The sequence below is a fragment of the Saimiri boliviensis genome, chromosome 19 (assembly GCF_048565385.1).
Source record: "Saimiri boliviensis isolate mSaiBol1 chromosome 19, mSaiBol1.pri, whole genome shotgun sequence".
Taxonomy (NCBI): Eukaryota; Metazoa; Chordata; class Mammalia; order Primates; family Cebidae; genus Saimiri; species Saimiri boliviensis.
The window spans coordinates 30,800,369-31,063,934 of NC_133467.1; the positions used below are offsets into that span (position 1 = coordinate 30,800,369).

At 47.6% G+C, this 263,566-nt stretch overlaps 14 protein-coding genes, 2 long non-coding RNA genes and 2 pseudogenes across 39 annotated transcripts; 11 read left to right on the forward strand and 7 right to left on the reverse strand.

Moving 5' to 3' along the window:
* Positions 1–16,099: 16,099 nt before the first annotated feature.
* On the forward strand, positions 16,100–22,999 carry B4GALT3 (beta-1,4-galactosyltransferase 3). Of its 3 annotated transcripts, none has more exons than XM_010348578.3 (8): positions 16,100–16,644; positions 17,485–17,630; positions 17,969–18,256; positions 19,084–19,319; positions 19,941–20,131; positions 20,263–20,385; positions 21,976–22,080; positions 22,218–22,999. In XM_010348578.3, exons 3-8 carry the CDS (start codon positions 18,004–18,006, stop codon positions 22,489–22,491), a joined length of 1,182 nt encoding a protein of 393 aa, XP_010346880.1. In that variant the 5' UTR covers positions 16,100–16,644; positions 17,485–17,630; positions 17,969–18,003; the 3' UTR covers positions 22,492–22,999. The 3 variants fall into 3 exon arrangements, with proteins under 3 accessions (XP_010346880.1, XP_010346881.1, XP_010346879.1); XM_010348579.3 differs by having other exon boundaries at positions 17,556–17,630; XM_010348577.3 differs by having other exon boundaries at positions 16,558–16,644; positions 17,990–18,256.
* Positions 23,000–23,092: 93 nt separating this feature from the next.
* Positions 23,093–29,100, reverse strand: PPOX (protoporphyrinogen oxidase). 4 transcript variants are annotated; one of them, XM_010348580.3, is made up of 13 exons: positions 29,038–29,100; positions 27,988–28,082; positions 27,686–27,820; positions 27,436–27,551; positions 27,113–27,245; positions 26,660–26,804; positions 25,752–25,942; positions 24,591–24,651; positions 24,287–24,405; positions 23,790–23,900; positions 23,541–23,690; positions 23,362–23,404; positions 23,093–23,277 (listed from the first exon to the last, which is right to left on the reverse strand). In XM_010348580.3, exons 2-13 carry the CDS (start codon positions 28,072–28,074, stop codon positions 23,135–23,137), a joined length of 1,434 nt encoding a protein of 477 aa, XP_010346882.2. In that variant the 5' UTR covers positions 28,075–28,082; positions 29,038–29,100; the 3' UTR covers positions 23,093–23,134. The 4 variants fall into 4 exon arrangements, with proteins under 4 accessions (XP_010346882.2, XP_003938025.2, XP_039315727.1 ...); XM_003937976.4 differs by lacking the exon at positions 29,038–29,100 and adding an exon at positions 28,250–29,031; XM_039459793.2 differs by lacking the exon at positions 29,038–29,100 and adding an exon at positions 28,250–29,031 and having other exon boundaries at positions 26,660–26,823.
* A 90-nt stretch (positions 29,101–29,190) lies between these two features.
* Positions 29,191–35,337, reverse strand: USP21 (ubiquitin specific peptidase 21). 3 transcript variants are annotated; one of them, XM_074389603.1, is made up of 13 exons: positions 35,185–35,337; positions 33,626–34,246; positions 32,829–32,888; positions 32,536–32,656; positions 32,201–32,312; positions 31,854–32,009; positions 31,306–31,370; positions 30,946–31,049; positions 30,676–30,762; positions 30,327–30,398; positions 29,981–30,095; positions 29,780–29,894; positions 29,191–29,576 (listed from the first exon to the last, which is right to left on the reverse strand). In XM_074389603.1, the coding sequence occupies exons 2-13, from the start codon at positions 34,223–34,225 to the stop codon at positions 29,486–29,488; spliced, it is 1,698 nt and encodes a 565-aa protein (XP_074245704.1). In that variant the 5' UTR covers positions 34,226–34,246; positions 35,185–35,337; the 3' UTR covers positions 29,191–29,485. The 3 variants fall into 3 exon arrangements, with proteins under 3 accessions (XP_074245704.1, XP_074245703.1, XP_074245705.1); XM_074389602.1 differs by lacking the exon at positions 35,185–35,337 and adding an exon at positions 34,832–35,174; XM_074389604.1 differs by lacking the exon at positions 35,185–35,337 and having other exon boundaries at positions 33,626–33,744; positions 33,887–33,967.
* A 647-nt stretch (positions 35,338–35,984) lies between these two features.
* Positions 35,985–64,324, reverse strand: UFC1 (ubiquitin-fold modifier conjugating enzyme 1). Its single transcript, XM_039480650.2, has 7 exons — positions 64,253–64,324; positions 41,945–42,139; positions 39,013–39,080; positions 38,715–38,778; positions 38,023–38,099; positions 36,605–36,695; positions 35,985–36,424 (listed from the first exon to the last, which is right to left on the reverse strand). Exons 2-7 carry the CDS (start codon positions 42,065–42,067, stop codon positions 36,347–36,349), a joined length of 501 nt encoding a protein of 166 aa, XP_039336584.1. The 5' UTR covers positions 42,068–42,139; positions 64,253–64,324; the 3' UTR covers positions 35,985–36,346.
* A 37-nt stretch (positions 64,325–64,361) lies between these two features.
* DEDD (death effector domain containing) lies at positions 64,362–78,008 on the forward strand. 3 transcript variants are annotated; one of them, XM_039480649.2, is made up of 6 exons: positions 64,362–64,479; positions 66,201–66,233; positions 73,804–74,192; positions 74,385–74,492; positions 75,427–75,573; positions 76,448–78,008. In XM_039480649.2, the coding sequence occupies exons 3-6, from the start codon at positions 73,868–73,870 to the stop codon at positions 76,822–76,824; spliced, it is 957 nt and encodes a 318-aa protein (XP_039336583.1). In that variant the 5' UTR covers positions 64,362–64,479; positions 66,201–66,233; positions 73,804–73,867; the 3' UTR covers positions 76,825–78,008. The 3 variants fall into 3 exon arrangements, with proteins under 3 accessions (XP_039336583.1, XP_003938020.1, XP_074245711.1); XM_003937971.4 differs by lacking the exon at positions 64,362–64,479 and adding an exon at positions 64,554–64,639; XM_074389610.1 differs by lacking the exon at positions 64,362–64,479 and having other exon boundaries at positions 64,733–66,233.
* Positions 77,911–80,829, reverse strand: NIT1 (nitrilase 1). 2 transcript variants are annotated; one of them, XM_003937972.4, is made up of 7 exons: positions 80,749–80,829; positions 80,044–80,139; positions 79,546–79,800; positions 79,322–79,425; positions 78,994–79,127; positions 78,717–78,842; positions 77,911–78,459 (listed from the first exon to the last, which is right to left on the reverse strand). In XM_003937972.4, coding segments are annotated over exons 1-7 (984 nt in total). In that variant the 5' UTR covers positions 80,751–80,829; the 3' UTR covers positions 77,911–78,192. The 2 variants fall into 2 exon arrangements, with proteins under 2 accessions (XP_003938021.2, XP_010346875.2); XM_010348573.3 differs by having other exon boundaries at positions 80,044–80,121; positions 80,749–80,828.
* PFDN2 (prefoldin subunit 2) lies at positions 80,631–102,106 on the forward strand. Of its 2 annotated transcripts, XM_074389611.1 has the most exons (5): positions 80,631–80,981; positions 88,511–88,559; positions 100,321–100,409; positions 100,525–100,648; positions 101,803–102,106. In XM_074389611.1, exons 1-5 carry the CDS (start codon positions 80,749–80,751, stop codon positions 101,977–101,979), a joined length of 672 nt encoding a protein of 223 aa, XP_074245712.1. In that variant the 5' UTR covers positions 80,631–80,748; the 3' UTR covers positions 101,980–102,106. The 2 variants fall into 2 exon arrangements, with proteins under 2 accessions (XP_074245712.1, XP_003938023.1); XM_003937974.3 differs by lacking the exon at positions 88,511–88,559 and having other exon boundaries at positions 80,865–80,981.
* On the reverse strand, positions 82,020–83,006 carry LOC141582138 (uncharacterized). Its single transcript, XR_012514978.1, has 2 exons — positions 82,735–83,006; positions 82,020–82,276 (listed from the first exon to the last, which is right to left on the reverse strand). It is a non-coding gene; the product is annotated as an uncharacterized LOC141582138 (long non-coding RNA).
* Positions 102,107–102,561: 455 nt separating the features above from the next.
* KLHDC9 (kelch domain containing 9) lies at positions 102,562–104,620 on the reverse strand. The gene is made up of 4 exons (XM_003937970.4): positions 103,902–104,620; positions 103,460–103,619; positions 103,169–103,367; positions 102,562–102,907 (listed from the first exon to the last, which is right to left on the reverse strand). The coding sequence occupies exons 1-4, from the start codon at positions 104,420–104,422 to the stop codon at positions 102,741–102,743; spliced, it is 1,047 nt and encodes a 348-aa protein (XP_003938019.1). The 5' UTR covers positions 104,423–104,620; the 3' UTR covers positions 102,562–102,740.
* Positions 104,597–130,897, forward strand: NECTIN4 (nectin cell adhesion molecule 4). Of its 4 annotated transcripts, none has more exons than XM_074389605.1 (10): positions 104,597–105,440; positions 111,577–112,764; positions 122,007–122,366; positions 124,298–124,588; positions 125,560–125,680; positions 127,148–127,296; positions 127,528–127,687; positions 128,109–128,184; positions 128,590–128,664; positions 129,004–130,897. In XM_074389605.1, the coding sequence occupies exons 2-10, from the start codon at positions 112,686–112,688 to the stop codon at positions 129,226–129,228; spliced, it is 1,536 nt and encodes a 511-aa protein (XP_074245706.1). In that variant the 5' UTR covers positions 104,597–105,440; positions 111,577–112,685; the 3' UTR covers positions 129,229–130,897. The 4 variants fall into 4 exon arrangements, with proteins under 4 accessions (XP_074245706.1, XP_074245708.1, XP_074245709.1 ...); XM_074389607.1 differs by having other exon boundaries at positions 127,531–127,687; XM_074389608.1 differs by lacking the exon at positions 128,590–128,664.
* Positions 130,898–131,899: 1,002 nt separating this feature from the next.
* Positions 131,900–155,009, forward strand: ARHGAP30 (Rho GTPase activating protein 30). Of its 2 annotated transcripts, none has more exons than XM_003937966.4 (12): positions 131,900–132,329; positions 141,844–141,946; positions 145,012–145,156; positions 146,687–146,769; positions 146,920–147,027; positions 148,302–148,429; positions 148,888–149,059; positions 149,142–149,245; positions 149,321–149,398; positions 149,915–150,316; positions 151,929–152,197; positions 152,287–155,009. In XM_003937966.4, exons 1-12 carry the CDS (start codon positions 132,233–132,235, stop codon positions 153,913–153,915), a joined length of 3,318 nt encoding a protein of 1,105 aa, XP_003938015.1. In that variant the 5' UTR covers positions 131,900–132,232; the 3' UTR covers positions 153,916–155,009. The 2 variants fall into 2 exon arrangements, with proteins under 2 accessions (XP_003938015.1, XP_010346870.1); XM_010348568.3 differs by having other exon boundaries at positions 151,929–152,026.
* Positions 134,375–141,505, forward strand: LOC141582238 (uncharacterized). The gene is made up of 2 exons (XR_012515046.1): positions 134,375–141,234; positions 141,451–141,505. It is a non-coding gene; the product is annotated as an uncharacterized LOC141582238 (long non-coding RNA).
* Positions 155,010–156,278: 1,269 nt separating the features above from the next.
* On the forward strand, positions 156,279–163,158 carry USF1 (upstream transcription factor 1). 5 transcript variants are annotated; one of them, XM_010348565.3, is made up of 11 exons: positions 156,279–156,421; positions 158,721–158,843; positions 159,230–159,279; positions 159,450–159,565; positions 159,905–160,006; positions 160,267–160,462; positions 160,701–160,788; positions 161,554–161,612; positions 161,759–161,853; positions 162,099–162,227; positions 162,413–163,158. In XM_010348565.3, exons 2-11 carry the CDS (start codon positions 158,836–158,838, stop codon positions 162,500–162,502), a joined length of 933 nt encoding a protein of 310 aa, XP_010346867.1. In that variant the 5' UTR covers positions 156,279–156,421; positions 158,721–158,835; the 3' UTR covers positions 162,503–163,158. The 5 variants fall into 5 exon arrangements, with proteins under 5 accessions (XP_010346867.1, XP_003938016.1, XP_010346869.1 ...); XM_003937967.3 differs by having other exon boundaries at positions 158,751–158,843; XM_010348567.3 differs by having other exon boundaries at positions 158,751–158,843; positions 159,450–159,534.
* A 79-nt stretch (positions 163,159–163,237) lies between these two features.
* On the forward strand, positions 163,238–164,761 carry TSTD1 (thiosulfate sulfurtransferase like domain containing 1). 2 transcript variants are annotated; one of them, XM_003937965.3, is made up of 4 exons: positions 163,238–163,520; positions 163,741–163,863; positions 164,362–164,524; positions 164,610–164,761. In XM_003937965.3, exons 1-4 carry the CDS (start codon positions 163,445–163,447, stop codon positions 164,659–164,661), a joined length of 414 nt encoding a protein of 137 aa, XP_003938014.1. In that variant the 5' UTR covers positions 163,238–163,444; the 3' UTR covers positions 164,662–164,761. The 2 variants fall into 2 exon arrangements, with proteins under 2 accessions (XP_003938014.1, XP_010346866.1); XM_010348564.2 differs by lacking the exon at positions 163,741–163,863.
* A 7,000-nt stretch (positions 164,762–171,761) lies between these two features.
* On the forward strand, positions 171,762–199,137 carry F11R (F11 receptor). Its single transcript, XM_010348563.3, has 10 exons — positions 171,762–172,132; positions 193,580–193,648; positions 193,819–193,926; positions 194,161–194,307; positions 194,580–194,782; positions 194,951–195,053; positions 195,180–195,287; positions 195,522–195,534; positions 195,841–195,889; positions 196,026–199,137. The coding sequence occupies exons 1-10, from the start codon at positions 172,069–172,071 to the stop codon at positions 196,059–196,061; spliced, it is 900 nt and encodes a 299-aa protein (XP_010346865.1). The 5' UTR covers positions 171,762–172,068; the 3' UTR covers positions 196,062–199,137.
* LOC120360192 (large ribosomal subunit protein uL18 pseudogene) lies at positions 173,906–174,947 on the reverse strand (annotated as a pseudogene).
* A 16,486-nt stretch (positions 199,138–215,623) lies between the features above and the next one.
* ITLN2 (intelectin 2) lies at positions 215,624–236,857 on the forward strand. 4 transcript variants are annotated; one of them, XM_074389808.1, is made up of 10 exons: positions 215,624–215,964; positions 216,577–216,644; positions 222,500–222,555; positions 227,751–227,814; positions 230,517–230,630; positions 231,939–232,186; positions 232,520–232,678; positions 233,371–233,491; positions 234,690–234,793; positions 236,224–236,857. In XM_074389808.1, the coding sequence occupies exons 4-10, from the start codon at positions 227,757–227,759 to the stop codon at positions 236,374–236,376; spliced, it is 957 nt and encodes a 318-aa protein (XP_074245909.1). In that variant the 5' UTR covers positions 215,624–215,964; positions 216,577–216,644; positions 222,500–222,555; positions 227,751–227,756; the 3' UTR covers positions 236,377–236,857. The 4 variants fall into 4 exon arrangements, with proteins under 4 accessions (XP_074245909.1, XP_074245910.1, XP_074245912.1 ...); XM_074389809.1 differs by lacking the exon at positions 215,624–215,964 and having other exon boundaries at positions 215,996–216,644; XM_074389811.1 differs by lacking the exons at positions 215,624–215,964; positions 216,577–216,644 and adding an exon at positions 219,521–220,000.
* Positions 236,858–255,504: 18,647 nt separating this feature from the next.
* LOC101043265 (actin-related protein 2/3 complex subunit 3 pseudogene) lies at positions 255,505–256,314 on the forward strand (annotated as a pseudogene).
* Positions 256,315–263,566: the final 7,252 nt, after the last annotated feature.

Below are 263,566 nucleotides of genomic sequence, written 5' to 3' on the forward strand. Positions count from 1 at the left end.
TCCTCCATCTAAACTGCCCCCTCTGCCTGCAGGTCACAGGAGGGAGGGGGAAGGCAGGGTGGGCCTGGGCCCCAGTTGTATTTATTTAGTATTTATTCACTTTTATTTAGCACCAGGGAAGGGGGCAAGGACTAGGGTCCTAGCGAACCTGACCCCTGACCCCTCATAGCCCTCACCCTGGGGCTAGGAAATCCAGGGTGGTGGTGATAGGTATAAGTGGGGTGTGTGTGTGTGTGTGTGTGTGTGTGTGTGTGTATGTAAACGTGCGTGTGTATGAGGTACAACCTGCCCTGCTTTCCTCTTCCTGAATTTTATTTTTTGGGAAAAGAAAAGTCAAGGGTAGGATGGACCTTCAGGGAGTAAGGGATTTTTTTTTTTTTTTTTTTTTTTTTTGAGACAGAGTCTTGTTCTGTCGCCCAGGCTGGAGTGCAGTGGTACTATCTCTGCTCACTGCATCCTTCGCCTCCCGGGTTCAAGTGAGTCTCTGTGCCTCAGCCTCCTGAGTACCTGGGATTACAGGCTCCTGCCACCATGCCCAGCTAATTTTTTTTTTTTTTTGAGACAGAGTCTCACTGTTGTTGGCAGGGATGGAGTGCAGTGGCACGATCTACACTCACTGCAACCCCCACCACCCAGGTTCCAGCAATTCTCCTGCCTCAGTCTCCCGAGTAGCTGAGATTACAGGTGCCTGCCACCATACCCGGCTAATTTTTGTATTTTTAGTAGAGATGGAGTTTCAACATGTTGGCCCGGTGGTCTCGAACTCCTGACCTCAGGTGATCCACCCGCCCTGGCCTCCTAAATTGCTGGGATTACAGGCATGAGCCACCACTCCCAGTCCATATTTTTAAAATCTGAATTGAATTCTGCTATTTATATGTTCCTTTTGGGGTCAGACAGATGTGGTTGCATCCTAACTTCATGTCTCTGAGCATTAGCTTTCTCATTTGCCAATAATAATACCTCCCTTAGAAGTTTGTTGTGAAGATTAAATAATGTAAATAAAGAACTAGCAAATGCTCAGCACCTAGTAGGTTATCAACAAATGGCAGCTGCTGGTACTTGTTATTATCAACTTTCTCTCCACATCCACTCTCCATGTACACTTGAAGGTGGCAAAGATCCACATTCACAGTGCCTGTCTTTACCCCCAGGGGTCCATTCCTTTGGTTGGCAGACCCCTATCCTGGATTCTGAGGGACCAACAGAGAAAGGAAAATTCTGTCCCTCATCTTTGAAGGTTCCGAATCACAGGAAGGAGACGTGGTAAACACGTGGCTACAAATACCATTGACAGGAACATGAAGGTGCAGGATAACAAGAACAACTATTTCAACACAAATGGGTGCTTAGTAATAAGGGTGATAGTTGAGGGGTCTAGGTTTCACAACAGTAGGAAGAGCACTGGAGTGGGAGCCAGCGGGTCTGGATTCAAGCTGGGGCTGGGCATCTTATTAGCTAAGTGGTTTGGGTAAGTCACTGATGCTGAGCCTTAGATTGCTTGTATGGGACTAATAGTATCTGCTCCCACAAAGTTGTTCAGGGAACAAATGCTAAAATATTTTCAAAATAGTAAAGGTCAGAGCCATGGCCATATGAGAGGTTACCCCTATGACTATCTGGAGATGGAACAGGGTCTCCAGAATCTGCCAGTGTAAACCCAGCAGAATGCTTAGAAGACGTGAAATTAGAATAAAATTGCATTTAAAAAAAAATGCTGGGGGCAGTGGCTCATGCCTGTAATCCCAGCACTTTGGGAGGCCAAGGCAGGAGGATTGCTTGAGGCCAAGATGTTGGGGCCAACCTGGGCAACATAGCAAGATTCCATCTCTACCAAAAAAAAAAAAAAGATTGAAAACTTAGCCAGGCATGGTAGCACCTGTAAACCCAGCTACTTGGGAGGCTAAGGCAGGAGGATTGCTTGACCTCCCAGGAGTTCGAGGCTACAGTGAGCTATGATCGTGCCACTATACTCCAACCTGGGTGAGAGAGCAAAACACCAACTCCAAAAATAAATAAATAAATAAATAAAAGGGGACAGGCACAGTGGCTCACATCTGTAATCTTAGCACTTTGGGAGGCCAAGGTGTGTGGGTCACCTGAGGTCAGGAGAGTTCGAGACCAGCCCGGCCAACACGGTGAAACCCCATCTCTAATAAACAATAAAATAACAAAATTTAGCCACGTGTGGTGGCACGCGTCTGTAGTTCCCTCTACTCGTGAGGCTGAGGCAGGAGGATCACTTGAACCCGTGAGGTGAAGGTGGCAGCACACTCTAGCCTGGGTGATAGAGTCAGACTCCATCTCAAAAGAGGAAGAAGGAGGAGGAGGAGGAGGAGAACAACTTGAGCAGCGTGTCACTGATGGAACAGGGATGGGCAAGGGTGGTAGGTAGAGCCTGCAAGAATTTGGAGTTTTGAGAGGCAGAAGCAGGACTGCCAGGGATTGGGGAAGGAATGTGGGGTTGAGGGAGAAACTACAGGTAAAGAAGACCCTGAGGTTGAAGTGTGATGGGGAAGAATGGGAGAACCAAAGGCACTTCTGCCACAGCAGCTCTTAGCTGGGCTGGCTGCCAAACACCGTTTGGAATGTGAAGCTGGGCCGAGAGCTGAGGCAGGCTGTGGAGGTTGTAGTGATTTTATGTGCAATGCTTACTGGCGCTGGGCTTTGCTAATCAAGTTCTGTACCAGGCAGTGCCTTACACAGCACTTTGTACGCCACATCAGCCAGCACAGCGCCTGCTCCCTCTGCACCAGTGAGAAAAGACTGCCCACACTCTCTTCTCTCCAGGGAACACGATTCCCACTGCTAGAAATCGTGGCCCCGTGGTCCTTCCTGTGGGCCTCCTACCAACCAGGCTGAAGAAGATGGAGATAAGACTAGAGTGATCTTTCCTTGTTTCATCTAGTTAGCAAAATGAGACTACAGAGAGTATGTTTATGGACCTTGATACTATGAGCTGATGGTACAATGAGCAGAGCTCTGTGATAAGTAGATGTAAGGTACAAATATAAACAATTTATATGACTGTCCTAAAGTGGTTCACACTGCATTCTGGGCAGGGGAGGTTGTATACTGCCCCCATCCTGCCTCCCACCACGCCAAAGAGAAGCAATGAGACAGTAAAAGGGACTATAAAATAAGAGACTAGGGCCAGGTGCAGTGCCTCACGCCTGTAATCCCAGCACTTTGGGAGGCCGAGGGGGCAGATCTCCTGAGGTCAGGAGTTCGAGACTGGCCTCACCAACGTGGAGAAACCTCATCTCTACTAAAAATACAAAATTAGCTGGGCATGGTGGTGTATGCCTGTAATCCCAGCTATTCAGGAGGCTGAGGTAGGAGAATGGCTTGAACCCAGGAGGCAGAGGTTGTGATGGGCCGAGATCACACCATTGCCCTCCAGCCTAGGCAACAAGAGCAAAACTCTGTCTCAAAAAAAAAAAAAAAAAGAGAGAGAGAGAGCCTAATGAGCCCTGAATTGACTAGGCATGAAGGTTACAGAGGGCTACCTTGGGCTGGGCCCTGGAAAACAGGTAATCTTGATAGTCCTCAACTTCCTTTAATGTTCACAGACATATACTTTTTTCTTTTTTATTTTGGAGACAGGGTCTCCCTTTGTTGACCAGGTAGGGGAGTACAGTGGTGTGACCTTGGCTTACTACAGCCTTGAACTCACAGGCTCAAGCAATCCTCCCACCTCAACCTCCTAAGTACCTAGGACTACAGGTGAGCCACCACCCCTGGACTTTTCTTTTGAGACAGTCTCACTCTTTGGCCCAGGTTGGAATGCAGTGGCACCATCATAACTTACTACAGCCTTGAACTCCTGGGCTCATGAGATCCTCCCACCTCAACCTCCTGAGCAGCTGGAACTCCAGGTGTAGATTCACTTTTAAATCACTTTTCTGCCTATTATTTTAAGAGAAAGATCTTTGGCCAGGCGTGGTGGCTCACACCTGTAATCCCAGTACTTTAGGAGGCTGAGGTGGGCAGATCCCTTGAGAGAATTGAATATCTTCCCCCATTGACTGTTGCTGGGGGAAAGCCAAAATCATTGGCAGCGAGGGAAAGCAGATGACAGCTGGAGGTCAGGAGATGGAGACTAGTCTGGCCAATATGGTGAAACCCCATCTCTATTGAAAATACAAAAATTAGCCAGGCATGGTGGTGTGCGCCTGTAATCCCAGCTACCAGGGAGGCTGAGACAGGAGAATGGCTTGAATCCAGGAGGTGGAGGTTGCAGTGTAGTGAGCCAAGACCTTACCACTGCACTCCAGCCTGGTGACAGAGTAAGACTCCGTCTCAAAAAAAAAAAAGAAAAAAGAAAGAAAAAGAAACCCCTTTGCCCACTGAGAAGGGTTCTCACTGGCATAAGCAAGTTTTTCTGAGCTTAGGGGCCACCTCTGTGATTGGGTAAGTAAGCGGGAGCTAGAGTGAAAGAGGGGCAGAGAGAGCTAGCTCATCAAAGAGAAGTGATGGGCATGCCAGCCCTCAGTCCCAGGAAGGCCTGACCCATTTCTGGAACAGTCTCTGCCTTACCACCCCTCCAAGACCCAGGATGTAGGTGGGCTTTACCTAATAGAAGTCCAACAAGTTCTTGCTAGGGATGGGGCAGGTGTGGGGGCACATATTTCCCTGTAAGAGCCACAGTGAGCTGTTTCCCATCTGCCTACTTAATGCCCTCATGGGCCTGAGCTGCAGTGTAGATAGATAAGGAGGAACAGAAACAGGAATAACAGGAAGTAAGGAGGCACTGAAACAGTTCAAGTATCTGGTCCTGGAGGTAAAAAGAGAAAATGGAAAAAGAAGAGGCATTGGATGACAAGGGAGTGAGTGCCCTGTCCCTAGAGAAGTTCAAGCAGAATTTGGGAACGCCATTTTGTGGGATGGCAAGTGTGGTACATGAGTACGTGTTTGAGGTTGGGGAGGAAGTTGAAGCAATAAGTTGAGCCAGTTTCTTAAAGCCCCTCCTGCCCCTGAGATTCTCTGCTTCTTCGGTTCAAACAGAGGAAATCTGGGCATCTGTCCAGCCACTATGTTTGTAATGGAGGTGGGAGAGCCACGGTTCCTGGAGGGTGCTGTGGAATGGGCATTTACACTTCTCTACCATCTCTAGTCCCACTTCTGTAATCTTTGTACAGTATTACAGTATTTTGTTTTCTAAACCAGATTGGCAGTAAGTGATGAAACCAGCATCTCATTGGTCAGGGCTTATGGGGGAGGAAGGGAGAAGAAAGTGGATTTCAATGTATTAACGTTTTATTGGCTGAGAGGGTGTTTCTGAACCAATTGAATATCTTCCCCATTGACTGTTGCTGGGGGGAAGCCAAAATCATTGGCAGCAAGAGAAACCAGATGACAGCTGGAGGAAACCACCAGTGCTAAAAATGCTCAGAAAGAGGGGGGTCAGGGAAGGCGGGGTGGGGGAGAACAACGCTGAACAACTTCCTCAGGCAGGACCTTACATGCGGACAGGCCTAGAGTAGTTAAGTAGAATTAGGAAGGAAAGGGAGGGGAGGAAGTAGAGTTAAGCATCCCTCACAGTCTTGGGACGACAAACGGGCTGCATACACCCACACCAACAGTGAAACACTGACATACATACACCCAACTTCATAGAGACACACTAGCATATTCCCTCTCTCTCTCTCTCTTTTTTTTTTTTTTTTTTTTGAGACAGAGTCTCATTCTGTCACCCAGGCTAGAGTGCAATGGCACGATCTCGGCTCAATGCAACCTCCACCTCCCAGGTTCAAGCGATTCTTCTGCCTCAGCCTGTCCAGTAGCTGGGATAACAGGCACGCACCACCACGCCTGGCTAATTTTTTGTATTTTTAGTAGAGATGGGGTTTTCCATGTTGCCCAGGCTAGTGTTGAACTCCCAGGCTCAAGTGACCTGCCCACCTCAGCCTCTCGAAGTGCTGGGATTATAGGCATGAGCCATGGTGCCTGGCCAACACATGCTCTTGATAATGTAAATGCAAATAAGCAATAGGGAGCTGAAAATATAAGAATTTTGGCTTGGAAATGGATCTGAAGAGTAAAAGATACTAATTGGCCTAATCTTGCATTTAGAATTGACTGTTTATCCCATTTATTTTTTCAATAAAGAAGCCAATGGGTTGTAAACATTGTAAACATTCCATAGTGTGTGGAAAGTACATGGATTTTTGAAGTCGAGCTGAATCCAAGCCTTGCTACTTACTCCCATTTAATAATGCAACCTTAATTACTTGATCTCTATAAACCTCAGTTTCCTTATCTATAAAATGTATATACCACCGGGCGCGGTGGCTCAAGCCTGTAATCCCAGCACTTTGGGAGGCCGAGGCGGGTGGATCACGAGGTCAAGAGATTGAGACCATCCTGATCAACATGGTGAAACCCCGTCTCTACTAAAAATACAAAAAATTAGCTGGGCATGGTGGCGCGTGCCTATAATCCCAGCTACTCAGGAGGCTGAGGCAGGAGAATTGCCTGAACTCAGGAGGCGGAGGTTGCGGTGAGCCGAGATCGTGCCATTGCACTCGAGCATGGGTAACAAGAGCGAAACTCCGTCTCAAAAAAAAAAAAAAAAATGTATATACCATCTACCTGGCTCATAGAGAGGTCCAGACTAAATACTATAATAATGTAAATGCTTGGCACTGTGTCTGGCTTTTAGCAAGTGGTAAAAATAAATAAATAAATGCCGATTCTCCTTCCCTTAAATCTCTTCCTTTGCCTGTCCTCCCACTTCTAACCCCTGCATCAGCATGAGAAAATAGTTATATCAAGGAACTGTCTAGGTCACATCTAAGGGCCATTTTGTCAATGTGTGCCAAAAGTTCTGGCTTACATTGAAGGGATGATAAAAGACATGGTGCTCATCCTCAGAGAGTTCACAATCTGGTGGCTGAGACAGTCAGGTAGGACAAAAATTCCAGACCTGTGTGGTGAGCGCCACGACCGAGGAGGGGCACTGAGCACGGAATATGAGGTCACAGAAGTGTTTCTGGAGGTGTCTGTCTCCCCTTACAGCAGTAAGCAGTAAGGCTGAGCACAGTGGCCCATACCTGTAGTCCCAGCACTTTGGGAAGCCGAGGTGGGAGGACCACTTGAGGCCAGGAGTTCAAGACTAGCCTGGGCAACACGATGAAATCTGGTCTCAAAAAAAAAAAAAAAAATAGCCAGGCATGGTGGTGCACACCTGTAGTTCCAGCTACTCAGGAAATGGGGTCGGGGTTGAGGTGGGAGGATCACTTGAACTTGGGAGGTGGAGGCTGCAGTGAGCTGTGATTGTACCACTGCATTCCAGCCTGGGTGACAGAATGAGACCTTGTTTCAAAAAAAAAGCTGCAAGACTTCAGGGAACCCATGGATGGTGGGAGGGTGTCGGGGGGCATGATTTCTGTTTGTTAGGTCAGGTTCAGGTTCTTCTACATTATACAAAACCAAAGTGAGGGGGTGCAGGGAGGCGGGGCTAGCAGTCCTGGGGGCAGAAATTAAAGAAAAAAAAACCAAAGTGAGGTAAAGAGAACAGCCCAGAAATTGGAGGATAATATGGTAAGAGAAAGAGCTGAGTGGGAGAGAGATCTGTAAAAACAGTGTGGGCTGAGGGGAGTTGGAAGGGATAGTTTCGGGGAGAAATATCATCCAAGTAGAAAATGTTGAATGGGAGAGAGGATTTTTTTTTTTTTTTTTTTTTTTTTTTTTTGATGGAGCCTTACCCTGTTGCCCAGGCTAGAGTGCAGTGGCACAATCTTGGCTCAGTGCAACCTCTGTCTCCTGGATTCAAGTGATTCTCCTGCCTCAGCTTCCTGAGTTCTGGGATTACAAGCATGTGCTGCCATGCCCAGCTAATTTTTGTATTTTTAGTAGAGATGGGGTTTCACCATGTTGATCAGTCTGGTCTTGAACTCCTGACCTCAGGTGATCAGCCTGCCTTGGCCTCCTGAAGTACTGGGATTACAGGCATGAGCCACCGCGCTAGGCAGAGAGAGAGGATTTTAAGATGTTGGGTTGTCCATTAAAATGTGCTCCTGATCCACTGCCCTTTCCCCTGCCTCTGATGTTTCCTTGATAAATTAAGTAGACATTTAAATTAGTTTTTGATTACTAGACTGGGTTTCTTCTATTGTGTTATGTGTCCTAATTGGGTCACTATGGGCCCCAGGATTTATTCAGAATATAAAAAGACAGGATGTTGTGGTGGAAACCAGCGTATGAAAATTTAAGTTTTCAGAAACATAACAGTTCTAGGTGCTAGGTCCAGGGTGTGGCCAGGGTGAGACAGAGTGGAAGTGAAGGTTCTTGAAAACAGGGAGCTTACAAATTAATGTAAGGGAATGGCCAGAAGACAGTAGATAGGTCTTTGTGCTGGCTCACAGGAGGCTAACTTGAGGCCAGGAGTTCAAGACTAGCCTGGGCAACAGAGGGAGACACCATTTCCACAAAAAAACAAATTAGCTGGGCACATACCTGTAGTCCTAGCTACTCAAGAGGCTGAGGCAGGAGGATCACCTTAACCCAGGAGTTCAAGGCTGCAGTGAGCTATAATCAGGCCATTGCACTTCGGCCTGGGTGACAGAGTGAGTCTCTGACTCTAAAAGAAGATGACTAGATAGAGAAGGGATAGAAAGTGAGGGTCGGGGCCGGGCACCATGGCTCAAGCCTGTAATCCCAGCACTTTGGGAGACTGAGGCGGGTGGATCACGAGGTCAAGAGATCGAGACCATCCTGGTCAACATGGTGAAACCCCGTCTCTACTAAAAATACAAAAAATTAGCTGGGCATGGTGGCACGTGCCTGTAATCCCAGCTACTCAGGAGGCTGAGGCAGGAGAATTGCCTGAACCCAAGAGGTGGAGGTTGCGGTGAGCCGAGATTGTGCCATTGCACTCCAGCCTGGGTAACAAGAGCGAAACTCTGTCTCAAAAAAAAAAAAAGAAAAAGAAAGTGAGGGTCAATCCTGCAAGACAGGATGCGATGGAGGAGCAGAGGCTCAAAGGAAGAGTCATCTAGGAGAACCACATTTTCTCTCTTTCTCTCTTTCTTTCTTCTTTGACACAGGGTCTTACTCTGTCATCCAAGCTGGAGTAGTACAGTGGTGTGACCACAGCTCACTGCAGCCTTAAACTCCTGGGTGCAAGTGATCCTCCCACCTCAGCTCCATGAGTAGCTGGAACTGCAGGCCTGAGCCACCATGCCCAGCTAGTTTTGTATTTTTCATAGAAAGGGAATTTTGCCATATTGCCCAGGCTGGTCTTGAACTCTTGAACTTAATCAATCCACCTAGCTGAGCCTCCTGAAGTATGGAGAGTATAGGCATCAGCAATGATGTCCAGCCAAGAACCACATTTCAATGATCTGTTTAAGTCTGTCTTTTCCACTACACAGTGAGCTCCTTAAAAAATCAAGGCTTTTTGAGTTATAATATATTGGAAGCTATAAAAAATAATAAAAGTAAAATGAACAAACAAAAAAATCAAGTTTGGGAGGACACGGTGGGAGGATCGCTTGAACTGAGGAGTTGAGGCCAGCCTGGGCAACATAGTGAGACTCTGTCTCTCTTCTTCTTCGTTTTTTTTTTTTTTTTTTTTTTGAGACGGAGTTTCGCTCTTGTTACCCAGGCTGGAGTGCAATGGCGCGATCTCGGCTCACCGCAACCTCCGCCTCCTGGGTTCAGGCAATTCTCCTGCCTCAGCCTCCTGAGTAGCTGGGATTACAGGCACGCGCCACCACACCCAGCTAGTTTTTTTGTATTTTTAGTAGAGACGGAGTTTCACCATGTTGACCAGGATGGTCTCGATCTCTCGACCTCGTGATCCACCCGCCTTGGCCTCCCAAAGTGCTGGGATTACAGGCTTGAGCCACCGCGCCCGGCCTTCTTTTTTGTTTTTTGAGACAGAGTTTCACTCTGTCATCCAGGCTGCAGTGTAGTGGTGAGATCTTAGCTCACTGCAACCTCCGCCTCCCATGTTCAAGCAATTCTTATACCTCAGCCTTCTGAGTAGCTGGGATTACAGGCACCCACCATCATGTCCGGTTAATTTTTGTATTTTTGTAGAGACAGGGTTTCACTATGTTGGCCATGCTGGTCTTGAACTCCTAACCAAAGGTGATCCACCTGCCTCAGCCTCCCAAAGTGCTGGTATTACAGGAGTGAGCCACCGTGCCCAGTGAGACTCTGCCTCTTAAATAATAATAATAATAATAATAATATAATAATAATAATATCAAGGCTTTGTCTTGGCTTCTACTTGTGCTCAAAAGTTTTCCGATCCAAGATGGCTGATCACTAGCAGCTCGGGATTGTAGCTCCCACTGAAAACGCAAAGAACGAGAGGACGCCACACCTTCACATGAATTCTTGTTGCTCACGCATCAGGAGATTCCCAGCGGAGGAGCCCCACGGGTCGCCAGCGCGACTCTTGTGACCGGCGAGGCGGTTTTGCCGGCGCCTTGGAGCATTGGTTCTTGGTGCAGAGTCAGAAAAGCACCATCAATCTTAACGCTGCTGACTTAGTCGGCGCAGTGGGTTGCTCAGATTTTGGCGCTGAGAATCAATAAGTTGGACGTCCACTCAGAAACCCAATTACAAAGACGGTAATTATAAAGACCACAGATGGATAAATCTACAATGAAGGGAAGAAAACAGTCAAAAAAGACTGAGAATACCCAAGATCAAAATGCCTCTTCCTCAGCAGGGGAACCCAGTTCCTCATCAGCAACGAAACAAGGCTTGATGGAGAACGAGTGTGTTCCAATTACAGAAACAGGCTTCAAAATGTGGATAATGAGAATCTTCTGTGAATTAAAAGAACTTGTTCTAACACAATCTAAAGAAACTAAAAACTTTGAAAAAAAGTTTGACGAAATGTTAACAAGAATACAAAATTTAGAGAGGAAAATAAGTGAATTGATGGAGCTGAAAAACACAATACGAGAACTACGTGAAGTATGCACAAGTTTTAACAGCCAAATTGATCAAGCAGAAGAAAGGATATCAGAGGTCGAAGACCAACTCAATGAAATAAAACTAGAAGACAAGATTAGAGAAAAAAGGATAAAAAGGAACGAGCAAGGTCTCCAAGAAATATGGGACTATGTGAAAAGACCTAATCTACGCTTGATAGGTGTACCTGAATGTGACGAAGAGAATGAATCCAAGCTGGAAAATATGCTTCAGGATATTATTTAGGAAAATTTTCCCAACTTAGTAAGGCAGGATAATATTCAACTCCAGGTAATACAGAGAACACCACAAAGATATTCCTCAAGAAGAGCAACTCCAAGGCACATAATCATCAGATTCACCAGGTTGAAATGAAGGAGAAAATACTAAGGGCAGCCAGAGAGAAAGGTCAGGTTACCCACAAAGGGAAGCCTATCAGACTTACAGCAGATCTCTCAGCAGAAACCCTGCAAGCCAGAAGAGAGTGGGGACCAATATTTAACATCCTTAAAGAAAAGAACTTTCAACCAAGAATTTCACATCCAGCCAAACTAAGCTTCATAAGTGAAGGAAAAATAAAGTTTTTTGTGAACAAGCAAGCACTCAGAGAATTCATCACCACCAGGCCTGCTTTACAAGAGCTTCTGAAAGAACCACTACACATAGAAAGGAACAAACAGTATCAGCCTTTTTAAAAAAATACCAAAAAGTAATATATCATTATTAATTTTAAATTTAAATTGACTAAATTCCCCAATTCAAAGACAGACAGGCAATTTCGACAAAAAACTAAAACTGTATGCTGCATCCAGACCCATCTCACATTCAAGGATACACAAAGACTCAAAACAAGGGATGGAGAGAGACTTACCAACCAACCAGAGAGCAAAAATAAATAAATAAAAAGCAGAAGTTACAATTTTTGCCCCTGATAAAATAGTATTTAAAGCAACAAAGATCAAAAGAAGCAAAGAAGGACATCATATAATGATAAAAGAATCAATGCAACAACAAGAAGAGTTAAAGGTCCAAAATATATATGCACCCAATACAGGAATATCCAGACATACAAGACTTACAAAGACAGATCAATGAGACAGAAAATTAACAACGATGTCCAGGACTTGAACTCAGATCTGGAATAAGTGGACGTAATTAACATTTATAGAGCTCTCCATTTTACACAAAATGTACACTCTTATCAGTACCACATCATATCAACTTAGAAGTTTAAACGAAATGTTGGTTGGCTCCTTGTTTGTTACTCTCTTCCCTCATTTTCTTTCATGTCTCCATTATTAAGGACAATTATAGGCATACCCATATTTAGACTGCATTCTAGCCCGGGCAACAAAGCAATACCCCCATCCTCTCTCCCTCTTCCTCTTTCTCTTCCTCTTCTTTATTCTTTTTCTTATTATTCTTTTTCTCTAAAAAAAATATATATATATATATAAAAAAGAAAAAAAAAAAGTTTTCCATAGATCTCACTAATAATCACAAAACCGCTTAAGACTAGAGTTCATTTTACAGATGAAATCCAGAAAGTGTGTTGCTCAGTACACAGCCAATGGGTTTCAAAGCTGTTATTGTATTTAAACCCAGCATTATCTCACTTTGAGCCTCCACGGGCACCTCAAACTCATGTCTAAAGTTTGTCACCTCCACCCCTCCCGCTAAATGTGCTTCTTCCTAAGTTTTGTTTCTCATTAAACGGCACCACCCAGTGGTCCAAATTAGAAATCCGGATGTCCTTGTGGAGTCCAACACCTAAGTTGGCACATGCAGTCAATTAAGTCTGTTTGCCTCCTGAAAGTTCTCAAAGGTACTGTCTTTCATCCAGTCCCACAGGTATTACCTATTTTGCATGAGCTTCATCTTATTCATGGATTTCTGCAGTAGCCTTCTAAATAGCCTCCCTGCCTCCGGTCTTGACTACTTCAATTAGTGCTCCACATTTCCTAAAGTTCTGATCATAGCACTCTCTATTTTCAGCACGTTAATGCCTTCTTCTTGCCCTGTGGATAAGATCCAAACTCTTTTAATGTGGGTTGCGGGGTCCTTCATTATTTGGCCCCTGCTTACCTCTTCAGTCTCATATCTCAACATTCCCTTCACTCTACCATCCAGCCTTGGGGGCCCAGTTTTAATTTTCCAAACTCTGTAATTTCTTCCTCATTTCCAGACTTTTGCACTTATGGTATCCTCTGCCTGGAACACTGCTCACCTGCTAAAAGTTAATTTTCAGACAGGCGCAGTGGCTCACATCTGTAATCTCAGCACTTTCGGAGGCTGACGTGGGCAGACCACCTGAGGTCAGGAGTTTGAGACCAGCCTGACCAACATGGAGAAACCCTGTCTCTACTAAAAATACAAAATTAGCAGGGCGTGGTGGCGCATGCCTATAATTTCAGCTACTTGGGAGGCTGAGGCAGGAGAATCGCTTGAACCCGGGAGGTGGAGGTTGCAGTGAGCTAAGATCGTGCCATTGGACTCCAGCCTGGGCAAAGGAGCAAAACTCCATCTCAAAAAAAAAAAAAAAAAAAAAAGTCATTTTCAGAAAAAGGTAAAATTATGACGTTCATACTGTTAAAGAAAAAATTATGGCCGGGTGCGATGGCTCAAGCCTGTAATCCCAGCACTTTGGGAGGCCAAGGCGGGTGGATCATGAGGTCAAGAGATTGAGACCATCCTGGTCAACATGGTGAAACCCCGTCTCTACTAAAAATACAAAAAAGTAGCTGGGCATAGTGGCACGTGCCTGTAATCCCAGCTACTCAGGAGGCTGAGGCAGGAGAATTGCCTGAACCCAGGAGGTGGAGGCTGCGGTGAGCCGAGATCGCGTCATTGCACTCCAGCCTGGGTAACAAGAGCGAAACTCCATCTCAAAAAAAACAAACAAGCCGGGCGCGGTGGCTCAAGCCTGTAATCCCAGCACTTTGGGAGGCTGAGGCGGGTGGATCACAAGGTCAAGAGATCGAGACCATCCTGGTCAACATAGTGAAACCCCGTCTCTACTAAAAATACAAAAAAAATAGCTGGGCATGGTGGTGCGTGCCTGTAATCCCAGCTACTCAGGAGGCTGAGGCAGGAGAATTGCCTGAACCCAGGAGGCGGAGGTTGCGGTGAGCCGAGATCGCGCCATTGCACTCCAGCCTGGGTAACAAGAGCGAAACTCCGTCTCAAAAAAAACAAACAAACAAACAAACAAACAAAAAAAAAAAAACAAAAAAACAAAAAAACAAAAAAAAAAGAAAAAATTATTCTGACACTTGTTAAAACGGTAAGGAAGACTCTTCTGGACTACTGCAATAGTCAATGAGCAGAATCAATCAGTAGATGGGAGGAAAATTACATCAAGGCTAGGAGGTTGCTTGCTAAACAGACCTTGACCTAACAGGATCTTTCCTGAAGGCAAGTGAGGGTGATGAGTTAGATCAGATATTAGGGGTGGATGGAGAAGTGGGCAGGGAATTATCCCTAAACTGATTTGGCAGGATTCTTGCTATAATTGGCTAGGCAGGTCCAAAACAGGGCCTAAGGACAAGACCTAGTCAAAAAGAGGTCTCAGAGGAGCCTGTTGAAAGTTTCATTAAGGAGCGGGTCTTTGTCAATATAAAAATGAATACGTAGGCTCCACGCAGTGGCTCACACCTGTAATCCCAGCACTTTGGGAGCCCAAGGTGGGTGGATCATGAGGTCAGGAGTTTGAGACCAGCCTGGCCAAGCTGGTGAAACCCCATCTCTACTAAAAATACAAAAATTAGCCAGGCACAGTGGTGGGTGCCTGTAATCCCAGCTACTCAGGAGGCTGAGGCAGGAGAACATTTAAACCTGGGAGGCGAAGGTTGCAGCCACTGCACTCTGGACTGGGCAACAGAGCAAGACTCCATCTCAGAAAAAAAAAAAAAAAAGAACACATTTGCCTTGAAGACTGGGTATTTGGAAAAAAGAAAAGAAAAGGAAAAAAGAGGAAGGAAGGAAGGAGAGAGAGAAGGAAGGAAAAAAGAAATTAAGAGAAAAATGAACACGTGTTGATTTTACTTAACTCATGAAAAAACTAGCAGATGTTGAGCTGGGCGTGGTGGCTCACACCTGTAATCCTAGCACTTTGGGAGGCTGAGGTGGGAGGATCACCTGAGGTCAGGAGTTCGAGACCAGCCTGGCCATCATGGTGAAACCCCATCTTTAAACAAAAACAAAAACAAAAAACTAGCAGATGTTATAATATAAGAGAAAATCTAGAGAACAGACATATTCCTGGATCAGGAAAACAGAAATGAATATGAAAATGGAGGCCCAGACTGCTTTTTCTTTTTTTTGAGATGGAGTTTCACTCTTGTCACCCAGGCTGGAGTGTAGTATCTAGATCTCTGCTCATTGCAACCTCCACCTCCCAGTTTCAGGTGATTCTCCTGCCTCAACCTCCCAAGTAGCTGGAATTACAAACATGTGCCACCACGCCTAGCTAATTTTTGTATTTTTAGTAGAGACGGGGTTTCACGATGTAGGCCAGGCTGTTCCCGAACTCTTGACCTCAAGTGATCCACCCTCCTCAGCCTCTCAAAGTGCTGCGATTACAGGCGTGAACACAGTGCCCAGCTCCAAGCTGCCTTTTTTTCCCACAATGTGGGGAGTAGCAGGTTAATTGAACCTCTACCAGACAGGACAGAATTTGCATACAGATCAGTTACCTATACTGAATTGTAAAATAACTTCCATGAAAACAGACTCTTTAAAGCAGAAGCATATACTACAGGTAAGTCCTTCAGATTTCCCGTTAGCCGTCACTTCTGGGAAGCCTTTCTGGCATCTCCATGTATGAATGAGTTGCCACTTGTAGGCCAGCATATTTATCACATTATATTATTTACATCCCTCCTTCCATACAAGATACACAATATCATGGGCTTTCTGAGGCAGATTCTGTGAGTTATTCAAGTCTCTGATTGTTTCTTCAGCGTGAAAATCTGCTTAAAAGGAACACAATATATACGGGGGGGGGGGGAGTGTTTGTCGTAAGGTAAACATATTTCATATTAACAGAGCATCCATTTTACTCTAATATCTGGGGAAACACAATTTTACTTTAAAGAAGACTCTGCCTTTCCCTCCACATTCAATGTTTCGTTGTTTTAGTAACTAATCGTTTTTTTATTTCCAGGCCTGAGAGATTCCATGGGAATACACAAATGCGCTAGAGCAGTCGGCAACGCTGTAGCCTGCGTGAGGAACAATTGATACTAAGTGGCACTAGGGTGCAGGGGGTGCCACTGACACTGGGAGAGGGCTCAGCAAACCCCAGGGTGATAATGAGGTCAGCGGGAGCACCAGAAACCGGCTCTCCGGCCTCTTGATCAGTCTCCGCCCAGACGAAAAGGAAGGGCTTGAGCTTCTGCTTTTATAAATCTGAGGGGCAGGACATGAAATCCCACTAGCAGTCTGCGGAGGGGCCCTGACCTCCCGCTCCCGCCCCCCAAGGGGTAGCCTACTATGCGTTCGAGGCGGACAGTCTCCGGCGCCGCTCCCGCACCAGCCCGCGGCCACGCGGTACCTCAGACCCTGTGCCTCCCCAGCCCGGGTTGCTCCGCCCCGAGGCCACGCCCCGTGACGCCAGGCTCCGCCTCCGCGGCGCCCGCTTCCAAGATGGCGGCAGTGATGCTTGCCCGGCTGCCGGGGTGGCGGTGACGACAGGCAGCAAAAGACCGGGTATGTGCACTGAGGACGCGTGGGGACGGAGGTCTGGGATAAAGGTTCGGGCAGTCGAGAGGGTGAGAAGTTTGAGTAATGCCTGGAGAGGAGCCTGAGCAGGGACGGGGTCTCAGGTGGAAGTAAGGACGGGGGCCGGGCGGGCTCACGTTGCAAGGTAGGGCGAAAGCTGGAGACTGGGCTGGGATGGGCGTGCTCCCAAAGAGCTGGGTTTTAACCCCCTGTATAGCGCGGACCACGCCCCTTCAGGTGAGCCCCTCCACCAACCCCGACTGTCTCTGCCCCTGCTCGTCCTCTTCCCTTCTCTCCAGCAGTAACCCTCCTCCCAACCCCTCAGAACGGGGGAAAGGTTAAAAAAAAGGTAGAGGACGCCACCCCCACCCTACTCTCCGCCGAGCTCCGGGGCTGTTTGCTTTCAGCTCCCAGGTGATCATGGTCCCTGCACCTGAGGAGCTGGCGCCCAGGCACAGGCAGAACGGAAGGAGCCTGTTTCCTATTTCACCCTGGGTACTCCTTAGTCCATTCCACGGTCCTGTCATGACCCTGTAGTCACTTGAACGGGTTCTTGGTCTGGGGGAAAACTGTTTCCATTCGCTGTCCTATCCCCATTCCCCAAACAAGTCTATCCTGTTGGGGTGGAGGTACGGGGGTGATTAAGTATGAACCTGACACTGCCATTCCAGAGTAGCACGGGAGAGAGGCAAGGGACCTACCGTCTTCCGCTCCTCCTCTCCTTTCCAACCACTTTGCTTCACTTCCCCTGCTGGGAAACCGGCTTCACCCTGATCCTGATCTCTGGCGGTGCAGGTGGCTAGTTATCTTTTACCACTTCTGTTCCAGCTGGTCCCAGATTTGCTGCTGGAGTGCTAGATGGAGCCTTTCTCTGCCCTCTGTGACATTTCCAATTTTAGATAATGCCTCACATCTCTGTCCCCCCGGGACCTCCTGGAGCCGCCATGATCCCCAAGAAGACAGCTTGAACCTAGGTGAGTCTGTCTCCTTCCCTCTAAAATTGGAAGAGGGGTATTCTAGAGACTTCTGAAATGAACATGAGACTTGAATGATGTAAACATTCTTGGGGGTGAGGACTGACAGTAGATGGTAGGAGTGGTTTGGGGGGAGGTAGAAGAGAGTGAAACTTGGGCTGAAGTGACAGGTGATAGGGCTACTGGTGGTTACATTCTGTTTCCTTGCGCGACTGTGCACCTGTGTACTCCCTTCTGTGACTTTGTTCTCTGCCTCTTTTTCCTCTTTACCCCTGGCACCACCTTCATCCCTACCCACTGACCTCTCTGCTGGCTCGCTCTCTTCCTGCCTACCCTAGAATTCCCCTTTCCCTTCCTAGATCTCACCCCCAGGATGTTGCGGAGGCTGCTGGAGCGGCCCTGCACGCTGGCCCTGCTTGTGGGCTCCCAGCTGGCTGTCATGATGTACCTGTCATTGGGGGGCTTCCGAAGTCTCAGTGCCCTGTTTGGCCGAGATCAGGGGCCAACATTTGACTATTCTCATCCTCGTGATGTCTACAGTAACCTCAGTCACCTGCCTGGGGCCCCAGGGGGTCCTCCAGCTCCTCAAGATCTGCCCTACTGTCCAGAACGATCTCCTCTCTTAGGTAAGTGCAGGAGGAAGGAGGTTGTGAAAGGAAGGACAAGGTGTGGGAACAGGAGGCTTGGGGACAGGGAGGCATGAAGTGGCAGGAGTGGGACTCAGAAGAGGATAATGGACTCTGAATATAAGCTGTGGTTGAGATACAGTGGACTCTGAATTGGGAGCTTAGATTAGACTGTTGCATTTCCAGTTTTTTTTTTTTTGAAACCCAGTCTCGCTCTATCACCCAGGCTGGAGCGCAGTGATGCAATCTCAGCTGACTGCAACCTTCGCCTCCCAGGTTCAAGCAATTCTCCTGCCTCAGCCTCCTGAGTAGCTGTGATTCCAGGCGGGCACCACCACGCCCAGCTTATTTTTGTATTTTTAGTAGAAACGGGGTTTCACTATCTTGGCCAAGCTGGTCTTGAGCTCCTGACCTCATGTTCCACCTGCCTTGGCCTCCCAAAGTGCTGAAATTACAGGCATGAGCCACCCCACACTTTCTACTGCCTGCCCCAGGCTAGGAATTGTTTTCCTTGTAGATGAGCTCTGGTTTAATTAGTTGCAAGTCTTGTTCTCTCCAGCCTTCAACTGTAGCTTCCAACCCTGTGAGACAGGAGAAAGTTATGCAACCCTAAAATGAGAAAAGTAGGCTAGGTAAGGATCCTGCACCTTCCAGCTCTTGTAGAGCTGTCCCAATGAAGGGCAGTCAAGGCATGTGAGATTTCTGAGTGAGTGCTAAGAACTAAACCCCAGAACCAGACTGCCAGTGCCAGAAGTATTGCCAGACCCTAGTTTGATTCTTTTCTCTTTACCCCTCTGATCCCTCTACTTGCCATTCCTTCCCAACAGTGGGTCCTGTGTCGGTGTCCTTTAGCCCAGTGCCATCACTGGCAGAGATTGTGGAGCGGAATCCCAGGGTAGAACCAGGGGGCCGGTACCGCCCTGCAGGGTGTGAGCCCCGCTCCCGGACAGCCATCATTGTGCCCCATCGTGCCCGGGAGCACCACCTGCGCCTGCTGCTCTACCACCTGCACCCATTCTTACAGCGCCAGCAGCTTGCCTATGGCATCTATGTCATCCACCAGGTACCCCCAATCTCCACTTCATTTTGACTGACTTTCTTCTAAGGACTCCTCAAGCACATGCCATTCCACTCACATCTAATGGGTCCCTAGAATAATTTTAAGAAGGCCAGACTATCGAGTGTGGAGAGGCACCTGGCACTGCTCTTCCTAATCTGTCAGTCCCATACCTCTCCTTAATCTGCTTAGGTTGTTCCCACTGTCCTGCACTTTTCTGTGATTTCTCCTTCGTTGAATGCCTTGTGCATATTTAGAATTGGACACAATAGGGCTAAAATTCTTGTTCTGTCACTTCTTACATATATGACTCTGAGCAAGAAACTTAGCCATCCAACGTGAGGAAAGAGCAGATAACCACGACACGACCTGTTCCACACCACACCGTTGCTGGTTGCGGTTGTCAGCATGAAATGCTAGACAGCAGCATCTAAGTATCAGGCCCATACCAATACACAAGCTAGATTTGTCAAATGACTAAATGGAAAAATAAAAAGATAGTCTTTCTTTTTCATTCTCCTTTCCCTCCACCCCACTTTGATTTCCTTCTTTTTACTTTTATTCTTTAACCCCCTCTTCTCCATGCCACCTACAGACATAGTCTGGTCCCCCTCCATTATCTTCCAGGCTGGAAATGGAACATTTAACAGGGCAAAACTGCTGAATGTTGGGGTGCGAGAGGCCTTGCGTGATGAAGAGTGGGACTGCCTGTTCTTGCATGATGTGGACCTCTTGCCAGAAAATGACCACAATCTGTATGTGTGTGACCCCCGGGGACCCCGCCATGTTGCTGTTGCTATGAACAAGTTTGGATACAGGTAGAGGGCATGGAAGGGTGCTGGGAAACAGGGAAGCCCACTGTCCAGTGGAAGGAGGAGAGCCAAGGGGATTGTGGTTGGGGATGTCTCCCCAGAAGACTTGTGGCATGCAAGGATCTTTCTCTCCCCAGCCTCCCATACCCCCAGTACTTCGGAGGCGTCTCGGCACTTACTCCTGACCAGTACCTGAAGATGAATGGCTTCCCCAATGAATACTGGGGCTGGGGTGGTGAGGATGATGACATTGCTACCAGGTCAGTCTTCCTGCCGCCCCCTCGCATCTGAGCTCAGTCTGGATTCCTGTCCTCTAAGACCACCTCTGGCCATAGTCCTTCAACACTAACCTTTAGCTCCTGGTCTTGCACTAAGCCCATTTATTTCCCTTAGTCTTTTCAGGATACTCAGGTCAGGCTTGCATGCTGCTGCCCATTGTGTCATCCCTCAGTCTCCTGTTAGTTTGTTCTTGGGAGAGGACATAAGATCAATAGGAAATGGTATCACTGGATTCCAGAGCTGGAAAGTGGCCCAGAGACAGTTTAGTCTTGCCTTCTGCTAGGGTTCCAGCCAGACCACTTCCTATGGGGTTGGGAGAGAGGGACTCTGCTCCATTGTATCCCAGAATCACTTTGTAAAAGGCCTGTGCCATTGGCACAGGGCCTACTCATTTTAAGCATGTGAAACACTCTGACCTTCAGCCTCAGCTGACCCAATTTCATGTCTGTGGTATGAATATTTGGGCTTGGTATGCAGGACCAATTGCCTCCCCTCCCCCTGTGTCCTCTGTGATGATGTCTCTGTGAATTCTCATCCTTTGTATGTGTGTGAAGCACCCTGTGAATTGTAAATATATATAAATATTCTTCCAGTTACTTCCCAGGCCATCTGCACTCCATGCTTCTGTGTGTCAGAGGTGGATTTTGTTTCTTTCAAGGTCCTGATTACCTGGTTCTACCCTTTTCTTTTTTTTTTTTTTGAGACAGAATTTTGCTCTTTTTGCCCAGGCTGTAGTGCAATGGCGTGATCTCGGCTCACTGCAACCTCTGCTTCCCAGTTTCAAACGATTCTCCTGCCTCAGCCTCCCCAGTATTTGGGATTATAGGCATTTGCCACCACGCCCAGCTAGTTTTGTATTTTTAGTAGAGATGGGGTTTCACCATGTTGGTCAGGCTGGTCTTGAACTTCTGACCTCAGATGATCCGCCCGCCTCGGCGGATTACAGGTGTGAGCCACCGTGCCTGGCCTCTTTCTTTCGAGGTTTTCTTTTTTTCCCTCCCCTAGAGACAGGGTCTCATTATTTTCCCAGGCTGGTCTTGAACTCCTGGCCTTAAGTGATCCTTCTGCCTTGGCATCCAAAAGTGCTAGAACTGCAGGTGTGAGCCACTGCAGCTGGCTTACCTTTTTCTTAACATGGGGGATGTGGGAGAGAACTTGGGGTAGCTCAGTCACTATTCTAAATAGGAATTGCTGAGCTTGGGTCTGCAACTCCCAGTCTTTTTTTATCCTTTTGACAGAATGGCCTCTCTCTGTGTCCTTCCTAGACTGCAAGGGCAGCTCCTAGCAGCCATTTAGGAAGCCAGGGCAGGAGGTGCAAACCTACCTTTGCCAACTGTTTAAAGGCTCCAGGGTGACTGGCACTGGACCCTGAGGATTTGGATACATCCAGCTTTTACATTCTCTTCACCCATTTCCTTCTTTGTTTGACTTCAGCCCTGGGCTCTTTTTTTTTTTTTTTTTTTTTTTTTTGCTTACTGAGCAATAGTTGTTTGTTGCGTACAGAAACATGGAATCCCTTCTTTGCCTTCTTCCACTCTGGATCCTCCATGATCGCCTCACTTTTCCCATAGGGTGCGCCTGGCTGGGATGAAGATCTCTCGGCCCCCCACATCTGTAGGGCACTATAAGATGGTGAAGCACCGAGGAGATAAGGGCAACGAGGAAAATCCCCACAGGTAGGAAGAAGGAAGGACTGCCTGGGAATTGTTACTGGATCCTCAGGGTTCTGTACCCCTAGCCAGGAAACTCCTAAAAGTCCCTAGATTTCTGGCTCTTCCTTTCTGTGTCTTAGTCTCCAACTTCTAACCCTCAGATTTGACCTCCTGGTCCGTACCCAGAATTCCTGGACACAAGATGGGATGAACTCACTGACATACCGACTGCTGGCTCGAGAGCTGGGTCCTCTTTATACCAACATCACAGCAGACATTGGGACTGACCCTCGGGGTCCTCGAGCTCCTTCTGGGCCCCGTTACCCACCTGGTTCCTCCCAAGCCTTCCGTCAAGAGATGCTGCAACGCCAGCCCCCAGCCAGGCCTGGGCCTCCACCTACTGCCAACCACACAGCCCTCCGAGGTTCACACTGACTCCTCCTTCCTGCCTACCTTAATCATGAAACCGAACTCACAGGGTTGTATTCTCCCCACCACCCTCAGCTCCTCACTGTTCTCAGAGGGCTGTGGGGGAACTGAACTCTGGTGCCATGCTAGGGGGCAGGGGTCTCTCCACACTGCTGGACTGGAGCTGGGCTCCTCTAGACCTAGGGGGGCCCCTCTTTCTAGGGTCTCCTGTAGGGCTTATGACTGTGAATCCTTGATGTCATGATTTTATGTGACGATTCCTGGGAGTCCCTGCCCCTAGGGTAGGAGCAGGGCTGGACCCCAAGCCCCTTCCTCTTCATGGAGAGAAGAGTGATCTGACTTCTCCTGGGACCTCTGTGAATATTTATTCTATTTATGGTTCCCGGGAAGTAGTTTGGTGAAGGAAGCCCCTCCCTGGGCATTTTCTGCCCATGCTGGAATAGCTCCCTCTTCTGGTCCTGGCTCAGGGGGCTGGGATTTTGATATATTTTCTAATAAAGGACTTTGTCTCTCATCTGCTTCTGCTTTCTGCATCCCAGGCACACTTTGCCTCTTTGCTCCCCCCTACATTTTTATGCCTGTAGGTGATAGAACAGCCAGACCAAGCCAAGCTCCAGCAACTTTTATTTTCATGAGTGAGAGCTGGAGATCAGCTGTTAGGTTCTGTGCCCATGACACTGACTGCTGCCTGGCGTCCACTCTCTATACAGTCATTAACAGCAACCCCCTCATAGGAGGCTCCAGCCAGAGTCAGGGGCAACCTGTGAGTGGCCAAGAATTGCCTAGCTGACTCTGGAAGGAAAGCATGAAAGGAATGTTATAGCCGGGGGCCTGATGCCCTTGGCCCACCTCAATCCAGCTATTTTCCCAACTTACCTAGTTTTTGCCAGTGACCTAGTGTATACTGGGGGATGCAGTTCTGAGAAGAGAGGAGAGGATGCAGGGAAAGTTTATTATTGATAACCCAGGCCTTGGCTGACATAGAGTGGCAAATGTTCCAGTTCCCGTCTTCAAGGCCTTCAACGGATAGCTGAGGGAAGTTTATCCCAAGTTACCTTGTGTAGATGGACCAAGCAGTGACTCGGCAGCTCCTTCAGTCCTAATTGTGTGGCAGCTGCTTCCTGTGCCCGCTGTTGAAACAGCTCCTGAGATAAGACACAGCCACTTGCCTCCAGCGTCTGTAACCAGGAACCTCCCAGCATCACCTAGGGAGGGAATATAGCACTGATCAGTCTGGCCTTGACTATACTAGAGCACAGAGAAGCCCTCTGGAAATGCCACTAGGCAAAGTTTCCTCTTCTCACAGTCACTCTGAGGCCAGGGGGGCTCCCATCCTGCTCAGGGAAAGCAACTGAGTCATACACAATTCCCAGGACGCCTGGATCCTCTGAAGATGGCACCAAGTGTCCAAATCCCTAGAGAGAAGGACATTCATGGGTCAGAAGAAAAGGGCTCTAGCTAAGCCTGTCTCTCCTTTTTCTTTTGTGAGGGGGAGGGGGGAACCGAGTCTTGCTATGTCACCCAGGCTGGAGGGCAGTGGCACAATCTCAGCTCACTGCAACCTCCACCTCCCAGGTTCAAGTGATTCTCCTGCCTCAGCCTCCCGAGTAGCTGGGATTACAGTTGTGTGCTACCATACCTGGTTAATTTTTATATTTTTCACAGAGATGGGGTTTCACCATGTTGGCTAGGCTAGTCTCAAACTCCTGACCTCACGATCCACCCATCTTGGCCTCCCAAAGTGCTGGGATTACAGGGGTGAGCCACTGCACTCAGCCTCTCCTTCCCTTCTTTATCATACCTGGACAGGCAGATGAGCTCCTCGGTACTGCAGATTTACCACAGCTACAGACACAGCAGTGATGGCACTAAGGGCACGAGCCAGAGGTGCAGCCTCAGCGGGCAGCAGCTTGCTGAGCACTAGAGGTAAGGCAGAGGCCTGATTCAGGAGGCATTCCCACTACAGTTGTCAGTCCTCTTTGGGATTAGACTCCCATAGAGATAATGAGTTCGGGGGCGTGGTGTGGTCCTGCTGGCCCAAGAAGGTACAGCTTTTGCCTCTCACTGGTAGGGGTGGGGGAAGAGGAAGGTGGCTATCCCATTACCTGAAGCTGGAATGGCACTAATAACATGGTCAGCCTCCAGACTGCTGTCCCCTAGAGATATCTGAGAGAATGAAAACATTTGAGAGACCCAGAAAATGAGAATTTGATGAGTGAGAAGAGACTTCTGGTGCCTCACTCTCAGTTTCCCAGGCACCCACGTGGCTGGGAAGACTGCATACTGACCCAAGATGAAGAGACTGGGTGACTGTGTAGACTTCACAAAAATCACTCCTCTGTGTACTCCAGGAAGTGGAACAGACAGGCCAGTGTGGCTGTTCCGAAATGTTCAGTAAAGCTGGGTTTTTTTTTTTTTTTTGAGATGGACTTTCACGCTTGTTGCCCAGGCTGGAGTGCAATGGCATGATCTTGGCTCACCACAACCTCTGCGTCTTGGGTTCAAGCAATTCTCTTGTCTCAGCCTCCTGAGTTGCCGGGATTACAGGCATGTGCTAACATACCCGGCTAATTTTTTTGTATTTTTAGTAGAGACAGGGTTTCTCCATGTTGGTCAGGCTGGTCTCAAACTCCTGACCTCAGGTGATCTGCCTGCCTCGGCCTCCCAAAGTGCTGGGATTACAGGCGTGAGCCACCATGCCCAGCAAAGCTGGGTTCTTTCCCCTAACTCTAAGCCACTTATAAGTACCACTTCTATCTACAGACTTGCATAGGGTCTTTGAGGAAGAGTTACATAAATAGGGTCTAGGATTCTGGGGTAGCCCATGTCTAAGTAGCTTCTAAGGCACGAAAACAATGAGGAATTCCAGTCCCATTGGCCCTGACCTAGTTAAACAACTCGGATAAAGATGAAAACATTAGCCGGGCGCGGTGGCTCAAGCCTGTAATCCCAGCACTTTGGGAGGCTGAGGCGGGCGGATCACGAGGTCAAGAGATCGAGACCATCCTGGTCAACATGGTGAAACCCCGTCTCTACTAAAAATACAAAAAATTAGCTGGGCATGGTGGTGCGTGCCTGTAATCCCAGCTACTCAGGAGGCTGAGGCAGGAGAATTGCCTGAACCCAGGAGGCGGAGGTTGCGGTGAGCCGAGATCGCGCCATTGCACTCCAGCCTGGGTAACAAGAGTGAAACTCCGTCTCAAAAAAAAAAAAAAAAAAAAGATGAAAACATTGACAGGTTCATTACACTCCAGGGGTTCCCCTACCTTCCAGCGCCCTTCTGCCTGGATGCTGAGCCCACAGACTGGTTGGCCTCTGAGAACAGTGACCCCCCTATTAGTCAGGTGGATTTCAAGGGCCTGAGGCAACATCTCTAGACCTCCACGAAGTGACCACTGGCTCCAGCGCTCAGCAGAGGCCTGACGAATAAGTGCTGAGTCTGGCTGTGGGGTCCGCCCTGCAGAGGAAGCAAAGAAGTATCATCGAGGGGCTGGGCATGGTGGCTCGTGCCTGTAATGCCAGCACTTTGGGAGGCCTAGGCAGGCAAATCATGAGGTCAGGAGTTCGAGATCAGCCTGGCCAACATGGTGAAACCCTGTCTCTACTAAAAATACAAAAAATTAGCTGGGGGTACTGGTGGGTGCCTGTAATCCCAGCTACTTGGGAGGCGAGGCAGGAGAATCGATTGAATCTGGCAGGCAGAGGTGGCAGTGTTCCGAGATGGCGCCACTGCACTCCAGCCCAGGTGACAGAGTGAGACTCAGCTGGAAACAAAAAAAGAATCATCGAGGCTGGATGTGGTGGCTCACACCTGTAATCCCAGCACTTTAGGAGGTTGAGGCAGGTGGATCACCTGAAGTCAGGAGTTCACGGCCAGCCTGGCCAACATAGTGAAACTCCTTCTCTACCAAAGAAATACAAAGATTAGCCAGGCATGGTGGCACATGTTTGTAATCCCCTCTACTTAGGAGGCTGACGCAGGAGAATTGCCTGAACCTGGGAGGCAGAGGTTGCAGTGAGCCGATCTGAGATCGCACGGGGGCACCCCAGCCTGGGAGGCAGACCAAGACTCCGACAAAAAAAAAAAAAAAAATCACTGAATAGCACCCCTTGTCCCCCATCCCTCACTTTGGCAGTCCTTAATATCTTCACCCTTTGAACCAATCCCCCTCACCTGGCCCCAGCAGTAGGCCCAGTAATACGGAACGATGGGTTTGCTCAGCTTGGAAGAGACTGGGAAAGCAGGACCTGATGCTGAGCTCACGGCTGTTGCCTGCAAACACTCCACGGCAGAGACTGTCCATGGCTAGAGACGCCACCTTGAGGGTGAGACTGGGACTGAGGAGCCAAAGAATAATCTGCACTGACTCGTTTCCACAGCCCCTATTTGGTAGGGAATGGGGGTGGGATAGGGTTTGGGTTGGGGGACATTCACACTATGACAGAAGGATGGAAGTGAAGGCCTTCACTCCCAATAATGAGTTTTGGGAAGGATGAGGGGGTGGGATATGAAGAGAAGAGGGCATCCCCAAGTAATAGAGAAGAGCCCCTAGGTGGTAGGTTCGAATAGAGAGCTCTGAAGCTGCTTTAGGAGGGAAGAGGTTTGGGGCCTCTGAGCAGGTGTCACCTCAGGTCCAAGGCGGCGCTGGGCAAAACTGTGCACAGTCTCATCAGGCTCTTTGCTCCGGGGCTTGGTCAGGTCCCTCAGTCCAGCCCAAAACAGAGGTTTGGTAAATGGGGATGAAGGGAGGAGTAGCCCCCTGCATGGAGAAAGGCATAGTGAGGGGGAGGCTCCTGACGTACCTCCCCAGCTCCAGGAGCTAGGGTCATTTTCACTCATTTGGCTCCCTTTTGCTGGGAAGGCTGACAGGGAGATAAAGAAATCTATGGAAGGCATATGAGGATGAGGGCACAGCAAAAGGGGGTGCAGTAAAGAGGTGGTGGTGTTACCTGAGGCCAGTGGGTAGGGCATGTAGGGCACCGCCCACGTAGAGGAACCTGTTCTGGGCAGCTGGGTGGTCTCCCCGGACAGGCAGCACTTCTGAATCCAAGCCAAGCTCAGAAACCTGCTCTCCACATGCCCTCAGAAGAGGAGAGACTAAGGGAAGGTCTGACCCACCAAACATGCTTCCTCTCCTGAACTCTGTTCCCCAGTGAAAGCCTCTCCCCCGCCTCTCCTGGACACCCACAAGCCTCTCACCAGGAGCAAGGTCCGGGCCCCGAGGGCTCCCGCCGGCCTAATTCCCCGAGGTCCAAGCTCAAAAATAGCGCCATTCGGCCCTCGAACGGAGCGAATCCAGCCTCCCAGACGCTCACCGCCCTCCACCAGGACCACCTGGCGACAAGAGAGAGCGACACCGCAGCACCTCCTGTAGCCGCCGGTGAGAGGTCAGGAAGGGACGGGAAGAGGCACATTTGGCGGGCCAGGATCCATCTAGCTTTTGATGGAAATGGGAAAAGGACATTAAATGAAGCTCCCTCTGGCACGAGTGGAGCACTCACCTTAGGGGGACAGGGGGCCCGGCTCAGGTGGTAACTGGCGGCCAAGCCGCTGATGCCTCCGCCCAGCACGACCACGGTCCGGCCCATGGGGAAACCTAGGGGAAAGGGGGCGATATGGACAGGCAGACTGGGGGTATCCTGCGCTCCAGAAGCCCCGCCGATTTTGAGTTCTACTCCCGGCCACTCACCACTTTAGGGGAAACTATGCGTGCACGGATGGGCTGGTGGAACAGTAAGTCCCCGTCCGGGGGCCAGGACTCACCCACAAGAGGTAGGGATGAGAGAAAATGAGGGAGGAGGTCGAGGTCCTAAGACCGTACCCCGCCGGCGCTCCGCTGGGTGCAGATAAGGGCCACACCCTAGCTATCTGCCCTCGCAGGACTCCGGCGGCGGGCAGCACGCCTGAGTTTTGATGCACTCTGCTTCCCACGCCTGGGTAGGCCAACAAGTGCTTCTAATCCGCTACTCCCACCCCCAACCCTTTCGGTCTCTCCGACTTTCCGTCCACTCTATTCTCGCGGCACGCGCCTGACCCTATCACTCCTACTTCTGGATTGGTGAGCGCTGGAAGGCCCCGGATCACGTTCACCAATGAAATCACTGAACTGGCCGAGGCGGAGCGACGGCCGCTGGAAGAGCCGGAGGTTAACCGCGTCCGCGCCGAGCTGGAAGTGAGCGGCCGTACCCGGCACTGCCCTCCCTAGGGCCGCTGCGGCGAGCGCCGGGGAGTTAGCGTTCCCCAGCACAAGCTTCGTACGCCCAGCTAGGGTGACAACCCTGGAGGGAAGGCCCCAGAAGCTTGGTTCTAGGGAGAGTAGATAGGGACACTGGAGACCGGTCCACGGGGAGGCGGTTCCATAAACAGCCCCTTGATGTTAGCAACAGACCGGGCCTGCGGGAGCTAGGGCCGCCCGGCAACGTACCGTGTTTGTCAACAGCGTCAGCCCCTACCGCCCACCAAACCTGTCGCCCCAGAGCTTGCACTCTAGTTCAGGCCTCCCCGCAGCCTCACTCGTGTGTGCCTTCCCTCTTTTCCTCCCAGTACTTAACCTTCACTGCTGGGGCGCACAGGTCCGGGTCCAGCACCATCCCGGAAACCTTTCCCCCTCGGCTCTAAGAGCGCCCCCACCTGTTACAGAGGGAACAGGGTCCCAGGAAGGCTCCCATTTAGCCCAGTCCTGTTTCACCCCCTAAGCAAAAACACAAATAAGCACATCATTTTTTTCTTAATAAATTTATTCACAAAAAGTGAAATTGCAGAGGGTCTGGGGGCTGTACATGGGCAAGGGCTTGGTGAGCTCTGTACATGGGGCTGGGAGACAAGGGAGCCTCCAGGTGGAAGGGTACTTTTTAATAAAAAAAATAATGGAGCTACGACCACCCCCTCCCCCCTCCCCGATTAAAAAGACACAAAAATAGACGTCTCTGAGGTAAATGGGGAGCCTGGGGCTTAAGGGTGTTTAAAGGGCTTCACAGGTGCCAGGGCTTAGAGAGGGCATCACAGGCACCGGGGTGGCTCCTGCATCAGTTGGTAGAACAGCACGTAGCCCTCGCTGGATGCCACCTGGTTTTCACTGACAGGGGAGACACTAGGAAAAAGGAGATCGGGAACAGGTTGTGGTCATTCCGGTTTACCCCCTCCTCCCTATATCAGAGCATCCAGGAAGAGATCAAGCAAGACCTCCACCTCTCCTTTCACCTGGCACTCTGCTCTCCTGGGGCTTCACAGAAGGGGAGAGTGTCAGGGCTGCAGTGGGAAGGGGGCAGGATGTAAACAGGAGGCTCTTCTCACCGAGAGTCATTGTAGACATGCCAACCAGTCTGGCACCGGCACAGGGCTGTGTAGTGGCCATAGTGGACGCTGCCTGAGTGGTTGCAAAGGGCATACAGCTGGTATACAGGACTTCCTGCGAGGTTGGAGATGATCAAGTTCTAAAATCAGAGCTGTGCCCCCACTCCTTCAGCTCCTTAGAACCTTCCCCACCAGACTCACCGGCTTTGTCACTGGCAAAGTCCCCTAGGCTCAGTCGCTGCAGGGGAAAGTCTACACCTACTGAACTTTTCTTGATGGAGCCTCGGGAGGCAGAAAATCGATTCAGATCTAAGCCCTGGTTAAGGAGCATTTGGAAAAAGAGGCAGAGGGCCTCTGAGGGGGACTTCTGTCCTCAAGGCTATTCTCTCTCCCTCCCAACATACACGCAGAGTGGCTTGTGGAAAGGTGGGTGGCAGGCTTTTCCTAAGGAAAATTCAATTCTCTGGAAACATGGAGAGTGAGGAAAGAGAATGTATGGGAGGTATCCTAAGAGAAGTAAGAATCTGAAGATTAGGATATGGAGCACGAGGATCCGGGGGAATCTTTGTACTGTCAACTTTTTGGTACTTCGAGTTTTCTGCCGACATCGGTCACACACCTGAATAAATGGCAAACAGTCTTAGGTTAATGTGCTCCTAACCTCAGTTGGCTTTTCTGACACCCCTATCCACAAACTTAAGTGTCCCAATTATGGCTGGATCCTCTTGGCGTCTCCCCTTTGCCCCAGGAGTACTAGAACACATCTGAGACTCCTACATAAACCCAGATACATAAATATTATTCCCCATACTAAGGCATCATGCAGTCCCTTTTATCCACATGGAGTCCCCCCAGGTCTCCCGCCCTTACTGTAACCCTTGTGAACCTCCACATACTGGGGCATTCTCCGACTCTAGCTCTTCTTCCTTGGTGAAAAGGTTGAAACAATCCCGCAGAGACACCTTGCCCCCAGCAAATCCTTTCTGGGGGAAAAGGGGAAGAAAGGGTCAACATGTTCTGAATTGCCTTTTCCAACTCTTCTCAACCAATCCAGGCTTCAGTTCTGCTCCAGAGACCCACAGGGTTCCCTCCCACATTTTGGAGGTGGATAGGCTTGGGTCACAGAGCCCTTGTCCTATCCACCCTGGAATCCTCTGGAATCCCACCTTGGGGATGGGCAGGGACAGGTCACAAAAAACCTCGAAGGTCGTGGAGCGATACCCACAGGCCTGGCACTTGAGACAACTTTTCAACTGGCCCACAAACAGGTCTAGATAGAAGCACAGGGACAGGAGAAAAAGTCATTGTTGGATGCCATGAGATAATTTCTTGATTTCCATCTCTTCCTGCCCCTTTGCCTGACCCTTCCTTTCCCACTACCAACACTCTAACCAACTCTTCACACAACTTCACATCTGCATCATCCAGTCTTGTTCCCATACTCCTTGACAGTATCAATTTCCTCCCCCCAAGCCTGTACCACCTCACACACTAATATTCCCTCATTGCTTTGCCCCATTCCATACCCACAATCTTGCTGTCCTCTCGCTCCAGGTAACGCTTCCACATTAGGTTGGCTCGGTCATCATCACTACCACAGATCAAGGGAAGTGGGAAGGACCCATGAGACAGTGTGAACACTGGGCACCCCCAACACCCACCGAAACGACCCACAAAGCCCTATAACCCACCCGCACCCCTGCTCCTTCCCTAAATTACAAGGAAAAGTCAAAGAAATAACGCCTCAGTGAAATTTCTAGGGAAATCCAAGGTGAGAAGAAAAGAAAGGAATGTACACGAGGGAAGAATATGCTGTCTTCCTCTATTTGTAACTTAATTATCCCCTTCTCCTTCTATTTGGTGACATCCCTAGCATGATCTTCTGCCTCTATCTGCTCCCCTTAGACTCCCCCTCTTGCTTCCTTCCATTTCTTAGAAGAGTTTCTCACACTATATTCTGTACTAAAGGGTTTCCCTGGACCCTACATCTTCAATCTTGACTAGTTCAGTTCTATGAAGTGTGAATGCTGCTGATAAACTACTGGGGAGAGGAGGTAGGGGGAGCGACCCTTACCTTAAGTCAGGTTCTTCTAGCAGAGCCCCTCCTCGGCGGGGTGGAGAGGGAGCTGGACCGCTGGCAAGGATTGGTGGAGCCCGTCGGCCTCGGCGGTTGATTTCAAGGTGCAGCCGCTCCATGAGGAGCTTCAGGAACTCTTGGGCATCCTGCTGGCTACAGCCAGGTAAGAGTATGGGCAACTGACCCGCATCCTAATCCACAGACACTATTCCCTGCCCAGATATCAGTCCCCACCTCCTGGATAAAGAACACCACAAGGCTCAGAACAGTGCTGCCAAGGCCCTTGCTTGGCCCTACCCCTAGACATGGCCAGAGAGAAACGCCATAGCCTCCAGCTCTCCCACCTGTATCCAGAGAAGGAGGGAACGTATTTCTGGAAGACAGCTCGGAATCGAGTAGGATTCACAGCTTCGCAGGAGTCAGGGTGCCAGAGGGCACCAATCACATCTGCAAAGGCTGTTGGGATATGAGTGGGGAAGGGAAACAAAGGTTAATGTCTGGAAGAGGCAAGCAACAGGTGGCTAAGAGGGCGAAAACAACCTTTAGGAAAGTAGGCACCGGGAAAAGTAGATACAACTACCAGATTTAAGGGTTGGGGGCCACCAGCACTGGCAGATGGACCTGCAAGTGGCTGGGGGAAAAGGGACTTGAACAGAGGAAGCAAGAAGTGTTGCCCCACCTTCAGTAAGCTCTTGGGCTCGGCCTCCTCCAGGCACCTCTTGCCGGAAGTCCCTTCTCAGACAGAAGTCCCGAAGAGGTCGAGTGCTGCTCAGACACTGCAGCACAGCATTCAGGAAGCACTGGGGAGCAGCGGGGACACTGCTGTTGTCTCTCCGGACCACTGCCCAGAAAGCCTTAAAAGAGCTTCAGAGCTCTCCTTCCACATGCCTTCCCCAAGCTTGCGGGTTTTCCCTAGCCCCAGCACCATTTCACATTCCTTTTAGAGAGGAAAGCTAGGAGAATGGCTCTCACCGTGTTTCCCAGGTTTCGAAGGCCAACGTGACCAGAGCCCAGAAGCAGTGTGTGATGAGCCTGGAAGGTCAGAGTACAATCGGCAAGTTCCTATATATCCTAGCTGGCACTTTATCCTTTCAACAGCATGCTGCCCACTGCCTCCTCATCCGCAAACTCTACCCTATTCCCCTCACTAGGTATTCTAGTCTCCCTACCTCACTGGTCACGAGCAGTAAGCCCATCACAGCGGAATGTACCACGGACTCAGCCATGGCTGTCCCACCTGTTGCCCACTTACTCCTCTGCTCAGCTAGCCGACGTTGCAGCTCCTGGGGCAACTCCCCAAGGACTGGCATGGTTGCCCAGCTGCTCACCACTCCCACCTTTCTGCCCCCAAAACCTCCTCCTGCCCCCGTGGCCCCTTCTCGCCCCTTCTCCTGCTGACTCCAATTGCAATCAGCCTAGCTTACTTAGCTCAGAAAACGTGCAACCACATTTGCTGAGATGTTCTGAGCCAGCCTCTCTTTAGCTCCAGAGATTAATTAGGCCCAGGCAGAGTCCCAGCAGAGAAGGTGCAGCAAGGGAAAGGAAGGGCCTGGGGACCCAAAGAAGAATTCTAAATAGTTGGGCTAATTCCCTGGGGACCGAAACAGCACACCATGCTGGGGAGTCACCAACAACCCAGAAAAGGGTCTGGGAGGCTCAAGGGTATGAGAAAGGAACTTGAAGGAAATGGGGGACAGGAAAGGCAGAGGGTGGCAGAAAAGCATAGAGGAACAAGGGCGTGAAGGCCACGTGCGCTGTCAAGTCCTCACCATCTTGTCATCAGAGTAGAAAGGCTCAGAGGACCGGGCAGATATCATGTGGAAGGAGCCATGGGAAGCAGGGGGCTCTGTCCGTATGCTGAACAGGGTTGGGGGTCCAGGAAAGCCCCCTAGGCGGCGGAGAGAAGTGCTACGTCTCAAAGTGGGTGGCTCAGGCCGGAGGGCCAAGCGGCTCAGTGCAGCCCCAAGCTCTCCGGTGCCACGGTGCCCTCCCAAGGCAATCCCCATTGGACGCAAGTCCCCACTGCTCACAGACTTGGAACGGGTTAAGTTGGTCCGAGATGGGAGAGGCAAAGCCACAGTTGGGGGTGGTGAGCCAGGCAGGGGAACCCCATGATCTGCTCGAAGGGGGCCTCTGGGACGAGGGCCTGAGGTACGTCCCCGTCCCAGCTCCAGTTTCTTGAGCCGTTCCTCAGGGGGACCCGGCCGGGGAGGCAGAGGTCGTAACATGGGGTTTGGCCCAGAGGCTGGGTTTCTGCGCTCCTTGCTGCGGGCCCTGGGGGCAAATGGTAGCTTGGATCCCACTCGGGGCTGGATATTAACAGGTGGCTCTCGGGTCCGGCCCAGGCGGTGCTCAGAGGCCTGGGGCATTGTGGACACCACACGCTGGACCTGGGAGGAGAAGAGAGTGTCAGTATTTGAACATGGGGGGAAACAGGAACCCAGGCTACTGTACTGCACCCTGCCACACTAATCTGCCCTTACTGCTTTGCCCCATTCCATACCCAATATCTTGCTGTCCTCTCACTTTCCACATGAGATTTGCTCAGTCATCACCACTACCACATCAACGAAAGCGGGGAGCAGTATATGCACTACGTGGTTCCTACCACGTCTCCTGAATCAGCCATCATATCCCCAGTACCTGGCATTGTGTTTGGTATAAATACTTAGTATCTACGGAGTAAACGAATGAATGAAAGATAGCAGCCCATGGCTTTGACCCTTTCCACACTCCCGTCCCCTGCCTGCAGAATACAGCTTTACTGAAAACCCAGTGATAACTTCTATCTGGGCTCTAACATAACATGGGACCCCCATATCTGGCTAATAAAGTAGGATGTGCCTCGGGTCACTTACGACCTCCAACCAAATGACAGTGCAGATGCAAGAATAACAGCCCAAAAGACAGCCCTCCATCCTCAAATCCCTGCCCCTTTGGGCTGCTAAATGAAGCAGACTAAATGGGTGACTTACGATCCATTCCCTCCCCCACTTCCGACCTCCGACATGGTGTCGAGGTTCAGGGGGCAGTGATCGGGGTTGGAGGACGAACAACTCCTAGACCCTTAATCTCTGCACCTCTCCCACCACAGCAGGGCTTTAGCCGGGTCCGCCCCCCTCGAGGGCAGAAAGGCCGAGGCCGCTGATTGGCTACGGAATCCGGCGGTGTATTCCCCGAGGTCCAGGGATGCTGTCCCTCCAGCCCAGTTCTCCCAGGTCCCACCGGGCCCCACGCGCCTTTGTGGAGAGTGTCCTCTCGGGTCTGGAGCAGTCTTCCCTCTGCGCACCCCCCACACCCCGCCATGCCATAACGCTCCGGCCCGTACCTGTCCCCCTGTGAGGCGGCGGGAGAGGCCAGCCGGGGCCAGGCGCAGCTCAGGGCCACCCCCTACTACCCCCGTGCAGCCCCCCCGTGGGCCCGGCTGCAGCTTTAGCCGCAGCCGTTGCCCAGATCGCTCCCGCCGCAGGGGCCGCCGCCATCTTTGTTAGTCCCGCCCGGCCACCGGCCACCGGCTTCATCGTCTCTCAACGCGCCTGCGCATCCATACTCGAACCCCTCCCACCCGGTCCCTTGGCGCTTGCGTGATCCCGCCCCCAAGACTCCCCGATCACCACCACGGAAACGCTCCTCAACCCTGCCCCGAGTGGGCTTGAATCCATGACTCCAAGGCGCAAGTCCCTGAGGTATAGTGTGCCGTCGCCTCATCCTATAGGCCATAGGGATGGAGATCTGACAGTCGTAGTATGGCCGCGAGGCTTACAGCACAGATCCTTCCCAGACAGCAGGGGTGCAAGTGTGGCAAGCTACAGGCCTGGGTCCAGCCTGCAGACCAGTGGAGAAGCATTACCACTTCACAGAGGGATGGGAAGATCCCTGGAGAGCGAGAAGTGCTGGCCCTCCAAAACCATTTCTTGCAGGCTAACACAGGGTGAAGCATGGATCACCACTAAAGCACAAAGGTAGATCTGAGCAGCAGGGAGAACAGTCAACATTTCATTCCCCACTCCTGACCAGAGCAACCTCTACTTTCGACTCCCTCTCAACCCAACCCAGCGTAGCTGTTCATATGTCTCAGGTTTTAGCCCACTTGCCCTCTCTTAACAGCTCCCAATGAGAACCAAAGGCTACCAGAGGACCAGCAGCTTTTATTGATGAGTTATCTCCGGAAACCAGAAAGACTATGTACTCACTTTTAGTTACTCCCTATGCCTCCAGGATCGCGTGTTGCTCCACCTGGAGCGGATATAAATTGCCTCTAGATTTTACAAAGCCCAGTCCTTCCCTTCCCTGTGCAGCCTTAGAAACTAAATAGCGATACCGTTTGGTGTTTGCTTCTCCCCCAGCAATGCCTACTGCAGCTACTTAGTAACAACTAGAGGTGGCAGGTGTTCGGGAAGCAGTTAGGTGAGTTAGGTGTGATGCATAGGAAAACAGGATCATAGCCTATCAAAGGTCCCTCTGCCCTGCCTCAGTGGCTTGATCCTTCATTAGTTGCATTTCTCTTTGTGTTGGATGACGCCCTTCTGAATCAGATCAGGGATTTCCACTGCCAGCCATGGACCCAGCTGCAATACAAGGAAAATCGTGTGAGATTACAACCGGTCAGTGCTTCTTGTTCCATTAGAAGCTCCCTCCTGGAGACATGCTTAAGAGACGACACTGTTACTCCTTTTACTCTTAGCTGCTTTTCCTGTACTGCTCAGGGCCTAAGCCCCTCTTTTTCCTCTTATTTCCACAAAACTTACCCCCAGAGCCATGAGATGAGCTAGTCCAAATTTGGGCACGTTCCTGGCCCACAAAGGTTTGAAGTGATCCGTCAGGCATATTTTTCCACCCCTATGAGAGGGACACATAGAAGGTATTGACATGCAAAGGTTTGTGTGTGTGTAAGCTATTTATTAGAGAGACAGAAGACAGCTCCCACGCTATTGTGGGAGGGGAAGACATGCAAAGTTTACCATAAAGCACAGCAGCGTCTTGGGGGCATAGGAAGACTACTATTGATCAGAGTTGAGAACGAGGTCAGCTAAGTAATTTGCCTAGGCTCAGCAGAGGAGAGCCTGGCACCCTACTAGGCCACCAGACCCTGGGAAAATCTCTGCCTCCAAAGTTCTTTGTTGAGAGTTGCTGAATGAATGATAGAATATAATGTTTGCTAGGAAGAAAAATGGCAAGGAAAACCTAGCCGCCTCCCCCCACCCCCACCCAAGTACAAAACTACTTGGGGCATTCCAAAGTGGCAAGACAGTAGATGAATATCACACACAGGTTAAAATAATTCTTTTTTTTTTTTTTTGAGATGGAGTTTTGCTCTTGTTACCCAGGCTGGAGTGCAATGGCACGATCTCGGCTTACCACAGCCTTGGCCTCCTGGGTTAAGGCAATTCTCCTGCCTCAGCCTCCTGAGTAGCTGGGATTACAGGCACGAGCCACCATGCCCAGCTAATTTTTTGTATTTTTAGTAGAGACGGGGTTTCACCATGTTGACCAGGATGGTCTCGATCTCTTGACCTCGTGATCCACCTGCCTCGGCCTCCCAAAGTGCTGGGATTACAGGCATGAGCCACCACACCTGGCTAAAATTAAAGTCTTTAAGCGGGGGCTGTGTGACCCTGTCCCCGTGGCTCCCATACTTTCTGGTTTGTCCTTGATCAGTGGTAAGCAGGTACCAACTGCCTACCTAGTTTATCTTGGTTCTATGAGAAAACACAGAACACCTGTTTGTTAATAATAATCACCTGTTCAGAAAGAATAAGTAGGTGAGTCAGCCTCTGCTTGAGGCCCTCAGCTCAGAATGCTGTCAGCCCCCAGAGGCTCTCAGCTCAGAAAGCTGCTGGCCCCCTGGATAGTCCCACTTTACTGTTCTATCTGGGTGTCTGCTTCTCAATTCCTTCAGCACTGCCTGGGTGGGGGTCTCTATGGCTGAGCTGGTCTCAGTTCTTCCTTTTCCTTACAGCTTTTAAATTCAGGGGTACGTGTGCAGGATGCGCAGCTTTGTTACACAGGTAAAAATCTGCCCTGGTGTTTTAATGGGTAGATCATCACATCACCCAAACATCAAGCCAAGCATCCGTTAGCTGTTCTTCCTGTTGCACTCCCTCCCCCTACGAAGTTCTTCATTAAGGCCTTCTTTGACCCCTTGCCATTTCCTGTTCAATCCTACCTGTACATCTTTGCTGTCTTTCCATCAAGCTCAGGGACTGCAATTTCTGGGGCAGTAGTAGGGTATGTGATAGGAATCTGGAGAAATGATAAAACCTTAATCAAACAGAATCGGGATAGAGAGGGACTAATCTAATCAGACATACATATTTCTTGATGAAACTGAAATGTTAAGCAAACTCTCCAAGCATCATGTCCATACCAGGATTCTGGACACAGAGACGAGTAACTGTAATTGATGGTTGCCTCAAACCTCAGCTTTTCCCTCCCATTTTTTTTTTTTTTTTTTTTTTTTTGAGACGGAGTTTCGCTCGTTACCCAGGCTGGAGTGCAATGGCGCGATCTCGGCTCACCGCAACCTCCGCCTCCTGGGTTCGGGCAATTCTCCTGCCTCAGCCTCCTGAGTAGCTGGGATTACAGGCACGTGCCACCATGCCCAGCTAATTTTTTGGATCTTTTAGTAGAGACGGGGTTTCACCATGTTGACCAGGATGGTCTCGATCTCTCGACCTCGTGATCCACCCACCTCGGCCTCCCAAAGTGCTGGGATTACAAGCTTGAGCCACCGCGCCCGGCCTTCCCCTCCCATTTTTAAAGTTTTCTTTGGTCCCTTCAAGAAAGGTTAGCTTGTTCCCAATCATCTAATCCTTCCCCTTCTACTAATTTTCATATTTCCCATTCCAACACACTCACATCAAACTCGATGTCAAACTCGTATTTCAAGAGGTCATGGATATACCAGCATTTTCCAAACCACCTGTAACAAAGACCAAACCTCAGTCTAATTTGCCTACTCTTCCAATACTCAAATGACATCTTTGCTTAGGCCACCAGCCTGGGAGACTCACTGAATGGGAACTGAGGAACTCTGGAGCTGTTGGAGTGGAGACAGCTGACATGAGACAGGGCAGCTTTGGTAGTGGGCACTAGGACACCAAATTGCCTAAGTCATATAAGACTCCTACCCCACACCTCCCAAGAGACTACCTACCGAGTCCCTTCCTTGTTGGACTCCAGTCGGAACCAGTCGTTGTCAGCATTCTTGTTATTCTCCACATACTGGAAGCAGAGAATGAGGTTCTTTTGAGAGAGGAGTTGGGGTCAAAGGCAGTACCCCTCTCGAAAGAAAAGTGTGGGGTTACTTTAATATGTTTATCTAATTTTTCTAACATAAAGCTGAAGACAAGTCTATACTGGTAAGTACGGGTTTGTCCATAACAGAATAGAATGTTTGGGTTCCACCACTCAATTTAGCAAGCAAAGACCTGAAGATATCATCTGGATTCTCCTCTCACTTCTGATAGTGTCTGCCCTCATCCTGCAACTCATAACAGTAGACACCTTCCTTGAGTGACTCCCTTCTCGCTTCATATAGTCCTGTTTTCTTTTTTTTTTTTTTTTTTTTTGAGACAGAGTTTCGCTCTTGTTACCCAGGCTGGAGTGCAATGGCGCGATCTCGGCTCACCGCAACCTCCGCCTCCTGGGTTCAGGCAATTCTCCTGCCTCAGCCTCCTGAGTAGCTGGGATTACAGGCACGAGCCACCATGCCCAGCTAATTTTTTGTATTTTTAGCAGAGACGGGGTTTCACTATGTTGACCGGGATGGTCTCGATCTCTTGACCTCGTGATCCACCCGCCTCGGCCTCCCAAAGTGCTGGGATTACAGGCTTGAGCCACTGCGCCCGGCTTTAGTCCTGTTTTCAACTAGCACCCACATGCTAATGACTCCCAGATTTGTATCTTTGGTCTAGGTCTTTCCTCAGAACTTCAGACTCTAGTATCCAACTGTATTTTGAAATTTCAACCTTCATTTTGCGGATACTTCAAACTCAGCATTTCCATGGGGAATTTATAATATTCCTTCGGATACACTTTCTGAATTACCAATTTCAGGTGGCAGTGTTAGCATTCACCCAAGGAAAAACGTGGGAATCATCCTTGACCCTCCCTATCCCTTACTCCACTAATCAATGATGTCACGCTGATTTTTTACCTTCTGAATATTCTTCAAATCTACCTCTTCTCTCTAGCCTCACTACAACTGCCTAGTTTAGATTGCCTTTTGTTTTGCTGAGATTAATAACAGCCTCCTAACTTGTCTCCTGCCTTCAATCTTGTCCCTGTCAATTCTATTTTCCCCTTATTGCCAATGCAACTGACCTAAACGCAAATCTGGCCATGTTACTCCTCAGCTTAAAATCCTTTAACGGCATCCCAAAGCCTCCAAGAGAAAATTAAAGTGCACAAACCATCTCCTAGCTTTGTCTACCATTGCCTACCTCACATCTGATGCTCTAACAACTCAGAGCTACTTTGTTTCTTCAAACACATCATGCTGGTGCCATTTCTAGAGTCTATGCCTTTGCTCAGGCTGTCCCTTTTGCCTTGAATGCCCTTCTACTCTTATGTTTTATCAGGCTAACATGTTTACTTCTTAACTTTCAGCTCAAGCATTACCTCTTCCAGGAAGCCTTCCCTGACCAAATACAAGCTGGGTATCTCCCCTCATACTCTCAAAACATCCTAGCCATTTCTCGCTTTACATCTGTCCCTATCTGTCTCCGTCTTTCTCCACTTAAACACTGTATTATAGGGCCGGGTGCGGTGGCTCAGGCCTGTAATCCCAGCACTTTGGGAGGCCGAGGCGGGTGGATCACGAGGTCAAGAGATCGAGACCATCCTGGTCAACATGGTGAAACCCCGTCTCTACTAAAAATACAAAAAAAATTAGCTGGGCATGGTGGCGCGTGCCTGTAATCCCAGCTACTCAGGAGGCTGAGGCAGGAGAATTGCCTGAGCCCAGGAGGCGGAGGTTGCGGTGAGCCGAGATCGCGCCATTGCACTCCAGCCTGGGTAACAAGAGCGAAACTCCGTCTCAAAAAAAAAAAAAAAAAGAACCTAGGGAGAAGATACCAAGCCGAATAAGGTAGAACTTACTGAGGTAGACAAAACCAGATCACTAGAATACAGTGGTTTTTGTTTTGTTTTGTTTTGTTTTGCGGTCTGCTTCAAAGGCCAGCAGTTATAATTCTCCTACCTCATGTATTCATTCACTTAAAAAAAAATTACTGTGCATGCAGAACCTAGGGAGAGGCAACCTCCGCCTCCCGGGTTCGGGCAATTCTCCCGCCTCAGCCTCCTGAGTAGCTGGGATTACAGGCACGCGCCACCATGCCCAGCTCATTTTTGTATTTTTAGTAGAGACGGGGTTTCACCATGTTGACCAGGATGGTCTCGATCTCTTGACCTCGTGATCCACCAGCCTCGGCCTCCCAAAGTGCTGGGATTACAGGCCTGAGCCACTGCGTCCGGCCTCTCCCTAGGTTCTGTATGCACAGTAATTTTTTTTTAAGTGAATGAATACATGAGGTAGGAGAATTATAACTGCTGGCCTTTGAAGCAGACCGAAATGACCATAAAAAGACAAACTTTTTTATCCTCCCACAGCAGAGATAGTAGGTGAGAAGACCACCCGTTTCTAACTATGAGCTAAACTCCCCAACTCTGTGTAGTTAACACCTACTTGAATGTTCAGCCCTAACGTGGTTTGAAAGAGTGAAGGAAGGAGCAGAGAGATGCGGACTGGGGCTTGGCGCCCTGAGGATTTTTGATCACCTCTCCTACATCCAGGTGAACGAACACCTGGAGCCGGGGAGACACGTCACCTTCCGGGGAGGCGTATCCCAAAAATAACTGCTGCTTTTAGCCGCAAGGTCTGGCCCCGCTGTGTACCTCACCTGAGTCTTTTTTGCCCTTTCCCCACCATCCCTCCTTAGTCCCCCAACCCCGCAATCGTCTCGTTTCTATAATTTAGGCGTTAAACTTAAAAACCGGAAGCAGCTTCCACACGGAGCCTATTATTGCGGACACCTGATTTCCCGCAACCCTTCCGCTACGCGTTAGACAGTAGAAACACAACTGACCCGGATAAGGGACTGATATTCCTCCTTCAGTCGCTGCACCCATAACTCCCGATCTCGGGGTCCGGCATTTGTCTTCAGCACCGGGATCTCAGACACAGCACGTCGCGTGGCCTCATCCGCCATCTTGGACCAGGGCGCAAGGGAAACACGGAAGTGGTGTTGCTTGTAGCTTACTTCAAGGCGCCGCCATCTTTACTATGGGAAGATGAGACGTTCGGTTGCCGTTAAGACTTCTTTGAATAAGATTTTTATTTTCTTGTCACCTAGTTACCCGCTTGTGAGTGCATCGAGAAGAACAGAATGTAAATAGATTACTCTGTACTATATATGACACCTGTCATTAAAATCACCGCAGAAGGCACAGAGGGTGACTTCCGTTCATGCTCAGAGAAGTAATCGCAGAAAACCTGTACACCCTCGCACACCTGGAGAGCTCTTAGAACTTCAGGCTGCTCAAGGCACTTTTCAAGGCACTGCCTTACTAAAGCGAGCGATTCGTGTGTTTCCTCTTCGAAGACTTTTTCTTTGCTTATATATAGTCCTGCCTAGATGCAGTTATCCCGTAAAAGGATGTTTAACTCCTGATAAATATTAGAAACCATGCAGCATCAAAAGACAAATCCCAGCAAAATGTGCGCTTTAGTCTAGTCATTCACTGAGTCCTAGATTTTTTTTTTTTTTTTTTTTTTTTAAGACAGTGTCTCACTCATTCCAGCCCAGGCTGGAGTACAGTGGTACGATCATAGCTCACTGCATCCTCCATCTCCCAGGCTCAAGCAATCCTCCTGCCTCAGCCTCCCAAAGTACTGGGATTACTGGTGTAAATCACCTGGTGCAGCCCCCGAGACATATTTTGATCTGGAATTAACTAATCTAGGAAGGAATACTGTCTCTCTAACCCAAGTGAATGACACACAGTAGGTACTCCGTAATCCTTTTGCAAAACGTTATATTTCAAGGCTGGGCCTGTAATCCCAGCACTTTGGGAGGCCAAGGCAGGCAGATCACGAGGTCAGGAATTGAAGACCAGCCTGGCCAACATGGTGAAACCCCACCTCTACTAAAAATACAAAAATTAGCCAGGTGTGGTGGCACGTGCCTGTAAGTCCCAGCTACTCCGGAGGCTGAGGCAGGAGAATCGCTTGAATCCAAGAGGCGCAGGTTGCAGTGAGCCGAGATAGTGCCATTGCACTCCAGCTTGGGCAATAAGAGCAAGACTCCTTCTCAAAAAAATAATAAAATCTAAACATATTAATTGTAGATTTAATTTAAATATCCTGTTTGGCCGGGTGTAGTGATTCACACATGTAATCCCAGCACTTCTGGACGCCGAGGTGGGTGGATGGCTTGAGCCCAGGAGATTGAAAACAGCCTAGACAACATGATAAAACCCCATCTCTACAAAAAAAAAAAATACAAAAATTAGCTGGGAGTGGTGGTGCACACCTGTAGTCCCAGCTATCTGTGGGGCTGAGACAGGAGGATCGCTTTAACCTGGGAGCTCAAGGTTGCAGTGAGCCAAGATCACGCCACTGCACTCCAGCCTGAGGGACAAAGTGAGACCAACTTTTTTTTTAAAACATAAATAAATATCCTGTTTATTCGGTGAATCATTTCAGCCTCTGGTGATTTTTTTTTTTTTTTTTTTTTTTTTGAGACAGAGTCTCTGTCTGTCACCTAAGCTGGAGTGCAGTGGCACGATTTCAGTTTTCTGCAAACTCCACCTCTTGGGTTCAAGTGATTCTCCTACCTCAGCCTCCTGAGTAGCTGGCATTACAGGTGCACACCACCATGCCCGGCTAATTTTGTATTTTTAGTAAGATGGGGTTTCACCATGTTGGCCAGGCTGGTCTCGAACTCCTGACCTCAGGTGATCCACCACCTAGGCCTCCCAAATTACTAAGATTACAGGCATGAGCCACCACACCTGGTCTCCAGTACAATATTGAGTGTTACTAGCAGACATCCTTATCTTGTTCTGCCTTTAGGAGGAAAATCAGTGTCTTTCTCCATTAAATACAATGTTACCTGTAGATTTTTCATGGATGGCCTTTATCAGGTTGAGGAAGTTCCCCTCTTGCATTGAGGGTTTTTCTCATAAGGGAGTTTTATGTTTGTTTGTTTTTGAGACAGAATCTCCCTCTGTTACCCAGGCTGGAGGACAGTGGTGATCTCAGCTCACTGCAACCTCTGGCTCCCCTCCTGGGTCCAAGAGATTCTCCTGCTTCAGCCACCCGGTGACTGGGACCACAGACACAGGCCACCACGCCTGGCTAATTTTTGCATTTTTAGTAGAGTTGAGGTTTCACCATGTCAGCCAGGCTGGTCTCCAACTCCTGACCTCAGGTTATCCGCCTGCCTCAGCCTCCCAAAGTACTAGGATTACAGGCCTGAGCCACCACCGTGCCTGGCCTTATGTTTTTCAAATGCTTTTTCCGTGTTGATTGAGATGATGGTGTGGTTTTTAATTTTTATTATATATCTCTTTCATTAAAAGCATATTGGTTATTTGTTAAGGCTAAGGCAAAACTTTGTACTTCTTAACCAGAGATCTCTCTTCTAGGGGAAATAAGATTTTTTTTTTTTTTTGAGGCGGAGTTTCGCTCTTGTTACCCAGGCTGGAGTGCAATGGCGCGATCTCGGCTCATTGCAACCTCCGCCTCCTGGGTTCAGGCAATTCTCCTGCCTCAGCCTCCTGAGTAGCTGGGATTACAGGCACGAGCCACCATGCCCAGCTAATTTTTTTTTTTTTTTTTTTTTTTTTTTTGTATTTTTAGTAGAGACAGGGTTTCACCATGTTGACCAGGATGGTCTCGATTTATCGACCTCATGATTCACCCGCCTCGGCCTCCCAAAGTGCTGGGATTACAGGCTTGAGCCACCGCGCCCGGCTGGGAAATAAGATTTATTCCATTTTGGGTGTAGGCACTAAGGCGTGATATAGAGAACAGAGATTTGGAATGAGGCTTTGCAATTTAATTGTCATAAAACTTTAGAGAGTTAATTCTGTGAACTGCATTTTCTCAACTATAAAATGAAGATAATAAGGCTTTTAAGGCTGGGCATGGTGGCTCACACCTTTTATCCCAGCCCTTTAGGAGCCTAAGGGAGGAGGATTGCTTGAGCCCAGAAGTTCGAGAGGAGCCTGGGCAAAATAGAGAGACCTCGTCACCACAAAAAGTTTAAAAATTAGCTGGATGTGGTGGCATGCACCTGTGTCCCCAGCTACTTGGGAAGCTGAGATAGGATGGCTTGAGTCTTCGAGGTCAAGCCTGCACTGAGCTGTGAATGAACCATTGCACTCTGGCCTGGGTGACAGAGTGAAACTCTGTCTCAATTAAAAAAAAAAAGCCGGGCGCGGTGGCTCAAGCCTGTAATCCCAGCACTTTGGGAGGCCGAGGCGGGTGGATCACGAGGTCGAGAGATCGAGACCATCCTGGTCAACATGATGAAACCCCGTCTCTACTAAAAGTGCAAAAAATTAGCTGGGCATGGTGGCACGTGCCTGTAATCCCAGCTACTCAGGAGGCTGAGGCAGGAGAATTGCCTGAACCCAGGAGGCGGAGGTTGCGGTGAGCCGAGATCGCGCCATTGCACTCCAGCCTGGGTAACAAGAGCGAAACTCCGTCTCAAAAAAAAAAAAAAAAAAAAGCTTGAGCGGGCATGGTGGCTCATGCCTGTAATCCAAGCACTTTGGAGGCCAAGGCAGGTGGATCACCTGAGGTCAGGAGTTCAAGAGCAGCCTGACCAGCGTGGTGAAACCCCATCTTTATTTTAAAAATTTTTTTAAAAAGCTTATATAGTTATAACTGTATATGCAGTGGTCATTCATTTACATAATAGGCTGCCAGGATGAAATTCAGAAAAATAAATGGCAGTTTTCAAACTTTTATATGGTAGTGAAACCAGGTTTACAAACAAAATCTTAGGCCAGGTGCTGTGGCTCACACCCATAATCCCAGCATTTTGGGAGGCTAGAAGTGGGCAGATCACCCGAGGTCAGAAGTTCAAGACCAGACTGACCAACATGGTGAAACCTCATGTCTACTAAAAACACAAAAGTTAGCTAGGAGTGGTGGTGTGTGCCTGTAATCCCAGCTACTTGGGAAGCTGAGGCAGGAGAATCGCTTGAACCAGGGAGGTGGAGGTTGCAGTGAGCCAAGATCTCACCACTGCACTCCAGCCTGGGCAACAAGAGTGAAATTCCGACTCAAAAAACAAAAAACAATAAAACAACAAAATATTTCCTGGAGTCTCAAATTATAAAAATGATAAATACAGAGCTGCTCTTGTTTAAGTGCAGGCAGAAGACCTCTATCCCTAAGAATACTTCTATGGTAACTACTCATCATACTTTATTAACTGTATAATTGTCTTGATAGCCTGGAAGCTCAATCAGGGTAGGGATTGCATATCTATCTTGTTCAATGCTGTACTTCTAAAACCTAATATAGCGTCTGCCACAGATTAAATGTTCAATCAGTATTTTAATATCAATGAGTATCTTGATACATAAGGTAATCACCAGAAAAGCTGTCTTTATAAAGTTGCATGTTGTTTTTGTTTCATTGTTTTGGAAAATCATCTTATTAAACAATTTAGTAAAGCACAGCACATAATATGTATGATAATACAAAGTACAGTCTCTGTTATAAACATAGGCCTACCTCTATTATGGGCATAGTTGCATCTCTGTAGGACATGCCTCTTTTAGAGAAACGTCTATTTTTAAACTATGGATTTAGCTTATTATTAAGTAATGCTCACATGAGACAAGAAGCTAAAATTGAGAAGGCTGAAGGAAGAGTATGTAGGCCTGAGCTTCACTGTTTTTCAGAGGAAGAACTCATTCATGAGCAAATGTTCATGGAGTTTCTAATATGTTCCAGGCATTGGAACTACAGTGGATTCCCAGGCAGGTGGATTTCCTGTCCTCATGGACATTATCCTAAGATAGTTATAAAATGGAATTGAGTCAGGTGTGGTGACTCAGGCCTGTAATCCTAGCACTTTGGGAGGCTGAGTCAGGTGGATTGCCTGAGCTTAGGAGTTCAAGATCAGCCTGGGCAACATGGTGAAACCCTGTCTCTACTAAAAAAAAAAACAACAAAAAATTAACGGGACGTGGTGGTATGCACCTGTAGTTCCAGCTACTCCAGGGGGAGGCTGAGGCAGGAGAATTGCTTTAACCCAGGAGGCGGAGGTTGCAGTGAGTGAGGTGAGATTGCACCACTGCACTCAGCCTCAGCAACAGAGCAATACTCTATCTCCAAAAAAAAAAAAAAAAAAAAGAGAGAGAAAGAAAGAAAGAAAAAAAAAAGGAATCAAACAGGATTGATAATTGAATAGCTCAATTATAGAAAATGCAATAGGGGCCGAAGGTGCAATGGCTCACTCCTATCATCCCAGCACTTTGGGAGGCCAAGATGGGCGGATCACAAGGTCAGGAGTTTGAGACCAGCCTGGCCAATATGATAAAACCTGGTCTCTATTTTAAAAAAATACAAAAATAGCCGGGCGCGGTGGCTCAAGCCTGTAATCCCAGCACTTTGGGAGGCCGAGGCGGGTGGATCACGAGGTCGAAAGATCGAGACCATCCTGGTCAACATGGTGAAACCCCGTCTCTACTAAAAATACAAAAAATTAGCTGGGCATGGTGGCACATGCCTGTAATCCCAGCTACTCAGGAGGCTGAGGCAGGAGAATTGCCTGAACCCAGGAGGCAGAGGTTGCGGTGAGCCAAGATCGCGCCATTGCACTCCAGCCTGGGTAACAAGAGTGAAACTCCGTCTCAAAACAAAAACAAACAAACAAACAAACAAAAATACAAAAATTAGCAGGGCATGGTGGCGTCCATAGTCCCAGCTAATTGGGAGGCTGAGGCAGGAGGAAGCGGGAAGTAGAGGTTGCAGTGAGCCAAGATCATGCCACTGCACTCCAGCCTGGGTGACAGAGCGAGACTGTCTCAAAAAAAAAAAAAAAAAAAAAAAAAAAAAGGCCGGGCGCGGTGGCTCAAGCCTGTAATCCCAGCACTTTGGGAGGCCGAGGCGGGTGGATCACAAGGTCAAGAGATCGAGACCATCCTGGTCAACATGGTGAAACCCCGTCTCTACTAAAAATACAAAAAATTAGCTGGGCATGGTGGCACGTGCCTGTAATCCCAGCTACTCAGGAGGCTGAGGCAGGAGAATTGCCTGAACCCAGGAGGCGGAGGTTGCGGTGAGCCGAGATCGCGCCATTGCACTCCAGCCTGGGTAACAAGAGCAAAACTCCGTCTCAAAAAAAAAAAAAAAAAAAAAAAGAAAGAAAGAAAAATAAAAGAAAATGCAATAGGACAGTTGGGTGCATTGTGTATTGCAGAGCCCCTCAAAGTAGCTCTGTCGCCCAGGCTGGAGTGCAGTGGTGCGGCTCACTGCAACCTCTACCTCCCAGGTTCAAGTGATTCTCCTACCTCAGCCTCTCAAATAGCTGGGATTATAGGTGCTCACCACCACACCCACCTAATTTTTGTATTTTTAGTAGAGACAATGTTTCACCATGTTGGCCAGGCTGTTCTTGAACTCCCAACCTCATGATCTGCCCACCTCGGCCTCCTAAAGTGCTAGGATTACGGGTGTGAGCCACCACCGCACCTCCTGACTACTTTATTTATTTTTTATTATTATTATTATTTTTTATATGGAATCTTTTTGTGTCACCCAGGCTGGAGTGCAGTGGCAAGATTTTGGCTCACTGCAACCTCTGCCTCCTGGGTTCAAGCAATTCTGCTCAAGCCTCCTGAGTAGCTAGGATTACAGACTCATGGCACCACACCCAGCTACTTTTTGTATTTTTAATAGAGACAGGGTTTCACCATGTTAATAAGACTGGTCTTGAACTCCTGACCTCGTTATCTGCCCGCCTCAGCCTCCCAAAGTGCTGGGATTACAGGCTTGAGCCACCACGCCCGGCTACTTTCTGTATTTTTTTTTTTTTTTTTTTTTTGAGACGGAGTTTCGCTCTTGTTACCCAGGCTGGAGTGCAATGGCGCGATCTCGGCTCACCGCAACCTCCGCCTCCTGGGCTCAGGCAATTCTCCTGCCTCAGCTTCCTAAGTAGCTGGGATTACAGGCACGCGCCACCACGCCCAGCTAGTTTTTTGTATTTTTAGTAGAGACGGGGTTTCACCATGTTGACCAGGATGGTCTCGATCTCTCGACCTCGTGATCCACCCGCCTCGGCCTCCCAAAGTGCTGGGATTACAGGCTTGAGCCACCGTGCCCGGCCTACTTTCTGTATTTTTAATGGAGACAGGGTTTCTCCATGTTGGCCAGGCTGGTTTTGAACTCCTAACCGCAGGTGATCCTCCCACCTCAGCCTCCTAAAGTACTGGGATTACAGGCATGAGCCACCGTGCCTGGCCTGATTTGTATTTTTAAAAAATATTCATATTGGCCGGGCGCGGTGGCTCAAGCCTGTAATCCCAGCACTTTGGGAGGCCGAGGCGGGTGGATCACGAGGTCGAGAGATCGAGACCATCCTGGTCAACATGGTGAAACCCCGTCTCTACTAAAAATACAAAAATTAGCTGGGCATGGTGGCGCGTGCCTGTAATCCCAGCTACTCAGGAGGCTGAGGCAGGAGAATTGCTTGAACCCAGGGGGCGGAGGTTGTGGTGAGCCGAGATCGTGCCATTGCACTCCAGCCTGGGTAACAAGAGCGAAACCCCGTCTCAAAAAAAAAAAAAAAAAAAAAAAAAAACAAAAAAAAAAAAAAAAAATATTCATATTGGGCCGGGCGCGGTGGCTCACGCCTGTAATCCCAGCACTTTGGGAGGCCGAGGTGGGTGGATCACGAGGTCAAGAGATCAAGACCATCCTGGTCAACATGGTGAAACCCCGTCTTTACTAAAAAAAAAAAAACAAAAAAAATTAGCTGGGCATGGGTGGTGCGTGCCTGTAATCCCAGCTACTCGGGAGGCTGAGGCAGAAGAATTGCCTGAACCCAGGAGGTGGAGGTTGCGGTGAGCCGAGATCCTGCCATTGCACAACAGCCTGGGTAACGAGCAAAACTCCGTCTCAAAAAAAAAAAAAAAAAAAAAAAAAAATTAATATTAAAGAGATTAGCCATTGTGATGAGTTGTAAATATTTTTCCCGGTTTGTTGTTTGTCTTTACTTTAGTTCATAGTTTTTTTTATTTTTTATTTTATTTTTTATTTTATTTTTATTATTATTTTTTTTTTTTGAGACGGAGTTTCGCTCTTGTTACCCAGGCTGGAGTGCAATGGCGCGATCTCAGCTCACCACAACCTCCGCCTCCTGGGTTCAGGCAATTCTCCTGCCTCAGCCTCCTGAGTAGCTGGGATTACAGGCACGAGCCACCATGCCCAGCTAATTTTTTTTTTTTTTTTTTTTTTTTTGTATTTTTAGTAGAGACGGGGTTTCACCATGTTGACCAGGATGGTCTCGATCTCTTGACCTCGTGATCCACCCGCCTCAGCCTCCCAAAGTGCTGGGATTACAGGCGTGAGCCACCGCGCCCGGCCTCTATTTTATTTTTTTATTTTTTATTTTATTATTTATTATTTATTATTTTATTTTATTTTATTTTATTTTTTATTTTTTATTTTATTTTATTATTTATTTATTTATTTATTTATTTTTTTGAGACAGAGTTTCACTCTTGTTACCCAGGCTGGAGTGCAATGGCACGATCTTGGCTCACCGCAACCTCCGCCTCCTGGGCTCAGGCAATTCTCCTGCCTCAGCCTCCTGAGTAGCTGGGATTACAGGCACGCACCACCATGCCCAGCTAATTTTTTGTATTTTTAGTAGAGATGGGGTTTCACTATGTTGACCGGGATGGTCTCGATCTCTCGACCTTGTGATCCACCCACCTTGGCCTCCCAAAGTGCTGGGATTACAGGCTTGAGCCACCGCGCCCGGCCTTTATTTTATTTTATTTTATTTTGAGACGGAGTTTCGCTCTTGTTACCCAGGCTGGAGTGCAATGGCGCGATCTCGGCTCACCGCAACCTCCGCCTCCTGGGTTCAGGCAATTCTCCTGCCTCAGCCTCCTGAGTAGCTGGGATTACAGGCACGCACCACCATGCCCAGCTATTTTTTTTGTATTTTTAGTAGAGACGGGGTTTCACCATGTTGACCAGGATGGTCTCGATCTCTTGACCTTGTGATCCACCCGCCTCGGCCTCCCAAAGTGCTGGGATTACAGGCGTGAGCCACCGCGCCCGGCCTATTTTATTTTTTTTTTAAGAGTCTCACTCTGTAGCCCAGGCTGGAGTGGAGTGCAGTGGGGCAATCTTGGCTCACTGCAATCTCAACACCTCCTGGGTTCAAGTGATTTTCCTGCTTGATCCTCCCAAATAGCTGGGAGTGCAGGCTCGTGCCACCACTTCGGCTATTTTTTTTTTTCCTTAATTCTTTTTTTTTTTTTTAAGACGGGGTTTCACCATGTTGGTCAGGCTGGTCTTTTTTTTTTTTTTTGAGACGGAGTTTCGCTCTTGTTACCCAGGCTGGAGAGCAATGGCACGATCTCGGCTCACCGCAACCTCCGCCTCCTGGGTTCAAGCAATTCTCCTGCCTCAGCCTCCCTAGTAGCTGGGACTATAGGCACGCACCACCATGCCCAGCTAATTTTGGTATTTTTAGTAGAGACGGGGTTTCACCATGTTGACCAGGATGGTCTCGATCTCTTGACCTTGTGATCCACCCGCCTCGGCCTCCCAAAGTGCTGGGATTATAGGCGTGAGCCACTGCATCCAGCATTTTTTTTTTTTTTTTTTTTTTTAAGACAGAATCTTGCTCTGTCACCCAGGCTGGAGTGCAGTGGCACAATCTCTGCTCACTGCAACCTCCATGTCCCAGGTTCAAGTGATTCTCTGGCCTCAGCCTCCCTAGGAGCTGGGATTACAGGTGACCGCCACCACACCCAGCTAATTTTTTGTATTTTTAGTAGAGATAGGGTTTCTTTTTTTTTTTTTTTTTTTTGAGACGGAGTTTCGCTCGTTACCCAGGCTGGAGTGCAATGGCACGATCTCGGCTCACCGCAACCTCTGCCTCCTGGGTTCAGGCAATTCTCCTGCCTCAGCCTCCTGAGTAGCTGGGATTACAGGCACGTGCCACCACGCCCAGCTAATTTTTTGTATTTTTAGTAGAGATGGGGTTTCACCATGTTGGCCAGGATGGTCTCAATCTCTTGACCTCGTGATCCACCCACCTCAGCCTCCCAAAGTGCTGGGATTACAGGCTTGAGCCTCTGCGCCTGGCTCAAACTCCTGACCTCAAGCAATCCACCTGCCTTAACCTCCCAAAGAGCTGGTATTACAGGTGTGAGCAACCACGTCTGGCCTCTGAGCACATTTTTAGTCATACCCCATAAATTGGGGTATATGCTATTAAAAAAAAAAAAACTTTGAGAGACCAGGTCGGCAGGGCACAGTGGCTCATGCCTGTACTCTCAGCACTTTGGGAGGCTGAGGTGGGTGTATCACCTGAGGTCAGGAGTTAAGAGACCAGCCTGGTCAACACGGTGAAACCTATTCTCTACTAAAAATACATGGTGGTCGGCACCTGTAATCCCAGCTACTCAGAAAGCTGAGTTGGGAGAACTGCTTGAATCTGGGAGGTGGAGGTTGCAGTCAGCCGAGATCACGCCATTGCACTCCAGCCTGGGTGACAGAGTGAGAATGTCTCAGGAAACAGGAAAAAAAAGACACTGGGTCTCATTCTGTCACCCAGGCTACTGGAGTACAGTGGCATAATTATGAATAATTACAGCCTTGAACTCCTGGATTCAAGCGATTCTCCAACCTGAGCCTCTTGAGTAGCTGGGACTACAGGTGTGGGCCACCACACCTGGCTATTTTTTTTTTTTTTTTTTTTTGAGACTGTCCTGTCATCTTGGCCAGGCTGGTCTTGATCTCATGGCTTTGAACAATTTTCCCACCTTGGCCTCTCAGAGTCCTGGGATTACAGGTGTGAGCCACTGTGCTCATCTACTTTGTGACTTTTTTTTTTTTTTTTTTTTTTGGTAGAGATGGGATTTCACCACTGGCCAGGCTGGTTTGAACTCCTGGCCTCAAGCAATCTGCCTGCCTTGGCCTCCTTAAGTCCTGGGATTATAGGTTTGAGCCACTGCACTGGCCTTGCTTTGTGACATTTTACATTATCATTCAGGTCAAAATATCTTCTAACTCCAATTGTGATTTATTTTGTGGGTCATTTAGAAGTGTATTTAGCACACTACAGCCTCAAACTCCTGCAATCAAGGGATCCTGTGGCCTCAGACTGAGTAGCTGGGACTGCAGGCATGTGTCATCCTGCCCAGCTGTATTTAACTTGTAAATATAGGAACTTGCCACTTACCTTTTTGTTACTGATTCTAGCCTAACTATAGTGTAGGCAAGAAACATACTTTGAGTCCTGCTCTGTCACCCAGGAAGGAGTGCAGTAGTGTGATCTTGGCTCACTGCAAACTCCACCTCCCTGGTTCAAGCAATTTCCCTGCCTCAACCTCCCAAGTAGCTGGAAGACATTTGCTTTATAGAACAATCTGTCCAGTTTTTAAAATGTTCCAAATGTGCTTGCAAATAATTTATAATTTGAAGTTGTTGGGTATAGTGGACTCTATATGCTTGTTGAATCAAATTTGCTGCTCATGTTATTTAAATTTTCTATATCCTTGCTGATCTCTTTTTTAGAGAAAGACATGGTCTCATTCTGTCTCTTAGGCTGAAGTACAGTGATACCATCATAGCTCACTGTAGCCTCAACCTCCTGGGCTCGTGTAATTGTCCCACCTCAGCCTCCTTGGTAGCTGGAACTACAGGCATGCACCACCATGCACAGCTAATTTTTTGTTTTTAATTTTTGTAGAGATGAGGGGTCTCCCTATGTTGCCCAGGCTGGTCTTGAACTCCTGGCCTCATGCAATCCTCCCATCTCAGCCTCCCAAAGTGCTGGGACTACAGGCATCAGCTACTGCACCTAACCCTTACTGACTTTTTCCATCAGTTCTGAAAGAGGAATACTCTTAAGAGAGAGGTGTGCTAAATCTCCTACTATGATTGTGAATGTCTATTTTTCCTTGTAGCTCAGTTGCTGTATGTTATTTGAGGTTTTGTTAAGTGCATACAAATTTAGAAATGTTTTAATGTCCTGGTAAATTAAAGTTATTGACAAAATGCCATTATTTCTAATAATGCTTTTTGCCTTCAAGTCAACTATGTCTGATTTTAATATAAGCTTCTTTTGGTTTATGTTGCATATCTTTTCCCATACTTTTACTTTCAAACTGTTGGTAACCTTATTTTATTTATTTATTTATTGAGATGGAGTCCCGCCCTGTTGCCCAGGCTGGAGTGCAGTGGTGCAATCCTGGCTTACTGCAACCTCCGCCTCCTGGATTCAAGCGATTCTCCTGCCTCAGCCTCCTGAGCCCCTACCACCCAGCTAATTTTTGTATTTTTAGTAGAGAAAGGATTTCCCCATGTTGGTCAGGCTGGTCTTAAACTCTTGACTTCGTTATCTGCCCGCCTTGGTCTCCCAGAGTACTTTGATTACAGGCATGAGGCACCTCGCCCAGCCACATTATTTTTTATTATTTTATTTTATTTTATTTTTATAAAGACGGGGTTTCACCATGTTGGTCAGGCTGGTCTTGAATTCCTAACTGCAGGAATGAGCCACCACACCTGGCCTATTTTTTATTTTTTAAAAGAAGTGATTTATAAGCAGTGAGATGAAAAGGCAATGATGCCCAGAAGCCTGCAGTGTTTCATCAGGATATGATTCAGTCCCCCAAGTTGTTAGCTCTTCTTCCAGGTCATTGGCAGGTATCCTTTCTCAGCCTAGAAAGGGTACGGTTCAAGTGATTCTCCTGCCTTAGCCTCTGGAGTAGATGGGATTATAGGCACTTGCCACCATGCCTGGATAATTTTTGTATTTTTAGTAGGATGGGGTTTCACCATGTTGGCCAGGCTGGTCTCAAAACTCCTAACCTCAAGAGATCCACCCACCTCGGCCTCCCAAAGTGCTGGGGTTACAGGCGTGAACCACCATGTCCAGCCTGTTATTTAAAAAAGTTGGAGAATGGTCTGAAATATAAGAGCATATAAGGATATTCCTCTCCATTCTCCACAAAACAGATGCCGCCTTCATTCCTTCTTCTCCCCGCTGCCCCCCCCCCGCCCCCGCTGCCTTTTTCTTTTCTAGAGAGACGGGGTCTTGCTCTGTCACTCAGACTGAAGGGCAGTGCAGTAGGGTAGTCACGGCTCTTTACAGCCTTGAACTCCTGGGCTCATGCAACCTTCCTACCTCAGCCTGTCAAACAGCTGGGACTACAGGCACATGCCATCACCAGCTAATTTTTTATTATTTTTGTAGAGACAGAGGTCTCACCGTCTTGCCTAGGCTAATATCAAATTTGCCTCAGTCTCCCAATATGCTGGTATTACAGGTGTGAGCCATTGCGCCAGGCCCTTCCTGCATGTCTTTTGGCTTCTATTATATGTTACCTCCTCAAAGAGAGGCTTTCCCTAGTTTCTGTCACAACATTGCTATTTTCCTTCATAGCACCTATTTCAACTTAGAATTATGTATTTGTTACTGATTTCCTTAATAATGTCTGTCTACCCATGCAAATGGTAAGCTCCAGGAAGATGTGGATCCTCTCTGATTTGTTCTCCATTGCGTATCTTATCCTGTATGTCTATCACATACCTGACATTAGTAAACGCTTAACATATATCTATTAAATAAACAAGTGAATGAGTTTTCCTTCTTGTCAGTGTTACTAGATTAACAGATTAGGAGAACATCATAGATGCAGTGTATCCTTTTTTTTTTTTTTTTTTTTTTTTTTTTCCCAGAGGCGGCTGGAGTGCAATGACGCAATCTTGGCTCACTGCAACCTCTGCCTCCCGGGTTCAAGCGATTCTCTTGCCTCAGCCTCTGGAGTAGATGAGATTACAGGCACCTGCCACCATGCCTGGATAATTTTTGTATTTTCAGTAGCGATGGGGTTTCACCATGTTGGCCAGGCTGGTCTCGAACTACTGACCTCAAGAGATCCGCCCACCTGGGCCTCTCAAGGATTATAGGGATGAACCATCATGTCCAGCCTGTTATTTAAAAACATTTGAGAATGGTCTGAAATATAAGAGCATATTTATTTAACTGAACAACCAGCCAAAGAAAAATTGGTTAATTTTCTAATTAACTGGTGGGATTGGTGAGACGGGGCCGTTTTATGTTATGGTCTTTGGAATAACCAATGACTTGGAAAAGTCATCCCCATGGGGGCAGCAGAGAGTCACTGATAAAGAGCCTGCTGAATTTCTGAAACCTGGTGAAACTTGTTATATATATAATAATAAGTATTAGGTAACATTTATCGAGCACTAGGCCCTGTGCAACACTTTTTTTTTTTGAGGTGGAGTCTTGCTCTGTCACCAGGCTGGAGTGTGGTGGTGCAATGCAATCTCGGCTCACTGCAACCTCCGCCTCTTGGGTTCAAGCGATTCTTCTGCCACAGCCTCCCGAGTAGCTGGGACCACAGGCGGGTGCCACCACGCCTGGCTAATTTTTTTATATTTTTCGTAGAGATGGGGTTTCACTGTGTTGGCCAGGATAGTCTCGATCTCTTGACCTTGTGATCCACCCGCCTTGGCCTCCCAAAGTGCTGGGATTACAGGCGTGAGCCACCGCGCCCAGCTCTGTGCAACACTTTCTATACATAATTTAGTATAATCATTACCTCAGACGCAGTGGTTCATGCCTGTAATCCCAGCACTTTGGGAGGCTGAGGTGGGCAGATCACCTGAGGTCAGGAGTTCGAGACCAACCAGGCCAATATGAAGAAACCCCGTCTCTATTAAAAATACAAAATTAGGCCGGGCGCGGTCTTATGCCTGTAATCCTAGCACTTTGGGAGGCCAAAGCGGGCAGATCACTTGAGGTCAGGAGTTCGAAACCAGCCTGTCCAACATGGCAAAACCCTTTCTCTACAAAAAAAAAAAAATTAGCTGGGTGTGGTGGCACATGCCTGTAATTCCAGCAACTCAGGAGGCTGAGGCAGGAGATTGCAGGCATGAGCCACCATGCGTGGCCAAGGTCCCTACTCTTTTATTCGGGAGCCAGAGATGCCAGATTTCTAGTTAAGGACTTGGAGCTAGGTTCGAAGCTGCACTGAAATTAGGAGGAGCCAGTAGTATAAAGCCTGGATGAAAATGAGTAACTGGGGCAGCTTAGAGTTACTAGGAAACCAAGAAGTAGAGCAGGTCATCAGGTCAGCAAGTCCCTGCAGGGTAAAGTAGAAGAGTAAAGCCCTGGTAGGGACACAGGGTTCGGAGTGGCCCTGGAAGAGTCAAGAGGATACTTGTGACTAGAGGCTAGTGCTAACAAGATACAGACTTCTTTAAGGGAATATCTCATTTGAAAAGATTAATCTGGCAGAGTTGGGAAGGAACATGGACTAGGGCAAGCAGCCTTAATAGAGTATTCAGATCAAGAAAGATAATACATCTACTCTAAACTGGTACTACCATTGACTTGTAAGAAAATATTTAAGGCTGGCGTGGTGGCTCACGCCTGTAATCCCAGCACTTTGGGAGGCTGAGGCAGGTGGATCACGAGGTCAAGAGATCGAGACCATCCTGGTCCACATGGTGAAACCCCGTCTCTACTAAAAATACAAAAAATTAGCTGGGCATGGTGGCGCGTGCCTGTAATCCCAGCTACTCAGGAGACTGAGGCCTAAGAACTGCCTGAACCCAGGAGGCAGAGGTTGCGGTGAGCCAAGATCGCGCCACTGCACTCCAGCCTGAGTAACAACAGTGAAACTCCGTCTCAAAAAACAAAAAAAGAAAAAGAAAATATTTAGTAGGGACAAGTGGCTATGATGTGTTGATCCAGAGAGAAAAAAACAGAACCACTAAGTGGGGAAGTTACAAAGAGATTTATCTAAGGATAGTAAAAAGGCCTTTCTAATTACTGAGAATTACAGGGAGTTGAAAACTATAGTTAAGAACATAGTGGGAATGTGAGCCTGTGGAGAGACAGCTGAAGGATTCCAGGTTACAGATTCCAGAGAAGGAAGAGATAACTGTGGGAGTAGTGTTTTGATAAGTTGAAATGGATGGGCATCAGGATAGAGCTGAAGGCGCCAGTCTTAGAAAGCTGGAGGAATGTTTTCTCAGCTGAGGAAGAGATAGGAACTAATGTAAAGGAAGAAACATAACAAACAGAGGACTTCCACAAGAGAATTCTACACAGGGTTCTCAACCTTCTTGGAGGAGCTTCCTCCAAGTTTTTAGTTGAATCAAGGAGAGGGTGATTCATAAGGCAAAAGATGAAGTTTTTGTTTTAACTGTATAGATGATGTACAGTTTAAGCTAAAGAGGAACAGCAGTCTAGCTAGAGCTAACAAAAAACCCTAAACGGTTTGAAATATTTTTTTCTCAGTGATGGACATGAGGGTGCCCATCTCTACAAAAGAGGTCCCTTTGGCTTAGCTCAGGAAATCTGCACAGCTCTCTTTGTTGGCATTAAGATCTTAATACTTCATGTTGAAAGAGTGAACTTCCAAGGCTCCCCAAGCGGAAAACATCCCTCCAAATACACTGACTAGCTTAGGAACAGCTGGTCAGGCAACTGTCCCAATGTCTGGAATTTGGAAAATTTGGTCATGGAAGTCTGGCCCCAGGGAAAAGAATTGAGTTCTGTGAGTCCTGCAGAGGAAGAGGGATTCCTTCAGAAGGCCCTAATGAAGGCAAATCTTAGCCCTTCCTTCAGCTTTCCATTCTCAATGAAAAAGCTATGTTTTTCCCCCATTGGCTGCAATACACAGACTGGACACCATACTACGACTAGAAAAGGCAATCCTCTCTTCTCTATGCTGGCTACTAAAATTTTAAAGGGGGGGAAAAAAAAAAGAAAAGAAAAGGCAATCCTCAGCTTTCTCTAATCGTCTGAATGGAGCTGGGTTAGGTTTGGAGAGGAGAGGTGGGTTCATGGAAAGGAATTGCCATCAAACCACTTCACAATATGGATATAGAGGGAGAACATTATTCTACTTTAAGAAGCAGTGCCTGGGCCGGGCGCGGTGGCTCAAGCCTGTAACCCCAGCACTTTGGGAGGCCGAGGCGGGTGGATCACAAGGTCAAGAGATCGAGACCATCTTGGTCAACATGGTGAAACCCCGTCTCTACTAAAAATACAAAAAAAATAGCTGGGCATGGTGGTGTGTGCCTGTAATCCCAGCTACTCAGGAGGCTGAGGCAGGAGAATTGCCTGAACCCAGGAGGCGGAGGTTGCGGTGAGCCGAGATCGCGCCATTGCACTCCAGCCTGGGTAACAAGAGCGAAACTCCGTCTCAAAAAAAAAAAAAAAAAAAGAAGCAGTGCCTGTATCTGCCTGTTTGTGGGCTTATGTGGATTACATCTGCATTGCACACATCAGAGCTACCTCTGTCCTGCTGGCTATTCTATCCTCTAGAAAAAGCTTAGGAGCAATCTGTGAAGACAATGAGTATATAAGGGAGGTTGTTTACAAAAGAAAAGCATTCCAGTGGGTATAGAGGAAAAAATTGTCAGAGGTGAGGTAGAAATTTTTGACTTTTTTTTTTTCCAATTAATTAATACCTTTTTCCTTCAACCTTCTACAGGCTGTTTATTCTTGCTCCTGTAGGAAGAGGTGGCAAGGTATCAGCCCTCTCTTTGCTACCCACTGCTACTTTCAGACCACTGTGCTTTCATCCTCTTGAAAAATTCTTGCCCCTTTGAAGCTTATGCCATCTGGCTTTACTGTCCTTTAGCACCTTTTTTCTTTTTCTTTTTTTTTTTTAGTTGGGGGAGTGCAGCAGCGTAATCATAGCTCACTGCAGCCTCAAACTCCTGGGCTCAAGTGGTCCTCCAAACCCAGCCTTCAGCACCTATTAAATAACCTCTTTGTACCAACCCTTATTATCACTCTGGGAAATTTTAGAAAAACCCATGAAAAATAGTTCGCGACCTCCAACTGCAACTAATACTCCTACTTTCAATTCCTTAATTTCACCATTTCTAGAAAAACAGGTTTTTCTTGATGGCAGCTTCAGGGCTATAGTAAGGACTGGGAGAGAGTAGCATTCTTCTTCTTTTTCTTGTTTTTGAAACAGGGTTTCCCTATGTTACCCAGGTTGGAGTGCAATGGTGCCATCAGGGCTCAATGCAACCTCAAACTCCCAGGCTCAGGTGATCCTCCTCAGCCTTCCAAGTAGCTGGGACTACAGGCACGTGCCACCATACCCAGTTAATTTAAAAAAATTTTCGTAGACATGGGGTCTCTCACTGTGTTGCCCAGGCTGATCTTGAACTCCTGGCCAAAATATTGGGATTACAGGTGTGAGCCACCACACCCAGCGAGAGTAGGATTCTTGAGTGTAGTAAGATTGATGGTGCCGGCACTGGCTGGTGTTGCCTTGAAGACTCACTGAAAGACTGGGTCTGGCAGCCACGATGCATAAGGGCAGAATAGCATGGGGGTTGTACTGCCCAGTGATACATGGGGGAAGGTTCAAGATCTGGATTTGACTTTCATGCCAAGCTTCCAAGAAACCTGGGTTCAGAGGTACAAACAATTTTTCTATTAGCTGCCTCTCTGGGGACATCTGACATTTTCAACATCCACCCCCTTGAAATACTCGTCCCTTCGATTCTGTGACAATTTCCTCCCAGGTTTTCTTCTTCCTCTTTGGTTGCTCCTTTTCAAAGATTCTCCAAGAGCTCTTCTTCTACTTATGCCTTAAATGTTGGAATTCCCCAGAGCACTCTTCCTAGCCCTCTGCTCTTTTCTGGGGAGCTTATCCAAATCTATGGCTTCAATTACCACTGAAATGTTGATGTTTCGGAATTTCTGGCCTATATATCATAGGACTTTCTAAAAAGTAGTTTTCTGGGCAGGTACCATGGCTCATGCCTGTAATTCCAGCACTTTGGGAGGCCGAGGTGGGTGGATCACGAGGTCAGGAGTTCCAGACCAGCCTGGCCAACATAATGCAACCCCGTCTCTACTAAAAATGCAAAAAACTAGCCGGGCATGGTAGCACATGCCTGTATTCCCAGCTACTCGGGAGGCTGAGGCAGGAGAATCTCTTGAACCTGGGAGGCAGAGGTTGCAGTGAGCTGAGGTTGCGCCACTGCATTCCAGCCTGGGTGACAGAGCAAGACTTGGTTTTAAAAAAATAGTTTTTAAATAAATAATATGTGCATAGTAAAATAATTTCAGGCAATAAAGATAGATATAAAATGAAAAGTATAAGTCTCATTCCTCTTAGGCCTGCTCTTCATAATTTCTTTTTTTTTTTTTTTTGAGACGGAGTTTCGCTCTTGTTACCCAGGCTGGAGTGCAATGGCGCGATCTCGGCTTACCGCAACCTCCGCCTCCTGCGTTCAGGCAATTCTCCTGCCTCAGCCTCCTGAGTAGCTGGGATTACAGGCACGCGCCACCATGCCCAGCTAATTTTTTGTATTTTTAGTAAAGACGGGGTTTCACCATGTTGACCAAGTTGGTCTCGATCTCTCGATCTTGTGATCCACCCACCTCGGCCTCCCAAAGTGCTGGGATTACAGGCTTGAGCCACCGCGCCCGGCCCATAATTTATTTAATGCATGTGTAAATGTGTCATATTTATTCTGTGTTTGCTTTTTTCTCCACTTATATTTTTCTCTTACATTTCAGATCTGTATATTAAACATGCCATTAGGACATATCTATCTAGCTACCCCACAGGTAGCTAAAACTTCTTCCCTTTCTTTGGAATTCTCCCTCCTCCAACACCCTTATCACTAGTCTCCTTTTTACATCAACACCATGAAAAAACTGTCTTTATATGTTATGCTTTCTCAAGTCAATCTGTTTTCTATCCACCGCAACTACAAAACAGCTTTCTCCAAATTTCCTAAATGACCTCCTTGTTGCAGTATCTTTTTCTTTTTTTTGGAAACAGAGTCTCACTGGAGGGCATTGGTGCATTTCTGCTCACTGCAACCTTCACCTCCCGGATTCAAGTGATTCTCCTACCTCAGCCTCCCAAGTAGCTGGGATTACAGGTGACTGACACCACACTGGCTAATTTTTGTATTTTTAGTAGAGACAGGGGTTTCACCATGTTGGCAAGCCTGGTCTCAAACTCCTGACCTCAGGTGATCAGCCCACTTCGGCCTCCAAAAGTGCTGGGATTACAGGTGTGAGTTACTGTGCCTGGCCTTTTTAAAAACAAACAAAAAAAAAAAACACAAAGTCTTGTTCTGGTACAAGGAGCACAGTGAAATGATCTCAACTCACTGCAACCTCCGCCTCCTGGGTTCAAGTGATTCTCATGCCTCAGCCTCCAGAGTAGATGGGATCACAGGTGTACACCACCACCCCTGCCTAATTTTTGTATTTTTTGTAGAGATGGGGTCTTGCCACATTGGCCAGGCTGGTTTCCAACTCCTGGCTTCAAGTGATTCCACTGCCTAGGCCTCCCAAAGTGCTGGGATTACAGGTGTGAGCCACTGTGCCTGGTCCTTGTTGCAATATTTGATAGACACATTTTATTTACTTAGTTTTTTGAGACAGAGAGCCATCTCAGCTCACTGCAACCTCTGCCTCCTCGGTTTAAGTGATTCTTGTGCCTCAGCCTCGCCAGTAGCTAGGATTACAGGCATGCATCACCATGCCTGGTTGATTTTTGTATTTTTAGTAGAGAAGGGGTTTCACCATGTTGGCCAAGCTGGTCTTGGAACTCCTGACCTCAAGTGATCCGCCCATCTTGGCCTCCCAAAGTGCTGGGATTGCAGGTGTAAGCCACAGCACCTGGCCTATTTATTTTATTTATTTATTTTTTTTGAGACAGGGTCTCACTCTGTTGCCCAGGCTGGAGTGCAATGGTGAGATCTCAGCTCACCGCAATCTCTGCCTCCTGGGTTCACACAATTCTCATGCCTCAGCCTCCCAAGCAGCTGAGATTTATAGGCATTTGCCACCATACCCAGCTACTTTTTGTATTTTTAGTAGAGACAGGGTTTCACCATGTTGGGCAGGCTAGTTTCAAACTCCTGGCCTCAAGTGATCCACCCACTTGTGCCTCCCAAACTGCCAGGATTGCAGGTGTGAGCCACCAAGCCCAGCCCTGATGGATACATTTTAGTTTGCATTTTACCTTATCTCTGTTACAATAAATGCTTCAACCAGTTTCTTTGATAGTTCTCTATGGTTTTCTTTCCTTTTGGTTTGCCCCTTCTCAGTGTTCTTTTCGGCTTCCCTCATCCTATCAGCAAATGCAGGTATCCTCTCTAGCCCACTTCATGGCTTCAACAGCTACCTATATGCACACGCACACACACCTCAACCCTTTCTTTTGGGTTCCCAGTCCACACTAGCTAGTATCCCAGGGGCACCCAAAAGTCATTATCTACCCCTAAATGAGAAAGGAAATGGTATCATTATTCCCCAGTTGTCCAAGTCAGAACATTCATACCTCTTAATCCAATTTATTTCTCCCCATCTGCACTCTCCCTTCCACAAGACAGACCATCATCATCTCTAGCCTAGAAAAGAGCCTAATTGTTCTCCTTGCTTCTCACTTTGTCCCCTTAATTCATCCTTCACACTGCACGCAGAGATCTAAAATGCAAATAACATTGTTCACACCTCCTTTGAGATTCTTCAAAGACTTTTCGTTGCCTTAAGGATAAAAATCAATTAATTTACAAGGCTTTGCATAATCTGGTCTCCCCCTATCTATTACCTCTTCTTAAGCCACATCAGGTTGTTGGCTGCCCCAGAACTTACCCGCACCATGCTCCCCACCCCCAATCCCCAACAGCCCTACACGGATCAGCTAGGCGACACTTCCTACAGGAAGCCGGCGTTCAAAAGGTAAATGCTGAACGAATGAATTCCGAGACGGGATCTGGGCAGCGCCTTCAGCTCCGGATCCGGGTTTACGGAACGTCCGGGTTATCAGGAAGCTCAGAGGAAAGGTGAAATCCAGATCTTGACCCTTCACTCAAGTTCGCCAGGCAAACCGATCCCCGTGCTATTCCGCCTTTATGAGTCAGGGCTGCCAATCCCAGCCTTTCAGTGGGTCTTGAAGGCGCCACCAATGTTTCCACATTCAAGAATGCTATCCTCTCCCATGCCTTATTACCGCCCTAAGCAGTCGTCAAGAAAAACCGGCGTTGCCAGCTTGCCCCAAAGCAAGATGGCTGCCAATCCCTATCTCTCCTCCCGAAGTGAAGCTATCCACTCCCCGCTTAATGCCGCTGCCAGGCTGCCCTCACTTACTATGGCTACTCCGGCTCATGTCTCACTATGGTCTCGAAGCCGCCACTAACCGGCCAGGTTCCGGGAGGCGCCGTTCAGGATGCAGCCACCCCCGCCCGCCTCTCCCCTCCCCCACGCCCGCGGCGGCGGCGGTGGCGGCGGCTGGAGCCCGGATGCGGCGCCGTGAGACAGGCCCGGGAGAGCGGCGCGGATGGATCCAACATGGCGGCGCCGAGCCTGAGCCGAGAGTGAGGCGGAGGGGCGGCCGGAGTGGGGAGAGGGAGTCGAGCGGGACGGGGCGGGGCCGGGCGGGGCCGCAAAGGGCTTGGGGAAGGAAAGTGGAGGGGGAGGCGGTGGCGACGTCCAGCCTGAGAACCTCAAGAGAGGGAGGTGACGGGACGCTGAGAGGTGGGGGAGGGGAGCTGCCGAGGGGGGCGTGCAGGGGAGATGGCAACTGCAGGAGAGGGCAGGGGTCGAGGCGGAGGAGTGAGGGCATGGGGAGGGGCGTAAACAAGGGCTGAGACTGGGCCCGGCCAGGGGTATTAGAGAGGCCGAGGTGGGGAGTGGGGCTGCGATCCGCTCGTGTGGAAGCGGGTAGGAGCTGGAGGGAGAGGTTGAGGGTGTGAAGGGGAAGGGGGCCGTGGCATGTGGTTGGAGGGAGGACTGGACTCTGATGCGGGGTGTTGCGAGGAGGTGGGGAAAGGTGAGAATTGAAGTTAAGACGTTTCTGCGGGGCTTCGAAAGTGCTGAATTGGAGGTGGGAGGGGGAAGGGCCTAGGGGAGAATTTGGGTGGAAAAGGAGAGAACGGAGGTTTGGGGAATGGAGAGAGTGTCGGTGGGAGGAGGTAATGGAGAAAGTGAGAGACTGGGAGGAAAGTTTGGGAGGAAGGAGAGTGGAATGGGAGATAGGATAGTGGAGCTGCACGAGTGATGGAGGTTCGGGGGTTTCCCTTTCCCCAGTGCCCAGGAGGAGAGAATAGAGTTAAGCAGCATCAGTTGCAGCCAATTCTAATTGCCAGGCCCTTAGCTTTTAAGAGGGTGGGAAGGGCAGAAGGGAATGGTCATGTGGGCTTGCAGAATTGGGGTTGGATGAGAATTCAGCTGGGTTTGTTTTCCAAAAGACTCCCTAGCTTACTCCCTTGTTTTTCCTGGTTGGGAAAATGGGAAAACCGGTGTCGCCCAAGTGTGGAGGAGCAAAGGACTTTTCTAGTTTGTAGCATTAGCAGTACAAGAGTGGGGGAGCAGACATGGCTGTATTGGAATCCTATATGCAAAGGTGGAGGCTCTGGAGGTCTGAGGAGGGAAAGAGAAAAGATAGCGTGGCATCTAGACATGTTAAATGAGTGCTGTAGTTTCCAGACCCTTTTGCTGTTTAAGTCTAGAAGGGAGGGAGTAATATGCATACTGTATGTAGAAAAACTCCCTGGTGAACATAGATGTGTGAGTGGATGCTGCCCCATTGGATATTTTGTTCTCATTGTGTGCAAGTTAAGGGAAAGGGCCAAAGGCAGAATTTGGAGGATAGTGCTGGTCTGATATGTGAAAGTAATGGGGAAGAAAATGCCTTCTTTGGCTGTAACCACTTTCCTCCCAGTTTTTTCTAAAGGTGAAAGTTAACGTTAACATTGTAACAAAATAGGAGTAAGGAATTGAGGAAGATGAGAAGGTGTTAGACGGTAATTGGTTTTCCCAGAAGTTCTTAAATTTGGGAACTTCTTGCCGCAAGCCATTGAGACTGGAAATTCTTGGAGTTCGTATTGTTTTTGTAAATTGACTAATTGAGAGTTAGGGAAGCCTGGCGACTTGTTGAGGGCGAGTTCTCTAAATGGCTTTAGGCTTATTTGTGTATTTTTGCAACAAGATTGACTAATTCTGTGGGCCTTTGAAGTTTCAAAGTAAAACCTGAAATTAATTATTTTCCCCTCCTTATTTGTTTTTGTTTTGCTGCTGGCTGTGAAACTTGTGCTAGGAAGAGACCTGGGAAATTAAATTTCTTGCAGAGGTAAGTCTGAAACTTTTTTATTGTTTTCAAACAACAGAATGGAATGGCTATAGCATGAGAGTTGTTTTGAGGTTGGGTCCATTATGAGGAGGAGAATGCCAGGGAAAATGAGTTTTCACTCACTCATCTGAGTGCACGAGATCTATTGCAATCGCTGTCTTTAGTTATTGGAGTTAGGAAGGGAAAGAGAAGGAGATTTAGATGTCTTGGGACAATCCCCCAGCTTTGGTTTGTTATTGTCTGGTCTTCTTGGTCAGCTCTCAAACTTTTTTTTTTTTTTTAACATATGGAAGACTTTAGTACATTGTCTGCTAAATGTTGGCCTTGGAAGGTTACTGGAACACCTTCCTTCCATGGGAAACCTTTCCTCTTTCTTTTTCTTCCAGCCGTTGTGGGGGTTCCTGGCATCTTTCTTTTGAAACCATACAATGTAACTTTGACTTCCAGTTATTTGATTACATTTCCTAGTCTCACCAGCAAGAAAACTCTTGATGTACTCTTAGCCATCTTTAAGATTTCCCATGTGGCTTTCATTTCAAGTTTCAGGACACCACTTTTTTTTTTTTTTGTAGTTCTTCTGCATGACTTTTCCTTTGAGGACTTCGGAAAGAGTCAGCTCCAATTCGCCTATTAAATTACAAATATCCCTGTTCAGAGGAGATGACTGTCATTTTCATTTCAAGATATTACTCTCTTTTTATATGTTTCACATGGCTTTCCCCTAAGGGCTTCTGAGAGAGCCAAGTACCTAAAAAAATACGGATATTCTGGTTGGGATGAGACCAGATTTTGCTTGGAAGTAGAAACACAGTAGAGAAGGAACAAACAGGAGGAAATCCCGAAGATGCCTATAGCGTTGGCTGACTTGGACTTCTCTAAAGAAAAAAGCAAAACTCCAGGAATATAGCATTCATCAGAATCAATCATTCTTGGGAAACTGTATGGGAGAATTCATGAGTTACTGTCTCAAATGGAGTCAGACCAGTCAGTGGGATCAGGACTCTCTGTGTACTAGAGTTTTGTCTCTTGGTTATTTGGCAATGTTTCAGATACCGAGACTTGAATTATTTCTGATCTGTTCTCAGGGTTACGTTCTCCTCACCATTCTGATACTTAAAATCTCCGTATGTTTTAAGTTGAGCTCCCTTGCTTCACTGCCACAGAAATATGAATATATTTTGGTTTTAGAGGAAACCGCTCATGGTTTTTTTTTTTTTTTTTTTTTTCTTTATGAGACAGAGTCTTACTCTGTTGCCCAGGCTGGAGTTTAGTGGCATAAAGTTGCAATCTCTGCCTCCCAGGTTCAAGCCATTTTCCTGTCTTAGCTCCCGGAGCAGCTGGGATTACAGGCATGAGCCATCATGCCCAGCTACTTTTTGTATTTTTAGTAGAGACAGGGTTTCACAATGTTGGCCAGGCTGGTCTTGAACTCCTTACCTCAAGTGATCCACCTGCCTCGGCCTCCCACAGTGCTGGGATTACAGCTGTGAGCCACCTCGACTGGCTTTTTCCTCCTAACTTTACTAATTATTTGAACTTAAGATTTATCACTTTTTTTTTTTTTTTTTTTTTTGAGACGGAGTTTCGCTCTTGTTACCCAGGCTGGAGTGCAATGGCGCGATCTCGGCTCACCGCAACCTCCGCCTCCTGGGTTCAGGCAATTCTCCTGCCTCAGCCTCCTGAGTAGCTGGGATTACAGGCACGTGCCACCATGCCCAGCTAATTTTTTGCACTTTTAGTAGAGGCGGGGTTTCACCATGTTGACCAGGATGGTCTCGATCTCTCGACCTAGTGATCCACCCGCCTCGGCCTCCCAAAGTGCTGGGATTACAGGCTTGAGCCACCGCGCCCGGCTTTTTTTTTTTTTTTTTTTTTGAGGCAAGATCTTACTCTGCTCCCCAGGCTGGAGTATAGTGGTGCAATCAGAGTAGCTGGGACCACAGGTGTGTACCACCATGCCCAGCTAATTTTTGTTTATTGTTTGTAGAGATAGATTCTTGGAACTCTCATCTGGGTTGCATTAAGTGGAGAGGGCTGCCTCTTAACCTGCATGTCAGTATCCTCATATTTCTCTGAAGGACATGGCCTTGAGGAACTTACATATTTCTATATTTTGCTTCATCGAATAAGCAATATAAGTCTGATTAGTAACTTAACAAGTAAGAGTCTGCTACTTTTCTAGTTTCAAGACTTTAAAGATGGCCCTTATGAGCAGGACCCTTTGTGTCTGTCTTGCAGAGGATTACAGAACTCCAGATTGAACTAGGTTCTAGTAGACCTCCTGGGATGGGACAGAAGTGGGTGTAGCCCTGCTTCACCTGCTCTTCAGTGGAATGCCTACAGCAGGTGATGGAGGAGCCAAGGTTGGAGTGATATGAAACACCTTAGTGCTAGTTGGACTTAGAAGTTAAATGAACCTCTATGTCTAATAGGCCTTTCTTTTTTTCTGGAATGTTGTTTGATGGGTTTGCATTAGAGGGACCAAATGGCTTTTTCTAGATCTAATGTGGAAAGTGACATGCATTCTTTTGACCCTTCATCATGGTCCACCTAGAATAGGGTTTATTGACATTTTGTGCTAGGTGATTCTTTGTTGTGGCAGACTGTCCTGTGCATTATAGGATGTTTCTTTTTTCTTTTGAGACAGGGTCTCACTCTGTCACCTGGGCTGGAGTGCAGTGGCGCTATTACATCCCACTGCAGCTTCGCCTTCCCAGGCTCAAGGGATTCTTCTACGTCAACCTCTCAAGTAGCTGGGACCACAGGTGCAGGCCACCACGCCTGGCTAATTTTTGTATTTTGTGTAGAAATAGGGTTTTGCCATGTCATCCAAGCTGATCTCAAACTCCTGGGCTCAAGTGATCCACCCACCTTGGCCTCTCAAAGTGCTGGGAATTCAGACGTGAGCCACTGTACCTTGTCTGTAGGCTGTTGTAAATATCTATGGCTTCTACTCATTACATGAAGATTGCAGCCCCTTCCCCACCGAGCATGATAATCAGAAATGTCTCCAGACATTGCCACATATCCATCCCCCTAGGGGTCAAATTTGCCCCTGGTTGAGAACCACTGACCTAAAAGCTCTGATAATTCTTAGTATGTTGATGATCTAACCTGGGATCTAGGACTTAAAGGTGGCTAGTGTGTGTGTTTCCTCTCAAATGTAGGAAGTTAACTTTCAAGGGATTGAAGCTGATAGAATTACATCCATTGATGCCTAATTAGGACCCCAGTGCTTTCCTGTATTTTGCCTCATTTTCCATTGTGAGGGTATGTGGGGACAATGTTTCTTCATTTCCTGGGGTTTAAGTACACTTTAAATTAGGGATCTCTGGAGCAACCAGCTCTCCTGGTTGGTTTAATGTGAAACCTACTCATCTGCTTTATCTGAGATCCTCATAATCAACAGCTGGCCCAAGGGAACAGGTGGGATAGGCAGCAAGGAGAAGTTGCAGGGGCTCTGAGGAGGCTCGGTTTTCTCATGTTGCCTGCTATGAGCAAGAACTTATTTTCCTTTAGTACCTTCATTTGTACCCAGTGACAGCAACAGGTGAATCAAGAGGAAGGAATAACAGTCTCTGGTTGAATAGCTATTTTCCCAGCTGTTTCCCATGCTTTGGGTGGGGCATCTGGGCTCTCAAAATTATATATGGATTATATTTCCTTTCCACATATCAGAACCCATGGTATAGGGTTAAGTGATCCCAGAGTATACCTCCGTTTTTTTTTTTTTTTTTTTTTTTTTTTTTTAAGAGAATGAGTTTCTCTCTGCTTTCATCTTAGTTTCTCATCTGAGGACCAGTTCCTATTTACTCTTCAGCTTTACAGGTCTCTATCAGCTTTGTTTTTCCAAAGAAGCTTATTATTTTATTCTCTTTCCTAGTCTAGCCTCAGTTCTTTTTTGTATAAAATGGGCAGAGCAACCTGCCTTATTGTTGAGTAGGGTAGTGTGGTGTGGTGTGATATGGTGTGGTAGTTCTGAACAGTGCAGAGGAGACTATGGTTAGAATATATGCATGGTAACTGAGTTACCTATGTGGAATTTCGCTCTTTCATTCAGGATAAAGTGATAAAAGGCAAAATCGCTTCTGGTTTCAAGCAATTCTCCTGCCTCTCCTCGTGACCCACCTGCCTCAGCCTTTCAAAGTGCTGGGATTACAGGCGTGAGCCACTGCACCCAGCCCCTGTATCTGTTTTTAATGGGGTCCTGTCACTCTTGGACTTTTGTGAGTTTGTTTCTTAATTGGAATTGCTTGTGGTGATCTCCTAGAGATTAAGTTCAGTTCAACAGTGGGTTGCCCCTACTGTATTTGAGGCTCTGTCCATTACTAGGCACAAAGATGGCTATGACATAGTCCCTCTCCATGAGTTGAGTAGAATCTAACGGGATAATAAGTACACAAATAATTTTAGTACATGGTGATAAATGGTGTAAAGGAGATATGCATAGTGTTCCATAAGAGCACAGAAGAGGACTACTTATCTCAGCATGGGGGTGTAAAGAATGCATTTTGAAGATGGCATCTGAGCTGACTCTTAAAGAATGAGTAGGAGTTAGCCATCTGAAAAAGAGTGATGATGGGGGTGTGGAATAGAGAAGGGAGAGGGGCATTCAGGCAAAGAGAAGCGCCTGAAGAAAGTATAGAGAAACAAATTGCGTGATGTTTGTGAACTATAAACAAACTGATAATGTTAGAGAATAAAAAGTGGATGCGGTGGGAGATGAGGTTTGGAAGGTAGGCCTAATCTTAGAAAGCTTGATGTATGTGTAAAGAATCTGGAGTGTTCTTATAGGTAAGGACAGGGCTATCAACAGGTCTCAAGCAGGAAAGTGACTTGGTCAGTTGTTCACTTTAGATAGCTAACTGAACTAGATAGGGTGGGGAATGGATTCAGGTAGGTTAAGATTGGTGGTGCAGAGAACCCTTAAAGTGGCAGTTGCAGTACTCCAGGTGAGAGATTATTGTAATCTGAACTGTGGCAGTGGAGGTGGAAAAGTAGGAGAGATTTAAGAAATATCTAGAAGTAGCATTAACAGGAATTTAGGATTGGTTGGGTGATTGGAGATGTGACCAAAGAGTGGACAGTATTGGATGGTACTGTCTGGTGGAGCAGTAAATATGAGTGACTTGAATGGAGTGAAAGTGGTTGGATTTGAGAATTGATTAATGGCTGTGTCATTGTTTTTTTTTTTTTTTTTTTTTTTTTTTTTTTAGATGGAGTTTCGCTCTTGTTACCCAGGCTGGAGTGCAATGGCGCAATCTCGGCTCACTGCAACCTCTGCCTCCTGGGTTCAAGCAATTCTCCTGCCTCAGCCTCCTGACTAGCTGGGATTACAGGCACGTGCCACCATGCCCAGCTAATTTTTTGTATTTTTAGTAGAGACGGGGTTTCACCATGTTGACCAGGATGGTCTCGATCTCTCGACCTCGTGATCCACCCGCCTCGGCCTCCCAAAGTGCTGGGATTACAGGCTTGAGCCACCGCGCCCGGCCTGTGTCATTGTTAATACCCACAATTATGGAAGAACTTTGTGAATCAAGTGCCAAACTATATCATGAATGTGGGGCTGTGATTGGTCATTGATAGGGGATTGGTAAATGACATTCATGAGGAAAGCTTAGAAGTTGGTATTGCCACCGGGCGCGGTGGCTCAAGCCTGTAATCCCAGCACTTTGGGAGGCTGAGGTGGGTGGATCACGAGGTCAAGAGATCGAGACCATCCTGGTCAACATGGTGAAACCCCGTCTCTACTAAAAATACAAAAAATTAGCTGGGCATCATGGCGCATGCCTGTAATCCCAGCTACTCAGGAGGCTGAGGCAGGAGAAGTGCCTGAACCCAGGAGGCAGAGGTTGCAGTGAGCCGAGATCGTGCCATTGCACTCCAGCCTGGGTAACACGAGCAAAACTCCGTCTCCAAAAAAAAAAAAGAAGTTGGTATTGCCAAGGCTGGGCGCGGTGGCTCACGCCTGTAATCCCAGCACTTTGGGAGGCCGAGGCAGGAGGATCACCTGAAGTCAGGAGTTTGAGACTAGCCTGGCCAACATGGTGAAACTGCATCTCTACTTAAAAGTACAAAAATTAGCCGGGCGCGGTGGCTCAAGCCTGTAATCCCAGCACTTTGGGAGGCCGAGGCGGGTGGATCACAAGGTCAAGAGATCGAGACCATCCTGGTCAACATGGTGAAACCCCGTCTCTACTAAAAATACAAAAAAATTAGCTGGGCATGGTGGTGCGTGCCTGTAATCCCAGCTACTCAGGAGGCTGAGGCAGGAGAATTGCCTGAACCCAGGAGGCGGAGGTTGCGGTGAGCCGAGATCGCGCCATTGCACTCCAGCCTGGGTAACAAGAGCGAAACTCCGTCTCAAAAAAAAAAAAAAAAAAAAAAAAAAAGTACAAAAATTAGCCGGATGCGGTGGCATGCGCCTGTAATCCCAGCTACTCAGGAGGCTGAGGCACGAGAATCTTTTGAACCCTGAAGATAGTGGTTGCAGTGAGCCGAGATCTTGCCACTGTACTCCAGCCTGGGTGACAGAGTGAGACTCCGTCTCAAAAAAAAAAAAAAAAGTTGGTATTGTCAAATAGTGTGAAGATCAAGGGAGTACAAATGGTATAGAATTAGAAGAATGTTTATTGCAGAAACTTAATAATGTTTGTTGATTTAAATCCATGAGTTTTGGTGAATATTGATAAACTTTCTGAGCAGTGGTTGTGGTTGGATTGTAGGAATAATGTGGAGGGATGAATCTGGGCTGCAAAGGCCAAGAATGCTTGTATCTTTGAAATCCGTTTCACAACCATTTATATAAGGGTTACCAAGTGATTATGCATGTATTTTTCTCATTGGATTCTTAACTATGAGGTGTAGATTCATTCATCCCTGTTTATAGATGAAGGCACTGAGAATTTGAACTTAAGTGACTTGCTTAAGGTCACACAGCTACACAGCTTTTCAGTGATAAAGTCAGAATTTAAACCAGTTCTTTTCTTTTTCTTTCGAGATGGGGTCTCACTCTGTCACCCAGGCTGTATACAGTGCAGGATTATAGCTCACTGCAGCCTTGAACTCTTGAGCTCAAGTGATTCTCCTGCCTCAGGCTCCTGAGTAGCTGGGACTACAGGCACATGCCACCATGCCCTATTTTTTTCTCTTTTTTGTAGAGATGGGGTCTCGCTATGTTGACCAGGCTGATCTTGAATTCCTGGCCTCAAGCCATCCACCCACCTCAGCCTCCTGCATAGCTGGGACTACAGATGGATACCACCAAGCCCAGCTAATTTTTTTTTTTCTTGTAGAAACAGGAGTCTCCCTATGTTGTCCAGGCTGGTCTTGAACTCCTGGGCTCAAGTGATCCTCCTGCCTTGGCCTCCCAAAATGCTGGGATTAAAGGTGTGAACCCATCTGCCCGGCCAGTGTTTATTTTTAAACAAATACTTTTGAAAATTTAATAAACATGTATGAAGCACTGTACTATACCAGGCATTGTGTTACTGACTGAAAATATGGGAACGCCTAAGACTAGTTCCTGCCATTGAGTGACTCATTGGTTCTTTCCCTGACCTTTCAGTACGGTGGGGATTGCAGCTGCTGAGCAGGAATTCCGGAAAGCATTGCATACCTGAGCCCCCAGCATGGCGGGCCTAAAGCGGCGGGCAAGCCAGATGTGGCCAGAAGAGCATGGTGAGCAGGAACATGGGCTGTATAGCCTGCACCGCATGTTTGACATCGTGGGCACTCATCTGACACACAGAGATGTACGCGTGCTTTCTTTCCTCTTTGTTGATGTCATTGATGACCATGAGCGTGGACTCATCCGAAATGGACGTGACTTCTTATTGGCGCTGGAGCGCCAGGGCCGCTGTGATGAAAGTAACTTTCGCCAGGTGCTGCAGCTGCTGCGCATCATCACTCGCCACGACCTGCTGCCCTACGTCACCCTCAAGAGGAGACGGGCTGGTGAGGGTGTATTAGGGGCTGGAATCAGGGAAGAGTTGTGGGAGGCCAGGAAAGAGCAGCATAGGCATCTAAAGGGGAGAACACATTGACCATGGGAGTACTTAGGAGAGTAAGTTGTGAGGCCCATTGGAGGTTTGGACTGAGAGAAGGGAAGGGTGTATATTTTCCTGAATGATTCTTCTCCTCCTACAGTGTGCCCTGATCTTGTAGACAAGTATCTGGAGGAGACATCAATTCGCTATGTGACCCCCAGAGCCCTCAGTGATCCAGAACCGAGGTCTCCCCAGCCCCCTAAAACAGGTGAGAGGACATTAACTCCCCTTACTTTCCATAATCAAGTAAAACGACACCGATTTCACCACAATTAGGGCTTTGCCAGCTTAAATGAAAGGATGCTGTGCCCCCACATTGTGTGCCATAAAAAAAAAATCATGGCTGGGCACCGTGGCTCTTGCCTGTAATCCCAGCACTTTGGAAGGCTGAGGCAGGTGGATCACAAAGTCAGAGATTGAGACCATCCTGGCTAACATGGTGAAACCCTGTTTCTACTAAAAATACAAAAATTAGCAAGGTGCCGTGGTGCACACCTGTGCTACTCAGGAGGCTGAGATAGGAAAATTGTTTGAACCCAGGAGGCAGAGGTTGCACTGAGCTGAGATTGCGCCACTGCACTCCAGCCTGGGTGACATAGTGAGACTCTGTCTCAAAAAAAAAAAAAAAAAAAAAAAAAAAAAAAAAAAAGGCCGGGCGCGGTGGCTCAAGCCTGTAATCCCAGCACTTTGGGAGGCTGAGGCAGGTGGATCACGAGGTCAAGAGATCGAGACCATCCTGGTCAACATGGTGAAACCCCGTCTCTACTAAAAATACAAAAAAAAAAAAAAATTAGCTGAGCATGGTGGCGCATGCCTGTAATCCCAGCTACTCAGGAGGCTGAGGCAGGAGAATTGCCTGAACCCAGGAGGCGGAGGTTGCGGTGAGCCGAGATTGCGCCATTGCACTCCAGCCTGGGTAACAAGAGCGAAACTCCGTCTCAAAAAAAAAAAAAAAAAAAAATCAGGTGAGGTGTTGACGTTTCTCCTAGGTCCTCTATTTGCTCTCACATTGTGTCTTTTCAAGTCACATTATTGTCACTGCTTTGAGTCCTAAGTCTAAACAATTCCTTCCTCATTCCAAGAGACATGTTTGAATTTCTGCCTTAATCCTACTGTTTTCTTCCCTTTTACTTTCTGGTCAGTGCCTCCCCACTATCCTGTGGTGTGCTGCCCCACTTCGGGTCCTCAGATGTGTAGCAAGCGACCAGCCCGAGGGAGAGCCACACTTGGGAGCCAGAGAAAACGCCGGAAGTCAGTGACACCAGATCCCAAGGAAAAACAGACATGTGGTGAGGAAGTTCAAGAGTTCCAGAGGTGGAGCAGACTTGAGGGAGACTATAAAGAACTGCTGGAGGCTGGGTGCGGTGGCTCACACCTATAATCCCAGCACTTTGGGAGGCCGAGGCGGGTGAATTGCTTGAAGACAGGAGTTCGAGACCAGCCTGGCCAACATGGTGAAACCCCATCTCTTTAAAAAAAAAAAAAAAAAAAAAAAAACTGCCGGGACACTGGACAGTTTATGCTATTCAGTGTGAGATTCACTTTGAATGCCATTGCAAAGTGGGGCTGAATGGTTTGGTGTCTGGTGGAAGAACTGCTCTTTATGATTGTAGCAGGGTACATTTAAACTCTTGTTAATACTCTACATCACTGGAATGTTATTATGACATCCTTATTGTAGGATGAACCAAGTTAAGATGAGAGTTTTTTTTTGTTTTTTGTTTTTTTTTTTAAGATTGGGGGTCAGGCTGGTCTTTTAACTCCCAACCTCAGGTGATCCCCCCACCTTGGCCTCCAAAGTGCTTGGATTACAAGGGTGAGCCACCACGCCCGGCCTTTTTTTTTTTTTTTTTTTTTTTTTTAAGGATGAGAATATTAAAATGAACTTCTGTGCCTGGTAATTAGCAAAATATCTCCTATAAGCAAGTTGCTGCTTGTGAGTAATGGGAGCAGTGCTGACCTGGACATGTTCCATTTAAGGCAACCTCCTGTAGTCACGCAAGGATTTTAGAGATACATAGAACTAGTCCTGGGGAAGAGGTAGAGAAGCTGTCAGGTGATGTTCCCTACTTTATTCTGCTGTGCTTTTCAGTTTTCAAGCTTGGGTTGTAAACTCATCCCTCACTGTAACCTCTTCTGCTCTGTGTCTTCCCTTTCTAACAGACATCAGACTGCGGGTTCGGGCTGAATACTGCCAGCATGAGACTGCTCTGCAGGGCAATGTCTTCTCTAACAAGCAGGACCCACTTGAGCGCCAGTTTGAGCGCTTTAACCAGGCCAACACCATCCTCAAGTCCCGGGACCTGGGCTCCATCATCTGTGACATCAAGTTCTCTGAGCTCACCTACCTCGACGCATTCTGGCGCGACTACATCAATGGCTCTTTATTAGAGGCACTTAAAGGTGTCTTCATCACAGACTCCCTCAAGCAAGCTGTGGGCCATGAAGCCATCAAGCTGCTGGTAAATGTAGATGAGGAGGACTATGAGCTGGGCCGACAGAAACTCCTGAGGAACTTGATGCTGCAAGCATTGCCCTGACCTTTTCCCTCTTCTCACTTCTTTGGGGAGTGTTCCCATTACCCACCTCTGGAGCTTACACTGTTCTGGGGTTTGTTCTCTACCCTTCCAACCAATGACACCCCTGCCTTTTTTTTTTTTTTTTAAAGAAAAAGACAAAGGAAAGTGGAAGTGGTGATCCCCACCCCTCCCTGCACCCATGTGCCTGGGCTTCCCCTTTGTTTCCCTTTTCCATTTACCCCTCAACGTGTGTCTCTACAGCTACCTTACCACTGAGCCGTAAGACAAATGTATAGGGAGAAACAAAGTCTACAGAACGTAGTCTTTGTAAGGGATTGATGTGAACACTGCTTTTGGGTGCACTAAGGGGTTATCAATACTTCTGGCTTTATGAGAGCTCTTAAATTTTGTCTAAAAAAAACCAAAGGGCTGTGAGTAAGGGAGCTATGTGGAAGGTGGGACTCTGAAGTGTATTTTGAAAATTAATTGCCACCCTTTTCCAAATTACAGAATTTTTTTTAAAACAAAGAAGCTGTGGCCCTTTCCACTCTCTCCTGGCCTCTGGTGCTGCTCCTCTCTGCCTTCTTTCCCCCATTCCATGGCTGAAACCTCTGCCTGATGTGGCTCTTTCCTTTTTTGCATTTCTCAAACCCTCTTCAAGGGAGGAATAGATAAGAGGACTGCATCAGCCTAGTCACGCCTCCCAACTGTGGTGGCGTATGTGTATGCACGTACACAGGGTGGATGGAGAAGAGGTTGCTGATTAAAATACACTCCCCCTGTAAAGGGGAAGGGGGAGTGTGACACTTTCTTTCCATGTTCAAGTGAAAATAAATAATGTACCCTGCAGCCCTTTTCCCCTTTGCTTTCTTCTGGCTTGGGCAAAGGGCATCATAGGTGAAAGTGAAGTAATTCCTTTTTCCTTCCCCCTCCACTCCTGTGCCCACTCCCATGTTTGGGAGAATGGGGCTGGGACATGCACTGAGTGTTGCACTTTTATTTAGGTAGGGAGGCATGTTGAATGAGCCAGGAGGTCTAGAACTGGAGCCCAGTCCTGCTAGTACAATACCAATTCCCCCTGTAGCTCCCAAAGGAGATGTCCAGACACAGACTTTATGATTATTATATTTTTCAATGCCAGTGCTGCTCAGCCCTCAGCATAACTTCAGTTTTCATGAAATAAACAATGACTATATAAAATGCCACCTTTCTGAAACTGCAATCTGACCTAAGGTGAAAGCTGCTTTCCCAAGAAGCCAAGCCTGTGTTCCATCAAGAAAGTCAAGGTTCTCCAATTGAGGGGAGCTGTGCCTGGGTCCTGCCTCCAAGTCACATGAACACTGGCTCACAATGGTGGGAGGGCGGGTCTCAACTCACAGAAGTCAAGTCTTAAGATAGTGGATGACCCAGATTACCATAGAGGTCAGGCCTGCGGTGCTGGAACACAGGCAGGTGTTGGCGCAACTGTCGTAGATAGTTGAGGTCAATTTGGGCGAGGCAGAGCCCTGGGCCTTCAGAGCAGCGGGCCACCACTGTTCCCCAGGGGTCTACCACCATGCTGTGGCCATAACTTGCTCGTTTCTCATGGTGGCGTCCACACTGTGCTGCTGCCACTACATAGCACTGGGTTTCAATGGCACGGGCCCGCAGCAACACCTGCAGATGAGATGTATGTTCAGTTAAGTACATGTAGCAAATAGTGGGGGAGTGACAAGGGACTCTACAATCTACCCATTATGACTTTTGATAATTGCCTAGGAATGATTTTACTATTTTAACTATTCTGTAACAGAATTATCTGGGGAATGAGTTTTCCTACAAGGTGGAAAGGGGAAGGAACTTAACTGGTAGGGCCAAGGGAGGAGGCTGAGGTTAAGAAAAGGCCCTTACGTTTTAAAAAGGCACCATCTTACCTCCCAGTGGGCTGGTCCTGTAACAGATCCAAAAGCTGAAGGATAGGTAAGTATCTCTGCTCCAGCTTGAGCCAATGCCAGAGAGAGTTCAGGGAACCGCATGTCATAGCAGACAGCTAGACCAATCTGGAATGAAAAACAGCTTACTTAGTCTTCCTGCCCTGTTTGTTACAGCATCTAGTCATACTTTCGTTACCCCCCTCCTCAGGACTTTCTATTCTCTACTACCAGTTCAAAGTATTCCAGTTCCCCTCCCTCACCCTCTCACAACTCCCACCTTGCCTGCTGGTGTGCTGACAGGTGACTCCAGACTGGGCCCAGGCATGGTAGAGTTGCTTTCACACATAGGCCCCTGCCCTGGAATCTCTACATCACACAGATGTGTCTTCCTGTAAGTGGCCACTACTGCCCCTAGAGTAAGAAGGAATATTCAGTGTCCGTGTTCTAGAAGCCTTGCTTACTCTTCCCAAGGAGTAGATAGTTTATAGGCTAGGAACAGAAGTAACACCCCTAAATCCTAGGGTCAAGGAAATAGAGTTGAGAAACAATGCTGGAGAATCTAAGTTTAGGTGGAAGAGGCAGGCTAAAGGGTTATAAAGTCTCACCTTTGCTATTCAGCAGCACGTGACAATTGTAGATTTTCTGAGTCTGCTCCCAGTCTCGGCCACGCTCATGGAAACCACCCAAGGACAGCCAGAGTCCACATTCCCTGGGGGGAGGGGACGCTGACAACTCTTCGCTGACTTCTCAAGGCTGCACCCTCACATTTGGCAATCTAAGGACACTGCCCAACAAAGATTCTACCTCTCCTTCCCCCATTCCCTGATACCTGGCAAGCTGGGTGTATTCTTCCAAAAGTTTCCCACCCAGTGGTTCAGACAGGCGTAGCGTCTCTGCAGGGTCCCGTGCAATGAAGTCAAATGCTTCAGGCAGGAAAGCCAGGCAGGCACCCAGTCTGGCAGCCTCTCGAACCAGCTCAGCACATGTTTTAAAGTTCTGTTGCTTGTCTGGCGTTGATGTTACCTGGCACACAGCCACGAGGGGCAGTTTGCAGGAGGAAGAGGAGATAGCCATGGCTCTGGGCCTGTGAATAGCATAGGCAGGATTCTCAGATTTCAGTGCATGGGGAAACAAAATTAATGCTAAGGGGTGCAAGGGAGGAAAGCTGGACTTCCTTTTGATCCTGCTCTTACAGGCCACGTTGACCCAGGGCTAGTAGGGCTTACCAATCAAATGTGGATAGTTGACAGTCCTGTGTCTCCCATTATCCATTTAACAAACTGAGCATCTAAGTGCCAGGCACTGAAGACACAACAAAACGTGTTACCTGGGCTGAGCACAGAGTACTGAGAGTCGAGGTATCCGGAGTCCAGGACACAGAAGGGACAGGAGTCGGTGAAGAGGCCTGGTAAGGAAGCCCAGCCTGAGGAAGGTGAGAAATGAGGACACCAATCCCTTCCTCAAGCAATAAATTTCTTGGATTCTCTGACTTCTCTTTATACTGTGAGCCCGAATCAGGGCCCTGCCAGTAAAAACCTTCTGGTCTTCAAAACACTTTTTACTTCTGTAAGTAATTACGGGCTAAGGGACGATATCCTACAGTGGAAACATGGAGGAAGGGGCTCTGCTCGCCGCCTGAACAGATCAACTTCCAATGATCTCACATTAAACTGAAGCCCTTTTCCTCTTACAAACGTTTCCGCAGTCCAAAGTCATCTCCGGGAACTATCCTTGGTTTTCCCAAGACCTTCTTCTTGACTGTGCACTTGCACAGATTTACTGACTCAAAGGGTATTTCCCCTTTCACCAGAATCTCTCAGGAGGAAGTTCACCTTACCTCTACTCCCACCCCTCCAAGGTGGGCAAGGGGCAAAGGAACCCAAGGCCCCACGCCGCGCCCCGCTCTCTACACCCCCCCGCTCCAGTTGGCCCGTCCCTCCCCGCCTCTCCCAGGGGCAGCATCTCTGTTGCACAGGTTAAAGCAGAGCAGGTGGGATTCCCTGCGGCCGACAGGATAGGGAGTAGGTCCTACATGAAGATATTGCCAAAACCATTCGCAGGATCCGACCCGATCCGGAGGGCGGCCTGGAGCCAGAGGCGCCGGGGGCGAGTGGGCGGTAACTCGCAGGCCGGACGTGACGCAAGGCGGGGGCTGCGCTGCGCCGGCCGGAAACCCAGCGGGCGACGAAGATGGCGGAGAACAGCGGTCGCTCCGGCAAGAGCAGCGGGAGCGGCGCGGGGAAGGGGGCGGTGTCCGCAGAACAGGTGAGGAGCGGAGAGCGCGAGGGAGGGTGCTCATCTGGGTCTGGAGTACTTGCGAGAAGGGGGAGCCTGTGGCTTGTGTAGGCCTTTACTCCAGTACCACATGTGCGTGGCACCCGGAGAGGGAAGGGTACCCGGAGAAGCTAGTGGAGCCCCTTCGGAGAGGTAGACGTTTGGGCAGGTGAGAGCCACGCCTCCCTGGGGTGTTGGGTGAGCCTGGGGGAGGGGAAAGCCCTGACCTGCAGGGTCTGGGAAGACTCACAGGTCTGAGGAGAGATGGTTCGCTGCTTTCTCCATCTCTCCTCGGCACCTCCAAACAGGTTATGTCTGGGCAAGACTGCTCGAAAGTAACCACCCAGAGGATTAGTTAAGGGGCTGGTTGTGTAGTCTGTTACGTGATCCTGAACCCACTTTGACAATCGCCGTCACGCTACAGAGCCACGTGACTCAAATACTCGAACAGCCTAGTGTTCCGTACTATATGGATTCGAGAGTTCGGTACGAAATCAAATTTCTTTAGAGACTAGAAACCCCTTTCTAATCCCAGTTTGCATTTTCCCCAGTGCCTAGCTTTGGGAAACGTTTAATAAGTTAATCATAAAGCCCTTGTGGCTTGAGAACGGTGTTTTGCCAAGTGGAAAATAGGAGTGGGAGGAAATCTACACAATAAAAATGAAAAAACAGCTATTTTGTTTTGAGACAAGAGTCTTGCTCTGTTGCCCAGGCTGGAGTGCAGTGGCGCGATCTCGGCTCACTGCAACCTCCGCCTCCCGGGTTCAAGCGATTCTTCGGCCTCAGCCTCCCGAGTAGCTGGGACCACAGGCAGGGGCCATCGCGTCCGGCTAGTTTTGTATTTTTAGTGGAGACGGGGTTGCACCTTATTGTCCAGGCTGGCCTCAAACTCCTGACCTCGTCATTCGCCCGCCTTGGTCTCCCAAAATGCTGGTATTACAGGCATGAGCCACCGTGCCCAGCCTACAGCTATTTTAATAATAGGTTTATTTATCAGGTTTTGTTGAACAGTTAATACAGACAGAGGTATCAACATAAAGATTTTTATTTTTTGAGACAGAGTCTCGCTCTGTCGTTCAGGGAGGAGTACAGTTGCTGGATCTTGGCTCACCGCAGCCTCCACCTCACGGATTCAAGCAATTCTCCTGCCTTAGCCTCCCAAGTTGCTGGGATTAAAGGCACGTTGCCTAGGCTGAGTGCAGTGACGTGATGATAGTTCTCTGCAGCCTTGAAATCCCTGGGTGATGAAGCCATCCTCCTGACTCAAGCTTCCTGAGTAGCTGGGACTATAGGAATAAAACATTTTGAGTGGCTAATTAAAAAAAATTTTTTTGGTAGAGATGGGGGAAGTTTCACTTTGTTGCTCGGGCTGGTCTTGAACTCCTGGCCTCAGGTGATCCACCTGCCTTGGTCTCCCAAAGTGTTGGGATTGCAGATGTGAGTCACCTTGCCCAGCCCCCTGTGATACTTTTTAAGAGTACCATGTGTCAGGCACTCTGCCGGGTACAGCAATACAGTTACAGTAGTTCCACCTTAACTGAGGGGGACGTTCCAAGACCCCAGTAGTTGCCTGAAACCTGGGATAGTATTGAACCCTATGTTTTTTCTCATACCTATGATAAAGTCTAATTTATATAATAGGTACAGTAGCTAATAAAATAGAACAGTTCTAACAATATACTATAATAAAGATTACATGAATATGGTCTCTCTCTTTCAAAATATTTTATTGTACTGTACTCACCCTTCTTGTGATGATGTGAGATGAAAAAGTGCCTTCCTGATGAGGTGAGATGAGATGAGATGAGATGAGATGAATGACAGCATTGTGATGTAGCCTTAGGCCACTATTGACGATAAGTCAGAAGGAGAATCATCTACTTTAGGTGATCTCAGATCATTGAGCCATGATGATATTGAGCAGGAGAAGTTGATGACTAAAGGGCAGGTAGCATATATAGCATGGATAGGCTGGGCAAAAGGATGATTCACATCCTGAGCGGGATGGCTGGAGATTTCATCACGCTGTTTTCATAACAGCAAACAACTTAAAACTTACGAATTATTGGCCGGGTGCCATGGCTCACACCTGTAATCCCAGCACTTTGGGAGGCCACGGTGGGCAGATCACCTGAGGTCAGAAGTTCAAGACCATCCTGGCCAACATGGTGAAACCTGGTCTCTACTAAAAATACAAAAATTAGCCAGTCCTGGTGTTGGGCACCTGTAATCCTAGCTTCTCAAGAGGCTGAGGCAGGGAGAATCACTTGAACCCAGGAGATGGAGGTTACAGTTAGCCAGGATTGCACCGTTGCACTCCAGCCTGGGCAACAGTGAGACTCTGTCTCAAAACAAAAAACAAAAAACAACAAAAAAAAAACCTTATGAATTGTTTATTTCTGGAATTTTCTGTTTATTTTCAGACATTGGATAACTCGGGATAATGAGAGATTATTGTAAATGAAATAGACTTTGTCTTCAAATCACTTTACTCACAGACTCATTTGAGAAAAGATGAATCAAACAATAAAGATTTATAGTGTGCTACACAATCCCTTCATTATGGCTGCTAGAGGAGAGACCCCTAACTAATGAGACTGTAGGACTGTGGGCAGGGGCTGGAAAAGGGAAGCTGTGGTATAGTAGGACGGCAGAGCATTCTTATGCACTAGGGTCAGACAGACCTAAGTTTGAATTTCATTTCTACCATTTACTATATATATATGACCTCCTCTAAGTTACATCTTGGCCTCCCCCATCTGTAGAAACGTAACAGTACCTACCTCATGACTGTATTTAGAGTATTAGGCAAGACAATACATGCAAAGTGTTTTGCACAGTGATTAGAACATAGTGTGTGTTTAGTAAATGCTTTTGTTTTCTAGAGAAAACAAATCACATGCAAAGTGTTTTGCACAGTGATTATAATACAGTGTGTGTTTAGTAAATGCTTTTGTTTTCTAGAGAAGATCCTTCAGCTCAATTCTAAAGGATGAGAAAAGTTAGTCAAGCAAAGAAGGAAGTGGAAGATTTTCTAGGTAGAGGGAATAATGTGTTCCAAAACACTAAAGCGTGAAACTGCCTGGCATGTTTGGGATGCGGGTGGTTCTAAATGTTTGCGATAGATTACAGAATTTGAATATGGAGAAAAGGGGATAAAAGAGGAATACAAGATGTCTCTCAGGGTTTTGTCTTTGATACTATAGGGAATGTAGGGAGACAGACAATTTTGGGAAAAATATAAATTTATTTTAGGATTTTGAGTTTAGGTTTCTCCTGGGACATCCAGGTTAAACATTTAGTAAACAGTTTGATTTTTAAATCTTGAGATACAGAAAGAAATCTGAGTTGGAGATAACAGATTTGAGAGTTGCATTTATGGATGATAAAGCCATGGTTGTAGTGGATAAAAATGATCATTCTTTCTAGTTTGAACAGAGAGTGACAAAATAGAACAAGGGTGGAACCACCATTTTAGTGGCGCTAAAGAGAAGCCCTCAAACTTCCCTCAAAGGAAACCAAGGAACTGTGATAATTGAGTTTTGAAGCTGTTCCTTCATTAACATTCTCTGGGCTTTGTTTATTCTGGAGACAACACTGGGTAAAACATTACAAGATATATCACTGCTGCAAATTTGAGCCACGTATGTCCCTTACATACAAGATGGAAGCAAGTAACACATTGTGTTAGGCACTTTATTTGTTTTACCGTCTGTTACTGATTGAGACAGGGTCTCATTCTGTTGCCAAGGCTGGAGTGCAGTGGTGTGATCATGGCTTACTGCAGCCTCAACCTCCTGAGGCTCAGGTGATCCTCCTACCTCAGCCTCCCAAGTTACTGGGACTACAGGGGTGTAGCACCCTATCCAGCTAATTTTTGTATTTCTTGTAGAGATGGACTTTTGCCATGTTGCCCAGGCTGGTCTTGAACTCCTGGGCTCAAGGAGTCTACCTGCCTCGACTTCCCAGAGTGCTAGGATTACAGGTGTGAGCTGAGCCACTGCTCAGGCCTACCTTCTGTTAATTACTGACATTTGAAGAAGGTTGTATTGTCCTCCATTTATAGGTGAAGATACTGGAATTTCAGAGGCTTTAGTTAACTTGCCCAAAGTCAGTAACTGGAAGAGCAGGATTTTTAAATGAGAGACTTAAGAATCAGGCAGACCTATTTTTTCCACTTATACCATGATTATATTAGAGATATTTGAGCCGAAACCTGAAGGGGTGGATGGCTTTGAACAGGTGACAGAGTAGTTGAGTAAAGCCATAGAGGTATTTGAGTGTATGGCAAAGAATTTGTGACTTTTTTACATAAGCAGTGAGGAAGTCACAGAAGGATATATAGTATTAATTATTTAACTCTTTTTTTTTTTTTTTTTTTTTTTTTTTTTTTTTTTTGAGACGGAGTTTCGCTCTTGTTACCCAGGCTGGAGTGCAATGGCACGATCTCGGCTCACCGCAACCTCTGCCTCCTGGGTTCAGGCAATTCTCCTGCCTCAGCCTCCTGAGTAGCTGGGATTTCAGGCACGCGCCACCATGTCCAGATAATTTTTTGTATTTTTAGTAAAGATGGGGTTTCACTATGTTGGCCAGGATGGTCTCGATCTCTTGACCTTGTGATCCACCCACCTCGGCCTCCCAAAGTGCTGGGATTACAGGCGTGAGCCACCGCACCCGGCCCTAATTATTTAACTCTTATATAAAATGTTTATTGTTGGAACTGTGGAAAACACAGGAAAAAGTTCAAACCAGGAAGTAAATTGCCCATAATCCAACCATCCAGAGATAATTATTCTTGCCATTTTGGAGTATGTCCTTTGAGAGATTTTCGCCCTTCCTTTATCCTTTTTTCTGAGGCAGAGTTTCGCTCCTGTTGCCCAGCTGGAGTGCAATGATGTGATCTCGGCTCACTGCAACCTTTGCCTCCTGGGTTCAGGCAGTTCTCCTGTATCAGCCTCTGGAGTAGCTGGGATTACAGGCAGTTGCCACCACGCCTAGCTGATTTTTGTATTTTTAGTAGAGATGGGGTTTTGCCATGTTGGCCAGGCTGGACTTGAAGTCCTGATCTCAGGTGATCCGCCTCCCTTGGCCTCCCAAAGTGCTGGGATTACAGGTGTGAGCCACCGTGCCCAGCTAACTTTTTGTATTTTTAGTGGAGATGGGGTTTCACCATATTGGCCAGGCTGGTCTTGAACTCCTGAGCTCAAGTGATTTACCTGCCTCAGCCTCCCAAGGTGCTGGGATTACAGGTGTGAGCTACTGTGTCCTCCCCACACTATGTTATTTTTTTTTGTTTTGTGTTTTTGAGACACAATCCAAAAACATTACACTCTAGTCTGGGAAACAGAGCAAGACTCCTCTCAAAAAAAAAAAAAAAAAAAAAAAGGAAGGGCCAGGCGCGGTGGCTCAAGCCTGTAATCTCAGCACTTTGGGAGGCCGAGGTGGGTGGATCACAAGGTCAAGAGATCGAGACCATCCTGGCCAACAAGGTGAAACCCCGTCTCTACTGAAAATACAAAAATTAGCTGGGCATGGTGGCATGCACCTGTAGTCCCAGCTACTTGGGCGGCTGAGGCAGGAGAATTGCTTGAAACTGGGAGGCAGAGGTTGCAGTGAGCCGAGATTGTGCCACTGTACTCCAGCCTGGTGCGCCTCGCAACAGAGTGAGACTCTGTCTCCAAAAAAAAAAAAAAGCGGAGGCGGGGGAACTGTTGCAGTAGTTCTGATAAGAGGGTAATGAAGATCTGAACTAGGGTGATGTCAGTGAGCCTAAGAAAAATTGCTGAAGTAAGTGCAACACATTTGGCAATTGATGGGATTATGGTAAGTTCAAAGATGAACCTGGGTATGGTGGCAAGTGCCTGTAGTCTCACCTACTCAGGAAGCTGAGACAGGAAGATCACTTGGGGCTGGAAGCTTGAAGCTATAATCTGCTATAATTATGCCTGTGAATAGCCCCTGCTCACCAGTCTGAGCAGCATAGGGAGACCCCATCTTTAAAAAACAAAACAAAAGATGAAACTAGGATTTCCTGCCAGGAGGGCTAGAGTGGTGTCAGTAGTAGAAATAGAGATCAGAAGATCATTTTAGCTTTGAATGACATGAGTTTAAGGTATCCATGAGACATTTAGGTGGAGATGACCTGTAATGATAGCAGCTACTATTTATTGAAAACTTGTTATATGATAGATATTGTCCTAAGTTCTTGATGTAATTACTTAATCCTTATGGCATTCTGTGAGACAGGTATTATCTGTATTTTATTGGTGAAAAAACATTCAGAAAAGAGGTAATCCTTATGGCATTCCGTGAGGCAGGTATTATCTGTATTTTATTGGTGAAGAAACATTCAGAAAAGAAATAACTTGTCATGATCAGACTTTGAGCCATTTCTGTCAGACACAAAAAAGCTCCTTCCTCTAACTTGTAAATATGCAGGACTAGAATTTCTGAAAAGGCCTGGTTTTGCAGGCAATTAGAATAAAGGCAATTGTTGGAACTATAGAAGTAGCTAAGAATGCCACTTAAAATAGTATAGGTTACCCTGATTTGATTATATGAATGTATCAAATTATCACATATACCATGGAAATGTGAATGATTATGAATAAATAAAAATAATTTCAAAAATAATACAGGTGATGAAGAAGTACTATGAATAGAAGCTTAGGCCCTGTCTCCCTTGTAGGAGTGAAAGAGGAAAAACTTTCAGAAAGGAGAAAGAAGGAGGCCTGAGGTAGGAAGGAGAACTGAAGGGACCTGGAAACCAAAGGGGAGTCGAAGATCTACATTGTATCGGGCACTTGACCTATTATCTCAGTTTAGTTCTCATTGCTACCCTATAGCAGTGGTTCTCAACTGGCATGGTTTTTTCCTAGGAGACATTTGGCAATGTCTGGAGGCACTTTTGGTTGTCACAAGTAAAAGGGGTTGCTACTGGCTTTTAGTGGGTACAGTCCAGTATGTTGCTAAACACCCTATAGTGCCTGAGACAGCCCTCATAGCAAAGAAGGATTTGGCCTAACGTGTAAGTAGTGACAATGTTGAGAATCCCTGCCCTGTGGTATATTAGGTCCATTTTACAAATGACGAAACAAGAAAAGTAACTCAGTCATGTAGCAAGTAAATGGCTAAACTGGGACTTCAACCCAGATCAGAATAGAAAGTTTGGGTTCTTTTCACTTTACTATGTTGCCACTTGGATCCCAGTACTTGGGGAGGCTGAGGCAGGAGGATCGTTTGAAGCCAACAAGTTTAAAACCAGCCTGGGCAACATAGTAAGACCTCTGTCTCTACAAAAAAATAAACAAAACTTCCATGAAGAGAAGGGATGAGTATTATTATTTGATGGAGTAATAAGGTCAAAAAAGTTTTCTTTGACAGAGAGTTGAGTATGTTCATCAGAAAAGGGGGCACTGAACTGAAAAGAAGGTAATTTGTGGAGCAGTATCCCAGATCATGCTTTTCCAGGTGCATCCGATCATAATTCTCTACCTCTTCTATTCTTCCATTGAACCCAGTAAGAGTAAATGTCATGTCAGAAGACCCAAGGACATTTTGGAGAGAAAGGTAATGATTATAGATTTTTTTCCTAAAATTGTCAAAACTTTATGGTAAACAAAAAAGAAAACAGCAATATAAATCAAATGGAAATAAATTTGCTTTTGTAAGAAATTAATATATGAGGTTGGGTGTGGTGGCTCACGGCTGTAATCCCAGCACTTTGGGAGGCTGAGGTGGGTGGATTGCCTGAGGTCAGGAGTTCAAGACCATCCTGGCCAACATGGTGAAACCCTGTCTCTGCTATAAATAGAAAAAAATTAGCTGGGCCTGGTGGTATACACCTGTAATCCCAGCTACTTGGGAGGCTGAGGCAGGAGAATTACTTGAACCAGGGAGGTGGAGGTTGCAGTGAGTGGAGATAATGCCACTGCACTCCAGCCTGGGCAACAGAGTGAGACTCCGTCTCAAAAAAAAAAAAAAAGAAAAGAAATTAATATATGATGAGCTGGGAATAATATATTAACAGAGATAGATTTTTAGAGTTAGACAAACCTGGGTACAGGTCTGATTTCTGCAACACTAGGTTATTTTACTTTTTTATTTTTTGAGATGGAGCCTTGCTCTGTCACTCAAGGCTGGAGTGCAGTGGCGTGATAGGCTCACTGCAACCCCTGCCTCCCAGGTGCAAGCAGTTCTTCTGCCTCAGCCTCCCAAGTAGCTGGGACTACAGGCATGAGCCATCATGCCTGGCTAATTTTTTGTATTTTTAGTAGGGATGGGGTTTCACCGTGTTGGTCAGGCTGGGCTCGAACTCCTGAGCTCAAGTGATCTGCCTGCCTCAGCCTCCCAAGGCGCTGGGATTACAGGTGTGAGCTACTGCACCCAGCCCACACTATTTTATTTGTTTTTTGTGTATGTGTGTTTTTGAGACACAGTCTTCTGTCACCCAGGCTGGAGTGCAATGGCATGATCTGGGCCCACTGCAACCTCCGCCTCCCAGGTTCAAGCGATTCTCCTGCCTCAGCCTCCCAAGTAACTGGGATTACAGGCACTTGCCACCATGCCTGGGTAATTTTTATATTTTTATTAGGGATGGGGTTTGACCATGTTGGCCAGGCTGGTCTCGAACTCCTGAGCTCAAGTGATCAGCCCACCTCAGCCTCTTAAAGTGCTGGGATTACAGACATGAGCTACCACGTCTGGTCCCACACAATGTTATTTTAACTACCACCCAACACCCCACCAGCCTTGGTCTCCTCATTTACAAATTGAAGGTACAGGTCTTTTTTGTTTGTTTTATGAAGGTATAGGTCTTATAGTCTTTTTTGCTTTTGAGAATTAAGTCAGAGAGTATAGCACAGTGCCTGGCATATAGTAGGTATTCCTTTATTGTTGAGACTGTGGAAGGCAAATTATAGTAGGACTATGAAAGAAATGGATATTTTAAAATAGGTTGCCTTTGCATATTTAAAATTTCAAAAGAAGATAAAGAATAGAAGTCAGTCTCAGTTGGATGTGACAGTTAAGGCAAAAGAAAAAAAAAGAATAGAAGGCAGTCTATATGGTCGAAAATACAATATAAATAGAAAAGATTTTGTCAGTTTAACTAATATGCATTTATATGTGAGCACATAGAAAGGGTTAACATATGGGAGTGGACGATGGCCAGATTCTTCTGCTTTCCAGAAGAATCTAAGTTGAAACCTGAAGACAGAATTAGACAGGCAGAGAAAAACTGAATGAGAGGTTTGGGAAAGCATACTAGGTAGGGTGAAGATTCTATGCAGATGCCTGAAGACAGCGTTAAGGGAAACTACCAGTGACTTAGGACATTGAGTGCTGACTTAAGATGTGGAGAGGAGGCCAGGCACGGTGGCTCAAGCCTGTAATCCCAGCACTTTGGGAGGCTGAGCCGGGTGGATCGCGAGGTCGAGAGATCGAGACCATCCTGGTCAACTTGGTGAAACCCCGTCTCTACTAAAAATGCAAAAAATTAGCTGGACATGGTGGTGCGTGCCTGTAATCCCAGCTACTCAGGAGGCTGAGGCAGGAGAATTGCCTGAACCCAGGAGGCGGAGGTTGCGGTGAGCCGAGATCGCGCCATTGCACTCCAGCCTGGGTAACAAGAGCAAAACTCCGTCTCAAAAAAAAAAAAAGATGTGGAGGGGGCTGGGCACAGTGACTCACACGTGTAATCCTGGCACTTTGGGAGGCTGAGGCAGGGGGATCATGAGGTCAGGAGTTTGAGGCCAGCCTGGCCAACATGGTGAAACCCCATCTCTACTAAAAATACAAAAAATTAGCTGAGCGTAGTGGTACGTGCCTGTAATCCCAGTACTTGGGAGGCTGAGGCAGGAGAATCACTTGAACCTAAGAGGCAGAGGTTGCAGTGAGCCGAGATTGTGCCATGGCACTCCAGCCTGGGTGACAGAGCAAGGCTCCATCTCGGGGGGTGGGCAGAAAGATGTGGAGGGAATGACTGAGAGAGGTAAGCTGGAACCCAGTCTTTATGGGACTTTTGAGGAGTTTGGATTTTATCCTGTGAGCATTGGAAGGTTTTAGGCATAGGAATAATTGGTTAGATTTATATTTTTGGTCACTTATGCTGCAGTGTGGGGAGTGGATTAAAGGGGGCAAATCAGGAGGCAGTATAGAAATAAGAAATCAGAAGGGTATGGCAGTACAGATGTAATTAATTTGATGTGGATAGTAAATCAAGGATAATTCCAAGGTTTCTGGAGTTACTTTTAGAGTAACTCCAGAGTATTTAGAGTTTCCAACTCTAAAAATTATTAAATTAACAAAAATAAGATAAAAAGGAAAAAGAAATACACCTGAATTGAACCTTAGAAAGACTGAAAGAATAAAAAAAAGATAAAAAAAATAATAAAAGCTACCATTAGGGCTCTGGGGAAAGAGAGATAATCATGATATTGCTGGTAGCAATATAAATTCATCTGGTCATCTTGGAGAGCTTTCTAGTGACATGCAGTAGAAGCTATAATAATGCTAATGCCCTTTTGACTCATTGATCTTACTTTTGAATATGATTCAAGAAATTCAAGAGAAATGGCTGTAAATTTCATACTGTTTGTCCAAAGTGTTTTGTTTGTTTTGAGAAGTAGTCTCACTCTGTTGCCTAGGCTGAAGTGCAGTGGTACAATCTCAGTTCACTGCAACCTCCACCTCCCGGGTTCAAGTGATAACTCCTGCCTCAGCCTTCTGAGTAGCTGGGATTACAGGCATGTGCCATCTCGCCCAGCTAATTTTTTTGGTATTTTCTTTAGTAGAGACAGGTTTTCACCATGTTGGCCAGTTTGGTCTCGAACTCCTGACCTCAAATGATCCGCTGGCCTTGGCCTCCCAAAGTGGTGGGATGATAGGGGTGATCCACTACACCTAGCCTTGTTTGTTTGTTTGTTTTTTCCCTTTTCGAGACGAAGTTTCACACTCTTGTTGACCAGGCTGGAGTGCAATGGAGCAATCTCAGCTCATTGCAACCTCGCCTTATGGGTTCAAGCAATTCTCCTGCTTCGGTCTCCCCAAATAGCTGGGATTATAGGTATGCACCTCCACGCCTGGCTCATTTTGTATTTTTAGTAGAGACAGGGCTCCTCCACGTTGGTCAGGCTGGTCTCGAACGCCTGACCTCAGGTGATCTGCCCTCCTTGGCCTCCCAAAGTGCTGGGATTACAGGTGTGAACCACCATACTTGACCTTTTAATTTTTTTTTTTTTTTTTTTTTTTTTGAGACAGACTTTCACTCTTGTTACCCAGGCTGGAGTGCAATGGCGCGATCTCAGCTCACCGCAACTTCTGCCTCCTGGGTTCAGGCAATTCTCCTGCCTCAGCCTCCTGAGTAGCTGGGATTACAGGCACGCGCCACCATGCCCAGCTAATTTTTTGTGTTTTTAGTAGAGACGGGGTTTCACCATGTTGACCAGGATGGTCTCGATCTCTTGACCTCGTGATCCATTCGCCTCGGCCTCCCAAAGTGCTGGGATTACAGGCATGAGCCACCCCGCCCGGCTTAAAAAAATTTTTATTTTGAGATAGGGTCTCACTCTGTTGCCTAGGCTGGAGTGCAATGGTGTGATCTTGGCTCACTGCAACCTCCGCCTCCTGGGTTCAAGTGCTCTCCTGCCTCAGCCTCCTGAGTAGCTGGGATTACAAGCACCTGCTACCATGCTTAGCTAATTTTTTTTCAATTTTTGGTAGAGATGGGGTTTCACTGTGTTGGTCAGGCTAGTCTCGAACTCCTGACATTGTGATCCTCCCGCCTTGGCCTCCCAAAGTGCTGGGATTATAGCAGCTGCGCCTGGTCTAATTTTTGTATTTCTAGTAGAGACAGGGCTTCATCATGTTGGCCAGGCTGGTCTTGAACTCCTGACCTCCAGTCATCCGGCCTGCCAAAGTGCTGGGATTACAGGCATGAGCCACCACACTGGCCTATCCAAAGAGATTTTATATCAGTACTATTTATTGCAGAAAAACTGGAAACAACCTAAATGTTCCAACAACAAAGGATTAGTTAAGCACAGTTTTTAAAATGTATCAATATGCCTATAATCCTAGCACTTTCGGAGGCTGGGATAGGAGGATCACTTAAGCTCAGGAGTTCAGGACCAGCCTGGGCAACAAAAAAATACAAAAATTAGCCAGGCATGGTTGCACATGCCTGGTTCCATCACTCAGAGGCTGAGGTGGGAGGATCGCTTCAGTTCAGGAATTCAAGGCTGTAGTGAGCCATGATTGTGCCATTGCACTCCAGCCTAGGGAAAAGAGTGAGACCCCAACACTACAATAAGTTTAAAAATTTAGCCAGAAGTGGTGATGGGTGCCTGTAGTCCCAACTACTGTAGAAGCTGAGGCCAGAGGATCACTTGAGCCTAGGAGTTCAAGGCTGCAGTGAGCCTTGATTTCACCACTGTACTCCATCCTGGGCAACAGAGTAAGACCCTGTCTGAAAAAAAAGAAACGAAAAAAACCTGTTTGTATATAGATGATGATTTAATAGAGTTGAGAGAAGCAACACTGACCTGTCAATCTGCTTACACCAGACAACTTAAAAGAGAATAAGGAAATATAATTAGGTCCTAGCTGTAGGGGAGAAGACTATTAGAAAAGTTGTGTTTTTCTGAAGACTGCACTGGCCTTAAATTTAACAAAAAAAAAAAAAAAGAAAAGAAAAGAAAAGAAAAAAAGTTGTGTTTTAAGAGGAAGAATGTGGGAATAGAGCCTAACCTTTGTTTTCATTACCTGGCAGACCCCAGAAATGACTTAATATTGGCTTATTTTGCGCATAGCCTACAGTTAAGTTGCAGTTAGCTGCTGTATTAGGCCATTCTTGTGTTGCTATAAATACCTAAGACTGGGTAATTTATAAGAAAAGTGGTTTAATTGGCTCATGGTTCTGTAGTCTATACAGGAAGCATGGCAACTGCTTCTGGGGCGGCCTCAGGAAGCTTCCAGTCATGGCAAAAGGCAAAGGAAGGGCAACTGTCTCATGGTGGGAACAGGAGGAATAAACGGGGGTAGGTGTCACACTTTTAAACAACCAGATCTTGTATGAACTCAGATCAATAACTCACTTATCATCAAGGGGATGGCAACCAAGCTATTCATGAGAGATCTACCCCCATAATCCAAACACCTCCCACCAGCCCCCACCTCCAACATAGGGGATTATATTTCAATATGAAACTTAGAGGGGACACATAAACTGTATCAACTGCTAAGAAATATTTCCTTTAAGTGCATTTATGGCTGAAATTTTTCATAATTGTGGATAACTCACATGTTTAAATAGATTTTAGTTTGGTTTTTGATTAAAAGTTCATAAAATGAATTGAGGAAATTAGTTATTAGCAAGAATGTTGACGAAAAGTTGGAATTAAAAAATCCCAGCCAGGCGTGGTGGCTCATGCCTGTAATCCCAGCACTTTGGGAGGCTGAGACAGGTGGATCACCTGAGGTCAGGAGTTCGAGACTAGCCTGGCAAACATGGTGAAACCCCATCTCTACTAAAAATACAAAATTAGCTCAGCATGGTGGTGGGCACCTGTAGTCCCAGCTACTCAGGAGGCTAAAGCAGAATTGCCTGAACCCGGTAGGTGGCGACAGAGCGAGACTCTGCCTCAAAAAGAAAGAAAGAAAAGTAGGTTCGTATTAATTACCAAGGAAAATAAATTCTGCTAGCCATGGTGGCTCCTGCCTGTAATCCCAGCTGTTTGGGAATCTGAGGTGGGAGGATTACTTGAGGCCAGAAGTTCAAGATCAGTCTGAGCAACATGGCAGGACCCCATCTCTCCAAAAAAAAAAAAAAAAAAAAAAGCTGCTGTGGTGGCACATGTCTGTAGTCCCAGCTACTCAGGAGACTGAGGCAGAAGGATCACTTGAGCCCAGGAGTTAAAAGTTGGGGCATCAGAAATTTTAGACACTTAAACTGATTTCCTTAATGTATTTAACAGCATACATCCAGAAAAGTGGATTATTTGGGTGCTAAGGGAACATCTAGAATCTGCTTTGGTTGTAATTTTTTTAGATGAAATTTTTTTGATCTGGAATATTAACAGTACATCAGAGAGAGATCCAAGATGGCTGATCACTAGCAGCTCGGGATTGTAGCTCCCAGTGAAAGCGCAGAGAAGGAGAGGACGCCACACCTTCACATGAATTCTTGTTGCGCACGGACCAGGAGATTCCCAGCGGAGGAGCCCCACGGGTCGCCAGCGCGACTCTTGTGACCGGCGAGGCGGTTTTGCCGGCGCCTTGGAGCGACGGTTCTTGGTGCAGAGTCAGAAAAGCACCATCAATCTTAACGCCGCTGATTTAGTCGGTGCAGTGGGTTGCTCAGATTTCGGCGCTGAGAATCAGTAAGTTGGACGTCCACTCGGAAACCCAATTACAAAGACGGTAAATACAAAGACCACAGATGGATAAATTTATAACGAAGGGAAGAAAACAGTCAAAAAAGGCTGAGAATACCCAAGATCAGAACGCCTCTCCCTCAGCAGGGGATCCCAGTTCCTCATCAGCAACGGAACAAGGCTTGATGGAGAACGAGTGTGTTCCAATTACAGAAGCAGGCTTCAAAATGTGGATAATGAGAAACTTCTGTGCATTAAAAGAACTTGTTTTAACCCAATCTAAAGAAACTAAGAACTTTGAAAAAAGATTTGACGAAATGTGAACAAGAATACACAATTTAGAGAGGAATATAAGTGAATTGATGGAGCTGAAAAACCCAATACGAGAACTTCGTGAAGTATGCACAAGTTTTAACAGCCGAATTGATCAAGCAGAAGAAAGGATATCAGAGGTCGAAGACCAACTCAATGAAATAAAACTAGAAGACAAGATTAGAGAAAAAAGGATAAAAAGGAACGAGCAAAGTCTCCAAGAAATATGGGACTATGTGAAAAGACCTAATCTACGCTTGATAGGTGTACCTGAATGTGACGAAGAGAATGAATCCAAGCTGGGAAATACGCTTCAGGACATTATTCAGGAAAATTTTCCCAGCCTAGTAAGGCAGGATAATATTCAACTCCAGGTAATACAGAGAACACCACAGAGATATTCCTCAAGAAGAGCAACTCCAAGGCACATAATCGTCAGATTCACCAGGGTTGAAATGAAGGAGAAAATACTAAGGGCAGCCAGAGAGAAAGGTCAGGTTACCCACAAAGGGAAGCCTATCAGACTTACAGCAGATCTCTCAGCAGAAACCCTACAAGCCAGAAGAGAGTGGGGGCCAATATTCAACATCCTTAAAGAAAAGAACTTTCAACCCAGAATTTCACATCCAGCCAAACTAAGCTTCACAAGTGAAGGAAAAATAAAGTTTTTTGTGAATAAGCAAGCACTCAGAGATTTCATCACCACCAGGCCTGCTTTACAAGAGCTTCTGAAAGAACCACTACACATAGAAAGGAACAAACAGTATCAGCCTTTCTAAAAAAATTATCAAAAAGAGCATCAATATAATGAAGAATTTACATCAACTAATGGACAAAATAGCCAGCTAATATTAAATGGCAGTATTAAACTCACATATATTATTATTAATTCTAAATTTAAATTGACTAAATCCCCCAATCCAAAGACAGGCAATTTGAATAAAAAACTAAAACCCGGCCGGGCGCGGTGGCTCATGCCTGTAATCCCAGCACTTTGGGAGGCCGAGGCGGGTGGATCACGAGGTCAAGAGATCGAGACCATCCTGGTCAACTTGGTGAAACCCCGTCTCTACTAAAAATACAAAAAATTAGCTGGACATGGTGGTGCATGCCTGTAATCCCAGCTACTCAGGAGGCTGAGGCAGGAGAATTGCCTGAACCCAGGAGGCGGAGGTTGCGGTGAGCCGAGATCGCGCCATTGCACTCCAGCCTGGGTAACAAGAGTGAAACTCCGTCTCCAAAAAAAAAAAAAAAAACTAAAACCCATCAGTATGCTGCATCCAGACCCATCTCACATTCAAGGATACACAAAGACTCAAAACAAGGGATGGAGAAAGATTTACCAACCAAACAGAGAGTTAAAATAAATAAATAAAAAGCAGAAGTTACAATTAAGCAACAAAGATCAAAAGAAGCAAAGAAGGACATTATATAATGATAAAAGGATCAATGCAACAACAAGAAGAGCTAAAGATCCTAAATATATACGCACCCAATACAGGAATACGCAGACATATAAGACTTATAAAGAGACTTAGACTCCCACATAATAATAGTGGGAGACTTCAACATTAAAATTAGACAGATCAATGAGACAGAAAATTAACAACGATATTCAGGACTTGAACTCAGATCTGGAACAAGTAAATGTAATTAACATTTACAGAACTCTCCACTTTAAATATACAAAATATACACTCTTATCAGTACCACATCATATCAACTTAGAAGTTTAAATGAAATCTTGGTTGGCTCCTTGTTTGTTATTCTCTTCCCTCATTTTCTTTTATATCTCCATTATTAAGGACAATTATAGGCATACCCATATTTAGATTGCATTCTAGCCCGGGCAATAAAGCAATACCCCCATCCTCTCTCCCTCTTCCTCTTTCTCTTTCTTCCTCTTCTTTATTCTTTTTCTTATTAAAAAAAAAAAAAAACAGTACATCAAAAGCTAATATAAATGGGGAATGATTTTGAGACAGGCAATGAAGATAAAGGAAAAACAGTCTGTAGATAAATTAGATTTTCAAAGCATTTGTTGAAATGAATGGATAAAGTAGGTTGAGATGAAGGGATGATAGATGGGAGAAAGGAGGAAGTTGCTAGAATGACAAGTTCTTGGTCAAGTTTTATTCCTTGGTTTATTGGCAGTAGAAAGGCCATAGGGGTGGTACATGTCAGCCATTTGGGTAATATTTTCTGCATATGATCCTTGAAGAGGGTGAGCTAGAGATAAGGGGCCAGGCCAGGCATGGTGGCTCATGCCTGTAATCCCAGAACTTTGGGAGGCTCAGGCAGGCAGAGCGCTTGAGCCCAGGAGTGTGAGACCAGCCTTGGCGACATAGTAAGACCGTGTCTCTACAAAAATATTAGGTAGTATGCACCTGTAGTCCCAGCTGCTTGGGAGGCTGAGGCAGGAAAATCACCAGAGACCAGGGAGATTGAGGCTACAGTGAGCTGTGATTGTGCCACTGCACTCCAGCCTGGGTGATAGAGTGAGACTTTTCTCAAAAAATAAAAATAAAAATAAAAAAAGAAAAAGGAAAAAAGAGGTAAGGGCCCTAGTAAAGATGAAGCAGTTAATCATCTTTACTAGGGCAAAGTTTCTGGCTGTGTGACTGGATATGATATTTCGAAATACAAGTAAGAGATTTGGTGATGGTTTGAATGGATTGGGTCCACTGTTGTCAGACGACCAGGAGAGCTTAAGGGGGCAGTTCTGGACTTGGAGAGAAGGCCATGATAGTATTAATATCTTCACAGTTCACAAAGACATTTCACACTCATTGGTTCACATGATACAACAACCTTATGAAGTGGGTATCATTATCTGCATTTTTCAGGTAGGAAAATTACGGGACAAAGGGGTTAACCCAATAGTTCTCAGTTCACACTGCACATTAGAATTATGTGGGAGATCTAAAAATACTGAGGCCTGGGCCTTACCCCCAGTGGTTATATAGTAGTTCTGAGGCTCCACTATTCATGTTTTTAAAATGATTCACGTGATTCTAACATATAGCCATGGTTAAGAACCATAGGGTTGCCGGGCGCGGTGGCTCAAGCCTGTAATCCCAGCACTTTGGGAGGCCGAGGCGGGTGGATCACGAGGTCGAGAGATCGAGACCATCCTGGTCAACGTGGTGAAACCCCGTCTCTACTAAAAATACAAAAAATTAGCTGGGCATGGTGGCGCGTGCCTGTAATCCCAGCTACTCAGGAGGCTGAGGCAGGAGAATTGCCTGAACCCAGGAGGCGGAGGTTGCGGTGAGCCGAGATCGTGCCATTGCACTCCAGCCTGGGTAACAAGAGCGACACTCTGTCTCCAAAAAATAAAAAAATAAATAAATAAATAAATAAATAAATAAATAAATAAATAAAAAAGAACCATAGGGTTAAATGTCTGTCCCAGACCACAGAGCCAAAAAAGTAGCAGAGGCAGAAGCTGAAACTTGGTCTTTTGTCTCTGAGCCTCATATTTTTCATTTTTTCCCAAACACCCTCCCTCCCTCTCTGATTTTTCAGGCTTCATTTAAGACGATTATCTGTCAGGAAGCCTGTATCAGTTAGGGTTTATAGGCTATAGAAACCATCTCTGGACAACTTTCTTTTTTCTTTTCTTTTCTTTTTTTTGAGACGGAGTCTCGCTCTGTCCCCAGCCTGGAGTGCAGTGCTGTAATCTTGGCTCACTGCAACCTCTGCCTTCCAGGTTCAGACAATTCCCCTGCCTCGCCTCCTGAGTAGTTGGGACTATAGGCTTGTGCCACCATGCCTGGCTAATTTTTTGTATTAGTAGAGACAGGGTTTCACCATGTTGGGCAGGATGGTCTCAATCTCCTGACCTTGTGATTCACCCACCTCAGCTTCCCAAAGTGCTGGGAGTATAGGCATGAACCATCATGCCCGCCCAGCCCTTTTTTTTTTTTTTTTTAAGGACTATTTTTGGATAATAGTGGGTATTTCACAGAATTGAACACGAAAAAAAGGCTAAATAACTAGACTGGATAAAGTTCAAGAACTGGGGCAGCTTTAGGGAATCTAGGAATGGGAATGGAAAGTCATCTCTATAAAACCAGTAAGAGTGTTAACTCCAGCTGCCTTCTATCATACATGTCTGTGTGTCCACAGAATTACAATTCCTGTAGAGAGACTCTGTAGGTCACTGACCCTGGGTAGGGGTCCTGTGGTTAGTAGCCCCAAAAGAAGCATACCAAGTTAAGGAGTGGCAGTTCACCAATGGCTGGGCTACTGAGCAGACCCAAACAAGAGTTTCTCATTACAAAGCTTTTCCCGACAGCCCTGTCTGCAAGTCTAGGCTCCCCTGTAGGTACTCCAGTAGCTCTCCACCCCTATTCTTTTATTAAATGCCTATTTCCTACCAAACTATAAGCTACAAGAAGCCAGAGGCCAAATCTGTTCTGTGATATCCCTCAGTAGACCCTCACCTATCTCAAAAATAGTAGGCTCTCCGTGTTTAGTGAATGGAATTCCAGAAAAATTTTAGGTAGAAATCACTTGTGGTTCTATTCCTTTTCCAAGGTAGGTGCCCACTACTGCACCTTTGGAAAGCCTGCCACCCTATGTGCTATGTGGACCCTTTGCCATTTCCACTGTCCCCTCTTTCATCTCTTCTCTCACCTTAGGTAATTGCTGGCTTTAACCGCCTTCGGCAGGAACAGCGGGGCCTGGCATCCAAAGCAGCCGAATTGGAGATGGAGTTGAATGAGCACAGGTGAGAAAGTCAGGGAGAGGCAAACAGTAGGACAGTTGTATGGGCTACTCCATTAGGGGGATTTGTGATAGAGTGAGGCTGAATCCTCAGGTCCTGCCTTGTTCTCCTATCCCAGCCTAGTGATTGATACACTGAAGGAGGTAGATGAAACTCGTAAGTGCTACCGCATGGTTGGAGGAGTGCTGGTGGAGCGAACTGTCAAAGAGGTGCTTCCTGCTTTGGAGAACAACAAGGAGCAGGTGAGCAAGAATCTTTGACTAGGATCAGGTGCAGTGGCTGTAAACCCAGCACTTTGGGAGGCCAAGGGTGGGTGGATTGCCTGAGTCCAGAAGTTTGAGACCAGCCTGGGCAACATGGCGAAGCCACATCATTACAAAAAATTAGCTGGGCTTGGTGGCATGTGACTGTAGTTCCAGCTACTCACCTGAGCCCAAGAGGTTGAGGCTTCAATTAGCTGTGATCACCTCACTGCAGTGCAGCCTCGAGGACAGAGTGAGACACTGTCACGCGCAAAAAAAAAAAAAAAAAAAAAAAAAAAGCGTAAAATACCCTATTAGCCTATGTTCATTATGCTATGCTAAGTCCAACTCTTTGACAAGAGGAATCGCTGGCTGCTGTGGGCTCTGTGACCTGGCTGAATTGGGGTGGGAAGATTGGGGTTAATGTTTCTCACAGTGTGTGGTCCAGGGATACATCCATCAAAATCACCTGAAGGAGTAATTTATAAATTCAGCTTCCTGGACCCACTGGATCAGAACCTTTGGGAGTGCCATGAAGTGACATTTTAAAAATAAGCTCATGCCTGTATTCCCAGTGCTTTGGGAGGCCGAGGCAGGAGTTTGAGACCAGCCTGGGCAACATAGCGGGAACTTATCTCTATAAAAAATAAAAATAGGGTGGGCACAGTTGCTCATGCTTGTAATCCCAGCACTTTGGGAGCCAAAGTGAGTGGATTACCTGAGGTCAGGAGTTCAAGACCAGCCTGGCCAATATGGTGAAACCCAGTCTCTACTAAAAATAAACAATTAGCTGGGCGTGGTGGCAGGTGCCTGTAGTCCCAGCTACTTGGGAGGCTGAGGCAGGAGAATCACTTGAACCCAGGAGTGAAGGTTGCAGTGAGCCGAGATCGTGCGACAGAGACCAGCCTGGGCAACAGAGCAAGACTCTGTCTCAAAAAAAAAAAAGCCCTGTGAGCCCTGGTGATTCTAAATACATTAAAGTGTATAAACCACTAAACCACTGTGTTAAGAAGGGAATAATTTTAGTTTCTCGGCTCCTCTACTTCATTCAAGGTAAAGTTAAAAGTGTTAATACTTCCCCCAACCATAGTCCATTCAAGGTGTGGGAAGGGAGTTCTGAATTCCTTACATAATCTCTGTCACTTGTCCTCTAGATACAGAAGATCATTGAGACACTGACACAGCAGCTTCAGGCCAAGGGAAAAGAACTCAATGAATTCCGGGAAAAGCACAACATTCGTCTCATGGGAGAAGATGAGAAGCCAGCAGCCAAGGAAAACTCAGAAGGGGCTGGGGCTAAGGCCAGCTCAGCTGGAGTGTTGGTCTCCTAGGGACCAAGGCCTTTGCATTTTTTTCTACCCTGACTCCCACTTCTAATTTCTCTTTATTGTTATTATTATTATTTTCTCTGCTATTGTAATATTTTTTGTTAATTAAATGTTTTGGTCAGATTGCTTAGCTGTGGCCTGAAGTTTTCTCCCACTTAGGGATAGAAATTGTTATGAGGCACAGGATGGCATGTAATGTCGTTTTCGCTTCCATTAGGTTAATGACTCATAATATTAGAGTATGTTAGAGTAGGACCCATTTTTTTTTTTTTTAGACGGAGTTTCGCTCTTGTTACCCAGGCTGGAGTGCAATGGCGCGATCTCGGCTCACCGCAACCTCCGCCTCCTGGGTTCAGGCAATTCTCCTGCCTCAGCCTCCTGAGTAGCTGGGATTACAGGCACGCACCACCATGCCCAGCTAATTTTTTGTATTTTTAGTAGAGATGGGGTTTCACCATGTTGACCAGGATGGTCTTGATCTCTTGACCTCGTGATCCACCCGCCTCAGCCTCCCAAAGTGCTGGGATTACAGGCTTGAGCCACTACACCCCGCCCCGAGTAGGACCCATTTTTATCCTTTCCTTGCAAATAAAGATGTGTCCACTTATTTACTGCCCTTCCCCCCTAAAACATTTTCAGAGACAAATGTTGACTGTCAGATTGAAATTTAATAAGCTTTGAAGTGAAGCAGATAACTCTGTTGATAATGCTTTATAGGTTTGCAACAAAAGAAAACGAGGCTTAGTGGTGTGTCTTGGCACTATTTAGATAAAGAGGTCCAGGATGCAAACCTGTGGACTGGCCGTCCTGCCATCCTCACCAAAACCCCCAATCAGGTAAAGCTGATCATTCCAAAGGCAGGTTCGATGGCCCACGCGTTTCAGCCTGCGGTCTGCACAGGGGAAGTGGAACCACAGAGGAGGAGACTTGCCTGTTGGATAGGGGCAGAGGGTTATTGAGGCAGTAGCACTCTGTCATTTGTAGAACTCAGCACGACCAAGGGCTTGCCCGTTGTTATTCTGCTCAGTTGATTCGTAGGCCTCTTCGAATGCTTAATATTCTGGGTACTACTTTAATTCCTGTCAACTAATTTCTCCTCCTCCCTACCCCATCACTCCACCCTCTTTCTGCAGTCTTTAGTTTTCCCCCGTCTTCCCACCTTTCCCCCTTCAACCATTAGCCTGGCTCTCACGGGTATCATAGATGTAGAGATCATTGCAGATGGTGTCTCTAGCTCTGCTCAGAGTTTCTCCACCAAACAGCACAGCAAAGGGCCCGACCACAGAACATGAGTGATGCCGTAGTCCTTGGGGCCCCTTCTGGGACCCCTGCCCACTGCTCACCAGCCTTGCAAGCTGTTCCATCAAATGAGGGGCAACAGGTGGTTCCTCCTTGGGGAGAAAGAAAGGACTGTCCGAAGAAACCTGGGCACCACAATTTTAGCCTGTTCCCATCCTAAACAAGACGCATGAGGAGCTAATACCTTGATTTTCCCATGACTCCAATGCCCAGCTACTTCTGGTTCAGTTAAGTTGCAACCTCCAAAGAGCAACAGCTGATGACCTGGATGGGGCCCAGGAATTTGGAGCAGGGCCGCACAGTGACCTGAGCGTGAGGCTGTGTGGCAGCCTTCTTCCTTGTAGCTGTGGACATGCCAGAAAATGAGGCCTGAGTGGGTTTTCTGGAAAATATAAGTGCCACCGCCCTTGCCAAGCATGGATGGAGAGGAGGCACAGGCCAGTGCGGTAGGTGGGAGAGGGAGGGTAATACAGAGAGCTCAGCTAGCTTAAACATGGTGGGTTTCCCCGGAAGGAGGGTGCTAGGGTGAGGACGTGGATAAATTGCCTGAGAAATCTTTCAGGCTTTTGTTTTTCCAGAGTGTTGATGAAAGGAGAGTGAAAGGTTTTGGGCGGGGGGTGCCATACCAATAGGTGCGGGCGTTGGGGTCCAGCCTTAACGTATAGATGCTTCCATAGCGTCGCTGAGTGCGGATACCGCCCTCTCGGCCAGCCACCCGCAGCTCTCGGTCCGAGAGGCGAGTGCAGGTGTGACTACTGAGGCCGGCGGGGGGGCAGTCGCCAGGGGTCGCTGTCCACGCCTCCCACACACCGCGCTCTGTGTCCAGCGCGGTCACTGTTGCCAAGCGGCGCGACCCGTCCCAGCCGCCCACCACGCAGAGCCAGCGCCCGCCCACGGGTGCCGCGTCGTGGTGACTGCGCGCGGGGGTTCCCTGGGCTCCCAATCGTACGGCCTGGCCCCTAGCCGGGTCGAAGACCACCGTGTCGCTGCTGGGCTCTCTCGCTCCTCCTGCTAGGAGACCACCTACGAGATAGAACTGTCCCCGCAGTTCGGTGCATGAATGGAAGGCCCGAGCCAAAAGCGCGTCCCGAGCCACCGGCCTCCAGGCCCAGCCCGAGGCCTGACCCGGGGGCGCTGCCACCGCCATGCGGCCCGGGGAGAGGGAGGGCGGTGGGGTCTGCGGCTGGGAACGCGCCCCTACATGGCGGGCCAAGCACCTCGCCTTCGGCGGTCTTCCCCGGGAACCTCCCCTTACCGGACGTCAGCCGGGGTTCCCAACCTCAAGCCCCCGCCTTCTCTCCGCCGTCACTCAGCAACCACTGCAGCGGCTGCAGCGCGACCGCTGCAAACCTAAGGTCGCAAAGCAACGGTTACCGTGGAGACAGGACACCTGGGTGGCTACCCGGACCCATACGGGTGGTACCACCAAGGCTATGGGAGCTGTATCAGGTCAATAAGAATCCTGCAAGATTGTTAACCTCAGAAGGGCGGAGTGCAGTCGGGTCCTTAGAAGAAACCCCTGTGGTCTCAGTGGTGAACTGATTTGCAGTTAGGACATTTGAGGTGCAGGTGCTGCTCCACTAGGGCCGGGAGGGATCATTTGGTTTCAGGGTTTCTAACTCGGGCTAGGCTAGGAAGGGGAAGCAAAAGTCAGAGGGTGGGGGAGTGAAAGTTGACTGAGCACTGGCCCGAGAGATAGGAGACCTGGGTTCTAGTCCCAGCTGCGCCCCTGGCCCTCAAAGGCATTATTTCTCTCTAGACCTTCTCGGCTGGTTTATTCCTAAAGGCTTGAAGGTCCCCATTGATTGAGTGGGAGAGTCCTTCTTCTGGCCACTAGAGGGTAGCAGAACCCAGTCTCTCAGGGGACTCGCACAGGAAGAGAGAAAGAGAAGAGAGTGAGAGAGAAACTACCAAGACTTAGAAGAGTGAAGTGGGGGAAGAGTGAGAAAATGAGAACAGACTCCTGCCCTTCCCTGATACCTTTCTTTATTTAAGCCAGGTTCCCGATATTAACTCTGGCTGCCAGGACCCAGTGATGACTGAAGAGGCCCAAATGGAAGCTCACTGGTTTCAGCTGAAGGAGGAAATACAGATTTTTTTCCCTCCCGACACAGCTGGGGTGGGGCAAAAACAGGATCTGTGTCCTCTGAGACTGGGCTGTAAGTGTAAGTAATAACTGCCTCTTGTGGCCTTTGGTTTCTACACATCACTTTGCTCCCCATCATACCTGAGAAATTGAGACCATAGAGAGTGGTCAGGCAGGAGGATCACTTGAGGCCAGGAGTTCAAGACCAACCTGGGTAACATAGCGAGACCCTGTCTCTACAAAAAGAAAAGAGAGAGAGAGAGAGGCCAGGGGTGCAGTGAGGATGGGCATATGATGCAGGGTCCAATGGCACAGCAGTGCTTTCCCCTCCTCTTCCCAACTTTTGGTCCTCAGAGAACACAGCATGGGGACAGCATGGGCAGGAAAGGCACAGTTATAGAGACTGGAAGGTTACCAGGACCTGTTCCCCACCTGTACCTTCAAGCCAAGATTCAACAACAGCTTTGAAAGTCTCTGCCCTCCCAACTATAGCTTTCCCTGCATATGACAGGCAGTGTTCTCAGTTTTCCAAAATCATGGTAAAAAAAATCTCTTAAAAAATCACTAACTTTGGCCGGGCGCGGTGGCTCAAGCCTGTAATCCCAGCACTTTGGGAGGCTGAGGCGGGTGGATCACAAGGTCGAGAGATCGAGACCATCCTGGTCAACATGGTGAAACGCCGTCTCTACTAAAAATACAAAAAATTAGCTGGGCATGGTGGCGCGTGCCTGTAATCCCAGCTACTCAGGAGGCTGAGGCAGGAGAATTGCCTGAACCCAGGAAGTGGAGGTTGTGGTGAGCCGAGATCGCGCCATTGCACTCCAGCCTGGGTAACAAGAGCGAAACTCCGTCTCAAAAAAAAAAAAAAAAAAAAAAAAAATCACTAACTTTTACTGTCCTTGGCTGAAATCTGAAAGTCAGTCTTCTCCCTCAGGCTTCTCACTGGCCAACCTCCCAACAGCTGGATTCGGATCTGTCACAGTCCTAGGATTAGGCAAGGGCCTGCCTCAGGGGTGGGGCAATTTTCCTTGAATCTTATTGGCCTGTATGCCCGTTTTAGGTTCTTGCTTTTGCCTAAGTCTTTGGCTGTTCTGTCAGACTTATTTTCGGCCTCTCCTGGATAGAAATGGGAACTCCCTACCCCAGGGGCCTTTCCAGCTCCTCTCTCCCAGCTTCCTCTCTGACTGAGCCCTTAGCAGTAGGCATCTTAGTTAGACATGGAGCTTGAACGTCACATACTCCCTGGCTGTACCCTCTCCAATTCTGTACCTAGATGCTTCCAGGTCCTCCTAATAGCTGGAAGCATCTACCCATTGCTTTGCCAACCCGAGACCCTGGGAGAGGATCTGCCTAGGACTCCTACCTTGTTAGGTTAGTTTGAACCAAATCTATATTCTGGAGGAGGGAGAACAGAAGCCAGAACGAGAGACACAGAGAGAGGAAGAAAGCAAACCAGCCAACTCAGACTTGTATGATACATGCCTCACACCACGGGACAGCATCTGCAGTGCTCTATAAGGACCTCGTCAATGCTACACAAACTGAAAGGGCATTAAGAGGAGTGAAAGGAGCTGGTGTGGTGGCTCACGCCTGTAATCCCAGCACTTGGGAGGCTGAGGGGGGTGGATCATGAGGTCAGGGGTTCAGGACCAGCCTGACCAACATGATGAAACCCCATCTCTACTTAAAACTACAAAAATTAGCCGGGCGTGGTGGCGCGAACCTGTAATCCCAGCTACTTGGGAGGCTGAGGCAGAAGAAATGCTTGAACCCGGGAGGTGGAAGTTGCAGTGAGCCGAGAGCATGCCATTGCACTCCAGCCTGGGTGACTAGGTGACAGAGCGAGACTGTGTCTCAAAAAAAAACCAAAAAACGAAACCCCCAAAAAACAGGTAAGTGAAAGGGAGAGCTGAGAGAAAATTCTGAGACACAGGAAGAAGGGCAGCCAGGGCTCTGGACTTGCTTTCACCTGCTAATAATATACGGGGACAACCTCTGTCCAGGCATGGGAGCAGGGACTGAATATCCTGAAGGTCTTCCAATCCTGATGTGACCTCTGACTTTGGCTTTGTCTCAGTCAGCCAAGGGTCTACGTTATCTCTAGCAAGCAAGCACCCAGCTTCCTACCTCGCCTTAAATGTCCCTCCTCTATCTCTTGACCTTGTGATCTGTCTGCCTCAGCCTCCCAAAGTTGAATTTGATATTTCCTAGGCCTAGCGACTGGTATATTAAATGCATTTTCAACTTATATGTTCAATTTGCAATGGGCTTCTCAGGACATAACCCCATCATGAGTCAGGGAGCATTTGTGTATTTTTCTGTCTCTAAGTTTCCATTTTTCTCACTGTGCCTTGAGATCTGTCTCTCACCATTTCTACTTTTGTGTTTCCCTCTCTGGGTTACTGCCCTTTTTTTCCTGCTGAACAGAGCCAGCCATCTGTCTTTCCTGCAAGGAGCTTTAGAACTTTTCAGAAGTGGCCAGACTTCTTCCCTTTGGCAGCTCTCTAGAACTGTAGCACCAGTGTGGGGCCCCTGGGCAGTCATAATGTCTTGATTTTGGATGAGGACCTGAGTGAGCTTCAATACATAGGGCCTCAGGAAGTAGGATTTCCCCAGAGAAGACCTCAGTGGGGTCTTAATGTCAAAGACGTTTGTCCCTTAACGCATACTCCGGTTCTAGATTTTGTGGTAGTGTGTTTACGGGAACTTGGGAAGTTCGTGGAGTGAGAGCAAGGAGGAGGGGCTCTGCACACAACTGGACCTACTAAGGAACAGGACCTGAACATGCCTTGCATTCAGCTGCCTCCTCCCCTGGATGGCACACTCCAGCTTTAGGGCCCTCGAGGAACAAGCAGATTGAGCCCCCTGCACGCCAAGAGTTGTTAGGCAATCAGGAAATGTGGTTATCATTAAAGGATTGGGCTGGTATTGGGGAATCGGTGGGCCTACAGGATAGGCAAAGAACAAAATAGCACACGGCAAGGTTTCGATGTCATTGCCTAGAAAACAGGAGGCCACCATCCTGATATTGGGCATAGTGAAGCTCCATCTGGAGGGGAGCAAAGGTGTTTTCTAGGGGAGGAAAAGCTGCTGGAGCCGCTGTGTCCCATGTGGGGATATGCTCATACCTCCATGGATGGAGGGGGTGATCCTAGGGAGGAGCAGGAGGAGTGACTTAAGGCCCGTATTGATAATCTTTCACCACATCATCAGCTCCTCAACACCTTTCTGTACAAACTGCAGAAAGTTTGCAATGAGCAGATCAGTAATAGCTTATCACAGAGACAGAGTTGTACAGAAATGGATCACAGATATTTTATCCACACTCACGCTTCCAACTTGTTCCACTCTGATTTATTTTTCACCCTCCTCCCTCCCCAAGCACAAGGGACTCTCCCCCAGCCTCTGACTCTTCCTGACCTGGGACCTCACTGCAGACAGAACAGGATATTACTCACCAAGGAGCTCTCTCATCTACTTCTACCCCCAACCCATCCTCCAGCACCTCACCCTCCCTCCCACCCCTTCCCACCGAGGCCCACTCCCTCCCTCCCCCACTCACTCAGTCTGACCCTCACTCTCACTCTTCTCCCCCACCCCACCCCGCCCATCTTGTCCCTCCCTGACTCACCTCAAGTCCCATTGACACAAACAAAAATTTCAGCACAACCCACTCGAACCGGTTTGGCTGAGGCGTGCAGCCTGTCATGAGGACAGAGACAGATACAAGCGGATGCTTGGACGCCTGCAGTTCATGAAGAACATCCGCTGCTGTGCACACAGAGACAGTCCCACATATGTGCATAGCATGTGCGTGTACAGAAATACCTAGATAGGGAACACAAGCCGGTGGTAGATAGCATGTTCTAGTTGTTTCTGTGTCTGTCTCTCCTGATTGAGGGTTGCTTGAGGGCAGGGACTATGTGTTGTGTGTCTGGGTCTCCTCCCTTGAGCCTGACACATAGTGGTGCTCACTTAATACCTGTTGAAGGAATGCATGGTGCAGGTGTGCACGCAGCAATGCCACTCAGACAAACACACACGACAGAGACACTACCGTGGCTTGAATTGTTCTCGTTCTCAGGGCCCAGCATGTGGGTGGGAGGAGGATTGGAGTGAGGCATGTGGGGAATAGGAATTCAACGTGGAAGAGGGACCCGAACCAGCATACCAAGCATTGGTCTTGAAAATCTTCCTTATCCAATATTTACTTCCAGCCCCCATCCTAGAATAAGTCTTCCCCAGCCTTCGTCCTAGGAGAGGGTAGGAAAGGCGTAAGTTTGAGGGCATATTCTCCCAAGCATGGCCCTTGTGAGACATACAGGGCTGAGGGAAGGAGGAGACAGAGGGACTTGAGATAGATGCTTGTGAAAGGAGGAGCAAGATCCCTACCTCCGTCAAAGGCCTGGAGAGGGCTGCCAGACTCCAGTGTTCCTCTCAGGCCCTGTGGTGCCCTTAGCCTACTTCATGGCTGCCTCTGGTGTTTACTGGGACCCACACATACCCATGAAAAAAATGAGTACGGCCACACCCTAAGACCACCTCTGGTCAGCTGTGCCTCCCTTCCGTCGTGTCGTGCTCCATATGGCTAGAGCTCAGGGTGAGTGATGGAGGGGCCCAGCCAGGGCTTCACAGACATCCTGACTGGTAGCTTTCACAGGGGTGTGCTGTGAATGGATGGGCTGAAGGAGATTGGATCCCCATCTTGTGATCTAACTGCTTTCCCACTCCCATGCCTCAGTTTCTCCTGTGGCTTCCTCTACCTGGAGGGGTGAATCCGTGGGAAGGAAAGCAGCTCCTCGGAACGCGTGCACTAGGATCCAAGGTGTGATAATTATAATTATAACACAGGATGCTCCCCCTCCCATTCCCGCTGGCCCTACTCCACCTCTGCCACAGTGGATCTCAAAGCAGCATCTGGGTGGGGCTGTTCCCTTGGCACAGGTGGGGACTTGACGAGGGGAAGGGGTTAGAGGTGGAGAGAAACTGGGGAGTTCTGGCATCCAGCCTGGCCTTTAAGCGCCTCTGACCTGCAGGAAATAGCCCCTGAAGAAGAGGTCACTGCCATGGTCATTGATGAGAGTTGGGATCTAGAGCCAGAGTTGGGGTCACAGTCCAGCGACAGGAATAAAGTCCAGGTCACAACCCTAACTGACGGCCAGTCAGGATCTCTGCTTTACTGATCCTACTTCACCACCTTTTCCATCTGGACAGCTCGTTTATTCAGAAATTGAGGCTTTCACCAAAATTTCTTCAGTTCCCAGGCAATGATGTGGCCTGTCCTAGCATGGAAGACTGAGACAAGATTACAAAACAAGCCCAACTTTCAAGGTGTTCACAGGCTACAACTCTTGCCCTGTCCCACAATTTAATACATTTACGGAATCCCTGGCACACAGCAGGCCTCAATCAATGCTTTTTTGACTCGAAGCTTACAATTTAGTTAAGGAGATAAGATGTGCACAAATTATGAGCACATAAGCTATAATAAAAGGACTAGCAAAGGCTGAGGAAGAATAGAAGAAAGATTAATTTGGGTGGGAGGAGCAGAGAAGGCTTCACAAAGATGTGGCATTTGAGGTTGGCTTTGCAAGATGAGTAAGAGTCTTACAGGTCGAGTTGGTGTGGTGGTCGTAGAAAATCCGCATGGAACAACCCTTCCTTATGGCTTCTTTCTGCCTCCTCCAGATGGAAGGGTCCTACTGCAAATCTTTAATCTATATTTGTTTCTTCTCCCACGTCTATCGCTATATTTACCTGGTTCTTTTTTTTAGTACTAGTCTGCAAGTGATCTTGCCCCTCCTCTTCACTAAATTTTCAGTGGCCTGAGAAAGAATATGCCCTCTTCCTCTGGCTATCCCAGGGAGGCCAGTAAGGTTTGGTGTAACTTGGCAGTCACATTTGATGCATTCAGAATGGAAACACATGGATGAAAGTGCTTATAGGAATACAGGGCCAGAGTGCTTGACATTAAGATTGTCTTTGCAAAGGACAGACCTATGGTCCTGTCCAATCACCTTGGAGTAAAATGGGTAAAATGACCATGGAGGCTGGGCATGGTGGCTCACGTTACAATCTCAGCACTTTGGGAGGCCGAGGTGGGTGGATTATGAGGTCAGGAGTTCGAGACCATCCTGGCCAACATGGTGAAACCCCGTCTCTACTAAAGATACAAAAAATTAGCTGGGCATGGTGGTGTGCGTCTGTAATTTCAGCTACTCAGGAGGCTGAGGCAGGAGAATTGCTTGAACAAGGGATTTGGAGAGCTGAGATCGCACCACTGGACTCCAGCCTGGTGACAGAACGAGACTACATCTAAAAAAAAAAAAAAGACCATGGAGACGGTAGAGCGCAACCTTTCTCCTCAGGTTGTGCTGCTGCGTTTTGGGGACTCCTGGCCAGGTAACAAGGTGTTGAAACTGAGAGAGGGCCCTGATAGGGAAGCCAGGAACCTGGAGGGCTAATTCCTTGGTTTCTCCTATGTGGAGTTGGGGTTAGATAAGTTACATAAGCTCTTTCTCAGGGGTCTTTGAACTACTTCCCTACCTCAGGGATAGAGGTGTCTAAGCAAACCATGGGACTCCTCTGGCAAGGCCCTCCCCACTCTGGGCCTCGGCCATCTCATCTGAAGACTGAAGTGTATAGGCGAGCACTGACAGACTCCTCCTCGGTTCTGGCCTTCTCTGGTTCTGTGGCTCCAAAGCTGAGACCCTCCAGGAGATCCAGGAACTTGCCAAGGCCCCCGGGAGGTAGCAAGGCTAGCTGGGGTGTGGGACGCTTGGGTTCCTTTCTACCCACAAGGGCCCTGCCCCCGTTCATCCTGGCCTGGCCTGGTGCCCTGGGCCTCCCTCCGCCTCTCCCTTCATAACCCCTTCCACATACTTACAGGTAAACCTGGAGCTGAGGATGCGACCCCAGCGCCCCCACCCAGGTCCTTCCTCCTTCCCTCCCTCCCTGGCGCCCATTAGCTAGCCCAGGCCGTGGGGGTGGTGACTGCTGAGTCTCCGTGCCAGGCCCAGCCCCCAGAAACGCACCTGTTCTGACCTGCTGAGCAGGTTCCCAGGTTTCTGCCGTCGTTGTTGGCCACGGCGTGGGAAGCAGCTCTGGGGGAGCTCGGAGCTCCCGATCAGGGCTTCTTGGGGGTAGCTACGGCTGGGTGGGTAGAACGGGGCCGGGGCTGGGTCCCCTAGCGGAGACCCGAGTGAGAGAGGCAAGAACTCTGCGGCTTCCTGCCTTCTGGGTCAATTCCTTATTCAAGTCTGCAGCGGCTCCCAGGGAGATATTGGTGGAACTTCAGAAACACTGAGCAGTCTGCCCTTCAACCATGCCCCTGTCCCTGGGAGCCGAGATTTGGGGGCCTGAGGCTGGGCTGCTGCTGCTGCTGCTGCTGGCATCGTTTACAGGTAAGACTTGCCTGAACCATCAGGACACTTGCTTCTGAGCCCAGCCGGGCGCTGACACACACGCACACACACAAACAAACATTCTCCTTCCTTTGACTCTGAACTCAGAGCCGGTCTCTCTCTCCCAGCGCCAGCTTCCAGCAGTGTCCCCAGAAAAGCCAGTAGAGTCCTTCCCCTCCATGTTTCCTCCCAGCCCCGAGGCCAGGTCACTGTGTTTGGGATCCTTGACACCTCTGCCTTGCCTAGGCCTGAGCTGTCTTGGGGAATAGATGTGGTGACCCAGTGCAGGTGGGCAGGGAGGTGCGACTTGTGAGGATCCTGTTCCCCCCAGGGTTTTCGGAGGTGCCTTGGCCTACCCCCTGGGCTCTGCCTGGAACTGGGGCTGCCTCAGGGCTCAGTTGGTCTCTGCAGTCATCAGGGTGCAGGAAGCCTGATGCTCAGAGAGTGGATGGGGGATTTCTATTTCCTTCTCTTCTCTCCATGATGTTCTAGAGCACCAGGACGGGGGCACCTGCTGGGGACTATGGGAGAGCTGAGAACGTCTGTCACTCGGGCCCCTCCCTTTCTCTAGGCACAGTATTAGGTGCCAGGGTGGTAATGAGGGGGTTTGGATGGGTGGGGGTCTAAGGTGGGAAACCTTCTGGCTAGGGTGTGGTTCCCTTTTGTTCATCTTCTGTTCCTCTGTTGTCTAACTGGATGCCTTGCATTACCCCTCACCTGCCGCCTGTCCAATGTGTATAGAGCAAATATGAATTCTCAGAATGTATAATCTTCACAGCAGAGGAGAGCGTGTGGGCATGTGTGTGCACAGTGAGACCTCGGTGGGGTTCCATAGGCTGTTCCTAAGGTAATGAGTGACTGAGAAATCTTTCTCCTTCAAAAGATGGGGCCTGATCTGAGCAGCACAGTTTGATTCTCAGCCCCAGGAGCAGTAGCGAGGGAGCCTCTGTTGCCCAGCAAGATCTAGCAGTGATTTCCCTACCTCTGTCTCCAGCCGAAGCTCTCAGGAGGGTAATAAGGCCTAGATGTGTGGGTTGGTGAAGGTATGGGCTGCTCCCGTTCTGCTTGCTTTCTCTTCTTCTTCTTTTTTTCTTTTTTTTTGAGATGGAGTCTGACTCTGTCACTCAGGCTGGAGTGCGGTGGCATGATCTCAGCTCACTGCAACCTCCGCCTCCCGGGTTCAAGTGATTCTCCTGCCTCAGCCTCCAGAGTAGCTGGGATTACAGGCTTGTGCCACCATGCCCAGCTGATTTTTGTATTCTTTTTAGTAGAGACAGGGTTTCACCATGTTGATCACAAGGGTCTTGAACTCCTGACCTCATGATCTGCCTGCCTTGGCCTCCCAAAGTCCTGGGATTACAGGCATGAGCCAACGCTCCTGGCCCCACTCTGATTTTATAATAGGTCATGGGCCCAGTCTCCAGTCACAGGATACTGAGCTCTACCCCTGCCATCCCCTCACAGTCCCCTACCATCTGTGTTTTAATTCCCATCTTCCCAGATAATCCTTCTCTCTTAAAAGGCAAAAAGGTGGGGCCCAGTTGCTGCAGTCGGGGAACCCAGCAGTCACTTTCCTGTGGGATCTACCCACACCTAAAGAGAGGAGTCATGCCACCTCAGGACTTGGAAGAGATCAAAGAGATCACCACTTCAACTCTCATTTTACAGATGAAAAAACGGAGAGAAATAGATAGGCAAGTGAGATCTGCAAGATTACTCAGTGTTAGAAGTAGACACACGCGCGCATGCACACAAACATCTCTTTCCTGTGACTCTGAACTGAGGAGCCAATCTCTCTCTACCACCCCCAGCTTCCAGCAGTGTCTCCAGAAGAGCCAGTAGCCCTTCCCTTTCATGTTCCCTCCCAGTCCCCAGGCCAGGTCACTATGTCTGGGATCCCTGATTATCTCTGCTCTGTGTTTGGAGCATAACCAGGGTTAGTGACTTGGTCTTCTGACTCAGAGTTCATTGAAGAATAGTACATTTGAGTGCACACTGGGTACAGCCTGGGTACTAGATGCTGGAGATGGAATGGTGAATGCATCACATGGTCCTTGCCTTCCTTTTCCATGATGGAAAAACTGTTCTTACTAAGAGAAGCCGAGGCAAGGGGAAAGGAGACCCACTTCTAGTTAGACATCATGCAATGACTGACAGGAAGGAAGGAAGCCTGGCCCCAGCTTGCCCCACGAGGCTGGTACCCGGTAGGAGGCCACTCTGCTGCTGCTGCAGCTATCATCTGCACAGAAATGAGGTTGCTTTGGGGGCTGGAGACTTCCAGCCTGAGGATCAGATGGTCCCACCTCCACTACTACCACCATTCTGGCTCTTCTGTGTGTGGACATCTCCTTAAGGCTCCCAGGAACCTGGAATGTTTCATGTCTCTGAGGAATCCTTGGACTGGGAAGTCAGGAGTCTTGGGTCCAGATCCCGTTTCTGCTATTAATCTATTTGGTTACCTTGGGCAGCTATGAAACCAGACTTCAGTAGACCAAGACGATCTCTACTGGCCTTCCAGCTCTGTAATACAATGACTCTGTGATTGTCCAGCCCCGGCTGAAGCAGGGTGCTGGGGTGTTGGAAGAGCCACTGGCTCTGGCTGTGGAGATAGAAGCGAGGAAGGGTTCTGGTCCTGTCTCTCAGAAGGTACCAGAGTACCTTTCCCTAGGATACTGCCTTCCTGGCCCTACTGCAAATTCACCCCCAACCCAAATCCTAGGCCAAATCCTGGGCCCTCCGAGCTCTGAGCCCCAGGGCCCTGCCCCACCCCTGACAGGGAAAGGAGCCCAGGCTTGGGAGGCGCCTCAGCACCACAGTTCTTTGTCTCTCCTTAAAGGGATGAGTTTCCGGGTGAGGTCTCCTCCCTTCTCCCTCCCCCATCTCTTGCCCTGGGGCTGAGGGACCCAAATCTACGAGACACCCCTCCCCCATTAGGATCCTAGTCCCCAGCTCTTTGTCTGGGTTCAGGAACCCTGCAGGACCAGAGGGCGAGTGGTGCTCTGAATTCTGAGGTCTGCCTTCTAGGGGTTAGGATCAGCTTTCTGTCTGAGGTTAGTTTCCTAGAAAAGGAGGGGCCCATCCTTGCTACTCCTGTTTATAAAGGGGGGTAGGCCCTTTCCTGTAGGACCTGCCCAAACCTGGGGAAGCCAGCAAGGGAGGTGGTGAGAACGGGGAGAATCCCAGGGAAGCCCTGTGACCCCGGGTGACCTTGTTCCCACCCTAGTGTTTAAGGAGGATGGGCCAGCGAGGCCCCAGCTAGAGAAGGTGGTGAGGAGCTTAGAGTTCATGATTCCATCCAGCAGACCAGAGCCTCAGGATCCAGGGCTCCTCCAGGCGAAGTGAACTGGGGATTAGCTACTTTGGGGCACAAACCAAGTGAGGAGACGATGATTGGATGTTCTAGCCTCTAAAAATTTGCCTTTGTTCTGACCAAAGTCTAGGCAGAGAGAAGGGATGGCGGTGATGTGGTCATACCACTGCACTCCAGCCTGGGTGACAGAGTGGCACTCTGTGTCAAAAAAAAAAAAAAAAAGAGGAGGTGAAGTTCAGAACTGAGGAGGCATCTGCCATGCCTCCCAGAGGAAGGCTGTGGCGAAGGCGGCTGGGGTCATTCTTTCACTAGAACAGGCAAGCCTGTGGCCTCAAGAGCTTTTCTCATCATTTTCAGGCCACCCCCCACCCCCTTCCCTCTAAATTTAGTGTTTCCTGAGAGCTGGAGTTGAGGCTGTGACTTGGGAGGGGCAGACCTGGCTCCAGTGGGTGGAGAGGCGTATGGTGCAGGGGCTAGGATCCCAGGAGTTTGGGAGAAGCTGAATACTGGGTCTCCCACCCACAGCGTGGCTGTTGCGGTGACTCAGCCGGGCTCAGACTCTGGCTCCTGGGGGTTTAGGGGACTTATCTGTGCTGGGAGCTGTGTCTGGGCCAGAGCTGGGGCTGCCTCAAGGCCTGTCCTCCCCATTGTTCTCATCTCCCTTTGTGATTGTGTGGCCCCCCTCCCCAGACACTAATCTGTGGGTGGGCATTTTGCCCAGGCTGGGAAGCTCTCACTAAGCTGGGGGGCTTAGGACAATGGGGGGTAAGTGAGGGAGGTGGATGAAGGCAGAGAGGGAATCTTCTGGTTTCTAAAGTTCCATAGCACTCCAAGGCCAAGGTCATGGGGGAAAGAGTGGATGGGAAAGGGTTTGCGGGGTTGTGCCTGTCACCTGTCCCGGATGCGGAGCTTCTGTGTGTCCCTCCCAGGTCCCTTCTTACCCCAAACTCACCCACAGACTCCAGCTCTCTGGTAGAGGCTGTTGCTGTAGGGTAAGGGGAGGCAGGAGTTAACAAAGGAGCCTGAGACCCTAGACAGCTTGGACCCCTCCCCCTAGCCCGAGGCAGGATTCCCCCCACTCCCCCCAAAACCACACCAGACAACCCTTACCCAGGCCTGGAGCCAGAGCTGGTTTTTCTGGTGGTGGCAGCAGCAGAGTCCTGACAGAGATTCCCAGGGAGAGGCCTCCTTGGGGGGCCAGAGCTGCTGAGGGCCCAGGGGAGTGGCTGGGGGTAGTGGTGAGAAGGGTGGGAGTCCTTTTATTAGGAACCTGAGGAGCAAGGGCAGAGCGAGCACTTGTTTTGTTCTGCTGGGGAGCCCTTAATGGCAAGTTCCCATCACCTGGAGGGACAGTGACCTCATCTCTGGGTACTTCCACCTTGAGCCTGAGATGAATCTTTCCTCAAGTCTTGGGGTGAGGTGGGGAGGGGTGCTGGGAGTGACATTCCAGGCATGCAGAGGGGAAGGCTCAGAGCCACATGCCACTGACCAAGGGCAGCTGAGACAGAGACATATGTGGAAGCCAAGATAAACTGACAGCAAAATATTTACTATGTGTGCAGAGTTCCGTGAGACAAGAATGCGCTGCGTGCATACAGAGGGTGTGACATGCACATGGAATGGTGTGTGCACACACGTTCTCACTTACTTATACATAGCTCTTCCCTCTGGACACAGACAAGTAAGTATGGCTATGTCCCTAAGAGAAGGCATGACACATATATGTGCCAAACACCCACCAGTTTATGCAAGGAGATAGCTTCACATGGGTGTGAACCAGCACTAAGACTGGCCAGACCCTCAGCCACAGATCCCCATACACAAGAAACTCATACTTATTCCCTTCCTCCCTGTCACAGGCCCACTTCTGGGACGCCTACATTTACCCTTGAAAGTACCAGCAGGGGATACTGATGGAGAAAGGCCCTTCACAAAGAAAAGATACTTCCTTAAAGATGCTCTTGATGGCTGAGTATTGGCAAGTGCCAGCCTCAGTCTCCCCTCCTGAGATCAGAGGCCAGGCTCACACAGAAAGGAAAGTTGGGACCCAGGCATAGGGCACGAAACAGCCAGCCAGCCCAAACCAGGAATGGAGGGCCTGTCTGGGAGCGGGCGGGGTACACAAAGGGCTGAGCTCCAAAGAGGCCCGTGGGGGCCTGGCCGGGGTGGGGGAGGCCAAGGGCAGGGATCCCGTCTGGCCAGTTGGGCCTGTTCTCTCCCTTGCGCAAGGTGGCAAGGTGACGGTGGCTGTGGCTAAGCTTGCTGCTGTGTGTGCTGCAGCTTCTGAGTCACCAAGGCTCTGACCAGCGTCCTGGTGCTCTCGGGAGGTGGGGTGGGAGGGTCAGAGGGAGGAGTGCCCAACCAGCCAGAGTCCACCAGCCTCAGCAAACAATTTGCAACAGAAGGGTCCGTGGGCTTGGCCTGGCCTGGCCACCACATGCCCTCGAGCTGACCTCACCAGGCAGGCAGTGTGTCTCCTTTGGTCTGATGACATCATCATGCTGACGCCAGGCTGACACTGGGTGGAGGAGAGGAGGAGGCAGTCCTGGCCTGCCCTGGCCTGGAAGCCTGGACTCCTGGGTCTGCTTAGCCAAGGACAGGGATTCTAGGGCCCGAATTCTGTTTTCTCTCCTCTGGTACCCTAGGGTGGTAGCGGGGTACACAATTGGAGGAGGGTGATGCCTCAGGCTAAGATGCTCCTTCTAAATAGTGGATTTAGAACAATGAGGATCTGTGGGAGAGATCCAGAAGGGAATTTCCTGTTTTACGGGGTTCCTCATCTGCAAAGTTTCAGGACTCACAGGTGAGAAAATGGAGGATCGAGATTCAGGCGTGCGCTGGATACCTAATGTCTGCTGTGCCCCAAGAAGGTATTTTCCAAGGGAAATATAGGTGATTAGTGGTGGGGAGGGAGCAGATGGTTGGCTAGTATAGAAATAGAGATGGAAAATATGCCATCTGACATTGTCTCAGAAACGGTCTTTAGAAGGGTTTGAGTGTCCCAATGGGGCAGGTCTTGGGATTCCTGTGACCTGCACAGACACTGAAGCAGAGGATGTGTTGTGCTGGAGATCCCCTACCCAGCCCCACGTGCAGCCCTTCCTGGCAGCTCTGTTCTCTACAGTGCAGGAGGAGAAGCCTGGGAGGGGTGCGGGTGGTTAGCTGGACTCCCAGGCTGGGCTGGGTGGGACCAACATCAGCTTAGGCAGGTCAGGGCCCTGGTATCTGGCCCTGCAGGTCTGTCCTGTCCCATCTGGGCCCTCCCAGCACCCAACAGCATCTTTCTTCCCTGTCCTTCTGGCAGCAGGGCCACAGAACCCCTCCTGTGCTCTATGCGCTGCCTCACTAAAACCCTCTGATCCATGCCGGTGGGGCTTTATTTCCTCCTGCCTCCATGCCTGCCTCCTTCCATCCCTGTTTTTTCCCTCTGTCCAGTCTGGAGGTGCTCCCTTTGGCAGCGAAGCCGATTAGCCAGCCCAGCCTATCCTGCCTCCGCCCCGAGGTTACCGTGTCAATGTGCTCCCTCCCTGCCCAGCCCAACGCTTGTTCCTCCTTTTTTTTTTTTTTTTTTTTTTTGTGGGATGGCATCTCACTTTGTTGCCCAAGCTGGAGTGCAGTGGCATGATCTCAGCTCACTGCAACCTCCACCTCCTAGGTTCACCAATTCTCCTGCCTCAGCCTCCAGAGTAGCGGGAGCAACAGGTACATGCCACCATGCCCGGCTAATTTTTGCGTTTTTAGTAGACATGGGGTTTCACCATGTTGGCCAGGATGGTCTCAAACTCCTGACCTCGGGTGATCTGTCCGCCTCAGCTTCCCAAAGGGCTGGAACTAAAGGCGTGAGCCATTGTGCCCAACCTTTTCCTCCTCATTCTACACTTTCCTTCTGTCTCTCTCATTTATTAATTCACTTGTTCGTTCATTCAGTCGGTCAATAAATGTTGACGGAACCCACATACCACTGAGCACTAAGTCAGAAACAATGCTTCGTATGTGATGTGAGACCCAGAAAATAGAGATAAAGAGCTGCGACAGAAGTAAAAGCAGGGTGCTGGGGAGCACAGAGGAAGGGCCCCTAATGCTGCCTGAGGTGGGGGTGGGAGGAGGGAGGACTCCTGCAGGAAATGATGTCTAAGCAAAGTCTTAAAGGATGAGTAGGAGCTGCCAGACATAGGGAGGAGGGCATTCCAGGCAGGGGGTAGATGTGAGCAGAAGTGAGGAAAAACAAGGGGTGTGGTGTGCTGGGCAGAGGCAGGGACAGCACGCTGCTGGGAGTCGCTGGGGCACACATTCCAAGGCAAGGAGCTCCTGCCATCCCAACCTGTCCCTCTGCTCTGCCCCCAGGCCCCAGGCCCCATGTTTCACTTCTGATTCCATGACTCCAAATTTATTTCTTCCCAACAGTGAACATCCTCAGGCCCTGTCTCCCTCATAAGTTACTCATCCTAGAAATTGAGGAGCTGTCTTTTGAGTCCTTCACCTTTCTTTCTGGTGAAGTGACCAAATCCCTGTCAAATCTCCCCCTCAAAGCTGTCCCCTCCCCTCCACCCTAGCACTGCTGGGCCCGGGCTGCAGCTGCAGCCTTCAGTGACTGCCCCTCACCACTTGCTCACGGCACTCCCTGGCTAAGGAACATTCAGTGACTCCCCATTTCCTCTTGACCAAGTCTGAATTCCTTAGCTGGTGTGGAAGTTCCCCGGTGATTTGGCCCCACCCTGCCCCAACCATATTTTCCACGCCTGCTCAACACACACACCCTCTCTTAGGTTGGGTCCTCTCCTCTTTAGTTCCTGAACAAGTCATTTTCTCCCTCTCCTTGGTGTTTGCTCACGGTGGTCCCTGACTTAGAATGCCTTTCTAGGTCTCTCTCTCTCCCTCCTGATCCTATCCAGCTCATGCATGGGGCCCTCCCAAATGATTCAGTCCCATAGTGATTACCCCATCCCACAGTTGGCCTGTAACACACCCCTGAGCACTAAATCAGACAGACACACGTTTCCATATGTGTCTCTAAATGTATCTTTTGCTCCTGAGCAGACCTCAAGTTACATGAGAGCAGGGACTGGATCCTTATTTGCAGAAAAGGTAACATGATGGACATCTCTCATTCCAGAATTTCTGAAGGCATCATTAATATGAAAAATACTAGCCCTTTGTACTAGCTCTTTGTCCCTTGTCCTCCGTTTCGGGCTTACCATTCTGACCCTGTTGCTGTGTGTCTGCCCTGACCTCATCTCTCTGGGCCCTTTCTGGTTTTAGTGGCTTGCTCATTCCTGCCTCTGAGCCTTGGTTCATGTCTTTCCTCCCACATGGAATACTTCCTGCACTATGGGAATCCAGGTCTCTCATCTTCAAGCCATGAAAAGAATGTTCCAAAGGGCCTACTCGATAGACCTTTCCCATACTATGTGCCCCATCCAGATACCAACAGTTTTGGATTCTTACTGTGGCTCCCAGCCACGCTTTCTGAAACTATCCACTTTTTCCTGGTTGGTAGGTTGAACCTCCTCTGAAAGTTTGTTCATGGCTTTCCCTGTTTCTTTGTGTATAAATTCCACTTCCCTGATGACTGTGAGCTCCCTGAGGGCAGAGGCTGGGTCTCCTGTCCTGTTACAGCCTTCCACCTTGCAATTCCTCAGGATCCAACCCTAGGCTGCAAGAGGGTGTGAGTCTTCCATAAATGGTCTGTGTGGCCTTAGGCAAGCCACTTCCTCTCCCTGGGTCTCAGTTTCCTCATCTGTTAAATGGTGATAATAACGCCTACCTCTTGGGAATGTTCCGTAGATTTAATAAGGTAATGAACTGAATGCGCTTTGCAAGCACAAAATGCTCCAGGACTTCCGGCCGCCTTTGCTGTCATTATCATTATGACTCTGCTCCCCCAGCTCTGGCAGCACCCCTAATCGTGGCCGTTCCTGTCTGCCCCTTGCAGGCCGGTGCCCAGCGGGTGAGCTGGAGACTTCAGACGTGGTGACTGTGGTGCTGGGCCAGGACGCAAAACTGCCCTGTGTCTACCGAGGGGACTCCGGCGAGCAGGTGGGGCAAGTGGCGTGGGCTCGGGTGGACACAGGCGAAGGCACCCAGGAGCTAGCGCTACTGCACTCCAAATACGGGCTTCATGTGAGCCCGGTTTACGAGGGCCGCGTGGAGCAGCCGCCGCCCCCACGCAACCCCCTGGACGGCTCGGTGCTCCTGCGCAACGCAGTGCAGGCGGACGAGGGCGAGTACGAGTGCCGGGTCAGCACCTTCCCCGCTGGCAGCTTCCAAGCGCGGCTGCGGCTCCGAGTGCTGGGTAAGTGGGGCTCTCTGGGTATGGTCTGGGCTGCTGTGTTACAGAGGCGCCAGGACTCAAGGCTCGGGGTTTGGGAGGGGAAAAGCTGGAGGCAGGCGAAAGCAGAGATGAGAATTGCAGAGATGGATGGGGCAGAGAAACAGGAATAATAAGCGTCCTCAGCCGGGCGCGGTGGCTCAAGACTGTAATCCCAGCACTTCGGGAGGCGTAGGCGGGTAGATCATGAGGTCAAGAGTTCAAGACCAGCCTGGCCAACTTGGTGAAACCCCGTCTCTACTAAAAATACAAAAATTAGCTGGGCATGGCGATGCGTGCCTGTAATTCCAGCCGCTTGGGAGCCTGAGACAGGACAATTGCTTGAACTGGGACTCGGGAGGCGGAGGTTGCAGTGAGCGGAGATGGCACCACTGCACTCCAGCCTGGGCTACAGAGCAAGACTCCGTCCCCCACCCCACCCCCGGCCCAAAAAAAAAGTTGGGTCCTGTACGGGTAAGGGAGCTTCCTCCAGCCAGCTATCCTCGCACCCAATCCAGAAATTCTCTCCAAGTAACCGCAAAAACAGAGGAAGAATCCATTTATTAGGAAGTTCTTTCTTCCGGACGACTTGAAACTCCCTCTCTGTTACTTTTGCCCTGTGGCAATATGGCAATATGGCACTGGCTGTCTTCACAACAACCTTTCCAAAGCAGAGGCTCTTTGTCATGCCCCGCCCAAATCTACTCTTCTCCAAGCTAAACTTACTGGTTGCTGCCACAGTTCCACCAAAGACAGTTTGAAAGCCTCCCTCGCCATTCTGTGCTCCATGGGTTTTTCAATGTGGGTCCCGGATATAGACACAGGCCCAGCTATGGTTTTGGCCATAGGCCACCAGTGGGGCTAATACCTTCCTTGATATGGACCTTCAGTGAATGTGGTCTGAGATCACAACTTTTTAAACCACCACTTTGTATTGTGGGGACTTGTGGCCAACCCTGGACTTATAGTCAAGTTAAGTCTTTTCCATTCTGTGTTAATGTTTTGAAGAAAAAAATAAAGGTTTTTGGCTGGGTGGCTCATGCCCTGTAATCCCAGCACTTTGGGAGGCAGAGGTGGGTGCTGTTCTGTGACTAGCACTATGCTAGGCACCACAGGACATCCAGAAAATGTCAGGAGTTCAAGACCAGCCTGGCCAACACAGTGAAACCTCATCTCTACTGAAAATACAAAAATTAGCCAGGCGTGGTGGTACGCACTTGTAATCCCAGCTACTCCGGAGTCTGAGGCCAGGGAATCGCTTGAATCCAGGAGGCGGAGGTTGCAGTGAGCCGAGATTTGCCACTGCACTCCAGCCTGGGCAATAGAGGGAGACTCAGTCTCAAATAAATAAATAAATAAAATAAAGGTTTTTATTGTTTCTCTTATTCATATATAAGTTAATAACATCAGCCTTGGAGTTAAAAAAAAAAAAAAAGTATAAATCTAGGCTTTGTCACCTAATAGCTAATGACCTGAAACGAGTCACTTAGCTTCCTTGAGCTTTGGTTTCCTCATCTGGAAAATAGAGATAATAATACCAAACTCACTGTTTGTTGACAGAATTCGAGATAACATTTATAAAGTATTTAGCATAATAGTTGACACATAGTAAGTGCTTACTAGATGGTGGCTATTATATCATTATTACATAGATGGTATCTGGTTAGTTTTTAAATTGCTTCATTATTTTTATTTTAAAAAATGACCCATGTTGATTGTAAAAAAATTCACACAGTGGAGAAGGATACAAAGTCACCTGAATTTCTACCACTCATCTGTGTCTCCATTAAATAAGAGAAGGAAAGGGGGCCTGAAAGTTTGTGCAATCTTACTTGTGCAAGATTGAAACGGGATGAGCGGGGGCCTCCTGACAGTAGTTGTGCAGACCCGTGACTCCTGCCTTTCACCATCTGCAGTGCCTCCCCTGCCCTCACTGAATCCTGGTCCAGAACTAGAAGAGGGCCAGGGCCTGACGCTGGCAGCCTCCTGCACAGCTGAGGGCAGCCCAGCCCCCAGTGTGACCTGGGACACGGAGGTCAAAGGCACCACATCCAGCCGCTCCTTCAAGCACTCCCGCTCTGCCGCCGTCACCTCAGAGTTCCACCTGGTGCCTAGCCGCAGCATGAATGGGCAGCCATTGACTTGTGTGGTGTCTCATCCTGGCCTGCTCCAGGACCAAAGGATCACTCACATCCTCCATGTGTCCTGTAAGTACTTGGATGCTTGGGTAGGGAGGCCCAAGGGGTTCTGAGTGGATTGGTGAGACACCATAGGTCCCTGAGCCACACCACGCTGGCCAGCCTGGGTCCTGGAGGCTACAGTGTGTGAGAGAGCACTAGTCAAAACGTGAAAGACCTGAAGCCCGATTCCAGATGATAGACCTCTCTGAGCTTCTGCGTCCTTATCTTTACAAAGGAGATTGCCCCGCTTCACTGGGTTGTTGGAAAATCAACCATAAACACGGAATTGAAAGCCCTTTGTAAAATGTTGGTTTAGGGTTTGGAGACAGATAAACTTAGACAAACCCTAGTTCTACTTCCCAGCTGTCATTCAGTCCTGTCAGGCTTCATTTTCTTCATCAGCAAAATAAGTATAATTAATTATACTCATGCCAACTTTAGAGGTTTTGATGGGAATTAGAAACTGAACGCAGAGCAACTCGCACAGTGCTTAGCGCGTTGAAGGCACTTGGTAAATGGTAGATATTGTTTTCTCAGTGTTCGATTTCAAGCCTCTGGAGGGGATAAGACTGTTTTCAGCATTTGGCTCAAAGTAGGTCCTCAACAAATGTTTGTTGAATAAATGAATGGACTAGAAGGATTGCTACACCTTTGAAGAATCAGGCAACATTTATTGAGCACCTGTTCTGTGACTAGCACTATGCTAGGCACCACAGGACATCCAGAAAATGTGTGGCAGATCACTGCCTTGAGGGACTTATGGCCTCACTGTGCAGGTAAACCAACATAGACTCTCTGGGCTTAGAGACGGGAGGGAACAGTGTGGCCAGGAGCCATCAGCGGGGTGGGGCTGAGCTAGGTTTGGCAGCAGATGAGTAGGATGGAGAAGGGCAAGGGGAGCATATTTCAGGCAGGGTGCGGTGGGGGCAGGGCCCTTTGAGGTACCACATGATCAAAGTCATCATTCCCATTCTTTCCTCTCCCACCTCCCATTCCAGTCCTTGCTGAGGCCTCTGTGAGAGGCCTTGAAGACCAAAATCTGTGGCACGTTGGCAGAGAAGGAGCTATGCTCAAATGTCTGAGTGAAGGGCAGCCCCCTCCCTCATACAACTGGACACGGTAAGGGCCCCAGCCCGGGGATGGCCTAACTGGAGACTACATTTCTCCCCTCTCAGGGCCAGGATATACTCACTATGGGATGGGACAGTATATTCTGAGCCCCAAATAAATCAGGGTGTGTGTTCAGATCCCTTGCATTATTATACTCATTATATAAGAATGTGCATGGTCACCAAATATTATTGGCCTGCCCAGGGAATTTAAGATACGTGGTCATTAGTAGGGAATAAATGGATAAGCCCTTATATTTTTTGTCTTTTATTTTTATTTATTTATTTTTTTGAGATGGAGTCTCACTCTGTTGCCCAGGCTGGAGTGCAGTGGTGCAGTCTTGGCTCACTGCAACCTCCACCTCCTAGGTTCAAGAGATTCACCTACTAGCTGGGCATGGTGGCGCATGCCTGTAATCCCAGCTACTCAGGAGGCTGAGGCAGGAGAATTGCCTGAACCCAGGAGGCGGAGGTTGCGGTGAGCTGAGATCGCGCCTTTGCACTCCAGCCTGGGTAACAAGAGTGAAACTCTGTCTCAAAAAAAAAAAAAAAAAAAAAAAAAGAGATTCACCTGCCTGAGCCTCCCAAGCAGCTGGGACTACAGGTGTGTGCCAGCGTGCCCAGCTAATTTTTTGTATTTTTAGTAGAAACGGATTTTCACCAAGTTGATCATGCTGGTCTCAAACTCCTGACCTCAGGTGATCCACCCGCCTCAGCCTCCCAAAGTGCTGGAATTATAAGACCGTGCCCAGCCTTGTCTAACTTTTAAACTGTGAAATATAACACAATATTTTGATATTAATAGTTTATATATTTATGTGAGTGCGTAAAGTGCACAAGACAGCTGTGTCTTTTTGTAATTGTTGTTAAGCCAGCACTGCTGTAACCACCATGATATTGGCAGCACCTCGAAAACACCCACTACCTCCAGTTCCCTCAAGGCATCCTTGGCCTTCCTCCAAGGCCTGAAATAGCTAGAGAGTCAGGGAGAGGTTGGGTACATGTGTGTGAGCCCATGATAGGCATGTTCTCATGTAAGCATATGAGTGACGCATGTGGCCTTGTGCCTGGGGCTATGCTCATGTGTCCTGCCATGCGATGTCACGGGTGTTGGAGCATGCAGTCACATTTTCCAATTACCTCTGCGCCCAGCAATGAGTGGGGTGTCCTCCTGTGTGGACTTTATAATGTGTACCTGGTACCCAGTGCTGGATGACGCGATGCCTGTGGAAGCATGTGGGATGGCACACGTGTGGATCTTCCCCGGGTGTGTGTGGGGGGTGTCCAGGTCAGGCTGGGCAGCAGGGAGAAGGGACCTCTGCCTAGACCTGCCTGGCAGAGGGAGGGGTACCGTGGGAACAGCTGGCAGCTCTGGGTGACGTCATGGGGGTGGAGGGTGGAGAGCTGTCTGGGCATGTTGGGTGGTGGTGGCTTCAGCCCTTCCCGGCCAGCACCCTTCAGCTTCCCTGTTTTCCAGGCTGGGTGGGCCTTTGCCCAGTGGGGTACGAGTGGATGGGGACACCTTGGGCTTTCCCCCACTGACCACTGAGCACAGTGGCATCTACGTCTGCCATGTCAGCAATGAGTTTTCCTCGAGGGAGTCTCAGGTCACCGTGGATGTTCTTGGTAAGCACTGGGGCAGAAGAAACAAGGGACCTGGCCCAACGGCTTGGTGGGGGCAGCAGGAAGCAAAACAGACAGTGAACTGGGAAAGCCTTTATTCAGAGGGGGCCGGGCCTTGTGTCTTTTGCAGAGAGTCAAACCGAGGTGTGGTCTGGGATGTTTTTGGGGGAAGCTGTGAGATCTGGGGTGGGTTGTGGCTGCAGGCGTCCACCTCAGACAGTGGCCTGTCTCCAGCAGACCCCCAGGAAGACTCTGGGCAGCAGGTGGACCTAGTGTCGGCCTCGGTGGTGGTGGTGGGTGTGATCGCCGCCCTCTTGTTCTGCCTTCTGGTGGTGGTGGTGCTCCTCATGTCCCGATACCATCGGCGCAAGGCCCAGCAGATGACCCAGAAATAGTGAGTACTGACCGCTCCTGGCTGGGGAGAACTAAGCTGAGGACAAAGAAGAAGAGAGCAGGAGGTGGGGCAGGACTGAGAAGACTGGGTGGCCTCAAAACGGAGGCGCTTCAGACTAGAGGTGGGCAGGGTCTTTCTGGAGCCGAGGAGGAGCTCGGGGTCGGGAGCACAGATGGAGCCCTCAGTCCGTCCATCCGAGTGTGGGTCAGATCCGTGTGCCTGGGTGTCACCAAGTGTGCACACACACATAGCACACACATGCTCTCCAGCCACACGGCCACCTGCAGCCACACACTCACACATGCAGGGCCGGCATGGCACCCACACCCTCCAGGCCTGTGTCACTGGGCTCGGCCAGGCGAGGCTCACCTTGGGGGGCTGCAACTACCCTGAGCCCCTGACAAGGCTGTGTCTTTCCCAGTGAGGAGGAGCTGACCCTGACCAGGGAGAACTCCATTCGGAGGCTGCATTCCCATCACACGGACCCCAGGAGCCAGGTGAGCGCCAGGGTTGGGTGCACGTGTGCAGGGTGTGGTTGCACTGGGGTCTGCTTGTGCCTTGGCCCCTCTGCAGACCAGGAGCACAGCTCTCTGCTGGGTCAGCTGCTGACTCGCAGCTGGGGCTGGCTGGGGTAGAGGTGAGAGGGTAGAGCTGCTTTGGGTCTGCTAGGGCCGCTCTGGAAGGCCCCCTTCAGCACTGGCCTGGGGCCTTCTCTGGGAAGCCACCATCAGTGCTGCTTCCAGGGTGGGTTTGGGGTGGCAGTGCCGAAATGAGGATGTTTGTTTCCAGGAGAGAATGGACCTGTTGGGTTGGGGGACAGGCGAGTAGGGAGGAGGCTGGTGGAGGATAAGAGGGGAAGAGGCTGAGCTCTGTTCTAACTCCCCCATGTCTGGGCCCTGCAGCCGGAGGAGAGTGTAGGGCTGAGAGCCGAGGGCCACCCTGATAGTCTCAAGGACAACAGTAGCTGCTCTGTGATGGTGAGGCCCCCGGCCCCACCGGTGTCCCCACCACTCTCCTTAGGCCCCTGTCCTGGTCCCAGATATGGTGCGTCAGCAGCCCCCTCACCAGTCCCTCTGGCTGTAGCCCTGGCTCACGCAGCCCCGCACCACACCTCTGCTATGTCTTCGTTCTCCCATCTCCCCCTCCCCATGCCTAACACTCGTTCCTGGTCCCCCATCTCTGAGCCCCTATGCTTCTGAGGCAAACATTCCCCCTGCTTATGCCTGGCCTCTGATCCCACTGTGACCCAGCCATGCCCCTCCACGTCCAGCCGCCCTGCCTTGGTTCCTGACTTGCCCTCTGCCCTTGGCCTCCAGAGTGAAGAGCCCGAGGGCCGCAGTTACTCCACGCTGACCACAGTGAGGGAGATCGAAACACAGACTGAACTGCTGTCTCCTGGCTCTGGGCGGGCCGAGGAGGAGGAAGATGAGGATGAAGGCATCAAACAGGCCATGAACCATTTTGTTCAGGAGAATGGGACCCTACGGGCCAAGCCCACGGGCAATGGCATCTACATCAATGGGCGGGGACACCTGGTCTGACCCAGGCCTGCCTCCCTTCCCTAGGCCTGGCTCCTTCTGTTGACATGGGAGACTTTAGCTCATCTTGGGGGCCTCCTTAAACACTCCCATTTCTTGCGGAACATGCTTCCATCCCACCGACTGTTTGACCTTTACCTCCAGCCCTTCTGTTCATTGGGAGGTCTCCACCGATTGAATCTCTCCCACCAGGAGTGCAGGTCACTGTGTGTGTGCCCGTGCCTGTGTGAGTGTTCACTGACTGTGTGTGTGGGGGCGACTGTGTCCGTGGTGTGTACTGTGCTGTCAGATCACCGTCAAGTGAACTGTGGTGTTTGTGCCACAGGGTTTGAGTGGCTGTGTGCGGAACACGATCAGGGTTTGGCGTGTATGTTGTGTGGCTGTATGTGACCTCTGCCTGAAAAAGCAGGTATTTTTTTCAGACCCCAGAGCAGTATTAATGATGCAGAGGTTGGAGGCGAGAGGTGGAGACTGTGGGTCAGACCCAGGTGTGCGGGCAGAGCTGGAGCCGGAATCTGCCTGTGGTGTGAGGGAGCCTGTCTCCTGCCGCTTGGGAGCGCTGGGGGCAAGTGTGAAGCGGCCAGTCCCGGGGTCAGCCAGAGGCTTGAACTGTTACGGAAGAAGCCCTCTGCCCTCTGGTGGCCTCTGGGCCTGCTGCATGTACATATTTTCTGTAAATAAACCTGCACTGGGAGCTTCTTGCAGGAATACTGCTCCGAATCGTTTTTAATTTTTTTTTTCTTGCCCTTTCCAATAGTTGTATTTTTTATTTATTTTTATTTTTGTTTTTTAGAGATGGGGGGGTCTCACTATGTTGCTCAGGCTGGCCTTGAACTCCTGGGCTCAAGCAATCCTCTTGCCTCAGCCTCCCTAATAGCTGGGACTTTAGGTGTACACCACTGTGCCTGCTTTGAATCCTTTAATAAGAGAAATAAAATTATGCAATGTTTACTACTGGGGTTGCTTAAAGTGAGCCCCCCTCCCAACACCAGGGGGTAATTCCTGTGATTGTGAAAGGGGCTCCTTCCAAGGCATCTCTATGCAGGCATCCCCTTGGGAGGGCGCCTGAGAGCTGATGGAATCTGGAATTAGGGATGTGAGCCTCGTGAGGCTAAAGCTGGCAAGGTAGAGTTGCATCCATAGTTGTTTATGGTACCCTGGGGAGTTGCTTGAACTTGGTGACAAGGCTTCTGTTCAATGGTGGTGTGGGAGAGAGCGAGCAGTGATTATAGACCGAGAGAGTAGTTCAGGTGAGGTGAAAGCGGTGCTGCGGGTGAGAATGTCGCCTTTCACTCTGGGTTTCTGGATCACTAATTCAAGGCTCTTCTGGATGTTTCTCTGGGCGTGGGATGGAGTTCTATGAAGTTTATTTTTAGCTGGCCTCCCCAGATACACTCAGCAGAATACCTAGATTCAGTACCCAAAACCTTCTTAGTCTGAAATCTGCTGGATTTCTGGCCTAAAGGAGAGGCTCCTATCCTTTGTTCCCTAGCCAGCCTAGGACTCTGAATGCAGAGACTGAAGATCTGAGTTCCTAATATGTACATTTTCTGTAAATATGTGCATATTTGTACATAAACAGTGTTCTGTTTTTAAATAAACAGATAAAACTTGTTCTGTCTGGTTCCTGTCTTGCCCCTTGAACTGTGTAAGCTCTGAGTCACACGCTCTCTGTCTCAGGACCATCCTTCCTGTAGTCTCAAGTAGGGGAGGATTAGGATGCCTGTAGCTGGGAGGGAAAGGGAAAGAATTGACCTCCACAAGGCCTTTGGCTATCTCTGACAGTCCCCAGGTAGGAGAGTGGAGCTAAGAACCTTTTCCAGGATAGCTAGTGCCTTAGTTTGCAAAGTGTTTTAAATTCCTTTGTGTGTGTGTGTGTGTGTGTGTGTGTGTGTGTGTGTGTGTGTGTGTTTTAGAGTCTCGCTCTTTCGCCCAGGCTGGTGTGCAGTGGCACGATCTAAGCTCACTGCAACCTCTGACTCTGGGGTTCAAGCAGTTCTCTTGCCTCAGCTTTCCAGTAGCTGAGATTACAGGCGCCCACCCCCACGCTCAGCTAATTTTTGTATTTTTAGTAGAGATGGAGTTTCACCATATTGGCCAAGCTGATCTCTACCTCCTGACCTCAGGTGATCCACCTGCCTAGGCCTCCCAAAGTGCTGGGATTACAGGCGTGAGCCACCATTCCTGGCCTGAATTCTTTATTGTACTGGAGACTCAACAACAGCTATGTGAAATAGGCAGCAGTGTACGTTTTTTACAGGTAAATAAACTGAAACTCAAGTTAAATGAGTTTTACAGACTGTTAGAGGTGGGAGGATTTAAAGGTCTGCGAGTTCGCTCCCTTCATTTTCCTAGGTGTGGAAACTGAGGCTCAGTGAACTCATGTGATTTGACTTAGGTGCTAGGCTCATCAGGCAGGGCCCAGGCAGCCTCCCTTGTGAGTGTGCTTTTTACATCCCTGTGTCACCTTGCTCACAGGCAAGCCCCAGGTCTCTAACTTGGACCCAAGAATTCTGGTCTCTAAGGGAATCGGTCACCTGCTCACACCCCAGACACCATCACCCCACCCCAGGGCTCTGACATCACCTCCCCTGACCAATGAATGAAGTCCAAGCAATGGGTGAGGATGTGAATGTCAGCTACCTCCCCCACCCTGTGGTTGCAAAGATGCTCTAACAGGAAGTGGGTTAAGGAGCTGCACTGCTTCCTGCCCCCAAAAGCTGAGCGGGGCAAGAAGGGCGAGTGCCAGGCTGGGCCACGAGACACAGGACACAGTTTCTTGCCAGGGTCCTGGCAGCTTCCTCTTCAACAGCCACTTCCGTGTGGCCAGAACCCCAGAGGCAGGAGCTGCTGCCCGTTGCCCAGGCCACCCTCCACCCCCAGTTGGGAGCCCTGCCCCCCTGGGGCCGGGCCAAGCCCAGCAGCTGGCTGGGATCCCATGGGGTTCTGGTAGGGAGCAGGTCTTGGGGGATAGAGGTAATCGGGCCAGTGCCCTGGGGCTCTGGCCATGAAGTCTCGGCAGAAAGGAAAGAAGAAGGGCAGCTCCAAGGAGCGGGTGTTTGGGTGCGACTTGCAGGAGCACCTGCAGCACTCAGGCCAGGAGGGTAAGGAGGCTGCTCAGCTGCTGTGGGTGGGTTGGGAGGCACTGAGCGTCTGCAGCCCGATCCAGCCTGAGGGGCAGAATCAGCTTCGAATTGCTCCTAGGGAAGGGGCAGTGGCCTGGGGTCGCCATTCAAGAGAACAGTAAGCAGGCAAGACAGGAAGGGTGGCTGCCTTGTGTAACTTTCTGAGGATGGGTGGATGAGGGGATGAGAATGTGAGCACCCAGGGAGCAGTGAGGGGGAGGATGGAGAGATTGGAAACCCAGGGTGGATGAAACAGCGGGCAGGTGACTGGGAACAGGAGAGGGAGGGTGAGGCAGCAGGGTCAGGAGGGGAGTGGCTGAAAGGGCAGCGATCTGAATGAAAGGAGACAGGGAAGGGCCCCAGAAGGGTCTCAGGATGGCCCTTGAAGCAGGGGGTTTCCTAGCTGGAGAACACCCAGGGACGAGGTCATGGGCTCTGTTCCCATTGCAGCCTCGCTGGGTTGCAGGGGAAGATGTGGGGCTGGAAACAGCCTTCTTCCCCAGTCTCTGTGATTCTCTTGTTCTCCCTGTGCAAAAGAGAAACAAGCTCAAAGTGGGGGCCAAGGGGAGAAGCTGCTGAAATGGGGAAGAACGAAAGAAAGCGTGAGGCCTGGCTTGAAGCTGGAGGTGCAGGGTGCAAAGGAGGGTGGGTGTGGAGCTGTCTGTGGAGCTTACCTAGCTCCCTCCCTGGGTTACCTTGGAGTGGGCTCTGAAGCCAGAAGGACCAGGGACAATATCGGGTTCACAGCAGGGCCCGGCATGGAGCAGCCACTCAAAATCATTTCTTAATTCGATTTGAAATCGAACCCAGGTATCCTGGCTGCCCAGCCCAGCTTGTTTTTGGCACTTCAAGCTCCTCCTAGAGAAGGGCACAATTCTTTCCCCACTCCATCCCATCCCACCCCACCCCAATCTGTCATTTCCTCTTTGTGCCCTCCTCTGCTCTGGGCTGTGGTGCTTGCAGTGGAGGGAGGGTGATGGTGGTTCCCAGATCATTTCCTGCTCTTAGCTCCACCCCTGCACCCCTCCTTCCCCTTTTCTCCTCCCGCGAGAGGACCCGTATCCCCATTAGCCTTGGTTAAGGGAAAGCCCAAACCCCAGGGAAGAATGTGAAGCGGCTGAAGCAAACTTCTCTGAGCCTTCCTCTTCGCAGTGGGCAGAGTGGAGGTGGCACAGCCATCAGTGCACAGGGCTTACTCCTCTCTAAGGGACTCCTCTCAAGAGCTATGATTCTTGGCCAAGGACCATGAGATTTAATTGGAGATGTGGTCCTCCCAGCTCAAGGCAAACCCTCAGTTCAGCCTTTCTTGGTACTGCCCTTTCCTGTGGTCCACCAACCATCCCTATCTTGAAATACTGAACCCGCAGCCAGACCAGCCTCTGCCTGCATTCCCAGCAGGGAAGGGGCACGCTCTCTAGAGGGGACAGACATCTAGTCCCCTGATCCTAGCTGAATCTCAGAGCAGGGGACTAGAATCTCACCTGAGCCCAAGGGTGGGGTGATGTTGGGCACCAAAATAGCAGTGGTGGCCGCTTCCCTATCCCCCAGGTCTTCCCGGTACAGAGGGGTAGAAAGTGAAAGGAAGGATGGGGAGAGGCTGGTGATGGTTCTCTTTAACCCAATAGCCACAGAAAAATGAAAGCAAGGAGATCTGTGTTTCCAGTTATTTTACCCTCCCTGATCGTCTTGGTCTCCCCCATCCTCACAACCTTGCTCCATCTCAACCCTCTCTCCAGCTCGTTGCCCCCACGTGGGTCTCTTCCTTCCCTACACCCTATGTGTACTGAGTTCTTTCTTTTCCTAATCTTTGATGAATTGTTCAGATAGTTCTAATTCTCCAGGTCCCTAAGCTTTGGGCCCTCCTTCCTGAGCCTGCCCGCATTTCCTCATGTCTCCCTCCCTTTGACTTCAACCCTCTAACCCTGTCTGTAGCCTTTATCTCTCATGTTATCTCTCTGATCTCTAGCTCCCTAACTCCCCCATCTCTGTGACCCTGTGGTCTCTCCCCCCCCCCCCCCCCCCGTCTCCTTGACCCAGTTCCTCTGTGGCTGTGATTCCTTAGGCTCTTGAGTGTCCTCTTTAAAGGACTCTGGAGGTTCAAAATCAACAGAGAAGGCCGGGCGCGGTGGCTCATGTCTGTAATCCCAGCACTTTGGGAGGCCGAGGCGGGTAGATCACGAGGTCAAGAGATCGAGACCATCCTGGTCAACATGGTGAAACCCCGTCTCTACTAAAAATACAAAAAATTAGCTGGGCATGGTGGCGCGTGCCTGTAATCCCAGCTACTCAGGAGGCTGAGGCAGGAGAATTGCCTGAACCCAGGAAGCGGAGGTTGCGGTGAGCTGAGATCGCGCCATTGCACTCCAGCCTGGGTAACGAGAGCGAAACTCCGTCTCAAAAAAAAAAAAAAAAAAAAAATTCAAAATCAACAGAGAAGGGCAGGATGGAGAAGACCTGGTTTGGATGCTCCTCATGTGACAAAAACCTAGTGGTTTAGGTGACAGCAGACTATGAGTCAAAAGAGTGGGCTTAGCATTAGGCACCCAAGAGTACAGCAGCAGCTCAAACAAGGAGGGCCTGTCCCCATCTCTGCATTCAGTACTGGAAACCTGAGGTCAGCGGGATCCTAGAAAATGGGAGCGGGTACTGAAAGGATTGATGGTGAACTGTAGGGCTGAGACTGGGGACAGGCAAGAGAGGTGACTAGGGTGCAAAATTTAAGGAAGCATTCACTTTCAGGGTCCTACAAGTGCTCTAGGTGCCTTTTTTTTTTTTTTTTTTTTTTAGATGGAGTCTTGCTCTGTCATCAAAGCTGGATTGCAGTGGCACAATCTTGGCTCCCTGCAACCTTTACCTCCCACGTTCAAGCAATTCTCCCTGCCTCAGCTGCCTGAGTAGCCAGGACTACAGGCGTGCGCCACCATGCCTGGCTAAGTTTTGTGTTTTTAGTAGAAACAGGGTTTTGCCATTTAGTCAGGCTGGTCTCAAACTCCTGAGCTTAGGTGATTCACATACCTCAGCCACCCAAAATGCTGGGATTACAGGTGCATTCTTAAGAACGTACTCAAGACCAGGCATGGGTACTGTTGGCATTTGTGTGGCCCTGGGAATAAGTGCTTCCTTAAATTTTTCACACTAGATGCTTCCATAATCCCACCCAACTCCTGGCTGTGGTGTGCAGGAAGATGAAGAGTTTGGAAGCCATGTTGTATGAGGAGACTTGAAAGATTGTGATTGGCCAGGGCCAGTGGCTCACGCCTGTAATCCCAGCACTTTGGGAGGCCAAGGCAGGTGGATCACTTGAGGTCACGAGTTCGAGACCAGCCTGGCCAACATGGTGAGACCCCGTCTCTACTAAAAATACAAAAATTGGCTGGGAATGGTGGTGTTCGCCTGTAGTCCCAGCTACTCGGGAGACTGAGGCTGCAGTGAGCCAAGATTGCACCACTGCATTGCAGCCTGGGCAACAAATTGATACTTCATCTCAAAAAAAAGAAAGAGAAAAGGGCCAGGTGCCGTGGCTCACACCCGTAATCCCTGCACTTTGGGAGGCCAAGGTGGGCGAATCACCTGAGATCAGGAGTTTGAGACCAGACATAGAGAAACCCTCTCTCTACTAAAAATTCAAAATTAGCCAGGCGTGGTGGCACATGGTTGCAGTAGGCTCAGATCTTGACATCGCACTCCAGCCTGGGCAACAAGAGGAAAACTCTGTTTAAAAAAAAAAAGAAAGATTGGGGCTGATGAATTTATTATTTTATTCATTCCACATTTCTGTCTTACTTTATTCAACAAAGAGCTTGGGATGACTTCCCAAACCCAAAACTTTACAAAAGCTTAATTGAGGAATTGGGTTGAAGGAAAAATAAGAGGAAAAGAAAGATCAGCACCCAGCAATGCATATTACATGGCTCTTTGGTTCTTAGAGGTGGGCTCTGAGCTTCCTAGTGGTTAAAGAGGTAAACATAGGCCACGTGTGGTGGCTCATACCTGCAGTCGCAGTGATTTTGGTCAGGAGTTCGAGACCAGCCTGGTCAATACGGTGAGACTCCATCTCTACTAAAAGATATAAAAATGAGCCAGGCATGGTGGTGTGTGCCTGTAGTCCCAGCTACTCAGGAGGCTGAGGGACCAGAGTTGCTTGAACCCACCCAGAGCAAGACTCTGATCCAAAATAAACAAACAAATAAACAAACAAACATAATCAAGTGCAAGACTCATGCGGCCCATAAGAAAAAAAATAGATGGCTTAGGACAGGCGTCCCCAAACTTTTTACACAGGGGGCCAGTTCACTGTCCCTCAGACCGTTGGAGGGCCGCCACATACTGTGCTCCTCTCACTGACCACCAATGAAAGAGGTGCCCCTTCCTGAAGTGTGGCGGGGGGCCGGATAAATGGCCTCAGGGGGCTGCATGCGGCCCACAGGCTGTAGTTTGGGGATCCCTGGCTTAGGAGAAACACAGCCTTTTCTTTTTCTTTTCCTTCCCTTCCCTTTCCTTCTTTCACAGTCTCACTCTGTTGCCCACTCTGGAGTACAATGGTGTCATCATCACTCACTGCTGCCTCAAACTCCTAGGCTCAAGCAATCCTCCTGCTTTAGCCTCCCGAGTAGCTGGCACTACAGGCATGAGCAACCACATCCTACTGATTTTTTATTTTTTGTAGAGATGAGGTCTTGCTGTTACCCAGGCTGGTAACAAATGATCCTGGCCTCAAATGATCTACCCACCTTGGCCTCCCAAAGTATTGGGATTACAGGCTCCAGCTCCCATGCGAAACCCAGCTTTTTCTGATGCTGATATGTGAGAGGAATTCCTCTGATGGGTCCTAGTTAATAGGACCCAATGTTCTGTGATTGGCAATATTCTCCTTTAAATCTCCAAGGGATGTTATTGATTCTCATAATTGACTGATTAATTCAGAGTCATTTAACAAACATTGACTGAGCACCTGCTCTGTTTCAACACTGTACTAGATGCTGGGAGGATGTTATTACATGTTAGGAGGTATAAATACAAAATAAACTAATCCTAACAGATTGCATGAGGTGCTATAATACAGCTGTGAACAAAAGACTGGTGAACTATAATATAGATAGAAGAAAAAGGGTTAGAATTGGTGGTTATGTTTAAGATACGATTTTTGTTTGTTTTTTGTTTGTGAGAGGGAGTCTCACTCTGTTACCCAGGCTGGAGTGCACTGGTGCAATCTCAGCTCACTGCAACCACTACCTCCCAGGTTCAATCGATTCTCCTGCCTCAGCCATCCAAGTAGCTGGGACTACAGATGCACGCCACCATTCCAGGCTAATTTTGTATTTTTAGTAGAGATGGGGTTTTGCCATGCTGGCCAGGCTGGTCTTGAACTCTAGACCTCAAGTGATCTGCCCCCCTCGACCTCCCAAAGTGTTGGAATTATAGGTGTGAGCCACCATGCCTGGCCTAAGAGCTATTTTAAGAAATGCACAGAAATGCACAGAGGGTAATTCCAGGCAAGGGAATAATATGAGTAATGGTACCAAGGCTCGTTTATGGACTAGCAAAGGGCTGGATTATAGGATTTGTCAAGGAATTGTCTGGCGCTGTGGCTGGAATGGTGTCTGGACCTGGTTTGTGAAGGGCCTTATATACCAGGCTGAGGAGTCTCTCTTTTATTTTGTGTCTTTAAGGTAAGCAATGAGGATTAAGGTGGGGCAGAGTCGGGTGTATTCGAGGCCAAAAATCTAAAGTAGAGAAGTGCTTTAGAAGATAACTATGTAGCCTTGTGGAAATGGGATTCAATACACATTTTTGTTTTGTTTTGTTTTTGTTTTTGTTTTAAGACCAAGTCTTGCTCTGTCACTGAAGCTGGAGTGCAGTGGCACGATCTTGGCTCACGGCAGTCTCCACCTCCCGGGTTCAAGCAATTCTCCTGCCTCAGCCCCCCAGTAGCTAGAATTACAGGCATGTGCCTCCACACCTGGCTAATTTTTGTATTTTTAGTAGAGATGGGGTTTCACCATATTGGCCAGGCTGATCTCGAACTCTTGGCCTCAGGTGATCCTCCTGCCTTGATCTCCCAAAGTGCTGGAATTACAGGTGTGAACCACCTTGCCTGACCTAGTTTCTGAGGGTCTATCATGTCAGAAAATATAAGGAATAACAAGATGGATCACACTTAGATTTTGTCCTTAAGAAGCTTACAGTCTAGTAACAGGAGGGAGGCCGGGATTGGGAAAGAGTACAGCTTGTTGTACCCTTGATTTGAGTTCTGGCTCTAGCTGGGTGCTGCTGGGCACTCAGTACTTCTTCGACCCTCAGTTTTCTTTTCTGTAAAATGGGGACTAGAATATCTAATTTTTAAGGTTTTGTTTTGTTTTGTTTTCAGATTTTCTTGTTTATATTGCCATGGCTCTGTCATCCAGATTATCTAATTTTTTTTTTTTTTTTTTTTGAGACGGAGTTTCGCTCTTGTTACCCAGGCTGGAGTGCAATGGCGCGATCTCGGCTCACTGCAACCTCCGCCTCCTGGGTTCAGGCAATTCTCCTGCCTCAGCCTCCTGAGTAGCTGGGATTACAGGCACGTGCCACCATGCCCAGCTAATTTTTTTTGTATTTTTAGTAGAGACGGGGTTTCACCATGTTGACCAGGATGGTCTCGATCTCTTGACCTCGTGATCCACCCGCCTCAGCCTCCCAAAGTGCTGGGATTACAGGCGTGAGCCACCGCGCCCGGCCAGATTATCTAATTTTTAAGATTAAATGATAGACATATATAAAGCAGTCCAGGTGTGGTGGCTCATGCCTGTAATCCCAGCACTTTGGGAGGATCACCTCAGGTCAGGAGTTCAAGACTAGCCTGGCCAACATGATGAAATGCTGTCTCTACCAAAAATACAAAAATTAGCTGGGCGTGGTGGCACGTGTCTGTAATCCCAGATACTTGGGAGGCTGAGGCAGGAGAATTGCTTGAACCAGGAGGTGGAGGTTGCAATAAGCCAAGATTGTGCCACTGCACTCCAGTCTGGGCACTCCAGAGTGAGGCTCCATCTCAAAAAACAAACAAACAAAACCTGCAACAACAACAACAACAACAACAACAAAGAACTAACAGCCATGAGCTGAGCTTTCATACCAGAGGGTGTGTTTTAAAATAATCCTCAACAGTCCTGTTCCATTTCGATTGGGACAACTAATGTTCCTTCACTTTATGTACAGTGTTATGTAAATGCCCTTTTAAGATAAATCCTTGGCTGAGCAGTAGCTTATGCTGGTAATCTGGCACTTTGGGAGGCTGAGGCAGGCAAATCACCAAGTCAGGAGTTTGAGACCAGTCTGACCAACATGGAGAAACCCTGTCTGCACTAAAAATACCAAATTAGCCAGGCGTGGTGGGCACCTGTAATCCCAGCTACTCGGGAGACTGAGGCAAGTGAATTGAGGAGGTTGCAGTGAGCCAAGATCGTGCCATCAAACTCCAGCCCAGGCGACAGAGTGAGATTCCATCTCAAAAAAAAAAAAAAATAAATAAATAAAAGATAAGTCCTTGACTCTGCCTCCCCTACCAACCAGATTGTTGCCCCTTTAAAAATAACTAGTAATAGGCTGGGCGTGGTGGCTCACACCAGTAATCCAAGCACTTTGGAGGCCAAGGGGGCCGGATCACCTGAGGTTGGGAGTTCAAGACCAGCCTGACCAACATGGTGAAACCCCATCTTAAAAAAAATAAAATAAGGCCGGGCGCGGTGGCTCAAGCCTGTAATCCCAGCACTTTGGGAGGCCGAGGCGGGTGGATCACGAGGTCAAGAGATCGAGACCATCCTGGTCAACATAGTGAGACCCCGTCTCTACTAAAAATACAAAAAATTAGCTGGGCATGGTGGCGCGTGCCTGTAATCCCAGCTACTCAGGAGGCCGAGACAGGAGAATTGCCTGAACCCAGGAGGCGGAGGTTGCGGTGAGCCAAGATCGCGCCATTGCACTCCAGCCTGGGTAACAAGAGCGAAACTCCGTCTCAAAAAAAAAAAAACAAAAACAAACAAACAAACAAAAAAACAAACAAAAAAATAAAGTAACTAGTAATTACAGACAAATTTTCTTTCCTTTTTCTTTTCTTTCTTTCTTTTTTTTTTTTTTTTGAGATAAAGTTTCACTCTTGTTGCCCAGATTGGAGTGCAGTGGCATGATCTCAGCTCACTGCAACCTCCACCTCTCTGGTTCAAGTGATTCTCCTGCCTCAGCCTCCCAAATAGCTGGGATTACAGGCACATGCCACCACACCTAGGTAGTTTTTGTATTTTTAGTAGAGGTGATGTTTCACCATGTAGGTCAAGCTGGTCTCAAACTCTTGACCTCAGGCTATCCACGCCAGGTAGATTTTGTATTTTTTTTTTTTTGAGATGGAGTTTTGTTCTTGTTGCTCAAGCTGGAGTGCAATGGCGCGATCTCCACTCACTGCAACCTCTGCCTCCTGGGTTCAAGCGATTCTCTTGCCTCAGCTTCCCAAGTAGCTGGGATTACAAGTGCACACCACCATGCCTGCCTAATTTCTTGTATTTTTAGTAGAGACAGAGTTCTACCATGTTGGTCAGGCTGGTCTTGAACTCCTGACCTCACGTGATCCACCTGCCTTGGCCTCCCAAAGTTCTGGGATAACAGGCGTGACCTACCACACCCAGCCCAAGAGAGACAAATTTCTTTCTTTTTGTTTTCTTTCTTTCTTTCTTTTGAGATAGGTTCTCACTCTGTCACCCAGCAGGCCAGAGTGTGGCTTCCTGCAGCCCTTGCCTCCTGGGTTCAGGTGATCCTCCCACCTCAGCCTCCTGAATAGCTGGAACTACAGGTGTGCACCACTACACCCCTTTCATGTTTTTGTTTTTGTTTTGTAGAGACAGAGTTTCACCATGTTACTCAGGCTGGTCTTGAAATCCTGGGCTCACGCAATTCACCTGCCTCAGCCTCCCAAAGTGCTGGGATTACAGGTGTGAGTCACTGCACCCAGCCTGACAAATTTCACTTTAACAATGGCAGAACTGGCCGGGCGCAGTGGCTCACGCCTGTAATCCAAGCACTTTGGAGGCCGAGGCGGGCAGATCACCTGAGGTCAGGAGTTCAAGACCAGCCTGACCAACACGGTGAAACCCCATCTTAAAAAACAAACAAACAAACAAACAAAAGTAATAGCAGAACTTTCTTACATGTGCACAGCCATGTCACCAAAAAAAAAAAAAAAAAAAAAAAAAAGGAACTTCCTAACAAAGGGCTGATTGGGTAGTTTGGAGAGGCAGTGAGCTCCCAGGACCTTTAGGATCCGCTAAGCAGAGATACTGTAGATGGGTTGGCAGGGTGGAGCTGATGACCTGTAGGAATGTTTCTAACGAGTTTTTATTCCATGCGCTTTGCCCATGGTCTCCCCAAATCCCCTTCTCTGATGCTTTCATTTCTCAGACTCACTGCAGTCTCTGACCTCCCAGATCTTCTGATTTTGGTGTCTCTGCCCCGTCTGTGTTCCCAGTGCCACAGGTGCTAAAGAGCTGTGCAGAATTTGTGGAGGAGTATGGAGTGGTGGATGGGATCTACCGCCTCTCAGGGGTCTCCTCCAACATCCAGAAGCTTCGGTGAGTCAAACAGAGCAGGAGGGCTCTGTGACCAGGAGGCCAGGGAGCCAGAAGGTCATAGTAAGGGTTACCAACGACAGCAGACAGGGGGAGTGACAGGCAGTGGGGAGAAGGAAACACAGAGGCTAGATAAGGTCCTAGGGAGGTGCTCTAACAACTCCTCGAAAAAAGGTGGAGACCATGGGCACTCCCCCAATTTGGACGTGCGTGCACACACACACACACACACACACACTCTGCTTTCACATACACCATCCCCAAACACACTCAGCTTTAAAAGAAAAAAACTTAGATATAATTAACATATCACAAAATTCACCATTTAAAAAATGTATAATTCAGGCTGAGAGTGGTGGTTCACACCTGTAATCCCAGCACTTTGGGAGGCTGAGGCAAGTGGATCGCAAGGTCAGGAGTTCGAGACCAGCCTGACCAACATGTGAAACCCCATCTCTGCTAAAAATACAAAAATTGGCTGGGTGTGGTAGTATGCATCCATAATTCCAGCCACTCAGGAGGCTGAGGCAGGAGAATTGCTTGAACCTGGGAAGCGGAGGTTGCAGTGAGCCAAGATTGTGCCACTGCACTCCAACCTGGGTGACAGAGCAAGACTCCATCTCAAAAAAAAAAAAAAAAGAAATTCAGTTGTTTTTAGTATATTCACATAGGATGTATACTTCAGATTGTGATGATATGTAATCATCACTACAATCTAATTCCAGGTCATTTTCTTTTTTGATGGTTCATACCACCATGCCTGCCTAATTTTTGTATTTTTAGTAGAAATGTGGTTTCACTATGTTGACCAGATTGGTCTTAATATTTTTTTTTCAATATATATATATATTTTGAGATGGAGTCTTGCTCTGTTGCCCAGGCTGTAGTGCAGTGCTGCGACCTTGGCTCACTGCAGCCTCTGCCTCCTGGGTTCAAGTTGTTCTTCTGCCCAGCCTCCTGAATAGCTGGGGCTACAGGCATGTGCCATCACACCTGACTAATTTTTGCATCTTTAGTAGAGACGGAGTTTCACTATGTTGGCCAGGCTGGTCTTGCCCTCATGACCTCAAGTGATCCACCTGCTTTAGCCTCCCAAGTGCTGAGATTTCAGGCATGAGCCACCATGACCTGGCCTACGTATCTTTTTTTTTTTTAAAGATGGATTCTTACTCTGCTGCCCAAGCTGGAGTGGAGTGGCGAGATCTCAGCTCACTGCAGGCTCTGGCTCCTGGGTTTAAGCCATTCTCCTGCCTCGGCCTCCCAAAGTGCTGGGATTACAGGTGTGAGCCACCATGCCTGGCCTATCTTTTTTATTGTAGCCATTCCTGTAAATGTAAACTAGTATTTCAATGTGATTTATATTTGAGTTACTTTTGTTCTTTTCTTTTCTTTTTTTTTTTTTTTTTTGAGACAGAGTGTCACTCTGTTGCCAGGTTGGAGTGCAGTGGCGTGATCTCGGCTCAGTGCAAGTTCTGCCTCCAGGGTTCAAGCGATTCTCCTGCCTCAGCCTCCTGAGTAGCTGGGACTACAGGCGCCTGCCACCACACCCAGCTAATTTTTGCGTTTTTAGTAGAGAGATGGAGATTCACCATGTTGGCCAGGCTGGTCTTGATCTCTTGACCTCGTGATCTGCCCACCTTGGCCTCCCAAAGTACTGGGATTACAAGCGTGAGCCACTGTGCCCAGCTTCTTCTTTTTTTTTTTTTTTTTTTTTTTTTGAGACTGGGTCTCACTCTGTCACCTAATCTAGAGTGCTGTGGCACGGCCATGCTTCACTGCAGACTCTACCTCGTAGGCTTAATCCTCTGACCTTAGCCTTCCGAGTAGTTGGGATTACAGGCATGAACCACCTCCCCTAGCCTATATTTGCATTTCTGTAATAGGTAATGGTGTTGAACATCTTTTCCTGTGCTTATTGGCTGCTTGCATATCTTCTTTGGAGCAACAGTAATGTTTATTCAAATCCTTTGCCCATTTTTTTCTCCCTTTCCTATGGTGCCGACTTTACCCGTATAAAAATTTGGCTTATTTGTTTAGCTGGGCATGGTGGTGCACACCTGTAGTCCCAGCTACTCAAGAGGCTGAGGGAGGAGAATCACTTGAACCCAGAAGGCGGAGGCTGCAGTGAGCCGAGATCGTACCACTGCACTCCAGCCTGGGAGACAGAGCAAGACTCTGTCTCAAAATAAAAAGAAAAAAAAAGTGGCTTATTTGTCTTTCTAATCATTGAATTATAGGAGTTCTTTTTAAGTGTACCCGTACTTAAAAAGAAAAAAGAGTTCTTTATACATTCTGAATAGTATACCCTCAATCAGATAAACAGTTTGCAAATACTTACTCCCATTTTATGGGTTGTCTTCACTCTTTTAACAGGGTCTTTTGACATACAAATGTTTTAAATTTTAACGTTCAATGTATCCATTGTTTTGTTCGCTTGTGCTTTTAGTGTCAAATCTAAGAAACTGTTGCCTAATCCTAGGCCTTAAAGGCTTACACTTACGTTTCTTTCTAAGAGTTACATCCACCCACTTTTACATGTACCCAGTGACACAGACTTAGGATCATCCCCTATTGACTCTTACAAGCCCTTGTATTGCTACACATTATCTCTAACATATCCCTAACATATCCCTGTTCATGCATAAATCCACTTATCTGCACATGTATGCATCCTCACATTCACATCTGCATGTCAACATATGCAATACCTTATACATACACATATGGCTCATATGCGTATTTGTCCCAACATTCTCCTTCCAAGTCCCACACATGTTGACCCATGACGGTGCCGGGACCCATCTCTACAGCTCCCACCTCACCCCACATCAGGCGTCCCCAAACTAGGGCCCCCGGGCCGCTTGCGGGCCCCTGAGGCCATTTATCCGGCCCCCCGCCACACTTCAGGAAGGGGCACCTCTTTCATTGGTGGTCAGAGGAGCACGGTATGTGGCGGCCCTCCAACGGTCTGAGGGACAGTAAACTGGCCCCCTGTGTAAAAAGTTTGGGGACGCCTGCCCCACATTATCCCAACCCTTACCACTCCTGACCACACTGCACCTACCCAGGCAGGAATTTGAGGCAGAGCGGAAGCCAGACCTGCGGCGGGATGTTTACCTCCAGGACATTCACTGCGTCTCCTCGCTGTGCAAGGCTTATTTCAGAGAACTGCCAGATCCCCTGCTCACTTACCGGCTCTATGACAAGTTTGCCGTGAGTTGAGAGGCAGGGGGGTGGAAGACAGGGCTCAGGGGTGGACAGTCTGGTTTTGACTTCTAAGGCGTGTCACATACCAGCCAGAGTCCTAGCGATCCTGAATGACAGAGACCACAGAAAGTCTTTACTGGGGAAAAGACCCCTCCTGGCCAAATATCCCAGCCCCTACGACCTCTGTCCTCCTCCATCAATCCCTCTTCTCTTCATCTTCCCTCTGCTATGCCCTTCTCCTAAGGTCTGCAGATTGCACACAGCACAGTGACGAGACTTGGGGAGGCAGAGGCAGATTGTTGTAGCTGGAAGGCCCTTGGAAATCATGTAGACCGGAACTTCCCTACGCTTAAAAGAATGAGAATACATTTTAGAAGTCAAGTTTTTTCAAGGATGCCCCTCCATTCACTGTAATTGTGTAGTGAACATCTTTTTTTTTTTTTTTTTTTTTCTTTATTTTGAAATGGAGTCTCACTCTGTCACCCAGGCTGGAGTGCCGTGGTGGGATCTTGGCTCACTGCAGACTCCGCTTCCCAGCTTCAAGCAATTCTGCCTCAGCCTCCTGTGTAGCTGGGATTACAAGCACCTGCCATGATGCCTGGCTAATTTTTTGTATTTTTGATGGACACAGTGTTTCACCATGTTGGCCAGGCTAATTTCAAACCCCTGACCTCAGGTGATCCACCCACCTCGGCCTCTCAAAGTGCTGTGATTACAGGTGTAAGCCACCGTGCCCGGCCTGTTTTTTGTTTTCTTGACAGGGTCTCCTTCTGTTACCCAGGCTGGAGTGCAATCGTGTGATCACAGCTCACTGTAACCTCAATCTCCCCAGCTCAAGTGATCCTCCTACCTCAGCCTCCTGAGCAGATGGGACTACAGGCGTGCACCATCATGCCTGGCTGATTTTTAAAATTCAGTAGAGACAAGGTCTTGCTGTGTTGCCTAGGCTGGTCTCAAACTCCTGAGCTTAAGAAATCCTCCCACCTTAGCTTTCCAAAGTGCTGGGGTTATAGGTGTGAGCCACTGTGCCCAGCCTGAACATCTTTTAAATGTGAAAACACGTGAAAAATATGCTATCTTGAATTGAGTAACACTTTAAAAATAAGTTGTGCTTTATTTAGCACAACAGCACTGAGAGACCCTGAATGCTAGCAGCACCCTGCTCAGTCCACACCAGCTAGGTTGGGGTGGGGAATGGCCTTCCTGGACACAATGAAACAACTCTGCAGTCCCTGGGGCACCCACAGGTGGCACCACTGAAGTAGCTGAGTACCAGAGCTCTACGAATGGAGGATGGTAAGGCAACGAGTTGTCAAGGTCACAAAAGCTATGACGTGGCATAACCAAAATTCAGCCAGCATCTTTCTGGGCCCCAAATTCTGAGCTTTCTCTGTCAGTGCACCTCAGATGATGTAGGCCAGAGGAGCACAGAGTCCCAGTGCACACTGTTCCTGAGAACTTGGTTAGGAGCTCTGGTGAGTAAGCAGGGGCATTGCTGGGTCACTGACTCCTGCTTCTTGCACCCTTGTCAATCAGGAGGCTGTAGCAGTGCAACTGGAACCTGAGCGCTTGGTCAAGATCCTAGAGGTGCTTCAAGAACTCCCCGTCCCCAACTACAAGTATGTGGGGTTCCACATCTGCCCAGCAACCTGAGACAACTCATTCACTCTCTGCCTGGAGCCTTAAGGGGGTCCTACTGGCTCCCAGGTCCTAGTCCTAATGCCTACCCTGGGCATTCCCTGTGTGATCCGTGCCCCCGCTTTCTGCAGGACCCTGGAGTTCCTCATGAGGCACTTGGTGCACATGGCCTCGTTCAGTGCCCAGACCAACATGCATGCTCGTAACCTGGCCATCGTGTGGGCTCCCAATCTGCTGAGGTAGGTGCATGTGTGATCAGTGTGTGGGGATCCTGTGAGATACGTGCCTCTGGGAGGCTGCGCCCAGATTGAGGTGCGACTGCGTGGATACACTGGAGAAGGGTAGGGGCTCACAAAGCCTGGTGAAGAAAGAAATTTTGAGATTGACTCAGGTGGGGCCCACCCATTTTAGCTCCGTCTCTGCGATCAAATAAAGTCCCCAAAGGGCAGGACTTTTGTGTTTTCCTACAGTGTGTCACTGAGCTCAGGGACTAGAACATAATAGTTTCATGCCAATTTTTTTTGTTTTTGAGACAGAGTCTTGCTCTGTTGCCCAGGCTGGAGAGCAGTGGCGTAGTCTCAACTCACTACAATCTCCGCTTCCTGAATTCAAAGGATTCTGGCACCTCAGCCTCCTAAGTGGCTGGGATTACAGGCATGAGCCACCACAGCTGGCTAATTTTTGTATTTTTAGTAGAGAGACGGGGTTTTACCACGTTGGCCAGGCTGATCTTGAACTCCTGACCTCAAGTGATCCACCCACCTCCTCCCTGTGCAAGTGCTAGGATTACAGGTGTGAGCCACTGTGCCTGGCCCTATGTCAAATGTTTTTTGAGCAAAACATCTTGCAGTCTGTTGGAGAACTGGCTGGCATATCACTCACTGTAGTGGTGCAAGACAGACTAGGTCGTCCTCTAATTCATTATAAAATTTATTATAGCCGGGCGCGGTGGCTCACGCCTGTAATCCCAGCACTTTGGGAGGCCGAGGCGGGTGGATCACGAGGTCAAGAGATCGAGACCATCCTGGTCAACATGGTGAAACCCTGTCTCTACTAAAAATACAAAAAAATTAGCTGGGCATGGTGGCGCGTGCCTGTAATCCCAGCTACTCAGGAGGCTGAGGCAGGAGAATTGCCTGAACCCAGGAGGCGGAGGTTGCGGTGAGCCGACATCACGCCATCGCACTCCAGCCTGGGTCACAAGAGCGAAACTCCGTCTCAAAAAAAAAAAAAAATTATTATAAACAAGACACCCTGGTGTGCAAAGGAAACAGAGATTAACCCTGAGAAGGCTGTCCAAGAAGGCTTCCTTCCTGGAAGTCTTCAAGTGGCATTTGAGAATTGGAAGAATTATGCATACAGTTTAAGAGGTGGAAATGGGGTTAAGGTCATGAGAGAGAGAGAGAGCGAGAGATAGAGAGAGAGAGAGAGAGAGAGAAAGGTATTTTCAGGGAGAATCTGGATTGGGAAGTATGGTGGGGCTGAGGGGGAGAAGAATTGTCCATCTCCACAGGTCTAAGGACATAGAGGCCTCGGGCTTCAATGGGACAGCAGCCTTCATGGAGGTGCGGGTGCAGTCCATCGTCGTGGAGTTCATCCTTACACACGTGGACCAGCTCTTCGGGGGTGCTGCTCTTTCTGGTCAGTGTCCTTCCTGCCCTCCTAATATCCCACTATCTGGGGAGTCAAGTCACTTACAGAGAGCCTTGAAGGTCACCTAGTTCAGCTGAGTCTCATACCGGGATGTTGGTGGTGGTGACATGGAGAGAACCCTGGGGAGATATTGGTGCAGTCAGGACTTGAGCAGATCACTTCTGCTGCCAGTCCAGGGCATAGCTTGACCTCTGAGTCACCATCCTGGCTCCCAAGGCTAGTGATAGCTCATACCCACTCCCAGCCCACAGGACCAATATCCTGGGATCTCCTGGCCCTCTTTGTCTATGAGGACACTCTTTTGAGGTGATGGACATAGAGGCACTGTCTTTAGGGGTGTTGGTGTATCCCAACCTGGCAGTTGGTGAGGGGTGATGAAGGATTGGGTGCCTGAGACCCCTCTCTTGGCCCTGTTCCTGGCTGGCCAATTCCTTTTCTGTTCCCAGGTGGTGAGGTGGAGAGTGGATGGCGATCACTTCCAGGGACCCGGGCATCAGGCAGTCCTGAAGACCTTATGCCCAGGCCCCTGCCTTACCACCTGCCTAGCATTCTGCAGGCTGGTGATGGACCCCCACAGATTCGGCCCTACCACACTATCATTGAGATTGCCGAGCACAAGTAAGGCCTCCTTCCCGGGCCCTCCTCCCCTGCGCTGACCACCACGTTCCAACCTCCAATTATGCCCCTCCGTTCTCTGTAGGAGAAAGGGGTCTCTGAAAGTCAGAAAGTGGAGGTCTATCTTCAATCTAGGTCGCTCTGGCCATGAGACAAAGCGTAAACTTCCACGGGGAGCTGAGGACCGGGGTAAGTCTGGGGACATTGGGGGAGCTCTGCTGAGGGTGCACAGGCCCTGGCTCTACCCACAGCCCTGTCTTACAGAGGATAAATCCAGTAAGGGGACACTTCGGCCAGCCAAAAGCATGGACTCACTGAGTGCTGCGGCTGGGGCCAGCGACGGTGAGTATGGGGGTGCATGTCTGCATACGTACGTGTGTGTGCTATGTGACCAGTACGGGCCTGTGTGTGCATGTGTGTGTGTACATGTGGCCAACTGTGTTCAATCATTTCAAAAATATTTAACGAGTGCCTCTTATATGCCAGCCACGGTACTGAATGCTATATTTACAATGGTGAGCTCATTGTCTAATCTATGGGTTTGTTGATGAGTGTTCGTATGGGAAGGGACAGCATGGCTGTGTGGTGGTGGCGGTGGTGATGACAGCCAGTGACTGTATTTGCAGGGAAGGGAGGGAGTTCCCTAGGTATGTGAAGGTGGGGTGATCTCTGACCTACTGGCCGGGTGGAGAGTTTGTAGTAGTGATCAAAAGAAGCTGGGCCTGGTACCTTCCAGTCTGTCCTTGCTCTCAGGCCTGAGAAAGCAGAAAGCATTCTCCAGAACCTTCTTGAGATGTCTAGACCCCTTGCCCTTGGAGTTTAGGCCACTGCCTACCTGGTCTTCTCTTTCCTCCACAGAGCCAGAGGGGCTGGTGGGGCCCGGCAGTCCCCGGCCAAGCCCATTGCTGCCTGAGAGCTTGGAGAACGATTCTATAGAGACACCAGAGGGTGAACAGGAGCCTGAGGCAGAAGCACTGGGTGGCACAAACTCTGAGCCAGGCACACCCCGAGCTGGGCGGTCAGCCATCCGGGCTGGGGGCAGCAGCCGTGCAGAGCGCTGTGCTGGGGTCCACATCTCAGACCCCTACAATGTCAACCTCCCGCTACACATCACCTCCATCCTCAGTGTGCCCCCAAACATCATCTCCAACGTTTCCTTGGCCAGGCTCACCCGTGGCCTCGAGTGCCCTGCTCTGCAGCACCGGCCAAGCCCTGCCTCTGGCCCTGGCCCTGGCCCTGGCCTTGGCCCTGGCCCCCCAGGTGAGGACCCAAAAGATTGAACAAGACTGGGAAAGGGGACTAGAACCCCAGGCTGAAGCTGTGATGCTGGAAGATTCACCCTAGAAAGGGCAGAGGCCTCAGTCCTTGGACTTTGGGGTGGTTACCTTCAGCTGCCTCTCTAGATTCAGGGTTGCAGAAATCCAGTAGTATTACCAGGATACGTGAAATCTATGGAGAGGAGATCTCTAGCAGCCTTCAGAGCACTGATGTACTCAAGAATGGGGGCTGTGTCAGACACATACAGCAGGGATTACTAAGGACAAGTGTGGGAATATATAATAGATGGATGGGTAATGATAATAGTAAATCAATACTATCAGCTAACATTTATCAAGAGTTTATTAAGTACTGGCTGGGCACAGTGGCTCACGCCTGTAATCCCAGCACTTTGGGAGGCCGAGGCAGGCAAATCACCTGAGGTCCGGAGTTCGAGACCAGCCTGCCCAACATGGCGAAACCCTGTCTCTACCAAACACGCAAAAAATTGGCTGGGCATGGTGGTGGGTGCCTGTGGTCCCAGCTGCTCGGGAGGCAAGGGCAGGAGAACTGTTTGAATTCGGGAGGTGGAGGTTGCAGTGAGCTGAGATTATGCCACTGCACTCCAGCCTGAGCAACAAGAGTAAAACTCTGTCTCAAAAATCAAGTGCTGTGATTGCAGGAATTAGCTTGTTTCATTTCCTCATAATTTTATGTCGTAGGTATTGTTATTTTTCTGTTACAGCAGTGGAAACTGAGACCTGACACTTAGGTTATCAATTTGCTATTGATTTAGGTAGAAGTAGCAGAGCTGGGATCTGATCCTTGCTCTGACTCCAGTTCCTGAAGTGTCACTCATGAGAAGTCCTGAGGCAGGATAGGATAGTGGGTAAGAACATGGGCTATAGAGTTAAGTAAACTTGGGTTCAAATTTTGGCTGTGTTGCATATTAGTTACATGACCTTAGACAAACTGTTTAATCTCTCTGAGCCTCAGTTTCCTGATATATAAAATGGGGACAATACCCCACATAATAGTTTGGAGGAAAAAATAAGACAATGCATTGTAAAATGGATAGCACAGTGCTTGGCACCTCATAGGGGCTCAATTAAGGTAGCAAGCCGGGCCGGGCGCGGTGGCTCAAGCCTATAATCCCAGCACTCTGGGAGGCCGAGGCGGGTGGATCACGAGGTCAAGAGATCGAGACCATCCTGGTCACATGGTGAAACCCTGTCTCTACTAAAAATACAAAAAATTAGCTGGGCATGGTGGCGCGTGCCTGTAATCCCAGCTACTCCGGAGGCTGAGGCAGGAGAATTGCCTGAACCCAGGAGGCGGAGGTTGCGGTGAGCCGAGATCGCGCCATTGCACTCCAGCCTGGGTAACAAGAGCGAAACTCCGTCTCAAAAAAAAAAAAAACAAAAAAAAACAAAACAAAAAAAAAAAAAACCAAAAAGGTAGCAAGCCAGTAATAAGGGATATTGTTCTGAGAGGATCAGTCACGCAGAGTAGCTATGCTGGGAGTGCTGGGTCCCATAGCAATGCTAGGAGGACCCACATTTAAAAGGGTCGGGGCTTGACCTTTGTATTCCTGGGACTACTTCTCCCCCAACAGATGAGAAGTCAGAAGCAAGTCCAGCAGCCCCAGGTCCCCTGGAAGACTCAGGCCCAGACAACTTGGCTCCTGCCCTGGAGGACTCCCTGTCCCAGGAGGTGCAGGACTCCTTCTCCTTCCTAGAGGATTCAAGCAGCTCAGAACCTGAGTGGGTGGGGGCAGAGGATGGGGAGGTGGCCCAGGCAGAAGCAGCAGGAGCAGCCTTCTCCCCTGGGGAGGACGACCCTGGGATGGGCTACCTGGAGGAGCTCCTGGGAGTTGGGCCTCAGGTAAGGAGAGCTGTGTTGGGTTTGGGGGTGGCATGGAGTCAAGGGTGGACAGGGCCTCCTGATCCTGAGCCACAATGCTGTGCCTACAGGTGGAGGAGTTCTCTGTGGAGCCGCCCCTGGATGACCTGTCTCTGGATGAGGCACAGTTTGTCTTAGCTCCTAGCTGCTGTTCCCTGGACTCTGTTGGCCCCAGGGCTGAAGTTGTGGAGGAAAATGGGGAGGAAGTCTTCCTGAGTGCCTATGATGACCTAAGTCCCCTTCTGGGACCTAAATCCCCAATCTGGGAAGGTGCATCGAGTCTGGAGGAAGAGGCAGCAGAATGTGGAAGGCAGGATCCGGGACAGACTGAGGAAGAGCAAGCATGCTGGGCAGTTGGGGAGGACAAGGAGGCTGAGCCTGGAGGCAGACTAGACATCCAGGAAGAAGCTGAGGGAAGTCCAGAGATCAAGGTGGAGGCTGGAAAGGCCAGTGAGAATGAAGGAGAGGCTGGGGGAAGCCCAGAGACAAAGGTCAGATTGAGAGAAGGGAGTAGGGAAGAGACAGAGGCCAAGGGAGAGACGTCCAAAGGTCAGAAGAAGGCTGACAATATGGTGGAGGCTAAAGGTGTGGAGGAACCAGGAGGAGAGCAGTATACAGATGAGAAGGAAAAAGAAACTGAGAGAGAAGAGGCTGGGCAAGGAGAGGAAGCCCAGGTAGAAGCTAGAAGTGATCTAGAGCAAGAGGCCCAGGAAGATCAAGTTGCTGAGGAGAAATGGGAAGTTGTAGATAAACAAAAGGCTGAGGGAGTCAGAGAGGAGGAGGACAAAGAACAGAGGGGGAAGGGAGATGATGAAGCACGAAAAGACCAAGGAGATGGTGAAGACGGCAGAAGCCCAGAAGCAGCAGCTGAAGGAGGAGCAGGGGAAGTCAACAAGGAATGGGAGAATGGGGATGGAGGGGCTGAGGGAGACCAGAGGACTGGAGGGGACTATTTAGAAGAGGGCACCCTTTCCGAAGGTTCAGGTCCTTCAGAGTCCCTGGAGGTTGACTGTGCCAAAGAGGGCAATGCCCACTCTTCTGAGATGGAAGAGGCAGCCCCACAGTCATCCCAACCAGAGGAGATGAAGCCTGAGGGGCAGCCCAGTCCAGAGGGCTGTAATCTATGCCCCTGTTCCCTGGGCTTGGGTGGCGTGGGCATGCGTCTAGCTTCCTCTCTGGTTCAGGTCCAACAGGTCCGCTCTGTGCCTGTGGTGCCCCCCAAACCACAGTTTGCCAAGATGCCCAGTGCAATGTGTAGCAAGATTCATGTGGCACCTGCAAATCCAAGCCCAAGACCTGGCCGGCTTGATGTGACTTCTGGAGAAAGGGCTTGGGGGTCCCGACCTTCTCGATCCTCTTGGAGGAATGGGGGCAGTCTTTCCTTTGATGCTGCTGTGGCCCTAGCCAGGGACCGCCAAAGGACTGAGGCTCAGGGAGTTCGGCGAAACCAGACCTGTCCTGAGGGTGGAGACTACTGCCTCATCCCCAGAACCTCCCCCTGCAGCATGATCTCTGCCCATTCTCCTCGGCCCGTTAGCTGCCTGGAGCTCCCATCTGAAGGCACACAAGGGTCTGGATCCTGGAGTCGTCTTAGTCTGCCCCCCAGAGAACACCAGGTCCCTGACTCCCTGTTGTCTCCCCAGCGCCGATCGTATGCATTTGAAGCACAGGCTAACCCTGGGAAGGGTGAGGGACTGTGATTAGGACAGAGCTCTGGGCAAAGGGGACTTTGTGATTAGGACAGAGCTCTGGGTAAGTTGTTTTGAATCTCCAGGGTTCCTGACTAGCTGTGTCTTTTCTCTTTTTTCCCCCCAAGACGGAGTTTTGCTCATGTGGCCCAGGCTGGAGTACAATGGTGCCATCTCAGCTGACCCCAGCGTCCGCCTCCTGGGTTCAAGTGATTCTCCTGCCTCAGTCTCCTGAGTAGCTGGGATTACTAATTTTGTATTTTTTAGTAGAGGCAGGGTTTCTCCATGTTGGTCAGGCTGGTCTTGTACTCCTGACCTCAGGTGATCCACCTGCCTCAGCCTTCCAAAGTGCTAGGATTACAGGTGTGAGCCACTGTGCCCGGCCCTGACTAGCTGTCTCTTCTGCAGCTGGAGCAGCTGTATTGCCCAACTCTATAGGCTCTGGCCCTCCAGCTTCTCTTTTTGACTGTGGGAGGCACTGCCTTGATTGGTTTACCGGAACTTGTCTCAGATGCAAAACACTTATCTCTTAGGAGATTCCCAAGAAAGTCAACAAGATCCTGTCCCCAGGGAGTGAGTCATTGGCCAAAGGGAACATAGGGTAGGCAGAAAACTTAAAAGAGTTTCTTAAAGTGAAGACTGGAGAATTCCAGTCAAGTTCCTCCCTTCCTCTGAGCTATGAATCTCTCTTCATGAAAGCTAAGGGTAGAGACAGGGAGGACGGGGCCAGGTTAGAGCCTTCCATACACAAACACTTCTAGAGTTGCCCATTTCTGTTCTGTTCTTGGACCCTTAGATACCTCCTGACCCTTTTAGCTCCAGATTAGGAGAAACGTCCAGCAAGCTCTTTGAAGCCCTCAGTATTTGTTGGAGGGACTGGACTCCTCTCCAGCTCCCCCACCCTCTGCCTCCAGTCATATGTACAAGAGAGGTCCTGTACAGATCTCTCTGGGCTCTCATTTTTCCTTTGGAATAACTTCTTCCTATTTCAGGAAAGGGAAATGGTGTCACTCGAGCCCTGGAACTGCTTCTCCAGCCAGGCTGGGGCCACAGGTCCCACTCAAGTGAAGGTCAATGTCTCAGAATAAAGGCTGTATTGTTACAAATAGTGTGGGGTCTCATCATTCTTATTAAAGTCTTTGATGATAGGTATTATATTTTCTTTCTTTTTTTTTTTTTTGGTATTATATTTTCTTTGGCAAAACATTCTTTTTCTTCTTGCTGTTTGGGCGCTCTTCCTCAGTTGTCATGGAGACTAGTGGTTAGAAACTAGAACTAGGTTCATGGTGGTCAGGAAATAGGGAAGAGAAACTTATATTTACATAATGCTCATTATATGCCAGGAACTGGGCTAAGTATTCTGTGCTCACAGAATCTATGTCCTTGATTTTATTTAATCCACATCATTCTGGAAGGTTGGTGCTGGTATCTCCAATTTACACATGAGGAAACTAAGGCTTAACTAAGTCAAAATGTTTGTCAAAGACCTCAGAGGTAAGAAGTGGCACAAATGGGTTTGAAACCTGGATTTGCCTGGCCCCCAAGTTTGAATTCTTCCTATTATACCACACTACTCCAAATCCACTCAGGGTAAAGATCTTGATTGAGAAGAATGGGAATCAAGATTCCCGTCACATAAAGTGAGTCTTTAGAAAGCTAGAAGCCTTGGGGTCTTTAGGTGAGTAATTGCTGACGCGAATTAACAAGGAATATACCCAGATCTTTTTTTTTTTTTTTTTATTTCGCTCTTGTTACCCAGGCTGGAGTGCAATGGCGCGATCTCGGCTCACCGCAACCTCCGCCTCCTGGGTTCAGGCAATTCTCCTGCCTCAGCCTCCCGAGTAGCTGGGATTATAGGCACGCGCCACCATGCCCAGCTAATTTTTTGTATTTTTAGTAGAGACGGGGTTTCACCATGTTGACCAGGTTGGTCTCGATCTCTCGACCTTGTGATCCACCCGCCTCGGCCTCCCAAAGTGCTGGGATTACAGGCTTGAGCCACCGCGCCCGGCCTCTATACCCAGATCTATGCGTACCCCGATAGGTCGTAATCTCTAGCAGGTAACCTTTCAAAAAGACGCCCTGAGCCAAGATGGCCTCCCAAATGGCCCTTGTTAAAGATGGCGCCTCCGTCGGACGTCCCTCCCTTGATCTCAGCAGGACTCTCATTTTTTTTGCCCTGACCAGCACTAAGATGTTAGTACAAGTTAGTCGTCTCTTTCTCGTTCTTGTCAAAAGTGGCCTCGACTTCAGCTACATCCTCCAGGACACGGCTTCTTTTCGGCTTCAGAGAAAACCCACAAACATCGACTACCTTTAGCTCTCATCAAGATGGAGCGAGCGGAAGTGCGGCGGCTCGGAGTTTGAGTTTATGGGCGGGCCGAGGGCGACACTTCCGCCCCTCACCAACATGGCCGCGGGCTGGAAGTGCGCATGAGCAGCTGTCTATGGCGATACCCAGATCGGGACAGGGAGAACACAGTTAAGAGGAAATCGGCGGCTGAGACGGCCTTGACCGGTGAGTGTAAGACCAGGCAGAAGTCTAGAGACTGGGTGGACTGGCAAGGCAGGGCAGCTTTGGCTTTGTTTCTGTTTTTCAGGTTAGAGAACGCTGCCAGGGAGGAAGCCTTTGTTTTGGGGGAGGGGACCGTGCTGGTTCTTTATCTCCTACCCGGCTTTGTGGGCCGAACGAACTCTCTCCCTGCCCCGAGAGCGCATGTCCCAGCCCTCCTGCGCTGTCCAGCTGCGAGTCGCAGCCGTCGGCACCCGGCCCCTGAACTTCCCAGTCCCCGACGCCCTTTCCTGCCTCCTCCGCGGAGCAGCTGGGGCGCTGGGCTGGCGCTGCAGGGCTGCAGGGTCACGGCGCAGGCTCCCGGGCTCGCGCCTGGCGGGCGCTCAGCTCCGTCAGCGCCTACTGGTTGGTGAGCCTGCAGGGAGACGCCTCATTCTCAGGCAAGGTCTAGGTGCCTGACTTCTTTCGGGAGTTGATTTTTTTTCCCCTTTGTGTCCAGACTTCGCAAGGGCTTTTACTGGGCCCTTCTGGCCTGAGCGTGCACGCTACAGTGTCCCATCCCGGTTTCCTTGTCACAGATCCCTAATGCTTAGGAAATGCTTCCGGATGTCCAACTAAGATTTGAATAAGTAGCCTGACCCGGTTGCTGGGTGTCCTCAGAGACTGCCCCGGCTGACAGCTGTGGCCAATAGAGATGCCTCCTTTGCCGGGCCCTCTCTTTCATTGCCTTCTCCTGCAGTCAGCTCGGCAAGCTTCGTAGGGCATTTCCTCCTCTGGTTTGAAGATGGAAATGTAGGTGGTCCCAAAACACTAGTGCTACTTCCCCTTACAGACCGGGATCTCCTTGCAGCGTTACTTCCTTTGGACGGTTTCACTTTCAGTTCCTTTTTTAACATTTTCCTCGGACGCAGTCTTGCCAAGGCTTATCTACTGAAAATTTTCGTTGGATAGGAAAGGTTTGGAGAACGTTATGTGTAGATAATTTCTAAAAATCTTGCCCTTTTGTGTTGGGATTATCTTACTGCTTTGTACTGTGTAGCTGTTTCTTTCTGGAGGCATGTCTGCCCAGCCCTTTGTTTTTCCTGCCCTCTGGCTGGGTCTCAGGGTCCTAAGGCAGACCTTGTAGGTGGATTCCTCCCTCTTTGTCTCTTCTTCAGAACTCTGGGTTTTTTTCCCTTCTTGCTGAGGCTCAGTTGATTTGGAGTTGTCATGGCAACATTTTAGCAACTGTGTTGTTCTACTGGAAGGCCTGATGAATAAAATAGAGAGCGCTTGAAAATGATCCACTTGGGCTTTAGGGTTTCTAACACATTATATAAATCTGGATGCCCCAAAACAAGAGCCCTGTCAGTAGAATGGGGCCCAAAGGCCAAGTCTGGTCTTTGTAGTTAGGGACATTCTTCCAGTGGTAATGGGCTTCAGATTTCTTCTTCCTAGATTTGAGAAAACAGATGTCTCATTGGACAATATGCGGCTGAGAAACTGGAAGAAGTGTCAGTGTTCGTGACACGGTATTTTTTGATGGTGTGCCAATACATGGTCCTTCCTGATTCCCATGAAGCTGCCATCATGGCAGGTCATAATAGCTTTAATAATGATCCATTTAGAAATGTGTTGTTGGCCAGGTGAGGTGGCTCGTGCCTGTAATCCCAGCACTTTGGGAGGCCAAGGTGGGCGGATCACCTGAGGTCAGGAATACAAGACCGTCCTGACCAACATGTGAAACCCTGTCTTTAAAAAAAAAAATTAATAAAAAAATAAAAAAGAAATGTGTTGTTTCGGCCAGGTGTGGTGGCTCACGCCTGTAATCTCAGCACTTTGGGAGGGGCAGGTGGATCATGAGGTCAGGAGTTTGAGACCAGCCCGGCCAACATGATAAAACCCTGTCCTTGCTAAAAATACAAAAATTAGCTGGGTGTTGTGGCACGTACCTGTAGTCCCAGCTACTTGGGAGGCTGAGGCAGGAAAGTCACTTAAACCTGGGAGGCAGAGGTTGCAGTGAGCTGAGATAGTGCCACTGGACTCCAGCCTGGGTGACAGAGCAAGACTCTGTCTCAAAAATATAATTAAAAAAATGTGTTGCTTCTGTCTTCAAGTATAATTATCCCTCTCCACCAAGAGTTGGAGTGATAATGGAGGGATGAGGAATACTATTTGTAGAGTTGCTTTTTCAGTTACTGTAGGCCAGTCCTCAATATCAATATGGTGGAGGCTGATTGTACCCTGCAGATGACTGGGTTATTTTCCTGGCTGTGTGTTCATGGAACCTAAGTTCTAGAACCAGAGATACTGTTCTGTGTCCTAGACTCACTGCAAACTCGGTGATTTCTACCAGGACTTAGCACCGAGGCCTGTGAATCAGGAGATACCAGCAGCTCCAAAAAAGGACCAGTTCCTCGGATGTGCCCCCTCACAGAGAGATGAAGGGGTGAGTGAAGAAGAGGTAGGATCTGGGATGAAAGATGGGTGGCCTGGGAGAATGCAGAATGGCCAAGAGCACTGCCTCAGGAGTCAGGTAGACCTGGATTCAGGTTCTACTGTATCACTTACTGTATGATTTGGTTTCTCCATCTATAAAATGGAAGTAGTGCTATCTATCTTGTGGTACTGTTTTTAGTATTAAATAAGAATACATGTTATGTACTTTGCTTAGTGCTTATGTTCATAGTAAACAGTATAACACTAGTTGTTATTCTAACCCACCCCAGCATCTGTTGGGAATGCCAGTGAGTTTGCAGCCATATGTTACTGGGCCAGTGAGTTTCTCATTCACTTCTTCCCATATTCTTCCTTTTGTCCTTTCACCGTAAACAGGCAGCAGAAAACAGCTGAAACGGAAGAGGGGACAGTGCAGATTCAGGAAGGTGAGTGCTAGAAACAGAACCAAGGCTAAGAACCCACCATGGGCTCCCTTCCTCCCTGACCAGACCATCTCCTGTGCATCCTCCTTCAATGACATGAAAGTGGAATGGGGATGGTGTGGGGAGGGGGTGTGGGGGGAAAGGCAGACTTTTCCTTTGTTCTTTTAATTCAGGTGCAGTGGCTACTGGGGAGGACCCAACTAGTGTGGCTATTGCCAGCATCCAGTCAGCTGCCACCTTCCCTGACCCCAACGTCAAGTACGTCTTCCGAACTGAGAATGGGGGCCAGGTAAGGGAGGGGGCCAGGTGGCTGCAGGTGTTATTTGGGGTTGGGATTGAGGGAGGTAATTGAACATGTCTTGGGGTGACCTGGCTTGGAGGATGAGCTGAAAGCGTAGACTGTTGCAGGGGAGGGAGGTGCGGATACTGGAGTAGAGACTGGTGTGAGGTTAGATGTATGCTGAAACCTGTGTGTGGAGAAAGAAGGAAGGATGGCTGAATCTGTGTCTCTGAAGGATTCTTGTTTTGGGGCCCTATCCAAGGGAAGCTTTATGAGGGGCCCTAGGATTCCCAGCACTTAATCTGTTCTTCTCTCTTCCCCGCCCTCTGCCTTCCTCTACACTTCTAGGTGATGTACAGGGTGATCCAGGTGTCTGAAGGGCAGCTGGATGGCCAGACTGAGGGCACTGGTGCCATCAGTGGCTACCCTGCCACTCAATCCATGACCCAGGTACAGGGTATGGGCTGGGGAGGTAACTAGAGTTCTGAGAAATAAGATGAAGAAGGGAAGCAATAGGATGGGGGTGAAGCTAGGAACAGTGAGGCATCTAGGGCTACCTTGTCCCAAAACACTAGGCTTTCCCTTTCTGGATGTTTCTCTCTCTGTCTCTCCACCCTACCCCCTGCCCCAAGGGATAGAAGCTGCAGAGTGGTATAGCGGGAGGAGTTTTTGACTGTTGCCAGAATCTGTTCTCTTGCTTCTCTTGGCAGGCGGTGATCCAGGGTGCTTTCACCAGTGACGATGCAGTCGACGCAGAGGGGACAGCTGCAGAGACGCACTATACTTACTTCCCCAGCACGGCAGTGGGAGATGGGGCAGGGGGTACCACATCGGGGAGTACAGCTGCTGTTGTTACTACCCAGGGCTCAGAGGCACTGCTGGGGCAGGCGACCCCTCCTGGCACTGGTGAGTTATTTTGGGAGGATGCTGGCTGGAAGGGGCAGGATAGGCTGTGGGACATGACTGGTAGGCAGTGAGCCTTCACTCATGACTCTTAGTGATCATTAAGACCTGGGCAGGCAGTGAGTCTGGGGATGCTCTTCTTCTAGCATGTTCTTTTTGGAGGAGGGGCCCAGGGTCTTCACTTCAGGGCTTGGTGAGGTTCCTACTCATGTCCTGACAGAACCATCCTGCGTCTTCACAGGTCAGTTCTTTGTAATGATGTCACCACAAGAAGTACTGCAGGGAGGAAGCCAGCGCTCAATTGCCCCTAGGACTCACCCTTATTCCCCGTGAGTGACCCTTGTTTCTTCTCAGATTCCATAAGTGGTTTTGTTGGTTTGTTTTTGAGACAGAGTCTTGCTCTGCTACCCAAGCTAGAGTGCGGTGTTGTAATCTCAGCTCACTGCAACCTCTGCCTCCAGGGTTCAAGCGATTCTCATGCCTCAGCCTCCCAAGTCACTGGAACTACAGATGTATACCACCATACCTGGCTAATTTTTGTATTTTTAGTAGAGACAGGGTTTCACCATGTTGGCAAGGCTGGTCTTGAACTTCTAACCTCAATTGATCCACCTGCCTCAGCCTCCCAAAGTGCTGGGATTACAGGTGTGAGACACCTTACCCAGCTAGCCATAAGTGGCCTTAATACCTGCTAAATCGTGTATAATTCTTTTTTTTTTTTTTTTTTTTGAGACGGAGTTTCGCTCTTGTTACCCAGGCTGGAGTGCAATGGCGCGATCTCGGCTCACCGCAACCTCCACCTCCTGGGTTCAAGCAATTCTCCTGCCTCAACCTCCTGAGTAGCTGGGACTACAGGCGTGCACCACCATGCCCAGCTAATTTTTGTATTTTTAGTAGAGACGGGGTTTCACCATGTTGACCAGGATGGTCTCGATCTCTTGACCTCGTGATCCCCCACCTCGGCCTCCCAAAGTGCTGGGATTACAGGCGTGAGCCACCGCGCCCGGCCCAATCGTGTATAATTCTTAAACACTAAACTCCAATCATGTATTTTATCCTTCTCTTATCCTGATCACCCTGGGCTCTATTGTCAGGAAGTCAGAAGCTCCTCGGACAACTCGTGATGAGAAACGCAGAGCTCAGCACAATGAAGGTAGGTAAGATCTGTATGGAGCTAGGAGCTGTCTGGTGGGCCTAGGACAGCAGTAAAGTCTGAGGGGAGGAGGGGTTAGGTAATTTTACCCCAGGACTTGTGGTGAGTTTTTACTGAGTCACCTTGTCCTCCACTTTGCCCCACAGTGGAGCGCCGCCGCCGAGACAAGATCAACAACTGGATCGTGCAGCTCTCCAAGATCATCCCAGACTGCTCTATGGAGAGCACCAAGTCTGGCCAGGTCATGGAAGGACCCTGGTAGTGGGCAGGATGCCTGAATTCTGTCTCCTGGTATTGTTTCCAGAAATGGTAGAGAGTGGGGCACACATGACAGTCGTGTTACCTCTCCCTGAAGTTCCTGTATCCCTGGGAGATACTATACCACCGTTCTTAGGGGAAAATGAGGTCCAAAGTGTGAACCTACTTTTGGAAAGCAAGCTGGGTATCTGAAATCCTAGTCCTCATTTTGTCGGCCTTATCTTGCAGAGTAAAGGTGGGATTCTATCCAAAGCTTGTGATTATATCCAGGAGCTTCGGCAGAGTAACCACCGCTTGTCTGAAGAACTGCAGGGGCTTGACCAACTGCAGCTGGACAATGACGTGCTTCGACAGCAGGTCAGACGCCTACCCCTAGGGCAGCCCTTCGCAGCTTCACTAGCCACTGACCCAGTTTGACACCCTCTACTTTGTTCTCCATGGAGAGGGCTTCATCTCTCACCAGTGGATGTCTGAATACATTCAGGGGCTTGGTAGTGCCAGCTTTACTACCCATTCCATTTCCTTTCTCCTTCCCATGTCAGGTGGAAGATCTTAAAAACAAGAATCTGCTGCTGCGAGCTCAGTTGCGGCACCACGGATTAGAGGTTGTCATCAAGAATGACAGCAACTAACTACGGGGATCCAGGGGCTTTGGGCCCAAGAACTGCAGATCGCCCAGGAGCAACAGCCTAATCCCGTGTCCTTTCCTTCACTGCCCACTTCTGGCAGGGGACGGGGGGGTTTCAGAAGGTGTGTCTTTGAACTGAGGCCCTGTGATACAGCAGCCTGCAGTGGTGTGAAACACACAATGTGAACGTGCACTGACAGCCTTGCCCACCCCCACCACGCAGCCCCTGGGCCCTTGTGCTCCTCTCGCACAATGCATGTGCTGTCTCCATGCTGGATACTGGACACACTAAACTGGGGGGCTTGTCCTGTGCTTGCTTAGAGTGCCCAGCAGAGGTCTGCTGACGGGTGATGCTCTGGCTTGCCCCAGGACTCTGGCACTTCCATTGGTTCTTCCTTTCCCTGGAGCTGAGGTTTAGATGTGCACCCTGCTGCTCAGGGGAGCAAGCTTACACAAGAAGTGGGGAAAAGGATGTTTAGCAGTGGCTGGTGCCCATGAAGAGGAGATTGGCCAGCGAGAAGCTGAGGCCTGTGCAGACGTCTCTGGAGCCAGGGAGAACTACAGGCAGGGGCCCACTTGGGGCCTTCCCCCTTGTGGGGGTGTTTTTTCTTTCTTTCTTTCTTTTTTTTTTTTTTTTTAAGATAAAACTGTTCAAAGCCACAGTTGTCTATTTTTCTTCCTTTTGTGGGCTACAGGCTGAAAGGGAGGGGCACATTGCTCTTTGACCAGTAAGGGCTGGGGCAGGTTCAGGGTGGGGTGCTGCTCCTGTACTCATTACCCTGCGTCCTGGTTCCTAGCCCAGACCGGTGTGTCGTTTATGGCTTACGCTAGAGAATATTAAGGACTTCTGCGGTGGGATGGTGCTAGAGGCGCAGCGAACAGGTGCTGCGAGGGCGGTGCGGGAGGCGGTGCCCTTGCTTCCGGATCCGGTCTCAGTGACTGCGAGATGCTGCGGGTGCTGAGAGGGCGGGCCGAGCCCGCGCTCGGGAGACTAGCGTTCGCTGCACACACCAGGGCTGGAGGTACCCGCGGGGGATGCTTGGGGGCTTGGGGCCGAGGGCGGTCCTCACGGCCCCCTGGATTGAGGCGTGGCGGCAAGGGGGAGTGGGGAGCGAAGGGGCGTAGCCAAGGGGTCCTCGTGCACGCCCTACTGCGGAGGGGCGCTGCCAGGTGAGGGCGCGCGGTGGCGGCCGTGACTCCTAGGCCCCCCCTCTCCTGAAGTCTGTCGTGCCCCTTCCTCAGCGCCCACGGTCTCGCTCCCTGAACTCCGTTCACTCCTAGCCTCGGGCCGGGCCCGGCTCTTCGACGTGCGCTCTCGGGAGGAGGCGGCAGCTGGGACCATTCCTGGGGCGCTCAACATCCCGGGTATGGGGTGGAGAGGGGACGCCCAGGTGGTGGAGTGGAGACCGTCCAGGGGAGTCTTTGCCAATGGGACCTCACTTAGGATGGAATGGGGAAGGCACTGGTTATGGGGGTCCTGTATTCCCGGGAGCCAGCCCTCAGCTTCCGTAGGAAGGACTGATGGCGGATCCCGGCAGTGGAACTGGCCCATCCAGTTTGAGGGTACAGCAGGCGGAGAGGAGAGGGGCAGACCAGCCTCTCTTGACCTCCCAGAGATAGGAAAAGATTGCTTCCGGATCCGGGACGCCTGAGGGAGCATCCCGCCCCGCCTCCTCACGGCTAGAGGAGTGAGAGGCTCGCTTTCAAAAGTTGTTGATTTCTGGTCCTTGAAATTGGGGTAGGGGTAGGGATGGCTATCATATGCTGTTTGGGGGCCCCCAGTACCCAGCCTTTCCAGGCCCAGCTTCCGAACCTGAGTGCCAAACTGCCAGCTTTCCCTTCGTACCCTCTCCACTTCTCCAGTGTCCGAGTTGGAGAGTGCTCTGCAGATGGAGCCAGCGGCCTTCCAGGCTTTGTACTCCGCAGAGAAGCCAAAGCTGGAAGATGAGCATCTCGTTTTCTTCTGTCAGATGGGCAAGCGGGGCCTCCAGGCTACACAGTTGGCCCGCGACCTTGGATACACTGGGTAGGGGAGGTGCGGCTGCTAGCTGGGAAGTGATGGGGACAGCCTGTCGGGTCTGTCCGTCTCTCACCCTTCTCTCTCTCCACAGGGCCCGCCACTACGCCGGGGCCTATAGAGAATGGTTGGAGAAAGAGGCTTAGGCAGGAGGCGGCCACCTCCTGGCCCCTTAGTGGCCACCTTTGGGCAACTTCTTACAGTGTTGTGCACACAGAAGTATCAAATAAAGAGCATTTAATCAAAGTATTGGAAGCAATTAATTTGTCCAGGTGGACTGAAATAGTTCTAATCTTTATCTAGACCTCAGCTGAACCCTGGATCATCATTTCTGCTAGCATTCATCCGCTCCCCCTACCACTCCCCACGTGCAACATTGTGGCGGTTGCCTGAGGCTACAATGTACACTTCTCCTTCTAGAACAGCTGTTTTCAGCCCACGATGCACATCAAAGTCACCCAGTAGGTCTTCTTTTTGTTTCGTTTCATTTTTAATTCAGAATATAGGGGGTGGAGCCTGAGCATTAGTGGCTTCATGGGCCTCTGGAGCAGGCGTCCCCAAACTACGGCCCGCGGGCCCCATGTGGCCCCCTGAGGCCATTTATCTGGCCCCCAGCTGCACTTCAGGAAGGGGCACCTCTTTCACTGGTGGTCAGTGAGAGGAGCACAGTATGTGGCGGCCCTCCGACGGTCTGAGGGACAGTGAACTGGCCCCCTGTGTAAAAAGTTTGGGGACGCCTGCCTGAAGTGATTCTCATATGCAGCCAGAAGCAGGCACCACTGCTCTAGACCAGAGGTCAGCAAACTGCTCCCAAGTGGCTGTGCTGCTGTGACTTCTGCTTATGTCTATGACTGGTTTGTCCATGGATTGAGGAGGTGAAAGGGCAATCCCAGCCTTTGGGGGAGGGAATGCATGGCACCCTCCATCCCTACTGATGCATCATGCACAGATTACAGGTGTGAGGAGCCCTTCCTGTGCCACCAAAACCAGGTTTTTGTTTTTAGCAACATTGATCTCTCTCCTTCTCTCTTTATTTATTTTTTTTTGAGACAGTCTGGCTCTGTTACCCTGTCTGGAGTGCAGCGGCTGGATCTCGGCTCACTGCAAACTCCATCTCCAGGGTTCAAGCAATTTTCCCACCTCAACCTCCTGAGTAGCTGGGATTACAGGACCACACCTGGTAGATTTTTGTATTTTTAGTAGAGATAGGGTTTCACCATGCTAGCCAGGCTGCTCTGGAACTCCTGACCTCAGGTGATCTGCCCGCCTCCACCTCCCAAAGTGCTGGGATTACAGGCATGAGCCACCACCATGTCTGGCCAACACTAATCTCTTATACTGGATTTAACAAATTAAGGCTGGGCATAGTGGCTTACACCTGTAATTCCAGCACTTTGGGAGGCCAAGGCAGGTGGATCACCTGAGGTCAGGAGTTCCAGACTAGCCTGGCCAAGATGTCAAAACACCATCTATACTAAAAATACAAAAATCTGGATGGCCGTGGTGGTTCACACCTGTAATCCCAGCACTTTGAGGGGCTGAGGCGGGCAGATCACAAGGTCAGGAGTTCAAGACCAGCCTGGCCAATATGGTGAAACCTCGTCTCTACTAAAAATACAAAAATTAGCTGGGCGTTACAGTGTGCGCCTGTAGTCCCAGCTATTCAGGAGGCTGAGGCAGGAAAATCGCTTGAGCGGGAGGCAGAGGTTGCAGTCAGCTGAGATTGCGCCACTGCACTACAGCCTGGGGCAACAAAGCAAGATTTAGTCTAAAAAAAAAAAAAAAAAAAAAAAAAAAATCTGCCGGATGTGGTGGCACACTCCTGTAATCCCAGATACTTGGGAGGCTAAGGCAGGAAAATCGCTTGAACCCTGGAGGCAGAGGTTGCAGTGAGCCAAGACTGTGCCATTGCACTCTAGCCTAGGCAACAATAGTGAAACTCTGTCTCAAAACAAAACAAAACAAATTTAATTGATTGGCCAGGCACAGTGGCTCATGCCTATAATCCAATCACTTTGGGAGGCTGAGGTGGCAGATCACCTGAAATCAGGAGTTTGAGACCAGCCTGGCCTCATGATGAAACACCGTCTCTACTAAAAATAAAAAAAAATTAGCTGGGCGTGGTTGTGTGCACCTGTAGTCCCAGCTACTTGGGAAGCTGAGGCAGGAGAATTACCTAAACCCAAAAGGCAGAGTTTGCAGTGAGCCGAGATGGTGCCCCTGGACTCCAGCCTGGGTGACAGAAAAAGACTCAGTCTGAAAAAAACAAAATTTAGGCTGGGTGTGGTGGCTCACACCTGTAATCCCAGTACTTTGGGAGGCCTAGGTGGGTGAATCACCGAAGGTTGGGAGTTTGAGACCAGCCTGACCAACATGGAGAAACCCCATCTCTACTAAAAATACAAAATTAGCTGGGTGTGGTGGTGCATGCCTGTAATCCCAGCTACTCAGGAGGCTGAGGCAGGAGAATCACTTGAACCTGGGAAGCAGAGGTTGCAGTAAGCCAAGACAAACTCTGTCTCAAAAAAAAAAAAAGTAAATAAAAATGTAAACCATTAAGAAGACCTCTGGTATGGTTTGGCTGTGTCCCCACCAAAATCTCATCTTGAACTGTAGCTCCCATAATTACCATGTGTTGTGGGAAGGACCCAGTGGGAGATAATTGAATCATGAAAACAGGTCTTTCCCGTGCTATTCTCGAGATAGTGACTATGTCTTACAAGATCTGATGGTTTTATAAAAGGAGGTTTCCCTACATAAGTTCTCTTGCCTGCTGCCATGTAAGATGTGACTTTGCTCCGAATTTGCCTTCTACCATGATTGTGAGACATCCTCAGCCATGTGGAACTGAATCAATTAAACCTCTCCTTTATAAATTACCCAGTCTCAGGTATGTCTTTATTAGCAGCATGAGAACAAACTAGTACAAACTCTTTCATTACCTTATAGTGGTGAAAATATTTCTATGACTCAAAATTTAGAAGTCATTAAGAGAAAAGGCTGAGAAAGAACAAAACAAACAAGCCAAAGCCTTCTGCATGGGATATACACACGTCCACCAAAGTCAAGCCAAAAGACAAACAGCAAACTGGGGAAATCTTCAGTTCAGAGCATATGCAAAGAGCTAATTCCTTGCATATGTAAAGAGCATGTACAAATGAATCAGAAAAAAACCCAACTATCCCAATTAAAAAGTGAGCAAAGCATATGAAGGGACGATTCACAGAATACAACTGGCTCTTTTTTTTTTTTTTTTTTTTTTAATAAGAGACAGAGTCTTGCTCTTTCACCCAGGCTGGAGTACAGTGGCATGATCTCTGCTCATTGCAACCTCTGCCTCCTGGGTTCTTGATTCTCCTGCCTCAGCTTCCTAAGTAGCTGGGACTGCAGGCATGTGCCACCATGCCCAGCTGATTTTTGTATTTTTAAGTAGAGACAGGGTTTTACTATATGTTGGCCAGGCTAGTCTCGAACTACTGACCTCAGGTGATCCACCTGCCTCAGCCCCCCACTGTGTTGGAATTACAGGCGTGAGGTCACAACTGGCTTTTAAACCCAGGGAGATGCTCAGGTCACTTGTAATAAGAGATAGGCAAATTTAAACTGAGGTATCAATTTATGTTTATCAGATTGACAAAAACGCAAATGTGTGATAAAACAGTCTTTTGGCAAGACTAGGAAAACAGGCATGCTAATAGATTATGTAAATATAAATTGGTACAATACTTACGGAGGGCAATTTGTCAATATGAGTAAAAATAATAACTGTTCCTTAGAAGCCAGGAGCAGTAGCTCATGCCTGTCATACCAGTACTTTGGGAGGCTGAAGGGGTGAATCGCTTGAGCCCAGGAGTTTGAGACCAGCCTGGGCAATGTGACCAAACCCTATCTCTACAAAAAATACAAAAAATGCCTGAGTGCCATGGCTCACGCCTGTAATCCCAACACTTTGGGAGGCCAAGGCAGGTGGATCACCTGAGGTTGGGAGTTCGAGGCCAGCCTTACCAACATGGAGAAACCCCGACTCTACTAAAAATACAAAATTAGCCGGGCTTGGTGGCTCATGCCTGTAATCCCAGCTACTCCGGAGGCTGAGGTGGGAGAATTGCTTGATCCTAGGACATGAAGGTTGCACTGAGCGGAGATCAGGCCATTGCATTCCAACGTGGGCAACAAGAGTGAAACTGTCTCAAAAAAAAAAAAAAAAAAAAAAAAAAGAAAGAAAAGAAAAGAAAAAAGGCAACATGGATATATAATTGATTATGTTATCAAAAAAGAAGCTATGGAAGGGCACACAATTAATAAAAAGTTGCTCCCTTTAGCTTCCTTGCTGCTCTAACTTCCTTGCTTAGGCAAATTCTAACTGTGGTTAAACACAACAAACTACTTACTCTATCCCTGTGGTCAAACAGCTGGAATAAAATTCACACCAGTGTGTCTGGTATCTTCTTAAATTTAGGTCCAAAATGCCTAGTAGGCACTTAACACTGCTCACCAGTTCTAACACACTTCTCTAATGTGTATCTTTTTTTTTTTTTTTTTAATTTTTTGAGACAGAGTGTCACTCTATAACCCAGGTTGGAGTGTAGTGGTGTGATCTCTGCTCACTGTAACCTCTGTCTCCTGGGTTCAAGCAATTCTTGTGCCTTGGCCTTCTGAGTAGCTGGAATTACAGGTGAAAGCTACCATGCCCAGCTAATTTTTACATTTTTAGTAGAGATGGGGTTTCACCATGGTCAGACTGGACTTGAACTCAAGTGATCCACCTGGCCTGGCCTCCCAAAGTGCTGGGATTACAGGTGTGAGCCACTGTGCCCAGCCACTAGTGTGTACCTTTTCAGTCTCCACTTCTCCCTACTCTCTAGATTTCCTTTGTTTTGAGATGGAATTTTGCTCTCATTGCCCAAGCTGGAGTGCAATGGCAAGATCTCGGCTCACTGCAACCTCTGCTTCCCAGGTTCAAGTGATTCTCCTGCCTCAGCCTCCCAAGTAGCTGGATTACAGGTGCGTGCCACCACCCCTGGTTAATTTTTTTTATTTTTAGTAGAAACGGGGTTTCACCATGTTAGTCAAGCTGGTCTCAAACTCCTGACCTCAGGTGATTTGCCCACCTCTGCCTCCCAAAGTACTGGGATTACAGGTGTGAGCCACCACGCCCAGCCTCCTCTCTAGATTTCCTAAAGTTCCTTTTTCCTATGCACTCTCAGCTAATGAGTTTACCTCTGAAGAAATCAGAGAAATTGCCATTACCTTCTCACCAACAGATCTACGAGCTGTACCACATACTTCTCTTGTTATGGTGGCTGGTTTTCTCTTTCTTTTAACTCTCAACTTGAGCTCAGGATACCATCTCTTTCCTCTCTTACTTCATACCACAACTGTTCTCCCCCTACCCCTTTTTTGAGATGGGGGTCTTGCTTTGTCACTCAGGCTGGAATACAGTGGCATGATCTCGGCTCACTGCAACCCCTGCCTCCCGGATTCAAGTGATTCTCCTGCCTCAGCCTCCTGAGTGGCTGGGATTACAGGTGCACACTGCCATGCCCAGCTAATTTTTGTGTTTTTAGTAGAGGTGGGGTTTCACCATGTTAGTCAGGCTGGTCTTGAACTCTTGACCTCAGGTGATCCACCTGCCTTGGCCTCTCAAAGTGCTGGGATTACAGGCACCCGCCACTGTTCCCAACCAAGACTACATTTCTTTGAGGGTAAAGAACAGAGTTTTGTGTTTGGCAGGCACCAAAACACTTGTTTCAAGTTAGTGGTAGGATGTTTCTCCTTGGCTTCCATACTGTCTTCTGTGTTATTCTTGGAAGTAGATTGTAAGTCATTTGAAGTCAGGGACTGTGGTTTGTATTTACTTGTATTCCCTTATGGCACCCAGCAGGTGCTTAATAAACACTGCTTTACATTGGATGGAACCAGAAGCAGAACTCTGGAGGAAGAGATGGGGACAAAGGAATGAGAGCAAAGGTGAAAAAGGCAAAATGTCAAACAATACCATTCTTTTGGATAAAAATGTGGTCTTTTCACTTGCAATCAGGTGGAATGTTGCCTTGGAAGTTTTTTTTACAGTCTGCATATGCTTAGTACAGTTAAAATTAAATCGTCTTAAAATAGAAACTACAACTAGTAAAGGTGTTGAGCATGAATTTCAATTAAAAATGATATGACAATATAAATATTAACAGAAAGTTTGAGTATGGCCAGGCATAGTGGCTCACGCCTGTAATCCAAGCACTTTGGAGGCCAAGGCGGGCGGATCACCTGAGGTCGGGAGTTCAAGACCAGCCTGACCAACATGGTGAAACCCCATCTCAGAAAACAAAAAAAAAAAAAAAAAAAAAAGAAAAAAAGAAAAAAGTAAAAAGAAAAAAGAGTATCAACATTTTCTATAAAAAAAAAGGTGGTTTAGTCAGCACCCAACTATTAGTTACGGTGAGAAAACAAATCGTTCTGAAATGTAGGGATCTGTTCACAGATCAAATATGTGTAAAGGACATATCCACAGACACCCAGAGATGTTTACAGAGCATATTCAGCTCAGTTTGTATCATCTGGGTGTGTTTTGTGTACATCTGTTTAACTTTCTTGTTGAGATAATGTAATTCTGCTTTTCCCAATTTGTATTGTGAGTTTTTTGTTGTTGTTATTTGTTTTATTGAGACAGGGCCTGGCTCTGTCGCCCAGGCTGGAGGTCAGTGATGTAGGCTCACTGCAACCTTCAGGCTCAAGCCATCCTCCCACCTCAGCCTCCCGAGTAGCTGGGACTGTATTGCCCAGGCTCCCATTTTCCAGCTGAGCTCCCTTTCCCTTGTTTTTTTCCCTTTCTTCCTCCCAGCGCAGTTCATCTCTCAAAGCCTGTGAACGCTGCCCGTGGGGTGGACAGAGGAACAGTTTAGAGGTGGTGTCAAGGCAACATTCCACTTCTCTCCCGGGCTTCTCCCCCACCCTCCCATATTCACGTGTGGTTTTCACTTGCCAAGGGGCAGGACCAAGGTTTTTCACTTGCCAAGGGGCAGGACCAAGGTTTCTGCAGTACCGAACTGCAGGTGCAGTTGCACTACGCAACTTAACATTCAAACAAACACGAAACCCCAAACAAGCCCGTCTCCGTGAATCCCACAGCACGACTGCCTTCCCTACCTCCTCCAGCTCCAACTGAGAACCCAGCCAGTTAGGAAGTCCCTACTTCAGGAACACCAGCCAACAAGGAGGCCGTCAGCTGCCGAAGGTGAGGACTCCGTCTTCGGACGCGACAGTCTCCTGGGCCAATCAGAGGCAGCCCGTGCGGGGAAAGGCGCCAGGGCGCCCTGACGGGGAGCAGCGGCGGGGTAGCACCTGGCAGAGGTGACTCGCCCTGCGGAGCGGCGGTCCCTTCCACCAATCGGAACGTGCAGGGGTGGGGAGCCGGCCAATCAGGCGCGGAGGGCGGGGCCGGGCGGGGCTCCACCTGGCTGCGGGCTCTCTTAGTCCCGGCGCTGCAGTCTGCGGAGCTGGGTCTGTTCACCGGAGTCCGTCGGCGGCTGCTGTATCGTATCGGGATCCTGGTCGCGATGGGGACGAAGGCGCAAGCCGAGAGGAAACTGTTGCACCTCTTCGTTTTGGAGATCCTGTTGTGTAAGTTCTCGGAGTTTCGGGAGGAATCGGCTGGTCGAGTCAGAGGTGGGAGTAAGGTGCTGCCCACGCCCCTGGCCCGCGGGAGGGGAGGAGCTCAGAAACCTGCTCACCTCGCTCTCCTAATTCTGTTTTCCACCCCTGCCTGGTCCCTCTTCTTGCACTCTCGCAGCCGGGTGAGTGGCTGGCTCCCTTCCCCCACACTAGTGAGTTGTGACCCCACCCCTCACGCCCACCGGGAGGGAGCTGACCCATCTGCACGCACCAAAAGTACACTCCTCGTCCTCACGGCGAAAGCATTCGGGCCGAGGACCCTTCCACACTCATCTTACCCAGCGCGCGCTCCACACGCACCTGGGAAGGGCCAGCCTCCCCGTCCAGCGCGCAACCAGCATCCACGAATCCCCGCTGCGCAGCCGGGGGAGCCTTGGCTTCTTTTTTTTTTTTTTTTTTTTTTTTTTTTGAGATGGAGTTTTGTTCTTGTTACCCAGGCTGGAGTGCAATGGCGCGATCTTGGCTCACCGCAACCTCCGCCTCCTGGGTTCAGGCAATTCTCCTGCCTCAGCCTCCTGAGTAGCTGGGATTACAGGCACGCACCGCCATGCCCAGCTAATTTTTTGTATTTTTAGTAGAGACGGGGTTTCACCATGTTGACCAGGATGGTCTCGATCTCTTGACTTCGTGATCTACCCACCTCGGCCTCCCAAAGTGCTGGGATTACAGGCTTGAGCCACCGCGCCCGGCGAGCCTTGGCTTCGTAAGGGTCCTCGGAGAAAATCGAATGGAGGCGGGCTGGGGTGGAAGTCTCTCTCCTTAGCTTTTGCTGAAGGAGTCTCTGGCTCCTCTGAATCTTTGGATTGCGGCTGTTGCTCTGGGAAAATGTCTGGGTGCACAGTCTAAAGAGGAAATGAAGTAGAAACCTGAAATTTCTCCAGGTGCAGCATAGGTTCCAGCGAAGCTCCTTTCTGGTACAACTACCTCAGGAGTCCTTAATACCTGTTGTTGACTGAGTGACTTTTCCCAGGGGGAGAGTGTATCTGTTGGTTGGCTGGATTCTTATCACGGTCAGAGCTCTGCCCTCCCCCTGACTGTGTATGAGAGTTTTTGTTTCCTTTGTAAACTCCCTTTCCTGAGGAACAATGAGGCTCACTTGCTAGGGCATGCCTCTGTCTCTAGATGTGTTTGTGTGGGGCTGAGCGAGTAGTCGATTGGTTTGTGCGTTAGTCAACCTGTGGCAACAGCTGTATGTTTATCCGTCTGATTCTTGAGTGTCTGTGAGTGTCCTTCTGCGGGTGGTTGTGTCAGTATGTGAGCCTCCCCCGACCCCCAAGTTCTTGTTTTAGAAAGTGTAAAATAAAGGCATGATTACAATCGGTATGGTGATCATTGTATTGTAAAGGCAATTAATTTTGCTAAATTTTTGAAGGGCAGATGTAGATTCCCGGCCCTTATATGGATTGACTGCTCATTTGTCCCTCATCACAAAAACATAAACTCTTGGGGGAGATTGGACCAGAGGCCTATCTGGTCCTCTTTCTATTTTACTGATAAGGGTCCCAGAGGGGAAATGACTTTTCCAGGTTGACAATAGAGTTAGGGGTGGAACCTGGGAATGGAACCAAACTCTCTTGATTTGCGTTTTTTTCCCCCCATTCTTGGATCCAGCATCTCAGGCACCCTATGGCACAAGAACTGTTTGTGATATTGCTTCAGAATCTACTATCTTACTTACCTTTAAACTTTTACTTTCCCTATAGCTTCTTCATTCATATCTCCTTTTTTTTTTTTTTTTTTTTTTATTGCTCTTCATAAGTTTATTGTCTATCTGAAAAATCCTTATAGAAAATTGTTTGGTTTAGCTCTCAGCAGCCCGCTCCTGAGCTCTGAGGAAGCTTGCCTTCTTTTGAGCTACCCGATCTTTCTTCTGAGCAAGGGACATTTTGGGGCGGTTCCACCTCTTCTTCTTAACTTCTTTCTTGGGCTTCTTTTCATAGACTGGATTCTCTCGTATAGCAGCATGAGCTTTCTTATACATCTCCTCCATCATGTCTGGAGTTACACTGTTCTTTATGTATTGAGAGAACTGTTTCTTGTAAGCATCTTCATCTTCTTCCATTAAGTAGCGCATGTAATCTGCAACATTCTGGCCCATGATGTGCTTCCGGTGTACTTCTGCATTAAATTCCTTGCTTTCAGAATCATAACCAGGGAATCGCTTGGTACTATGAGGGATAGACAAGCCTCCATCCACAGCTCCCTTCAGGGCACCAAAAACTTTATTGCCAGTGGTAGTTCTGGCAAGGCCTGCATCCAAATAGCAGGTAAAGGCACCTGGCTGATCATCAATGCTTTCCACATTGTATTCATCACCAGTCACCTCCACTTGGCCTTCATAGATCTTGTCCATTCCAAACCTATTGAGAAGCCTGCGGGCCAGCAGCAGGCCAGTACAATAAGCTGCAGCATAATTTGTCAGGCCAACCTTCACACCATATTTTGGCAGTTCGTGTGCATATGCTGCGCAGACTATCATATCCCCCTCTATACGGGCATAAGCAATCTGACAAATGATATCTCTGTTTGTTACACGAACTATCATCCTGTATTTGGGTGTGTTGTATTTATTTTTATCCTGTATCACCAAGCGTTTCCGAGCATAGTAATCAGTTTTACCCTCTCGTCATCTTCTAAATTTCACTTGGTATCTCTTAAAGTATGCCTTATTCTTAACAACTTTAACAAACCCCATCCTGCGGAACAGAGACCCGCGTCCGCGGCTCGACACAGACCTGCAGGCCCAGCAGCGCTGGGGGGGGGAAAAAAAAAAAGCCTTTTTTTTTTTTTTTTTTTTTTTTTTTTTTTGAGACAGAGTTTTGCTCTTGTTAACCAGGCTGGAGTGCAATGGCACTATCTCGGCTCACCACCTCACCACAACCTCCACCTCCTGGGTTCAAGGAGTCTCCTACCTCAGCCTCCTGAGTAGCTGGGATTACAGGCATGCGCCACCACGCCCAGCTAATTTTGTATGCTTAGTAGAGACAGGGTTTCTCCATGTTGGTCTTGAACTCCCAACCTCAGGTGATCTGCTGAACTCAGCCTCCCAAAGTGCTGGGATTATAGGTGTGAGCCACTGTGCCTGGCCATGTCTCCCTTTTATTCTGCTCTTCTATTTTCCTTTTCTTCAATTTCCCTTTTTCCCCTACCCCTTGCCTATTTTACTTCTGCCTGTATTTTAGAACTGCTGGTGATACCCATAGTCAATTTTTGGTTCAGTGGTTCTGGTACCAAAGAACTTTTTAGTACTGTGGTTCTGTACTAAAGATTTTTCCAACCTTTGTACTGTGCCAGTATTTTCCCCCTAAGCCCGGAAGTTTCTTCTGGGTGAGTGACTGTAACAGTTTTTGTCTGTGACAGTTATTTGTCAGGCTTAACAGCTTCCTGGGGCTGCTTCCTCCCTATCCTTTGCCACTGCTTCCTTTTTTTTTTTTTTCTTCTCCCTCGAATTTCCTATATTATTTATGATAATCCTGAAATAATCATATACTGGCACTGGAAGGCTTATGATAGCACCATTTTGAGCTTGGAGGTGTCTTCAGGGAACCAAGCAACAGTAGTGCAGAGGGAACCTGAGATGATGTCATATTAACCTGTTAGGACAGTGGGTCCTGGGAAGTGGCATGTCTAGGGGATGGAGGAACTGACCCTGTAACTTTTAAATCAGGCTAGATGTGGGGTGGGGTCGGTGGAGGGGAGTGATTTGGTTAGTGCAAATGAGGATGGAAATGAGAGCCAGGCCACCACACCTGTGTTATAGCTTGGTTTCTGAGGCAGTAGCTGCCTTGTTTGTGATCTTAGGCAGTAGCTCAGTCTTTTCATCTATAAAATAGGAGTAATAATACTTGTCCCATCCTTGTCATGAGGATCAACCAGCATAATAATTACATTATATATACATGAAGGGATTATTTTTGGACAGCGATTAGCCCCTTTGGATTTTGTGATGATGGAAGAATGCCAGAGTGCTGTCCCTCACAAAGTAGGTCAGAAAGGAAGCAGGGAAATCCCAAATGGTCAGAGTCAAAAATCACAAAGCAGAAGCTTTTTCTTGGGTGTCTAGATTGTCTTCTGCTGCCTGAGAGGCATGTATCGGTTGCCCACATGTTCTCCCTGTTCCTCCAGGGCTGCTCCTCACTGTGGGCTCTGCTGTCAGGGAGGAAGTAGAAAAGGCACGATGGGACTCACAAGTCAGGCAAAGGCCCAGCCCCAACTCCGGAACCTAATAGAGGGGAAACCCTGACCCTGCGGGGCAGGGATCCGCAGGGCGGGCAATAGAAGAGCTGGACTTCGGAGAAGTCAAACTGATGACCCAGAGTGCTAGCCTCCCTTTCCCTAGAAAACCTATCCCTTAGAAAAGGTTCAGCTGTCTACCAGGCAGGGAGAGACACGGTGGAGGTGAGTGTGGATAGGTCAACTTTTGGTAACCACAGGGGAGAGAGGGAAACCTGGGTTGGAATGCTGTCTTTTGCTCCCCCGCCCTTACTCGAGTGTGGTATCACCACTGAGGAGTTCCGGGTGGGCAGGGCGTGCTGCCCTGTGTCTGGGTCATTCTCTGATTCCTGGTGTTTTCTACTGATGTTTCTGACTCAAGCCCTTTCTAGCTTTGCTCTTCAGGGGCAGACATACCTTGAAACCGTAGACTGGTGAGTCACTCCTCCTTTCCTCTCCCTCTACTCTCAGGAATAAATTATTCCCTCCAAACTAGAAACTGGTGACTGGCACTTCCTAGTTCTAGTTCCAGGTGGCATTTCTCTTCAAACTAGAAGCTGGTGACTGGCATTTCCTGGTTCTATCCTGAACTAGGAAATGAGTAGCAGTGGAATTCCAGTGCCCTTTAGTCTTTGCCTTCTGGCTCCAGACCACTTTTTTTTTTTTTTTTGAGACGGAGTTTCGCTCTTGTTACCCAGGCTGGAGTGCAGTGGCACGATCTCGGCTCACCGCAACCTCTGCCTCCTGGGTTCAGGCAATTCTCCTGCCTCAGCCTCCTCAGTAGCTGGGATTACAGGCACGCGCCACCATGCCCAGCTAATTTTTTGTATTTTTAGTAGAGACGGGGTTTCACCATGTTGACCAGGATGGTCTCCATCTCTTGACCTCGTGATCCACCCGCCTCGGCCTCCCAAAGAGCTGGGATTACAGGCTTGAGCCACCGTGCCTGGCCACTTTTTTTTTTTTTTTTTAAGACAGAGTCTCATTCTGTTACCCAGGCTGGGGTACAGTAGCATGGTCTTGGCGCACTGCAACCTCTGATTTCTGGGTTTAAGCGATTCTCCTACCTTAGCCTTCCCAACAGCTGGGACTACAGGCACCTACCGCCACACCTGGCTAATTTTTTGTATTTTTAGTAGAGATGGGGTTTCACCATGTTAGCCAAGCTCCTCTCACCTAGGCCTTCCAAAGTGCCGGGATTACAGGTGTGAACCACTGCACACGCCACTGCAGACCACTTGTACCCCAAGATGTTGCTCTTCAGTTCCTTTGTGATCAGGGCTTGTGGAGTCTCTAGCAGTTTCTGATTCTAGATAGCTACTGTGATTTAAAAATATATATATTTATTTAGGAGGGCCGGGTGAGGTGGCTCATGCCTGTAATCCCAGCACTTTGGGAGGCCGAGGTGGGCAGGTCACCTGAGGTCGGGAGTTCTAGACCAGCCTGACCAGCATGGAAAAACTCCATCTCTACTAAAAATACAAAAAATTAGCCAGGCATGGTGGTGCATACCTGTAATCCCAGCTACTTGGGAGGCTGAGGCAGGAGAATGGCTTGAACCTGGGAGGCAGAGCTTGCGGTGAGCCAAGATCACACCACTGTACTCTGGCCTGGGTGACTAAGTGAGATTCTGTCTCAAAAAAAAAAAAAAGTTAAAAATATTTATTTAGGGGGCTTGTCTAATGTGAGAATCCGCGCCCAGCCTTAATGTGAGGGTTTCTAAACAACAACAAAAAAGAAAATAAAAGAAAAAAATATTTATTTAGAATAGGTAGGTTAATTGACATGGTTTGATAATTAAAATGGTATCAATGGGGTGGGGCATCTCATTCCCACCTTGCTCCTGTTCACCCCAAACCCCTAAACCCCCATAAATTCTTACGTCTCTTTTCAGTGTTTCATTTTACAGATACAAGTATATGTAAATATAAATATATATTTGGTCCCCCACCTTCTGACACAAAAAGAGGCATACTACATATATTCTACTACATCTTGCTTATATATATATCAGTTTTGCTTTTTTTTTTTTTTTTTTGAGACAGAGTCTTACTCTGTTGCCCAGCCTGGAGTACAATGGCTGGCATGATCTTAGCTCACTGTAGCCTTTTTTTTTTTTGAGACAGAGTCTTGCTTTGTTGACCAGGAAGGAGAGCAGTGGCATGATCTCTGCTCACCGTGGCCTTTGCCTCCCAGGTTCAAGTGATTCTCCTGTCTCGGCCTCCCGAGTAGCTGGGGTTACAAGTGTGCGCCACCATGTCTGGCTAATTTTTGTCTTTTTAGTAGAGACAGGGTTTCACCATGTTGACCAGGTTGGTCTGGAATTCCTGACCTCAAGTGATCGGCCTGCCTTGGCCTCCCAAAGTGCTGATATTATAGGCATGAGCCACCACGCCTGGCGTCACTGCAGCCTTAACCTCCTGTGTTCAAGCAGTGCTCCAGTCTTAGCCTCTCGAATAGCTGAGGCTATAGGCAAGTGTGAGTGGTGAGCCATACCTGGTTAATTTTTAATTTTTTTGTAAAGACAAGGTCTTACTATGTTGTATAGGCTGGTCTTGAATTCTTGGCCTCAAGGGATCCTTTTGCCTCAGCCTTTCAGATTGCTGGAATGACAGGTATGAGTCACCACACCTGACCCATATTGGTTTTTAGGGATTGTGGCCTTGGCTGTTAGGATACATCCTAACCCCTCCAGATCAATGGAGTTCAGTGTGCACTTGTTTTATGGACACAGAAATGGGCAATGCACATTTCCACTACACCCAAAAATCGATTTAAATGCTATGCACATTTTATGGGATAGGAATAATGAGTCTTGTTTATCACATCTGTTAGCTTTGACTAGAGACCCTGGGGATCTCTAAACTCAAACCAGTTTCCGTTTTAGAGATTCAGGAAAGGCCTGGATGACCTTGCGCCAAACATAATGGAGGATTAGGTTTCACTATTGTGTTGTAGAAAGCAGTATGAGTGAACACATACTGTGAGAGTGGACGCATTCCGGGGTTTTCCTGGCATTGAAAACCCAGAGTTCATCTGCCTGGACTCCCTGATAAGCAGGTTTCTGTCTAAAGTCCGGCTGCGTCATTTGTTTCGAAATGTGGGGGCGGAACAGGAGGAAGCAGCTGGCTGGCAGGAAGTGTGATGCCAGGCCCTTGAAGTGAGTCCTGGACAGGCAGGCTCAGCCTTCCCTTGCACTGGAGAGATGGAGTGGCGGGGACTGAGCAGGTAGAACCAGAAATTCTGCAGAGACAAGGAAGGAGTGAGCCAGGGAGTGAAAGCACTCCTGTCTTACCTGCCATTACCACTTTCTGCCGTCCTCAGAGGGCCTGAGCCAGCTGATCAACATCACTGAAAGTGCAGCCAAGGATGGCTGTTTAGACATAGCCCAGCCTGTTGTTGGCTTCACAGAGCCTTCTTCTTGCCCACGCATTCCTTAACTGTTCTACCCCAACCCCCAGAAAGGGCCTGCCAGCTGTGGAACTTCCTGGCCCAGTGGAGTCTCTTGGTCTTTATGAGGAGGCCAGCCCTTATGGGAGTTAACTTCAGTCTCTGCAGGGTGAGTGGTGGGGAGAAAGGGGCAAACCAGGGTGGAAGCTCCAGGTCCACATTCTAATTGCACTGCCATGTAAAATTCACTAGTTATTCCAACAACCTTGGTGTTTACTGTGTTCTGAGCACTGTGCTAGAGATGAGGGGGAAAACATGAAAACTGGGTATGCTGTAGCTGGTGGGGTTAGGAGGCCCTGACTCATCCTTCCTTTTCCAGGGCTCCAGCTCCCTGGCAACTGGGGGGTGTTGTGAGTGTCGTATGCCCAGAGGGAAGTTTGGATGAATTCTTAGAGAAAACCAGAGAGACTGGCTGTTTTCCCTCCTTTTCCTCCTCCTCTTTCTTGTTCCTTTTTTAAAAATGAGCAACAGACACCAGGGCCTACTTGAGTTTAGAGGATGGGAGGGAGGGTAAGGATAGAAAAACTACCTTTTGGGTACTATGCTTATTAGCAGGGTGATGAAATAATCTGTACACCAAATCCCCAAGACATGTAATTCATCTGTATAACAAACCTGCACATGTACCCCTGAGCCTAAAATTAAAGAGAAATAAATAATTCAGAGTCAAAAGCAACTCAAAGAAAATTCTTTTTTTTTTAAATGGAGATCAGAGCCTCTCTCTTTTTAAAATTTCTTATATTCTTTTTTTTAATGTTGTAGTTCTTCTTTTATGTTTTATTATTGATATCCCTGACATATATCAATATGCCTCAGGGGTCTTTGAGGCATAGACTCAGGGTCTTTCTATGTAGCCCAGGCTGGTCTTGAACTCCTGGACTCAAGTGATTCTCTCACCTTGGCCTCCTAAAATGCTGGGATTATGTTCATGAGCTGCTGCCCATGCACCCAGCCAGGAAATTCTAATAATTAACAGGGTATCTAGAAAAAAACTAAAGCTTTCCTAGTAAAGTAGTGGACGGAAGTTGGTCCTTTTCTGTTATGGGTCTGACCTGACCCTTCATGTACAAGGAAGGGTACATGTTGGTGGGTTCTGTTAAATGTCTGGAGGCCTCTGCCTTCTGTGATCATCTTCTCACCCCAGCAGTGCTTCAGTGCAGTTCATGGAGCACCTCCTGTGTCCCGTGTGCAAAGTGTAGTGCTGGGCTCTGGGGAAGGATACAATAGAACCCAAGAAACCGCAAACACATATTGACTAGGTAGAGTACAGAGCAGCGTGTGCCAGGGGCTGTCAACAAAGTACAAAATGTTTTGGGAGCATAAAGTAGAAGAGAGTAACTTTTTTACAAAGATAAGCATTTTTTTTTTAATTTAAAAAAGTGTTACATGCTCAATGTAGAAAAATAGGAAAATACAAAAGACTGTGGAGAAAATAAAATCCCATGTAATTCTATTATCTAGAGATAGACACTTATTACCGGTGTTTCGTTCTAGTCTTTTTGTTTTTTGAGAGGGAGTCTGGCTCTGTCTTCAGGCTGGAGTGCAGTGGCGCGATCTCAGCTTCCTGCAACCCCTGTCTCTTAGGTTCAAGCGATGCTTGTGCCTCAGCCTCCAGAGTAGCTGGGATTACAGGCATGCGCCACCACACCCAGCTAATTTTTTTGTATTTTTAGTAGAGATGGGGTTTCACAATGGTGGCCAGGATGGTCTCAATCTCCTGACTTCATGATCTGCCTGCCTCAGCCTCCCAAGGTGCTGGGATTACAGGCGTGAGCCACTGCACCAGGCCTCATTTTAGCCTTAATGTGTGATATATGTGTATCTTTCCCACAAAATATACTTTAAATAAGGTTCTTTTTATAGTATTCTTAAAGTTTGGCTATATCATAATTTATTTAATCATTCACCTTTTTTGGGGCATTTATATATATTTTTTGTTATTTGCTACAGTAAATAACATTAAATTGGCTGGGCATGGTGGCTCATGCCTGTAATCCCAGCACTTTGGGAGGCCAAGGTGGACAGATCACTTGAGGCCGGGAGTTTGAGACCAGTCTGGCCAATGTGGTGAAACCTCATGTCTACCAAAAGTACAAAAATTAGCTGGGCGTGGTGGTGTGTGCCTGTAATCCCAGGTACTTGGGAGGCTGAGACAGGTGAATCTCTTGAAGCTGGCAGGTGGAGGTTGCTGCGAGCTGTGATCACCACTGCACTCCGGCCTGGGCGACAGAGACCCCATCTCCAAACAACAAACAAAAAACCTAAACAACATTAAATTATCTTTGTACGTAAATCTTTTTCTGTTCTGAGATGGAGTCTTCTTTTGTTGCCCAAGCTGGAGTTCAGTGGTGCGATCTCAGCTAACTGAAACCTCTCTGTCTCCTGGGTTCAAGCTATTTTCCTGCCTCAGCCTCCTGAGTAGCTGAGACTACAGGTGCATGCCACCATGCCTGGCTAACTTTTTTGTAATTTTAGTAGAGCCAAGATTTCACCATATTGGTCAGGCTGGTCTTAAACTCCTGACCTCTGGTGATCCACCTGTTTCAGCCTCCCAAAGTGCTGGGATTACAGGAGTGAGCCACAGTGCCTGGCTTTTTCTTTTTTTAAGATGAAGTCCTGCTCTGTCACCCAGGCCAGAGTGCAGTGGCACGATCTCAACTCACTGCAACTTCCACCTCCTGGGTTCAAGTGATTCTCCTGTCTCAGCCTCCCAAGTAGCTGGGATTACAGGTGCCTGCCACCATGCCCAGCTAATTTTTGTATTTTTTGTACACGTGGGGTTTCACCAAGTTGGCCAGGCTGGTCTCGAACTTTTGGCCACAAGTGATCCATCCACCGTAGCCTCCCACAGTGCTGGGATTCCAGGCGTGAGCCACTGTGCCCAGCCAAAATCTTTAAACCTACCTTTGATTGTTTTCTTAGCTATATTCCTAGAAATTGGGGTGAGATTAATTTTCACTGAGGAAAGGTATAACAGGTCAAGGGACATTTGAACAGGATCTTGAAAGATATGTGGGATGCTGGGCACGGTTGCTCATTCCTGTAATCCCAGCACTTTGGGAGGCTGAGGCAGGTGGATCGCCTGAGGTCAGGAGTTTGAGACTAGCCTGACCAACATAGTGAAACCCATCTCTACTAAAAATACAAAAAATTAGCCAGGCGTGGTGGCAGGTGCCTGTAATCCCAGCTACTCAGGAGGCTGAGGCAGAAGAATCACTTGAACCCAGGAGGTGGAGGTTGCAGTGAGCCGAGATCGCACCATTGCAAGAGCAAGACTCCGTCTCAAAAAAAAAAAAAAAAAAAAAAAAAGAAAGAAAGATACATGGGATTTCCTTGTTTGTCCAATAAAGTTACATATAGCATAATAATTTTGGGGCCTCAAAATTAGGCAGAGTTGGGACAATAGTACTTCAGTAGTACTTGTCTTATAGGATATTTTGTTGTTTTCTAGAATTTAGTGAGAAAATGTACGTAAGACCTAACCTTAATAATAGACCTCTCTTACCATTATGCCATTGGCAATTATAAGACCCTGCCAGATTCATGGGGAGGAAACTTTTTTTTTTTAGACAGAGTCTCACTCTGTCATCCATACTGGAGTGCAGTGGCACGATCTTGGTCCACTGCAACCTCTACCTCCTAGGTTTAAGCGATTCTCCAGCCTCCCAAGTAGCTGGGACTACAGGCATGTGACACCATGCCTGGCTAATTTTTGTACTTGTAGTAGAGATGGTGTTTTATCATGTTGGCCAGGGTGGTCTTGAACTCCTGGCCTCAAGTAATCCACCTACATTGGCCTCCCAAAGTGCTGGGATTATAGATGTAAGCCACTGCGCTGGCCCATGGCGGGGAACTTAAAAAAGACTCTGTCTCAGTCACAGTGTAAGTAGAGCATGGGGGAAGAGGTAAATATATAGATAGATATGGCCATTTTGGAGACTACTATTTGCCACAGTTGTGTCATTATTATTACTCAGGTACATAGTAATTTCCAGGAATTATATCCTCAGTGTTATAGATTTATATATCACCAACTCTTCTGAAGTGTGTGAAAACGTGGGGATTGACTTAGCTGTTAATGCCTTGTGGTTATTTTGACCACTGTCCCTTCTCTTACCTAACTCACATTCTCTTCCACTTCCAACCCTTCCACCTACCTGCTTTTCTGTTCTCAACCAGTGTTTCCAGGTTACCTGTGCCTCGGTTTCCTTTTGCCCTTTTTCTCTCCTTGAAATTTATCAGACGTACATAGGCTCTCCAGGATTTTGATGGTGTAGTAATCTCCTATTTCTTACTCATCTTTGTTACCTCATTTTGCCCTTAAAGTTTTATTTATTTAGAGACAGAATCTCACCCTGTTGTCCAGGCTGGAGTGCAGTGGTATGATCATAGCTCACTGCAGCCTCAATCTCTTGGCCTCAAGCTATCCTCTTGCCTCAGCCTTCCAAGTAGCTTGAACCATAGGTTCCCAGCACCACCGTAACCAGCTAATTTTTTTATTTTTGGTAGAGATGAGGTCTCCCTGTGTTGCCCAGGCTGGTCTCAAACCTATGGGCTCAAGTGATCCCCCTGCCTTTGCCTCCCAGAGTGCTGGGATTATACGTGTGAACCACTGTGTGTGGCCCTTTAAAGTTTTTTTTGGCTGTTGTGTTTGCCTCTCCTTTCTTTTTTTCTTTTTTTTTTTTTTTTTTTGAGATGGAGTTTTGCTCTTGTTACCCAGGCTGGAGTGCAATGGCACGATCTCGGCTCACTGCAACCTCCGCCTCCTGGGTTCAGGCAATTCTCCTGCCTCAGCCTCCTGAGTAGCTGGGATTGCAGGCATGCGCCACCATGCCCAGCTAATTTTTTGTATTTTTAGTAGAGACGGGGTTTCACCATGTTGACCAGGATGGTCTCGATCTCTCAACCTCGTGATCCACCCGCCTCGGCCCCCCAAAGTGCTGGGATTACAGGCTTGAGCCACCGCGCCTGGCGCCTCTCCTTTCTGGCTTTGTCTTTTTCTTTCCTTCTTGTGATCTGTCTGTATAATTAAAAAAAATTTATTGATATGTAATATTTTTACATAATTATAGGGGTACATGTGATTATTTTGTTACATGCATAGAATGTGCAATGATCATGTCAGGGTATTTAGGACATCTATTACCTTGAGGATTTTTCATTTCTTTATGTTAGGAACATTTCAAGTCCTCTCGTAGCTATTTTGAAATATATATTATTGTTAACTATAGTCATCTTACTGTGCTATGAAACACTAGAACTTACTTATTCCTTCTGTCTAACTGTTTTTGTACCCATAAACCAGCTCCTCTTTATTCCCTCCACATGCCCCTTCCCAGCCTCTGGTGACTATCATTCTACTCTCTACCTACATGATATAAACTTTTAGCTCCAACATATAATCATATAAATAAGCTGTGCCTGGCTTATTTCATTTAACATCATGACCTCCAGTTCCATCCGTGTTGCTGTAAATGCTAGGGTTTCATATTTTTCTTTTGTGGGGGGATGGAATTTCACTCTTGACGCCCATGCTGGGGTGCAGTGGCGCCATCTCGGCTCACTGCAACCTAGCCTCCCGAGTTCAAGTGATTCTCCTGCCCCAGCCTCCTGAGTAGCTGGGATTACAGGTGCCTGCCACCACACCTAGCTAATTTTTGTATTTGTAGTAGATGTGAGGTTTCACCATGTTGGCTAGGGTGGTCTCAAACTCCTGACCTCAGGTGATCTGCCTGCTTTGGTCCCTCAAAATGCTGTGATTATGGGTGTGAGCCACTGTGCCTGGCCAGGGTTTCACTTTTTTTTATGATTTTTTTTTCTTTTTTATTCCTCCTTCCCACTCCCTTTTTCTCTAAATTATGATATTTAATAATACACACTTGCTTATTACAGAAATGTAGTACATAAAAAACAAAAGTTGCCTGCGTTTCCTTCTCTTAGATAATATGCACAGTCAAGTGTTTAGAGTCTATTATTAGAGATTTTAAAAAATACAGGCCGGGCATGGTGGCTCATACCTGTAATCTCAGCACTTTGGCAGGATCACTTGAGGTCAGGAGTTTGAGATCAGCCTGGGCAACCTGGTGAAACCCCATCTCCACTAAAAATACAAAAATTTTCTTGGTGTGCTGGCACGTGCCTATAATTCCAGCCACTTGGGTGGCTGAGGCCAGAGAATCTCTTGAACCTAGGAGGTGGAGGTTGCAGTGAGCCGAGATTGTGCCACTGCATTCCAGCCTGGGTGGCACAGCAGGACTCTGTCTTAAAAAAAAAAAAAGCATATACTGAGGTTATTTTTATTGTTTATAAAAATAGGTTCTTATTCTATATATTGTTATTATAATTGTTATTATATTTTGGGCATATTTTTATGTTGATTCAAATCAATCTACCTTTTGTAATGGCATTATGCACCTTTTACATAGTTGCGGTAGTCAAAAGAACATCATTACCGGAGCCAGATTACCTGGGTTAGAATCTTAGCTGTGTCATCAACTACCTTTGTTACTTTGTGTAAATTAAATTTCTGGGCCCTAATTAATTCATATGTAAGATGAGAGCAATGATAGTATCTATCTAACAGCATTATTGCAAGAATTGAATGAGTTAAACTACTAAATAGCTTAGAAGAGTAGCTGGCACATAGAAAGCATTCAGTAAATGTTAGCTGCCACTGTTAATTTATTTAGTGATTTTCTTGGTCATGTTCCGTCATGTGTGTTTAGAATTCAGATGTGATAGCCGGGCGCGGTGGCTCAAGCCTGTAATCCCAGCACTTTGGGAGGCTGAGGCGGGTGGATCACGAGGTCAGGAGATCGAGACCATCCTGGTCAACAAGGTGAAACCCTGTCTCTACTAAAAATACAAAAAAGTAGCTGGGCATGGTGGCACATGCCTGTAATCCAAACTACTCAGGAGGCTGAGGCAGGAGAATTACCTGAACCCAGGAGGCGGAGGTTGCAGTGAGCCGAGATCGCGCCATTGCACTCCAGCCTGGGTAACAAGAGCGAAACTCCGTCTCAAAAAAAAAAAAAAAAAGAATTCAGATGTGATGAGCCGGGCACAGTGGCTCACACCTGTAATCCCAGCACTTTGGGAGGCCAAGGTGGGCAGATCACCTGAGGCCAGGAGTTTGAGACCAGCCTGGAGGACATGGTGAATCCCTGTCTCTACTAAAAATACACAAATTACCTGGGTGTGGTGATGCACACCTGTAATTCCAATTACTTGAGAGGCCGGGGCAGCAGAATGGCTTGAACTTGCGAGGTGGAGGTTGCAGTGAGCTGAGGTCGCGCCACTGCACTCCAGCCTGGGTGACAGAGTGAGACTCTGTCAAAAAAAAAAAAAGAAAAAATAGAATTCAGATATGATTAATTAAGAATATAGGACAAGGGCCGGGCGCGGTGGCTCAAGCCTGTAATCCCAGCACTTTGGGAGGCCGAGGCGGGTGGATCACGAGGTCAAGAGATCGAGACCAACCTGGTCAACATGGTGAAACCCCATCTCTACTAAAAATACAAAAAATTAGCTGGGCGTGGTGGCGCGTGCCTGTAATCCCAGCTACTTAGGAGGCTGAGGCAGGAGAATTGCCTGAGCCTGGGAGGCGGAGGTTGTGGTGAGCCGAGATCGCGCCATTGCACTCCAGCCTGGGTAACAAGAGCGAAACTCCGTCAAAAAAAAAAAAAAAAAAAAAAAAAAAAAAAGAATATAGGACAAGCTTCAAGGATTATCCGGATTCTTTCTTTGGCAGAAATGTCATTGTGCCTTTTAAAGTCAAGGCTATAGTTCCTGGGGATTCTGCCAGGATGTCCACTGTGGATGCCCAGTTTGAACCATTGTATTAGCTTCCTAGGGCTGTCATAATGAAATACCACAGACTGGGTGGCTTAAACAATACATTTATTTTTTTCACAGTTCTAAAGGCTAGAAGGGCAAGATCAGTCAACCTGGATGCAGGAAACCAGCCTTTTCCATTGTTTATGCAAAAACCTACAGATGCATTGTGGCCCAGGAGCAGAATTCGGTCCCTTTTGCAAAATGGCAACCTGTAATCCCAGCATTTTGGGAGACTGAGGTGGGAGGATTGCTTGAGCCTAGGCGTTTGAGACAAGTCTGGGTGACATTGTCAGAACATGTTTCCGCAGAAAATAGAAAAATTAGCCTGGCATGATGGTGTGCTTCTGTAGCCCCAGCTACTCAGGAGACTTAGGTGGAAGGATCACTTGAGCCCAAGAGGTTGAAGCTGCAGTGAGCTGAGATGGCACCATGGCATCACTGCACTCCAGCCTCGGGGACAGAGAGAGACCCTGTCCCCAAAACAATAGCAGCAACAAAATGCTAATATTAAAAAATTTTTTTAAAGTGGGCTTTGATTGAAGTTTGTTTTTTCTTTATTTGGGTATAACCTATTTGCCATTTTAAAAAGTGGGCTTATCTTTGTAGATAAACCTTAGCAAGTAGATGTTATAGTGAATGGTCTGCCATGACCTAATTTGTTAATGCTGTTTGTTGTTCGTGACATATTTATTTATTTATTTATTTATTTAGAGATAGGGTGGAGTGCAGTGGTGTGATTGTAGCTCACTGTAACCTTGAACTCCTGGACTCAAGAGATCCTCCCACATCAACCTCTTGAGTAGCTGGGACTACAGGCAGGCGTGACTGCCACTAGTTAATTTTTTTTTTTTTTTTTTTTTGAGACGGAGTTTCGCTCTTGTTACCCAGGCTGGAGTGCAATGGCGCAATCTCGGCTCACCGCAACCTCCGCCTCCTGGGTTCAGGCAATTCTCCTGCCTCAGCCTCCTGAGTAGCTGGGATTACAGGCACGCACCACCATGCCCAGCTATGACGGGGTTTCACCATGTTGACCAGGATGGTCTGGATCTCTTGACCTTGTGATCTACCCGCCTCGGCCTCCCAAAGTGCTGGGATTACAGGTTTGAGCCACCGTGCCCGGCCGCTAGTTAATTTTTATTTATTTTTTTGGTAGAGATGGGGGTCTCACTGTCTTGCCCAGGCTGAGCAAACATTTATTGAATGTCAACTTGTACCAGTGTTATTATGCTGAGTGTTGGATAGTCAGAATATTAAATAACACATGGTCCCTTTGGGGTTTTTCCATGGGAGACATACTTGTGCACAGATGATGTCATTATAATGCAGGAATTGCTTTGACAGTGTTTTGTATGAGATAATGAAAGCCTAGGGAAGAGCTCTAGGTGAGGCTGTGGTGAGGACGGGGCATGTAGGAGGTGGATGAATACTGCTGCCCAGATAAAGAGGGGAAAGGGTGTTCCACATAGCAGAAATAGCATGTGCAAAGGCAGAGATTGTGAACCAGCCCAGTCTTTGCTAGGAATTTTAAGTAGTTTTATATTGCTAGAGGGTAAATTGCAACAGTAGAGTGGGTGATGAAGATGATAACCTTATCAGCGGGGTCAGAGAGTGCTGGGACTTTCTCTTTTTTGTAGGAGGGGTAGATAGGGAGGTGGGCGTTTGGCAGAGGAAAAGGATTATTGGAACTTTCTTAGCTTGCAGAAAATTTTATCATATAAGCAATGTGGAGTCATCAAAAGCTTAAAGCAAGTGTCAGATTTGCATTAGTGTGTGTGTGTGTGTGTCTGTGTGTGTGTGTGTGTTGTTTGTGTTTTGTTTGTTTTAGAGATGAGGTTTCACTCTGTTGGCCAGGATGGTCTTGATCTCCTGACCCTGTGATCCGCCCACCTCGACCTCCCAAAATGCTGGGATTACAGGCATGAGTCACTGCTGCCCAGCCTGTTTCTTCTTTTTTCTTTTTTCTTTTTTTTTTTTTTTTTGAGACAGTTTCACTCTTGTTGCCCAGGCTGGAGTGCAATGGCACTATCTCGGCTCACAGCAACCTCCACCTTCCGGGTTCAAGCAATTCTCTCGCGTCAGCCTCTTGAGTAGCTGGGATTATAGGCATATGCCACCACACCTGGCCAATTTTTATATTTTTAGAAGAGACAAGGTTTCTCCATGTTGGTCAGGTTGGTCTTGAACTCTCGACCTCAGGTGATCCTCCCGCCTTGGCCTCCCAAAGTGCTGAGATTACAGGCATGAGCCACCACACCCAGCCGCTTTTTTTGTTTTCTTGAGACAGAGTCTTGTTCTGTTGCCCAGGCTGGAATGCGGTGGTGTGATCGGCTCACTGCAATCTCCACCTTCCAGGTTCAAGTGATCCTTCTGGCTCAGCCTCCCGAGGAGTTGGGACTATAGGCGCCCACCACCACACCCAGCTAATTTTGTATTTTCAGTAGAGACGAAGTTTCACCATGTTAGCCAGGATGGTCTTGATATCTTGACCTCCTGATCCGCCTGCCTTGGCTTCCCAAAGTGCTGGGATTACAGGCGTGAGCCACTGTGCCTGGCCCAGAGCTGGGATTTGAATGCAGGCAGTCTGGTTCCAGAGGCCTGTTCAAGAACGAGAAGGGGTATTTGGACCAGGATGGCTGAGGTGTCCTGGAAAGGGCGTGGTGGTAAGGCTGGCCTTGACTCACGATGCAATGGTAGGCAGTCACAGTAGACTTGGGAGTACTGGCACAGTCAGGCCACAGGCAGACAAAGGTAATACTGCAACAGAGGTAGGTGAGAGGGCCCTAAGGCAGAGGTTCATGTATTTGAAACAAAAGAACAGAAGCCCAGACCAGGTGATGGCAGTGAGGATTAATGAGCAAAAGGGACTATGTCTGTAGCCCAGTGTGTTTGTGTATATTTGTGCTGTGGATGTGTTTTAGATCTGATGATCTGAGAGGATTCCATAGAGCACTTTGCCAGGCGTGGTGGTTCAAGCCTGTAATCCCAGCACTTTGGGAGGCTGAGGCGGGTGGATCACGAGGTCAGGAGATCGAGACCATCCTGGTCAACAAGGCGAAACCCCGTCTCTACTAAAAATACAAAAAATTAGCTGGGCGTGGTGGCGCATGCCTGTAATCCCAGCTACGCAGGAGGCTGAGGCAGGAGAATTGCCTGAACCCAGGAGGCGGAGGTTGCGGTGAGCCGAGATCGTGCCATTGCACTCCAGCCTGGGTAACAAGAGCGAAACTCCGTCTCAAAAAAAAAAAAAAAAAAAAAAAAATAGAGCACTTTAAAGCCAGAAGTGATGGAGGAACAACCATCAAATTCATATGTTGTGATTTTTGTGTATATGTGTCTTTATTTCAAGGGCTAGTTTTTAGTCTAATTAGATGCTGCTATTTATTTGGGTGGTGTCATAGGTTGGGTTCTTGGGAAGCTGACTCTGAGATGTCAGAAATCATACAAGACGTTTATTAGGGAGTACTCTTGGGATCCACGCCCATGGAAAGGAGGGGAAGGAAGCAAGATTGGACAGAGGGAGGGGCCGAGTTTGTGTTGCAGTCCCGGTGAGGTCTCAGCCTATCCCACAGACAGCTCTGGAATAGAAGTGGCCCTTTAAGTTGTCCCAAGTTGAGGAGTTGGACGATGGATCTGGACTTAGGCTCCCCACCTTCTCTCATTGATCAAGCATTGGGTGCTGGCTGCCCCTTCTCCTGCACCTGGTAGGAGGCTGGACATTAGGCAAGGTAGTTTTCTAGCCATTTTCACACAGGGCTGAGAACCGAGGGCTTTGTTCCGGTAGCACTGCCAGCAGCCAGGGCAATAGTGCTTCGTGTGGGAAAAGAGATCTGATTTGAGCCTCAGGGGAACATCACAGATGGCAAATTGTATAATTTAAGAATCTCTGGCTGGATGCGGTGGCTCACATGTGTAATTTCCGCACTTTGGGAGGCCAAGGCAGGCAGATCACTTTAGGTCAGGAGTTCAAGACCAGCCTGGGCAATGTGGTGAAACCATGTCTCTACTCAAAATACAAAAATCAGCTGGGTGTGGGGGCACACATCTGTAGTCAAGAATCACTTGAACCTGGAACGCAGAGGTTGCAGTAAGCCGAGATGGCGCCACTGCACTCCAGCCTGGGCCAAAGAGTAAGACTATCAAAAAAAGAAAGAGGCTGGGTGCAGTCTCTTTAAAGAAAATTTTAACCTGCCGGGCGCGGTAGCTCAAGCCTGTAATCCCAGCACTTTGGGAGGCCGAGGCGGGTGGATCACGAGGTCAAGAGATTGAGACCATCCTGGTCAACATGGTGAAACCCCGTCTCTACTAAAAATACAAAAAAATTAGCTGGGCATGGTGGCGCGTGCCTGTAATCCCAGCTACTCAGGAGGCTGTGGCAGGAGAATTGCCTGAACCCAGGAGGCGGAGGTTGCGGTGAGCTGAGATCACGCCATTGCACTCCAGCCTGGGCGAAACTCCGTCTCAAAAAAAAAGAAAAAGAAAAAAAAGGAACCTAAAGGACTTTAGAGCACATCTATTTCATATTTCAGAGAGGAAGGGGAGTCTCAGAGGACAAAAGACCATATTCAGTTATTTGCATAATTAAGAAAAAATGCACTTGAATCTAACCGATGTGCTTGCATTCTGCAAGCATTTATCTAAGACAGGGCCTTGACTTGAAGCTATAAATAGAAGCATATTTCATGAACTGACTTTGAAAACATGAATGAGAATAATTGTGTAAGTGCAGGTTTGTAGCTGCATCATGTGATCTCAGAGTCCCTGGTCACTGGTTCTTAATTTGACTCTCATGGGCCCCTTCTGTGAACCCTGATGTACCTCCCCCGTATTATTTAATTAGCCTCATTTCTCCTCCCTCCGTCCACCCAGCACACGTGAACTTTTCTTCTCTGTCTCCATTTGGCAAGTAGGAGATTCTAATGAGGTGATCTGAGCCCACTTCTAGTCCAAGCTTCGCTTCAGAACCAGCTATGTGATTTTTGTTTTTGAGACAGAGTCTCTCTCTGTTGCCTGGGCTGGAGGACAGTGGCGTGATCTCAGCTCACTGCAACCTCCGCCTCCCAGGTTCAAACGACTCTTCTGCCTCAGCCTCCCAAGAAGCTGGGACTATAGGCATTCGCCACCATGCCCAGCTGATTTTTTTGTATTATTAGTAGAGACAGGGTTTTACCTTATTGGCCAGGCTGGTCTTAAACTCCTGACCTGGTGATCCACCCACCTCAGCCTCCCAAAGTACTGGGATTACAGGCGTGAGCCACCGCGCCTGGCCCCAGCTATGTGATTTTAGGCACAACTTCTTGTATTCTCAGTTCCTTTTGTAAACTTGGGATAATAATATGCTTCCTGCCGATCTGTCATGCTTGTTTCCAGGATCAAATGATGCAATGTGTCATAATGAATGTGAAAACACTTCAAAAAGCACCAAATGCTCTACAAATGTCAAGTATTATTATTATCCTCATTATGGCCCTGCCCTTCCCTTCCCTACTTGGCTTCCAGCCCTGCTGGCTTCCTTCCAGGATTGTCTTGACAAGTGGCTGCAATCATTTGTTGAGAAGCTTTCTCTGAACCATAAAATGTCATTCTGGAAGCTGCCCTTGGACTAGTGGAAATCTAATTAGATTATTGGAAGTCACAGAGAGAAAAATTAGAAGCAAAAGAAACTGCATTTGAGAGAGTTTCATTGATAAAAGAAGTATTAGCCTGCAATTGTAGCAAAAAGCACTTAAAGAAGATGTTTAAGGTCATAGTGATAAAGTGTGAGAGCCAGGAGGAGCTTGAGTCTGCAATCCCTTCCGCGTAGGGTCTGTGAATGGAGAAGCCCTGTCCGCCGGGTCTGTGCCTCCCTGTCTGTGGCATTTCTCTGTCTACTCCTGATGGGGCCCACCTCTTTCTCCTCAGGCTCCCTGGCATTGGGCAGTGGTACAGTGCACACTTCTGAACCTGAAGTCAGAATTCCTGAGAATAATGGTGAGTTGGGAGGGGCTGGGGAGGGTGGCTCTGGAGGGCAAGAGGGTGAGCAGTTGCCAGCCGCCTGGGAACCTAGAGAGCATCTAGCACGGCCTGCAATTCGGGGCTGTTCCCCATCTCGTGTATTTGCTGCCGCTTCCTCCTCTGGCTCATTTTGACCCTGTCTGTAGCTGTCAAGTTGTCCTGTACCTACTCGGGCTTTTCTTCTCCCCGTGTGGAGTGGAAGTTTGATCATGGAGATACCACCAGACTCGTTTGCTATAATAGCAAGATCACAGGTGAGTCGCTTCTCCTCCTTCCTGATTGCCTAGGTTGTGGAGGGATTATCATGCCTGGATTCTATGATCCAGGCTTTGTGCCCTTATCCCAGGGCACACCCTGGGGCTCAAGTCCCCATGGCCTTCCCATGCCCTTTTCTGGGGGAAGAAGAGAGCCCCTGTGTACCTTGGATCATTAGCTTCCCTTAGCCCTCCAGTTCACTCTGTCCTTGCCCTTGCCTCCTCTTGTGGTAGCTTCCTATGAGAACCGAGTGACCTTCTCATCAAGTGGTATCACCTTCAAATCCGTAACACGGGAAGACACCGGGACATACACTTGTATGGTCTCTGAGGATGGCGGCAACAGCTATGGGGAGGTCAAGGTCAAGCTCATCGTGCTTGGTACGTGCCCTGTGGCTTCTGGGTGGGCATGGAGTCAGTTACTTCCCTAACCTGTAGCAGGCTCTGCTGAGGTGAGAATGCCCATGGGTGGGGCTATTTGGACTCCTGGAGCTGCTAGAGAGGGGATGAGCCCCTGGTTAGGTGGCAACTGGGGGCATGGTGAGGGTGGGAGGCTCAAGCGGAGTAGATGGAGGGGTACCATTCTAGTTGGTTTCTTGGACTCAGGCAGCCCCCACCCTGTACTCAGCACCTTCTGTGTGTCTCCTCCGTAGTGCCTCCATCCAAGCCTACAGTTAGCATCCCCTCCTCTGCCACCATTGGGAATCGGGCAGTGCTGACATGCTCAGAACCAGACGGTTCCCCACCTTCTAAATACACCTGGTACAGAGACGGCATAGAGATGCCTGACAATCCCAAGACCAGCCGTGCCTTCAGCAACTCTTCCTATAACCTTAATCCCACGACAGGAGAGCTGGTATGGATGGGGTGGTGGTGAAAGATGTATGGGGGATGCAGTTACAGAACCCCAAAAGGTGGGAGGAAGAACAAGCAACAGGGTGGACTTGGAATTGGGGTCAGTAGATGTAAAAAAATGGGCACTTGCTTCTTCAGGCAGGAAGCCGATTTGTTTTCCTCCCTTCAGGTCTTTGATCCCGTGTCAGCCTCTGATACTGGAGAATACAGTTGTCAGGCAGAGAATGGGTATGGGACAGCAGTGAAATCAAATGCTGTGCGCATGGAAGCTGGTGAGAGAGTTGGGGCTGGATCCCAGACCTGGGGTGGGGGTTGGGGTCTGCTTTTCCTCCTGCTGTTGGTGACACTGTTGGTCCCATGAGTCTTCTGGAACCTGACTTCTCGTTTGTGTCTCACAGTGGAGCTGAATGTGGGGGCCATCGTGGCAGCTGTCCTTGTAACCCTGATTCTCCTGGGAATCTTGATTTTTGGCATCTGGTTTGCCTATAGCCGAGGCTACTTTGACAGTAAGTATCTGCCCCCAGAGGCTCTCCTTTGTACTGTCCCTTTCCCAGGGCCTGGCATGGTGTCATCTGAGTACTGACCCTGATTCTGTGCTCATGTGTGTGGGTGTTGTCCCCGGGGGAGCGCTGATCACCCATCTAACACACACCAAGAGCTGTGGGCCCGCTCCCTCATCTTCCTGAGCTGTGCTGTCTTCTGTCCTACTGACACTCATGATCCCGTTTCTTCTCTTTCAGGAGCAAAGAAAGGGTAAGTGAGGTGCTGTCCTGGGGTTCTCCGAGTTTGAGAGCATGGATGCATGTGGTTTGAAGCTGAGGTGGGCCTGGGGGAATGAATTGAAGGCGGAAGCAACCAATTTGGAGGGAAAGCATCTGGATATCCCGCCTTTTCTCTGCGGCCTTGGCCCCGGGCCTGTCCTGTCTCCCCCCGCCCATACTTTTCTGCCGCTCACTCTGTGCTTCTGTAGCGGTCTCAGTTCTGGCCTTTAAAGTTGGCAAGGAGAGGTTAATAAGCACCTATGTGGCTGAGCGTCTCCGTCTTCTGGCTTGTTTACAGGACTTCAAGTAAGAAGGTGATTTACAGCCAGCCTAGTGCTCGAAGTGAAGTGAGTGTGCCTGGCCAGGGCAGGGGTGGGCCACCTGGGGCTGGAGTGAGGAGATTTCTAGCCTCTGTTTATGTGTTTTGAGGATTATCAGCTAAAGAAGACTATTGAGAGTTGACTGGATGTTTCGTTTCTGCAGGGGGAATTCAAACAGACCTCGTCGTTCCTGGTGTGAGCCTGCTCGGGCTCTCCGCCTGTCATCTGCACTTGCCTTACTCAGGTGCTACCAGACTCTGGCCCCTGATGTCTGTAGATTCACAGGATACCTTATTTGTCTTCTATACCCCACAGGGCCCCCCACTTCTTAGGATGTATTTTTAATAACATCATCTATGTGCCCTTCCTCCTTCATGCACTCCCTTTCCTGCGATTGCTGAGTGGCCTGGGACTTGTTTAAAGTGTTTATTCCCCATTTCTGTGAGGGATCAGGCAGGAATCCTGAGTATGCTGTTGACGTCCCTTCTAAGTAGACAGCAAAAATGGCGTGGCTCCCAGGAATCTACACCCAATTGCCTACCTGGCCTGCAGGGGCCTTTGAATAGGGATCTTCAGCCTGGTTCTGGGCTCTTTCCTTATGTACCGATTTCCAGTGCCAGCTGTTCTCGAGTGGGGACAGAGGCTAGAATGGCTGAAGTGGCTGTTTGGTGATGACACTTGGGTCCCTCCATCTCCGGGGTCCATTCTCTCCTGTCTTCCCATGGGCTGTGCTGCTGGAATCCCTCCGCCCTGTCCTCCTCCTGAATACAAGCAGACAGACACTGACTGTCCACGGAAAATGGGAGCTCTTGTTGTGGAGGGCATAGTAAATTTTCAGAGAATGTAGAATGTGAAGCGAAAAGGTTGAAAACCACTGCTCTAAAGAAAAGAAAGTTGGAGGCCGGGCGCGGTGGCTCAAGCATATAATCCCAGAACTTTGGGAGGCCAAGGCAGGCGGATCACTTGAGGTCAGGGGTTCGAGAGCAGCCTGACCAACATGAAGCAATTCCGTCTCTACTAAAAATACAAAATTAGCTGGGCGTGGTGGCACATGCCTGTAATCCCAGCTACTCAGGAGGCTGAGGCAGGAGGATTGCTTGAACCCAGGAAATGGAGGTTGCGGTGAGTCGAGATCTTGCCATTGCACTCCAGCCTGGGCAACAAGAGTGAAACTTTGTCTCAAAAATAAAATTTAAAAAAAGCTGGAGCTAGTGGGTCAGGCCATCACCCTTCCCTTGGCTGGAACTCCTGGACAGACCCTTTTGAGATGTGCCTGTGGTGCTGTGGAGATGTCTGTAGTGCTCTTAGCTCTTTGTTGAGCTTGTGTGTGTTGTGGTCTTAGCTGTTTGCTGAAATTGAGTGTGTGCTGGAGGGCTTCTTAGCTCTCTGGTGAGATTGTATTTCTATGTGTTTTTATCGGCTGGATGTTGCTGGAAATAAAAGCGTGGTTTGTCAAGGCTTCTTTTTGTAGGAAATAAGTAGGGGAAAATGTCTTTGAGGGTTCCTGGGATCCTTTGTACAACAGAAAAACGCTTCAAAGCCGAGCTTCCCAGCAACCTGGTGCTGGTTCCCTGTGCCTGGCCCTGCCCCTTGCTGGTTCTTATCTCAAGGCAGAGATTCTGAATTTCAGGCCCTCATTCCAGAGCCCTCTTGTGGCCAGGCCTTCCTCTGCTGGAGGAAGGTGTCCAGGGCGAAGCTGATGCTGTACTTGTGGGATCTCCTTGGCCTGTTCCACCAAGTGACAGGAGAAAGTACTCACTCTTCTACCTCCTGCCCAGCCAGGTGCATTGACAGACCTCCCAACTGCTATGGGAACAACTGTCCCAGAGCTGAGGCGGGGGACTTCTCAGGTGATTTGGAGAACAGCTGCTTTAGTAGTAGTTGAAAGTAGTAATCACTACTCTATTTGGTGGGGTGGAGTTCAGAAGAAATTTGGGTGGTCTGCATGTGAGTGAACAGGAACGAGTAGGACAGGACTGGCTGTCGTTGCTTTCCTCCTCCCCATTTGGACCCTTTTCTGCCCTTACATTTTTGTTTCTCCATCTACCACCATCCCCCCAGTCTATTTATTAACTTAGCAAGAGGGCAAATAAAGGGCCCTCTTGGGTTGATTTTGCTTCTTTATTTCTGTGGAGGATACTAAGTGCCACTTTGCCCTATCCTGTCTGGAAATCCTTAACAGAATTGAGTTTTTTATTAAGAATCGAAAAAGAAAAACAAAATATGTATTTTTTTTTGTTTTGTTTTGTTTTCTTTTTTCTTTTCTTTTTTTTTTTTGAGACAGAGTTTCACTCTTGTTACCCAGGCTGGAGTGCAATGGCGCAATCTCGGCTCACCACAACCTCCGCCTCCTGGGTTCAGGCAATTCTCCTGCCTCAGCCTCCTGAGTAGCTGGGATTACAGGCACATGCCACCATGCCCAGCTAATTTTTTTGTATTTTTAGTAGAGACGGGGTTTCACCATGTTGACCAGGATGGTCTCGATCTGTTGACCTCGTGATCCACCCACCTCGGCCTCCCAAAGTGCTGGGATTACAGGCTTGAGCCACCATGCCCGGCGAAAAACAAAATATTAATGTGAAGCCATCAGTTAAGGGTCACATGCTAATAAAAAATAAATTTTCCAGAGGAAATGATATCCGACTAGACAATTAAAGTAGAGCTTATGAAATGGTTCAGTAAGGATTAGAGATTTTTTTTTTTTTTAATTTTTTGAGATGGAGTCTCACTCTGTTGCCTAGGCTGGAGTGCAGTGGCACAGTCTCAGCTCACTGCAACCTCTGCCTCCTGGGTTCAAGTTTCTCCTGCCTCAGCCTCCTGGGTAGCTGGGATTACAGGCGAGTGTCACCACGGCCAGCTAATTTTTGTATTTTTAGTGGAGACGGAGTTTCACTATGTTGGTCAGGCTGGTCTAGAATTCCTGCCTGCCTCAGCCTCCCAAAGGGCTAGAATTACAGGTGTGAGCCACTGTGCCTGGCCAAGGATGAATTTTTTAAAGTATGTTTCAGTACTGTATCGTGGTTGGAAGGCCGAGTCAGGGGGGTATGGAGAAAAGGCCACGGGGAGGCAGAGGTGATTTGTGGCTTCTGAGAATTTGAGATGAATGGTCCCTTATTGTCCAGGCTCCTGGTGAAGAATATGAGTCAGTCATTACCAGCCTTGGAATTTACCTCTCTAATTTACAACAGACCTTTTGAACTGGAAAACACCTTGTCTGCTTTCTCTTTAAAATGTCAAAACTAATTTTTGTAATAAATGTTTATTTTTCACATTGAGTTTGTTTAAATCCTGAAGTTCTTACCTTAAGAGAATTGGGACTCCTAGAGTGACTGGGACATTCAAAATGTTCCTGGTAGTCTTGTTAGTTAAGAGATTAGGATATGCTTCCATCACCTTGATATTTAAATTTTAATGTTTGAATGTGAATAACCCCAAAATGGACATTTCCTATGTTAAAGTGACATTTAGGGGACAGAAAATGAGAGCAGTTTCATGGATTTTGGTGTTCCCCCTGAGACATAAACTCAGCATAATCTGGGATAAAATTATTGAGTGTTAAGGATGTGTTTGTTGTTCCTGTCATTTAAATTTTCTTCAAAGTATACAACATGATTGGAAATGCATATACATTTGTGTAATGATTGCCGCAGTCAATGAACACATCCCTTCCCATGTTCCATCTTACATACTCAGAACTTGTTCATCTTGTAACAGAAAGCGTGTACCCTTTGACCAACAGTGTTTTTTCCTACCCCGTATCATGTTCTGTCTTCAGTGCAAAACTTGAAGAGCATTATCAACAAATGAATATATTCAGAGGAGTGATCTGGATGGCAAAAGAACCTAAAATTTTGTCATGTATAAACTTCTGAAAGAATCAGCATCAAGCCCAGAGAATAAAGACTCAGACAGAACAAAATTATAGTCTAGATATACTGTATAATGGACTGAAGGGAGAAAATTAGGACCAATGGATGGATACTGCTTATATAATTCAGAATGCAGTACCCCTCAGAGATTTAAGCAGGGCAGGTGTTGTGCACTGGAAAAAAAATAGTTTCCAAGTCAGGCAGACCATGTTTAATTCCAGACTCCTAGCAAAGTTTTATGTCATCCTCAGTTTTCTCATTTTAAAAATTGTGGTAATATGTATTCTGCAAAGTTTGGAAGTGTAATATAGCAGGGTCTGTAAATCACTTTGCTGTACCTCAACCAAGAGCTGTCCATGGTCAATTTTAATGGGGTATTCTAGATCAGGGTTGGCATACTTTCTGTAAAGGGCTAGAGAAGCAATTTTTAAGGTATACAATGATACCACTCTGCAGTTGTATTTAGAAAGCACCCATAGACAATGAATGATCATGGCTGTGTTCCAGTGAAATTTCTTTTATGGGCCAGGTGCAGTGGCTCATGCCTGTAATCCCAGCATTTTGGGAGGCTGAGGTGGGTGGATCACCTGAGGTCGGGAGTTCAAGACCAGCCTGACAACATGAAGAAACCCCATCTCTACTAAAAATACAAATTAGCCAGGTGTGGTGGCGCGTACCTGTACTCCCACCTACCTACTCAGGAGGCTGAGGCAGGAGAATCGCTTGAACCTGGGAGGTGGAGGTTGCAGGAAGCCGAAATTACGCTATTGCACTCCAGCCTGGGCAAAAAGAGCAAAACTATGTCTCAAAAAAAAAAAAAAAAAAAAAAAAAAAAAGAAAAAAAAAACGTATGGACACTAAAATGTGAATTTTATATAATTGTCATGTATCATAGAATAATTATCAAATTTTTTGCAAGCATTTAAAAATGTAAAAATGATTTTTATATCTCAGGCTGTGCAAAAAACAGGTGATGACCTGGTAATAGGCGATCAGTCATGATTGAAAATCTGTTTTTAAAAAAGTGGGTAGCCTCATTTGCTTTTCAATGCAGACTTATAAAATGCAGATTCCTTTGGTCCTGGTCTGTAACAGCCTGGGGAGAAAGGAATGCAGGAGGCAGAGTGGCTGGGAGCAGCCCCAAAAGAATGAGGAATGAAGAAAGGGGTGAATGAGAAACCAATGAGAAGTGTTGGGAGATGCCATGTAACTGGTGCGGATACTCATACCCATTTTAGAAAAACAATTTTTGTTTTTTGTTTTGAGATGGAGTCTTGCTCTGTAGCCCAGGCTGGAGTGCAGTGGTGTGATCTTGGTTCACCAACCTCCGCCTCCCCCGGTCCCGGTTCGAGCAATTCTCCTACCTCAGCTTCCCAAGTAGGTGGGATTACAGGCACGAGCCACTATGGCACGAGCCACCATGCCCAGCTAATTTTTGTATTTTTTAGTGGAGACGGGGTTTCACCATGTTGACTAGTCTGGTCTTGAAGTCCTGATCTCATGATCCACCCGCCTCGGCCTCCAAAAATGCTGGGATTACAGGTGTGAGCCACTGAGCCCAGCCTTTTATTTTATTTTTTTATTTGTTGAGACGGAGTTTCGCTCTTGTTACCCAGGCTGGAGTGCAATGACGCGATCTCGGCTTACCGCAACCTCTGCCTCCTGGGTTCAAGCAGTTCTGCCTCAGCCCTTCCTGAGTAGCTGGTATTACAGGCATGTGCCACCATGCCCAGCTAATTTTTTTTTTTTAAAGAGAGATTCTTACTGTCTTGCCCAGACAAGAGCAGTGGCCAGATCTTGGCTCACTGCAGCCTCCCCATCCCAGGCTCAAACAATTCTCCTGCTTCAGCCTCCTGTGTAGCTGGGATTACAGGCGCGCGCCACTATCACCCAGCTAAGTTTTGTATTTTTAGCAGAGACAGGTTTCACCATCTTGGCCAAGCCAGTCTCAAACTCCTGGCTTCAAGTGATCCACCTGCCTCGAACTCCCAAAGTGCTGGGATTACAGGAGTGAGCCATTCAGGCCGGCCCTGAATTGAAAGTTGCCACCACCAATACTTTGTTCTTGGTGTGGACAGTAGAGCAGGTTGAAGGGCAAAAAAGAAAAAAAAAAATAGCCTCATTTCCTTGTCTCTGGTACGTTGAGAAAATGGACCCTAGAGTTCAGTACCACTCCTCCTACCTTTGAGCCCAGCTCATGGTTTAAAATGTTGAAGTGGCCAATAAGGACCACATGGAAACCTCACTCAGAGAGTGTGGCACATGCTGCAACCCATAGGAAGGGGTTAGCATGCAGGTTTTTTCATTTAGGGAAGAGGAGCAGGAAATTTAGTAGGCAAATAAAAGTAGGTGCAAAGACACAACCAGCTATGAAGAAAAGGTACTTTTTCTGCAACTAGATAATGCTTACTACCAGGTGGAGCTAGACTCTCCTGACGTGGAACTTCCTTTTTTTGACACGAAGTCTCGGTCTTGTCACCCAGGCTGAAGCGCAGTGGCGCGTTCTTGGTTCACTGTAACCTCCACCACCCGGGTTCAAGCAGTTCTTCTACCTCAGCCTTCTGAATAGCTGGGATTACAGGCGCCCGCCACCACGCCTGGCTAACTTTTTTTTTTTTTTTTTTTTTTGTATTTTTAGTAGAGATGGGGTTTCGCCATGTTGGCCAGGCTGCTTTTGAGCTCCTGACCTCAAGTGATCAGCCCACCTCAGCCTCCCAAAGTGCTAGAATTACGAGCGTGAGCCACCGCACCCAGCCTGGCATTTCTAAACAGTGATGCTATGTAACAGGCCTGGTTCCCGCGAGATAAGCATGAGAGGATAAAAATAGTTAACCTTACCTATCTGATTGGCAGAAATTCAAAAGCTTGATGGAGAGTCTTTCTGAGCCTGGGCAGGTTCTGGAAGCTACCTAATTTTAAAACAATGGCAGTATACTCTATTGAAAAGACTGTGGGAAAACACTTTCATGTTGTTGGTGGGAATACAGAAGTTAAAACTCTGGCCGGGTGCGGTGGCTCAAGCTTGTAATCCCAGCACTTTGGGAGGCCAAGGCGGGTGGATCACAAGGTCAAGAGATCGAGACCATCCTGGTCAACATGGTGAAACCCCGTCTCTACTAAAAATACAAAAAATTAGCTGGGCATGGTGGTGCGTGCCTGTAATCCCAGCTACTCAGGAGGCTGAGGCAGAATTGCTTGAACTCGGGAGGCGGAGGTTGCGGTGAGCCGAGATCGCGCCATTGCACTCCAGCCTGGGTAACAAGAGCGAAACTCCGTCTCAAAAAAAAAAAAAAAAAAAAAAAAAAAAAAAAAAAAAAAAGTTATAACTCTGATGGAGGGCAATATGGTAATAAAATAACAAATACATATGTGTTTTACAGTTGACCTGGCAATCCCATGTCTAGGAATTTACCCTGAAGATGTACCTCTAACATTATAAAATACATATGGCAGTGTATTCTATGTGGCACATACGCTGTTTGATTGCAGCATTATTTATATTTGCAACATAATAGAAACTACCTAAACAGGCTAGTTTCTGCTCAAATGTAGGAGGCTGGTTCAATAAACTGTGGCACATTCACACAATGAAATACTATGCAATTGCAAAAATAATGTGGAAGATCTCTACAAACTAATTGGATGTATTATTTTTTGAGATAGGGTCTCACTCTGGTTGCCCAGGTTGGAGTTCAGGCTGGATTTCTTGGCTCACTGCAGCCTCAACCTCCTGGGCTCAGGTGATTCTCCCATCTCAGTCTCCTGAGTAGCTGGGACTAGAGGTGTGTGCCACTGTGTCTAGCTAACTTTTTGTATTTTTAGTAGAGACAGGGTTTTGCCATGTTGCCCAGGCCAGAATATATATAATTTTATTTTTTTTGAGACAGTCTCACTCTGTCACATGGCTGGAGTGCAATGGCGCGATCCTGGCTCACTGCAACCGCTGCCTCCTGAGATTAAGCAATTTTCCTGCTTCAGGCTCCCAAGTAGCTGGGACTACAGGTGTGCACCACCATGCCCAGCTAATTTTTGTAGTTTTAGTAGAGATGGGGTTTCACCATGTTGGCCAGGATGGTCCGATCTCTCTTTTTTTTTCTTTCTTTCTTTTTTTTTTTTTTGAGATGGAGTTTCGCTTTTGTTATCCAGGCTGGAGTGCAATGGCGCGATCTCGGCTCACCGCAACCTCCGCCTCCTGGGCTCAGGCAATTCTCCTGCCTCAGCCTCCTGAGTAGCTGGGATTACAGGCACATGCCACCATGCCCAGCTAATTTTTTGCACTTTTAGTAGAGACGGGGTTTCACCATGTTGACCAGGATGGTCTCGATCTCTCGACCTCGTGATCCACCCGCCTCGGCCTCCCAAAGTGCTGGGATTACAGGCTTGAGCCACCGCGCCCGGCAGGTTCAATCTCTTGACCTTGTGATCCGCCCGCCTCAGCCTCCCAAAGTGCTGGGATTACAGGTGTGAGCCAACACACCTGGCCAGAATATATATTTAAATGAAGAAAAGCGGTCAGGCCTGGTGGCTTACACCTGTAATTCCAGCACTTTGGAAGGCTGAGGTGGAAGTATTGCTTGGTGCCAAGAGTTTGAAGACTAGCCTGGGCAACATAGTGAGACCCTGTCTCTGAGAAAATTTTTAAAAGGCCACCTTTTTGATAAGAAAGGAGGGGAAATAACAAAGCATACTATATTTGCTTACTTTTGCAGAAACAAACACAGGAAGGAAAATAAACTAAATTGGTTATCTCAAGAGGTAAGATCTGGATGAAATAGATACATGTTGGAGTATCACTTCTCTGAGTTTACTTACCATTTTGTCTAGTTTTGACTTTTGAAACCATGTTAATGTTTTGCACATTAAAAAAAGACAAGAAAAAATAGGCACAACAAAAAGAGGCACGGTGGCTCATGCCTGTAATCTCAGCACTTTGGGAGGCCGAGGCAGGTGGCTCACCTGAGGTCAGGAGCTCAAGACCAGCCCAGCTAACATGGCAAAACCCCGTCTCTTCTAAACCTACAAAAATTAGCCCGGTGTGGTGGTGCATGTCTGTAATCCCAACTACTTGGGAGGCTGAGGCAGGAGAATCGTTTGGACCTGGGAGGCGGAGGTTGCAGTGGAGCCGTGATCATGCCATTGCATTCTAGCCTGGACACTAAGAGAGAAACTCCATCTTAAAAAGAAAAGAGGCCGGGCGCGGTGGCTCAAGCCTGTAATCCCAGCACTTTGGGAGGCCGAGGCAGGTGGATCACGAGGTCAAGAGATCGAAACCATCCTGGTCAACATGGTGAAACCCTGTCTCTACTAAAAATACAAAAAAAGTAGCTGGGCATGGTGGTGCGTGCCTGTAATCCCAGCTACTCAGGAGGCTGAGGCAGGAGAATTGCCTGAACCCAGGAGGCGGAGGTTGCGGTGAGCCGAGATCGCGCCATTGCACTCCAGCCTGGGTAACAAGAGCGAAACTACGCCTCAAAAAAAAAAAAAAAAAAAAAAAAAAAAACTTTAAAAAAAAAAAAAAAAGAAAAAGAAAAGAAAAGAAAAAAAAAAAAAGCACAACATACTTGTCCTAAGATTTGTCAGAGACTCCTATAACAGTACAAAGAAGTTGAGGGTTGACCATGCTTGAGCTACAATATTTATCAAAATAGTACTAGAAAGACAAATAGAACGTAGCATGGCAAAGGTGCTGCACATTTTGGGAGAAGGTATTTATTTATAGGGGCTGAAATGTGCTAGCTCGAGAATCAGACCTAATTATAAAATGATGAACCAAAGGAAAAAGTCTCTGTAAGTAGAAAACTAAAAAGAAGATTTGAAACAGATTGAAAGCCTGAGAAATACATGAGAAACGGAAGGGTCATTGAAGTGAGCTTGAAGCCTGTCACAGAAATGTTAGAGCTGCAAGACAGTGCCTCAGATGGATTTATAAGGTTTTGTCCTAGAGTTATTTGTGGGCTCATAAAGCCTGTGTCAAAGCCAGAAAACAGTTTAGACAAGAAGTACTGATAGGTATCTACCCTGCCCAGGCTGGAGTGCAATGGCATGATCTCGGCTCACCGTAATCTCTGCTTCCCAGGTTCTAGTGATTCTCCTGCCTCAGCCTCCTGAGCAGCTGAGATGACAGGCATGCGCCACCACGCCTGACTAATTTTGTAGAGATGGGGTTTCTCTATGTTGGTCAGTCTGGTCTCGAACTCCCAACCTCAGATGATCTGCTGGGATTATAGGGGTGAGCTGTTGGGAACATTCCCGTGTGAGACCCCATGCCGGCAGACGTGCCTACCCATCCCGACGGTCGCCGACAGTGAGCCACCGTGCCTGGCGAAGATAGGTTTTTTAAAGTAGTAACTATTGCAGTAGGGAAGAGGGCCCAAGGTGAACTGAACTCAACTTCCTGAAAAAAAAAAAAAAAAAAAAAAAAAAAAAAAAAAAAAAAGGAAGGCATTTTGAAGGCTGAGGTGTGTTAAGGGATAGGCATGAAGGTGTTAGGGGAGTTGCTCCATGTGACTAGACACTCTGGATTTGTGAATTGGTGTTTGTCCAGCAGAGAAATAAGCACCTGTTTTTACAACAGGAGCAATTGGTGCAAGTTAGAGCAAAGCACCCACCTGGTTGAGACCTGGAGCAAGATTTATTCCTTAAATGTTTGCATTTCAAAGAGACCAGTGAAGACAGCTCTGAGTGGAAGATTTACATCTCAAAGAGGTAGAGAAGCATGTTTCAATTGCAAGCTTTCTTTCTAATTGCTCTAAGTGGAGTTCAGGGGCCTGTGTCTATTACTAGCTTTGGGCTGGGATGAACCGTAAACTTTTCTGACAGCAATCAGCTTTCTCAGACAGGCATTTTAAGAGGCGGGCTGAGGGCATCCTAGGGACAGGGCCTTAAGTTGCTAGAAGCCACGCTGGAGCTTGGTTAAGGAGAGTCTTTGTTACCTGGGATCTCTCGGCAGTGAGTGGTAGATGGACAGTGATAGTGATTCATGTGCGCAATCCATAACTTGCATCGGCAACCAGGCAAAAGCACGCGCTGCTTTTAGAGGTCTTGGGAAGAATTTCCACAAGTTGCCGGCCATTGGGATATAGGGCAAAGGAATTGGAGGGAGGCTCAGCGGGAACAAGACGCTTAGCTAATGTTGGGGCTCAGACATGGATAACCCCAAATATAGTATGTTGTGTTAAAATGCGTGCTTTGAAGAGACTCCCCCCCACCCCCAAACAGGCTTTGTGTGAGCACCATGGCTGTTTATTCACCTGGGTGCAGGTGGGCTAAGGCTTATGTCGGGGGAAGCTCTGCTGAGCTATCAGGGATAATGGCGATTGCAGGTGGTGGTGGGGGGATGATTAGCCGAGGCAGGCAAGACTTCAGACTTTCTGGGTCCAGGCTTGCACATGGAGGATATACCTGTCTTTTTATATACAGAGAGAAAGAATTAGAGAAGAGGGGGTGATAACAGGTTTTGGTGGGTGGGGGCGAAGTCTCTTAAGGCTACTTCATGTGTGATGGGGGCGGCGCAGGAAACCTAAAAATGGGAAAGAATTTGGACTGCTGGGAGATTTGGGGGAAAGGGGTGTTATTGTGAGGTTGTTCGAAGGAGGATTTGTCGTTATTGACTGACTGGTTGTCGCTTGTATACGATTTTGTAGGAATTGAAAGATTAATTGGAAAAACACAGAGTCCAAATAAGAGAAGGAGAAAGATAGTATTAGAGGACTAAGGACTGGAAGAAGCCGTGACTCCCAGTTAGACAGTGTCCAGCCAGTCCAGGACTATAACGTCAGGTTGTATGGATAAAAAGGCTACAGGCTGTGGGCCTGGCTCCTGTGTAAGAATCCCGACCGCGTGTGACCGGGCGTGGTGGCTCACGCCTGTAATCCCAGCACTTTGGGAGGCCAAGGCGGGTGGATCACGAAGTCAAGAGATCGAGACCATCCTGGTCAACATGGTGAAACCCTGTCTCTACTAAAAATACAAAAAATTAGCTGGGCATGGTGGCGCGTGCCTGTAATTCCAGCTACTCAGTTGCGGTGAGCCGAGATCATGCCATTGCACTCCAGTCTGGGTAACAAGAGCGAAACTCCGTCTCAAAAAAAAAAAAAAAAAAGAAAGAATCCCAACCCCCAGCCCTGGATTTTAGCAGTATATAATGAAAAGGGTTAAGACAAGTTGGGGAGAGCTAGGGAGGGAGCAGTTTTTAGAGCTGTCTTTTTTTTTTTTTTTTTTTTTTTTTTTTTTGAGACGGAGTTTCGCTCTTGTTACCCAGGCTGGAGTGCAATGGCACGATCTCGGCTCACCGCAACCTCCGCCTCCTGGGTTCAGGCAATTCTCCTGCCTCAGCCTCCTGAGTAGCTGGAATTACAGGCACGCGCCACCATGCCCAGCTAATTTTTTGTATTTTTGGTAGAGACGGGGTTTCACCATGTTGACCAGGATGGTCTCGATCTCCTGACCTCGTGATCCACCCGCCTCGGCCTCCCAAAGTGCTGTGATTATAGGCTTAAGCCACCGCGCCCGGCCCTAGAGCTGTCTTTAAGGAGTGAAAGGAGTGAGGATTTAGTGATTTAGGATTAATAGGGTTGGATAAGTTTCCTTTAGTGAGTTTACACAATGGCTTAGTTAGAATAGCAAAACCTGGTATCCAGAGGTGAAAATAGCAACCACATCCAGGAAGGAGAGAAACTGTTAGGTGGATGGGGTGGGGTTTGGGAATTTTGACTTGTAGCAATAGATGGGAAGGCGGTGTTCCACACCCTAGGGCTAAGGTAGGGGGACAAAGGGAAGCTATTGAGGGAGGTACGGGTTCAGGGAGGCAATGAGGTGTGGCCGTAGCCCAGGAACAGTTAAGGCAGGCAGTTTTGCTAGGATATCTTGGCCTAACAGGGGAACAAGTGGGGATGATTGGGAAAGAATGTGGAAAGGAGTGCTGGCCTAAATTGACACCAGGCTTGGGGAGTTTTGAGAGGCCTGGGGCCTTGCCATCAATTCCCACAACAGTTATGAAGGCCAAGGAGACAGGCCTTTGAAAAGAAAGCAGCGTGGAGTGGGTGCCTCCGTGTTGATTAAGAAGGGGATGGAGTTGCCCTCCGCCGGAAGAGTTACCCAAAGTTTGGCGTCCGTGATGATCCAGGACGCTTCCGAGATGCTCGGGCAGGTTAGTCTTTAGCCGCCAAGCCGAGGATTGGAGCTTCAGGAGCTCTGGGAGTAGCGACGTGAGTCGGACAGTCGACTTTCTGTGGGGGCCCTGCACAGACAGGGCAGAGGTTAGGAGGAATCCCGGGCTGCGGCCATTCCTTGGCCCAGTGGCCAGGTTTCTGACACTTGAAGCAAGGTCCAGGAGGGGTGGCTGGACACGCTGCAGTCTGGGTGCTTTGAAGTCTTTGTGAGCCGGTGGTGTGGCTGGAAGAGGCAAGCATCTGTAGTTCTGAGATGCGCTGCCGCTGGGCAGAGTTTTCCCTTTTACTGAGCACCTTGAAGGTGAGGTTGCTTAGTTCCTGTTTTGGGGTTTGAGGGCCAGATTTTGACTTCTGTACTTTTTTGTAATGTTGGGGTTGATTGGGTGATAAAATGCATATTGAGTGTTTTTTAGGGGTGACAGTAGAAGTAAGGATGACACTTCAGTTACTCCAGGTCAGGTTATAGGACTGGGTTGAGTATTGGAGGATGCGATGAAAAGGAGTCTAACTGTTGACCAATTTGGGAAAGGTTGGATAGAGAAAGGAATGTGCGCCCTAACTATTGCCTTTGGCTCCAGCCACCTCTGGAAGGGGGGGTTGTTGGGGAGGAGCAGAGGTAGCCACAGGACTAAACTGTAAGCTGGGCCCCTATGAGGTGGGGAGGTGATAGGAGGGGCCTAAAGAGGTGGGTCGTGGGCAGAGGGAGAGGAGGGAGGCTCTGGGGGGTGGGGTTAGGTTGCAGATTAGGGCCTGGTTCAGACAGGCGGGAAGGAGAAAGGTTGGAAGGGTGGATGGACAAGGAGGATTCTGGCTTACAGGCAGAGGAAGGAGGGAAGGAAGGGAAGAGAACTAGAGATCAGGGAGGGATTGGTGTGTTAAAAAATGCCTGGACAGGCCGGGCGCGGTGGCTCAAGCCTGTAATCCCAGCACTTTGGGAGGCCGAGGCGGGTGGATCACGAGGTCGAGAGATCGAGACCAACCTGGTCAACATGGTGAAACCTCGTCTCTACTAAAAACACAAAAAATTAGCTGGGCATGGTGGCTCGTGCCTGTAATCCCAGCTACTCAGGAGGCTGAGGCAGGAGAATTGCCTGAACCCAGGAGGCGGAGGTTGCGGTGAGCCGAGATCGCGCCATTGCACTCCAGCCTGGGTAACAAGAGCGAAACTCCGTCTCAAAAAAAAAAAAAAAAAAAAAAAAAAATGCCTGGACATAGGGAATTTTACACCATATTGCCCATGTTGTGACAAAAATTGTCTAAATTTTGTCAAATAGGGATATTAAAGGTGCCATTTTTTTGGCCAATTGGAGCTGTTTAACTTGTATTGTAGCCATGCAGTGGCCCAGTAAAGAGAATGCAGTGTTTACAGAAGAAGATGAGACGTTTGGGTTTTAGGTCAGGAGACAGTTGAGGAAGCTTGCGTTTCTTTAGAACACAGGCCAGCAGAGAGGAGGGAGAGATAGAGGGCGGGCAATTGTCCACGGTTCTGGAAAGGCAGCAGAGACAAGGAAAATGGGCACGCAACCCAAATGCTCAACAGGCATCCCGAGTTGAGCCTGGGTTGAACCTCCTCAGTGAGTGGCCAAAGAGAGTGTCCTCTACATTGACCTGCCACCAATATCGGCCATGAGCCTGGAGGGCGAGTGACTAGGACGAACATCTCCATGATAGTCAAACCCCTGGGGAAACTGGGTCCCCAGATCCGTGACCTGCGCAGGATTTTCCGGTCATGAAACTCACGGAATTTGGTTTACCTGATTTTCCTTGTCTTTGCAGTGGAAAAAGGACAAAATCGAAAGGGGGAGGAAGTGCAAAGGAAAAGACAAAAGGATGAGAAAGCAAAAAAAAGAGACTGCTTACCCAAATAGCCAGTGGTGTGTGTGGGTCTGCGGGCTGGTCTGATGACCCTAGGTCAGCAGGTAGGTCTCTTCACGGAGGGAGCACAAGAACAGGGACGGGGGTTTGCTCTCCTGTAGGAGTTCCTCCATCCCGGGTTTCTGCCAGCAAATGTGGAAACACGTGCTTTGAATGAAGAGATTCCCCCAAACAGGCTTTGTGTGAGCAACATGGCTGTTATTCACCTGCATGCAGGTGGGCTAAGGCCGGAAAGGGAGTTAGCGAAGGGTGGTGGGATAGGAGTTGGTTTTGTAGGTTTGGGGTGGGCAGTGGAAAGTAACAGAGTAAGATCAGTCGGGCCGGGCACGGTGGCTCAAGCCTGTAATCCCAGCACTTTGGGAGGCCGAGGCGGGTGGATCACAAGGTTGAGAGATCGAGACCATCCTGATCAACATGGTGAAACCCCGTCTCTACTAAAAATACAAAAAATTAGCTGGGCATGGTGGCACGTGCCTGTAATCCCAGCTACTCAGGAGGCTGAGGCAGGAGAATTGCTTGAACCCAGGAGGCGGAGGTTGCGGTGAGTCAAGATCACGCCATTGCACTCCAGCCTGGGTAACAAGAGCGAAACTCCATCTCAAAAAAAAAAAAAAAAAAAAAAAAAAGATCAGTTACAGTGGTGGGGGTAGGGGCAAGGAGTGTACATTACCATAAGTTCAATTACAACGGTGGGTGGGGTAAGGTGTAAGAGTAGTTAAGATGGCAGCGGGGTGAGGGGAGGCTTATGTCAAGGGGAAGCTCCACTGAGCATCAGGGATAACGGCAAATGGAGGTGGGGTGGGGAGGGTGAGGGAGGTGGGGGCACAGGGGGTGATTAGCTGAGGCAGGCAGGACTTCAGACTTTCTGGGTCTGGGCTTGCAAATGAGGCCTGTTGACACACTGAACCTGAACCGAAGAAGCCACCTTAAGGTCTTCTGGCCTTTCCCGCCCCAAAGGGTCTCTCCTAAAAAAGCTGAAGTTCCTTTATTTGCCCAAGATCCAGACCCTCCAAGGAGAATAGCAGGTTTCTTTTCCTCCTGTAAGACCAAGAATGTAACCACACCTGAACACACCTTTTCACAAGTGAATGCATGTTTTTCATACTCATCTAATTTCCAAAGAAAACTATTTAGAAGTAAATTTGTTTCCTGATCTAGTCACTCTCTCCGGTAATCATTTATTGGCCCTCAGCAGAATTCCTTTTCTCCCACAGCATCCAAACTCTCACTCTGTCTGTAGCCTTACAATGGCATGGCATGTAAGCTTCTGCACCTCACTGGGAGGTTGGGTCTTCATTCTGAAGGCTCCTATGTATACATCTTAAATAAATGTGTATGCTTTTTTTCCTATTAATCTGCCTTGTGTCAGTGATTTTCAGCAAACTTCAGGGGGCCAAAGGCCTTGGCTCCCACAGCGATAATAAACAATATGACCAGGCGCGGTGGCTCACGCCTGTAATCCCAGCACTTTGGGAGGCCGAGACGGGTGGATCACGAGGTCAAGAGATCGAGACCATCCTGGTCAACATGGTGAAACCCCGTCTCTACTAAAAATACAAAAAAATTAGCTGGGCATGGTTGTGCGTGCCTGTAATCCCAGCTACTCAGGAGGCTGAGGCAGGAGAATTGCCTGAACCCAGGAGGCGGAGGTTGCGGTGAGCCGAGATCGCGCCATTGCACTCCAGCCTGGGTAACAAGAGCGAAACTCCGACTCAAAAAAAAAAAAAAAAAAAAAAAAAGACTTTTTTTGCTACCAAAATTTCTGCTGTTAAAGAAAAATTATGGCAGTTTTTGAAATGGACAAATACAAGCATTCCTCCAGTTGATTACTAGGATTTGTCTAAACTAGAGGAGATGATGCTTCTGGGGGTTTTCTGATTCTCTAGAGGTCAGTATCCTTCCTTGTCTTGTACTCTTTTGCAACTCTAGAAAGAAAAGTTAAATCAGTAGAAGACTGACAGTGATACTGAGGAAGGAGACCCAGCCATCTGGAATCACCTCCCCCTGGACTTCCACACTGCATTTCAATACAAGAAAAGGCTGGCCAACTGGCGCTTCCTGAATCATCTTCCTGTAAATAGCACGCTTGGTATTGGAGAAACTCTCCAGAAAATACTGTTTTTACTTAAACAAGATCAAACCCCCACCCCACTCCTCCATCCGGAGACCAGAAGCCTTTCGCCTGTAGTTCCTAAAGCTGTAAACCCAAAACCCTTTCATAAGTGATTTCTAAAACTGTAAACCCAAGACTCGAGCTGTAAACCGAAGATTCTTTCACGTGTAATATCTAGAGTGTAAGCCTATATAAAGGCAGAGCATCTTTGTTAAGACATGCTGGGTTACTTAGACAAGTCAACGCCTGGCTCCCGGCCATAATAATAATAATAAATAATAATAATAATAAACTCCTTCCTTCCCCATTCGTTAGGTGTTGTTCGAGAACTCTGTTTCTCACTCCTGCTACAGTACAAATGATCCCTGTGCATATTAATAGAAATGCAAATTATTTTGTCTGGTAGAGATACAATAGATTTTCTCTCTGTAGAAAAAAAACATGATCCCAGAAATTAAATGTCATACATCACCAAAACTATTATTTCTTTTTGGTGAGAATAATTTTACCTTAAAAAAAATTATCTTTCAACTGTTGTGGAAAACTTTTCCTGACCAGAAACCCAAGTGGCACTCAGGGAATGGAGGAACACACTTTATTATGCCAGCAGGGCCAGAAGGGTTCACATCCAAAAGTCGGGACCCTGGCTAAGAAAAGTACACAGTTTTTTAAAGGTGAAGGAGCAGGGGAAGTAACTCAGAACTTTAGACAACGCAGCAGGGTTTAGATGATGCGACCGTTTTCCTTAAGGTTTTTAGCTAGTAAGCAATAAGCTGAGGTACAGAAGGAGAAAGAGGCCGTTATTAGCAGAAAAACAGGGGCAGTTTAAAATAGGAAGTTGCTATGTGCTAACAAAATCCTGGGCAAAACTTCCGCTTCACAACGATTTAACCGAAGCTGTGAGAGACAGCGGTCAGCTGCAGGGGAGAAGACAGGTTTGGTGGGCCTTGAGCTCATTTGATAGAGAATCTCTTTGTTTGTTTGTTTTGAGATGAAGTCTAGCTCTGCTATCTAGGCTGGAGTGCAGTGGCATGATCTCGGCTCACTGCAACCTCTGCTTCCTAGGTTGAAGCTATTCTGACTCAGCCTCCCAAACAATTTGAATTGCAGGTGCACGCCACAATGCCCAGCTAATTTTTGTATTTTTAGTAGAGATGGGGTTTCACCATGTTGGTGAGGCTGGTCTTGAACTCCTGACCTCAAGTGATCTACCCACTTCTGCCTCCCCAAGCGCTGGGATTACAGGCATGAGCCACTGAGCATGGCCCAATTGAGGATCTCTTTAAGAAAAAGAATACCGGCCAGGTGCGGTGGCTCACGCCTGTAATCTCAGCATTTTGTGAGGCCGAGGCAGGTGGCTCACCTGAGGTAAGAAGTTTGAGACCAGCCTGACCAATATGATGAAACTCTGTCTCTACTAAAAATACAAAAATTAGCTGGGAGTAGTGGTATGTTCCTGTAATCCCAGCTACTCTGGAGACTGAGATAGGAGAATTGCTTGAACCTGGAGGCGGAGGTTGCAGTGAGCCCAGATCATGCCATTGTGACAAGAGTGAAACTCCATCTCAAACAACAACAACAACAACAACAACAACAACAACAAACCAAATACAAAATTGGGTATAGGACCTTGGATGGGGCCCTGAAGCTTCAGTTTCTTTATATTGCAGCTATTGTCCCTGCACTGGTGGCTCACACCTGTAATCCCAGCACTTTTTTTTTTTGAGACGGAGTTTCGCTCTTGTTACCCAGGCTGGAGTGCAATGGCACAATCTTGGCTCACCGCAGCCTCCGCCTCCTGGGTTCAGGCAATTCTCCTGCCTCAGCCTCCTGAGTAGCTGGGATGACAGGCACGCGCCACCATGCCCAGCTAATTTTTTATATTTTTAGTAGAGACGGGGTTTCACCATGTTGACCAAGATGGTCTCGATCTCTTGACCTCGTGATCCACCCGCCTCGGCCTCCCAAAGTGCTGGGATTACAGGCTTGAGCCACCGCGCCCCGCAATCCCAGCACTTTTGCAGGCGAAGTGGGAGACCTGCTGGAGCCCAGGAATTCGAGCCTGCAGTGAGTTATGATTTCTACCACTGCACCGCTGGGCGACAGAGCAAGACACCTATATTTTTTTCAAAGGGAAAAAGTAGTAGTTATTCTTCTTATAATCATTGTTAAAAAAACATTTTCAGAAAAAAGTCAAATCATGAATAAAAATGATATAAAATAACGATATAAAAGTGAACACAGGTGAAAGACTTTATTTTACTTGTATGAGAGAGCCAGGTAAATGTTATAATCTATCCAAGTGAGAATAGAAAAAACACACATTTATATGGTGAGTAAAAGAACATTGAACTGGAAATGGAGGCAAAAATTCGTTGGGGCGTGGGAAGGAAAGCAATACAAATTAGGTAAATCACAGCGCCTACACTATCAGTTACCTACGACTTAAAATGCTGTATCTCAAAGAAGGAAACTGGAAACCTGTAGACAATGCAATGAAATGCAGATTCTTTTCTACTTCAGCTTGAGACCGCCCCCGGTACCTCGGGGTTGTGGGTGTCTTTGGGATCTGGGAGAGACTCAGGCCTGACCTGGCTCGATTCCCAAAGGACAGGCGAAGCTTCCACATGTGAGATCCCTGCGAGTGGATTCGAGCGCGTTCTTAAGATCCCGCAGGAGTCGCTTCCCAGAGCTAGCCGAGGCCTCTGGCTGGAGGCTACCTCGGCTAATTCGCTTCCTCCGAGGCTAATCTGGCCCAAAGGGGAAGCGCTGGGGCCACGATGCTGTGCCGCCCCGGGCCCAGTTAGGGAGGAGCGAACACCGGGACCTCGGGCTCTGGCGGGGCCAGAGGGACTCCAAGTGGCCGCTCGTCCTCCTGCTCTCCCTTGCTCTCATTTAGGGGCGGAAAACCTAATCGTGGAGGAGCTTTAATTCCCCAGGCCTTGATTGTAAGAAGGTGTAGTTTCCAAATCTTTGTGCGAGGAGGCTCAGCCCCTTGGCGAGCCTGGCGCCGGGCCTGAAGCGGGGCAGCGGGGACGCAGGGGGATGTTCCCTGCGCAGGGCTTGGAAGTGGAGGTGAGTGCAGGGGCGGCGCCGCGTCCTCTCCCCCAGGCTTCGCGGTCCCTTTTCTGACACCTTACCGGGACTGCGCCCCACTTCCCATCTCTGGGAGAGGAGATCCCGGCTAGACCGGTTCTGAACTTTTGTGATGCAGAATTATAGAAAGGGCAGAACTGGGGTGGGGAAAGAGAAAAAAAAAGAAAGAAAGAAAGAAAGAAAGGGCAGAACTGAAATGGCTGGGAGAGGCTAGCGCAAGGAATTTACAGGGAAGTTGGCTTAATTTACATTACCAAGAGCCGGGGCCTGGGGACCGGTCTTGGGGACGAGGGTACCCTAGGATTCGGTGGGTTAGGGGAGTGGGATTGTAGCAAATGAGGGAGAAGAGAAAGGGGATAATGAAAAATGTTACTGAGATGAACTATCCCTTTTCAATGTCTTTTGGGAGGCAGTGTAAAGAGGGCTCTGCCCCCTAATTATTTTGTGCTTATTTGGAATGTGATTTTCTCAATACGATCCCTCCAGGAGTCTTAACTTTACCAGCTGTTATGCTTTAATGTCAAAAATTATAACAAATGTTATCATTAACACTGATGTTTTGGGCTGAATTTTGTCCCCTCAAACCCTTAGGTTCAAGTTGTAACCTTCCAGTACCTTTGAGAATGTGACTGTATTTGAACATGGTGGCCTTTAAAGAGGTAATTAAGGTTAAATAAGGTCGTAGGGTGGGCTCCAATCCAATGTGACCGGTGTTCTCAGAAGCGATTAAGACGATAATACAGACCAAGGGTCGACTTTGTGAGGACACAGCAAGAGGGTGGCCTCAGAAGAAACCGAAGATGCTGACACCTTGATCTTGGATTTCTAGCCCCCAGAACTGTTCTTTAAGCCACTGTCTGTGGTTGTGTTAAAAATGGATACAGCTGTACTTACGGATGATGTCTATTGAATAGGCTTTTAATTTGTTGTTTTTTTCTTTTCATTTCTCAAAAAATCAGAGATGAGGTCTCACTATGTTATCCAGGCTGGTCTCGAATTCCTGGGCTCAAACAATCCTGCCTCAGCTCCTCAAAGTTCTGGGATGACAGGCATGACCCACTGCCTGGCTGAGTATGCCTTTATTTTAACTAACTAATTAATTTATTTATTTAGATACAGAGTTTCACCCTGTTGCCCAGGGAGGAGTGCAGTGGTGCAATCTCCGCTTACTGCAATCTCCGTCTCCAGGGTTCAAGCAATTCTCCTGCCTCAGCCTCCCGAATAGCTGGGATTACAGGCATGGGGACACCATCCCAGGCTAATGTTTCTATTTTTCATAGAGATGGGGTTTCACCATGTTGGCCAGGCTGGTCTTGAACTCCTGACCTCAGGTGATCTGCCTGCCTCAGCCTCCCAAAGTGCTGGGATTATAGGCCTGAGCCATGGCGCCCAGTGTGGTTGAGTATGCGTTTAATTTGTATAGGAAATATAATCTAGACATTACTCCATATTTCCATTCATCCTTGACAGTTTTACTCATAACTCAGTCTACTTTATCCAGAGTCTCTTGTGCCCCTTGGGGTTTCTGAATCTTCCCTTGGAGTCAGATCCTGCTGGGGCTCATACTTTTCTTTTTCTTTCTTTCTTTTTTTTTGAGATGAAGTCTCGTTCTACCGCCCAGGCTGGATGGAGTACAGCAGTGTGATCTCAACTCACTGCAAACATATATATAAACATATCTATATTTATATATTTATTTAAGTACAGCTGTACTTAAGGATGTTCTTAAAATATTTATATATTTATATAGATATGTTTATATATATTGAGATATATATAAACATATATGTTTATATCATAGCAGCTCTGTCCTATATAAACATAATGCAAATCACATATGAAATTTAAAACTTTCTGTTAACTCTGTTTAAAAAAGTAAAAAGAAATAAGTGGAATTAACTTTAGTAATATGTGTATGTGGCCAAAATATTATTTTAACATGGCTAACTTTTTTCTTAAAAAATGTTTTTAGCCAGGCATGGTGGCTCATGCCTGTAATCCCAGCACTTTGGGAGGCTGAGGTGGGTGGATCACAAGGTCCGGAGATCGAGACCATCCTGGCTAACATGGTGAAACCCCGTCACTACTAAAAAAAAAAAAAAATTAGCTGGGTGTGGTAGCACACACCTGTAGTCCCAGCTACTTGGAAGGCTGAGGAAGAAGAATCGCTTGAACCTGGGTGGATGTTGCAGTGAGCTGAGATCGCGCCACCGCACTCCAGTCTGGGTGACAGAGCAAGACTCCGTCTCAAAGAAAAAAAAAAGTTTTTTTTTTTAGGCGGAGTTTCGCTCTTGTTACCCAGGCTGGAGTGCAATGGCTCGATCTCGGCTCACCGCAACCTCCGCCTCCTGGGTTCAGGCAATTCTCCTGCCTCAGCCTCCTGAGTAGCTGGGATTACAGGCACACACCACCATGCCCAGCTAATTTTTGTATTTTTAGTAGAGACGGGGTTTCACCACGTTGACCAGGATGGTCTCGATCTGTCGACCTTGTGATCCACCCGCCTTGGCCTCCCAAAGTGCTGGGATTACAAGCTTGAGCCACCGCGCCCGGCCGAAAGTTTTTAAATAGTAGTAGGAGTCTCACTACATTTCCAAGGCTGGACTCCAAATCCTGACCTCAGACGAGTCTCCTGCCTTGGTCTCTCAAAGAGCTGGGGCTATGGGGATGAACCATTGTGCCCAGCCAAATTCTGATTACTTGTTTGAGGAACTTCCATATTGTTTTCTGCAGAGGTTGCACCATTTTACATTCCCACCAGCAATTCATAAGGGTTCCAATTTCTCTACATTCATACCAACATTCTTCTTTTTTTTTTTTTTTGAGATGGCCTTTTACTCTTGTCACCCAGGCTGAAGTACAATGGCACAATCTTAGCTGACTGCAACCTCTGCCTCCCGGGTTCAAGTGATTCTCCTGCCTCAGCCTCCCGAGTAGCTGGGATTATAGGTGTGCACCACCATGCCCAGCAAATTTTTGTACTTTTTTATTAGAGATGGGGTTTCACCATGTTGGCCAGGCTGGTCTCGAACTCCTGACCTCAAGTGATCCACCTGCCTTGGCCTCCCAAAGTGCTGAGATTACAGGCGTGAACCACCTCGCCCGGCTCATTCATACCAACATTTCTTGTTTTCTGTTCACCTCCCTCCCTCCCTGTGGTCATAACCATCCTAAAGGGTGTGAGGTGGTATTTCATTGAATTTTGATTTGTATTTCCCTAATGATGAGTGGTGCTGAATATCTTTTCATGTGCTTGGTGGCCATTTGTATATCTTCTTGGAAGACATGTTTATTCAAATCCTTTGCCCATTTTTTTTTTTTTCAACATCATACTGTAAGTCTTACTTTGCCCAAATTTTTAATTAGGTTGCTTGCTTTTTTGTTGTTAAATCATACATACAAGTTTATAAAACTTAAATCCATGTTTAATTGAATTTGTTTATGTTGTTTGGGCAGTCTTCCAAGTATTTTAATTTTGAGAAATATTTAAAAAATTGCAACAAAGTTTTGAAATAATATTTGAAGTCCAGTCAAAACGTTTTAATTTAGTTTTGTTTTTCTTTCTTTCTTTGTCTTTCTTTCTTTTCTTTTCTTTTCTTTTTTTTTTTTGAGATGGAGTCTTGCTCTGTCACCCAGGCTGGAGTACAATGGCACAATCTCAGCTCACTGCAACCTCCACCTCCTGGATTCAAGTGATTCTCCTGCCTCAGCCTCCTGAGTAGCTGGGATTATAGGCATGTGTCACCATGCCTGGCTAATTAAAACATTTTCATTACTAACACGATGCTGAAACATTTTTACTCCAACCCCAGTCTTGGTGAAAATCTGGCATGAATTAGCAAACAGAAGGATCAATAAGTAATTCCTGGAAACAAAACTTTTTGGAATTACAAAGGAGAGCAAGGGAAGCTAGGCCGGCAGGGCCCCCTGTGCAGGTCCAGCTTATCACCTGTGTCCTTTCCCTCCCTCTTCTTCCCGAAACTACAGTCCACTGGACAAAACAAGGCTCATTCAGGTGAGTTTGGGTTGGCTGAGGATTCCCTTTGATGCTACATTATCTGGGGAGCAGACATGAAGGAACAGATGGTATGTTCCACAGCTCCAAAGTGTTTAATGCTATCTAGTGTTTGTGCAGTGTTTTATAGGCTCTAAAGTGTTACACATCTCATTCCATTTGATGCTCATAATAACGCTGTGAGATGCCTTAATATCTTCACTTTACAACTGGGGAAATGGAGCTTCCCCAAGGGGATGGTGTTTGCTTTTCTAACCATGCTGCCATACTGTCTTGGTCCACTTTTTGCACCTGGGCCTTTATTTCTGGGTCTTTATCCTTGTTGTAGTGTGTGCTCAGAGGACTCTCTTGGATCTGGGTCTTCCTTTGCTTGTGAACCCAGGAATGGGTGCTTCAGATTTGTCGTTCTTTCCCTGATGCTGGATCAAGGTCCTTTGCCAGGAGGCTACAGACTCAACTGTGCTCTGTAGATAGGATGGATTTTAAGGATCTTTGGCTGAGAAAAGTTTCTTCCAACTTGGAGTAAAAATGGAAAATGTGTCTCCCAAATGCACTATGATGTTGCTTGAGTAAGAGTAATAAGAAGGCCAGGTGCGGTGGCTCACGCCTGTAATCCCAGCACTTTGGGAGGCCGAGGCCGGTGGATCACGAAGTCAAGAGATTGAGACCATCCTGGTCAACATGGTGAAACCCCGTCTCTACTAAAAATACAAAAAATTAGCTGGGCATGGTGGCGCGTGCCTGCAATCCCAGCTACTCAGGAGGCTGAGGCAGGAGAATTGCCTGAACCCAGGAGGCGGAGGTTGCGGTGAGCTGAGATCGCGCCATTGCACTCCAGCCTGGGTAACAAGAGCGAAACTCCGTCTCAAAAAAAAATATATATATATACGTGTGTATATATATATATATATATATATATATATATATATATATATATGTATATACGTGTGTATATACGTGTGTGTATATATATATACATGTGTGTGTATATATATATACATGTGTGTATATATATATATAATATTGGTTGATATTGAAACATTGAATAATAAACATACTTCACTGAATCCTTTTTGCATGGTCTAATAATTTTTACTTATTTTTCATGCAGTTGTGATCACTTTAGTGTTGTGTTTTTGTTTGTTTTTTTGAGAGAGGGTCTTGCTTCGTCATCCAGGTTGGAATGCAGTGGCTCACTGTAGCCTCAGTCTCCTGGGCCTAAGCCATCATCCCACCTTAGCCTTCCAAGTAGCTGGGACCACAGACATGCACCACTATGCCTGGATAATTTTTATTTTATTTATTTATTTTTGAGACAGAGTTTGGCTCTTGTTGCTCAGGTTGGAGTGCAATGGCATGATCTCATCTCGGCTCACCACAACCTCTGCCTTCTGGGTTCAAGTGATTCTCCTGTCTCAGCCTGCTGAGTAGCTGGGATTACAGACATGAGCCACCACGCCTGGCTAATTTTGTATTTTTAGTAGAGATGGAGTTTCTCTATATTAGTCAGTCTGGTCTTGAACTCCCTACCTCAGGTGATCCACCTGCCTCAGCCTCCCAAAGTGCTGTGATTACAGGCGTGAGCCACCATGCCCAGCCAATTTTTTTTTTTTTTTTTTTTTTTTTTTTTTTTTTTGTAGAGACAGGGTCCCACTATGTTTCCCAGGCTGGTCTCAAGTTCCACTCCTGGCTTCAAGCAACCCTCCTACCTCAGCCTCCCAAAGTGCTGGGATTACTGGTCTGAGCCACCATGCCCGGCCATCATTTTAGTTTTTAGAAGTTTTTTGTTGTTGCTGGTGGTTTTTTTCTTCTTCTTTTTTTTTTTTTGAGAAGGCATTTTGCTCTTATTGACCAGGCTGGAGTGCAATGGGACGGTCTCAGCTCACTGCAACCTCCGTCTCCTAGGTTCAAGCGATTCTCCTGCCTCAGCCTTCCAAGTAGCTGGGATTACAGGCGCTCAGCACCAGGCTTGGCTAATTTTTGTACTTTTAGTAGAGATGGGGTTTCACCATGTTGGGCAAGCTGGTCTCGAATTCCTGACCCTAGGTGATCTACCTGCCTCAGCCTCCCAAAGTGCTGGGATTACAGACCTAAGCCACCACACCTGGCCTAGAAATCTTTTATATTGCAGAAAAAAAACTATAGAAATTTGTTTTATTGCCAAGGAAATATTTAGAAATTTGGACTGACATCACCATGATAATTTACGGTAATGGGAAGGCGTTGACCTCAAGAACTTAGGGAGCAATTGATGACTCCTGGAAACACAGCATTTTGTGATATGCAGAGTAAACTTTGGGCCAGTGGTGTTTTCCCAGATCCTACTGTAATTTGGCCCTTTTCCGTCATCCCGAGCCCACAGCCACTTGACACAAAAGGCATATTCAGGAGGGCTTCCCTTTGATGCCACAACATCTAAGGTGCAGACCTTAGGGAGCAGATGGTGAGCCCAACAAGGATAAAGACATTAATATGATCTGATGTCTTAATGTTTTGTAGTACAAAGCGCACGGCTATGCATTATCTCCATTTGAACCTTACAACAGTTCTACAAGGTCAGTATAAATCCACAATTCCTCATCCACAATTGTAAATTTCCAAAAAACCTGTACCATATTCTATGACAAGGGTTGCCTTAGATTCTGTTGGAGATGTTAGCTATCTATGGTATGTTCAAACTGTTCCTTTTGCAAATCTTTAACTTTTTGAATTCTGAAACTCATCCGGTGCAGAGTTTAGGACAAGGAAGCGTGGACTTGAATTACTACCCCGATTTTACCTATGAGGAAACACAAACTTCTTGAAGGGACAGTCTTCCCCTAGGGGTAGGGGAAGGGCTCTTGGGCAGAGTGGGGCTGATGAATTGTAAGTAGGTGGTAGTGAAGGTTCCAGGTGAGGGTAGCTTCTGTCTACCCTGCCTCACTCTTTCTCTCCTGGTCTAACACAGCCTCTAAAGACCAAGGTGCCTGTAGCTTAGGCACCCATGGGTTGCTCTATCTCCTACTCTCTCCAATATGACTTCCAGCAGGCATGGCCTGCATCTGCAGGTATAGGCCCTTCCTAGGAATTTTGCATTTCTCTTACCAGATGATTGAAATACCACCAGTGGAGGAGATATTTAGCACAAAAGAACGTAAGATTTATTTTCGCAATCAAAGCAGTCCCAAATGAAATAGTCTCAGGAGGTAAATTATTTATTTGTTTATTTATTCAGAGACAGGGTTTTGCTCTGTCACCCAGGCTGGAGTACAGTGGCATGCTCACAGCTCACTGCAGTCTTGACCTCCCAGGCTCAAGTGATTCTCCCACCTGAGTAGCTAAGACTATAGGCACACACCACCATACCTGGCTAATGTGTGTGTGTGTGTGTGTGTGTGTGTGTGTGTGTGTGTATGTGTGTGTTGTTGTTGTTGTTGTTTTTAGACAGTCTCTCTTTGTCACTCAGGCTGGAGTGCAGTGGTGCAATCTTGGCTCATCACAATCTCGCCTTTCAGGTTCAAGCGATTCTTGTGCCTCAGCCTCCTGTGTAGCTGGGACTACAGGCGTGCACCACCATGCCCAGCTAATATTTGTATTTTTAGCTTGAACCTGGGAGGTGGAGGTTGCAGAGACTTTGTCTCCAAAAAAAAAAAAATCCAGAATTTACAAAGAAAGGTGCTAAGTGGATAATAAACATTTATTTATTTATTTTTGAGGTGGAATTTCACTTTTGTTGCCCAGGATGGAGTGTAATGGCACGATCTTGGCTCGTCACAACTTCCACCTCCTGAGTTCAAGCAATTCTCCTGCATCAGCCTTCCGAGTAGCTGGGATTACAGGCATGAACCACCATGCCTGACTAATTTTGTATTTTTAGTAGAGATGGGGTTTCCCCATGTTGGCCAGGCTGGTTTTGAACTCCTGACTTCAAGTGATCCACCCGCCTTGGCCTCCCAAAGTGCTGGGATTACAGGCGTGAGCCACTGCGCCTGGCCTAATTTTGTATTTTTAGTAGAGACAAGGTTTTTCCATGTTGGTCATGCTGGTCTTGAACTCCCGACCTCAGGTAATTCACCTACCTTGGCCTTCCAAAGTTGCTGGGATTGTAGGTGTGAGCCACGGCACCTGGGCCGGATAATAAATATTTATAAATACGTAATGGAAGCATCAGGTCCCCTTTCTACCACCTATGTTTTCCTTGCCATTCCCAGTAGAGTGGCAGGAGTCCTGGTACTGTGGAAAAAATCTACCATGGAAAATTACTTAAATTGACTGAAGTGTGCCACGGAGACGTGTTTTGCTCCCGTATGCCTCTGCATTTCGGCCAGTTCCTGGGCTCTCATTTACTCCTTTTCATCCATTTGTGGCTGCCGTTGTTTTTCCCTGGTTTCCTGTGTCCTGTTGTTCCTTCCCCAGCAGGACACCGCATCTCTTCCTTTCTTCCTTCAAAGCATTGGCAAGCACCAAGCTGTTGCATGCATTCTAACTTTTACTGAATATTTGATGTCGAAACATGGCATAGAGTAAATTATAACAAAGGGGAGAAAACTGTGAGATTTTGCACTGGCCATTTTCATTCCTAGTTTTTTTGGATTGGAGGAAGCATTCCTGTGTGTTTTTTAGTACCACCTGGAGTCAATGTCTTTCACTCAACTGATGCATGTTGAAGGCCTACTGTGTGCGTGGGCCTGGACATCTGGTAGAGAACCACAGACACAGACACAGTCTCTGTGTTTATACAGGAAGTTATTAAGCAAATGCCTATATAAGTAATCAAATAAAAAAACTCAAAAGTTTCATGAGAAGGAGCTTACACAATCTCCCAAACAGTAGTATTTAGGTTTCGGAAACAAAGGTCCATCAGAGCATAGTATGACATCTTCCAGGTTTGTCCTCTAGCGTCCTCTCCTTAGATTCCTGTCTGCGTCTGAGAGAGAGAGAGACTGCAAGAGACACTGAAAGAGCTGTGTCACTGAGGTCACTGAGACACTTGGAGACATGTCCCGCACTAGGGCCTATCATAGGAGCAGTGGGGCGTTTCCCTTCGCCAGCACCCTGCTAGGTGGGTGACTTCCGAGCCTTGAATAGCAAGGAGATGTGCTGGAGGCCTGGGAGTGAGAGGAAGCAGTGCCTTGAACACCAGCAACTTGTTCCTGACACCAGGTCCAGCATCAGAGGCAGCAGGGATGCCAAATCATAGGGTCGGCGGTCAGCTGTGGTCTCAGCAGTAGGCAGCGCTGAAAGGAGTCAGGGTGAGCTGGGAGTATGTGTGGAATGGAGAATGTTGTTAGCACACACAAGACTATGGACTTCAAAGGGGACCGGAAGTCTCCTTACAATGGGAGGGCAGGAAAGCCAGAGAAATTCCTGTGTCACTAATGCTAACTCATCATGACCCCTGGGCTGAGGTACCCCAGGGAAGTATCAGCTACATTAAAAAGAGTAACAGCCTGGCTTGGTGGTTCATACCCATAATCCCAGCACTTTGGCAGGCTGAGGCAGGAGGATCAATTGAGGTCAGGAGTTCAAGACTATCCTGGACAACATGGGGAGATCTTGTTTCTACAGAAAAAGTTTTAAATAATATGATGCTGATAATTCCACTGTGGTTATACATGACATATTCCTATTAATAGAAAACACGGCAGGGTGCGGTGGTGTTTAAAAATAAAGTTTTTAATTAAAAAAAAATATGTATATATATATTAGCCAGGTGTGGTGGTGCACACCTGTAGTCCCAGCTAGTCTGGATGCTGAGGCAGGAGAATCACTTGAACCCAGGAGGCAGAGGCTGCAGTGAGTTGAGATTATGCCACTGCACTCCAGCCTGGTGACAGAAAAAAAAAAAAAAAGAAAGAAAGAAAGAGAGAGAGAAAGCAAGCAAGCACGCATGCATACTTCAGGCGTGGTGTCTCATGCCTGTAATCCCAGAACTTTGGGAGGCCAAGGCAGAGGGAACACGAGGTCAGGAGTTTGAGACCAGCCTGGCTAACATGGTGAAACTCTATCTCTACTAAAAATACAAAAATTAGCCAGGCTCGGTGGCAGGTGCCTGTAATCCCAGCTACTCAGGAGGCTGAGGCAGGAGAATCACTTGAACCTGGGAGGCAGAGGTTGCAGTGAGCTGAGATTGTGCCACTGCACTCTATCGTGGGCGACAGGGCAAGACTCTGTCTCAAAAAAGGAAAACACACACTTATTTAAAAGTAAGGGACCATGATGTATGTAACTTAGCCTCAAATGGTTCAGAAATTTTTGTGTGTGTGTAATATATACATATATATATATATATATATATATATATATATAGAGAGAGAGAGAGAGAGAGAGAGAGAGAGGGAGAGAGAGAGCATAAATGATAAAGCAAATCGGGTGAAATATTAACAATAGTTGAACTGAGGTGAAGGGCATACAAGTGATTTTATACTATTGTTATTTTCGTAACATTTAATAAATTTTAAATGGTTTCTAAACAGAGTTAATAAAAATACAATTACAGCATGATACATGCAATAATTAGTGCTTGGACAATGCACGGTGGTGGGACCAAGGAAGGAACCATCAGCTTTGTCTGGGGGTGGGGGTGTCGGGGAAGGCTTCATAGAGAAGCTGAAGGAAAGACTGGAAGGACGATGTCTTCTTTTCCTCTATTTATTCATTTATTTATTTAAATTCTTTTCTTCTTCTTCTTTTTTTTTTTGAGATGGAGTCTTGCTCTGTTGCCAGGCTGGAGTACAGTGGGACGATCTCGGCTCACTGCAACCTCTGCCTCCTGGGTTCAAGTGATTCTCCTGCCTCAGCCTCCGAGTAGCCGGGATTACAGGTGCGCGCCACTGCACAGGGCTAAATTTTGTATTTTTAGTAGAGATGGAGTTTCACTGTGTTGGTCAGGCTGGTCTTGAACTCCTGACCTCAGGTGATCCACCCGCCTTGGCCTCCCAAAGTGCTGGGATTATAGGCGTGAGCCACTGCACCCGGCCAATTATTATTTTTAATTTCTTTCTCATGAGGTGTCACCTCAGTCTATAAGGATGACGTCTTGACAGAGCTGTGTCTAGGGGGCCTGGGCATCTGGGAGAGGAGGGGGAGGGAGAAGGCAGGGGAGGATTGTGACTTATTTGCAAATCTGAGTAGATACTACTACCTTGTATGGTCTGCCCTGGGAAAGCAGGACGCCCCTCCTTAGACGGCAACAGTCGTCCGTGTGGTCAGGAACACAGCTCCCTGCTTCTCCAGACAGTCACACATCCTTTCTCATTTCCAGGGCCCAGGCTCAGGTACCCTCAGAGGAAAGGGCATCAGAGGGAGGGGCCAGCAGCCTAGGCTGGTCAGGGCTGGGCTGGGCAGGGCTTGGGTGGTTTGGCTGTCTACATAAAGGGACCACACTTCACCCTGCATCAGGATCCTCTGCAGGGGAGCTCTGAGAGTCACCAGAAGGGAACGTTCAGCTCCTGGCATCTGTGAGACTGTAAGGAGGGAGCTGTCTGTGCTGGTGAGGAAGGTGTTTTTGATCCATCTGTGTGGGAGCAATGATGCCAGCTCAGGTCTGATCTCAGTGTCAGAGATTGAGTTTCAGGAAAATGAGCCCATGGCCCCTCGGGTATTTGTAGCGTTGGACAGCAGTGGGGGATATTCCGGGAGGTTCTAGAATGCTCACACGCCTGTCACTTTCCATTTGAGGTTTCCTGAGTCAGAAAGGTCAGGGAGTAAGAATGAGAAGATGACAAAGGAGGGGCCAGCCAGTGACATTCTGCATCTTGTTTTTCCTTAGAGGACAATGACCCGACTCAGATTCCTGCTGTTCCTGTCCGTGGTCACCAGTGGGTGCAGTGCAGGTAAATCACTGCTGCGAGTAGGAGCTGCAGTTCGCTGTGCGCCCCTCTGCTATGCAGGGCCCTGGGGGGAGTAGAGCCGGGCAGGGCTCTGAAGTCCAGGGCCGGAGGGGAAGTCCTGGAGAGGTACAGAACCCATGCTAAGCAGCCAACTTGAGGGGTGGACTGGCTGCTGGTTTCTGGTCTCCCCTGGGGTCTGGTCTGAAGCAGTCAGGATGTTAGCTCAGGTGTATCCTGGGGCCTGATTCTCTGCTTCTGTGGCTGTGAGGGGTTCATGGGTGAGAGAGTAAGAACTGTGTCCCTGCTCTTGTGGCCTTGGCCTCGGGATCCCAAGAGGGAGCTGGGTGATCAGTGCTGGGTCCAGGGTGTACCCTCCTCTAGTTGCCATCCGCATAATTCTATTCTTACAGTAGGCACAATAGTGATACTTTATCATTGACATTGGGTTCTATTGTTTATTTCAATCAGTTAAAAAAAGCACATTTACATATGACATCTCATTTGATCTCCATGAGTATAAAGAAGTTATTAATGCTGGGCGTGGTGGCTCACTCCTGTAATCCTAGCAATTTGGGAGGCGGAGGTGGGTGGATCACCTGAGGTCAGGTGTTCAAGACCAGCCTGGCCATCATGGTGAAACCCCATCTTTTAACAACAACAACAACAACAACAACAAGTTATTAATGACATCTTTTGTTTTGTTTTGCTTTTTTGAGACAGAGTCTTGCTCTGTGGTCAGGCTGGAGTACAGTGGCCCGATCTTGGCTCACTGCAACCTCTGCCTTCCAGGTTCAAGTGATTCTCCTGCCTCAGCCTCCTGAGTAGCTGAGACTACAGGCACGTGCCACCATACCCGGCTAATTTTTGTAGTTTTAGTAGAGACAAGGTTTCACCATGTTGGTCAGGATGGTTTCAATCTCTTTACCTCATGATTCGCCTGCCTCGGTCACCCAAAGTGGTGGGATTACAGGTGTGAGCCACCACACCTGGCCTAATGACGTCTTAAAGAAAAAGAGGATTAGAGATGGTAAGTGTCTGCCCAAGGAGGCACTGCCATCAGGGGTTGTCTGGGGTTTTATTTTAGTTTATTTTTATTTTTACGAAACAGAGTCTCACTCTGTCACCAGGCTGGAGAGCAGTGGTGCGATCTCTGCTCACTCTAACCTCTGCCTCCTGGTTCATGCGATTCTTCTGCCTCAGCCTCCTGAGTAGCTGGAATTACAGGTGTGTGCCACCACGCCCCACTAATTTTTGTATTTTTAGTAGGGGTTTCACCATGTTGGCCAGGCTGGTCTTGAACTCCTGACCTTGTGAACTGCCTGCCTCGGCCTCCCAAAGTGCTGGGATTACAGGTGTGAGCCACCATGCCCAGGCATCTGGGGTTTTGGGTCCTGTATTTTTTTTTTTTTTTTTGAGACAGCATCTTCTTCTGTCGCCTAGGCTGAAGTACAGTGGTGCGATCTCGGCTCACTGGAACCTCCACCTCCTGGGTTCAAGCGATTCTCCTGCCTCAGCCTCCCCAGTAGCTGGGATTACAGGTGCATACCACCACACCTGGCTAATTTTTTGTGTTGTTAGTACAGATGGGGTTTTGCTATATTGGCAAGTCTGGTCTCAAACTCTTGACCTCATGATCTGCCCACCTTGGCCTCCCAAAGTGCTAGGATTATAGGCGTGAGTCACCATGCCCAGGTGGAGTCATATAATTTTAAATACACTTTTTCCCACTCTACCAGTCTTTTGGAATAATTTCTAGGCTTTTAGACTAATATACATAGTCCTTCATCCACTGGCCTCTGTGAAGTTTTTGGCTTTGATTTCCACCCCTCTTTGTATCACAACGTATGGTCCAGCCACAGTAAGTGACTGACCTGTAGTTTTTAGCAGGCTGGGCAGGGCTGGGCTCTGCTATCACTACGGCCCATCTCATGGGCTTTCTTCTCTTCCTGGGGTGCACTCTCCCCTTTCCTTCCTGTTTTATAGCTGGCTCCCATTCTCCCATCAAAATCAGCCTGCTCTGAGTTACAGCTGGTCCCTTCCCCAGCAAGTTCCCAGGGCTCGGCCCACAGGTGGGCCTGCCCTCACATCTCAGTTGGGTCCCTTTCCATGTGCTCCTTCCCTGTAGAATGTAGTTTCCTGAAGAAATGTGTCCAGTTGTCTTTGCCCAGTGTCTAGATAGTTTACACAGTAGGGATTTAACTAAAGGTAGTCGAGTGGAAGATTCCAGGTGCTTCAGCTGTACCAGCTGTTGGATCAGATGATCTTAGCATAGAGAATCCCTGACCTCCTGGGATTTCAGAGCAGAGTGACGAGTTGATACAGAGGCAGAGGTTGGCCAGGAAAGATGGTGTCAGTGGCCAGACTTTTTGTTTTGTTTTGTGAGACGGCATCTAGCTCTGTTACCCAGGCTGGAGTGCAATGGCACGATCTCGGCTCACTGCGACCTCCGCCTCCCGGGTTCAAGTGATTCTTCTGGCTCAGCCTCCCAAGTAGCTGGGACTACAGGTGTGTGCCACCACGCCTGGCTAATTGTTTGTATTTTTAATAGAGAGGAGGTTTCACCATGTTGTCCAGGATGGTCTCTATCTCCTAACCTCGTGATCTGCCTGCCTTAGCCTTCCAAAGTGCTGAGATTACAAGCATGAACCACCACTCCCAGCATCAGTGGTCAGACTTGTAATGAGAATGATTCTCACATCTTTTAGCAGCAGCCTCTTCTCTTGAGATACTCTCAAGGATGGGTGGAACCTGTGCCTCCTCCTTTTCTTCCCTGCCTAGAAGCTGCAAGGAAATCAAGGAACGTTGCCATAGAGCAGGTGGTGAGTAACGAGCCAACTCAGCATTCTCTCTTTGATGCCACTTTTTAGGTCAACAGAGCCCACTCCTAGAAATCAGGAGGAACATACCCATGTGGAGCCTGTTCTGCCCCCAGCTCCTACTCAAGGAGGTTTCCGGTGGGAATTTTGAGGCTTTTGTGTCCCATTTCAGTCCCACAATCTTCTGAACACAGAGAGTACAGTGTTCCTGGCGATGCTTAGCGTGGCGGCAAGAACTGCGATGAATCTTTTGCCCCTACTTGCCCCGGGGTGATAGAGGCTGGCAGAAAACCTGAAACTCCCGAGCCAGAGACAAAGAGCTTTATTAATCACAGGAATAGCAGTAGCCAGAGCATCAGCATTTTCTTGTACTGCGCCAGGTGACATCTGCACAAGTAGTGGCTTTGTCAAGCAGGCTGACAAATTTGGGTGGCAAAGAAACGACAAGGCCTCTTTAGAGCCAGAGTGTTTATGACTCACACAGAAAGCAAATTCAAGATCGGAAGAAGTGTCAGCTTCTCCCATCCGTTGTCCCACAAGATGGCACGGAAAAGAAGAAGGTGGCAACCCAACATGGGCAGTGGCTGAGAGCCGGTCCGTGCTGCCATAGCCGTTCCATAGCCTGTATACCTTACGGTGTGGGGGCGAGAGGCAAAAAGCCTCATATAACTCTTCAGAACCCAGGAGGTCACAGTCATGACAGCCGTCTCATGACAGCTTCCACGAAGATAGGGAGCGGGTGAGAAGTGATCTCGTTGCAGTTCCTCTCAAGCTTCCCAGCTTTCCATGTTTCAGGGAGATCACAGGCTTTCCTGCAAGGCTTAGGTCAGCTGTCCCTACGTGGCCTACGCATGAACGTGCAAGGTCATTGGGATGCCACAGAGGAGCCAGTCTCCTGCAGGCTTGTGAACAGGAGGGGAGCTCTGAGCTTAGGGAAGCTGACTCTTACAAAATGGGCACAACCTTTTGCTCTGAGCTGCAGAGAGGCCCCATCCTGTCGTAGACGCAGATGTGGCTGTGTGCTGATTTCTGGCCTCTCCTGGCCACAGGGTGGCACTGTCGAGAGGGAGATCCATCTGTCTCTCTTCCAATGCTATTTGCTCCACAACTCTGAAAGGATAGTGTGAAGCCAAGGCAGTCAGTGCCTCTGCTCCTAGGTAGGCAGAACACAAGACGCGTGGAGCATCATCTTCCAAGTACGTGTTGGAGCCTTCAGAGTGCACTTTTGACTTCCTAGGGCTTTTCTATTCATGGGGCTGAGATGGACCCTGAGCTATAGACAGGGAGCTTCTGGGACGATTCTCTCTACAGATGGCCTGTATTTTCTCCGCACCGAGAATGGTGTTGTCTACCAAACCTTCTGTGACATGACCTCTGGGGGTGGCGGCTGGACCCTGGTGGCCAGTGTGCACGAGAATGACATGCGTGGGAAGTGCACGGTGGGCGATCGCTGGTCCAGTCAGCAGGGCAACAAAGCAGACTACCCAGAGGGGGACGGCAACTGGGCCAACTACAACACCTTTGGGTCTGCAGAGGCGGCCACGAGCGATGACTACAAGGTTGGTGCCACTTCCCACCTGCTTGGGTCAGGGTGAGGAGTGGAGTGTGGCTGGCCACAGGCCAGGAGGGAGGGAGGGCTGGAAGGTGGGATGTGGGGAAGGGCTGGAGAAGAACAGAGAAATACATGTCTTGAATCACAACTTCCTCCCAACAAGGCCATTAGGTCCCTGGGTGGTGGTGGGATCATCTGTTGGGAGTGGGGTGTCTGAGCATGTCTGGCCATCTGCCCACCTGGAGTCCAGAGCTCTCAGCCCAGCTGAGGCTGCATGTGTGGGCCTTTTACCTCCTGGGACCTTGTGGCCCCATCAGACTCAGTGTCTGTTGCTTTCCAGAACCCCGGCTACTATGACATCCAGGCCAAGGACCTGGGCATCTGGCATGTGCCCAACAAGTCCCCCATGCAGCACTGGAGAAACAGAGCCCTGCTGAGGTACCGCACCAACACTGGCTTCTTCCAGAGCCTGGGACATAATCTGTTCGGCCTCTACCAGGTACACAGGGCTGCTGGCTGGGGGCACTTTCTTTGGCAACTAGAGAGCCAAGTGTTTGGGGTAGGGGACAGATCCGTTCTGTGCTTCCACATCACTACTGAGTGGTTGGCTGTTTCTCTTTCCTTTGGTTCACTGCAAACTCATGTCCAGCCTCTCAGAAACTCTAAGCCAGGCAAGGAAGAGGCCGGTGGGACAGGAGAGCATAGGGAGAAAGGGACAGGGATGAGGGGCTTGGGGCTGTTGGGGAGACACAGCTATTGGGAAAAGGAGTCACTATTATTATTGTTTTTTACTGAGATGGAGTCTCACTCTATCTCTAAGGCTGGAGTGCAGTGGCGTGATCTCAGCTCATTGCAACCTCTGCCTCCTGGGTTCAAGCAGTTCTCCTGCCTCAGCCTCCTGAGTAGCTGCGACTACAGGCGTGTGCCACCACACCCAGCTAATTTTTTATTTTTAGTAGAGACAGGGTTTCATCATGTTGGCCAGGCTGGTCTTGAACTCCTGACCTTAGGTGCTCCACCTGCCTTGGCCTCCCAAAGTGCTGGGATTACAGGCATGAGCCACCAGGCCCGGCAGGAGTCACTATTATGATGATTCATTTTGGTTAATGGCAGTTAACTTGAAACCCCCCTCCCCCCGCTATGGCAGCATCTCTAATGCCCTCACAAAACCTCTCTTCTTGGTGTCTGCAGAAATACCCAGTGAAATACGGATTAGGGAAATGTTGGAATGACAATGGCCCAGCCATACCTGTGGTCTATGACTATGGTGATGCTAAGAAGACTGCATCTTATTACTCACCATACGGTCAACGTGAGTGTTTGCTCCCTAGCCCCATCATAAATATTTTCTTGCTCTCTTGGAGAAGGGTGGCAGATAGCAACAATTAATAATTGCTCTGATTGGCCGGGCGCGGTGGCTCAAGCCTGTAATCCCAGCACTTTGGGAGGCCGAGGCGGGTGGATTACGAGGTCAAGAGATCGAGACCATCCTGGTCAACATGCTGAAACCCCGTCTCTACTAAAAATACAAAAAAATTAGCTGGGCGTGGTGGCGCGTGCCTGTAGTCCCAGCTACTCAGGAGGCTGAGGCAGAAGAATTGCCTGAACCTAGGAGGCGGAGGTTGCGGTGAGCCGAGGTCGTGCCATTGCACTCCAGCCTGGGTAACAAGAGCGAAACTCCGTCTCAAAATAATAATAATAATAATAATAATAATAATAATAATAATAATAATTGCCCTGATTTACTGAGCACTTAAAATGCACCAAACTCTTTTCTGGGAACTTAAGAGGATTTTGTGTCATTTAATTATCATGAGAAAACTCTGAAGTTAGAATTGCTGTTACCCCTATTTCACAGAATGTAATCCCAGGCTTCTCATCACCACCTTGTACAGCCTCTTATAATAGTTAAGAAAAGGTGCACACTGAGGTTCACAGGAAAGACCCACTAGCAGAGTGGTGAGAGAGATTTACTTTTATGAAGGATAACTATTAATTATCTTACAAAAGACAGTTTTCAGTATAATAAGGCCACAGAGGTTAAGTTGTGGATGAAAAACTGAAAGACACCACTGTTGTCCTTTGATATTCTGATGAAAGCAGGTGACAGTCATGAAAATCAACCCATGGTAGTTGGATGAGAAGTGTGTATACCGCAACAGGCAGCCATATCCGATCATTGCTTATTCCTGCTGGGCCTTCTCAGATCGTTTTGGTAATCTTTCTGCAGAGTGTAGTTTCTCCTGTAAGCTGTAGGCAGACAGGGGACCTTTTGTGAGCGCCACCCTTTGTCCTCTTGCCCCAGATGAAAAGAGGTTTCCTTGGGGACAAGTTTAGGACGACGAGCACCAGCCACTTGCCATAGGGGTGCTGGGCTGAACCCCTGCATCCTGGAGTGATTAGTTGCAGCCTCAGCTTTTGGTTTAGGGAATCCCTGGACTGAACAATGGGAAGCTGCTTCTAGTTCCTCCTTTGAATGCTTGGCCCTTTCTTTGCCTCTTCTTTTTCAGTGGAATTTGTTGCAGGATTCGTCCAGTTCAGGGTGTTTAATAATGAAAGAGCAGCCAATGCCCTTTGTGCTGGGATAAGAGTGACTGGCTGTAACACTGAGCATGTGAGTTTTTGCGGAGATCAGTGGCCCATGTGTTTGCATGTGTGTGTGTGCGCGCGTGTGTGCACCTGTGTGGTGTGTAGCAGTGTGTGTCTCTGTGGTTACTTGCTTATTCTCATTATTCTGTTTACTCTCATTACTCTTTTGATGATGTCTTATGAATATAATTATTTTTAATTTTTTCTTTGAAGAGTCCTGATTTTTAGTAAAAAATGAAGTGTTTAGAAGTTTGGAGTAATAGATGCCAGAAGTTGAGTATAATTTATTTATTTATTTTTTGAGATGGATTCTTGCTCTGTCGCCCAGGCTGGAGTGCAGTGGTGCGATCTCAGCTCACTGCAACCTCCACCTTCCCAGTTCAAACGATTCTTCTGCCTCAGCCTCTCGAGTAGCTGGGGCTACAGACACGTGCCATCACGCCCGGCTAATTTTTTGTATTTTTAGTAGAGATGGGGTTTCACCATATTAGCCAGGATGGTCTTGATCTCCTGACCTCATGATCTGCCCACATCAGCCTTTCAAAGTGCTGGGATTACAGGCGTGAGCCACCGTGCCTGGCCGATTATAATTTATTTAATGAAATTCAGTTTATCAAAATTTTATTTATTTATTTATTTATTGAGATGGGGTTTCACCATGTTGGTCAGACTGGTCTCGAACTGCTGACCTCAGGTAATCCACTCGCCCCGGCCTCCCAAAGTGCTGGGACTACAGGCGTGAGCCACTGCGCCCGGCTCAAAGTTTTCATTTATGGTTAGCACTTTGTGTGTTTTCTATAAGACGTACCTCCTTACACTGAGGCCATGAAAATATTCTCCAATATTAATCTTAACTTCTAGAAGTTTTATATTTTTATTGTTCTTTCAGTCTTGTAGGAGAGAGCACCATAGCTGTAGTGGTTGGAGATTGTATTTGAGGGATATCCTGTGCCTGGGGGCTGGAGGAAGAGAGCATCAGAACCAGCAAGAACAGGGGCATTCACTTAGGGCCCCCTTCCCTCCCCAACTGACAGTCTGAACTCACAGCCACATCTTTACTTCCCTGCCTCACCTATCAGCGTGTGCATTTTCCAGCTAAGATGAGGCGGCTGTGTGCTCATGGAGGGACTCGCAGATTAGAATTCAGAGGATTCTGGCTATATGGGCACTGGAGGTGGACTAGAATACGTGTCTTTCTGCCCTTTTCCTTGACAACCTTCTCCACTTGCTCCTTAGACTGTCCATTAGTACATGTTTGCGTATGTTCCTGCATGCATTGCTTCTTTAAAATACATGCACAGGGCCGGGTGCGGTGGCTCATGTCTGTAATCCCAGCAATTTGGGAGGCCAGGGCGGGTGGATCACTTCAGGTCTGGCGTTCAAGACCAGCCTTGGGCTCACTGGTGTCAGCAGCCAATCAAATCCCTCACGGTGTCTCCTCTTTCTGTTGCCCAGCACTGCATCGGTGGAGGAGGGTTCTTCCCAGACGGTAATCCCCGTCAGTGTGGGGACTTCTCTGCCTTTGACTGGAATGGATATGGAGCTCACGTTAAGGGCAGCTGCAGTCAGCAGATAACGGAGGCCGCTGTACTCTTGTTCTATAGATGAGAGAGATCTCTGCAGTGTGGGGATGAGAATCCATCTTCTAACGCTAGCTATTTGGAGACAGAAAAACTGGCATTCTAACAAGGAGGAGGGGAGAATAAATTACATCAATCTGTAACTCTATGTTTCTTTGAATTCTTTTTACAAACTGGCTAATATGTTGAGGGATATTTTAAAAGAATACCTATGGTTCTGGTGAATTCCACCTCAGATATTCTGGGCTTGTACAGTGGCTAGGAAGAACCCACTGAATAAAAATAAGTGTTCACTGGCCGGGCGCAGTGGCTCAAGCTTGTAATCCCAGCACTTTGGGAGGCCGAGGCGGGTGGATCACGAGGTCGAGAGATCGAGACCATCCTGGTCAACATGGTGAAACCCCGTCTCTACTAAAAATACAAAAAATTAACTGGGCATGGTGGCACGTGCCTGTAATCCCAGCTACTCAGGAGGCTGAGGCAGGAGAATTGCCTGAACCCAGGAGGCGGAGGTTGCGGTGAGCTGAGATCGCGCCATTGCACTCCAGCCTGGGTAACAAGAGTGAAAACTCCGTCTCAAAAAAAAAAAAAAAAAAAAAAATAAGTGTTCACTTCAGCAACACATATACTACAATTGGAATAATACAGAGAAGATTATTCAAAAGATATAAAAATTTGAAAAATAAAAAGACATTCTGGGCCAGGGATGGTGGCTCATGCCTGTAATCCCAGCACTTTGGGAGGCCGAGGTAGGTGGATTGCCTGGGGTCAGGAGTTTGAGACCAGCCTGAGCAACATGGTGAAACTTAATCTTCACAAGAAGTACAAAAATTAGCTAAGTGATAACGTGTGCCCTCAATCCAGTACGACTGATACCCTTATAAGAAGAGAAGAGAGGCAGACACAGACACACACAGAGGGAAGGCAGCCATATGAAGAGGGAGGCAGAGCGTGCAGTTACGTGGCCGCAAATCAAGAAATACCGAGGATTGGCCAGGTATGGTGCTTCACGCCTATAATCCCAGTACTTTTGGATGGTGAGGTGGGAGGATCGCTTGAGCCCAGGGGTCTGAGACTAGCCTTGGCAAAAAACAATGAAACCTTGTTTCTATCAAAAACAAAAAACAAACACAAAAACAAACCAAGGAACGCTTTCTGCCTGAAGCTGGAAGAGGCAAGAAAAGATCCTTCTGCAGAGTCTTTGGATAGAGCATAACCATGCTGATGCCTTAATTTTGGACTTCTAAGTTCTGAAAGAGTGCAATTACTTAAAATTACTCTCTAGGTTATGAAAATTTGTTATGGCAACCCTAGGAAACCATACAATTGTGTCTTATTCGTTTTTTTTTCTTTCTACTAGTTTGAAAAATTGCATACTTTTTTTCTGTCCTTTTAGTGGCTACTCTAGAACAGCAGCCTTCACGAATGTTTTCTATTTGTGTGTTCATTTCTTTACAAGCATTAATTGAGAGCCTGTTATATGCCAGAACATACACTAGATGCTGGGGATATAGTAACAAGTCAGGTAAACATTTCTGCCTTTCTGGAGATTGTATTCTAGTACCAGGAAGCATATGATATGCAATAAAAAAAAAGTGATAGAATGTCAAGTTAAAAAAAAATTTTTTTTTTAAATTTTCTTTTTAGAGATGGAGTTTCACCATGTTGGTCAGGATGGTCTCGATCTCTTGACCTTGTGCGTGATCTGCCTGCCTCAGTCTCCCAAAGTGCTGGGATTACAGGCATGAGCCACTGTGCTTGGCCAATTTTTTTTTTTTTTTAAACCAAGTCTCTTTATGTTGCCCAGGCTGTTCTTGAACTCTTGGGCTCAAATGATGCTCCTGCTTCAGCCTCCCAAAATGCTGGGATTACAGCTGTGAGCCACCACACCCAGGCTAGAATGTGAACTTCTAAAAGTGCTGTGGAGAAAAAGAAAGTTGAGTAGGAACATAGATATATTGGGGGTGGTGGTGGTTTACCACTTTAATAGATCTTTAGAGAAGGCTTCAGTGAGAAGGTGACATTCAGGAAAGGTCTGAAGAAGAAGGTGAGGGATTGAGCCACGAGGTACCACGCAGAGCGAACAGCAACTGCTAAGACCTTGCAGTGGGAGTGTCTTCACTGTGTTCGGGAGCTGTAAGGCGGTTTGGCTAGCAGAAGCTGAATAAGTACGGAGGAGAACAGCGGGTCATGACAGCAGAAAGGTAAGATGGGGACAGATTGTGTAGGATATTGTGGGCCTTCTGGGCAGGACTACAAGCCTTCAGAGGGGTCTGAGTAGGGGAGTAGCCTGATTTACCTGGATGACTTCAGCTATGTTGAGGATATTTTAAAGACTGCTAAGGGCAGAAGCAGAGAGACCAGAGGAGACGTGCAGCCAGCCAGGTGATGCTAGTGGCTTAGATGAAGATGAAAGCCAGGAGGTGTGAATGGTGGTCAGGTTAGATTACTTTGAAGGTGAGGCTGACTGATTGGATGTGGTATGTGAGTGAGAGAGAGGCATCAAGGGGGGCTTTTACTCATTCACCTGCTCCTATTTTTAAGTGATATCTTTTTTTTTTTTTTTTTTTTTTTGAGACGGAGTTTCGCTCTTGTTACCCAGGCTGGAGTGCAATGGCGCGATCTCGGCTCACCGCAACCTCCGCCTCCTGGGCTCAGGCAATTCTCCTGCCTCAGCCTCCTAAGTAGCTGGGATTACAGGCACGCACCACCATGCCCAGCTAACTTTTTGTATTTTTAGTAGAGACGGGGTTTCACCATGTTGACCAGGATGGTCTCGATCTCTCGACCTTGTGATCCACCCGCCTCGGCCTCCCAAAGTGCTGGGATTACAGGCTTGAGCCACCGCGCCCGGCTCTTTTTTTTTTTTTTTTTTTCTGAGACAGAGTTTTGCTCTTGTTGCCCAGGCTAGAGTACAATGACACGATCTCGGCTCACTGCAACCTCTGCTTCCCGGGTTCAAGGTATTCTCCTGCCTCGGCCTCCCAGGCAGCTGGGGATTACAGGCATGTGACACCACTCCCAGCTAATTTTTTGTATTTAGTAGAGACCAGGTTTTACCGTGTTGATCAGGCTGGTCTCAAACTCCTGACCTCAGATGATTTGCCTGCCTCGGCCTCCCAAAGTGCTGGGATTAAAGATGTGAGCCACCACACCTGGCCTGATTTTTGTATTTTTGGTAGAGATGGAGTTTGACCATGTTAGCCAGGCTGGTCTCAAACTCCTGACCTCAGTTGATCCACCCACCTTGGCCTCCCAAAGTGCTAGGATTACAGGTGTGAGCCACTGCACCAGGCCTAAATTTTATTAAAAAATTTTTTTTGGGGTAGAGATGGGTTCTCCCTATGTTGCCCAGATTGGTCTCAAACTCCTGGGCTCAAACAATCCTCCTGCCTTGGCCTCCCAGAGTGTTGGGACTATAGGTGTCCAGGCCCTTCTTTCTCTTTGTGTGACATAATCTTAAAAGTTCTGCCTTGTTAAATCAAGTTTAGCCTACAGCTGCCTCCTTACATATTTTAAATTTGGCCGAAGGTTTCTCTGTTCATCGTTAACTATAATCTAAATGGAAGTATAAACAAACTGTAGTCTACTCTTCTGCCAATCACCAAGTTTGGTTCAATCAAATGTGGCCAAATGTTTAAATTAGGCAAATGCCAAGCTATAACTAATGCAGCTGTTTCTGTACCTCACTTTCATTTTCCATATGTTACTTTACTTTTTCTATCCATAAATCTTCCACCACGTGGCTGGTGCTGGAGTCTCTGAGTCTACTCTGGCTCAGAAGGCTGCCCGATTCATGATTTATTCACTGCTCAATTAAAGTCTTTTACATTTAACTTGGCTGAAGTTTTTCTTTTATCAGATGGTGTCAGAAGTGGGATCTGAAGTAGAGCTTCTCACAACCCCCAGGAGTGCTGAGTGACCAAGCAAAGATCGTGGGTAAGTTATCACTCGGATTCTGAAGCACCATGGATTTGTATTTTGAGCTGTCTGAGTTTCATTGAGCAAATTTCTTATTTAAACTTGGTTTGGAAATCGTGACAGAAACCAAACTGGGTCCAGGACAAGACTGGATTCAGTAATGAACTGAGTAACTGGCTTGGATCTAGTTAGAGGCCTCTTTTTTTTTTTTTTTTTTTTTTTTTTGAGACGGAGTTTCGCTCTTGTTACCCAGGCTGGAGTGCAATGGCACGATCTCGGCTCACCGCAACCTCCGCCTCCTGGGTTCAGGCAATTCTCCTGCCTCAGCCTCCCGAGTAGCTGGGATTACAGGCACGTGCCACCATGCCCAGCTAATTTTTTGTATTTTTAGTAGAGACGGGGTTTCACCATGTTGACCAGGATGGTCTCGATCTCTCGACCTTGTGATCCACCCGCCTCGGCCTCCCAAAGTGCTGGGATTACAAGCTTGAGCCACCGCGCCCGGCGAGTTAGAGGCCTCTTACATCTGACTAGATCAGAAAGGAACAGGTAGTAAATGGCAGTATTGCAGGGGGTGTAAAATTTGATTTTGGAAATTTTCAGGGATTTTTGTGTTTTATCCCTTTGCTTTTCTTGTTGCCCAGGCTGGAGTGCAGTGGCACAATCTCAGCTCACTGCAATCTCCATCTCCCAGGTTCAAGCGATTCTCCTGCCTCAACCTCCTGAGTTGCTAGGATTACAGGTGCACACCACCCCACCTGGCTAATTTTTGCAGTTTTAGTAGAGACAGGGTCTCATCATGTTGGCAAGGCTGGTCTCAAACTCCTGGCCTCGAGTGATCTGCCTGCCTCAGCTTCCCAAAGTGCTGGGATTACGGATGTGAGCCACCACACCCGGCCAATTTTTGTATTTTTAGTAGAGATGAGGGTTTACTATGTTTGCCAGGCTAGTCCCAAACTCCTGATCTCAGGTAATCCGCCCACCTCAGCCTCCCAAAGTGCTGGTGTTACAGGCGTGAGCCATCGTGCCTGGCCTGCAAAGTTTTAATTAATTAGTAAAAGGATTCATGAGGCTAGTCTTAAGCTGTAGCAAATCTGGTGTACTTTGTGCTATAAGTTTGTCTTTCTACATTGTTCTGTCATAAAAAGGGGTACAATAAAATAGAATGTAGGCCTAGGACCCCCTTAAGCTCACTGTGCAAGCCATTCTGGCAAACGTGTCAGTTACAAACTTTGCTGAAGATCCCTGAAACAAAGAAAGCTGGATGAGGTTTCCCTCTCTTCTTGTTCAATGTCCGTGGGAGCTTGACCACATAGTGATACTTTCTCTTGGTCTCCACCATCCAGGGAACGGGAATTTTGGAGTTCATGTCACAGTTAGCTCTAAAAATTATTTTGAGCAGTTAAAAGCCATTTGAGCCGAGCGTGGTGGGTCACACCTCTAATCCCAGCACTTTGGTAGGCCGAGGCGGGCGGATCACCTGAGGTCAGGAGTTCAAGACCAGCCTGACCAACATGGAGAAACCCTGTCTCTACTAAAAATACAAAATTAGCTGAGCATGGTGGTGCATGCCTGTAATCCTAGCTACTTGGGAGGCTGAGGAAGGAGAATCACTTGAACCCGGGAGGTGGAAGTTGCAGTGAGCTGAGTTCATGCTATTGCACTCCAGCCTGGGCAACAAGAGTGAAACTCTGTCTTGGAAAAAAAAAAAAAGCCATTTGAAGTTCAAAATTGACTGCTCTAGACTCCTTGTGGGAAGAGCAATAGAAACTGCTCAATGCTGTGGCTTAGCAGATAAGGCTCGGTCTTTTCACAGTGGTGGCCAGGGTTCAATTCCTGACTTAGGAATGAGTACTTTTGTTGCCAGTGGTAGTTATCCATATGGGTCTGCGGCAACTTCAATTCTTGCCTCGTCGGAAGAAAGAATTCAACTGAGGGGTATAAGGCAGAAGGAGAGACTGAGGCAAGTTTTAGTGCAGGAGTAAAAGTTTATAAAAAGCTTTAGCACCGTAAGGAAAGTACCCTTTGAAGTATAAGCCAAGTGGGTGACTTGAGAGACCAAGTGTGCAGCTTGACCTCTTGACTTGGGGTTTTATAAGCTGGGATACTTCCAATAACTTGTGTTACTTCTCCCCACTCCTGAGATCTTCATGGGAAGCTGCTGATCAGTTTCAGGTGTTTTCTAAATTTTAGGAGACGGCCATTCCCTAGCACCAGCTGTGACCAATGACTGCTTTAAAAAGCAGTTAACAACCTCCTGATGGTCGCCCAACACTGTGTGTGTGTGTGTGTGTGTGTGTGTGTGTGTGTGTGTGTGTGTGTGTGTCTCTGTGTGTGTGTCTATGTGTCTGTGTGTGTGTGTCTGTGTGTCTGTGTGGGGAGCCCTCTCCTGCCCTGCTCATACCTAACTAGCTACCCACTGTAACACTTTCTGAATTGATGTCTGTGTTGCTTTTGCCATTTATTGATTCTCTTTCCCTCCATGAACAACTTCTGACTTCCTGTCTTGAATTTTCCTTTCTCTGAGCACTTAGAAGGTTGCCTTTGGAAAAGTTTAAAGGTAAGAAATATTTGCTGCTTGTTCTGGCTAGAGTTTTGTAATAAGATGTTTGGTTCAGAGTCAACTTAATTAAAAGCAGATATTCAAGCTATAAGTATATTGACAAGGCCTCTACGGTTTTTTTTTTTTTTTTGGGATCTTGTTTTTCTGGGAAAAAAATATTTTTATCTTTTCAGTCAACTGAATTGTTTTTCTCCATTTTGTCTTCTTGCCACTCTTGATGCATACGAGAGGACTTAAGAAAATTTCTTTTCTTTTCTTTTTCTTTTTTGAGATGAGGTTTCACTCTTGTTGCCCAGGCTGGAGTGCAGTGGTGCGATCTCGGCTCACTGAAACCTCCACCTCCCAGATTCAAGCAATTCTCCTACCTCAGCCTCCCAGGTAGCTGGGACTATAGGCATGCGCCCCCACACCTAGGTAATTTTTTGTACTTGGTAGAGATGAAGTTTCACCATGTTGGTCAGGCTGGTCACGAAATCCTGACCTCAGGGGATCTACCCGCTTTGGCCTCTCGAACTGCTAGGACTACAGGCGTGCGCCAGCACACTCAGCCAGACCTAAGATAATTTCTAACAGCCCAGACTCCTTGGGAAAAACAGAGGCAGTGCCACAGACCCCATTTTGTGAAAAACCTGTTTTTCTCATGAAACCTCAAGAATTGAAAACAGATAAATTCCTTGTATTAATCCATTTTTATGCTGCTGATAAAGACATACCTGAGATTGGGGCGTTTACGAAAGAAGGAGGTTTATTGGACTTACAGTTCCACATGGCTGTGGATGCCTCACAATCACGGTGGAAGGCAAGGAACAACAAGTCACATCTTATGTGGATGGCAGCAGGCAAAGAGAGAATGAGAGCCAAGGGAAACAGCTTTTCCTTTATCAAACCATCAGGTCTCATGAGACTTACTCACTATCATGAGAACAGCATGGGAAAGACCTGTCCCCATGATTCAGTTACCTCCCACCAGGTCCCTTCAACAACATCTGGGAATTCCAAATGATATTTGGGTAGGGACACAGCCAAACCATACTATCCCTCTCAAAATCTAAGGCTAAATGTACTTTTGGATATTCTAGTATATCCAAATACACTAGCCTAGGAGCTTGCTGTCATAGGCTCCACACCTAGTTGGGTGTCATCCTACCCTCTACTGAGAGATAAGACTCCCACAGGGGATGGGGAGATCAAAAATACATTGATTGGCTTTGGGTTGCTTTGCAACGAAATGTACAGTAAAATCATTGTACTGTCTTGTTTCATAGCGTTTCTCTTTTGGGAATCCAGAATTTTGGGAGATCTGTTTGCTTTCCAGCTGTGCCTTTTTATTAGGCTGTAGAAACTGCATGTTTTCCTAGCCTTGTTCCACAAAGGACTCCACCCTGAATCCAATAATCCAGTTAAGAATCTTTTAATTTTTTTTTTTTTTTGAGACGGGGTTTCGCTCTTGTTATCCAGGCTGGAGTGCAATGGTGCGATCTCGGCTCACCGCAACCTCCGCCTCCTGGGTTCAGGCAATTCTCCTGCCTCAGCCTCCTGAGTAGCTGGGATTACAGGCACGCGCCACCATGCCCAGCTAATTTTTTGTATTTTTAGTAGAGATGGGGTTTCACCATGTTGACCAGGATGGTCTCGATCTCTTGACCTCGTGATCCACCCGCCTCGGCCTCCCAAAGTGCTGGGGTTACAGGCTTGAGCCACCGTGCCCGGCCTTAATTTTAATTTTAAATTTTTTTTTTTTTTTTTGAGGCGGAGTTTCACTCTTGTTACCCAGGCTAGAGTGCAATGGTGCGATCTCGGCTCACCGCAACCTCCGCCTCCTGGGTTCAGGCAATTCTCCTGCCTCAGCCTCCTGAGTAGCTGGGATTACAGGCACATGCCACCATGCCCAGCTAATTTTTTGTATTTTTAGTAGAGACGGGGTTTCACCATGTTGACCAGAATGGTCTCGATCTCTTGACCTTGTGATCCACCCGCCTCAGCCTCCCAAAGTGCTGGGATTACAGGCTTGAGCCACCGCGCCTGGCCAATTTTAATTTTTTTTTAAAGACAGGGTTTCACCATGTTGGTCAGGCTGGTCTTAAACTCCCGACCTCAGAGATTGAGACCATCCTGGTCAACATGGTGAAACCCCGTCTCTACTAAAAGTGCAAAAAATTAGCTGGGCATGGTGGCACGTGCCTGTAATCCCAGCTACTCAGGAGGCTGAGGCAGGAGAATTGCCTGAGCCCAGGAGGCGGAGGTTGCGGTGAGCCAAGATCGCGCCATTGCACTCCAGCCTGGGTAACAAGGGCGAAACTCCGTCTCAAAACAAAAAAAAAAAAACCAAAAAAAAACAAAAAAAAAAACCTCCGGACCTCAGGTGATCCACCCACCTTGGCCTCCAAAGTGCTTGGATTACAGGCATGAGCCACCACGCCCGGCCTTAAGAATCTTAAAAACTGGCTAATGAACAATCTTACAACTACTGGATCCTTTTCTGTCTATATATTTAAGTGTTGTGTGTGATGTTGATATGAAAAAGTTCTGATTAATTGGCTTAAAATAAGTACTTAAATATTTTGTCAGAAAAATTAGTCTATTTTCATGCTGCTGATAAAGACTCACTCAAGACTGGATAATTTATAAAAAAAAAGAGGTTTAAATGAATCACCGTTCCACATGGCTGGGGAAGCCTCATATCATGGCAGAAGGGAAAAGGCACCTGTTATATGGTGGCGAGCAAGACAGAATGAAGCGATAAGGTTTCCCCTTATACAACCATCAGATCTTGTGAAGCATATTCACTACCATGAGAACAGTGTGGAGGGAAACACCTCTTATAACCCAGTTATCTCCCACTGAGTCCCTCCCACAACACATAGGAATTATGGGAGTTACAATTCAAGATAAGATTTGGGTGGGAACACAGCCAAACCACATCATTCTGCCCCTGGATCCTCCCAAATCTCATGTCCTTACTTTTCTTTCTTTCTTTCTTTCTTTCTTTTTTTTAAGACAGAGTTTTGCTCTTGTTGCCCAGGCTAGAGTGCAATGGCACGATCTTGGCTCACCGCCACCTCTGCCTCCTGAGTTCAAGCGATTCTCCTGCCTCAGCCTCCCGAGTAGCTGGGATTACAGGTGCACACCATTCTGTTTTATAAAATCAAGTATTTTAAGACTTTAACATATTTGACAGCCTTCCCAAAATCAAATTTTAGCTTCAAAATTAAGTCTTTTTTAACATCTAACTTTGGGATGCTACAGAGGAACTTGAAGCATTCAAAAGAAAGGAAAACAGAATTATTTGACATGTTAAGTTACATGGAAAGCATTGTGAAAACAAGAAATACTGTCTATCCTTCTTCGGGTTATATTTTAGTGAATGTTATTAATACATGTTCCCAAATCGTATGGGATTTATAAAATTGTAATATGTCTGAGTATATGCTATCGATAATAATTATGGTTGTTATTTTATATTGTTATTTTATATTGGTCTATAATTATATTGTTATTATAGACCACAGATAGCCAAATTTCCTTTTCAATTTTGTCTTTAACTGTGACAACTTAGTCATTTCCACAGTTAATTGCTTAATTCTGATGTAGTTTCTGAAAGCTTCACAGGCACGCAAAATCCTAGAATATGGTGTCTTTTAGGAGGTTTGTGAAAGGATGGAAAGGACCCTGAAAAGCATTCTTGAATACAGGTTTCTGATCACTTTAGAATCATACTGTTTGGACTGAGTAAGAATTCCTGGGACTTTAATGAAAAGACTGGTTTACAAAACTGCTAACCCAAGTACAACAAAAATTAATTGAATACTAAGGGAATACTTTGTCAGATTTTCTTTCTTTCTTTCCCTCCTTCCCTCCTTCCTTCCTTCCCTCCCTCCCTCCCTCCTCCTTTTCTCCCCTCCTCCCCTCCTTTCCTCCTCCCCTCCTCCCCTCTTCCCTTCCTCCCTTCCTCCTTTCCTTCCTTCCTTTTTTGGGACAGATTCTCACTCTGTTGCCCAGGCTGGAGTAAAATGGTGCAATCTTGAGGCTCACTGCAACCTCTGCCTTCTGGGTTCAAGCAATTCTCCTGCCTCAGCCTCCTGAGTAGCTGGGACTAAGGTGCATGACACCATATCTGGCTAATTTTTTATTTTTAGTAGAGACAGGGTTTCACCATGTTGGCCTGGCTGGTCTTGAACTCCTGATCTCAGGTGATCCACCTGCCTTGGCCTCCCAAAGTGTTGGGATTATAGGCATGAGTCACTATGCCTGACCACTTTGTCAGATTTTCATGCTAAATTTGCCAATACTGAAATTGTTTACCTGTATAATTTGTATGAATTCCATGGCCTAAGTCAAATTACTTATGATAACCTATCAGTTGTCAGTGCTATGCCCCTAAATTGGAGAAACAACTAGTATTCAAGAGGATATAAGTCCAGTTAAGCACGGACTCATGGAGAAGCGGGATGGCTGCCTTGTCCCGAGTCTTTAAAGCTTTTGTTATTAAAAGTTCTTCGTTCTATGACTCATTAAGGAAAAGATAAAATGATCCAAATTAAATATATATTGGTGTGGTGACTTCTAAATTACTAAAATAGTTTATGACCAATGTTTGGTTTGTCCAACCCATATTCCTGGGAAGACAATCAAAGCTTCAAGTATATTCTGCTACCTGATGGGCCAAACACTTAAAGAGATGAGTGATTAATTATCATTTTCAATGCAACAATCCTGGTTGTATAAGAGCTTTCCCATGCAAGAGGACTGAGGTTATAACAGTAGATTATTATGCCACAGGTAAAGAAAACTTTTTATGAGGACAATCAACCCCTTCACAATCTAAAACCTGAAGACTGGCTCTTTTGAGAACATCAGAGAAAGACTGCCCTTGCCATCCACACCGCAGCAAAACGGGGACTTTGAATCTTGGGTTCATAGTCTCACAACTGAGAAGGGTCCCTCCACACTCTCGGAACTATGTCGCCATTGGAACCCTTAAGGTAAAGCCAATCAGGGAAGTTTCTCCCCAGAAGAAGATGGCATCCTTCATGTGAACAGCTTTTTCCCAAGATCACACATCAAGGCTTCTCTACTATCTTGAGACTCTTTGAATTATTTTTGCCCTTGCTTATGCCTCTATGATAAACAACAGAAGTGAAAAGAGCAGCTGGGCATGGTGGCTCATGCCTGTAATCCCAGCACTTTGGAGGCTGAGGCGGGCCGATCACTTGAGGTGAGGAGTTCAAGACTAGCCTTGCCCATTTCGCTACTCAATGCCTTCACAAATCTCAGAACATTCCTCACCATCATGTAGGCCTGTGAACATATAACTTATCAATTAGGATGGCTAGTTGCAGAGATTTCATCTAGAAATCTTTTCCAAAATTGTAAAGACTGCTCTCTAATAACAGATATTCAGAATTCAGCCACAGCTTTCTTAGGAAGACAGATAAAATTATATTCTGAAATTATCTAGCTCATAAGCATAAAATGAATATTATAAAAATGATTCTATTTGCAAATGAAAGGTATTTAAATTATTTAAAATCCAGAAAGTTATTTCATTTAAAAAATAGAACTTCATAGAATACAAACTATAAATATACTTTAGCTGTCACTTAAAAAAAAAAAAAAAGGCAGTCGAAAGGGGAGTTCAGGCTGGGCGTGGTGGCTCAGGCCTGTAATCCCAGCACTTTGGGAGGCCGAGGCGGGTGGATCACGAGGTCAAGAGATCAAGACCATCCTGGTCAACATGGTGAAACCCCGTCTCTACTAAAAATACAAAAAATTAGCTGGGCATGGTGGCGTGTGCCTGTAATCCCAGCTACGCAAGAGGCTGAGGCAGGAGAATTGCCTGAACCCAGGAGGCGGAGGTTGCGGTGAGCCGAGATCGCGCCATTGCACTCCAGCCTGGGTAACAAGGGCGAAACTCCGTCTCAAAAAAAAAAAAAAAAGAAAGAAAGAAATACAAGAATTAGCTGAGTGTTGTGGCACATGCCTGTAGTCCCAGCTACTCAGGAGGCTGGGGCAGGAGAATCACTTCAATCTGGGAGGCAGAGTTTGCAGTGAGCCCAGATCACGCTATTACATTCCAGTCTGGGTGACAGAGTAAGACTCTGTCTCAAAAAAAAGGAAAGGGGAAAAAAAAAGAGGGTCTGTTGTGTACACTCATGGGGTATACTTTTATTTGTGAAGGATTTTGTAGTGAGCCTTATACATGGATGACCTTATACCTTGATAGATGGAAGATAAGGCCCAATGTAGGTGATAATTTTTTTTTTTGAGACAGAGTCTTACTCTGTCACCCAGGCTGCAGTGCAGTGGTACAGTCTCGGCTTACTGCAACCTCTGCCTCCCGAGTTCAAGCGATTTTCCTACCTCAGCCTCCCAAGTAGCTGGGACTACAGGTGTGTGCCACCATGCCTGGTTAGTTTTTGTATTTTTTAGTAGAAGCAGGGTTTCACCATATTAGACAGGCTGGTCTCAGACTCCTGACCTTGTGATCCACCTGCCTTGGCCTCCTTAAGTTCTGGGATTACAAGCGTGAGCCACCGCGCCTGGCCGTAGGTGAGAAATTTTAATGGTAGATATGTTGCTTCATAATCAGTCAGAAACAGAACGTTGGTTCATACCTCTTAACCTACATCAAGGGTTAAAGAGAACATTGCCAGGAGATCTTCACTTTTCTAGAAGGCTATCATAGTTAGGTCCTTTTTCCATGGTTTGGAGTAAAAGAGGCATTGATTAGAAATGTATCCTTCATGATAGGCTCTTTGGCAGATTCTACTCTAATGGATATGATGACACAACAGACTTTAAATTATCTTGTGAACATTATGCTAAATAATAGAACTGCTCTAGATTACTTACTGACTAAACAGAGAAATATCTGTGCAGCTGCTGACGCTTGAGCCTATGGAGAAATACCTTGTCTTGGGTATTACAGAGATTCAGTTGAAGGCGATTAAGGTAGAGACTGCTTAGTTAAGCAAGTAGACTGTATATCTAGCTCATTCGTTGATCTATTTGATTTTAGGTGTTGGTTTATGGAGTATGAGTAAAGAACACACTCCAAAAACTTGGTATCATCCTTACGATCATTACAATAATAGTCTCCCTGGTGCGCTGTATTCTCCCAAAAATTTTAAAAGTTTGCATGCAGCCATCACTAAAATGTCAAATGGTCTTGCTTCCACTGGAATGACAAGGGCTGAAAGAAATGTGTGACCATGGGCCAGGCATGGTTGCGCATGATTGTAATCCCAGCACTTTGGGAGGCCAACACAGATTGCTTGAGTCCAGGAGTTTGAGACCAGCCTGGGCAACATGGTGAAATCCCATTCTATAAAAAGTACAAAAATTAGCTGGGCGTGGTGGTGCATACCTGTAGTCCCCCCTACTCAGGAGGCAGAAGTGGGAGGATCACTGGAGCCCAGGAGGCGGAAGTTGAAGTAAGCTGAGATCGTGCCACTGCACTCCAGCCTGGGTGACAGAGTGAGACCCTGTCTCAAAAAAAAAAAAAAAAAAAAAAAAAGAAATGTTGACCATGAGGGCACCATAACCTGTGAACGGCACGACTCATACCGGAAATCCAAAATAATGGCAGCTGAGAGTGATGCTAAGTCTCACCTAAGTGAGGAGCAAAATGGGAGAATTTTAAAACAAAATTGTGGGAGGCCATTGTTTTGGACTGAGCACATGCACTAGGCCCCAACAGATAAGACCAAACCAAAATGGGGTCACTCGTGCTAAATGTGACACGATCAAATTAAGACTTTAAGGAAACACATACATCCTAGAGCAGACCAGGCTTTGTTTTTTCTCCTGTAAACAGGACATCCCAGCTTAAGGAAGTACCCTCTACTCTAACCCTTAAAAAAAAAACACCAAAGTCCTTGTTCCCACCTGGCAAAACCCACGTTCTACTGTTTCCCAGTGGGTTTGAAGACCAAGTAAGTACTTTTGTGGTGGTGACTGTGACATCAATGACTAAAGTTTTGGTAAATCTCTCAAAACTGAGAGGATGAACAAAAGTGGGGAATTGTTAAATCAAGTTTAGCCCAAAGCGGCTTCCATACGTATTTTGAGTTCAGCGAAAAGGTTTCATCATGAACTACAGCCTAAAGGGAAATGTAAACAAACTGTAGTCTACTCTTGTGCCAATCACCAAGTTTTGGCCAATCAAATGTGGCTAAATGTTCTCACTGTGTTCAAATAAGGCAAATGCCAAGCTATAACCAATACAGCTGTTTCTGTATCTCACTTCTGTTTTCTGTGTGTCACTTTACTTTTTCTGTCAGTAAATCTTCCTCCACCATGTGGCTGCGCTGGAGTCTCTGAGCCTACTCTGCCTCAGGAGACTGCCTGGTTTGTGAACCATTCATTGCTCAATTAAACTTGTAATTGAGGCTGGGCATAGTGACTCATGCTCGTAATCCCAGCGCTTTGGGAGGCCGAGGTGGGTGGATGATTTGAGGTCAGGAGTTCAAGACCATCCTGGCCTACATGGCGAACCCCGTCTCTAGTAAAAACACAAAAATTAGCCAGGTATGGTGGTGTGTGGCTGTAGTCCCAGCTATTTGGGAGGCTGAGGCAGGAGAACTGCTTGAACCCGGGAGGCAGAGGTTGCAGTGAGCCAAGATTGTGCCACTACACTCCAACTTGGGCAATGGAGTGAGACTACATCTAAAAAAAAAAAAAAAAAAAAAAAGAATTTGGCTGAAGTTTTTTTTTAATCACCCTTCTGCCCATATTTTTTAATTTTTTTTTTTTTTTTTTTTGAGACAGAGTTTCACTCTTGTTACCCAGGCTGGAGTGCAATGGCGCGATCTCGGCTCACCACAACCTCCGCCTCCTGGGTTCAGGCAATTCTCCTGCCTCAGCCTCCTGAGTAGCTGGGATTACAGGCACGTGCCACCATGCCCAGCTAATTTTTTTGTATCTTTAGTAGAGACAGGGTTTCACCATGTTGACCAGGATGGTCTCGATCTCTTGACCTCGTGATCCACCCGTCTCAGCCTCCCAAAGTGCTGGGATTACAGGCTTGAGCCACCGCGCCCGGCTTATTTTTTGATTTTTTAAAAAAGCAGTGTACTCATCAAAGTAGAGTCCACACATCCATTTCAATCTATGATAGCAATACATCTGTAGCGAGAAAGGCCTGCATTTACGCTGCAGGGATTATTTTCTGAGGATGACTCCTGTTGTCCATTTTGTGCAGATGTTTTATGCACACATATCAGTTCAACTAAAGAGCTTGAAACAAACTCACCATTTTTCTGTCCTGACCTTCATTTTTATTGGCTAATAAACATCAGCTTCCTTAATGCCATTGAAATAAAGTCTCTGCATTTTCCTTGCCAGCAGTGGGCTTTAAAAACAAATTTTAGGCTGGGTGTGGTGGCTCACACCTGTAATCCCAGCACTTTGGGAGGCTGAGGTGAGGTCAGGAGTTCCAGATCAGCCTGGCCAACATGGTGAAACCCCATCTCTAATAAAAAAAATACAAAAATTAGTTGGCAGTAGTGGTGCGTGCCTGTAATCCCAGCTGCTTGGGAGTTTGAGGGAGAATTGCTTGAACCTGGAAGCAGAGGCTGCAGTGAACTGCTCTTCAGCCTGGGCAACAGAGCAAGACTCTGTCTCAAAAATTAAAAAAAAATTTTAGTAAAAAAATTGGCTGGGCGCGGTGGCTCACGCCTATAATCCCAGCACTTTGGGAGGCCGAGGCGGGTGGATCACGAGGTCAAGAAATCGAGACCATCCTGGTCATCAAGGTGAAACCCCGTCTCTACTAAAAATACAAAAATTAGCTGGGCATGGTGGCGCATGCCTGTAATCCCAGCGACTTAGGAGGCTGAGGCAGGAGAATTGCTTGAACCCAGGAGGCGGAGGTTGCGGTGAGCCGAGATTGTGCCATTGCACTTCAGCCTGGGTAACAAGAGCGAAACTCCGTCTCAAAAAAAAAAAAAAAAAAAAAAAAAAAAATGGGATGGGGTATTTCTATTTTGCCCAGGCTGGGTGCAAACTCCTGAACTCAAGAAATCTTCCCACCTCAGCTTTCAGAGTAACTGGGAGCACTGGTCTGAGCCACCACGCCTGGCTCAGCAGTGGGCTTTTGGAGGAAGAGTTGTGCTTTTTCTTTCATTAACCGCACTGGACTACATGATTGGAGGATGTATTCCTGCTTTCAGGAGTCCTCTGTGAACCTCTGTTTAGCCTCTGGTTTCCCTGCAAGGCTTCCTGGATTCCAAGGTTAGCTCCTAAGAAGCGCTTCAAAGCTTCACAAAGAGTTACGAGCCCACATTATTTTGATTATTTTATATTATGTTATATTTTGATTTCAAAATAAAGAGGAAGAAAAATAAGGAAAATGTCTAGGAAATTAGGGCAACAGTGATAAATTATTACACCACCACAGCCAGCTCATTTTTGTATTTTTAAAATTAGAGATGGGGTTTCACCATGCTGGCCAGGCTGATCTGGAACTCCTGACCTCACCTCAGCCTCCCAAAGTGCTGGGATTACAGGTATGAGCCACCACGCCCAGCCTAAAAATGTTTTTAAAACCCACTGCTGCTAGAGAAAATGCAGACTTCATTTTGATGGCATTAAGGAAGCTGATGTTAATGAGCCAAAAAAAAAAAAAAAAGAAAGTCAGGACAGGAAAATAGTGAATTTGTTTCAAGCTCTTTGGTTTGTTAATTATAGTTTATAATTATAAATTTTTAACAATGTATAATTGTTGTCCTAATTTTCCCAGGCATTTTCCTTATTTTTCTTCCTCTTTACTTTGAAAATGTTCAAATCTATGGAAATGGGTATGGAAGGCAGAATAATGGTTCCCCAGAGATGTCCACATTCTAATTTCTGGAACGTGTGCATGTGTTATCTGAGACGGCAAAATGAACTTTGCAGCGGTGATTAAGTTAAGGGTCTTGAGATGGGAGGAGCGTCCTGGATTATACAGGTGGCCCAGTGTAATCACATGAGACCTTTAAAGGCAGGTAAAGGGTCAGATAAGGGTAGAGAAGGCAGGCAGAGGGTACAGAAATGGAAATGTGATGATCAGAGCAGAGGTTAGAGTGATGTGTTTTGAAGATAAGAGGAAGGAGCCAGGAGCTAAGGTGTGTGGGTGTTGTTTGAATCAGGAAAAGGAAACATTCTTCTTTGAGCCCTAAGAAGAAACACAACTCTGCCAACACCTTTCAGCTCCATAAGGCTCATTTTGAATTTCTGGCTTCTAGAACTTTAAGAAAATACATTTGTGTTGTTCTAAGACACCAGGTTTGTGGTAATTTGTTAAGAGCAGAAATAAGAAACAAGGTGCGAAAGATTGGCAATGAATTCCTTCATCTAGACATTTTGCTACATTTGTTTTCTCTCTCTCTCTCTCTTACACTATGGTGTCTTGAAGAATTTGGAATGAGTTGCAAGTGTGACACTTTTGTTTTTTTTTGAGACAGAGTCTTGTTCTGTCGCGCCCAGGCTGGAGTGCAGTGGCGCGATCTCGACTCCCTGCAACTTCTGCCTCCCAAGTTCAAGCAATTCTTCTGCCTCAGTCTACCAAGTAGCTAGGATTACAGGCGGCCGCCACCAGGCCTGACTAATTTTTTGTATTTTTAGTGGAGACAGGGTTTCACCATATTGGCCAGGCTGGTCTCAAACTCCCGACCTCAGGTGATCCACCGCCTCAACCTCCCAAAGTGTTGAGATTACAGGCATGAGCCACTGCACCCGGCCCGTGACCCTTTACCTTTAATTATTTCAACATTAAACTCCCAAACAATACAAATATCACTCAAGAAATTTTACATTAACAAAATACTAATCCTTAACAATAGCTAATATTACATTTCACTAATTATTCCAATAATGTTATTTAGAGCTTTTTGTGATCTGGAATCTCACCAGGAATTATGCATTGGACTTATTTGCCATGTGTACCTAGGCTCCTTTGATGTAGACTAGTAACTGAGATTATTTTTCATCTTAATGGTATTACCATTTTTGAAGAGTCCGGAACCATTTTGCCGAATATTCCTTCATTTGGGTTTGTCTGGCTGCTTCCTTCATGTTATTAGTTCCAGGCTAAACATCTCTGGCAGGGACATATGTTGTTGCTATTTTGCCCTCAGAGCATCTAGAGGACAGACAATGTCAGCTTGTCACCCGGGGTAACCGATATAGGACCTCACCTAGCACATGCTTTATCATTGGTATGTGTGTATAGAAAAAACACACTACATATAAAGTTGGTCCTATCATTGGTTTTAGGTATCCATTGTGGTCTTGAACACATGTCCTGAAGATAAGAGGGAATGACTGTATTTCTTCTTTTTCTAAAGTAAGAAATAAGAATAAAATTACGATATTGGCTGGCGTGATGGCTCATATCTGTAATGCTCGCACTTGGGGGGCCAAGTGGGAGGATTACTTGAGCCCAGGAGTTTGAGGCTGGCCTGGGCAATATAGTGAGACCTCAACTCTACAAAAAAACTAAAAACATTAGCCAGGCATAGTGGTGTGTGCCTGTAGTCCCAGCTACTTGGAAGGTTGAAGTGGGAGGATCACTTGAGTCTGGGAGGTTGAGGCTGCGGTGAACCGTGATCACACCACTGTACTCCAGCCTGGGCAACACAGTGAGTCTCTGTCTCAAGAACAACAAAAAAATTATGATATTCGAAACCCGGGCGCCTCCGAGATGCCGGCTTACCACTCTTCTCTCATGGATCCTGACACTAAACTCATTGGAAACATGGTACTGTTACCTATCAGAAGTCAATTCAAAGGACCTGCCCCCAGAGAGACAGAAGATACAGATATTGTGGATGAAGCCATCTGTTACTTCAAGGCCAATGTCTTCTTCAAGAACTATAAAATTAAGAATGAAGCTGACAGGACCTTGATATATATAACTCTCTACATTTCTGAGTGTCTGAAGAAACTCCAAAAATGCAATTCCAAAAGCCAAGGTGAGAAAGAAATGTATACACTGGGAATCACTAGTTTTCCCATTCCCGGAGAGTCTGGATTTCCACTTAATGCAATTTATGCCAAACCTACAAACAAACAGGAAGATGAAGTGATGAGAGCCTATTTACCACAGCTAAGGCAAGAGACTGGACTGAGACTTTGTGAGAAAGTTTTCGACCCTCAGAATGATAAACCCAGCAAGTGGTAGACTTGCTTTGTGAAGAGACAGTTCATAAACAAGAGTCTTTCAGGACCTGGACAGTGAAGGGAGCTCAGGCAGTCACTATCTCCAGAGCCCTGGGCAGCACTTTCCAGCAAGATATACACAATCTTTTGCCTTTATTTCATAAAGTTTTATATAGAAGAGAGAAGAGCATGTCTTTACTTGAAAAACTCTTGATCAAAAATTCGGGTAGGAGAAAACAAAGTGTGTTATCAAGGATGATTTGAAATTTTCTGTAGTATTAAGCTGCAACTTAATAAGAATAAGCAATAATAAAGAAATTTCTAACATTCCAAAAAAAATATGATATTTACTTTGGCAGAAGATTAAGGTGTGTAACAAAATATAGTTGCTTCATACCTTTGTCTAGTTTTTCATAAAAATTTGACTGGAAATATTGTCCATAAGGGGTTCCTTTGAGATTATTTTTTCTTGTGGTCAGGAATTTTAGGTCTCTCTCTCTCTCTCTCTCTCTCTCTCTCTCTCACACACACACACACACACACACACACACACACACACACACACTTTACTAAAGCAGAAAGGAATTTATTTTAGAGTCTCAGAACTATTCTAAAATAATGGAAAGTAGGAAGGCTGGCATTGCATCCTAGGCTTGGAGAATGGGCTGGCACTCAAGGGAGGGTCAACCTCAGGGAACACAACTGTGGGTGGTCACAGCCCCAGTCTTGTCGGGATGCTGCTGCTGGCTCCCTGGCTGTCAGGCTCTCTGAGGCTGCTCTGGTCTGCTGATGCTGCCACTACTGTAGTTATTACTGAACTGACTCCATGACTTGGTTCTCTGTCTGAAGATTTAGAATTCTGGGCTGCAACACCGACTGGCAAAGCCTAGGTCATCAGCCTGCATCATGCACTGTCCAGAGGGGTACGACGGAGAATGAGATCTTCATTTTCCTTAGTTAGAGGTGGGGCCCTGCCTCCCTCCGAATCTTACATTATACAGGGTGTGAGAGCAATTCCTCTAAAAGAGAAGAGGTGTTCTGGTGTGGGGTAGCCAGAAAAGGGTCAAAGGTCCACTCTACTCAGCCCCCAAAAGAGAAGGGTACAGGCTTTTCCATGAAAGAAGTAATTCTAATGAATAGTATCTCCAAATAAGGGATCTCTGGTTCTGGGGGAACTGCAAATGAATAGTGAACACAAAACATGCCATCTCACTATTCTACCAGTAAGTGAAAATTAAAACAGAAAGATGCCCTGAGAGGATTTTGAACAGGGGAAAGATGTAGCCAGAATGCTCACTTTCAAAGGGAGAGCCCTAATGCAGCATATAACCCACTTGAAATGTCTCAACTTGTAAGTGATATGGATTACAAAATTAAAAAATGCTGAAGTAATGGTATTTTTATTTTTAATTTAATTAATTAACTTTTAATTTTTTTCAGCCAAATATTTTATTTTTTATTTTTATTTTAGGTTTAGGGGTATATGTGCAGATCTCATGTGTAGGTAAATTGCATGTATATGTGCAGATCTCATGTGTAGGTAAACTGCATGTTGTAGGGGTTTGGTGTACAGATTATTTTGTTATCCAGGTAATAAGCATAGTACCTGATAGATAGGTTTTTGATCCTCACCCTCCTCCCACCCTCCACTCTTCAGTAGGCCCCGGTGTCCATTGTTCCTTTCTTTGGGTCTATGTGTATTTAATATTTAGCTCCCTTTTATAAGTGAGAAAATGCAGTATTTGGTTTTCTGTTCCAGTGTTAATTTGCTCAGGATAATGGCCACCAGTACCATCTATGTTGCTGCAAAGGACATGATCTTACTCCTTTTTACGGGCTGCACAGTATTCCATGGTATGTATGGGCCACATTTTCTTTATCCAGTCTACTGTTAATGGGCATTTAGGTTAATTCTATGTCTTTGTTGTGAATAGTGCTGCAATGAACATACGTATGCATGTATCTTTAGTAGTACCATTGATTTTCTTTGCGTATATACCTGATAGGATTGCTGGGTGAAATGGCAGCTCTGTTTGAAGTTCTTTGGTAAATTGCCAAACTGCTTTCCACAGTGGCTGGAGTACAGTGGCAAGATCTTGGGTTGTTGCAACCTCCACCTCCCATGTTCAAGCAATTCTCCTGCCTCAGCCTCCCAAGTAGCTGGATTTACAGGTGTGTGCCACCACTGCCAGGTAATTTTTGTATTATTTGGTAGAGATGGGGTTTCACCATGTTGGCCAGGCTGGTCTTGAACTGACCTCAAGTGATCTGCTTGCTTTTGCCTCCCAACGTTCAGGGATTACAGGTGTGAGCCATTGCACCCTGCCTTATTATTCACATTTTACTGACATGAACGCTGAGGTCCAGAGAGATGAAGTGGTTTGCCCAATGTCACAGGAAGTTCTCATTCCGGTGTACCAACTCTATGCTAATGTCAGAGCTAGCATTTTTTTCACCAAATCTAAGGTGCCATCAATAAAATGCACCACTGTTTTATGTACCACTCAAGATGAAATACAAACTATGATATGCCATTGAATGAAGATGCACTTAAAATCAGAGATATTAAAGTGTTAGACATAGTTTTATTTAAATTTAATTTATTTTTATTTTTTGAGATAGAGTCTTGCTCTGTCGCCCAGGCTGGAGTGAAGTGGTGCAATTGGCTCACTGCAACCTCTGTCTCCAGGGTTCAAGTGATTCTCCTGCCTCAGCCTCCTGAGTAGCTGGGATTACAGGCCTGTGCCACCACGCCCAGCTAATTTTTGTATTTTTAGTAGAGACGGGTTTCACCATGTTGGTCAGGCTGGTCTTGAACTCCCGACCTCATGATCTGCCCGCCTCGGCCTCCCAAAATGCTGGGATTACAGGCATGAGCCACTGTGCCCGGCTTGTTAGACATAGTTTTATAGGTAGCATAAATTTTATTTGGACTGGGCACAGTGGTTCACACCTATAATCCCAGCACTTTGGGAGAATGAGGTGGGGGGATCACTTGAGCCCAAGAGTTAGAGACCAGCCTGGGCAACATAGTGAGACCCCATCTCTACAAAAATTTAAAAAATTATCTGGGTATGGTGGCATGTGGCTGTAGTCCCAGCTACTCAGGAGGCAGAGGTGAGAGTATCACTTGAGCCAAGGAGGTCGAGGCTGCAGTTAGCCATAATTGTACCACTGCACTCCAGCCTGGGTGACAGAGCAAGACCATGTCTCAAAAAAAAAAAAAAAAAATCAAATATTTGTCTTGAACGTAGATACAGTTCAATTTTCTTTTCTTTTGTTAACATAGCTGGAAATATATAGTTCAATATTTTCTCTCCACAAATAAATAGTTAGCTTAACACATATGGTGCCTCATAAATCCTTTCTTAAGAACTGCTTTGAGAAACATGTAAACAGTGAAAAGTTCATGTTATTGTGTTAAGATAACAATGGGCATAAAGGATGTGGCATCACAGAGGAGGAAGTGATCCATTCCATTACTGAGGGAGAAGAGGTGTGAGTGACATTTACACCCAGGAAATTGAGGAATGACACTGGGACAGAAATGGCAAAGCAGGTATTGAAGCATCAGAGGAAGTTTGTCCTGGATTAGTGATTCCAAAATGTAATCTGGGGGCCAGTGTTACTTAAGAATGACACCCGACAAGAGTGTTTTCACTGGTTTGCAGCAAAATGAGAAAAGTAAGAAAAAATGTTATTTTTCATAAAATTTATTCAAGCTGATTTTTTTTTTTGGAGACAGAGTCTCATTCTGTTGCCAGGCTGGAGCACAGTGGCGCTATCTCAGCTCACTGCAACCTCTGCCTCCTGAGTTCAAGTGATTCCTCTGCCTCAGCCTCCCAAGTAGCTGGGACTACAGGTGCACACCACCACGCCTGGCTAATTTTTTGGATTTTAGTAGAGACGGGGTTTCACCATGTTGGTCAGGAGGGTCTCCATTTCCTGACCTTGTGATCCACCTGCCTCGGCCTCCCAAAGTGCTGGGATTACAGGCATCAGCCACTGGCCCTGAAAATTTATATTTATTTTGAGGTATGTCTTTCCTTCTTTCCTGTGCTGTCATTAACGTATATACCTGTGAAATCAGTTATATTTCTCTATATAAGCATCAAGCAATTAGAAAATAAAATTTCAAAAATATAGCATTTATAATAGCATCAAAAATGTCAAACACTGTCAGTGTGGTGGTTCATGCCTGTAATCTCAGCACTGTGGGAGGCCAAGGTGTGAGGATTGCTTGAACCCAAGAGTTCGAAACCAGCTAGGGCGACATAGTGAGATCCCATCTCTACAAAAAATAAAATAATTAGCCGGCTGTGGTGGTGTGTACCTGTGTTCCCAGCTACTTAGGAGGCTGAGGTGGGAGAATCACTTGCCTGGGTGGCAGGGTAAGACCTTGTCTTAAAAAAAAAAAAAAAAAAAAAAAATCAAATACTAAGAAACAACAAATGATACACAAAATCCCTATAAGGAAGCTATAAGATATGAAAAAACAATAAAAACCCAAATAAATGAAGAAACAAGGTGTACTCGATATTTTAAAAACATAAATTATTTCTAAAATGATCTATAGATTCAATGTAATTCCAATAAAATCCTAAAGGGCGCGTGCGCGTGCATGTGCGTGTGTATGTGTGTGTTGTGTGTGTGTAGAGGCAAATGACCAAGAATAACCAAAAAAGAACAAAGTGAGAAGCCTTGCTCTACTGGATGTCAAGACATTTCATAAACCTAAAACATTTGCATGTGGTATGGGCACAAGGAAGTGCTGATTTCCATCACAGTTAAGCTAGTGATGACTTTAAGGGAAGAGAGAGGTCTGTTACCTGGAAGGAGCATATGGGAAGCTTCTGGCTGCTGGCAAAATTTCATTTATTGGCTAGGATGATAATTACATGGGTATTTGCCTTTTTGTAATTCATTAAACTGCAAATTTAATGTCTTATATATTTTTCCATATATGTAACTTTTACAATAAAGCTTCTTTTGTTATCAGTAATAAAGCATAACCAAGCCACTTGGAGATGCAGATGTGGGGCTGGAGTCAGTTGGTGGGGAGGGGCTTTCTTCCACACCCTTCTCTCTTCACACACAAACATACTGTCACATACATACCTATACTCCCAGCACGTTGGGAGGCTGAGGCAGGAGGATGGTTTGTGCCCAGGAGTTCAAGACCAGCCTGGCAAACATGGTAAGAACCCGTCTCTACAAAAAATACAAAAATTAACAGGGTGTGATGTTGTGTGCCTGTAGTCCTAGGTACTTGGGAGGCTCAGGCAGGAGGATCACCTGAGCCTGGGAGGTTGAGACTGCAGTAAGCCGAGATTGTGCCACTGTACTCCATTCAGTGTAGGCAACAGAGTGAGACCTTGTCTCAACATACATACATACATACATACATACATACATACATATGTATATACATACAAGGGATTACAGGTGTGAGCCACCACGCCCAGCTACTTTTTTAAAAAGCCACTTTGAGATGGGGTTTCTATTAGTTACAGCTAAAAGCAACCAGACTGAACTAAATGAATGTCCAGGGCAGTGGGGTTTGGAGGAAGTTGTGTGGGGAACAGATTCAAGAGGAAGTAGGGGGTAGAATCAATGCGACACAATCACTGATTGGATAGCGATGGTTAGAAGGGACAAGTTCCTAAAATAGATCCACCGTTTTCCCAGTCTATTAGATGGCATAATGTACCACTAAGGATGAGACACATGATGATATTTTGATATCAAAATACAAACAAAGTGTCTTAGAATCAACATCAATTAAAGAAAGTACTACAAGCAGTCTACATTTTTTTCTTTTTGCAAATATGTTACTGTTTTATTAAGCCATTAGGTTTTCAGGTGGTTAGTTACACAGTAATGAACAACTGAGGGGATGTTTAATTTTTTTCTCTAGATCTTGGGCCCTTGCTATTAAGTTTATGTACACGTATTTACTATTGTAAACTATAGACTTAGATACTTCTATTTTTTTTTTTTTTTTTTTGAGACGGAGTTTCGCTCTTGTTGCCCAGCCTGAAGTGCAATGGTGTGATCTCGGCTCACTGCAACCTCTTGCCTCCTGGGTTCAAGCGAGTCTCCTGCCTCAGCCTCCCAAGTAGCTGGGATTACAGGCACCTGCCACCATGCCCAAATAATTATCTATTTTTAGTAGAGATGGGGTTTCACCATGTTGATCAGGCTGGTCTTGAACTCCTGACCTCAAGTGATCCACCTGCCTCAGCCTCCCAGAATGCTGGGATTACAGGCATAAGCCACTGCACATGGCCAAGACCTCTATTTCTAAGTGGTTGTTGTTTGTAAATATGAAAGCTGAGTATGTTAATTTTGTTACCTATACTAATGAGTTAATTTAGTTTCTAATAGATCTAATTTTATTTAATTATTTTCTGTATACACAGAGCAAACAGCTTCTAACTGATTTTAAATTTACAGAAGTCTAACTTTTTTTGGATTTTTTTTCTTTTTGGGTGCTATTTTATTTTCTTCTAGCAATATGTGAGTATTTTGTGCAAATCAGTACTTTGAACCAACAAATAGGAAATATTAGCTTAACAAAAAAGAGATTCACAATCTTTGTAAGAAAAGATTACAGTATTATTAATGCTGTAGTGACATGATATATTATGTGTTTAATATCACTGGGGAAGAACTGAACAGTTCTATTATAGCTGAAGGGTAGGATTTGAGAACTTCATGACATAGGAACAGCAAGCAGTAAGATGAAAGGTTTGAAGCATCAGAGAGGTTTTGTATTGATTCAGCCTCAAATGAAGTCTATAGGAAATTTTTCCTAGTTTGTTACCAAATGACAAAATTAGGGACAAAGTAGAGTCTTTGTATGAAACGGAATTTATTCAAACTAAAGGTTTATATTTATTGCTTTTTAAAATTTTTTATTCGTTTTGTGTATGTTTTGTATCTCTTCCTCCTCCACTCCTTTTTACCAATTTATTCAGAAATGATCATTTTCCCATTTTGTTAAAATTTCCTTTTTCTATTTCTATGAAAGGATAATTACAGTCAATGTTTCATTTCATTTATTTATTTATTTAGAGATACGGTGTTGCTGTGTTATGTAAGCTGGAGTACAGTGGCATGATCATAGCTCACTGCATCCTCTATCTCCATGGCTCAAACAATGCTCCCACATGGCTTTGGCCCCAGCTGAGACTACAGGCAAGTGCCACCATGGCAGGCTAATTTTTTTTATTTTTATTTTTAGGAGAGAAGAGGTCACCCTATCTTGCCCAGGCTGGTCTCAAACCCCTGAACTCAAGGGATCCTCCTGCCTTGGTCTCCCAAAGTATTGGAATTTCAGCCAATGTGCCAGGCCAACAGATGCTTAATTTGGATAAAGTTTTTATTTTGCAAGAAAGAAAGTCACAACAACCCCAAACCAACACCAACTCTTGTTAGTCTCTTCATCTATTTATTTAGTTTTCATGGACCTTGACACAGGTCCACGGAACCCCGATCCGGGAGCAACACTAGCAGGTGAGGCTTAGGATTTGTTTATTCTTTAGATCCTGTTAATTCCACTGTATAAATAACCTCTTTGAAATAACCAGAA

Coding starts and splice junctions, on each gene's coding strand:
- B4GALT3 (XM_010348578.3), top strand. CDS start 18,004: ATGTTGCGGAGGCTGCTGGAGCGGCCCTGCACGCTGGCCCTGCTTGTG. Junction 19,320..19,940: donor GCATCTATGTCATCCACCAG/GTACCCCCAATC, acceptor ATTATCTTCCAG/GCTGGAAATGGAACATTTAA. Junction 22,081..22,217: donor AACGAGGAAAATCCCCACAG/GTAGGAAGAAGG, acceptor TCTAACCCTCAG/ATTTGACCTCCTGGTCCGTA.
- PPOX (XM_010348580.3), bottom strand. CDS start 28,074: ATGGGCCGGACCGTGGTCGTGCTGGGCGGAGGCATCAGCGGCTTGGCC. Junction 24,406..24,590: donor TAGTGCCATTCCAGCTTCAG/GTAATGGGATAG, acceptor CCTTACCTCTAG/TGCTCAGCAAGCTGCTGCCC. Junction 23,691..23,789: donor CCCCTGGCCTCAGAGTGACT/GTGAGAAGAGGA, acceptor TTCCCTCCCTAG/GTGATGCTGGGAGGTTCCTG.
- USP21 (XM_074389603.1), bottom strand. CDS start 34,225: ATGCCCCAGGCCTCTGAGCACCGCCTGGGCCGGACCCGAGAGCCACCT. Junction 29,895..29,980: donor CTTTGCCAGTGACAAAGCCG/GTGAGTCTGGTG, acceptor CCAACCTCGCAG/GAAGTCCTGTATACCAGCTG. Junction 29,577..29,779: donor CATGTCTACAATGACTCTCG/GTGAGAAGAGCC, acceptor CCTTTTTCCTAG/TGTCTCCCCTGTCAGTGAAA.
- UFC1 (XM_039480650.2), bottom strand. CDS start 42,067: ATGGCGGATGAGGCCACGCGACGTGCTGTGTCTGAGATCCCGGTGCTG. Junction 39,081..41,944: donor AATATCAGTCCCTTATCCGG/GTCAGTTGTGTT, acceptor CTCTGCTTCCAG/TATGTGGAGAATAACAAGAA. Junction 36,425..36,604: donor CTCATCTCATGGCTCTGGGG/GTAAGTTTTGTG, acceptor CTTGTATTGCAG/CTGGGTCCATGGCTGGCAGT.
- DEDD (XM_039480649.2), top strand. CDS start 73,868: ATGGCGGGCCTAAAGCGGCGGGCAAGCCAGATGTGGCCAGAAGAGCAT. Junction 74,193..74,384: donor CCTCAAGAGGAGACGGGCTG/GTGAGGGTGTAT, acceptor CTCCTCCTACAG/TGTGCCCTGATCTTGTAGAC. Junction 75,574..76,447: donor CAAGGAAAAACAGACATGTG/GTGAGGAAGTTC, acceptor CCTTTCTAACAG/ACATCAGACTGCGGGTTCGG.
- PFDN2 (XM_074389611.1), top strand. CDS start 80,749: ATGAAGATATTGCCAAAACCATTCGCAGGATCCGACCCGATCCGGAGG. Junction 80,982..88,510: donor GGGCGGTGTCCGCAGAACAG/GTGAGGAGCGGA, acceptor CATTGAACCCAG/TAAGAGTAAATGTCATGTCA. Junction 88,560..100,320: donor AGGACATTTTGGAGAGAAAG/GTAATGATTATA, acceptor CTCTCACCTTAG/GTAATTGCTGGCTTTAACCG.
- NIT1 (XM_003937972.4), bottom strand. Junction 79,801..80,043: donor GTACTCTGTGCTCAGCCCAG/GTAACACGTTTT, acceptor TGCTATTCACAG/GCCCAGAGCCATGGCTATCT. Junction 78,460..78,716: donor CAGGACCAGCCCACTGGGAG/GTAAGATGGTGC, acceptor TCTCATCTGCAG/GTGTTGCTGCGGGCCCGTGC.
- KLHDC9 (XM_003937970.4), bottom strand. CDS start 104,422: ATGGCGGTGGCAGCGCCCCCGGGTCAGGCCTCGGGCTGGGCCTGGAGG. Junction 103,620..103,901: donor CCCAACGCCCGCACCTATTG/GTATGGCACCCC, acceptor GCATGTCCACAG/CTACAAGGAAGAAGGCTGCC. Junction 103,368..103,459: donor GGAGTCATGGGAAAATCAAG/GTATTAGCTCCT, acceptor TTTCTCCCCAAG/GAGGAACCACCTGTTGCCCC.
- NECTIN4 (XM_074389605.1), top strand. CDS start 112,686: ATGCCCCTGTCCCTGGGAGCCGAGATTTGGGGGCCTGAGGCTGGGCTG. Junction 127,297..127,527: donor GGTCACCGTGGATGTTCTTG/GTAAGCACTGGG, acceptor GCCTGTCTCCAG/CAGACCCCCAGGAAGACTCT. Junction 128,185..128,589: donor ACACGGACCCCAGGAGCCAG/GTGAGCGCCAGG, acceptor TGGGCCCTGCAG/CCGGAGGAGAGTGTAGGGCT.
- ARHGAP30 (XM_003937966.4), top strand. CDS start 132,233: ATGAAGTCTCGGCAGAAAGGAAAGAAGAAGGGCAGCTCCAAGGAGCGG. Junction 147,028..148,301: donor TGGGCTCCCAATCTGCTGAG/GTAGGTGCATGT, acceptor CCATCTCCACAG/GTCTAAGGACATAGAGGCCT. Junction 149,399..149,914: donor TGCGGCTGGGGCCAGCGACG/GTGAGTATGGGG, acceptor TTTCCTCCACAG/AGCCAGAGGGGCTGGTGGGG.
- USF1 (XM_010348565.3), top strand. Junction 161,854..162,098: donor AGAGCACCAAGTCTGGCCAG/GTCATGGAAGGA, acceptor CTTATCTTGCAG/AGTAAAGGTGGGATTCTATC. Junction 162,228..162,412: donor ATGACGTGCTTCGACAGCAG/GTCAGACGCCTA, acceptor TTCCCATGTCAG/GTGGAAGATCTTAAAAACAA.
- TSTD1 (XM_003937965.3), top strand. CDS start 163,445: ATGCTGCGGGTGCTGAGAGGGCGGGCCGAGCCCGCGCTCGGGAGACTA. Junction 163,864..164,361: donor TGGGGCGCTCAACATCCCGG/GTATGGGGTGGA, acceptor CCACTTCTCCAG/TGTCCGAGTTGGAGAGTGCT. Junction 164,525..164,609: donor CGCGACCTTGGATACACTGG/GTAGGGGAGGTG, acceptor CTCTCTCCACAG/GGCCCGCCACTACGCCGGGG.
- F11R (XM_010348563.3), top strand. CDS start 172,069: ATGGGGACGAAGGCGCAAGCCGAGAGGAAACTGTTGCACCTCTTCGTT. Junction 193,649..193,818: donor CAGAATTCCTGAGAATAATG/GTGAGTTGGGAG, acceptor CCCTGTCTGTAG/CTGTCAAGTTGTCCTGTACC. Junction 195,890..196,025: donor AGCCTAGTGCTCGAAGTGAA/GTGAGTGTGCCT, acceptor TCGTTTCTGCAG/GGGGAATTCAAACAGACCTC.
- ITLN2 (XM_074389808.1), top strand. CDS start 227,757: ATGACCCGACTCAGATTCCTGCTGTTCCTGTCCGTGGTCACCAGTGGG. Junction 232,679..233,370: donor ATCTGTTCGGCCTCTACCAG/GTACACAGGGCT, acceptor TGGTGTCTGCAG/AAATACCCAGTGAAATACGG. Junction 234,794..236,223: donor CTGGCTGTAACACTGAGCAT/GTGAGTTTTTGC, acceptor TCTGTTGCCCAG/CACTGCATCGGTGGAGGAGG.